Source organism: Psittacula echo, assembly GCF_963264785.1.
Source record: "Psittacula echo genome assembly, chromosome: 2".
Lineage (NCBI taxonomy): Eukaryota > Metazoa > Chordata > Aves > Psittaciformes > Psittacidae > Psittacula > Psittacula echo.
The window spans coordinates 79722624-80010981 of record NC_137737.1 but is presented as its reverse complement, the minus strand read 5'-3'; the positions used below and the strand labels follow the sequence as shown (position 1 = coordinate 80010981).

Here is a 288358-nt window from a genome sequence, read left to right as displayed (position 1 = left end):
GGAGCTGTTGTAGACTGACCACAGCCCCCTCATTCCACATCCCCATGTGCTGCTCAGAGGAAGAGAGGTAGAGAAGCAGTATTTTGTCCTCATGCTAATGAGACAAAATAAAAAATGCATGGTACTAAAAAGTACGTTCTTATGCACCAGTGCTGAAAGAGGCCATTTGAGAATAATATATAAATACCTTGTTTACAAAGAAAATAAATGTATGCTTCCATTTGTGGATATCTATGGAAACTACCTGGAAAATCATCGTTACTATAATCAAACAGCTTTTTTAGAGGAAAAAACCCCCAAACAAACAACTAAAACAAATAAAAAAAACCCCAACCAACCAAACTCAAGACAAATCATGGAATCACAGAATAGTTAGGGTTGCAAAGGACCTTAGGATCATCTAGTTCCAACACTCCTGCCATAGGCAGGGACACCATGGGCGGGGACACCTAAACCGTGTCACCCAAGGCCCTGTCCAACCTGGCCTTGAACACCGCCAGGGATGGAGCATTCACAACTTCCCTCGGCAACCCATTCCAGTGCCTCACCACCCTCTCAGTAAAGAATTTCTTCCTTAGATCCAATCTAAACTTCCCCTGTTTAAGTTTGAACCCGTTACCCCTTGTCCTATCACTACAGTCCCTAATGAAGAGTCCTTCCTCAACATCCTTATAAGCCCCCTTCAGATACTGGAAGGCTGCTATGAGGTCTCCACGCAGCCTTCTCTTCTCCAGGCTGAACAGCCCCAACTTTCTCAGCCTGTCTTCATACGGGAGGTGCTCCAGTCCCCTGATCATCCTCGTGGCCCTCCTCTGGACTTGTTCCAACAGTTCCATGTCCTTTTTATGTTGAGGACACCAGAACTGCACACAAGACTCCAAGTGAGGTCTCAGGAGAGCAGAGTAGAGGGGCAGGATCACCTCCTTCAACCTGCTGGTCATGCTCCTCTTGATGCAGCCCAGATACGGTTGGCTTTCTGGGCTGCGAGTGCACACTGCCGGCTCATGTTCATTTTCTCATTGACCAACACCCCCAAGTCCTTCTCTGCAGGGCTGCTCTGAATCTCTTCTCTGCCCAACCTGTAGCTGTGCCTGGGATTGCTCCAAACCAGGTGTAGGATCTTGCACTTGGCATGCTTAAACTTCATCAGATTGGCATCAGCCTACCTCTCAAGCATGTCAAGGTCCCTCTGGATGGCATCCCTTCCCTCCAGCGTATCAACCGAATGACACAGCTTGGTGTCATCAGCAACCTTGCTGAGGGTGCATTCAATCCCACTGTCTATGTCACTGACAGAGACGTCTTGTTCAAGACCAGTTCCAACACTGATCCCTGAGGGACACCACTCGTTACTGGTCTCCAGCTGGACATTGAGCCATTGACCACAACTCTTTGTGTGCGGCCATCCAGCCAGTTCTTTATCCACTGAGTGGTCCGCCCATCAAATTGGTGTCTCTCTAATTTAGAGAGAAGGATGTTGTGTGGGACAGCATCGAACGCTTTGCACAAGTCCAGGTAGATGCCATCAACTGCTCTACCCCTGTCCATCAGTTCCGTAGCTGCATCATAGAAGGCTACTAAATTGGTCAAGCAGGATTTCCCCTTAGTGAAGGCATGCTGGCTGTCACCCATCACCTCCTTGTTTTTCATGTGCCTTAGCATGCTTTCCAGGAGAAGGAAATCTATAAACAGTTTTTCAGACTCATTAATGTCAGGCTGATATAAACCTAATATAATCAGTTTTACATGTTTCAGTCTGATGTTGGAATACTTTATGACCATTGAAATGTCTCTGTGACATGCAGAACTCATCCAACTGGAAGATAAGTGCCATAATGAAGACTAGTTAAGGGACACAAACTACTATTGAGAAAAGATGCTAGTAAGTAAGGTTGGCTTTTTTTTTTTTTGTGTGTGTGTGTGTGTGTGCATTGCTGTTGTGGGTTTTTAAATTTTCTTGTTCAATTAAAATTCTTGTATAGTGTTGGCCCTGGAAATACAATCACAAATATTTTAATCTTTCTAAAATCTATTCTGCAATGTAATACTGCTTGGTTATACTTTCCTGAGTTGAGGAGCCGTGAAGAGATGAGTCATTCCTTTGGATTTTGTTTTTAAAGAAAAGCCAGGATGAAATGATGTAAATGAGTTAATGGTCAAAAAATGTTTATTTCAGTGTTGACATATTTATCTGATGAAAGAAGCTAATATACTTACTTTAGGGTTAAGTAACTGTAACATTCACGGCATAAGAAAAAACCCATGATAAGAAAGAAGCTATTTCAGTTAAACCAAATGAGGAAAAAGTTAACCATAAAATCTGTTTTATAACATGTATCGCTATTTTACATAGGGCAGAATATTCAAGGTATTTGAGTCATGTATAGTTAAGGTTATAAATTTATTCTGGTTAAGATCAATTAGCAACCTCTGAAGATTAACATTTTAAGATTTTTTTATATTGTAGCAATGCTGCATTCTGTTAAATGACGTGCAGTGAAATTGCTTAAATTTAAATTTGCCTGAGTTAAGGTAACGGTCTTCCTGTCTTCAATATTCTATTGAAGAAAAACATACATATACAGGATAAATGCCTTTATAGTATTCTGTGTATGAACACATGGAGATGATCTGGAGAGGGACTTCTTACAAGGGCATGTAGGGATAGGACAAAGGGTAATGGCTTTAAACTGAAAGAGGGTAGATTTTAGATTACATATCAGGAAGAAGTTCTTTACTATAAGGGTGGTGAGACACTGGAACAGGTTGCCTAGAACTTTAGGATCACTTCCAACACAAGCCATTCTATAAGGGTGCTCCTGTAATCCATAAAAAGTAAAAACAATTTGGAGGGATACATGCAATTAAATAACCTACTTCTGGGAACTGATTTAAGTAGAATATCAACCAAGAAATTATGCAAAGAGCATACTGTGCTCAGATCAGATTGTAAATTACGTTATTGCAATAGGACATGAACCAGTGAAATTGCATTGACAGGAATGTAAGGAAAGCATCTGAATAGCATCCAGATAGAAGAAACAAACCAGATCTTTAATTATTTTATATTTTCTTTTCTGTATTGGGCTTCTGTGATCATTAACAGCAGGAACAACACCTGAATTCTCATTTTTCCTCTGTTTTATTTTTCTCAGAGTGCATTCGGTTTCAGGGAGAAGTTTTCAAAGGAATAATTGAAAATATAGTCATACATGTAATGAATGGAGGTAAGCAGCTCATTATTGTTTTAGAAGGTCATGAGAAGACATCTTTTGGATTTGGCTCTGTTTCTGTACGAGCACGGGCTAGTGGGCTGTCCTTGCTCCCTTCTGCTTATGAGCACCTTCTATTTGCTTCAAGTAAAAATCTGCTGGAAACACTTGTAAAAATAAAATCTAAGCTAAAGCTGGTGGCTTTTTTTCGTAGAACCTGTTACAGAGTGTTCTCAGAAGCTGACACTGTAGGATACTAACTGGATTAAACAAGAACCATCAGTCTGTGGCTCACTGACTTAACAGGAAAACTGACTGAGCCAAGACTAAGATCAGTCTGCAGGCTCAGGATAAGGAAAAAGAACATATTAGTATAGCTAAAAATCGAATGGTGCCGATATTTTTTTTTTTATTATTATTATCAGAATATAAGCTCTGTAAATTCTCATTAAGAAGTCCTGAAACTGTATTTTCAGTAGAAGGACTTCTGCAAGAGCATATCTGAATACATAATTCTGTTTTGTATAGGGTAGAAGACAGGAGAAGTAGAAATTTTTTCTGGATCTCATTTATTTTTAATGCAATTTTGGGTTAAGTTCACCTTGGCAACTTAACCTTTTACTCAGTTTGGCTTTTTTTCTTGCTATCGGTTAACCTTTCTACTCTTGCAGTTTTGAAGTTACATGAGAACAGAGATGAACAAAGGCAGACTAGGACTAGCCTTTTGATAGATATGCGGAGGAATAATGAAACATTCTACTTTCTATCTTAAATCTGAAAGGAGCAAATGTGGCCCTTTTATCCTCAGTAGAGTTTCTGGTTTTAATCCTGCATTCCTTACCTATAAAGAGCAGAAAGGAAGAGCATGATCACACATTCCTTGCAGAAGGCATATTTTTCAGTACCTGAATAGAAGTTACCCATGCATGGTAATCTTTCACATATGAGTTCTGTAGTGTTGAATAACCCCTATTAGGTGACCATAGATGTCCTAGAAATGCAAATAAATGATTTTGAATTGATACTCTCTGGAAATTGAAAACATATCAGATAATGAATTAGCATTGACTTACCAGAGGCAAAATCAGTGAAGGAAGGATACAAATAGACAATACAGAGAAAATTAAAGTTATGTCAGATGGCAAGTGTTGTTAGAAATATGTTGCATAAAATTTACTTAATTATACTACTCAAAGCTGCATGCACAGTACTGCTGTCTGATGTGTTGATCAAAACAGTGAGATTAAAAAGAAAATCAATAATATTACCATTTTTTATGTTTCAGAACTAATCAGTGTTTTGTTTGCCATCTTAAAAGTAAACAGGACTAAGTTTGACTATCAGGTTGCTAATGAAAGTAATGCCTATGGAGTTTACGAAGGACATTCCACAAGGAAATGACAAGAAAACTATGTAAATGTCTAAGTGATGAAAATCAGTGTTAGGTCTGACTATATGTGAAATAGGAGCTTGCTGCTCTAATCGAGATAACAGGGTTTTATTGAGGAAAAAAGTCAATAAAGAAAAAGCAAGAGTGCTGGGTGCGTGACCGTAGCCAGAGGCACACTAATTAGCATTTGTTGCAGGTTTATATACTTTCACTATTGCATTAGTCATATACATATTCATAATTCCCCCATATAGGCAGGGAATATTATAACTAGCTCCAGGAACTTATTATCATAAGTGTCCTCTTCTTGGCATCTGTGCACTGCTCTCTGGTGATTGTGGGCAGGGGTCTTGAGGATGAAATAAGCAGTCTTCCTCATGGGGGCAGGGGTCTTCAAGATGAACTAAGCCATCTTCCTCACCATGTACTTTTCACCTGTGGCACAGTTGGATGCCTCAGTAATGACAAAACTAGCTGAAACCAGCCATATCTGTAATTCTTCTGATAGCTGGCAAAGATTTAGAACAGTGTGACCTTCATGCAAAATTCATTGCAAGCAAAACAGGAGGAGCAGCATATCCAATGTTAGCAGATGTTTGGGAGGCACTGTCTAAACTAACTGATAAGTAGAAGGATGGTGTGAAGTAATTCATTCATGTTTAGTGGGGCCACTGAATTCTGTTATTTCACACAGACTTACAACACAAACATTGTTCTTTATCTTCAACCTAAGTTAAGCTAAAAGTACTTTAACCCTGTTTTCCAGGCACTAGCTTTCCTCATATCAAGCTCCCGCTTTTCTTTTACCTTTACAAATTCTTTTGCTATGTGACTCCATTTTGCTCAAGAGTTCTGGCCATTTTCAACTTGTTGTCTAATCTTGTGTCTTTAGCGAGCTTTGCAAACTCATACAGTTATATCCACATAGCAACACCTATGATTTGTGAAAGCCAATACATTTATGTGTTTATTATGCTATACGAAGATATTTCAAGTTTCAGTGTTTGGGGATGAGTACCTTTAGATATGGGAACGTACTGTTCTTTCAGGGTTGTGCAGTTTAATTTCAGACATAGCAGATCAAATCCTTTTCATTTTTATTTTTTTTTTCCTTATCCTGATTTGTCTAGTTTAATTAGTAAGCATTAGGCTTTTGGGGTACAGCTAGCTATGCTTGTGAATTGTACATAAAAATGGAACACATACTCTGCGTCTACATTGTTAGAGCTGCAGCTTGGTCTAAAGGGTGAAAAATAACACATCTTTTGTGAATCTGCTGAGTTACTCTTTTTTTTTGCCAAGCGTCTGGACAATGTCACTATGTTACTGTCATAACTGACATCACATTGGAAAGAACTTGTTTCTTTTTTCAGAGTATTCAACTACTATGCACCATTTCAACACATAACAAGGATCAGTACATTCCTATTAATAACATTAAGTTAGAATTCAGAAGGCTTAGGTTTTGTTGCTGACTGCAGGTGCTTTTACAGAATACAATTCAATGCTCTGGTTTCTGGGGTGCTAGTAAATATAAATAATGATTTATTTCTATAATTTTGTCTCTGTGGATTGAAACAGAGTTGCTTGCTCAGTCATTACTTTTCTTGTTCCACTGGTATATGCTCAAAGTGTGCCTGCACAAGTCTTTGTACCAATTCCTTAAAGTATGCTTAAGTGACTCTAAAAACCCCATATAGTGCAGGATGTTCTTAGAAACAAAAAAATGGAAATTTTTTAGGGCTCCTGGACTTATTACAATAGCAAACTTTTGATCAGTTCCAGTGACTCTCCTATTTCAGGATGCTTCCACTTATAATTTTTGATGTATTGGGAGGATGGAGAAGAGCAAGGAAAGCACCCTGACGTAACAGACTCATTAGCAGTGTCTAGATATGGACAGAAGGGCTATGGGCTATGACAGAAGTGATTATTTGGGCATTGGGTTTTAATAAAAACAGTGATTTCTCAGAGGAAGAGATACAAATAATGGCAGTATTTTGCAACTTCTTGTTTGCTAGTAAAGTGAGTGTCATTGGTATAGAACTGCTAGAGGATATGGAACTGCAGTACTTTCCAAGGCCATAGGTGAGCTCCCTACTAACTCAATGCATGCAAAAATGTCACTGTAAAGCAAAAGTTATATTTCTTCTCTTCTGACCTCTGTGATATCAACTCTTAATCCAGCTCACATATATCACCTAATGCAGCATACCCTGTTAATCACCCTTTAAATATGATGGGAAATATCTGAGCTTTTTGAAGCTTTTCAATGTTCAATATTTAGATGTGGTGTGTTGACTTTGGCTGGACTCCAGGTGCTCACCAAGCCTCCCCCTGTGCAAGTGGACCAGCAGAGAAAAATTTGACAAAAAGTACATGGGTCAAGATACGGAGTTAAATACAGAAAGTTGTGTGTTAGCAGAGATCAAGGAAAGCTATGCTAATCACTGAAATACTTAGAATATGAAATCTCTTATTTCATCTTTCATTGACCCTCATAGTAAGTGATCCTTGACCTTGATCTTTAGGTTGTCCTAACAGTTACACACTTCTTATTGCAGCTACATTTCAAAAGCATTCTTCACTCTTAGCAAGCACTCATGAGAAGTTACTTTATTTGATAAAATACCTGTGATAGCTGGGAAGAAAATCCTCGCTGTAACTGCAGATGTGACAGAGACCCTGCCCCAAACCGTGGCTGTCCAGGTCTCTGGCTGCAGGGAGTGCCAGAGCCTGCTGCTGCCGAGGGAGGGAGGCCAGCATTCCACCTGTGTGAGGTGTGAGCAGGTAGAAGATCTGCTTAGCTTGGTGGCAGAACTTAAGGAGGAGGTCGAGACGCTGAGGACCATCAGGGACTGTGAAAGGGAGATCGACTGGTGGAGTAACTCCCTAGCATGTCAGCAGGAACAGTTCCAGGGAGATACCTCCCAAAAGGGGATGGACCCCCTGTCCTCTCAGACAGAGGGGGATGACCCGAGACAGCCCCTGCTCTGTAGCTGTCGCGCAGAGGTAAGGGACCAAAAAGACGATGAGGGCTGGAAGCGAGTTCCAGTTTGGAACCGTGGGCAACCTTCCTCCCTTCCTGCCCTGCTTCCCCAGGTGCCCCTCAGTAATAGGTTTGAGGCCCTGGATCTTGATGGAGAGGTAAGTGAGGATGTGGTGCAAGGCCAGACTACAAGGTCACATAGGAAAAGGCGGTCGACTTCGCACCTCAAGACTGCCTCTGATAAGAAAGAAAGAAAAATCATTGTTGTAGGCGATTCCCTTCTGAGAGGAACAGAGGGCCCGATATGCAGAGTTGACCCTCATCATAGGGAAGTGTGTAGTCTGCCTGGAGCCCGGATCAGGGATATCACCAAGGCACTCCCCAGCCTGGTGCACCCGACAGACTACTACCCGCTGCTGGTCTTCCAGACAGGTGGGGGGGAAGCTGCTTCCCGCAGTCTGAGGGGGATGAAGAAAGACTACAGGGCCTTGGGGCGGATGGTGAAAGAGTCTGGGGCTCAAGTGATCTTCTCCTCAGTTCTTCCATCTTCCGGTGATGATGTGGGATTGAATGGGAAAATTCAGTCCGTAAACAATTGGCTACGAGACTGGTGCTTTAGGCAGGGCTTTGGGTTCTTTGATAACGGCTGGTTTTATAAGGCTCCAGTCCGGATGATGGCACGTGGGAAAGGTTTAACTCACAGAGGCAAAAGGATGCTGGGGCATGAATTAGCAGGGCTCATTTGGAGAGCTTTAAACTAGATTCGAAGGGGGATGGGGTTGTAACTGGGCTTGCCCCAGTGGGGCAGCACTCTAGGATTGATGAAGACTGGGAGGCCTCCTATAATCCTAGGGTGAAATTGGTGAGCTCAGCTCCCTCCTTGAAATGCCTATACACCAATGCGTGCAGCATGGGAAATAAGCAGGAGGAGTTGGAGACCTGTGTTAAGTCAGGAGATTATGATCTGGTGGCAATTACAGAGACGTGGTGGGACAGCTCACATGACTGGAATATAGTCATGGAGGGCTATGTCCTTTTCAGGAAAGACAGGCCAGCCAGGCGGGGTGGTGGGGTTGCTCTTTATGTGCGAGAGCAGCTGCAATGTACTGAGCTCTGTCCAGGGACAGGGGACGAGCGAGTTGAGTCTGTGGGTGAGAATTAAGGGGCAGGCTGGCAGGGGCGATACTGTTGTGGGTGTCTGTTACAGGCCACCAGATCAGGGTGAGGAAGTTGACGAGGCCTTCTACAAGCAGCTGAGAGCGGCCTCACAGTCACAGGACGTGGTCATCGTGGGGGATTTTAATTTCCCTGATGTTTGCTGGAAGGACTACTCAGCAACCCAGCCACAGTCCAGGAGGTTCCTCCAGTGTATGGATGATAACTTCCTCATCCAAATGGTGGATCAGCCAACCAGGAGAGGAGCGCTGCTGGATCTCATCCTCACTAACAAGGAGGGTCTGGTCGAAGCAGTAAAGGTTGAGGGCTGCCTTGGTTGCAGCAACCACGAGATGGTGGAATTCAGGATCTTGTGTGGTAGGACCAGTACAATAGCAAGTAGAATTGCAACCCTGGACTTTAGCAGGGCAAACTTTGGCCTTTTCAAGCAATTGCTAGGGGAAGTCCCATGGGCAAGGCTGCTTGAAGGTAAAGGGGCCCAAGATAGTTGGTTGACATTCAAGAATTGCTTATTCCAAGCTCAAGAGCAGAGCATCCTGACACGTAGGAAGTCAAGGAAGAGGGCCAGGAGACCTGCGTGGCTAAATAAGGAACTGCTGGGTATGCTCAAGTGGAAGAGGAGAGTTTACAGGTCATGGAAGGAGGGGCTGGCCACTTGGGAGGAATATAAGGCTGCTGCTAGAGGATGTAGGAAGGCAGCTAGGATGGCTAAGGCCTCCTTAGAATTAAATCTGGCAAGAGGGGTCAAGGACAACAGAAAGAGCTTTTTCAAATACATAGCTGATAAAACTAACACCAGAGGCAAGGTTGGCCCACTGGTGAATGGGATGGGTGCCCTGGTGACAGAAGATACTGAGATGGCAGAGTTATTGAATGCCTTCTTTGTCTCTGTCTACTCTGCCGGAGGCAGTCCTGAAGAGCCCTGTACCCCTGAGACCTCAGATGAAGTCAGGTCACTGGAGCGGTTTGCCTTAGTCCATGAGGAATGGGTTAGGGACCAGTTGAGCAATCTGGACATCCATAAATCCATGGGTCCAGATGGGATGCACCCGCGGGTGCTGAGGGAACTGGCGGCAGTCATTGCTAGACCACTGTCCATCATCTTTACCAAGTCTTGGGAAACGGGAGAGGTGCCTGAGGACTGGAGGAAAGCAAATGTCACTCCAGTCTTCAAAAAGGGCAAGAAGGAGGACCCGGGTAACTATAGACCGGTCAGCCTCACCTCCATCCCTGGGAAAGTGATGGAGCACCTTATCCTTGATGCCATCTTAAGGCATGTCAAGGATAAGAGGGTTATGAGGGGCAGTCAACATGGCTTTACCAAGGGGAAGTCATGCTTGACCAACCTCCTAGCCTTTTATGAGGAAATAACACGATGGATGGATGATGGCAGAGCGGTGGATGTGGTCTACCTTGACTTCAGCAAAGCATTTGACACAGTCTCCCACAGCATCCTCATAGCTAAATTGAGGAAGTGTGGCCTGGATGATCAGGTAGTGAGGTGGACTGCAAACTGGCTGAAGGACAGAAGCCAGAGAGTTGTAGTCTATGGGGCGGAGTCTAGTTGGAGGCCAGTATCTAGTGGAGTGCCTCAAGGGTCAGTATTGGGACCAGTATTATTTAATATATTCATCAATGATTTAGATGAGGGAATTGAGTGTACTGTCAGCAAGTTTGCTGATGACACTAAGCTGGGAGGAGTGGCTGACACGCCAGAAGGCTGTGCTGCCATCCAGCGAGACCTGGACAGGCTGGAGAGTTGGGCAGGAAGAAACTTGATGAAATATAACAAGGAAAAGTGTAGAGTCCTGCATCTGGGCAGGAACAACCCCAGGTTCCAATATAGGTTGGGGAACGACCTGTTAGAGAGTAGTGTAGGGGAGAGGGACCTGGGGGTCCTAGTGGATGTCAGGATGACCATGAGCCAACACTGTGCCCTTGTGGCCAAGAAGGCCAATGGCATCCTGGGGTGTATTAGAAGGGGGGTGGTCAGTAGGTCGAGAGAGGTCCTCCTTCCCCTCTACTCTGCCCTGGTGAGACCGCATCTGGAATATTGTGTCCAGTTCTGGGCCCCTCAGTTCAAGAAGGACAGGGACCTGCTGGAGAGAGTCCAGCGCAGGGCAACTAAGATGATTAAGGGAGTGGAGCATCTCCTTTATGAGGAAAGGCTGAGGGAGCTGGGTCTCTATAGTTTGGAGAAGAGGAGACTGCGGGGGGACCTTATTAGTGTATATAAATATATAAAGGGGGAGTGTCATGAGGATGGAGCCAGGCTCTTCTCAATGGCTAACAATGATAAGACAAGGGGTAATGGGTATAAACTGGAACACAAGAGGTTCCACTTAAACTTGAGAAGAAACTTCTTCTCAGTGAGGGTGACAGAACATTGGAACAGGCTGCCCAGGGAGGTTGTGGAGTCTCCTTCTCTGGAGACATTCAAAACCCGCCTGGACACATTCCTGTGTAACCTTATCTAGGTGTTCCTGCTCTGGCAGGGGGATTGGACTAGATGATCTTTTGAGGTCCCTTCCAATCTCTAACATACTGTGATACTGTGATACTGTGATACTGTGAACTCCTAATGCGCTTCCATCATACAGTAACTAATCTATTTGGTACGTGGAGCTTTCAGGATAGCATTTACGAGCCCTTTAGTCACTTGAAACTTCATTAACTGTTTCCATCTTAAAGCTGATTACTATGCTGGGTTGCTTTTTGTTTGGTTTGCTTTTTTGGTTTTTGGGGGTTTTTTTGTTGGATTTTTTTTGGGGGGGTAGGGTGGGGTTTTTGGGTGTTTTTTGTTTGTTTCTCTCCAAATATACTGCCCTTCCAATGGCAAAGCTGGGGTATGTATCTTCTTTTATACTTAATGAACATGTTATTGATTTCTTGTTCTTGTCTTCCTTCTGGCTTTACAAGACAATCAAATATTGACATGATTTTTCTCTTACTGTGATCATATAACTTACTCCTCTGGTACAACATTTCCATTATGCTGAATTTCTGCCTTTAATAATGCGTTCTTGTTTCTTGTGTGTTAGCAGGGATGTTACACTGGGTAGTGCAATGACAATACTTCCTTGCAAAACTTTACCATTAAGCTTTGTGGCTCTCATGATTTTTTAAAAATGTAACGGGGGATTGTTTATGAAGCTACACTGTGGATTTGTGTATTTAATCTAGGAATAAATGAATATTGCATAATGAAGTCAACTGTTGCTATTGCTTACATGATCTGAATTAAATTTTGCATGATTCATTTGCCTATAGCTAATCTATTTACATCTGATGTAATTTCTAGTGTGTTGATGTTTTTTGTCAATTTTGATATCACATTGCACAGTGCTGCAACCCAAACCCACAGATTCAATGATGAATTGAAAGGATTTGGTGTTGGTAGCATTAGCATAATTTAGGAATTGTTAAACAGAGAGAGATAATGTTCTGTAAGATATAGGAAAAAGAGTTAACTTGATTTTGTGCTATAGAGTGAATATGATACATACAATGGCATTGAAAATGCTGCTTGTCAGTACATGTTGGGTCATTGTGAATAAAGCATATGGCCACTGATAACTTGGGAGAAAACAAAACCTGATACAAACAAAAATCCCCTCAACAACGCCTACCCCAAAACCACAGCCAAAACCCCCAAAATACCTAACCCCATCAAGAAAACAAGCTAAAGGCTTTCTTATGGGTACAAATTTAGCATCAATTTGCAATTTCCTACAGTACATTTTATTTAAATGTATTTTCTGTGTGGCTTTTATATTTTGCAAGCTTTTAGTTTGTGACATTGTTAGAAAATGGTCTTATCATCTTTAGGTTGTCTGCTTTTTCAGTGGCTCTCCTGCCAAGCTCAAGCTTTATGTTTTGTGCCTCATCTCTATTAGACTGATACTTGTGTTCTGCAGCTCATTTTAAAGTTCAGGTATTGTAGTCATCCAGACTGACATTTGCAGGACAGGGCCATAGCACTGAAATCTTCTTTTGAGATTGGAGGTGATGCATGTTTGGTTTGAGATTTGGCACTGCCTGTCTGTTTAGACATCTAGTGACGGAATTTTGCAAAAACAGGGAACAGTTAGACTATCTAAAGCAAATGTTCAACCAAAGAGATACTTTAACCACCTGTCACTTGCTCTTCCCTTGAGATTATGTGAAATAAAACAGGTGGGCCTTTCATATTTACCTTAATCACTTAGCTTGACCACTCACCAGGAACTTCCTATTTTTGATCTCAGCTCTAGAGTTGTGATGTTTCTGTCAGAACATAGTTCTTAACATCCGTGAAGTTTTATAGCAGGAATGTTGGACAAAAAAAGTTAGACTGAATGTGAGCTAAATTTGTAGGAAGCTTAAGGAGATTGAAATGCTGCATTTGGCTTAGCTGTATTGTATCCGTAGACTCAGCTGCGCTTGTCAGTACTAATCATACTAAAAAGAAGTATCTGGGGGGTGAGCAAAGCTGAATTTGTGTTGCATGACTCAAATTGATCAAAAATGAAATATATCTACTCTGAGCTGCATGAACAACTAGGAAAAAAAGAAGAGGTTCATAAAAATGCAGTGATTTGAAAAATGCTTATGAGCAGACTAATATTTACAGGGAAAAAGTCACTTTGAAAGATAATTTTAATATGCTTATTGGATTTTTTTCCTGGATGGGTAGGGTTTTTTCTATATGTAACAAGAGTAGATGCTAAGCAAATGAAATGTCTGTTCTGCAATTTGGGATAATTTCTTTGATGTTTATTTTGCTGATTAACAAGTCTCTATTCCACTTTATTTCCCTGCTCTGCTTTCTCAACTTTCATAAATGTGGAAGCCCAAATTATGTTCCTACTCATCTGAGTTCATAATCTTCTAATTGTTCATATTTTCTTCATGACAGATGTGGTCTTACAATTTCTAGACAAGTACTTTTCCATTTGAAGTAAAGTAATCTTTCATGAAATTTGGACATGTAACAAAAAGGAAAAGTTAAAAAAAAAGGACAAAGAAATAATTTACTATCTACTTCCATTTCCCTTCCTGAACCATAATGGACTACTAAAACATATATTCTGGCATATTTTATAAGCCTCTTATAACATGAAGTGGGTCAAAATAATGCAACAATATTCTTAGGAATGATGCTTCTGGTCTTATAGCCAGCAACTGTATCTGTGCTGTACAGTTCTGTGACATCAGCAACAACCTCCTTGCTTCACTTGTGACTTCAAAGTGAAAAATCCACTTGATTTTATTTCCTGCCAAGACAGTGTGGAGAAATTAGGGGAAGAACACATACCTTTTTTTTTGTTTTATTTAAATTATTTTTCAGGGTTATGAACCATTTGTCATTCAAAGAAGTGGTAGTAATGGAGCTTGCCACAGCATTTGAAATATTAGGACTAGAATGAAAAAGAAAAATAGTAATGTCAGTGAGACATAATGCTGGCCATGCACCTGAAGTCATGTTCTTGTATTCACTGTCTTGGTTAATGTAATATTATTTAAAGAAGAGATATAACCCAGAACTGATCAAAAGGTGCAAAATTTGTATATTTAATGGCATGCAACCTAAATCAGTCTGTGCAATGCAAGTCAAGATCATACAATAGATAGGGTTGGAAAGGACCTTAAGATCATCTAGTTCCAACCCCCCTGCCATGGGCAGGGACACCCCACACTAAACCATGTCACCCAAGGCCTCATCCAGCCTGGCCTTGAACACCTCCAGGGATGGAGCATTCACAACTTCCCTGGGCAACCCATTCCAGTGCCTCACCACCCTTACAGTAAAGAACTTCTTCCTTATATCCAATCTAAACTTCCCCTGGTTAAGTTTGAACCCGTTACCCTTAACCCATTACTATCCTATCACTACAGTCCCTAATGAAGAGTCCTTCCTCAGCATCCTTGTAGGCCCCCTTCAGATACTGGAAGGCTGCTATGAGGTCTCCACGCAGCCTTCTCTTCTCCAGGCTGAACAGCCCCAACTTTCTCAGCCTGTCTTCATATGGGAGGTGCTCCAGTCCCCTGATCATCCTCGTGGCCCTCCTCTGGACTTATTCCAACAGTTCCACATCCTTTTTATGTTGAGGACACCAGAACTGCACACGATACTCCAAGTCAGGTCTCAGGAGAGCAGAGGATAGGGGCAGGATCACCTCCTTCAACCTGCTGGTCATGCTCCTTTTGATGCAGTCCACGATACGGTTGGCTTTCTGGGCTGTGAGTGCACACTGCCGGCTCATGTTCATTTTCTCTTTGACCAACACCCCCAAGTCCTTCTCTGGAGGGCTGCTCTGAATCTCTTCTCTGCCCAACCTGTAGCTGTGCTTGGGATTGCTGTGACCCAGGTGTAGCATCTTGCACTTGGCATGGTTAAACTTCATCAGGTTGGCATCAGCCCACCTCACAAGCGTTTCAAGATTCCTCTGGATGGCATCCCTTCCCTTCAGTGTATCAACTGAATGACATAGCTTGGTGCCATCAGAAACCTTGCTGAGGGTGCACTCAATCCCACTGTCCATGTCACCGACAAAGATGTTGAACAAGACCGGTCCCAACACCGATCCCTGAGGGACACCACTCGTTACCGGTCTCCAGCCGGACATCGAGCCATTGACCACAACTCTTTGTGTGCGGCCATCCAGCCATTTCTTTATCCACCGAGTAGTCCGCCCATCAAATTGAGGTCTCATCCAGGTAGATGACATCAACTGCTCTACCTCTGTCCGTCAGTTCTGTAGCCCCATTATACAAGGCCACCATATTGGTCAGGCAGGTTTTCCCCTTAGTGAAGCCATGCTGGCTGTCACCAAGCACTTTGTTGGTTTTTATGTGCCTTAGCATGCCTTCCAGGAGAATCTGCTCCAAGATTTTACCGGGTACAGAGGTGAGACTGACTGGTCTGTAGTTCCCTGGGTCATCCATTTTCCCCTTCTTGAAAATGGGGGTTATATTTCCCTTTTTCCAGTCATCGGGAACTTCACCTGACTGCCATGATTTTTCAAATATGATGGGCAGTGGCTTAGCGTCTTCATTTGCCAGCTCTTTCAGGACCCGCGGATGGATTTCATCCGGTCCCATGGACTTGTATACGTTCAGGTTCTTAAGGTGGTCTCGAACCAGATCCTCTCCTACAGTGGGCCCAAGGTCTTCATTCTCACAGTCTCTTCATCTGTTTTCCAAGATTTGGGTGGTGTGGTCAGAGCATTTGCCAGTGAAGACTGAGGCAAGAAAGTCATTAAGAACCTCAGCCTTCTCCAAATCCAAGGTAGCCAGTTCTCCTAACAGTTTCTAGAGAGCACCCACATTGTCCCTAGTCTGTCTTTTATTTGCAATGTACCTAGAGAATGCCTTCCTGTTACCTTTCACATCCCTAGCCAAGTTTAATTCTAACTGGGCCTTAGCTTTCTTAACCTGGTCCCTAGCTTCCCGGACTTTATTTCTTGCAGTTACTTATATATCAATAAGATTGTTTTGAAATATTTTGTCATTATGAGGATTTTAATGGATTCCTATTCATTCTTTTCAAGCACGTAATTAATTTGAAAGAAGAAAAAGCTTCTTCAGTGCTTTTCTCACTAATTAAATCTCACAAAATACCTTTCAACCTTTATAGAGATCTGTATTCTTGCAGACCAGTGATGCATACAATAAATAGACATAGGTTTTGAGGGCTTTCACCAAACCAAACTATCCTAGACAGCCATCTAGAGAATCAAAAAAAGAAAGCAAGAGTATTTGTAGCAATACTTTGAGCTTGTAACAGCACTCATTTTATTAGCTAGCTGACTCTGCGTTGTACATAAACAAGTATTGTGGAAGACAGAATATTCTTGTTATCTTTTTAGATAAAGCTTCATGGACCATACATCACAGATCAAATTAAATTTATGCAAAAAATGGTATCATCATTTTGATTAACTGTTGGTAGCCTATTTGAAGGCAAATACGTTGATATAATAACTGAGGCCATAAAGAAGAGAGAGCATATTTTCCCATTTTAAAAGTTAATTGGGATGCATAGGTTGAATATTTCTGTATATTTAAGCATAGGATATTCCTTATATTTTAAATGTCTTTTAATTTAGACTTGAATAGATATATTTCTTCTGGAATACAGAAACCCCATTTATTTTCTATTAGCAGAATGAATTTCTGAATAATAAATTCAGAATAATAAACGGTATATCAAATAAGCATTAACATAATGCTTGGGTTTATTTTTTTAATAGCTGGCTAGAATTTTCAGTGGTGTCTGAGTTTAAAGGTATCTAAGTATTAAGACAGCACCTTTATTAACTGTCGTTGATACTTCATTAACTTCCAAGAAATCATAAGGCCACAAGCACTAATAAGTCTACAAATAGTTTACACTAGTAATATGATATGCTTTTTCTTAAATTATTTTTGTTTGAAAATGAAACTAAAAATGCTTTCATACTCGTTCTAGCGATGAGTAACTCTTAAAGTAGTATCCATGTCAATACAATACTACAGTTCTCAGATTATATATGTACTTTTCTTCTGCCTTCCTCTGCAGGCACAGTTATGGACCTGTGTGATTTCCAAATATGCTATAAAACAGACCCTGTGAAAAGTCTGTTCTTAACCTTAATCATCTTGTATCCTAGAAAAGGAAAATATTATCTATCATTTGAGCTATCCATTTTATGTAAGTAACAACAGCTTGAAGGCTGAATTAAGTTATACCTGAAAGATAACGAAAGCTGTAGGCAAATAATTAACATTTATTTAGTCAGTAAAAATAGTGATACATTAAGCCCTATAACACTGACATCCTTTGGAAATAATCTGAATGATCCATTTTCCACATTGAAACATGAAGCAGCGTATGAATTTCTTATTATAAAGATCATTTCCTTTTAATAGCAGCTAAAGCATATTATCCTGAATGATTTTTATAATGTGGAACCTATGAATGTTTCTGAGAAGTCATACACTTTTGGATAAGAAGCATGATTTTGGGGGGAGAGGGGGGCATTAAAAAAGGGGAAGAATGAGTGACAAATTTATTTCTTCCCCTATTTTACTCAGGAAAATTTGTTTCAGGTGGTGCTGGTCTCTTTTTTTTTTTTTTTTCCTTTGTTTTAATTTCTCAGAGAAATTGAAATTCAAAACACTGAACTAAAGTGTCTTGCCAAGAGAGTATTGACTTTAAATATGTTACATAAATACTGATTTATATTTTTAGTGAAAAAGTTGGAAGATGTTGCAAACTTTTAAAGCTTCTGTAGATCATTAAAGAATCAACCCACGTGTGTCTCTTATGGGAAATTTTAAAGTCTAATGGATCTTTACAAATAAAAGCTTTTTTCTAGAATTACTTTGCATTGGGACAACTGGAAATAAAGTTTATAGTTGCGCACAATGATGTGTTAAATGTGAAATTCCCACTTTCTTAAAGTCTTTGTGCTGTAAAAACCTGAATTGCTATGATGGCTACGTAAGCTGACATATATAATCTGAAGTTTATATTGTGTTGAAATAAGACCTTGTTTTGGTGGTAGATTTCCCCTTGATATCTGTTCTCAAATCCAAGCACTTGTCTGTCTTAATTAAGTTTTCAATAGAAATTAAGGTGAAAGCTGCTCTGATACTTACCAAGTTCTGAAAACCTTTGGCTACTACACTGAACTTGTACATACGTTTTACAAATTTAAAGTAGAATTCCATTGAAAATATTAGCTATTTTTGATTAATGAATCTTTCCTTTTTTAATTTCCCTGTTGTCCTGGGTTCAGCAGCAGCAGTAAGTTTTTCTTCTTCTTAGTAGCTGGTGCAGCGCTGTGGTTTTGACTTTCGGCCTGGGAATAGTACTGATAAAGCCGATGTTTTCAGTTGCTGGTCAGAATGTTTACCCTGACCAAGGACTTTGTGAGTCTCATGCTGTACCGACTGATCTAGGGAGGAGGAGAAGCCGGGAGGAAGCAGGGACAGGACACCTGACCCAAACTAGCCAAAGAGGTATTCCATACCATAGCACGTCATGCCCAGGATGTAGAACTGAGGTGCCCGGAAGGGCTGGAACGCTGCGGGGTGGGGGTGAGGTACCGGTCGGTGAGCGGTTGTATTCTCTTCCCTTGTTATTTCTCTTATCATTATTATTATTGGTGGTAGCAGTAGTGATTTGTGTTATACCTTAGTTATTAAACTGTTCTTATCTCAACCCGTAGGAGCTGCATTCTTTCGATTCTCCTCCCCATCCCTCCAGGAGCGGAGGGAAGAAAGGTGGTGGTGGGGGAAGTAGACTGCGTGGTTCTAATTTACGGCCTGGGCTTAAACCACGACAGTTCTTTTACAGAGAATGAACTTTGATAGAACTGGATGAGTTCTACAGTAAAGGAACGATCAGCATCAGCAGGCAACGATCCAACACTGTTCGGTGAAGAGCAGCGGGACGGCCAGGTACAAGTCCACGGCCACGTCCATCCCACCCTGCTGCCGGAGCCTGGCCGTATTACAAGCCATTACCATAAAGTACAGTGAGACAAGAACCTTAGCCCAAGGCCCACACTTAATAAACACTAACACAGCAAATACCGGCTCTAAGTAAGCTACAGCATACTGAAACTGTGACATCAAGAGAAACAACTTTGAGAGCCAATAAATCAGCATTGTGCCTCCGTCAGATCTGTTGTTATCTCAACCCTTCAAGCCTCACGTTGGGCGCCAAAAAGAACTGTCGTGGTTTAAGCCCAGGCCGTAAATCAGAACCACGCAGTCTACTTCCCCCCCAACCTTTCTTCCCTCCACTCCTGGAGGGATGGGGAGGAGAATCAAAAGAATGCAGCTCCCACAGGTTGAGATACGAACAGTTTAATAACTAAGGTATAACACAAATCACTACTGCTACCACCAATAATAATAATGATAAGAGAAATAACAAGGGAAGAGAATACAACCGCTCACCGACCGGTACCTCACCCCCACCCCGCAGCGTTCCAGCCCTTCCGGGCACCTCAGTTCTACATCCTGGGCATGACGTGCTGTGGTATGGAATACCTCTTTGGCTAGTTTGGGTCAGGTGTCCTGTCCCTGCTTCCTCCCAGCTTCTCCTCCTCCCTGGCAGAGCATGAGACTCACAAAGTCCTTGGTCAGGGTAAACATTCTGACCAGCAACTGAAAACATCGGCTTTATCAGTACTATTCCCAGGCCGAAAGTCAAAACCACAGCGCTGCACCAGCTACTAAGAAGAAGGAAAACTTACTGCTGCTGCTGAACCCAGAACACCTGTTCATTTTGAAATTTATGTAAATTTTTCTCTGTTCTGAAAAAACTTGACTTAATTTTGACAACAGCTCTTATGTCTCATTCACAGCATGGCAGTTAGTACTTATAGCTGCCACTCTACATCATTTTGAAACTACTTTGAGTTTGATCAACCAAAAAAGCATCTCCTTAAGTATATAGATACCATCATGAAATGTCCTTAGTCCTGAAGCAAAGCCAGTATTTTAAATACAGTGTTCAAGATTAGAGAGATCACTTTGTGGTGGTAAAATGGTGTGCTCTCAATTTTTTCACTTAAAAAAAAAAAAAGCCAAACCCCCCCAAGCATTCTGTGCCCTAGAATCTTCTTTTCAATTATGCTGTGAACTCCAGTCTCATGTAGATTTAGATAACAAATGTAGTTAATTGAGCTAAAAAAAGCTTTTCATATGGTTTTACTGCTTTAAATAAAATTTCAACTGAGAGAGATTATTGTGAGTCCGCTGTGAGTGGAGAGTATTTACTCAGAACCACAAATGACAAAAAGCCTTTTTGTAAAATAGTCAAGGGATAGTTACATACTACAGTTAATACTTCAGGTACTTAAAATACCAGAACAAGGACTTAATATTATCATTACCTTACTATTAGGTCCTTCAGCTATCTTGGTCATCTCTGTTGGAATCAGTGAATGATTTCAATATAAAGGAGAAACATATCTTTGAGAGATTAAACTAGTAATCTAGAAATTTCAGTTGAACACTGAAGTAGGCATGAGAGCTTGCATTTCAAAGTCTGGCTTTCTGTGTGGCAGAGTGAATATGCAAATTAAAATGGCCTCGTATACTTTAGATGTGCATTCTAACTACTGGACCATAAGGTTCTGGAGTATGAGGAAATATATTAAAGTGTGCATGAGGGGGGTTTTGTTCTGTGGTCGGTTTATTTATTTATTTTTATTCTTTTTTATTTCATGAAGTTGAAAATCTTTTATCCAAGTGTATGTTGACCTCTCAGTTATTTAGAGGGGTGCAAGTAACTTCTTATCTAGCTTTAAAGCATAAATAAGAAAATGCTGGGGAGGTAGAAAACCCCTGAAACACTAAAAGGCCTTAACCACTGTATGATTTTCTGGAAAGCTTCAGTTCTGCACTTGGATCGTTCTAAGGATGTGACTTCACTATTTGTCTTCCTTCCTTCTTTCAGGTCTTTAAGTCCTTTTATTACTGCTGTTGACATTTGGTATTTGCTTTCACATCTTTGACAATTTCTTTAGGGATTACTCAGTCCAGAAGACCATCTCCTGCCCTTGTTTGTAGATCACATATGTCGAGAAACTATAGATCACATATGTCGAGAAACTATTTCCTGGCTCTATGTGCTTAACCCTAATTGTTTTCCAGCAGATATTAGGATGATTGAAGCCCTGATTGAACATCCTTCTTCTGTGTTCTTCATGAATAGCATGATCCATTTCAAAAGCCATTCATAGGAATAATTAAAGGTTCCCACAATTATATCTTTCCAGCTATTATATATCTATTAGGTTATCAATGCACATTCATCTAATTTTTTAATACATACAAAGTCTAGTAACTATGCTTTAAATGATCTTTGACCACAATTAATATCCTGCCTAAAGGAAATAAAGTTGTTTGATTATTCATTCAGTTCAGTTCATTATGAATCATTCTAAACTCTTAGCAAAACCTGAAAGACCTGAAAGAATGCTAATTGATTGTCAGACCCATGAGCTTAAACAACCAACATTATAAAAGATAAATAGTAATTACTTGATATTTCAGCTATTTTGAGTCTGAACAGTCTAAAGCTTTTCAGTATAGGTTTTCTTCTGAAAATAAAATAAAATTAACATTGTGAATCAAATGACAAAGAAAAGCTTATCTTTGATTTATGTCAGATATTTGATTCATTGGTTTGAGATTGTGATAATATTCTTTTACAACTTTTAAGATCAGAATAAACTATATGTATGCCTGCTTTGGTAATACAAAGAATATGATTCCCAAGAAAAATGTAGTTTGCATCACATCTGTAACTTCCCAAAAAGCATTGTTTTATTTTGGCAATAATTTAAAGTGATGCAGACATTGTCAAAATATTTCATTGATGAGATGGTTTTGCCTCCATTTCTAGTCTAGAAACAAGTTAATTTCAATTTTTTGTGTGGATTTCAAATTTAGGCTGTCTTTAAAATACATACAATCTTTCTTAAGATTCATCCTTGGTTAAGTACTACTATTAGCTCTTTTCTTAACCTTTACTTTTTTTTTTTTTTTTTTTAGAGGAACTAAACTGTTTCAGTCAGTTAATTATCTGACTGCAGTGTCAGTTAGATTGCTAGGCTTTTGTGCCACTTCTGTAAAGGACTCAGTACTCTACATCTCTACTTTGTACATTTTATTTACTGTTTTTACAGGAAAACTTTAAAAGTCCTGAGAAGAGTGTTGTCATAAACTACATAAGCAACACACAGTACAAATAAACTATGTTCCATAGTGTAAAAGATTATACTTGTATGAATTTCAGCTATTTTAGGGCTCAATTATTTCAAATTAATTTGCTGTAGGTGAAAAAGATAATCTAATTTATGTACAGGATTAAAGACTGGATAAAAATAAGCAAAATTAGGCTGGGAAGTACTGTATTCAGTAACAAGCCCATCTTACTTGCAGATAAGTTTCACCATATGTATTCAATGTATCGCAGTATTCTCTGGGAAGATTTAGTTGATGTATGAGAAATGTGTATTCTGAATGAAAAACTCAGTTCCTACCTTAAAGCTTGTTGTCATTTGTTGTATTTTTATCCTACTAACTCACACTAGACCATGTCACCCAAGGCTCTGTCCAATCTGACCTTGAACATTGCCAGGGATGGAGCATTCACAACTTCTTTGAGCAACCTGTTCCAGTGCTTCATCACCCTCACAGTAAAGGACTAATTGCTACCTTAGATGCAGTATATAGAGATAAGACTTGATAAAACCTGGGAAAAGTGAAATCCCAGAGATCTGAAAAGTAAGAAAACAACTTTGCAGAAATTAAGAACGTAAACTAAAAACTGAATGTAATTCATTCCCTATAGAGATCAGATGACCTAATGATCGATCTGTCAACGTGCTTAAGGTCATACAAGGAACTTGTTCCTGTAGCAGGCACTGAGAGTTGATCTTCTGTCCCCATCCCAAGTTGCAAGTAAAACATTTCATCCTGGAGCCTAAATGATGGAGATGATCAGGAGTCAATATAATCATAACCTCAGTGATACTTGTGGGAGACTTAACATATTGGTCTTTTCCTTTTCTCCCTCTTTTTACCAGCTAAAGTTGTCCAGCTTTCTTCTGCTTTTCAGAGTGAGCATTCCTCTCTCATTCTTTTTTCTATTTTCTCTATATTTTCCTATCTTTTAAAAAGGCTTCCTCATTAAATCATGACGATGTAGATATGTTCTTTAAAAAATTTCCTTTAAGAGCTCTGATATACTGTATAGGATAGGGATGGACCTACTTATTTTTCTTAAAATCATTAGTTATTTGCTGTTGGCTTGTGCTACCATTCCGCTGCCCCAGTATTTTTCACTATTGATTGTACTATGAGGGTGCATTTTGAAAAGACAGAACCAAACAAATATATGTGATGTATTTCAGCATTCAGCTTTTCTCAAGAGGCTTTTGTAAGACCTTAGTGTGAGACTTGGTAGTCCATTTTTGTGTCTTAGACTCTAAGAGGTTTATAGATGTTAATGTAAACTGAGCTTTATTCAAAGACATAATGACATATTGGCATATACTTGTTCTTCTATATGCAAATTATCTATGCAAAGCAAACTATTTTTTATGGTTGATAACATCAATGTATTGTTTCCCTGAAGAAAACAATATAAAACAAAACACCCTGCTGCACATTCGATGGTTGTTTAAGTATTCATTTTCCACTTAACTCAATTTCTTAAAAAAAAAAAAAAAAGAAAAAAAGTTGTCCAAGCAGAACTTTTTTTTTTTTAATTGAGACATTTTAACTTTGAAAGGAAATCAGGTGATAAGTATATATAGAGAATTGCACTGATCTTACAAAACACTGAGTTTAATATCCTGCTAAGACTCCATTATACTTTGTTCTTTGTAAAACCTTCTTAAGAGGTGCTAGAAGAGAAATAAAAAGTGGGGAAGGTCTAATGCCTCCTTTGATGCAGGTAGTTAAAAATAAGAAGCTGTTTTAGTGGGTTTAAAAGGTCATATTTTACAACTGTTACTAAAACGTAGGCATTTATGCAAAAGTGATTCTCATGGGACCCCCAGAGTGATAATTTTGGACACAACAATAAAGCCATTTAAATTCCTTTAACACCTTTAATCCTTTAATTTGATTTGCAACTATCAAATTTTCAAAGTCTCTGTAAGTCTCACTCTTGCAGAATCATATTGTTGATTTCTCTTTACTTTTTGTTCAGTGGGCAAATAATTGTAACTGGCTGAAGTGTTCAGATTTTCATGATTCCGAGGCTTGAAAGTAACTATTTAGCAATTTATTGCATCTCCTTAGGGAACTCAGTGGGATGACACTAAAGTGGCAATTTTTAGTCGTTTACTTTTTGAAGACTTTAAGGTTAGGACTTTTAAGATTTAAATTAACCTTGCTCAGAGGACATGAGTTTTCCAAGGTATAATCAGTGTGATCCTGAGCTGTACAGCAATTTTGCTTCAAGTGCATTTTTCTTCTAATCTCAATTACAAAGACAGGTTAAGTTCATTGCCCTAGTCATTACTCTAGAATACTATTTAAATTACTGTTGCCAGTTTGGTAATGCATTCATGGGAAGACTACCATCTGACAGGAAAAAAATAATCCTTAAACTCATAATGATAATAGTGCTAGAAAAAGTTCATGGAGTAGTAGGGAAAATAACTGAAGGCAGGTACAAAAGAAAAACTCATGCTTTGCTATCTAGGACTCTGGACTACTTTATTAGTAGGCTTTGTTTTGCATTTTGTTTTGTGTCTTTAATTGATGGGTATACATTTAGCATGGCATTGCTATCTTCCATGACTTACATATTTTCAGGATATATTGTATAATTGTTTTCAGTATTATTGAACACAAAGCAATAGCTCACTTCTGACAAACACAAGAAGGCTCTGATAGACTAGCCAAAGACAGGGGAATCAGATTTTAATGCTTCCCAGTATCCTTGGTGACTATTCATTACTTGTTGAAACATATATGTATCAAAATAATGACCTACTCATATTAATGAATTGGGAACCAGTTTGACTACCTGATATTCTCCTCACTGTATCTCATCTTGGAAACTGAGGAATGTTCTTGCTTCTAGCATGAGGAATTTGCTGAGGGTAGTTTAGAATTTAACGTATTTTGGTATTGCACCATGCATCAACTCAATTAAAATTTATATAAATTGAAGAATGAAAGCCAAGTTTGTGTAATGATAAACACTGCTAATAAGGCTATAACATGGACAATTAAGGTACTTTCTTATTAAACTTTGTGATCTTTATGGTTTTTAAGGGAATTGCTCCACTCAGCATTTGAAGAAGATTCATCAATGCTGACAGTTCCTCTAAAGATTATTAAAATCAGTTTGAAAATATTATCTAAAATTAATTTGGAGGCAGCAGTTTCAAGTGCATAAAAGACATCCACACTAGGTTTCAGATTTATCAGAAGCTCTGAAAATGGGGCAGTGGAGTGTGTTCCCATGGGAGTAGTGTAGAGCCTTAGCTGACACTTGAAATGCCTACATAAATCATGACTTGACCTTACAAACCAGATTCATGTCTTCCTTTTCATAACCATAATCACCATTTTGTAGTTAACTTCACTCTTAACCTCTGATATTTCTTGTCACTTCCTTGGTTGGGAAGGTGGAATGCAAATTTTCAAATACAAATCAGCATAATGGATAGTTGCCCAGAGTATTGTGTTTATAATCTGTAATTGCATTCTGAAAAGAGTTTTATTGACCTTAGGGAATGGAAGTTAAAAATTGTTTCCACATAAACTGAACTTACATTTTCTAGGAATCTTTAGATAAACCTTATGAGCCTTTGGTAAGTATTAGATGGACACAGCTTTCTCATTTTTGAGCTTCATCATCTAGCTGAAGCACTTTGAAATAGTCCTACAGATTTGTTTGGCAGGGAAAAATCAATTACGGTCTTGAATTATTAGCAGTTAGAAACTGATACATTGTCAGATAAATTCTGAGACATCCAAATTAGTAACTCTTTATTGCAAAGCCAGAAATACTCAGCAAATACATTTCTAAATTTATTCCATTAGCAGCTTACATTGCATTTTGGCATGATTGTGTCTGAGACAGGAAGATTATGAAATAGTGATTAAATCCAGCTCAAATATATACAGTTGTGGGAAAACTACTTAGTTTTCTGGAAGTAGTTGAATATATTTTTAATATATATCAGTAAGTGTATGCTGGAGAACTGATAAACTGATATGGGCAGAGTCCTAGGACATGTATGCTCAGCCTAGGTTCAGACAAGCTGTAATGTCTGGAAAAGAGTGGAATTCTGTGCAGATCTCTGGGTCTCAGATTCCCAGTAGATCAAAGGTCTAATAGTGTTCCCTTACTTCACTGGATATTTCATTGGACCTGTATATTGGGTTTGTGTGGCAAGGTTTTGGTAGCAGGGGGTACAGAGGTGATTTCTGTGAGAAGCTGCCAGAAGCTTCCTCTGTGTCTGATAGAGCCAATGCCAGCCAGCTCTAAGACATACATGCTGCTGGCCAAGGGCAAGCCCATCAGTGATAGTGATGGTGCCTCTGGGATAATATAGCTAAGTGAGTGGGGGTGGGGGCAAAACTGTGCAATTGCAGCCAGGGAGACAAGTGAGAACACATGTGAGAAACAGCTCTGCAGACATCAAGGTCAGTGAAGAAAGAAAGGAGGAGGTGCTCAGGCACTGGAGCACAGATTCCTGTGCAGCATGTGATGCAAACCATAGTGAGGCAGGCTATGTCTCTGTAGCCCATGGAGGTCCATGATGAAGCAGATACCTGCCTGCAGTCCATAGAAGACCCCACACCAGGTAAGGGGGTGCCCAAAGAAGACTATGACCCTGTGGAAAGCTCACGCTGGAGCAGGCTCCTGGAAGGACCTGTAGCCCATGGAGAGAAGAGCCCACGCTGGAGCAGGTTTGCTGGCAGGACTTGTGAACCTGCAAGACACCCATGCTAGAACAGTCTGTTCCTGAAGGACTGCACACCATGAAAGGGACCCACACTAGAGCAGTTTATGAAGAACTGCAGCCCTTGGGAAGGGCTCAAGTTGGAGAATTTTGTGGAGGGCTGTCTCCCGATAGAGGGACCCCACACTGGAGGAAGGGAAGAGTGTGAGGAGTCCTCCCCTAAGGAGAAAGGAGCAGCAGAGACAAGGTGTGATGAACTGAGTGTAACCCCCATTCCCCATCCCCCTGTGCCACTTGCAGGTTAGAGGTAGAGAAATAGGGAGTAAACTTAAGGGAAGAGATCTCAGGGAGAGGGAAGGGATGGGAGGAAGATATTTCAAGATTTAGCTTTTATTTCTTGTTATCCTTCACTAATTGGATTGGTAATAAATTATTCTCTCTGAGCCAAGTCTATTTTGCCCATGATAGTAATTAATGAGTGATCTCTTCCTGTTCTTCTCCCAACCCCCAAAGCCTTTCACTATATTTTCTGTTCCCTGTCCAGCTTAGTAGGGCAAAGGATACAGTGGCTTTGGTGGGCATCTGGCATCCAGCCATGGTCAACCCACCACAACCTGTCTCAAAGCTGGAAATTGTACTGCTCTATTGGTTTTACTTCCAGAGTAAGCTTAACTACAAATTAGATTGATTTTTTCTTTCTAAAATGGGGTACACTATGGTGAAGTTATGGTGAGGAGGACACTGTTCTTTTCTGTACTATCATGTGATCAGGAGCAAGTCCTTTGGTGGAAAATACTTCAGCTTACTTAGTATTCCTGTAGTTGATATAATGCAGTTAATACACTTTTACCAACTAGGAGGGCTTTGGATCCCATTTTTCATAAGAAATTAGTTTTGTTGACGTATTCTTAGTAGTGTTACAAAATAATTTTGTGGTCAATCATTATAGGAAATGTTTCTTCTGAAAACTAATCATGAACCATGTTTCTAGCCAGTGTCAATCACTAGAGCTCTATTCAGAGGAGCTGCATCCCTACAAGTGAAAATAGAATACAGAAATAAATTCTCAAGAAAAGCCCTAAATTACAGAATTATAGAATACCAGAATCATTTAGCTTGGAGAAGACCTTTGAGATCATTGAGTCCAACCGTAGACCTAACACTGGCAAGACCACCAATAAACTATGTCCTTGAGTGGCATGTCTACATATCTTTAAAATACCTTCAGGATGGTGGCTTAAATTAGGTACCATAGTTGTTGCAGCAGTATAAAGCAGTTTCACTTTCCAAAAAGCTTAAACATTTTGGAATGGGTTATGTGAAAATTCAGTTTTGTACTTGTATCTTCTAAATAAGGTGTCATTCTATTTATTTCTGTGAGTTGCTCAAGATTATGCCTGGAACAAGCAGGAAAAAAAATTAACCCTTATATTTTATGGTGGGTTAAACACTGCTTGTATGCCTTCAAGCAATTTACTTTAATTTCACACTACTATGTATTTCTGTAAATTTATAAAAACATAATATAGTGCTTGAAAGCTCATTCCCATTGGAGATGCGTGAGAGTAAAGATAGGCTTTGGTATGCATTTCTTGTGAGATTTAGCCCAAATTTCTTCTTATGAGAGGAAAATCTCATTTTCAGAAATATAGCTGTATCAAATAATGCTTTATCTCCATTCTTTGTTCATTTTTCTGCTGATTTTATTCTCACAGTTCTTCCCACAGATGTTAAAGTTCTCAATTCTGAAATGGCTGTATGCATTTTGTGATGATATAGTAATGCCAATTCAAACGCAGTGTTTTTTATGTCACATAATACTTGAAATTCATGTTTGTGTGCATCCTTTCATGTGACGGAGAGTGTCGCATATACACAGAATGAACTATACTGGCATCCATTATTATGATGTATTATTTTTAGAGAACTGTTATGCTTGGCTGGACTAATGAGAATTTTAGGTTTGCTGGTCACTGCATAAATAATATCAAGTGAGTTAGACTGCCCTGAAAAGTCCAGAGCCTGAATAACAAGATAGGACAAGAATAAAGGGGTCCTATTATGTAGCTATACACTTCACAGTGCAAAAAATTTGCATATTTGTAAATCAAATATATGAGCATATTTAAATAAAAAAGGTAGTAATTTTTTTTGTTGTTTGTTTGTTTCTTGTTGAGGCTGGAAGGAAGTTAGGTCCCATGAAAGCTGTCTTCTGGTGCTTTTTTAAATTTTTGTGCTCCAAAACCAGTTAGTGACAGTTATGGATGTGGCTTTGTAGTTGTGGAGCCTGTATGAAGGATGGCGTCAGTTCTCTTCTCCAGGCTGAACAGCCCCAACTTTCTCAGCCTGTCTCCATACGGGAGGTGCTCCAGTCCCCTGATCATCCTCGTGGCTCTCCTCTGGACTTGTTCCAACAGTTCCATGTCCTTTTTATGTTGAGGACACCAGATCTGCACACAATACTCCAAGTGAGGTCTCAGGAGAGCAGAGTAGAGGGGCAGGATCACCTCCTTCGACCTGCTGGTCACGCTGCTTTTGATGCAGCCCAGGATACAGTTGGCTTTCTGGGCTGCAAGTGCACACTTCCAGCTCATGTTCATTTTCTTATCAACCAACACCCCCAAGTCCTTCTCTGCAGGGCTGCTCTGGTAACGGGTTCAAACTTAAACTGGGGAAGTTTAGATTGGATATAAGGAAGAAATTCTTTACTGTGAGGGTGGTGAGGCACTGGAATGGGTTGCCCAGGGAGGTTGTGAATGCTCCACCCCTGGCGGTGTTCAAGGCCAGGTTGGACAGAGCCTTGGGTGGCATGGTTTAGTGTGGGGTGTCCCTGCCCATGGCAGGGGTGTTGGAACTAGATGATCTTAAGGTCCATTCCAACCCTAACTATTCTATGATTCTATGAATCACAGCAGCCTCTTTAGGTACAGTTCAGAATCAGCAAGTCCAGTATCAGCAGCATCAGCACCTGTTTCCAACCCTGTCTCCTGCACGGGTTTTGGACTCATGCTGTAGGTAGGTTTCTCTGCCAGCCTCTGTCCTGGCCTGCTTTGACTTATCCTCTCACCCTGCCTGGGACTGTCACAGGTCCTGTCACCATCCTTAGACCACCTGTGCTTCGGTGCTGTAGAGCTTCACCCTGACCATGGTGGCCTTACCCTCCCTTTTTGAGCATGCCTGCTCCTGCTGCTCCCCATCACAGCCCAGTGGAGCCAATTTGCTGTCCCTGGTAACATGTCTTTTCTTCCCGGTGTCTGCTAGGCGATGGACTTCACACATACCCTGTTTGCTCTTCATTTGCTTTTCCAGCCAGAAGTTGAACTTCATGTTTGTTTCCTTTCCTCTGCTTTTCTTTCTGTCAGAAAATCATATATCACTTATTTCTCTCAGAGGTTTCCTCAAACACCACTTCTGGGGTGTGTATTGCTGTTGTCTGCCAGTGGAAAAAGCCACTTTGATGGTGGATACTCCCCTAATTTTGAGAATATAAGTGGTGTGTAAGAGTTACCACTGAGATGCTACAGAGTTTTCAATTTCCGTAAGTAGGAAGCCTGAACCTTCAGATAATACATTAGTCTAATCTTGCATTGTAATACTGGCAGTAGGGCAGTCCTTCGCTAGCTAGCCCCAACAGTGTGTAAGGGGAAAGAGATGACTTGTAATGCCTGAAGCTGGTGTAGGGCTTTCCCTACCTTCAGTTATATTTGTAAGCTGTAGCACTGAATCTCGCCCTTGTATTTTCTAAGGAAAAAGCCCTTTTCTTGACAGGGACTTCTGGCTTTTAAAAAAAGAGACCTTCATGTCCTGTTTAACTGTCACTTAACTAGGGAAAGGCACAACGTTCTTCTCTTACAAAACTTATTCCTAAACCTTTTTGAAAAAAAAAAAAATTGTTCCAATAATGAGTCTGTTACGCCCATCTGTCCCTTTGTTTAACTGCACATATAAACTGTACATTTTCTGTTTCACCAATCAGCCACAAAAACACCTATTCTAGTTGACACGGATGTTTTCAGTAAGTCTTTTAAAGGACCAAGTTCTCTTTCCCATGCCTCCCTCAAAAAACCTCAAAGTCTCACTGGCCCCAGTGCTTTTCTTCATGGGAAATGGCAGAAGAAAAATATAATGAGAAAAGTGGAGAACTGAAGATTTGTGCATTTGTCAGTTATTCATTTTACTTTTTTCGAAGACAAGTAAAAGTAGTAGTGTAAGATGCTAGAGAGTCTTCTATTAGGCACTGAAACTATAAAAGAAAAAAACAATTATGTATGTGGTATGAACAGAACTAGGGTAAGAATCTAAAAAAGCAGTATTTTTAGTAAAAATATTTCAGAAAAGAAGTATTTTTAGTAGTGTTTAGTGTAGAGGAGGAGATGAAAAATTCTATATTTGAGAGTATTATTTGAGAATGTATTGAGAATATTAGCTATATGAAAAGCATAAAGCTAACACAAAATATTTACAGGGGGATATTTTAACTGTACAGCCACATGAAGTAATTAATGGTGATGTACCCAATTTGCTATCTAGTTTTTTATGGAGGAGAGTGTGTGGGTTTACATGTATGTGGATGTGTCTGTATAGGATGACTTTTTTCCTTTTCATGCTGAATTTGTGGCTAAGAAAATTCTACTAATTGCATTGCAGATTCAATTCTATAGTGTGTCCTGTGTCTGCAATGCACAGAAGCTTTGTGGTACCAGAAAAGGATGCTAATCTATTACATCAAAGATACATATTTTCACTCTTAGTGCCTAAATTCTGAAAGACAAGGTAATAATTATTTTTGTAACTGTGTGGTACCAATGCTCAAAAAGAAAGGGGGGAGAGCACAGTAGGTTTTGGAGAGTCCAAATAAAGATTTCTAGTTTTTTAATTTTCAGAACTTCTTCTGAACTTTACCAGACTTTAAAGTGTGTTATTGCAACAAAATATCAATTAAACTTTGAATTTATAAATATATAGGAAGCATAGTCTGAATAAAATACACTCTCCCCGCATATTGATAATACTACACTTCTTTCATCAAGAGATCCCTTATTTCATCAAAGGGTGGAGACAAGTTCAGTTTGCATTTGCTTTTGAAGTCTTAATTTACTAATTAGCAGTGCACAGCATGATTCCATATACAATGACTAATGAGGACTTCCTCATCCACCAAAGTTTTATGTTCCTTCTTCATTGCAACTATTTATACTTTATTTCATGTTATTGAACATGAAAGATTAATTACTTAAAAAACAATAATCTTCCATCATGATTCATTATCTTCCCGAGGAGATCAACACCAATAATAATTTGTCCTCTGTAATTTCACAGAGTGAGAAGATGGCGGTTTCTTCAAAGTTAGGGAAATATCCCAATTAGGCTTCAGGGGTCAAGGCTAGTTCAGTTTTAAACAGGGGATAAATAATAGCTCCTCATAAGTGGAAAAGCACAATGAAGTTTAAAACAAACAGAACCCAGGTTTATAGTATATTAAAGTGCTGGATTCTGCTGTGGAATATGAAGGTGTAATGCATAGCAACTCCAGGTATTTAAACAGATAAATTCTGTATTTACTCTGTCAGCATTGTCAGTTGGATCTGACCCTGGATTCCTTCATTATTATGTGTCCTTGGAGATCAGATTTTCTGAAACACCATGATAAGAGCCTTTGCCTCAGCATTGTACTGTGCATGTTTAAGGAACCTGTAATTGCATTTCTAAAAATGGAGTCTTTGCAATTCAGTACTATAATGTTTGTTTCTTTAGTGAATTTCACTTTGCAGCTTTCTAGCAAAAAAAGAAAGATAAAAAATCACAGTTGAGGTATAACTGAAGAAAACTGGATTCTGTAGTGGGTTAACATTTGTAGTATATATAAATGTAAATGATTTTGAAGTTGGTCAACATTTTCACAATCCTCATGCTTAAATGTTGGAATGAACATTAACTAGTTCAAATCCTTTCTTATCATTTATGAACATTTCCAAGCAGAAACCAGCAGAAATACCTCTTGACACATCCTAGAATCCTGTTAGATCCACAACTTATCCATCATAACCTCAAAACATTTTGCTCTTTTAAAATTTATTTTTTTTTTAGTATACTAACAGTGCCAGCAACCTGCATAGTAATTAGAAACAACTTAGTAAAATCTATAAGAGCAGTCTTCCTTTCACTTTTTAACTCACAGGACTGTATTTGTACAAAAATCCTAAGTAGATTTGGAGACTGTGGGAGAAAAGTAACCAGAAAATGATCAGAGACCTTACCATCCTTCTTACCAGTTGTCTTTGTAGACCAAGAGAGAGGAGGGAGAAATCATAGACCCAGAAACAAATGAAGGCATGTGAATGAAACTGTGAATTCAGTGCTGTAGTTAAAAGAATTCAAGGAATCTTGCTGTATTATTAGCTATGTGAAAATAGTGTGAAAAATGGCTGGATGGAACATCTGGAAAGCTCAGTGGTTAACATAAGGCTCTGCAGCATCAGCATTCTCTTTCAATGTAGCTTATCAAAGGTTATAGCCTTTACACCAGTTTAAACCTTTATTTGATACCCCTACAGTGCACAAGATAAGCATGTTATATTGACTTGAAAAAGACTACCTAATAAAAAAAAATGTCACTGGCTGTAATTACACTGGAAGACATCCCTTTAATAGTAAATTACTGAGAAAATTGCTTGCATAATTTACTTCTTCTGTGCCTTACAAAGAATGGGTGAGTTTGTAATAGCTTTGCTTAATACTGGAAACTTTGCCTCTTAATCTTGTTTTTGTGTTCTTCAGAAGGCAGAAAAGAATCATGGGAGTTAGGTTGCATGTCAGCATATTATCCTCTTCCTGCCTCTTTTCCTTTTTTCTTTATGACTTATGGAAGATTGGCAAAGCTGTGCAGTATTGTTTCCATTTACTTCTGTGTTTTCAGTAGGCAAGAATTCAAATTTAAACAAAAGAAAGCTCAGAGTAAATGGAAAATCACATCTAATACCTTGATGAGAAAGCACTGAGAGCCTTTATACCATGCCATAACAATTACCTAACAGAACAGCAGCTGTAGCATTTAGAATTACTAGCTTAGACATTTGAAATGGTTACACTTATTTAAAGATAACAATTATACAGATGACTGCTCTAGAGAATAGTGCATCAGCCTCTTTTGATTTCATTCCTCCACAGAATCTCTAACAATAATACAAATGGAAAGTAATAAATCATAGTAAGTAAAAAAAAATGTCCTGTTTAATGGAAGAAACAAAGGGTTGGTTGAGGAAAATTACATTTTTTAGAGAACTAGATAAAGAGGGAATTTACTATTCAGAGGTACTGAACTCTTATTTTTCTATTTTTAAATATAGAAATATTTCTATATTTACTATTCAGGGGTATGAACTGCATACACTCAGGAGCAACTTATCTTCAAGAACACTGTATGTGGAAAATTTCAGTGATGGACAGAGCTTGTCCTGATCTACAAGAAAAATACAAATTGGCATGAGCACAATTAGAGGTGCAATAATTACCCCCTCCCCCCCCTTTTTCTGCTCATTTTTACAAATAATGCAGTAGGAAATACTGTAAAAAATATATGTATGCAGTTCAGTCACAATTTGTTTATGATGTGGCCGAATTTTTTTTTCAAACTGTGTGAGAATTTTTTGAATAATATATAAACCGATGTAGACTACAACCTTGTTAGTAATATTTGTTGATGGTACAAGCATTATGTTTTTGTGGATATTGATAGTTGAATAAAGTTAAATACAGATTGTTAGGTATGTTGAGTCTGGAAATGAAGTGAGAAAACAAGATGTAAGTAGCTGGGTATAAGAAATAAGTCAAAAAGTGTCAGATATCTCTGGATCATGCTACCCAGAGTGGTCGTGAAGTCATGTATATGTATCAAGTTACTCAAAACATGACTGACACAGACCTGGGCAACTTGCTGTAGCTGACATTGCTTAAGCAGCAGGATTTAACTAGATTGCCTCAAGAAGTCCCTTCCATGCTAAATGGTTCTGTGATTTTGTGCAAAAAATACAGAATACAAATGTGTATTGATTTTGTAAATCTGTTACATGAAGTACAGCTTTGGATTTTATTGTAAGAACTGCGAGCAGTTCTTTTTTAAAAAAAAAAAAAAAAAACCACAAAAAAACAAAACAGAAATAAAAAAAAAAAAAAAATCCTGCTGGGAATCATTGAAAGATATTAAATCATTTGACACAACTACCTGTGGCAAAAGTATTCCAAAAACTTTGGTTTCCATCTCTTGTCTAACAGTGTGCTACTAGATTTTTGCTATTAGAAGTTTGTAACTGTAGGATCTTTCATTGTCATTTACATAGTATACTTCAGTCTATTTTGTGGAACATGACTTTTTATGGTGTTACAAGACAATCTTTTGACCACAAGCGCACACGATCAATCAGATTGTAGTATCTCTCATCATCAGTTTTGCTTACATATTTCTTGCAGTCTTATGCTCTGGTGTTACTCAGTTTTTGCAACATTGACCTTTTTTCTCCTGGTAGTTTCATACTTGGATTCTCATTGTATACTTGGGCCTTTGCTACTCTCTAGAAAAACGGAGTTGCTTCATTAAAAAACAAAACAAAACAAAAAAACAACCAAAACCCTGTATTTTTCCTCAGAAGTCTTCCTTCTGTGGCATGCTTGAACATGCTATCCATATTTTTTAGTAAGAAACTATGTTGACACCTCTAACCTTGGAATGGCACACTTATTTTTTTCTTTTACAGTACTGATTTTCCTGCTAGGACAAAACAAGGGAAATGGATACTGGAAAAGATTAAGCTATACTGCTCACTGGATTCTGGCTCCAGTACCACAGAAAATAAGCTGAAGCACAAGAACAGTGTACACGACAGAACAAGAACATACATTTTTTATATTTTAGATTTACTGTACTATGCTTTATTAAGATAAATCTTACAGTCTGTAGTTGCATGAGCGGAACAGCGCTAAGAGAAACTTCCTTTATACAGTTTGTATTTGCTTCTGAACGATTAAAAACAGTGTATTTCTGGCAAAGTGTAGATTCCAGGTGCAATTCCATGAAGTTAATTTAAGAAAACTTCATTCTGGAACAACAAATTTTTGCATGCCTGGCTGCTGACAGGGTTATATTTATGTGATGGCTGACAAGAAAAAGAAGGGAATTGAATTCCTGTCAAGAAACAAATGCAGGTTGCAAACATTTAATAGGGCATTTTTAATGATCAGAGTGAGGAGGATGTGTAGAAGTGAATTCCTGCCCACACAAATCCTGTAGGGTGCCAAGCAAAACAATTGTCCTTGTCAGGACTAAACTAGAGCATTTATTATGTGTTATAGTATAGTCAAACATTGCATTTTGTATGAGAAAGCAAAGGTAAAGATTGATAGCTGTCATTTCTAAATAAAAGAGGGTATATTTAATTTTTTTTTATATAAACTGACATTACATGAAAAAAGAAGTGAGAAGCTGTGTCTTAACTATGATGTTATTAGTCTACAGGTGTAATGTGATTTTGAAGTTGCATGCTTCTTGTAAACGGCATAATATTTTTATTATGATAGGATAATTTGGCTTTACATAGCTAAGAGGAAAAGGATTTGAGTGTTTTTCACCCCATTTGTAGTCCCCATTCCTTTTATTTTTATTTCTGTTGTTGAGAGCTGTTTTCATGTGGAGTGCAACTGCTGCTGTCATGAAACAATATTGTACATTTAATAACAGTCATTTAAACAGATTCATTCTTCTTGCTGAGCACAAATGGCTCAGCAGTGTCACTTCAGGACAGTGTATACTAAGGGCTGTATGGAATCACATCATACCTTATGGAGCAGAAAAGACTTTATGGAGGCAAGCATCTAGTACACTGTAGGGATTAGTTTAGTGTCTCACCAGCATCATTAGTTCACAGAGAGGACGTAGGTCCTAGGCCCAGTATCCTGCTGGTATGTAATTTTGGAATTACTGGGCAAACTGAGAAAGGATTATTTGTGCAATGGCGCCATTTCTTGAAAATAAAACTGGGAGAGGTTCTTTTCAGGCCTATTTGTGGGATAAGCACAATTTAGTCTAAAGAAAGGGGTTTTGATTTACCTGGAGAAAGAAGCAATGATTCTGAGCACAGAATTTGTCTAGGTGATCAGGTCAATAATTAAAGTGTGCTCTAAGATCCTAGCTAGCCTTGCATTTCACCCACATCATGTTTGGAGGGGCTAAGCTGAAGATGATGCTTCTCCATTTAAATCAGAGGTCCAAATCCTAACACAGTGGGAGAGGCTAAAACTACTTTTCTCAACTATCATTATAGAAGAGAAAACTAAGGAGAATAAGTCAAGTGTCTTTAAAACATTTGCATAGAGACAGGGTATATCCATAGAAAGAGAAAGCTGTGAATTTTTTGGGGTTCACCTGTGGTTTGATTGGCTTTAAAAGATGCATTGAATTAATTACAAAAGTATTCACCTAAGATTCCTTAGGAAACTCATTACAACCATTCTCAATATCAGAGTTTATCATAGTTTTTCAAAACAGTGTGACTAGAAATGTATGGAAGTTTTTGATTGTTTGGATCTGGGGGTCTGTTTGGACTGCTTTCATACTGTGATACAGAGGAAAATGTAAATGTGCAAGTACTCCATTTCTTCCAAAAAAATGCTGCCTGCAGTTATCACCAAATGCATCAAACTGAGCACTGTGCTACAGGACAATACTAAACCACCTTTATTCAGAGATACAGGATGGCAAACATAATAGCATTAGATGACAATATGCAGTACTGAATAACTTATTAACAATTATAAACACAGAAGAAATGTTACAATACAGGTGAAATTCACCCAGATGAACTTTACACATTTGCTATTCACAGTATTCCTTTGCTTCTCTATGGGTGAGTTTCTAATGATTTAATAAGTAGATTATAGTATTTGTCTTCCTGAAGCAGTTTGATCTTTATCAGGTGCACTTTGTGAAAATTCAATGGAATTGAAAAAGTTCATAGCAAAGTAAAACAAGTTCTTTTTGTTTCCACTCAAAATTTGTAAATTCCTTGCAAAATTAATTTCTAAGAGTCGTGATAGGAAATTCTCTTCTTGGTGATTTATGGAAAAAATTCAGAAGTCAATAAGGTTTCACTGCAATGTGCAGTAATGAGGATGAGGAAAGATGACTGAAGACATATTTGGTTAACCTAAATAGAGAAATCAAATACCTTGTGTGCCCAGAAGATTTGAGAGAGAGAATGCTTATAGGAAAAAAAAAAAAACAAACAAAAAGAAACAACCCAAATACAACCCACAACCTTTAATGATTCAAAGCAGCAGTGGTGTTAATGTCACAGCTGTAAAATAATAAAGGAAAAACAAATGGGAATAAAAGTTTCCTATGCTTTGTCTTCTCTATTAGAATCATAGAATACTTAGGGTTGGAAAGGACCTTAGGATCATCTAGTTCCAACCCCCCCCCCCCCCCGGACAGGGACACTTCACACTGAACCATGTCATCCAAGGCTCTGTCCAACCTGGCCTTGAACACAGCCAGGGATGGAGCATACACAACCTCCCTTGGCAACCCATTCCAGTGCCTCACCACCCTAACAGTAAAGAATTTCTTCCTTATATCCAATCTAAACTTCCCCTGTTTAAGTTTGAACCTGTTACTCTTTGTCCTGTCACTACAGTCCCCGATGAAGAGTCCATCCCCAGCATCCTTGTAGGCCCCCTTCAGATACTGAAAGACTGCTATGAGGTCTCCATGCAGCCTTCTCTTCTCCAGGCTGAACAGCCCAAGCTCTCTCAGCCTACCTTCCTGTGGGAGATGCTCCAGTCCCCTGATCATCCTCGTGGCCCTCCTCTGGACTTGTTCCAACAGTTCCATGTCCTTTTTATGTTGAGGACACCAGAACTGCACACAATACTCCAAGTGAGGTCTCACGAGAGCAGAGGAGAGGGGCAGGATCACCTCCTTTGACCTGCTGGTCACGCTTCTCTTGATGCAGCCCAGGATACAGTTGGCTTTCTGGGCTGCGAGCGCACACTGAAGCCGGCTCATGTTCATTTTCTCATCGACCAACGCCCCCAAGTCCTTCTCTGCAGGGCTGCTCTGAATCTCTTCTCTGCCCAACCTGTAGCTGTGCTTGGGATTGCTCCAAACCAGGTGTAGGACCTTGCACTTGGCATGGTTAAACTTCATAAGGTTGTCATCAGCCCACCTCACAAGAGTGTCGAGGTCCCCATGCATGGCATTCGTTCCCTCCAGCATATCAACCGAACCACACAGCTTGGTGTCTTTGGCAAACTTGCTGAGGGATTGTTTGACCTGACTTAGAGCTGTGGTTAATGACAGTTCTTGTGATGCGAAGGTACACAGCTCTCTCTACACTTCTGCTGTTTGAAAGAAAGAAAAGATGTGCAAGGAACCACAGGTGTTACTTTTTGTTGCTTCCTGGAAGGGTCAAGTGGATGGGATAGTGAGACAAGGAGGCACAAAAGCACAAAATGTAATCAGTTCTAAGTAATGTTAAGTTTGATGGCTTTATAATGGAAAATAACTGCAGTGCTTGAACGTAGCTGACATAGTTTTAGGTCCTTAGGACCTTAGTACAAAAAGTGTAAGAAAAGCAGAATAGGAAAACAGGACCTGGGGATGGGGTGTATCTAGGACTAGCAGAGGTCCAGGATGGGAGCAGTTAAACTAACTGATAAGTAGAAGGACAGGATGATTGCTATGTCTGTAATGTTAATTAAGTTGGTGCTTCAAAGACTGCCAGAAGTTATGAAGATTGTTGGGAGAAGTAAACGACCCTTAAAAACCACCATCACATTTTTGTATGCATATCAGAAACTTTCTGGAAAATAATGTAATCCATGTGTAGCCTCAGGGGTGTGTATGTGTGCCCAGTGACTGTATAAGAATGGCCTGTATAGCAATATGGGGACACAGGTTAGGAGGAGCAATTCCCTGTGTCTCCTGGCACCACAATAAAGAATTCCTGCTTGTCAACTTGAAACTCTGTTGGCAAGTTTGTTCCTGGAGTTTTCTCCAAATCAGTAGTTATTCTCAGTAAATTGTATAATTTACTGTAGATATAAATTAATGTAGCTACATTGGTTAGACTTGCCAAAAATTAGTGTAATTAAAGTTTATCATCTGGTGAAAATGTCTTGAGTACTGTGGCTTTCAGATGAGATGCAGGGAGTGTGAGGTGCAAAGGTCTGGTTTTTGGTCAAAAGCAACATTTTCTTGCATTATCCTTAATAGGACTGTAGAACACACAAGTGGTCTGGGTAGCAACATTAAAAATAAAAGGTAGCATCTGCAATTTGTCTTGATCAAGTCCTTTATATAAGTAAGGATATGAAATATCCTTTGGCATGATTATGAAGTACAACACAAAGCTAGCCAGCTAGCTGTATTTATCACCATTCTAGTGACAAAATTAATTCAGAATGAGGGTGTGCCATAAACTTTCTTGCTAAATTATTTATAAAACAATATTAAAGGTGATTTTGTTTCTGGTGCCATAACAGTGCTTTCCATAGCAAGTTTCATCTACATAAATGAAATATTCAGCTTGAAGTCTGAAGCACAAAGGAGAGCCTTTCTTGGCTTCAGGCTCTTATCACTGTAATTGCTAAAACTACAAATTTCTATGAAAATACATAAATTCATATGGACACAAACTCGCTAATTCAAGCTGGCAGTTTTACTCACCCAAGAATAGCTATTGAAGATTGTAGCCTTAAGACAGTTTCTGCACAGAGTCATTTCGTCATGCTAATTCCTATTGCTTTAATGATTTTGGATGGGGATAAAAAAATAATCACTTTCTCAGTGGGAATTTAGAAGGCAGCTTATACAGCAGTTGATAGTTGATTTAACTTCATAGTTCATTGGTTGAACCATTGCCAGGAGTCCAGTCTAGTGCTGAATTAGCAGTAGTGAGGAATAACTGGCTCTGGTTTTCCCAAACTGATTGACTCTGGACCTGTCCAGGCATCTAGAGGTAGCCTTGTCTACTGCTTCTTTCTCCTATGTGCTCTGTCAAGCAATTAGAGTAATGCCTCAAAGGAAATGAGGCAGTGACCTAGCCCTTCCTTTTCTCCTGTATTTGCAGCTGTATCCTGGGAGAACAGGGAAGAAATAAGTTTCTTTCTTGCACTTCTCTAATTCTAATTTTTTTAATTAGTTGTTTGTTTAGATTAACATTCTGTAAATGTGAAAGTAATTTTGAACTTATATTTTTTTCTCTTTCCAGCTTTTCTGAATGTCTTGTTGTGGTCTTCATTATTCAGCACCTTTTCAAGTGGAGTTGACCAAATTATTGCTGGGAAAAGGCTGATTAATCCCTGAAGCAACAATGCAGTGCTTCCCAGCCGTCACATAAAAAACTGCAGACTGAAGGTTAGCTGGTAAATGGGATTAGGTCTTCTGTTATGGGGCCTGTAGATGTAGATGCCTCTAAGTTGTTAGTTTTCTCAGCATCTTTCCCTTAGACATTCAATTCATTCTGTCAGAGGTCAATGAGTCCTGCTTCTTCTACTGAGAATAATTGAGTGCTGCATTTTTCAGCTTATGCATGTGGCCTTGGGATATTAGTTAAGCAAACATCCAATTACATTAATCTAAAGTGTTAACAGTAAAATGGATAATGATTGGTTCAAATGTCAGCTAGAACGGAATTAAAACTTTTTTTGTGGATACAAGCTTCTATCTACACAAGGCAAATACCAGTATTTTTATCTTCTACTTTGTCAAATAACTACAGTTCTTGCTTAAAGGTCAAATCTTTGAAATTTGGAGTAGTTTACATGGAACTATCACCTCTCATAGTACTTTATGAGAAGCAGTATACTATATTCACTTCAGACCTTATACCCTTGTATGATATCACGCTGCCTTCAATGACATGTTTGCAAAATGCTGATAGGAATCTGGGGACAATGGAGAAAAAAATGCTTGTCATTCTTTAGGCTTATGTTCAAGTGGCACAGTCCCTTTTGTAAGTTAGAACATCCCAAAAGGCAAGCTTTATCAGCTGTCAGTTATCTCCACAGGCTCTTCAAATAGATTGATGATATGTGGGAGACCCCTACCTAAGTATTTTTTACTTTAATTATAGTCCCCAAACACTTTCTCTGGGGAAAGGTAAGGCATTTCTTTGTAAAACTCTCGAAGACTGTAATTAAGAAAGGGAGATCTTCAAAAGATTGTCCTGAGTCTAGGCTGGCAGCTGGCTCAGAAGAAAAAATGGCATGAAGAATGATGCTAGAAAGTAATACAGTTAAAAATGTGTTAGCTTGATTTGTTTGTCTCTATATTCGCAATTATTTTTGTTTAATAATTAACACGTTAGTAAATGATAAGTATATGTTGGTCACTGTAGGAACAATTAAAATCCATATTAATTCCTTCAGTAACCTTAAAAAAAATATATAATTATAGTCATAGAACTACTCTAAGATTTTTTAAAGATTTTTCCAAGCTGCAGAGGGCCAGAGTAAGCAAACCACTAGATGACTCTTCTAAACACAAAGATTCCAGGCTTACTGATTTTTGTGGTTATTTTGATTATGTTGGTTATTTCATGATATCAGCAAAAAGTAATTAAATGTCTAGTGTTGCCTACATGCCATGCAATGATATGTGGCATTGAAATTAATTTGACCCCTTCTAATATTTCATAGCTGTGCATTGGCTAAGAATGCGATCATACTTCCATCTAGCATCTTGTTGAACCATAACTATCAGCCTATTTACTAGAAAGATAAGTTTATTCTCTTCCCAGGTGTTAAAAATTGTGATTTTCAAATAGGTATTATATGGTGATCATATTTAAAACAGAAGAAAACAATCCAGAAAATTACTTCATACATGCCTCTGCATATAGGCAATTATTTGTGGTTGAGCTGATAACACCACATCAGTCTCCTTATGCAGATCTAATATTGACAAAAGTTTCAATACAGGAACATATACAGAACCTCCTCCTAGGCATGTTGTATAGCCAGCATTTTCAGTTTGCCTTTTAGGAAAGCACCACATAGTATCAAAAAAAACATTCCCCTTTCCCTGGAAAAAAAACAAACTCACAACCTACACAAAGTAAAATCTGATTTTATTGTCAGAGAGGTTTTAAACTCTGAAGACTGTGTTATTGCATCTATAACATGCATATAACTATGATGTTAACCGAGGAAGAAGAGGACGGATAAATATACACCTCTTTAACAAGCTGGCAGGTACACTGATGGAATTTCTTAAATGCAGTAGGTGTTTACAATTCCACCTTATGAAAACGCAGTCTTTTAAAATTACAACACATGATGCTTTGTTTAAGTCCTGGTATCACCAAGATCAGAAACTAAACTACAGGATGGGATTTAAAATCACCATATAAGAGTTTAGAGACCTAAAGTGGCAATACTAACATTTGCTGAGAAGTTGGTTCTTAATGCCTGCCTAACTGAGGCCTGCATGATTAGCAAGGTTTGGAAGCAGTGTTTCATCTTTGCAATTATAACTCCAGCTTGTAAGAACTGTACAATTAACAGTGCCTGAAATAGGTCCATTCTTTTTCAATTAGCAAAACCGAAAAGCAAATGATCCTCTGTAACTATTGTAAAAGGAATTACTTACAAGTTGATGTATTTCTAATGCTCTGAATGTTAATGGTAATGCAGGTATGGGTTTAAAATTAAATAAATTATGTCAAACCATTCTTTAAATGAAGACATTTCATTATGCATGTATGAGAACAGAACATGACCTGCAATTTTAAATGTGCTAGCTTCCTCTGACTTAAAGAATGAAAATCAGCAACTGCTGTAATAGATGTGTATGCATCTCTGGGCATTTTTAATAAGTACTTCTGTCTGATTGTTCCTTTCATGTTTGAAAGAACCCATTATGGTGATTTAGGTCTGAGTCTGCAGAAAATGGCACCTTCTGAAGACTGTTGGAGTTAGTTTCACTAAATGGGAAATCAGTTCAAACAAACAAGGTTATAGTGAACTGTCTATTTAGGTTTATAGCACCTTAATCACAGAATTCCATTTTGATATTCATAGTGGTGGTCGGATACATCTAAAGTTGTGCTACAACATAGGACTTGATTAACCCAACAGCACCCACAGATACTAACATGTGCAATTTTTAAAGTTCAAAACTAAATACTGAAAATTGAAGGAGAATGCCTCTTTCAAAGTGTATGGTAGTTTCTCAGTAAATTTCTATTTGTATGGAACATAAACTAGTTCATAAAAATTGTACTACATCTTTTGGCAGCTTAAAAATGATGTAATAAACTATAATGTAAAGTCAAAGTATGAGAGTATAGGTGTGAGAGCAGGGACAAAGACCAGTGTGTAAGAGCTGAATATTGGTCTCAGACTTGGCACTGAGACCAGACCAAGCCACCTAAAGAAGAGGCACAGAAGAAATGAGATATAGTCTTTTATTACAAGTAACAATACAGTAGTAAGATAATATAATATTAATACTATACTACAGTATAATAGTGACAGAATGAAGAAGACTGGAAGTGATGAGAGATACAAAGAAAGATACATGAGAAGAGTAGAATAAAACCAAAGATGAGGGACTGACTACTTTTTGTCAGAAGCTGATTGTTTTCCAGTGAATGTATCTTCTTAACTAAGAAAATTTTCTGGAAAGAAAGGCAAAATTTTAAGTAAGCATCCACCACTTTTTTTTTTTTTTTTTTTTTTTTTTTTTTTTGTCCCTAACTCACAAGCAGAAAGCTTGTTATTGTAGTTTATTTTGTTTATCCCCTCAACACCACACCACACCCAGATCCTAGTGCTGGTTAAATATATTTTGAAAGCTACTTTTTGTCAAAGTGGAAGAAATTCATATTGATTTTAGAAGATAATTTGACACAAGGACAAAAAAGGACATTTTTCACTGGAGTTATTTTGCATATAGCTGGAGGGAACCTGAACTAAAGCAAAAATGAGCATGAGTGTATTGCCTTTAACTAGTTTGGTGAATTAACTCTGTTGGTCTTCAGTAAGAGAAACAGGAAAGCAGTTTTAGAAAAGAATTGATAAAATGTCATACACATAGTAGAATACGCTAGACTGTGACATGGAGGGCAAACTCTAAAGGGGAAAGGGATGAATAAAATGTGAGGCATGGGACTTAAGTAGTCTGATAGATAAGATGATGAAGTGACAGATATTGCAGAATACAAGGAAAGGCTTTGTCAGGCAGGCTATATTTGTAGGCTGTAATTCTGGCAGTGTAAAAGCTAGACTTTTATGATTGGTTTAAAGGTATCCATTACTTTGTTGAGCTTTATCTAACAACTTGGAAAAGTATGTTTCTTGAGTAGTAGATTTCTGCTGAGGTCACCAAAGATTGCTGTGTGTATGAATCCTTGGGTTAGACAGGTAAATAGTCCATACGAGTAATGCATACTGGGGGGAAGGCCAATGAGCAATTGCATTTGTAATTAAACAATTCCTAACAAATAATTTGAACAATTGTAGCATTCCTCTAAAACTTGACAAAACTTGGGTTTAGTTCAATTTTTTTCTGTGTTTACAGAATTGAATCTGTAATTCACAGTAAAAAATAGAGATTGAAGATTAAGAAAAACAAACAAAAAAGATTTGAAAAGTATACTGCCACTGATGGGCAGCACACTTTCACTTTGTTGATATTTTTTATATTCTCTCTCACTGCAGTGGTTAGACCTTCCTAAAAATTAATAGGTTTTTCCTCCTTCCTCTGAGGTAGGAAGGTATTATTTTTCTCAGCTTGAAATGAGAAGCAGTTTCTGAGAGATTTGTGTTACTGAACAGCTAACAAAATAGTGGATTGTCTGAATTTCATGGATACCGCTGTAGAACCAATAGCAGATTGATAAGTGCAGTGGGGTGGGGGCACTATTGATACTCATAGTAGGAAGTAAAAAACCCGAACGGATTTTTTTATGTTATACTGGTGGGGGAATTGCAACAGATAGAGAATCTGGCATTTCTTTTGGGTGGTATTATTTAGCTGCTAATGAACCTCTAAAAATATCTCCAGAAATCTAGAATTATTCTGCTTATCTTTCAACACTGAAATGTGACACCTACGCTAGCCACCTGCTGACTCCATAATCTTCACTATAATCAGTGAAGGCACTTGGCCTATGATGTGGCTACATTATTCACATTTTCTTAAATACCTTTTTTTTTTTCTTCTTTTTTTAAACCAACTTCTCTTGTATGCTATTAAAGTCTGCAGGTCATTATTCTTTTAGACAGTCGCTCTGGCATATTGATGAGCTTGTTTTCCACAGAGAAAAAGCTTTCTTAGAGATTCATTAATTCTAAGATAGAGAATGAAACTGTTCTTGTTAAAGAAGGAGAAAAAGATAGAAATACTTACTTGAATATAGTTTTATAACATAGCCATAACAGTTCTATTATAATTTTTAAGTATTTACTGTGGTACAGCAAATAAAACATTCTTTTTCTTCACACACAGTCATTTCTGATGCAGAAGATGAAGATTAATTTAAAACTGCATGTAAAATGGTGGTAATTCCAGCTGGTTTACATAACTGGATTCTTTCTGCCTAGAAAGCTCAAAAAATCTCTATATTTCAATTCTGGCTCTTAATCCTTATAGTTCTCTGTCCTTCGTTTTAAAAAAGGCAGCTGGAAAGATTTTCTAACATTCTAAAATGGGTCAAAAGCTTTTCTTCCCCATATGTATCCAGTGACTGTTGGTTCATTGTGCATAGTCTCACAGTAACCAGTGAGACTTCTACAAGGGAGGAGTTTCATGGTAACGATCAGTACAGTAAATGGAAATTAGTTAAGTTTTGTGAGAGTGTGAGCTAATTTTTTGTCTGCTGTTTGCCATCCATTCATAGTTTCAGTTCAGTATTGATAAATTCCTACCTTTAACAATGTGATTTGGCTTGGAAAACTGAACAGATTATTGATGTGCCCAATATGTTTATGTGAAGGCTCTTCACAACATCAAGCTAAAATGAAAGTTTTAGAAAAGCTTTTCTTCTTCTTTGCTCTTACAAATCATTAATTACAGATACTATTACAGTAGCAGGGACCAACAACAACCATCTTTGCCTTTGTCACTGCAGGTTATTGATACACATTACTAGTAGCTACATAAAAAGACCCAGCTGGAAATCGAATCTGGAGAAGGATATACCTGAGTGACTTTTAGAAAGTACATAAAGCCTGTGCACTGATACATGCCCTGACTTCTCATTGGTTTCCAGCTAAATTCTTAAGACAGCATTTTAAACACAAATCCATAATGAACCAGAACAAATTACACTCTCATAGCTTTTGACCCTTGCAGAAAACACTCAAAGCAACCTCATGCTCACAGTAAGAAAAGTTCCAGGGTAAGTAAGTTGCAGGATTTATCAACCTGACCTTCAAAATCTGAGCACTCTGCAGTTACTTTTGCCAAATGAGGGTTCCAGAGACTGTGTTTTTTAATGTCTAGCACAGAAAATATGTTACATAGTAAATAACCTTCAGGGACTGTGTTGCTGAACTTGGCAAATGTGGAATGAATATGTTTGCACCTGGGGGGCTTTCTCAGAAAGTTTTATGAAAATAGTTTGCATCTCTTAGTGTTGTGTCTCCTTGAGTTCTATTTTACTAAGTGGTTTTTGTTTATTTTCCAATGTTCTAATGGATAGCACAGAGCTAAAAAAAAAAAAAAAAAACTTAAAAATTTTAAAATATATAAATAAATCAGGAATAGAAATACTTAATTCTTTCGCTTACTTAAAAATTATGTAGTATGAATGAGAATGAAGCAGGGTAAGAAAGCCACATGAAAATGTTAATTGAGATTAAGGAAAGGCTGGAGATAAATGCCTTCTGAGTTATTCAACAGAACCCCCTATTTATCTCTGTGTATTAATATTAGTGAAGATAAAGTGCAGTGCTGAGGAACTTTGAAAGGTCACAGGTAAAATTTAAATTGCATCCATAATGTAAAATTTTATATATTGATTGCTGAAATTTAGGCACAGATGTATTCAGAATTGATGGGCCTACAAAATCAGCCTTAAATCAAAAAGTACATTTGCACTGCTTCAGCAGTACTTGTCATAGAATCATAGAATCATAGAATCATAGAATCATAGAATAGTTAGGGTTGGAAAGGACCTTAGGATCATCTAGTTCCAACCCCCCTGCCATGGACAGGGGCACCTCACACTAAACCATGTCACCCAAGGCCTCATCCAGCCTGGCCTTGAACACCGCCAAGGATGGAGCATTCACAACTTCCCTGGGCAACCCATTCCAGTGCCTCACCACCCTCTCAGTAAAGAATTTCTTCCTTAGATCCAGTCTAAACTTCCCCTGTTTAAGTTTGAACCCGTTACCCCTTGTCCTGTCACTACAGTCCCCGATGAAGAGTCCCTCCCCAGCATCCTTGTAGCCCCCCTTCAGATACTGGAAGGCTGCTATGAGGTCTCCATGCAGCCTTCTCTTCTCCAGGCTGAACAGCCCCAACTTTCTCAGCCTGTCTCCATACGGGAGGTGCTCCAGTCCCCTGATCATCCTCGTGGCTCTCCTCTGGACTTGTTCCAACAGTTCCATGTCCTTTTTATGTTGAGGACACCAGAACTGCACACAAGACTCCAAGTGAGGTCTCACGAGAGCAGAGTAGAGGGGCAGGATCACCTCCTTCGACCTGCTGGTCACGCTGCTTTTGATGTAGTCCAGGATACGGTTGGCTTTCTGGGCTGCGAGCGCACACTGCCGGCTCATGTTCATTGTAATTGCTCACCGATGTGAAAAAAAGGCTTATTTTTTTTTTGGCATAATTCACTGAACATGCAACTGCCAGCTATAGTAAATCAGCTTAAAAAGCCAGATTTGTGTAACTGCTGAGATCTAGATAGGAATAAAAATCTTTACCTAAACAACCTCCTGGCAATGGGATGTTGTTTTCAGTTCATCAGGTTCCTAGTAAAACCACTGTATCCACTGAAACTACTGAAAACCTCAGCCCGTCTTACACTCCCATGTGTTTGTGAAAAAAAAAAAAAAAAGAAATAAAATAGTTTCAGAGACTTTGCAATGAATTTTAAAAGTAGTTGTCAGCCTTTCCTTGTCACTTTTGAAGTGACAGTGAAAAAATACTCTGCAGTGGCACACTGCTGGTTTAGATTCTTTTACAACATACAATGCTTTAAGATGCAAGTTAGATGACATAAAGCTGCTAATTTAAGAAAAAAAAATCCTATACTGGCAATATTACCAATATAAATATTTTAATTCCCTTGCAACTTGATCATATTAGTATTTCTTTAGTAGGAGTTACAATGCACTTTAATTTTCCACTATTAACATACTAAAGAACACAGAATTTTGATGGTTTCTATGTCCTTTCCACAGAACTCAATAAATGCTATCATTTTAGCATAACAAAATAATGATTTAAAGACATTTAAATGTCTTCACATGTTAATTCATTAATCATAGGAAATATTCTGAAGGAACCTGCCACCATAAAAACCTTCAAAACCCTTTGTGTTGTTCTGCCCTTTCAAAATTAATGAAAGTTTCCTGTAGGGCTCATAACCCTGGAAAGCTCCTTCTATTCAGAATAATGAAGGCTGTCCATCCATTGCATTATAGTTTATAACTAAAAGTCTGTTATCCATGATTGAATAGAAAAACTATTCTAATTTAGAGTGCTCTTGTCATTGGGATTCTAGATTAGATCATGCGTCATGAGTGGTAAAAGCAAAAGAATCAGATGCATAAACAATTGTATTTTCTGTCATCGTTAAATAATAATGAGTCATGTTTAATTAGAAATTGATAAACCTAAGAATATTTCTGTGCATTATTACTGGAATAAACTGATATCAGAAAGGGTTGTTTCAACATTTTGAAAGGCATGTTTGGCACAAAGAAGTTCTAGTCAAAGTTTACAATTTCTGTTCTGTGACAAATGTTTATAGTCAAATGTCTGATTTCATTTAATGACACAAATCCATGCAACTATTCTGAAAATATCATGGTGTGCTGTTTCCAAAAATTAACATATACCCAAGGATACCAGAAATGTCTAAATTCCTGGGTCTTTTGGGATGCCTAATCCCAATCACATTGGGATCCAGGTGCAGCAAGTTCTGGTCCAGAGGCTGTCAAGTTGGAAGTGAGAAGAGCTGCTGTTAGAAGTTGATGCACTTCTTGCCTACTTCATTTATGCGCACAATTGCAGAGTCTTCTAAGACACTGGTCCCACTGTGGGCATTAATTTTTACCCTAACAAAAAATGGGTACTTGAGGCATGTTTTGAAACTCAGCTCTTCTATAAGGTGATGTGCAACTGCTGCCTGATGTGCAGCAGGCTTGCAGCATCCATACTGTGCCTCCCGCAGTGATATGGAGGATTCTTCTATCATGACTAAGAAATTTCTTCCTTCTGCAGGCCTCTCTGATAATCATACACTAAACTTCAACTCATAAATAAGCTGTCACAACTTTTGCTGACTTGAAGTGATCACCACTTTTTCCATAGCTGAGTTCAGTCCATTGCTCTTAATAAGGTTGTGAACACTTATCAGGAGAAGCATTATAATAAATACAGGAACTGTGGAGAGCCACTGTCAGGTACTTCTATTAATTTCTGTTTGTGAAGTGCACAGTGTTAATATGCATTGCAGAGTGTTGTTTTGTTAGAATTCAAGCCTCTCTTTGAAGTCAGTGATACTGCTGAAAAGATCTCAGAGTCTGTTGATTTCTCCTTAGCTAGTATTTGATTGCTGAACCACTTTATTCTTGTTTCTGTTAAGTTTGGGCAGGCTGAAGTGACTTCATTATAGAAAGAACCATTAGCTCTGATGCTAGTATGACATAGAATCTACTAGGTTGGAAAAGACCTTTAAGATCAACAAGCCCTGCTGTAGATTATACAATTAGGCTAAACTCCTCACACGCTGACGCCATGCTTTTTCAAATATTTGTAGATTTTCTGAATAGACCTTTTCAATAACAGCATTTGAAACTCTCAAGGCAAGTAAGTAAATGTCTACAACAAAAACTAATGCTGGCAAACCTTTGTTGAGAAGAGTAGAAGAAACAACTGATGTGAGTCAATGGATTGTTGTTGCAAACTGAAAAGGTTAAGAAATTGTACTGATACAGAATTTAGCATTTGTTGTGTTCATTCTTTTTAAAATTAAGTCTGAATTAAAATGACAACTTGAGTCTTCTAGAATTCATGGTAATTTCACTGTTGAAAGTACAGTAATCTGGATTCCAGCTTTTGTTTCTGTGATCTAACAAGAGATCTAAAAAAACCAACAACAAAAAAAAAACCCAACAGTGGACGTTACATTGTCCCCATTAATCATAAAAAGAACTCAGTCTTTCAAGAAGATAGCAATGTGGGTTTTCACTTATTCTAGTGTTGCCTTGAAGATGCTTGTAGGCCTTCTTAGCTGCTCTGCTGAGTGACAGAATCAAGTCGTTGCAGAAAAACTCCTCTGTGTTTGCTCTATGTAAAGGCCATATACCATCTCCCAAACTGCACTGCACGTGTTTGGGGGTTTTTTGTGCGAGAAAAGACTTACATACCTGTCACACCTCGTTTGAGGCATATATATATATGTGATATGTGATCTGTCTCAAAGACAAAAGGTAGATTGCTGATCAACAGCTGGTATTTTAAAGATGTGTATGTGTGTTTTGTTCACCTTTCTTCCCTCTAGCAGTCATCTTCAGCTATTTCTCAGAAGAAATGAAACAGCTGAAAGCATTCTTCCTCTAATACAGAGCCTGTCAAGCAAGAGGAGGGAGGAAAAGGCTAAAGCATATCTAACAGAGTTAGAGCAAAAGAGGATCCCAGCCCCTTTGTGTAGTAGTATGAGTATACTATGCCACAAAACAAAACTCATACTACTGTGAGTAGTAGTATGAGTATACTACACCCTATATGAGGATTGTATCAGTTGTGCATCAAGAGTTGTAACAATTGCAGGGGTTTTGTGAGTGCTCAGTAGACTGTTGCAAAAATTTGAGTTAGTGGACAGATAATAACTTAGTTGCACCTTGAAGAAGCAGAATTATTTATTGAATTATTCCAAGACAGAATGATTTCATGATCCCCTTTAAGTGATCAAGCAGTACACCTAATTACGCTTCACAACAGACTGTTAGAGTCCAATTTGCTGTAAAAGAGGAAATTTTTCTAGATAGGATGCTTTAAATTTTTTGGGGAAATAGAACCTTAGGTCTGGAAGATGAAACTAACTCTCGTTGTACATTAGTATTGGATTTCTGTTTATTTTCCAATCCATTTGCATGCCATTGCCTTAATTTCTTAGTGGTATAACAATTTTCAGCCAGTCACGCTGACTGAACCAGTCAGACACGGTAGCCTGTAAGAGGTGTTTTGCCTGACTTGAGTGAAAATACATGGTGAGATTTCTTTGTGGTGTTAACAGAGGCTATACATCAGCAAATTTCCTAATTCCTTCTTATTCTCTTTCACCTCATTTTCACAGGGTAGCATATTTACACTTTGAACATCACAGAAACCATTGATTTCTCACCAACCCAGTTAACTAAGCAATCTCAATCATAATACTGGAATGATTAATCCTATTAAAATTGCCAAATTAATAATGAAATAATTTCCTTAGATTTCCCCAGATGCTTAGAAATCAATGTATTGATCATTTTAAAAAAAAAAAAAAAACTTCAGTAAATTTGCAATATTTATTAAAATTGCTCAGCATTTGGTTTTAAACTTCAGAATTTGAAATTAAAATGTTACCAGATTTTGTTGAATACATTTTTAAAATAACTTCTTGATGACTGGGGGAAAGAAAAATCAACAAACTGTATAATATAAAAAAAACCAGTGTGATAAAGGAAACTAGACACTACCACATCCAGATGATTAAAGTATTTTCTTGTGTAGTATTAAATATACTAATCTGACTGCAAAGTGAGAAAACCCCTAGAAACCTGGGGTTAGAGCAGATTTTTATTGCCTAGATGCATAATATTCTTTATGATTTTTGTTTGCCTTTTCTAGGTTTAATGGGCTTTATTTTGAGTGTCACTAAAAAATAATTGACTATCAGGTTTTCCTAATATGCTGTACCTCATTTATTTCAGTGGCTTCTGTTTTGTTTGTACTATGAATCATATTAAAACTTTCTGAAATTATTTAAAGCCATGCTGGAGTAAGTTCATGTATTTGTTTTAAACACATTCCAGTTGAAAGTATATTTCGTGTTCTAGAGACTAGAAATGTTGAAGTAGACTGCTGTGTGTTCATATTTTAAAATTTAATCTCATAAATAATAATTAACATAATAAAAAATACACATTTCCAGTGATAACTTGTTCTCTACCCCTGAACAGATTCTGCAACTTAAAATAACTATTATTTGCATATACACTGATCATGTCAATGTAAACCAGGGGTGTCTTTAGCGGAGTTTGTGGTGTTACATTACATGAAATACGTATGACATCAAAAGTTAAGCGTTAAAAAACATCGTGTCAAAAGGATGTAGGTTAAAAAAAGAAAAATATTATTGAGTTTTGTTGTTCAAACTATTTGTATATGTTAAGTTGGTAACTAGCATATTCAGATGCCCTGTCACATACACGGAAAACTGTGTTCTGATAGCTCATTAAAAATTGCTTACTGTTTTCTGATGGATTTTTCATAAAGATGTATTTTTTTCTCCTAAATTTTACTTCTCAAGCTCTTGATGTCTGAGCATTGCAGAAGGAAGGCAGGGAAACAGTTTCTGCATATTTTTTAAAATGATTGCCTGCAGTAGGCTCTTCACAAGTGCTTCTCATGCTATAAATAGAAAATAGACCAAAATTCTTTGGTTATGCTAAATATTGCTGATTCAGCATGTGCAGCTTAGGCAAAATGAACAGCTATTGAGCACTTAGAAAAAGTTTTTTGACATTCTTTATTGGATGGTTACAGAAAGCAACTTTGGGCCAGTAAAAAAGTCAGAGCAGTACTTCAAGGTTAGCTGTTGGACTAGGTATCTAGGTTTTCTATATGCTTCAGAAAGGTCAGAGCAGCCAATTTAGTAGCTAAACACTGAGGGGGAATCAGCAGGTACCTGACTAGACCTAGCTGGAGCATCTTCAAGTCCAAATCATAAGAAGCATTTAAAGACCAACCTTGATTGATCAAGCCAAATCTTCTTGTAAAATAGGTATTTCCTATTCCTTATTTGTTGAATGAAGAAAAGCTCCTGGAAGAAATATATGAATGAAGGTGTGTTCTTTCTTAAGGCAATGAAGAGGAATTTGCCAGAGGCTTTTCAGAGCCTGTAAAAGGTACGAGATTAGCACTGGAAGAAGAACCCGGACAGCACAGTGTCTCGCATGAGAGCCTAACCTTTCTTACGAAGCCTATTGATTATGTTTTCTGGGTTTGGCTTAACAAATCATGTACTCTTTCACACACAGTTTTACATAGCTTCAGCAGGTGGTGTGAGGAACACAATAGTAGCATCAATACTCTTTTGGGAGAAGCAAGATGCTACTTTGCTGTAACCTTTGGAGGCCATTAAAATGGGAGTTCTTAAATTTTGTGTGTATGCTGTAACTGCTGAGCTATTGCATAGGAGGGAATGAGTTTTTTGACACTTGGAAAGGTTAGGGTTTTTTTATTTGTTTGGTTTATGTTTGCTTGTTTGTTTTTTAATTTATTTCTGCAAGTAACTTTTGCAGCCTGTGTGATATATTAGGCCTGTTATTCATGGGACTGCTGCTGACAATTTAGAAGAAGGATTTTCTTCTGCATTTCAGCAGGATGTAGTTGTGTTACTGAGCACTGTCAAGACAGAGGCAATTTGGCAATGTAAACAGGAAGAATCATGAAGTGTGAGAGGATTTTTAGGATTACAGTGAATTCTGATTTATTCTGAAGTTGGCTTTCTACCTTAATGGAAAATTCTCCATAGAAAAGTTATCTTGGATAGTAAAGAAAGCCTATGAGCAACTCCTCCTCCAAGAACCTGGCATGCTGTCTTGGCACAGCACATTTTCATATACGCATAAATGAGACCATGCGTGGTGTATAGGTTTCTGAGAAAGTTTCAGATTACTTGTTCTTCATCACACCTTTGCAGGCTGCACTGGGTCTGGCTGGGATGGAGTTAGCTTTCTTCATAGCAATCCACTGCATCTGTGACTAAACCAGCACTGATAACACACCAGTGTTTGGCTATTACTGAGCAGTTGGCTTAATTTTTCCCACTCTACCATTCCAGTGAGTAGGCTAACATACACAAGATATTAGGAAGTGAAACAGCCATGCAGAGCTTGACTCCAACTAACAAAAAGGGTATCTCATACTATATGATGTCATGCTTAGAAATAAAAATGGGGGGAAGGATTTTCTTGGGAAGTAGTCATTGCTTGGAGACTGTCTTAGCATCAGTTTACTTGTAGGAGATAATAAGTCCATCTAGTGGTTTTGATTTCTCCCTTCACCTTCCCCCTCTCCTTCACTTATTAAACTGTCTATGGTTAGTAAGAGTGGCTGTGTGGTGCTTAGCTGTTGGCTGGGGCCAATCCACCACAGAGGTTCTGTCACATGCAGAAAAGAAAGCAGATTTCTGAATTCCAGTATACAGAGAAAATAACAGGCACGATGTAGCCTGGCTCAGCTCAGAGACTTCTAGCAAAACGGAGAGATCAGTCATGGCTCACAACGTTTTACCTGTTTCATGTTATGTTTTTTCATTTAATCCTGCAATGCTTTAGTGCAAATGCATAAATGGTCTCTGAATTCCAGATCAGAAGTAGTGTGCTGCTTCTAGGGAAGCTGTTTTGCCCTGCAGTCCTTTACAGACCATTTAAATGTGAAGAATGGTCCCATCTAGCTTTTCCTATGTACTTAAGTTTTCTCTTCTGCTTAGGATTTGAAATGGGGTTTTCACTTTGCTCATGGCCAGTTTTCTAGAGCTATTACTCAACTGAGTTGTCAAATGAATATGCTGTTTCATAAAATCTGAGCCAGGGCTTTCTCCTCTCCATAACAATCAAGAGACAACTCAAGCACCTCTGTCAGCTTGGGGTGCAGAGCACTATCTTCCAGCTAGGCAACAATTCAGACAAATCCCTATGCTCAGTATCTGTCATTGAATATTTCTGGTCAGCAGACAGATAGTTTCATTACATCACTTTCTGAGTTTACTTGCCATGTTCTCTTGGCTACTACGATACTACATACTTTCAGTCACATCATCTGAACCAAGCACAATAACTAAAGTATGTGATCCAAAATTATTTAAGTCCCTACAACTGCAAATATAAAACTTACTGAAATACAGCACTTACCAGTTGTGGAACAGCATTAGTAAAGGCAATAACCATTCATTGGTGAGGTAAATTCAGCAAACCTGAAAAAAGATAAACTGAATTTCTATCCTCAAATTTATCCTTTTAAGAACTGATGAGTAATATCTTACTGTACTACATTGGAAACATTTGTATATATTTCATTTGTCATTGCCAAATCTCCCTTAGTTTCATAGAATATATTTTTCATATATTATGACAGAGAAATGAAGCTGAACTAAGAAATGCTAAACTGTTATTTATATATACAAAGGAATGCTAAATACAAATAGCAGAAAAAAGAGGACATAACTCCAGAGTCCTTAACCTCCTTATTTTCATATCTCTGTCACTTCACAGAAAACAAGTGAGTTACATACTGTAAAATACAGGAGAAAATACACCAAAAGTCTTGATATTGTGAATGGTTTTTTCCTTATATTCATAGCCTTATTTCTGCTGATGGCATTTTGCAGAACATGATGCTTGTTTATTTGGATATATCTTACATAAATCCAAACTACAATTCTGCTCCTGTGCTGCTTTGTCATGTATTTTTTGGTTAGACATTTCTGTCATGTCAGTTCAGCTGTAATCATATATGCATCAAGACCCATAACTGGAAGAGTAATGAACACATAGAAGGATAAAGATCAAAATTCAAAGTAACCCAAACAGCCTAAAGCAGCAGGGGTTAAAGGCAATGGGAACATTCTCAATAATATTAAATGTAATGACTTCACTGACTACAGAGAAAATTAATTCTCAAGGACAAAATTGAAAATGTAACTATTTACAGCAGGCATGTCAATGCATATTTATTTCTGATCTCTCCTAATATGATACTATTTACTCATCATCCTCCCCATACACCTTGATAGCTTCAGAAAAAAAGGGGATTCATTTATGCTTTTTGAATTATCCTTTTTGGCAGAGGTATATAGTAGAAAAGCATGCATATGACTAGTAAATGCGTAATATTCAACATGTGAGAACAATAAATAACCTCTAGCATTACAACAGATGTCAGGAGAGCAGTAGTGGGCTAACACTGGCCGATTGTGCAGACAATGACTACAGTCCCATTCTTTTTCTTCATGTGTTCTCAGGACACAGAGAAGTAACAAGAACAGCTAATGAAGTAGCATGCATGCAAAAGATGACATGTATCGTAGAGTTCGTCATCCTTATGCAGTAATAAAATAATGGGTTTTTTTTTAAAATATAGAGTATGTCAAACTCTGTCATTAGCACTGACAGCACTGTTAGTGTCCCTATTAACAACAAAAGTGCATAAGTACTATTTAAATGTGTGCAGAATTGAAGGAAATATGGCAATTACAAGAGTTAAAATCTGAGGGAAATAAAATATTCTTGCATATATATATGTGATATGTGATAAAAGAAAGAACTGGCTTTATCTATGCAATTTGGAAAATTAGAACTTAGGGAATGGTAATTTGAGGATCAACTATGTTTACAATAAGATCACAATAAGAAAATCAGATTGGTCACCCTGTAGTGGTAATCTTTTCTAGCACTGTTATAAGCTGATATCCCAGGAAATCATTTAGGAACAGAGCAGGTTATATGATTTGCCCAGATGCTAATCAAGCACTCTTCAGGGACTTCCTGAGCTAGATATGATTCTTCTGTCTTAAGCAACCCACAAATTATTAGTTTTTCATGATTTTGTCCAGTCTCTCTTTTTTTTAAATCTATGTAAACTTTGAGCCTCCATGACAATCTCAGCTACTCATTGTGTGAAGAACCACCTCTGGGTTTTTTTTATTCCTGACTCCTGCTAGTTTCATGTAATTCTCCTTTTTCTATTGGAAGTTACAGTACATAATTTATTGTTCTCCAGATTATCCACATATTTTTTTAGATTGCAATCCTATTCTTCCACTCTTATCTGAGCTGACTCTCCAGAAGTCATAGTTACCATGCATATGTAGTTATTCACAGTAACAAATGCCATTGAGTTTACTAGAGTTTAGAAGCTCAAGTATACCAAGGATGGTTTTAACAAGTCACAGAGTAGCTGTGGTTGGAAGACATCTCTGAGGATCTTCTAGTCCAACCTCCCTGCTACAGTAGTGTCAGAGCAGGTTGCTCAGGGACAAATCCAGATGGGCTTTGAATATCTCCATGGATGGCTACACCGTAACTTCTTGGGGCAGCTTGACATCCTGACAGTAAAGAACCTTTTCCTTATCTTTTGATGGAATATGCTGCATTTCAGTCCGTGTCTTTGGCCTCTTGTCCTGTCACTGGGCATCACTAAGAAAAGTCTGGCTCCATCTTCTTCCATCCATCAGATATTTATACACATTGATAAGATCCCCCTGAGTCCTGAGAAGTGTTTCGAGTGGCACCATAGCAATGAAAACAAACAGAAAAAAAAATTATCTGGGAATTTTAGTTGAAAATTGAAGTTGAATAAATTTATCAATTAAATAGACTATTAAAAAAAAACCCTAATCAAAAAACCCATCAAAACCCCCAAACCCAACAAACGGGAACTTGTCTTCATTTTAAAATACCAACTGTTGCTTTTGTTCTGACAACTTAGCTGGTTCTTGATTTAAATAAGAAGAGAAAAAGGAATCAGGCTATTATAGATTTGCTATTAATAGAAGGTTGTGAAAGGGTGTAATATAAACTTTGATTTTCATTCATACTTAAATGTCACCTCAGCAGGGTTATTATTAAGGGTCATTTCATTATTTGTTTTTATAAAGTTTAATAAAGCTTAATAATATTTTTATACACACAGGATTTGAATGCCTATGTCAATGATAATAATAGAAGTTATAAAATAACTGCAGAGGATTCACAACCCCAAATCGTAGCAAGTAAAATACAGTCACTAATGTCATATGAAATTCTTGTAGCCCACGAGATTATTATGTTTTTTTTCCTGTATTCATTTAATAGAGATTTGTTATTCCATAGCAACATGGTCCTAAGTTTCATTACAATAATAGAGATAAATCTAAAATTAATATAACCTCTGCAGAACCATATTTTTTCTAGTGTGAAGGATCAGTTATGTTTGAATGGATATGTTCATCTTATTCTTAAGGAAGAATATTCTCTAGAAGAATAATATCAGTAATACATTGAGCCATTTATTTCTCCTTGCTTCATAATTAGTTCTGCTTCCATAACCTAAACAAGTCTTCAGTAAAATATTCAAATATATAATTGTGCAAGAGACATCTACTGTAGCTACTTTCCAGATTTTTCTTATTTGACTCAGTGACAATATTGCAAATCTGTGTTTCAAGAATAGCAGCATTTTCAGATTTGTGTGGTAGCATTCTTAAATCAAAATATTAGTAATCATTTATGATCTGATCCCATAGAGAAATTGGCTGAACTTTCCTAAGTAGCTGCATTTTCAGCTTTCTTGGGGGGGGCAGGGAAAACATTTTTCTTCTCTCCCAAAATTCCTTCCCAGTCTTCTGTTACAGATTTTTCTTCAGTTCTGTATGTCCATAGTGTAAGCTTATCAGATATATTTCCATAGATATTTCACTTAGCTAAATGCTTTACATCCAGACTTTTATTTCAGCACCCCTAATGCTTGTTACAACTATATAACTTAAAATGCTGATTTGTTTGTGCCAGTGATGTGTCTCAATGCCTTCAAGTGCAGAAGACATTTTGTAGAATGCCTTGTGATTTGCATGGAGGACACTGTTGAGACGTTTAAGATGATGGTAGATACTAGTACATTGGTATCTTATATTTGGAAATTTAAACAGAAGTATTTGTCTCAATTCTATCCCTTCTGTGCCTTTAAAGCATTATTTTAGCTTCTGGTTTCTCTGACAGAACTTGAGGTTTATGGCTCTTTCCACAATTGAGAGAGATACATCCTCTGTAGCATCTTGACTGTGCAAGGGTTTGCAGATTTTTTTAAGATCTTGTGCTTAAAATCTTAAGTAGTGATCTGATAGAATTTACAAATTCAGTAGGGATCCTCAGTTCCATTGAGTTCATGTCATCTCAGATACCTTGACATATTTTAAATCTTGTCAATTTCATGTTTGTCTAATTACCTTTTATATAATAAGGTGTTGACAACCTGACAAGCATCTTTCAGAGAGAGGGTGAGCAAACATGAAATTAAACACGAATTTCCTGGAACCCAGGCTATGCATAAATGAAAATCACTTTTTTTCCATAGCCCTATAGAGCTGTTTATAAAAAATACCTATGTTAATTTGTAACTGTTTGATCACTTCTAAAGTCTTGAAAGATTTTTATTATTATTTTATAGGAGAATTGCATATTTTTTATTTTTTCTTTTTCTTCTTGAAGTTTATTAATTATGTGATAGAAACATCTCAGTTACAAAACTTTTTCAATTTGGTATAGAAAGAAATCCCTAATTCAATTTGCTGTAAATTTAACATAAAACTCACTCTCAAATATGGATTGTGAGTAGTAGCATGTTTAAGATCAGATTTTCTACCTATTTTGGAAGTCAGGCTCTCACACAGACTGTCCTGCCCAGAGCAAATGCCAGCCTATTCAAGAGACCTAATGTTCACCCTGTATCCTCTGCAAACACAAACAACTTTCTTAGGAGTAAGCATGGCATGTGGTATCACAAAACAAACACCACTCTCATGTATGTTGGCTTTACTAGTGAAATACATGTAAAGGACTAATGCAGCTGTTAAGAGCACAGTTTTGCTATAGGGCTGCACATCTATAAATGAGCAGTGTCAGATGCTTGTTTTAACTGTGGCAGCAGGGTAGGAAGCATTGGTATGCATATGCTACATAAGGAAGCACTGCTAAGTACCTCCACAAGTGTGAATTTTGTATGAATCATCTGTGTTGCAATCAGTAACATATATATATATATATATATGTTTTTTTAGAGCTTTGTTTTAGGTGCATTCTGTTGTAAGGAGCTGCCTTTGTTATGCTGTCAAGATGTTAAAACATTAAATTAAAACATCAGGTTCCACATGAAAATTGCTATGCTGGCAAATGGGCCCTTCCACTCCATCTGCTTCTCTGTCCTGTGAGCAGAGAGCTGTTGATGACTTAGTTTTCTTTCAGGGAATATAGGATACCTTTTCTGATAATGAAGAAAAAAACCAAACTCACAAAACTTTATTATTACCGTATTCTGTGTCATCCTCAGGACTTTGCTGGTAGAAGCTGTGCCAGTCGTGCTTTTAATGCAGCCCTGTCTAACTGCACTGAATGACCCAAAACTTATTTAAACTATACACCTTATAAGATCTTATTGGCAGATTATTTCATGCAACTTTGAAATACCTTTACATTTCCCCAAGAGAGAAAAGGGAAGTTTCTGTATTTTAATATAGAATCATAGAATAGCTAGGGTTGGAAAGGACCTTAAGATCATCTAGTTCCAACCCCCCTGACATGGGCAGGGACACCCCACACTAAACCGTGTCACCCAAGGAATCATCCAACCTGGCCTTGAACACCGCCAAGGATGGAGCATTCACAACTTCCCTGGGCAACCCATTCCAGTGCCTCACCACCCTCACAGTAAAGAATTTCTTCCTTAGATCCAATCTAAACTTCCCCTGTTTAAGTTTGAACCCGTTACCCCTTGTCCTGTCACTACAGTCCCCGATGAAGAGTCCCTCCCCAGCATCCTTGTACGTCCCCTTCAGATACTGGAAGGCTGCTATGAGGTTTCCACACAGCCTTCTCTTCTCCAGGCTGAACAGCCCCAACTTTCTCAGCCTGTCTCCATACGGGAGGTGCTCCAGTCCCCTGATCATCCTCGTGGCCCTCCTCTGGACTTGTTCCAACAGTTCCACATCCTTTTTATGTTGAGGACACCAGAACTGCACACAAGACTCCAAGTCAGGTCTCAGGAGAGCAGAGGATAGGGGCAGGATCACCTCCTTCGACCTGCTGGTCACGCTCCTTTTGATGCAGCACAGGATGCGGTTGGCTTTCTGGGCTGTGAGCGCACACTGAAGCCGGCTCATGTTCATTTTCTTATCAACCAACACCCCCAAGTCCTTCTCTGCAGGGCTGCTCTGAATCTCTTCTCTGCCCAACCTGTAGCTGTGCCTGGGATTGCTCCAAACCAGGTGTAGGACCTTGCACTTGGCATGCTTAAACTTCATCAGGTTGGCATCGGCCCACCTCACAAGCGTTTCAAGATTCCTCTGGATGGCATCCCTTCCCTCCGGCGTATCAACCGAACCACACAGCTTGGTGTCATGGGCAGACTTGCTGAGGTTGCACTCAATCCCACTGTCCATGTCACCGACAAAGATGTTGAACAAGACCGGCCCCAACACCGATCCTTGAGGGACACCACTCGTTACCGGTCTCCAGATGCACATCGAGCCATTGACCACAACTCTTTGCGTGCAGCCATCCAGCCATTTCTTTATCCACCGAGTGGTCCACCCATCAAATTGATGTCTTTCCAATTTAGAGACAAGGATGTCGTGTGGGACAGTGTCGAATGCTTTGCACACGTCCAAGTAGATGACGTCAGCTGCTCTGCCCCTGTCCATCACTTCCGTAGCCCCATCATAGAAGGCCACCAAATTGGTCAGGCAGGATTTCCCCTTAGTGAAACCATGCTGGCTGTCACCAACCACCTCCTTGTTTTTCATGTGCCTTAGCATGTCTTCCAGGAGAATCTGCTCCAAGAGTTTGCCAGGCACAGAGGTGAGACTGACTGGTCTGTCATTCCCTGAGTCATCCATTTTCCCCTTCTTGAAAATGGGGGTTGTATTTCCCTTTTTCCAGTCGTCAGGAAATTCACCTGACTGCCATGATTTTTCAAATATGATGGCCAGTGGCTTAGCAACTTCATTCGCCAGCTCCTTCAAGACCCACAAATGGATTTCATCAGGTCTCATGGACTTGTGTACGTTTAGGTTCTTAAGGTGATCTCGAACCAGATCCTCTCCTACAGTGGGCCTAGGGTCCTCATTCTTACAGTCCCTGCATCTGCCTTCCAAGACTTGGGTAGTGCAGTCAGAGCCTTTGCCAGTGAAGACCGAGGCAAAGAAGTCATTAAAAATCTCAGCCTTCTCCAAATCCAGAGTAGTCAGTTCTTCTTATAGCTTCCAGAGGGGGCCCACGTTGTCCCTAGTCTGACTTTTATTCACTATGTACCTATAGAATCCTTTCCTGTTATCCTTAACATCCCTAGCCAAGCTTAATTCTAACTGGGCCTTAGCTTTCCTCACCTGGTCCCTAGCTTCCCGGACAACATCCCTGTATTCTTCCCAGGCTGCCTGTCCTTGCTTCCACCTTTTATAAGCCTCTTTTTTCCTTTGAATTTTCCTGAGCAGCTCCTTCTCCATCCAAGGAGGTCTCCTGGCTCTCCTGCTGCACTTCCTTCTAGTTGGGATGCAACACTTCTGAGCCTGCAGTAGGTGATCCTTGAATACCAACCAACAGTCTTGGGCCCCCCTACCCTCTAGGCTATATCCCATGGAACTTTACTAAGCAGGTTCCTGAAGAAGCCAGTCTGCTCTGCTGAAGTCCAGGGCAGTGAGCTGGCTGCATGCTCTCACTGTCCTGAGGATCTCGAATTCGACCATCTCATGATTGCTGCATCCAAGGCTGCCCTGGAGAGTCACATTTCAGACTTGTGAGCCAGCTCTACCTGATAGTTATTAATTCTTCAGCACTACAGAAAAGTAGACCTGAGGTGAATAAAAGACTTCTGACTCATGAAAGACTTGACCTGACCTTGACAGTGCCGTTAATTATGAGTAAAGCTCAAGCAGATTGCATAGCACTGCTGAGATTTTAGAAGGAGAATATAAGGATATATGCACTTTAGGGGACATTAAATATTGTCTTACAAAATGTGATTTAGATCATGAGAAGAAGTCACATGGAATAGTTTTACAAGAGATCTTTCATGGAATAATGCCTTTCACATATCTGTGCTTCTGTTACCTGTACAGCTGCATTAATGCATGGGTATGTACATAAAGTGTGGACAAATGTGCTGTTTTATATTTTTATTCTGTCTCTATTACTATTTTGTCAAGACCAAAATTAATAAGGTTTTCATTCTCAAAAGGCTTTCTAAAATGTTTGATTTGGGTCTGACAGTGAAATACAATGGTATGCTGAATTGTAGCAGATGGTCAGTTGAAAAATGACTTTATCTATGGTACGTATGTCTATGGAACCTACATTGTAACAACCTAATTGCAAAGAAAAGTGGTATGTAGTTCTTTACATATACTTCTTTAGTGATACTTACAACAGGAAAAATGTTTTAGTACTAAAAATACCATAATACTCTTAAAAAACCCTCTCCATTTTATGTTCTAATAATAGTCTTAAAAGAAGAGGGGGAGCCAATGAAAATTTTATTCACATAAAGGAATAGCTGCTTTCATCTTTTTATTATTTTGGAAAAAATGTAATATTTGCATGAACATTTTAAATATTCACTGATGTAGGCTTTTCCTTTAACCGGGCTTTACACCTTCAGTATGAGCAATAGAATTTTAAATCGAAATTTTCAGTGAAATTTCAGAACAAGATATTTGACGTCTTGACATACTGTTTTCTTCTTTTAAAAAAACAAAGATAACCCCCAAACACAATGTACACCCCCCACCCTCACCTTCATTTTAGTCATTAGATATACTCCAGGAAGTGATCTCCACTTTTGTCCTAAAAGAAGTCAGCATGTTGCTATTGCTTCTTCTCCAATTTACCATTCAGTTTTGTAACACCATCACAGCAGACTCTTTACCACTTAAACAATAAAAGTTTCAATAGGCACTTTAGTGGAATTACGAAAAAGCTACCACTCTTCCACTGTGATGCCAGAAAGCTATCTTCTTTCTAAGTCAGGTCAGTAAACAGTACCTTGTACGCCTGAGCTTGTCTCAGTGTAATTCCAGAGTAATAAAATAACAACAACAAAAAACTGTGTATATTGCAGGTTTTTTTCATTCCTTTGCAGATCAAACCAAAACTGACAGTATGATAAGTGTAGTAACTTGCTGAAAACAGTTCTTTTATAATCAAACAAATCCTGTCCTATATAAAGCTTAGGTTTATCTTTTAAATTTGTGGTTGCTTTACTTTTTATTTCACTGTTGTAGTCGTACTTAAGTGACTTTGTCAGGGTTATAACTTTCTTCTTCTCCAAACATGTCTGCCAAGATCTTAAAGCGAGGTCCCCAGTCACTCAGATAGTCATAATCCTGATCTGCCTCTGTAGTAAGGGAGTCTATAGAGCTGAGAGACTCTGCAACAGATCCGTTTCCTTCATAAGCATAAGTTGCCAAGGAGTCATAAGGGGGTGCAGTTGGATCTACATCATTTTCCTGTAGCCTTTGATTAATGAAATCTCTTATGTCTGTGTTGTCCTCAACTAGTGGTCTATGACGTGAAAAACGCAAGGTGTCCGGTTTTATGTCCCTGCGTATTTTGTTATCTTCAATCACTTTGGGATTCCTCAGGGCACCTATGTCGAAAGCCTGGGTGTCCTCTTCTCCACCTCCTTCATCATCATAATGGATAACATTATCTCTGATGTCTTCTTTAGAGGTCATCAAGGTGTCCTTTTTCTTCTGCCTCCGTAGCGCTACATACAGTACCACAATAACTGTAACGAGAGAAAATGGAAGTTAAAACATGCACAGAAATAATTAGGTACTCGACATATCATTATTTCTTCCTTTGAAAGCTGCAAGCAATCAAAGGGTCATTTTTACTTAGACAATATGATCCTACTATTCTTTTAAAAATAGATGTGCTCTAGCCAATGAAAAGTCATTTGCTGTTTGATGTGTGAGTCTAACTTTCCTTACTGCCTGCTGTGCTGCCAAAGGAAGTAACAAATAATTTTCTTACTGGCCTGCTTTGCAGACAAGTAAGATTGGACACGCCTTCAGCTTTTTAGTTGAGAGACAGAGATGGGATTTCCTTTCAAAAAATCTACCACAGTAAAATAGAAAAAAAATTCCCAGATTTCTACATTGCAGACAAAAAAGCCCCACAGTATTAAAGAAAAAAAAAATGGAATCTTTGAAATGGAGAAAAAATAATCCCACTTCAACTTTTCATACACTTCAGTCTCTTCAGGGGTCTGCTTTGAAAAATCCCATGGATATAGTTCTGGAGTGAAAAGGGATCCAGGAGAGTTGGTTGATTTTCAAGTATCACCTCCTCCAATATCAACAGTGGTCCAATCCCATTAGCAGGAAATCAAGCAAAAGCAACAGAAGGCCTGCATAGATGAATGAGTTCATGACTAAACTCAGAGGTAAAAAGAAAAAGGTATATAAGAGGTGAAAACAGAAACAGGTGAGCCAGGAGGAATATACAGTGACTATCTGAACACACAAGGATGCAGACAGTAAAGTCAAAGCACATCTGATGATGAATCTCACAAGGGACAGGAAAGGCAACAAAAAAGGCCTGTACAAGTATGACAGCAACAAAAGAAGTAAAGAAAATATGGTTTCACTGCTGAATGTGGCAGAGGACCTATTGACAAAGGACACAGAAAAGGCCAACCTACTCAGTGGCTTTTTTGCCTCTCTGTTTGTAAGGTTGTCCTTCAGGAATCTCAGGTCCTGAGACCATAGAGAAAGTCTGGAAAAAGAAAGACTTATCCTTGTTGGAAGAGGATCAGGTCTGGGGAACTGGACACATGAGTACATGGGATCTGATGGGATACACACAGGTGGTGAGTCAGGTGGCTGACATCACTGTGAGGCTGCTTGCAATAATAATTGAAAGGAGATGGGGACTGGCAGAAGTTTCTGAGGACTGGAGCAAGTGCCACTCCTATTTTCAAGAAGGACAAGAATGGGCTAGGTAACTACAGGCCAGTCAGCCTCATCTTGATCCTTAACAAAAGGATAGAGCAAATTGTTCTAAAAACCACTTTCAAACATATCAAGAGCAAGAAGGAGATTATGAGTAGTCACCATGGATTTACAAGCATGAAATTGTGCTTAACTCACCAGATAGATAGCCTTCTACAATGAAATGACTGGCAGATGAAGGCAGAAAAGTACATTAATTTTATCCTAACTTCAGCAAAGCTACTATGTGATCTTCAGAGGTGCTTTCCAACTGTGATTTTGTGATTCTATGTAACATAGAATTTTACATATTGGTTTTATTACAAATGGTAAATCAATGGCAATCAGCTTATGGGTTTCTTTCAAATTTTTTTTTTTTTTTTAGAGATGTATTTCATTGAATGCAAAATACGCTTGTAGTAAACTGGCCTTTTTGTTATTTTTAATTCCCTAGCTGCCTTTGGTAGAAATAACAGTGTTCTAAGTGCTACTGGTAAAGTGACATAATAATGAATACAGGAGTTGCAATGATTATAAATCCATGGTCAGACTTGTGTGGTCTAAAATAACTCCTGATTCTGGTTATACATTGTCTGTCTTTTGTGTAGAAATGAGCTCGATGAGAATGACTTCACCTACAATTTTAATGAATTTATGTCAGACCAGGTTCACAGTAAGAAATGAAAATCCAGAAGCAGTTTTAAATTGATCAATGGAATAGTAAGGAGAACATCTGGATGTAAGATAAATACCATTCTCTTAGGTTACGTACAGCACTAGATATCTCATTATTTATACATTAGTTTTTCTGAGTAATATTGACAGGTTGATTGGAATGAAGCTGTTATTAAAGGACCAAACCTTCTTTTCTAAATATAATCTCAGTAATTCAGTCTGTCATTCTGTGCAAATCAGGAATTAAAATATTTTCATTAGTTTTGTATATGCCAAGAGAATCAATCAGCAGCAGAGCTGGTAGGGAGTCCTTTGAATCAATTGTTTTTAATTGAATATGCCGGGTTTATAAAATAAAATTGTATTTATTTCAACAAACCATTAGGGAAGCATAAACACGATTCTGTAGAAGACCTCCATGATCACCTAGCAAATCTGGGGGCAATTCAGACTTCCGAGTATTCCTGCTTCCCCAGATACTCTGCTATTTTATATGATCTCTGCACCAAGAGAACCTAGCTCTCTGCTCCGTAGTTCATGCTGTCCAGATCACTGGACGGAAAGGTGGCAACTTGAAAGGCTTTGCAACAGCTATGTCTCTAGGGCTTCTAAGCACTTGGCTGTGTAACAGAGAGGTTAGACATCCTGGGAGCCCTGACTTATGACAGACTCTGACTTACCTCTTCTTGTGAAAATACTTTAAAGCCTTATTCATAATGAAATTTCTTTGATGCTGAGGCTTACTCCTGACTGTTTTTACTCAGGAAACCCCTAAATGTAAAAAAAAAAAGTAGTCCCAAGGAATTATAGTAAAGAGGACAGCATTATTCTCACTTCTGAAAAACTGACCCAAGGTTGTTTTGTTTAAAATTCTTCAAAACTAGTGCATTTGTTATTAATTCCTATTCCATGGGAAGTATGAACATTTGCCATTCTTGTTCTGATTTGAAACATTTTTCTCACAACATAAAATTTTTACACAGAACATAAATTCTGACTTTTACCCACTGCTACTCAGAAGCTATTTATGTAACCCTGAGCCTCTACTTATTTCCTTATGTGGTAAATTACTGTATCCTCCAAATGCAAATAGGTATCCATTTGTTATGATGTCCTGAGTCTGCAGCTGGTTTTGCCTAAGCATTAGACCTTCGTAAGGAGCATGAGATCTACGAAGCCCACTAGTATTAAGAAGCAGCATAGGCTAGCATCTGTAAGAATCAGCCTGCTTTCTGCAACCCACATTGCGCTTGTGTAAGCTACAAATTTGGTTTTATTTTGTTATCAGCTCATTGAGGCTATATTAGAAGTAGGGTGCATGTGAATATTTACTGCTTTGGGCATGCTGTAAATAAGGCAATATTTAAATATAATGTAGATCAAATGATTTACATTACAAATGACAATGACACCTTATGAAATCCAAGTCTGCCTGAAAGTAAAGTGCTCCTGTAAAGTTTTACATGGATTTAGCCAGTCACATTCTACATTACAATTATTTTCTCCTCTCTCATTTCTTTGTTCTTCTTTTACTCAAGTTGGGATGAAGAATTAAATAAAAGCCTTTACTAAGTCCTTACTGCTGTTACTGTCTGTAGGACTTGCCTACCTTAGTAATAATCTGAAAATAGTAACCTTTCAAGAAAGGATTCCAACAGAACTAACTTTCAGAGGAAAAATATGGTTTGGTTTCCACTGAAAACTGGTTCTCTTCATGCAGCGAGAAAAATGGAGGTGTTAGCAGATTCATGGTCATAGTCGGTGCTTTGGGATGTATTTCTAGAAATGTAGAAGCATAAAAGTTCTCAGCAAGTGCCACACATTTTCAATGGCTTTTGTTAAACAACAGATGAAACTAGTAACAACACAAATCAATTCAAAGGTGAATAAGCAGAGTAATGCCTTCACATTGTTTCATGAGAACTAACCTAAAAGTATGACAATACACAACAAGATTGCAATCAGCGCTCCTGTGCTGAGGCCTACTGGTAAGAAGATTGCTTCCACATTGCAGGACTGGATGGTACCATCAGAATCACATCTGCAAACACGGATAGTCAACGTGTTTGTGCTGCTCTGGACAGGGTAACTGCTATCTTCTATTACTATTGGAAGAAAGTACAGCTCTTGCTGCCTTCTGCTGTAACCATTTCTCCTGGTTTCAATCCCAGCTGTGTTGTCTGTAAAACACGACATAGTCATTACAGTATTTTTATTGTGCACTTCAATTCATCATTGTGTTTTGTATCACCTTGAGTAGTAGGCAGCTCTTCCATTTTTGTAACTCAGGGAATTATATACTTTATGTAATTGCCTTGTTTTATCATTACAGAAAGTATTGTATTCTGACTGGTAGAGCTACGTTTTGCAGAGCATTAAACAATATCAATTTATTGCAAATTTGTTAGCTTGACAGCTGAAATTTCAAAGGTGACATAAACCATAATTAAAAAAAAAAAATCATTACAGGTATTAGATTAGGAGGGATATTCAGTTTTTCTTTTCTCACTGTCTCCTTATATCCCAAGTCTGTGGTCCAACGGGCTATGACTGCACATAGATTTAGAATCATGGCTCAATTAATTAATTTCCCTTTAAAACTGAAATAATACACATTGATAAATGCAAACCTCCTTCAACTTTCCTGCCCCACTGAAAATAAGTATAGAAACAAAGTGAGTAATCTATAATCAGTACATTTTACATCAATTAGTCATGGATGCGTTCAGAACTCCTAGAAGTTTTGTTCTGCCATTTCTTCCCAGTAAATGTTCAGTTATTGCTGCATTTCTTGAACCAGCAAGGAAATTATGTGCAGATTAAAAGAACTGCATTGAGAGTAAAACCAAAATGAAATTAGCAGGGAATTAATTAGCTGACAAATCTAAATGAAGGTAGCCTCCAGCAGTCACCATTTTGCCTTCTCACCCATGTTATTTACTATATGTTTAGAAGACATCACTTCTTGTCCATGTTATAACTTTAATCTTTCTAGCTAGGAAACAGAATTCCAAGAAGAGATGAGAGGGCTCTGAATTCCACACTCAAATACTTGTGTCCGGTTCTGATTAAGAACAGTAAGAAGGAACTCTAAGTATCCCAAATCAGATAGATTATGATCAAACACCAATGAGAGAGCACTTAACTGACAAAATGTTTATTTCAGAAGTCTGCTTTTCATCAAATGCAAATATGGACATATCAAGTTTAGTGATATTTAGTTTTGAAAAAGAAAAATATTTCAAAATTGTTTGAATCAAACTAACTTTCATCTTCTGGTTGTTCTTTCTCTCTATGATTAATCATCTGCACTGTATAAAGAGTTTGGAAGTCATCCACCTTAATCTTGTTTCTATTCTTATGTCTATTTCTATTAATAGAACTATTTCATTTTTTTTTTTTCCAAATTGCAATATTGAAGATCACTTTAATACATGTTACAATGCAACCAAGTGACTTTCCATTCTCCTTTGAGAGAATCAGATTGATGTTTAAAGTCTTTGACTTTGAAATACTTTTGTTGCTCTTCAATTGTTTCAGTTATTTAAGGTCCTTTTGAAAATATGGACACAGGCATGTGTTTGAACTCTGCACAGAGCAGCCTGGAGCTGCAGCCTGAAGCTGAGACAGCATCTGGTTCTTCAGCCTGTTGGCAATGAATTCATTTTCAGGATGTGTGTGACAGTTTGGAGAGGAGGAAAGTTCTCTCTCTTACATGAGCAACTGAGTATGCTCAGCAGGGAAGCAGCCCTCTAGAGAGTACAGTGAGACCAGCAATGCAAAAAGAGGAAGGTGAGTTGTTCAGCTGGAAGCACTCCAGCTCTGCCAGGGCCTCACTTCTATTTACAGCTGATGGATTGGCCTCAGTGCTGCTGATGGCATAGTCTAGAAACATAAAATTTCCCTGTGTTTGTGTTTATAGAGACTCCAAATAGCAACCTACAGCTTCTGTCTTCTTTCTGTCGTCAAGTTATATTCTGAAGAAATAAAGAACTTGGAAAAGTTTATTCTACTGAGTTTACTACAAACATATTACACCTGTGGTAATATCACACTACCTATGATTCTTAGCTGCATAGAATAGCAGTGGTTATTAGGCTCCTTGACGTGTTTAAAAATGTTAAATGCCACCTTTACCTGTAAAGGCGTCAATTGTGAACAGTGAACAAGATTGTTTCCTAAAAAAGAAATAAAAATTCCCTGCTTGTTACTAACATAATTGCTAACTCAAAAAATAATTATATGTATGTTTTTAAAAGGTTTCTATAGCGAAAATAGGGTTATGTTATAACAGCTCTAATTTTGTAAATAATTGACCTTCTATCTTTTTGGAAAACAAAAGGCCAATGATATTGAAAATACTGTACAGCGTTTCTGTTTGGACAGGTTTTTCTAATAGCTCTGTAAATCATCAAAAATGAAAAAGTCTTTTATGGTTGGAAAATTTATCTTACTTGTTTTTCAATAGTGTACTTCTTTTTGGTAAGTGTTAAGAAATGCTTTTAAGCATTTAAAATTTTAACTTTTTAATTTTTAACATTTTAACATTTTAATTTTAAACATTTTAACATGTACCACGTATATAGGTACATACACATACAATTTTATTTTTTTTGTGTTTTGTCATTTATCAAATTCGAAAAACAAGGAAGATTGTCAGTTATAACAAAAATTGGCAGAAAAATCAGAGATGTTAAGTATATAAAACACAAATTATTAAGAGTGTTGTGGGATGTTATACTGTTGTGGGATGTTATGCTACAGCAGCATTGTCCATATTCAGAGCTAATTCTTCTGCAGGACTATGCATTCTCCAGAAAGCATCACAGCTGTGTACTTTGAAAAGAGTTAGCAAAGCAATAGTATTTAAACAAGGCAGAAATATTGCCTTGTTTAAAGGTATACCTGCATTGGCATATGAGCTCTTCCTGAGATACTGAATGATAAAAGGAAGAAAATAAAACAGGTAGCAGTGTTTTTGCAGGCCTGTAGAGATATCTCAGCCTTTGGTGTTCTGACAATTCCTGTCCCCTAAAAATGAGAAAGGGTTCAAGACCTGAATTTATATTAACATATGTCCTAGATTAACAATTAGAAATGTCATAAAAAAGTTAGTCTGTAGACATGACTGTAATATAAAGTAATCATATTTGTCATTGTAACCGCAGCCTGCTGCTCTGAGAGATATGGGTAAGCAACTTACTTCTGTAGTCATGGACTGTGAAATTTGGCTTGTTGGAGGCCTCAGGTGACAGTCTGAAGGAAAACCTTTGCCCAGCTGGTGACAAATCTTTGTCTGCTGCGGTGATAATCTGTATCACCTGAAATCAGATTAAGTTTAATCCTGAAGTCAGTTCACTCTTCTAAAAATAATAGTTTTGTAGAAGTGCAAAGTGAACATCAAATGAAACAATGAAAGTGAAATTCTATTGGATTACTCTCATTCTCCTAATATACTGAACAGTGGAGGCTAGAAGTCTGATAAAGTTTCCAGAGAAAGCATGGTGTTTTAGAAAGTCTCACTTTGACATATCTGAAGGAAATAAAAATGATTTAAGCTATATTCATAGCAGAAGTATTTAATATTTGTCCTTTGTATCAGAAGACTAGTGACTGTTTTCAGGTGAATGATTATTTAAAGACAATTCACTTTATCTGCTACTTCTACTACTATCACTATTACGACCGGTACATGTTGTAGTATTTCACAAAGCTTGTCTCTTATTTCACAGCTTGAAATGAAGTAGGGGGTTGAAAGGTCTGCACCATCTAGGCCTGAAGGAACTTTTGGGTCCCAGAGTCCTATCTACTAGATTTCAGGCAAGCACAATGTAGTTAAAATATTTCATAGTAGGATTGCCAATCAGTTTTTAAAAAGCAAGGCATTTTTTTTGTTAAATAAACGTCTAAATACCTATAATTTTTGAAAGGTCAGTGCTTGTCTCAGACTTCCCTGTAAAAAGTTACCATTTCTACTGTTAGCACCTATATAAAAAACTGAAAGTATCTGATAAACTAGAAGTTAAATTAGGTTGTTTGGCAATTAGTTGAAACATAAGGAAAAAAAAAAGGAATATCATAGAAGTCATGGGCAAATCTGTAATAAAAGCAATAAAAATCATTGATTAGGTATTACATACATATAAAAAGAAGTCAATGATTACACAGTAGGCTGAATATGTTCCTTGCTTGGCTGCCAGTAGCTCTCAAAGTTGAGCAGCTGAAGTTACAAGTCTTATCTCAGAACCACTATTGGTTGTTAATATGTATGATAGTTGGCCTTGGTGCTTTGCAGCACTGTATTTAATTGCACAAATCTTGTGTAGGAGCACATGCCAACAGCTTCTGGGGACAGCTCTATTAATACTGGCATCACTGATGGTAGAAGTTAATATTCTGAGTCTGAAACAAGTTTTGCATGTTATGTGGGTATTTGAAACCACTTATAAAAAAAACAAGCTTTCAGGAGAACTGTCTGGGGTTGTGGGTTCTTTATCTCAGAATAGGGCACAGAAATGTGTGTAGTTTATCCTACTTCATTTATTCACAGCGGTTTTACCCTTAAGTGTCTTTAAGGAAGGCATTCTTTCTCTTGACACAGATATTAAATGCACAGTAAAAGGTGGCTCAGACCCATATTGTCAGGGTTAATAAAAATAAATAGACCACAATAGACCACAAATGGAATTCTTCCCAAAAGGTGTTTCCAACACAGACATTTTGTTTGTACCAAGAATTCTAACCATGATGTCCTTTTCAAACCCCAAAATTTCTGTTATTATAAACAATAATGACAGAAAAAGCAAAATAGCAAGCATTCCAAATTTCAAATACCTGTCCCATCTTGGCATTTTCACATACGGATGTCTCATATGGAACTGAAATTTCCGGAGGAAACTCGTTGACATCCAGGATATTTATTATAACGTTGACTTTGCTGGTTAATTGCGGGTTACCTATAAATGATTTTTAGGAAAAAAGCAGTAAGGAAGGCTATTTACGTTTTTTGTCATCCCTAGTGTTCATGAGCTGTCATAAACAGTTTTGATCCCAGTACTGTGACTTCTAACAGCCCTTGACTTCCATTTATTTCTGATTTGTACTAAGGAGAAATCCAAAGCAAACGTCTTATCATTTTGTACCAGACTTTGATACATTACACCTCATGGGGTAAGGAATCAGTTAACATGATTATGTTTATTAGAGCATAAATCAAAGAATTTGAATTATACTGTAAATAAAGATGCAAAGTTTTCTCAGACTACTTTTCATGGAGTCTGGGGAAGACATTTCCAATGATTAAAACTGAATTGTGTTTCCCACAATGGAATGCAGAAAATCAGTGCTTATTACTTAGCCGCTGTTTACATCTACAAGATATTACAGAATCACAGAATCACAGAATCCCAAGGGTTGGAAGGGACCTCGAAACATCATCTAGTCCAATCCCCCTGCCAGAGCACGGTAACCTAGAGTACATCACACAAGAACTTGTCCAGCCGGGCCTTCAATATCTCCAACGCAGGAGACTCCACAACCCCCCTGGGCAACCTGTTCCAGTGCTCTGTCACTCTCACAGTAAAGAAGTTTTTCCTGATGTTCACATGGAACTTCTTATGCTCCAGTTTACACCCATTACCCCTTGTCCTATCACTGGACATCACTGAGAAAAGCCTAGCTCCATCATCCTGACACTCACCCTTTACATATTTGTAAACATTGATGAGGTCACCCCTCAGTCTCCTCTTCTCCAAACTATAGAGACCCAGCTCCCTCAGCCTCTCCTCATAAGGGAGATGTTCCACTCCTTTAATCATCTTTGTGGTTCTGCGCTGGACTCTTTCAAGCAATTCCCTGTCCTTCTTGAACTGAGGGGCCCAGAACTGGACACAATATTCCAGATGCGGCCTCAGCCAAGGCAGAGTAGAGGGGGAGGAGAACCTCTCTTGACCTACTAACCACACCCTTTCTAATGCACCCTAGGATGCCATTGGCCTTCTTGGCCACAAGGGTACATTGCTGGCTCATGGTCATCCTCCCATCCACCAGGACCCCCAGGTCCCTTTCCCCTTCACTACTTTCCAGAAGGTCAACCCCCAACCTGTACTGGTACATGGGGTTGTTCCTCCCCAGATGCAAGACTCTACACTTACCCTTGTTGAATTTCATTTTCAAGTTTCTCCCCGCCCAACTCTCCAGCCTGTCCAGGTCTCGCTGAATGGCAACACAGCCTTCTGGTGTGTCAGCCACTCCTCCCAGTTTAGTGTCATCAGCAAACTTGCTGAGGGTACATTCAGTTCCCTCGTCCAGGTCATTGATGAAAATATTAAACAGCACTGGTCCCAGCACCAACCCCTGAGGGACTCCACTAGTCACAGATCTCCAGCTAGATTCTGCCCCATTGACCACAACTCTCTGCCTTCTTACTTTCAACCAGTTCTTGATCCACCTCACTACCTGATCATCAAGCCCACACTTCCTTAGCTTATCTATGAGGATGCTGTGGGAGACAGTATCAAATGCCTTACTGAAATCAAGAAAAACCACATCCACCGCTCTACCATCATCCATCCACCTAGTTACTTCCTCATAGAAGGCTATAAGGTTGGTCAAACATGACCTCCCTTTGGTAAAACCATGTTGGCTACTCTTAATGACCCCCTCATCCTTGATATGTCTAGAGATGGTGTCAAGAATAAGTTGTTCCATCACCTTTCCAGGGATGGAGGTAAGGCTGACTGGTCTATAATTACCCGGCTCCTCCTTCTTGCCCTTCTTATAGACTGGCGTGACATTTGCCATCCTCCAATCCTCAGGCACCTCTCCTGTTTCCCACGACTTACTAAAGATGATGGAGAGAGGCCTAGCAATGACCTCCGCCAGCTTCCTCAGCACCCGTGGATGTATTCCATCCGGACCCATTGATTTATAGATGTCCAGATTGCTTAACTGATCCTTAACCCAATCCTCATCTACCAAAGCAAACTCCTCCTTTATCCTGACTCCTTCTGGGGCTATAGGAATCTGGGGCCCCCGGGGAAGTAAGTGGAGCAAACCCATTTAGAAGATAGAGAAAAGTAAGGTACAAAGATATAAAGAAAAATCTTGATAAAAGGCAGACAAATAAGTGATAAATTTAGCAGTGAAACATGTAAAGCTAGCATTCAATTTGTGGCTAAACAATTAGGCTGTGTTATAACTTTTTTTTCTTTAACTGCTTTTAACTTTTTAACTTTTTTTAACTCTTTTTGTGCAAAAGAAATGCTAAAACCCAGTATACGTTATGCTTCTTTTCATTGTCCTAACAATACCTAACTTCATCAATGACTAGATGCATTTTATAAATAAGTTTATCTGCAAATGCAATGTGTGAAGAAAGTAGATATAAATTCAGTACGAAGCAAACAAAATTCTCTTTTACTTTATGCTGAGACCTCTTGCAAGATAGCAGATACATAAAAAAACCCAGTTTAGCTAGTGAGTAAAAAGGATAATTATTTTATCTTTTTTGCATTTAAGAAGAGTGTCAGCCACTATACAGTCAGCAATTCAAGAAATCTATGCTGTGAATGAGAGTGGTGTAGGAGCAGCAGCATAAGAATCATGGTTAAGTACAAAAACAGTTTTCTTAAATCTTCAGACATAAATTATAGAATCATAGAATCATAGAATGGTTTGGATTGGAACAGACCTTAAAGATCATTTAGTTCCAAACCCCCTACCATAGGCAGGGACATCTTCCACTAGACCAGGTTCCTCAAAGCCGCATCCAACCTGGCCTTGAACACTTCCAGAAATGAGGCATCCACAGCTTCTCTAGGCAACCTGTTCCAGTGTCTCACCACTCTCATAGTAAAGAATTTTTTCCTAATATCTAATCTACATCTACCCTGTTCAAACTCAAGGCCGTTCACCTTTGTCCTATCCCTATATGTCCCTATAAAAAGCCTTTCTCCAGCACTCTTGTAGGCCCCCTTTAGGTACCGGAAGGCTGCTATAAGGTCTCCTTGGAGCCTTCTCTTCTCCAATAACCCTAACTCTCTCAGTTTGTCTTCACAGGAGACATGCTCGAGCTCTATGAGCATCTTCGTGGCCCTCAATGGCCTCTTGAAATTATTTGCATTAGCTGCTTACTTCATAGTTTGCATAAACCTTTGCATTTCTGTTGTTTATAAATAACATAGCGAGTGGTAAAGTGTCTTCATGGTGACACTGTAGAAATTTTACATTATCTCTTTCTTGTTCTCAGGAACTATTAAGTGCAGGGTTTTCAAGAGGCTTCCCTTAAAGCCGAAAGGTTTCCTCCAATGATTTCCTAGTTAAGTAGGACCAGATGCAAGTGGAAGTGTGCTTTACCTTACAAGTAGTGGATAAACTGACCATCCTACAAACTCAGCTTGGAATCTAAAAAAAGGAAAAAAAAAAAAAAGCCCCTAAACCCAAATCACATAGTATTTGTAGTTCCTTCCTACGAATATATCTAACTATAATGTGCAGAATGTCTCTGAATAAAGGCATTGTGAAATATGAATGAAGACAGAGTTTGGTTTAGCAGCTGAGAATTAGGCCGTGATTCTTTAGAAGCCCAAAGAGCCAGAAGAAATCTGGATCACTTGCTCACAATTGAATTAGTTACTTGTTATAACGAGAAATGAAAAAGTACTAAGAAGTTATTTTAGTCAGTAGAGAGCAGAACCTCAACTCTGAACATATAGGGGTCAGAAAATCCTGGAGTAGGCCAAGTTCACTCAGTTATTTCCAGAAACAGTCTAACTTAAAAATTCCCTCCTAGCAGTGCTTGCTGCAAAGAACACAGCAACTCACATGCAGTAACTCAGGTTTTCTTTTAGTTTTTGTGTGTTTATTTTAAGGTACAACAGTGAACAACAAGAGTTCAGGATACATTCTTCAAAAATATTAGAGATTAATGCCTTGCCATGAAAATATGTTGTTTCCTTTTAGAAATATTTTAACAGTAAAAGAATGAACATATTTAAAATTTATGCATGATGGACATAACAGATATTAGCTGATGACAATTTCTATTACACATGTAATTTTTTTAAGAAGCATTTTTAGGCTATATATTTTTTAAGTATCTTACATAAATTAGTTTTTTAGCTTTTTAAAACAGTGGGACTGTATTGAACAAAGGAATCTGACATTTTGCCTTCCCTCAAAATCATGAAGGGATAGCATGCTTTAGAAATACATATGAATGTGAGTATACTTTTTACATTTATTTCTCAGTGAGGATCTGCAATTTATTTTCTACGATTCTTTGAAAGATATATTAGAAGGCCAAAATCTCATTTGTAAGTATTTTAGCAAGGTAGAATTTTACCTTTTATAAATGATTAACAAAAATAAAATATGAAAGTAAACAGAATTTCTAGAGCATAAGATGGACTTATTTCTGGATTTTACTTTATTTATGTGGTTAATTTTCTTTATGGTTTGCCTGATACCAGTTGAAATACTCACGTATATAAAGGGAGACTACAAAGATATTGTGTACAGCTTTGAATTCATATATCATTACAAAGATCTGTAATACTTGATGAGAACAAAGATGAAGAATTGCACTTCAAATACCACTTTGCAGACTTGACCTCCATTTTTTCTGGTTTTGTTTTGTTTGCTGTTTGCCTCAAAATTGTACCTTTTTGAGCCCTGTGAGCATAGTAGTAACATGTATGCTGGTATCATAAATAAGTCACTGAAAACGTTTGCTCATGCCTTTTGAACAGAGATTACACAGATAAGAAGACAAGTTGTTAAATCATTAGCCTAGGAATTAAGAAACTGATTTCAGGTTTCTACCTGTAAGATGCAAGCAAACTAGTTATCTGCTTCTTTCCTCAATTTCCCTGTCTGTAAAGACGTCGACAGCCTTGCTTTCTTCTTTTGCTGAAGTACCATCATCTATTAACTTCTTCATGGTTCAAGGATATTACAGTAGTAGAAAATAGGTAAACCACTTTGACTAGTAAACTTTTGAAAATCCAAGATATCTAAGAAAATAGATACTGACCATCGAGGAGAACTGGTAATTCCTTAATCCCAGTTATGGTATGCAGATAAACCCCAAATTGAGATTTAAGATGAGGTTTCTTTAGTATTCACAAAATTTGGGCCTAGACTTAGAGAGCTGTTAAGTTGGTTCGGACAGGAAAGATTATAGTTACATTTATTTTCAACTTTTAGCTAGTGCCTTGAGAACGGGAAAGCAGAAATCAGATCTTATACATCTTATCTATTTCCTTTTTTTGTAAGATGCAAAAAACATTCTCATATTAGCTAATTTAATACCACACTAGGGGACTTTCTGAGCACTAGACTGTGATTTTTTGTACCATTATATTCTTACAGCAGCCCTTGGCACAGTTTGGCCTGGGGCAACTAATGGTCTTGACAATTCACATACAACTGCTGGGTGTTAGTATGGGTGAGGCATCACTCACAAAGAATCAATTTATATGTGAGCAATCTGTTTGGAAGGTAGGAGTGTTTAATGGCAGAGAAATAGACTACTCAATGCCAGTTGGCCTTTGTGTTTGAAACAAATGCAAGACATGTTTAATTTATTAGCTTGGACAGAGTCTGTGAGATCAAAAATATGCAGAACCAGAAACCATGGAGGCTGCTAGGGTGTTGATTTACTCTGAGAAAGGAAAAATAACTCTACAATGAAATATAGTGAGGGAACAAAAAGAAGTATGGTGAAACAGGGAAGTGAAATGGGGAAAAAAAAAATGAGTGAACACATCCTGCCCTTGATCATGCACTTAATTCTATATAAAGGCTGACTTTATTTCTCTGGATGGGTAAGGGACCTTCTGCATTGAGCTGCCTTCACGTCTGTGTCATTATCTTCACATCAGCAGAACAATCATTCACTTCCCACTTAAAAAGATCTCTACCTTGGGACAGGCTTCTTAACAAGGGTGAAATAAAGTTATGGTATCTTGTGTTAAATATGACTGAAGGCTATCCATCACTTTATGCTGGGTACACTTCCAAGATGTTCTCAAGAGTTAGTTGTGCTGTTTTGTGTAGACAGATTTCCAGACAGTGTTCAGATCTGATGTTTTTCAGGGTTATAAATAAAGATCACAGTATAATGAGACATGGTCAGAGTTGGTCATTGCATGGCTTGAGTATTTCCCATTATTACAGTTCCCTATATGTGGAATCAGCAGGTACTGTCCATTTGAAACATATATTGTTTTATTGCTGGGTAACCAGGCCTTCCCTGACTGTGAGTGTATAAGTTGACACAATTAGCCAAGGACAAGCAGATTTCATAATTAGCTGTTTGCTAAGGGTCCAAATTTTGCCTCTGTTCAAGCTGCCAACATGTACCAGGCAATGTAGGCAGGGCAGGATCTGGAATTTAGGGAAGAATAATCTTAGTACATACACATATATTTATATGTCAGATAAGTGCAGAACAAGGACACTGGACATGAAACTATTTACAAATTCACAAATAATCAGTCTTTTGAACAAGACTTCCTTCCCTCCTCTTTCCCCCTCCATAAAAGGCAATGTCAGCAAAGGTAGTATCAAGTATCATAGAATCATAGAATGGTTTGGATTGGAAAGGACTTGAAGATCATCTAGTTCCAGCCTCCTTGCCATGGGCAGGGACACCTTCCACTAGACCATGTCACCTAAGGCTCTGTCCAACCTGGGGATGGAGCATTTACCACTTGGCAGCTTGTTCCAGTGCTTCACCACCCTTACAGTAAAGAACTTCTTCCTCATATCTAACCTGAACTTCCCTTATTTAAGTTTAAACCCATTGCCCTTTTCCTATTGCTACAGTCCCTGATGAAAAGTCCCTCTCTGGCATCCTTATAGGCCCCTTCAGATACTGAAAGAATCTGTATATGATACTGGAAGAACTGTAATTCTCTGCTGCCTCATTTTTGAAATCTATTCCATTAAAAATTATAAATTCTGGTACTTTAGTGCTAATAATATTCAGATTTATCAGCTTCTAAGAAAAGTCTAAATGGTACATCCATTTCAACGTTTACATATATCATTTTCACGCTGCTATACTTCGCTATCTAAATTGCATGCCATTTACAACATTGAAAAGTAAAGTGATTGTTCAAAAGTCATAATATTACTTTAAGACTTTAGTGGCTGTGAGAAAAAAATGTAATACAAGCATCAACTGTTTCATTTGACTGTTTCATACACGGTTTCATTTTGAAGCTACAGAAGAACCAAGAGGAACAATGACATAGAAGGCTCCAGGGCAAAGGCACAGGCAAAGAGTCTATGTAAGCCTACTCATGACCTTGGCATCATTTTCCACACACAGGAGAATGATGGCAAAGCTAGTTTAATTTGGTTTTATCTCTGATTTGATGGGGATAAAGCTGGCAGAGTTTTTTTATAATTGGCCGGTTCAAGAAAAGGCAATTTGCAGAATGACCATTAGGATGTGTTTAAAAGGGGAGGGGTTTTGTTGTTACTGTCTCACACTGAGAAAGCAAAATACATATTTTAGCAATAAAGTTTTTTAAATAACAGAACTTAATAAAACTATGACTAGCTTATAGTGTGTTTAATTTAAAGAGGTAAGGTAATGGAGAGTTGAAATACTTGGGTAACAGTAGCATCTATTCCTAAGGCAAGTTATGCAACTAATTGCAATACCGGGCCACTTTCCTTTGGTAATCATGTATATGGTAAGACACTCTTCAGTGCACTTTTTCTATAATAAGAGATGGCAGTTTCAGTGTTTCTACATCAGCACTAAACAAGTGGAATTTCTATTTTTATTTTTTTTAGCAGAAATTCGTCAAATATAATATTTTCCTGCTTCTGCAGCCCACTGATGTCAACAGAAAGACTTCTGTGGCCATTAAATGACCCTTTGAATACAAAGACTTGTATTCAAAGGGTGGTATATGTCTATGAGAGTTTCAGTTTGACATAATCGTGAAAGAGGAATACTACACGGAAGGATGGCAATGGAGAAAGCAGCTACATAATACAGCAGCAGAAGGGAATTGTTATTTAAAAAAAGACCCTGAAACTACTTAGAAGACACAAATACAAGAGATTAAAAAATAACCCCCACCACAAATCATACAGGAAAAGAAAACATGTAGTTAGGCTTAAAGTCTTGTGTAGAGAGAAAGCACAAGAGCTTTTTTTTTGCAGCGCACAGGCTGATTCATTTAGGGCCTTAAATCTTGACTCAGTTTTAGTGTACTTTTTGTGTGGGAATTGAACTAGTCTTCAAATTCTTTTGCCTTCAAAAAGCAGATTGACAGACCTGTTATTTGACTAACCTAATTTCATATGGAATTAATTACAAAATCAGAAATCAGTATTGGAAGGCCTTTGTACAACTCCTCTTGCTCTTTTTGCTGACAAAATGTTTTTCAGCTTCTGAGGCAGCTGTGCCTACATGAGCACTACTAGAAAAACTTTAAGGGCTCTTTGAACATCACACTTAGTTTCATAGTGAGTCTGGCAAAGTGATATTTACTGAGCCCTCTCAAATAATCTTTCAGCAATATATGCATTCTTCACAGTATATTTATGTCTGAGCACTACATTCTGGAAAAAAAAACCACTTTAGCATATTAATTCAGTTTGTGTCATACTTACTAACTTTACTTGCAATTATAGAGAAATTGTACTGTGCTGTGCTTTCTCTATCCAGTAATTCATTAGTAGCAATGGTTCCTTCAGTAGCATCTATTGTAAAGCAGCTGTCCACATCATTCTTCCAATCGATGAAGTATCTGTATGAGAAAAATATTAAACAAAGTAGACGCAAATGTGCAAAGATTACTCATTTATCATAACAACAGTCTAGCTGGCTCAAGTTTTGTTTTTGGTTTTGTTTCTGGTTTTGGTTGTTGGTTTTTTTTTTGTCTTCCCAACTATTACAATACTTGCAGGAAGAAGACAGTAAAGGGTGATTTGTTTATTTCTTTTTTTCAGTGTCGGAATGCTCAAGGGAAAATGGTATATAATAAAAATCTAGTACTTCCGGTGTTGAGATTGTTTGAAAACTTTGAGCTTCCAAGAAGTTGATGCGCAGCTTCTGTGTCCCTGATTACTTATCCCAGTCACTTTGGACAGCACTAGATAGGCTTAGAGAGAAAAGAGAAAGGATACGTGGAATAGTGCTAAAGGTATGAATAGCGATGAAGAATGGATCAGATTCAGCCTCTTTACACCCATTTGTAGCTGCAATAGGCTGGAAGTATCCTCACTGGGCTTGTAAAGAAGTGTCCTAGTGGATGTACATGCGCTGTTGGCACAGTCTACACAAAGGTCCCTCACCTGAAGAATGTTGGCAGAGTCACAGTATGGAGGTGAGAAGAGTGCACTTATACCCCCACATATATAGGAGGAATAAAAGGCTCTTTAACTTTGGGAAAAATAGGAAACTTCCACTTTGACTGGAGCTGTGAGTAACAAGGCAATACCACTGGGTTTTCTTTATTCTCCTGAGCCTTTGTTTATCAAGAACTATGACCACAGAACAGATGCAAACCTCAAAATGTGTACTTATTTGCTATTTTCCCCTAGCAAGGACAACAGCAGAGATGCACTTGTAAACATAGCTGCTTAAAAACAATCTGATAATTATCCCAAACCCATTTCCCTTAAATGCTGATTAATTTGAACGTCTGTTTTCACATTTGCTGCTACTGTTTGTAGTCATAATGGAATAATAATTTTGCTGATGCAGTGCCACCAGCTAATAATTTCCTTTTCATTGTTAGTCTCTTCATACCTTGATGGTGCTTCTCAAAAGCTAGGCAGGATGAAATTGAGAAAGTCATTTGCAAACAGTAGGCAATAAGAACAAAATTACATTCAACAGCAGTACATTTAGAAAATTATAAAGGCCAGAGGACCATTCCTATGACACTTCATTCCATGTAAATCACTAAGGATAAGATTAAAGTCTAGTATTTCCTCTTCCGATTAGTATGATTTATGAAAATAATGTATAGGAAATGCAATGATAAATACTGTGTTTACTGCTGTAGAAGGAAGCAATTGTAGAAAGGGGTATATGAACTACTCCCAAAGAAAATATCTCAAATTGGGACCCAAGAATGCCAATAGCTCAGGAAGAGTTGAGTAGTGAAAAAATCACAGATAAAGCACCACGCTCCTTTGGAGACACTTTGTCTAATCCAAATCACAAGAAAATCCTATCTGTAGATAAAATAGGTAATTTCATCAATTGACAGGCATCATTACCAGTTCACTGCTTCAGTTGAAAAGCCTCAGAAATTATTTGCAAAAGGCAGCATGTATTCTTTTACACAGCTGAGAAGCCACGTTTCCTGAACACTATAATATCGTCTACCCACATTTGTAATTTCAATCTCATTTTTCAAAATTTGGTTGACAATAGAAATTACAAATATATATATTTACTAGAAATATCATTACGCTGAGATACTATTTCAGGAATAGTAAAATTACTATTTCAGGCTGTCGTGGTTTAAGCCCGGGCTGTAAATCAGAACCACGCAGTCCACTTCCCCCCCCACACCTTTCTTCCCTTCGCTTCTGGAGGGACGGGGAGGAGAATCAAAAGAATGCAACTCCCACAGGTTGAGATAAGGACAGTTTAATAACTAAGGTATAACACAAATCACTACTGCTACCACTAATAGTAATAATGATAAAGGAAATAACAAGGAAGAGAATACAACCGCTCACCAACCGGTACCTCGCCCCCACCCCGCAGTGATCCAGCCCTTCCAGGAACTTTCAGTTCTACATCCTGGGCATGATGTGCTGTGGTATGGAATACCTCTTTGGCTAGTTTGGGTCAAGTGTCCTGTCCCTGCTTCCTCCCGGCTTCTCCTCCTCCCTGGCAGAGCATGAGACTCACAAAGTCCTTGCTCAGGGTAAACATTCTGACCAGCAACTGAAAACATCAGCTTTATCAGTATTGTTCCCAGGCCAAAAGTCAAAACACAGCACTGCACCAGCAGAAAAACTTACTGCTACTGCTAAACCAGGACACAGGCTTTGCGTGTTTAATAATAATTATATATATGTCATATATATTATATTATGTTATTTTATATATATATAGTTTAATAATAATTTCTTCCAAAATTAATTATTATGAAACCAGACATAAATAAATGAGATCAAAGCATGAGAAAGTAACTTTGCTTATCTTTCCCCTTTGGAAAATTAGCTTTGTCTAAGTACTCTACACACAGTACGAGCCAATGAAGAAACTACAGGACCTAGTTCAAAGCAGAGTGTAGGTGGTAACCTCCTTCATCAGGAGGCTTTAAAATTGCAGAAAATATATTCAGTTTGAACACTGTTGTATTTTAAGTTGAGTTCAAGTACAAATATTTGCAGGATCAGAATCTCATAGTCTATCTGCAGGCATTCACAGAAGTGATTAACTACACGTACAAGCCCAGTATGTTTACTCTTAAACATAAGCACCAGCAGGATCAAAGTCCACAATCAGGGTTGCAAGATTAGAACAACTCCTGCTGATACTAACGGCAGAATTCTTCTTGGCTTTTGTGGAAGTGAAATCTATGGGAATTTAATAATTTGATGAAAAAACAGCTGTAACATTTCTTCCGAATTCATTGTCTTTGCTTGCATTAGCACTGTGGAAACTATTATGCCAGCATTCTTAGCATTAGTTTTTAGGGGTTTTTTTGCTTCTGGTTTTGTTCTGTTTTTGACTGTGGCTTTATCATTAAAAATATCCCTCCATTCTCTTGCCATGTGTTGCACATATGGTAAAGTTAGGGTGGAACAGCCAGTCATTTCAGCTCCTCTCATCCTAAGAAGCAATATATTTGACTAGACTACAGAGGGAAGAGTAGGAGGAAGTGTTAGAGATGTATTGCCTAAAATACATATTTACTGGTAAACTACAAACAAGCAGCCATTCTTTCTTCTTTCATTGGTTGTCCATGTGCAGTAGCCGTGGAAATGTATCTGGCAGAAGATCCTTTTATAGACAGCACTTTTGGACATCATATTGCTCCCAGCTACTTTAGGAGTCTGTAAGGCTTAGTAGAAGACAGAATGGGACCCCATATGGCTGCTTTTCAAACAGGAATTTTGAGGATATCCCAATGAAAGATTGCTTTAGGTATAGGTTCTAAAAGAAATATAGTTTCTTTTTACAGCACTCTTTCATACAGTCTGATGCCCAATGTAAGCAGCACAGCAACAGTATATTTCCAAGGGCAATAGTATTGCCTGAGCTCTGTCTTTTACTTGCAAAAAATGTTTTTGAGGACAGAAGAAATGGGAAAAGAGTTTCCAACCAGAAAAATTAGTAACTTTCCAGAGATAAATCCAGGTATCTGGGACATAAAACCCGCCATTTCTTGTTAGATTGTGATAAGAAGAGGAACATAGTTGAAATACTGGTATTAGGACAGCTGTCTAGATCTTCTAGTCAAGGTCTAGCAGTTTGAAGAAACTGAGTTTGGTTTGTTTGACTGCTCAGAGTGCCTGCAAGACAGATCATAGATAACTGCACTAATTCCAAAAGGCAGCTCCATCCTTGAAAAGTTAAGGTAGAACTTACTTCTTGACATAGGACACAGCAGCACTCTTTTTCAGGAGCACCTGAGCAGGCCTGTCAGGTAGTTCTGAGTGCCAGGACATTGATAAAGGTCATATTCATTTAGACGGAAGAAACTTTGAACTATATGTCTCCTTGAATTCTTCACAGCAGAGGACTGTATTCCAGATTATATTGTTGAAGGCAATTATATAATACTGTATTGAAGGTGTGGCATAAGTGTGGAAGGATATATCTTTGCTAACATTGTCTGAATATTCTCAAGAATAGTTATATTTGTACATCAAGTAGTATACAAGAGACAGAATGGAAATATTTGGTTTATAAAATGATGACATTCAAGTCTGTAAGACTCTCATCCAGAGCAATATAAAGACAAACTGCCCTTATATGAGCTCCAAGAATAATTTTCATTCCTGACTAAATGGCAAAGCTGTTGTGTAGCTCATGGGATCTCATAGAGCATTCTCCCAAAAGATGGCTCATCTTCTGAAGAGCAGAAAACAATGGGGAAGACTGTGTTGACTTTAGCTGCAGCATAGAAAATAGTAGAGTGCTTGATGAAGCACTGTTGAATGCATGAGTGTCATCAGATCACCCTTGTGAGTATAACAGGAACTCTGAGCCGCCAAGCAGAAAACTGTAATCACTTCAGGCTGTTATACCATGAATAAAAGAACTGGACAGCTGTCCTGCTGCTGCTATGGAAACGTGTGACAACATGCTCAGGAGGGAAGAAAGGTGGAAGTATGCTAAGTAGGCTGTGAAACTCAGGACTTAGGATGTTTTTTTTGTCTTAAATATGTGGAGTGGAAGACTTCTACCTAGCATGGATGGCCTTGGGAGCACCAGGGATCCATCCTTACCAAAAGTTTATGAACCTTGCCAAAGTCTTTCTATGTTGTTCTGTCTTGACAGTGACAGCAGTTGTGACACAATGCAGCAGAAATATAACCCCATGTAACAAATAACAACATTTTTTTTTTCCTTAGTTGATGCTTAAGCACAACGCAGAGTATGCATTTGTGTATGCCCATGCAATGGCCCTTTGTGGTGAGACAGAGACAGCCCAATGTATTTATTCTTGCTTGTACTTTCATGTAGCTGCTATATCCATCCATGCTGAGAAGCAGCATCCAGGTCTCAGACAAGCTGCTTTGACTTTATTTTACACTGAAAGGTGTCAGAGACTAATTGAAGGAGTAAAGTTGCAATACCTTGCCTATATATGCCTGTATGCACTCATAACTCCTAAAAAGTAAAAGCACAAGCAGCAACATTCTTGCTTAGCTCTGCCATATCACTGCCTGTGAGACACATGAGGGGACTCATAAATCTGGATTAAAAATATTTGCTTACGGAAGTTTTCTTTCTGATACTGGACCTGAAAGATGAATAGATGGAGCACTTGTTAACATGGTTAAATTGACCATCTGCAATGGAATACGCAGTACTTAAAACTTGTTCATGATATTACAGCCAAGCAATTCAAGCCAGGAAATGAGCAAAGTAAGACATATTTAACTGTGTATTTTAGAGGATGAGAAGATTGCTTTAAAGCTAGACTGGGAGGATTAAATCCAAATGGCACAGAAGTAAAATTTTACAGGTTCAACCTTAAAGAAAGATAAAATACCGACAGTAGGTATGGTATAGTGATGGTAAGCACAAAGAGAAGAGCTCTGACCTTCCCAAATTGCTGAAAGGAACAGTGAAGAAAAGATACTGTCTACACCCTTTGTCACTGTTTATTTAGTAAGCAGAGAGGGGAATGACGAATCACGCATCTAAAGATGCTATTAAGCTAAAGGCACTCAGACCAAACTTGCTCCTGCTGCAACAGCATACATATGGAAAATTATTTTAAAGAGCAAAGCACATTGTTTGGTTGGAACTGGCATGAAAATGGAAAGGAATCATCCAATTCAGTGAGCAAACACGTTTAACATTTAATTACTGGCTTTCCTTTTTGTTCTTTTGTTTCATTGTTCCACAGTAGGAAACAGTAATTGTGATCAGCCTCCTAAAAGAAGAAAAGAAAAAACTCCAAACAAAACAACAACAATAAATAAATAAATTTTAAGAAAAACCCACCAAAAACCAAAACCCCAAAGAAACACACCACAAAGAAACAGTCAACCAAGCAATCAAAAAAACCTCAAACAACACAAAAAATGAGGGAGGACATTCCTTCAATTTTTGTATTTGATATGGAGTTTTCATACATAATCTGTCCTACATCACCATAAATATTCTCTTTGTATTTCAATTTCTATTTTAAAATTTTACCTTAAGCAGACTCAGGTGGTGAATCTAAGAAAAACCAAACCACAAATTTTCTGTGCACACTCTGAATGAGTTGACTGGCAACCCCAGTTTAGAAAGCATCCAATTACTCCAACTACAGCTTGTCAAACCCAAGCTCTGGACTGAAGAATTTTAGACGTAAGAAAATTCCTGACGTGATGGGATAAAAAGAAGAATCATTTGTAAGAGAAACTATGTTTTCAACTATGCTTTTCCAACCCACTGTTTTTTCCAATTTCCAGTATGTACTTAATGCTTTTCTCTGTAACTGAAGCATATTGGAATGAAGCAAGATCTTTCTTTTCACTTTCTGTAGTTTTTTTTTGACTGGCTTTTTAAGTTTAGTTAAAAAAACTAAACTGCTTTTTAAGTTTAGTTTCACTGAAGGTGCTCTTCCACTGGGTCACTGCATTCTTGCTCAGATGCTCTGAAAAGACCCATGGCTTCTCAGAGTAGCAGGGAGGAGGAGGAGCTGCAGCTCTCAGATGGACTAAGGCACCTCTGGTAGTGCTAGTGTGACCCTGCAGACACTTGAGGAGCTGGTTGTGATGCAGGTCTTGACTTTGGCAATTCAGTCAGCTGAGGTAAAGGCAACATTCCTTGTCCAGGCAGAATAGCTTGTGTATTTTAGTGCTTGAAACTGGGTTAATATTACCTACTTGAGAGATTTCAGATTGACTGCTTTGGGAGAATTGCTACTGAAAGTAGTTCTGACGGTAAAGAGCAAATGAGCAATATGTATGAAATGTTAATATACAAAAATTAGCTACTCTGGACTAAGAATCTTAAATGATTGAGGGAATGAAAGAATTTACAGACTTTTTCTGCTTTGAGGGGGAAAGATCATGGGAAGAAATGGGAACAATAAAAACAGTGAGACAAAGTTAATGCTGAACTTCAAAGGGGGAAAGGGTAACTGTCTTGGTAATTTCTTTCTTGTAACTGAAGGCTACATTTTGTATCATGTAAAATACCAGATCGATAGGCCAAGATCCTCATAGATAGCTAAGTGACTGACTTCAGAAGATATGGATGTAAATGATTCCTCTTTTTCTTATTAAATTACCTGGTGCCTCAGTGCAAGGAGTACCCTCGAGTTAAAAATGACAGTGGCAATATGAGTTCAGCACAACTGGAAACTAGGCATTTGAAGGTTAATGGCTTCTGGTCATTGTGTCTTTGTACAAAATAAACATTTCCTAAAAGAATAAAAAAAACCACCTTTCTGAAGAAGAAATAACCTGTTTAATAGAGGTAATTTCTAGAAATATTTTAACTTGTCTCAGCTCACCCTTTACTGATGTAAAGCACACTTCTTAATCTGGTGCCTAGTGAGATAGAACACTGATTTTGGGGAGAAAAATGTTACAAAGAAAGGTGAGGGAGGAAGTAGCAATTTTCTGTAATGTGATAGACCACTATTTGTGTACATGACCTTAAGTTGTGTTCACTTTAAGTTTTATTTAAATATTGAACTGCACGTAAATGAAATTCAGAATTCATGTCAACTTGGGACAGTTAAATACTACACGTCATATCAGAAATAACAGATGGGAATCTGAAAAAAGAAACATAAGTGATGAAAAAAGTGAGACATGATATTGGTCTACAGATAGCTGAAAGGCTTAACCCTGAGAAAGGAAACTTATTTTGTTCAGCACAGAGAAGCGGAGGGGAAAATTTAAGATGGGGAAATTAATGTTAGACAGCAAAATCCTACTGGTAGTGATGTATATTATGCTGCACATAAGAGGAATGGTACTAGATCTGTCACTTGGTACTGCAAAGCTAAACCAGGTAAAGTAATAGAGACTGTGCAGTAAACAAAAATTCTAAAAAGATGGAATGAATAATCCTATTAGTCCCTGCAATGCTAAACTCTGATACATAACAGGAAGATATTAATCATAGAATCATAGAATAGCTTGGGTTGGAAGGGACCTTCAAAAGTCATCTAGTTCAACCCCCTGCAATAAGCAGATTATACTCAATTACAAATCTGGTCTTAGGTGCAGTTCCAAATATTTTAAAATATAATATAAGTTGAGGTTTGTGAAACATGCAAACAACTCTGTGTCCTCCAAAATCCCATCCTGCCACTGAAATTTCCTTCCTGCAATTCTCAAGATGATCCGTTCACTGGGTTATCATTGTGTAAAACTTAAAAAAAAATCTTACTACCATATGTGCATACATACATATTTCAAACACTAGTTCTTTATTGTTCTTCTCAAATTCAGGTGCTGAAATCTTCTGCTTATTACTGGAAATATCTTCCATTCCAGATAAGACTGAGGAATGATTGCTATAATTCTGCTGAAGGTGTAATCAAGAATTTGTAAAAGCAGTTGCCTGTTGACCATGCATGCTTAGAGAAACCATTAAGTTCAAACCAGTTGTCATGGTTTAAGCCCAGCTAGTAACTCAGAACCACACAGCCACTTGCTCCCTCCCTCCCTTCTTCCCCCCTGGCTCCTGGTGGAATGGGGAGAAGAATCGAAAGAATGCAAATCCCACAGGTTGAGATAAGAACAGTCCAGTAACTAAACTATAATACAAAACCACTGCTACTACCACTAATAATAATAATTATAAGGGAAATAACAAGGGAAGAGAATACAAAACTAAAAAGGGAAGGGGAAAAAACTCAAAAAATAACCAGCAGTGATGCACAATGCAATTGCTCACCACCTGCCAACCTATACCCAGCCCATCCCAAGCAGCCACCTGGGCCTTCTGGGTGACTCCCCACAGTGCCACGTCACTGAGCATGACGTGCTGTGGTATGGAATACCCCTTTGGCTACTTTGGATCACGTGTCCTGTCTCTGCTTCCTCCCGGCTTTTCATGCCCCTCCTCACTGGCACAGCATGAGACTGAAAAAGTCCTTGATCAGGGTAAGCATTACTTAGCAACAACTAAAACATTGGTGTGTTATCAGCATTGTTCTCAGACTAAGGTCAAAACACAGCACTTCACTAGCTACTAATAATGAGAAAAAATAGCTGTTACAGCTGAATCCAGGACAGAAGTATAATTAGATGTAACAAAACATTTTATTTTCCTGTGCTAAATGATACATTTGTCTGAGTTATCTGCTTTTAGAGCTAAATAGGATAGTTAGATTTCCAAGGTTTTCCTCAGGGCTGTAGAACTGGAATCAGAATTAAGTTACCTTAGTTTCTTTTTCATACCTTCATTTCATTTAAAGATTACCCTTGATTCTGAATCTTGTGGTTTTCTATTAACTTAAAAATGATGCCTCATGAGGTTTTACAAGAGCAGCAATAGTAAATATCCTTTTTTATCCTCTGTGCAGCATGATAATGTGAAATAAGGTGTAATATATTACTTGCCTAACAGTAGCACACAGTAGCCTTTGCATATCATTCATGTTGCCCTCTGTTAATACAACCTCAGGGTTCCTTCTCTTAATTTTTAAGTGCCCTTTACATTGTACAGCCCAGCAACAGCTGCGCTGTACGTGTACAAAGTAAATATAAAATATTAGATATATTTAATAAAATAAAAAATATTGAATATAAAACTCTGTTAATACCAGAAAGTTTTAGAAATAAATTTCTTAATATAATGAAAAGAAATAGGACCTCTCTTCTGAACAACCCCTGGTTTTAACACCCTGGGTTTGATACTGTGATATTCTTCTTGAAGGAAGTAAATCCAGTCAAAATTATCTACTGTCATGTAAAAGCATCATCTGAAAGATTCATACTAACAGTTATTACAAAAAAGAAATAATGCTAACAACAGCAAAATAACATTTGAAGTTTTGTTGTAAAATCTTCCTGTCATTAACCAAAAAATATAAAGCATGAGGTAATGTTCCAGAGCAGCAGGCACTGTTCTGCTAGGTTGTCTTTCTTTGTTACTGTGTTTAAATAATTTATTAAGCCACCTCCCTTAATGGGAACAGAAGCTTTCTGTACCTTTGTTGAATATCTTCAGAACATAGCTGAGACATTAGAGGTCAAACGAAAAGAAACCCTGACTGATCAGCTGTCAGATCTTATCCTTTGGGTAATCCTGTGGATACCAGTTGGACCCCAGAAGAACCCTATCCATGCAGATACACAGTAATCTCAATACTTAATGTTTTGTTTTGCTTTTATTTCAGGGGATACTAGGAATGAAGGAAAAAACCCAACAAACAAACAAAACCCCTTAACAAACAAAATCAACCTGTATCTGAAATGTGGAAAGCAACCAGCACTGGCCTTCACTGCTATCTAACTTTCACCATTAAATCTTAACATGTCTCCTAAGCGCCTAGTCAGACGCAGTCATCGAAAGGCTTGAGCTGCTGTCCCAGGTGAAGTGGACGGTTTTACCATGACTTTTCTTTCATTATTGCACTCAAAATGCCATATTTCTTTATGATCTTGTAGAGATTTTTGAAAGTACTTAGCACTGAGGTAAAGCTGTTCTAATAGTCCAAGCTGAATGTTTTTGAAAATGCCACTGAAGTAATGCTTCTAGTCTTTTAGTGTTAGGATAGCTTTGTATATGTAAAAATATTTTACTTAAAAAGCAGAGAATTTTTGGATTATTTTTATAGAAGCCTAAATAAGTTGTTGTACTTCCATGTCCACTTTTCAAAGGAGTTCAGCACTATAATTTCTAGGAATGATATCTTGTGAGCTGTATTCCAGGCTTTCCAAAATGAATATTGTCTATACTGCATATCAGATGCAGGTGATACTTTAGAGAAGGGCAGGTGGAATTGCTACATGGTGGGAGAAGGAACAAAAACTTCTTGTCAGAATGTCCTGTGTATATTATTATTCATGCCTTTCATGTAACACATGATCTCCCACATGAAAAAATAGCACAGTTTGAGTTTTCTGCATACTATGTGACTGCGTTCACAGTCCTTCATACATGGCTGCATGCTTCTGTATTTTTAATCAGGAGGATGAAGGATTAGTGAATTTAGCAGTCAGTAGCTTACCTGATCTGGAATGAGTACTATGAGTGCAAACAAATTACACTTTGCTCCTTTGAAGAAAATTGACCATCATGCAGAATTAATTGACAGGGAAGTAGTGGATGCAGACAGCCAGACTCTAACGAGTCAGAGTCAATTGGGGGAAGCTGTTAAACTTTTCATAAGCCTTATAAATCTTACATAAGAATTTTAGTAAAACACACTAGGTAATAAAGGAAATAAAATGTGCTGCAGTTCAGTTTTCAGCCCTTCCAAACTGCCAGTTCTGCCTGTGTGCAGATTACTGTGCTTCCTTCCCCCCTCTCCTTTTAAAGGTTTTGTTCATTTGCTTATCAAACGGATCAGTCAGCTCCATTGTCTGCTCTGCATTTATCATTACCAGCTGAGTATCTTATCAAAAGCCCTTGTCATTTAGAAAATGCACTGTTTTTATTCAGTTTTAACATAATTTTTCCTGCCTCATTGAGCAGGGAGAACTGCAAGACAACCAGGCAGAGGGAAAGCTTTGTCCTGTAGTTTAATTAAGTCTCAGTGGTTCAGACTATGAGCAGCAGTAGAAGGCAAGTTAAACTTAATCCCCTCACTCCAGGCTTAACAATCAATATTGCTATGGTGGGAAAGTAGCAGAGCACATTCTCTACCAGCACCACAAATTACAGGCCCTGAATACTACTTTGCCCTGATTTTGAAGGATGTACATTTGACCTCTGTACTGCTGTCCATGGTCTGTTCTTTCTACTTTTATCCTGCCCATAGCATGAAGGACCTGGCACCCACATTCACAGAGGCACCTAGGCATTGGAGGGTGCATCTCACGTTTGGTGAAAAGGAGAGCATCCTGCTTTGCTGGTTTTAGATGGGGAAAGATTTGCATGCTGGGATGGACATCTGAGCGCGTATCAGTATCTCAGTCGGCAGACTGAGTACGAAAAGGGAGCAAATGAGACTGAGTGGGCCCCTCCCAATCCTTAAGAAAGTTTGGAGGGGGAAAACAGATGTGATGACTCCATCAAATATTCAGCCTCAACAGAAGTTGAAACTTATTTTGCACTTGGGTTTACCTGACGTAAACACCACGAGATAAGACAGAAATGCTTCTTGGGCCTCTCTTCCCATGCCTGGCCTGAAGTGTTTTGTCTTCTGATAAAGTACTAGGGCAATAAGGAGTAAAGCTGCTATAAAGGAGTGCTGGCCTAGTGGTATAAATTTAACAGGAATAATCTTTGTTTGCTTTGCTTTTACATCATGTAAATATTAGCTCTGCTCTATATCTTTTGGATACTAAAATCTGGATAGATCTTTCAGATTTTTCCCCAGAAAAACGCTAAAGTAAAATGCTGATGCTGAGGTAAAAAAAAAAACAAGTAACAGCAATTATGGTGACTCCAGACAAAACTGCAGCATGTAGTGGAGGATTTTTGCTTACTTAGATCATCAGCTAGGATTCACTTGGATTATCAGATGGATCTGCAAGAGGGAACAGTCAAGTCTGTTTGGACATTCTGGAGAATGCATTGTTGCTTTGAACCTGATCTGGTGAGCTGCTTATAAAGTAAGAGATTATTCACGAGAACTCTGACACTGTAGGAGCTGCTGCATTTTCCTTTTTCATTTCTCTTCCTCAATCATCTATGTGTACAAAGGAACCCAGAATGGGCAGAGATCAATATAAGTAAGTATGGAGTCACCTTTTCAAAGGTTTTACGAATTTCATGAGGCAAAAGTTGTTGGATAAGCACTTTCTTTCTCTCCCTTACATACTGATAATCTGGCTTGAGCCCCATCATTTGCCTCTAAAATTAGTTCTCTTACCTGAACTGGAATTTCTGTGCTGTATTTCCTCCACACTATTTTCAGATTTACTGCCTAGATTAATGTGTTGTTATAAATCTGTAGACATATTATTTGCATGAATGCTGACAGTAGTCTTTTTAATCATTGTATTTTTGTTTGCACATACTGAAAATCAGCATTGCATTTAGATTATCTTTGCTCCTTTTTCACATCCAGACATCTTAGATGATCCTGTGTCATAATTTGTCACAATCTGTTTCAGCTTAGAAAAGATGGAATTTTCAGAATCACAGAAGCTTTGAAGTCGGAAGTGAACTGTGAAGGTGATCAAACCCCTGCTCAAGCAGGGCCATCTAAAGCCAGTTCCCCAGGACTGTGTCAAGATGGATTTTTTTTATTATCTACAGAGGGAGACGCCTAGGCAATCTGTGCCAGTGCTCAGTCACCCAGACAAAGTGTTTCCAGCTGTTCAGAGGGAATCTCCTGTGTTTCAGTTTGCGTCTATTGCCTCTGGTCCTGTCAGTGGTACGCATCCTGATTTAATTAAAAATGCTGGGAAGCTTGATTTTACACTACGAAGATGGTTTCAGGTTTGACTTTGTGCACCCTGGTGTGGAATAACCAACCAACATGTTTTCCTGTAGCACATAAGTTTTCCTTAGATGTTGTTTTTCAAGTCCTGACCACCTGCAATTCTCTTAGTATGAAGCCCTGAGAGATTCACAGATTCAGGTGATATGGCTGCAGTCATTAAATCCCTGCTTTAATCTTACAATTGCTTTCTAGAATGCTTGAGAAATCCATTCGTGGAGAAATGAGGAATAAGAGCCCTTGATCAGAAATCAGGAAGGCTATTATTTGAGCTAGACTAAAATTACACTGTGTGCCTCTGGGATGCGAACCAGCTTTGTAAAATCACATCACCAGGTGGTACAAGTGCAGTGAAGTAAACCAGAACTATAATGGTCATATTGTTCCTTTCCCCTCAGTCTGGCTTCTTAGCCATTCTCAATTAATCTAAAAGCTTTCCCTGCCAAGTTATTCTTTTCTGCCTTGGAGCTGAATGCACATTTCTTGATTTTCAGCATCCACTTCCCTCACAAACAGGTCATTCACTGAAAGGCATAGTCCACAAGCTTCCTGGACCTATACATCTATTTTAGTTCTAAACTCCTGATTGACATTTTACAGCATATACCAACTGAAGATCACTTGCTGTTTTTCACAAGCTTCAGTAAGTTGATGAATTACTGGCTACAAATAAAGGTTACTGGTGTCTCTTGATTTTAAACATTGTTTTCAGTTGTTTCTTACTTGCTGGACATAGTAAATACCACTTCATTTTTGCAAGTGCTTCCAGGAGTTGATCTAGGAAAATTTATGCATGTCAAATGACTTCCTTCTAGTGCAGGCTTTCTGACTTTGCCAGAAAGTACTCACCTTTGCTCCATGTTCCTGCCAGTCCTATGAAAACCCACACAGATGCAAAAGTCAGTCTACATGTGCTCCACAATGACAAAGAAGGGTTTTTCAGCTCAAGTCTTTGGCTGGTGCCAGGAAACATGCTGCAGCATCACAGAGGGCTAATGAGTGATAAGTACATTTACCTTGCCCACTAAAGAATGGTGTGTGATCCCTTCAGCCTTAATTCTATAGATTTAAGATTAAGGTTAAAACAAAACAGCTCTTTTTTTGTTGTTGTTGTTGGGTGTTTTTGTTTGTTTTTGTAATGGCTACTTGTAGTAGCTCCAAGCTGATCACTGCAACCAAAGTACCACAGTTCTTGAATTAATACAACCAAGTCACTTGTCAGCTGAGCTGTGCTAATGGTCTGCTTGTGTGCACATAATCCATTGCAAATTTGAAATGAAAAATAGTAATTTAAACTACCATGAAGGGGATTACCATAATAACTTGTTATACACATCTTGCTTCACGGTAAAGGTTAGGTAGAAAAATACGGTCAGTTACTGTGACACTGCTGAAGAGCAGGAATTCATTAAGCTGCAAGAAAACAGTCCTTTTTGAAAGACAGTTTATACACAGAAGAGAAAGATTTTTCTGCCTGGTGTTTGAAGAGAAGTCACCTTTCTGTTCAGTTCCTTAAAACCACTCAGTTGCTGAGAAAAAAGCCAGCTTATTCAAACCTAGAGCAGTACATGGGATCGTCTGGGGAAGAACTTACAGACAGAGGACGATAGAGTGGAAGGATGTGATTGCCTAAGGTCATGAAGATGAAGTCTAGCAGCCAGAGAAGAAAACAAACAGAAAAAGAGTCAGAAAGTCAGAGAGAAGTAAGAGGAGGAAGTAAGAGTTTGTTACCTTACATAATTTCCAGCATTGCTGGGAGGTAGGTAGATGGGGATGTCATTGTGTATATAGTAACTGAGTGATCACTGAGCCAAATGAGACTGGGAATTAGGGAGGCTGGTGAGGAAAGACCAGATGTGTCAGCCAAATGTACCCTTTGGAATTCAGAGAAAATGTTGGGATAGAAACTCACTTTTTATAGTTTTAGAAAGAAGATCAAAGTAACCGGAACAAAGAGAAAAGAATACATCAAACCACTGAGATCAAAAAAGATGTCTGTCATCAGCAGAAGAAAGGAAGGCAATAGAGCTGAACACTATGAAGCTAATGGGATATGGTTCAGGAAGAAAAAGGCAGAAACCAGCTGTGTGCAAAAGAAAGGTGGACTGTGAAATAGGAGACTGGTGTTAAACTTCCAGAGCATAGGAGATACAAGAAAACAGTGATCTAGGAGGAGGACTGAAAAAGATAGGAAGGGATATGCAGCGGGAACTGAGAAGTACTGGTGAAGGGATTTGAATGGGTTAGCCTGGATACATTAAAACTTGGAACAGAGGTCTTGAAAGTAGTTGAGGAGACTGCGACTTCAGTAAAACACAAGGGATGGAGTAGAGCTAAAATTGCAAAAGAAACAGATAGGAAGTAACAGAGCAAGAATTGTACAAAACTCACCAAAGCAGCTAAAAAGGAACCAACATTTCTGAGGCCCACCATCTGTGTAAAACCAACTGGCAAAGCATCTTGTTCCCCTCCAGTGTGATAACATACACAGAAAAATAGCTGTCATTTAATCTGATATTAAATAAAGAGGCTTAAGGTGCTGAAAGTAGATGTTCCAGTCCTTCTATGTATGAATGTAAGTTTACAAGTCTAAGATATATTTTGATATCAAAAGATGGGACTTTTCTTTTCTGAAGAAAAAGCGGATTCATAAAGTGAATGCACAAAAAAAGGTCAAGCACTTTCCTGTCACATATCTAACATTAATTAATCTTGTCAGTGCTTTCACTTAAAGCGTTTAAGGATTCAGAAAGAAATCTATTATTTGTATTATCTTAATTTTTACATGATAAATATGCATTGGGAATACAGAACCTATCTATGAAAATTTTTGGATCATTGTGAACTAGTTCAGAAAACAAATAAGCACATGCAAGGAACACAGTCTTGTCCTCAAGATAGTGAGGGCAGCAGGATTGACCTGTGACTAGTACACATGACTTTTTATTTCTTTAATATCATGGTTGCATGACACTGGACTTAGACAGTAAAATGCACAGTCTCCATAGCTTTGCTGCTTTGAGTGGTTCTTGCTGTTCATAAGGCAAATCTCCTGAGTCAAGCAGGGAAGATCTGAAGGGCAGTGTTGTGACACAGAGTATGAAGCTCATTGTAATTGGAGTCATATCTGGGATTCACATCAGGGACAATAATTCTTTCATGCTTTATGCCAGAGGATCACCTACAAGGAATTCTTACAACTTCAAAGGTATCAGTGCAAAGTTTTTGAACTTCACACACATTGTTAGATAAAGCTCACTATTCTAGAAGATATTGCAGGTAACTCAGTCTTGCCATCCATTTGCACTTTCTCATAATTCAAACAAACAGCTGTTTTTAACATTCATGCTGTATGTACACATATAAAAGTGATTTTTAGGAAGTCCTAAAGTTCCTTTTACCACAAATACTTTTATTACAACCATTTGCATTTTTACAAATTACATACATTGTAATACAGGTGCTTGTTTGGCTGTTGGTTTTTTGTTTTTTTTTAACTCCCAGACACCTTGTAACCATCATAAACCAGTGAAGTCTGAGAAGAACATGAGATCATTGTTCTTTTCAGAAGTGCTTTGGGATGTTTAATGGCCACAAAGTACATAGGACTTCATCTTAACATTATGCTGAGCATTTCTTGCAGCATTATGGATAAAATGGGAATAGGCAAAATAGCACTCCTGAGAGACATCAACTCCAGATTTAACACAGTTTGAAAATTAGGTGAACTGGGGTAATGTTCCAAAGCAGCTTAAAAGCCAGTCACCCTTGCAGGTGCTGAATACCTGTGGCCCCTTTTCTCCTTGAGCTTAATTTCCTGTTTCTTACTGAATGTGTTCTCTGTGCCCTTTCACTTCAAGTCCTCTAACAAATATCTCTAACACATATTTCATAAAACAAACCTTTTAAAATTCCTGACACGTCCAAAAGCTTGATTTCAGTAACAGGACAAAGAGAAAAATAATATAATCCTCACCATTTTCAGCGGCTTCCAGAAAAATATTTTTCTAACAAACAACTGAATCCAGTCTTCATTCTTAGCTGTTATCTCCCCCTTCCTGATGTGACTAGCGTAACAGAGCTAAAGTTTTTGTCTGATAACATGGATTTGGTTGCTGTGACTAGTGATGCTTCCATTCATATGAACTGTTCTAGCCTGCTTTGTTCTCAAAAGTTTTGCCTTCTGTTCCATACAGTGCAGATTTTATCCCAGTATCTATTATTTGGCAGATTGTTGATTTTATTGTTGTTGTAATGGGCATCTTAATGTCCAAACTGCTCTAGGAAAACATTTCAGAGAAAACGAATGAATCTGTAGAGAAACTGTGCCATCCAGCAAATTGTATGGGCTGTTGCCTACAAAGAACATTATTTGTTTTTCTGTGTTTGTTTGGCGGGCATATGTACTCAGATGCTCAGACTTCTTCTTTGAAGCATAATGAAATTGATAGAGCATTCTTTGCATCTATGAGACAATCTAGAATTTAAACAAACAGCTGAAAGCATTACTGGTTAAGATACATGTAATCACATGCAACTCTTTCAAGCTAATTTATGTTTTCCTAACTTCTAGTCATGCACTCTTTTTTTTTTTTTTTTTTTTCCTTCAGTTGAAGTATATAAAACTTATGGAATATTGAACAATTATACATGAGTAGCTAACAGTTGCATATAATTTGGTTTTGTGCCTGGACTAGTCAGCATTTGGACACAGGTAGGTTCTTCCAGAGAATAAAAGTATCATCAGATTGCTGATAAATTAGTAAGAACCTTATAATTGAATTTAGAGAGCTAGAAATCAAGCTGAATACAGAGAACCAAATATATCCTCAGGTAAACAAGAGCTAAGGAAGAGATTTCAGGACTGAAACATGAAAACTGATACAAGTAAGTGATCTTAGAAAGCCAGAAGAGAGAGCTGTATGGGGAGGTTTCCAACTTAATCTTCCCAGTAGGTCAATTGGCTTACTGGAGCACATCCCTCTCCTTAAAGCAACTTATCTTCCTCCCACATCCACTGAATTCAATGTGTGGCTTACTTGAGGGTAGAAACAGGTCCCTCTGAGAAATTCATAATACTGGGACATATCTCATGTGCTTCCCTGGGCAGGAACCAGCTGAATTGGTTTATTAGAAGTGAGTCTGGGAGCACTCTGTACTTTGTTGATGTAAGGGGTCAGCAAGTAGATCAGTGAGACAAAACTGTAAGGGTATTTTATAATAGATGGGTATTTAGACACCAAAGTACTGGTTTCATGGTTAAAAAAGATAGACATGAACACTTTAAAACGGCTTAGGATTCGATACTATAGTAAGTGCAATCTGTGAAGAAACCATCATGAGACGATTTTTCTTGTGTAGTTGCAAGTACAGGATCAGTAACTAGAGCCCTTGAGTCTCCTAGGAGAATTTGTGAAATAAAATAAAAAACTCACTGAGGAGTGGTTATGCATTCTGCTGTCATATGAAAAACTGCTAAACAATGTGATTAAAGGCTTGCTATCTGCTTGCAAGAAAGTATGGTTTCAACAGAATATTGACTTCAGTAGGGTTATTATCATAGGCTACCACCAAGGAAAAGGTTTTCACTTCAATCTTTGTTAGCGAAGGTTTTGATCCTTTGTCAGGGAAACAATGTGTCACAAATTCATAAACAAATACATTTTGGTATAAGAAAAGAATGAAGAATGTATTAAAAAACAAGTAGTGAATGAAACATTAGTAATAGTTTTAAGCAAGAACTAACAGTGAGTGGACAAAGCAGGAGAAACACAGTCACTGCTATATGTTAATTTTTTAAAGTATTATTACAACATACCATCTAGCATGTTTATTTTGAGAATATAAGTACTGAGTCAAAATACACATAATTAACAAAGATGGATTAAAAAGTCCAATTGAATTTCTAGTCAAAAACGCATGAATTTTTATGCACCTGGTAGACAGTAGTTACATTCTCGTGTTCTGTCATGGTCCCATTTGATAAACATTAATATTTAAAGATTGATGACTTCCATTATGTTTAGAATATTTCTCATGAAAGTCTGGAATAAAAATACTTTCTGAAGTCAGGTAGGTCCAGCATGAACTGGTACTGGAAGTGTGTGTAATGATTGCCTACACCTTAGACTGTGTCCACACAGGAGCTTCCTTATTGGTACATGAGTAAGGTTCACTTCATAGTTTCTAATGTGACTGTAAATACATTTTTTATAACAGCTCCCCTGTTCCTTTTATTTTGGGAAAATAAGCTATACCAGTAACTAAGGGTTTTACTTGTGCTGAAGTCTGCTGAACACAATGATGTTGGTAAGCAATCACATCCTCACAGCTGTAGCTAAGACAGATGTAGCATTTATTTATCAAAAAATTGATTCTTTGCCATATGTAGATAGGAAGTGGTTCTTGTGAAAAGGGCAGTGCTCACTGTCACCCCTTGAGATATAACACAGAAGTAATATGTGTAACCTTCTTTTTCAGTATTGTACTTCAAAGCCACTTTTGTGGAAGCCCCAGACACCAGGCAAAACAATGTCTTTACTTCCTTAGTCTATGCACTCCATCTCTGAAGTCCCGTCAGTGCATAGTAACTTACATGATCTATATGATAAGAAGCTTCATGTATTTTTCCAGATAACCCACCCAAACAAGAATCTCTTTTCAATATTTTTCAGACCATCAGTTAGCTGTTACAGTGACAGACTTGGAACATTTTATACCTTCTTACTCGGCTCTTAACCACCAAATCTCACTGTCAGCATCAGTTTGAGTTCTCTGAGAATTACTGAAGGAGGAAAAGCTTTCTTACCTAACTGAGCTGCTGCCAGCATCAAGGTCTTGTGCTGTCACTGCACCTATAATGGTCCCCACAGGTGTATCCTCATAAACCTCCATTGTGTACATAGGCTTGCTGAAAACTGGAGGTTCATCCATGTCCAACACATTTATCTTCACAGTGGCAGTATCTTTGAATGGACCCACTGAGTGAAATCGATGGTCAAGATGAAGATTGGAGGCCTCAACTTTAAAGGTATAAGCCTTTTTTGTTTCAAAGTCTAATGGCTGTAGAAAGAACAAAAGCAAAACATCATATTTGACTGAAAATTAAACACTGAAAAATCACTTTGGTAGGATTAATCTGACATAACTCAAGATGCTTTCAGTGTAAACTTCAACTCCTTACCTAATGATCTAAACTTGTTCTGAGGTTCATCTCATGCTAAGGTGATTTCTGAAATAGGCTAGATGAATCATACTCAGGAAATGACAGTTTCTCCACATTATGACTGACATAGATGTAAACAGTTACACTGTAGATGTCTGAAGTTAAATAAGTGAGATTCATCTTTTGTGAATGAGCTATTGTGCAGGTTAGCCAGATATTTGCATTCACAACTCCCAAGCACATGCAATTGACTGTCTCTAGCTGATCCAGTTCCTCAAAATAGAGGACTTCAATTTCTTTTAGCAGGGAAAGCTTTCAGAAGGTCATGACAGTGATGAAAATTAGCCTGAATGAAAACTCTGGTACATACCAGTGGGTCAAGCCAAACCTCAGGTATGGCTTGGAATGTGAATTCAAACTTGATGTGAAACAAGTATTTCCTGTAAAATGTCTACCAGTGAAGTGCTATTCACACCATATAGTTGAGCTGCATGTACTTTGAAAATGCAGACTTTTACCCTACCTTATGATCCTAGGTGTAATCCATAAGGTCTTCAAGGTAGCATAGCACCTTTTGTATACTTGTCTTGTTTTTTGATCTATATGCATCCTGCAATCAAATTGTTTTTTCTGCAGGTTTCTGTCAATGTGCATCAATTTAGTGTCTTTGGTTTTAGAAACGTAATCATATCAAAAACCTTAATGCAGTCTTATTTAGTTGAAAAGACACTGAAGTTTTAATTTTAGTTAAAGGTCTTAGGTGCATTGGCTTTCATGTTGTTTTTAATGTTACTGACAGCCTTTTCCTGATGTCTGGATAACAGTGGCACCTAGTGGTTTCTTCGTATAATAACTCACAAGTTGGAAATTTTCTAACGGGAAAGGGTATGCTATCTGGAAAAAAGAGCAGGATCACAAGTGTATGAGCAAGGATATTTCAGCATCTGATTTTTTTTAATTTTTCCTCAGCCATCATTACCACAGGATTTCCAGTCACTTGTCACAGCCAGGATAGATTTAAATTCTGCCATTTTCTGTCCTTATCACAAAAAGACATAGTTGGCCAGATGACTACCTGGTATAAACTGAAGTAACTCCATTAAAATCAATCGAGTTTCCTTGACTTACATTAGCTGAACAGATAGCATAATGATTTTAAATCCTTATGAAAGACTTTATAATTTTAACAGACTAGATGGTCAGGTTTTTTTGAGCTAGGAATTTAAAATTAGCCACCTAAAACTATATGCCATTGAAATAAAAAAGCTTGAAAGTCAAGTGATTCTAACCAATCCACTACCACATACAAAAACCCTCCTAGAGACAAAATTCCCAGTAAAAGCCAGTATGACTTGCACCTTCGTGGCTGGACTGACAGAAAGAATTAAAAATTAATGCTGAGAAGAAACAGACAAAATTAAGTGTGGAAGAACTTATGGCCCAGTGGTTAAACTCTAAGCTGCTGGCATCACTACAGACGGACATAATGCTTTGTTATCCAAATTGTTGACACGCTGTCTTCAGTTTCTATACTCCTCATGTTCACTGTTATGCTTTGCCAAAAAACATCTTCCCCAAACAAACACAACCCAACATACAAACCACCCCACAAACTCTTCTCCAGCTAATTATATAAATTGTTAATATATTTTCAAGACTTATAGTAACAGGAAAAAAACTAGAGTTTGAAGAACCAGTCTGGGGTGGAAAAAAATGGAAGTTTGAGGAGCTAAACTAGACATAAATGGTTAATACAGAGAAAGCAAGACATCTAAGCTCTCAATTACGTAGTTATTCTAACTGATGACTTGTATGTATCTTTCATACCCCAAAATAGCATTTAAACTGTTCACATTGGCTCCTGTGATACAGAAGTATATTTGCAGATAGATGTACTAAAGGGAAGAGCCACAATCCGTGCATTCCTTGCAGGCTGTCTTTCGCTGAGTTACTTTCCAAGGCAGGAGTATCAGATCACAGTCCTTGGCCAGTGTCCATTCACAACTTTCGGGATACAAGGGGAAATGAGTGCTTGTTTGGAGACAGACAGCAAGGCATAAAACTTCAATCAATTCTATGTATTGGTGTGTTCAGGCTAGCATATTTTACTGCACAGCTATCTAGCAGGTGGATTAAGTGGCTGCATCACTTCTCACCCCCTCGCCCAGCATTATGGGCAGCATTATGGTATATTTTTGAAAAGACAGTTTGACCTCAAGGAAGGAAATAATTTTTCCACTGTAACATCAGAGAAACCAGTTCTTTCTTTGTCTTTCTATGGGTCTGATGAGAAATATAGTTAGAGGTTAAACAATATATGGCCAGTACAAAGCACAGATGGCACTCAACATTCGAAGAGACAAGCAGAAAGTGCTGAGCCATCATCAGAGAAAGAAATCAGTGACAGACTCCCACAAAATGGTTGGAATTAATGATCTTAAAGGTCTTTTCCAACCTAGCTGCTTCTGTGATTCTATGATTCTATGAAAATAGCAGCATTTAGCCTTATGGCATACAAGAGGCTAAACTACAACTGAAAGGTCTGTGGAAAGATGGGAAATGTTGTAAGTAGTAAACCTAGGATTTAATCTCAAAAAGAAAAATATTTTGTACAACATGTATCATGCGGCAAAAGGGTACGGTTTTGATGTATTGTGTTTATGGGCAGCCCATGCTACAATCTTCTAACTAGTTCTGATCTTTGCAGTTTTAAACAGTTGAGCCATACGGATAGCTATTGATAGTGCTAAATTTTGGCATTTTTCTGATATGCCTGAAAACAGAAGAATTGAATGTATGCCTAGCTCTCAGGCAAAACCTTTTTGATTTTTAGTTTTCAAGGTGTTAAAATAGCATTTCTTCATATGTCTTTTTTTAACAAACATCACTAAACTCTGTGAAGGAAATGAGTTATCCATACAATTTTTTTTGCTGTTTTTTTTTTTTTTTTTTTCTTTTAAGACATGTTTTGCTGTTATATAATGAATGTCTGACAGTGCTCAGTCATAATTTCATTCAAAATCTGGATTGCTGGTAAGATAGCAGAATGTTTGCATTTTACAGAAAAAAAATAATTATTGAAACCTCTTTCATTTAATCAGATTTTAATGGAATGTCTTTTAAAAATAAATAACCAATGGAAATAAATATTTATTCCTTCTATAAAAAGAATAATATTCAGAAAACTAATTCTGAATAAAGTTGGGTTTTTTTAGTTTACAAAAGCTACAAGTTTTTCCACGTAAACAGCATTTTTGCTAATATTAAGGCAATCCTTAGTAACTGTGAACTATTCAACAATTAGAGTATTTCTAATTGATATTCTAAGTGCTAGTGACAGAATAGATGTATTTGGCTCCCTTACTGGTTCTTATCTGGCTTTCCCTGTGTTACGGTTACAAGTTGCTCTATGTAGTTGCATAGTAAAGCACTATCAGCATATGTACAGCCGTGTGTAACAAATGCATTCTACAAATTCCAAAATCGAATAACACATAATAACAAATCATTTTATCTTGCAACTCTGAAAGTATCATGAATAGACATATTTATGACTAGGAAAGCACATAAACAGCTCTCTGTTAGATATAAATGTATTTTGAAATATTACTGTTTCCCATATTTAAGATAGAAGCTAAGAAATGTTACTATATAGATGTATCTATCTAAATGAGATATTGGATGGACAGGTAGATAGATAGACAGATAGATAGATAGATAGATAGATAGATAGATAGATAGATGATAGATAGATAGATAGATAGATGGATGAATGGAAAGCAGGGCAGAAGAGAGACAATTAAAGAACTGGGAAAAAAAATGGGCTGAAAGATACAATGAATACAGCCATTCTGTCAGTTTGTTCTGCTTCACAAACAGTCAGGACAAGAAACTCCAGAAATTTCTGCTATTTATCCACACCGAAGAGGTAGAACAGCATTGATCGTGATACAGGCTTTCAGGACCCACACCTACAACGATGGAAAAGCCGTATTTGGGAATGAGATTGTAAGTCCCACTGCATAAGGATAGTTATGGATGGTAGAACAAGGTTGAGGTGAAGAACATATTAACTTCGTCTTGTCTTCAGACTAGTACTGTGCTGTTGTAGATCAACTCTGCATCATATATACCTGTCTCAAAACCTGGCAAGAGTTTGCCCTTGAAGATTGGTTGAGTGACTGTATATTTTGTGAAATATTGCCATAAGACTGTTTGCTGTGCATGACATTTCAGTAACTACACTTCTGCACTGGATTTTAAATAGCACGAGGAAATAATTGGCATTGTAGAGCAGGTTGATTTGTTAAAACAAGCTCCAAATCAACCAGGAGCATTCATTAGTTAAAGGTGAGAATGGACAGTAAACCACAAAATTTATAGGCCAAATCTACACCGAGTGCTATAATTTGACCAAATCTGAAGTGAGTGTTTCAAGACTTGATGGGAAGTAGGCAAAATATACTTATGTTCTGTATCTGGAAGAGAGGAGAAGCTGATCAATGTCAGGATTCATCTGTTTGCTACTCTCAAGCATCTTACCCATTTCTGCAGGTACCTTTCACTGTTCCAGGAAAAAACAAACCCAACAGCTCTATTTGAAAACTGTAGAGACTAAAGATGTCCTCTTCTTCACTCTTCCTGTCATTCTCCTCTGTGGCTACCATGGTGGTCTTTAGAATTGTGCCTGTACCTAGGTCACTACTTTCTGTCTGACTGAAAGGCTTCATATAGGTTGCTCTTCTTCCTCAAAATGTAAGACCACAATTCCCACTTACACAAACTCATAAGTTAGTTATGATTATATGCAGGCGGTGCCTGTGCACACACCTGGAGAGGGTATTCCCTACCTCTGGAGAAAGAAGTGGTGGGATGAGCAGCCCATCCAGTCTTGCTAGTAAAGCAAGTAGTAGCCATAATGCAATTCTGGATAAGGCAGAGTCAGGAGTCTGCCTTATGCTCACTGTTGTGGTGTACAGATGCTGTCAGACTGCTTTTACATTATAGTAATATCACAGCACTGCATACATGGACATGAGCAAGACAGCTCAGCTTAGTCTGTAGTCAAACTTTTACATGCTGACTCCAATGAAAATCTTTTTAAAGGTGGCCCCTGAAGTTATAAGGAAGCATACATTCCAAATACCTCCCTGCAGCTACTGGGTCTATTCATCATTTCCCCAGTTTCTGTTATTATATCATTACTAAAGTTATTGTTTCTCATCATGCAGTGTCCTCCATGACATCCTGTGATTTGGTGGATACAGTTTTGTCACCTGTGTGACAAGTGTACCAAAACCCAAGATCATAGAATCATAGAATCATAGAATAGTTAGGGTTGGAAAGGACCTCAAGATCATCTAGTTCAAACCCCCTTGCCATGGGTAGGGACATCTCCCACTAAACCATGCCACCTAAGGCTCTGTCCAACTTGGCCTTGAACACTGCCAGCGATGGAGCATTTACAACTTCCCTGGGCAGCCCATTCCAGTGCAATTGTTCCCTGCCTTTCCACTGACCCACATGGAGCAGCTCACTCAGTATAGTGCAGCAGTATAGGATCATACCAGGTGCACCATAGAAACAGGGCCTTTTTCCTGGGTTTTAATGGCACTTTGCACAAATTTGTACAGTAATGTCTGATCCAGACTTAATGCTTCAACTCTGCTCAATTTCTGGATTAGTTCACGCTAAGCCAATTAAAAGGCTTCCACACACAATAGACTTACCTTATAAACTCATCCTTAGTTTAATAAATTTAGTGCCAGCTACTCAGTGAAGATCAGATCCTTCTGTTTTCTTTTTCTGTGGGGTTTGGTCACTAAAGATTCAGTTTCAATGAAGTTTCAATAAAATCACGAGCTTGCCTGGGACTGACACACTTTCTTCCTGTACTTGGGAGCACTACTTTGTGCCCTGTGTGAGGTAACTGAGCTCCGGTACAAAGGAGATGGTACTTTCTGCCACCCTGCTTCTAGTAGTTTACACTCAAATTTCCTGAAGCATTCAGGTAGGATGACAGATACTATATAATTGTAAACACCAATAAACACTGTATTAAATAGCACCGGACAGGGGAAGATAATGGTCATTCTTTTCCTAATATTGTAGCATTTCGTACTCTTACGGAAAACTGAATGCAGCACTATCCTAAAGTCAGGCATTTCCCCCTCTTTTTACTATTTTCCCCTTTTTGGGAGAGAGGAAGCCATTACAGTACTAACCACACAGTGGTGCTAAATGGCATTTGGATCCTTTCTTTAGTAGAATATAAGAAAAGCTATTTAATTGTTAATATATGTAAATACCACAAGAGCAGTAGTAATCAAGTTTATATTGGATGGTGGCATGAACATAAACTAGTACCTAAACCAGATCATTTAAGATGTGCACCTTGTCCAGCTGTAGCTGTTTATGCCCATTTGGTGTCTGAGAAGCAGAGAATGGCTTTTTGCTTCCACCAATGCACTTAGTATGCTAAAAAAAAAACCAATTTGGCTTGTGCAATTTTTTATCATCAAATGCATTTTTTACCAAAAAAAGATATTATGCAAGAAGGTTTCATTTTTCTCAATTTGGATATAGAAAAATCTTCATGGTTTTTTGCATAAGAACTGAACAAAAAAAAGCATCTATGCAGTGACTGACAGTTTCTAGCTGCAAGAAATTTTCCAGGAAAAATAAAGGCATGGTTTTGACATGTCTCAGCACTTAATTACTGCAGCACTTATGGCATCAGAATATCCTATGGTACAGAAAAAGAGCAAACCGAGTTTTAAAGAACATGGCACTTTTTATTAGTGGCTTTGACTATTAATTATTTATAATTTATAATTGAAAGTTTTGGTCCTATTCATTTACCAGCTTTGATTTAAAGAAGGACTTTAATGCATACCTAACTTAAATATTTGCATAATCCCATAATGTCACATCAGTGTTTTGAACACCATGCAATGTAAAATGGCTACTCTGCAGGCAAACAAATGGCACCATTGCAGGCTTGTACAATATGGGTAGCACACATTAATAGGTGTCTACAGAATTGTGAATGTGCAGCATTTCTGGAATCTGAAAACTGCAACCCATGAAAACACATTTATATTATCGTAAGCATAAAGGGTATGAAAACTTGAGTTGACAGTATCACTAAGAATCCAGATTGCTCTTGTTTAACCTAGGATCCAGCAAGGAACTTGAGTGGAAGGATTTTGGGTCATTCCAAAATGCCTTAAAACACTTGGTTTATTTAAAGCTTATGAATGGGACCTTTTCCCTGGGAAAAGTTTTGTGAAGCGCAAGACGTATGGTCTGTATAAAGTCATGCTGTTCTGAAGGACCTACATGTTGGGTTTAATCTTCTTTCCACAATCCTGCATAGAACAATGCTAGTATTCCCTGACCTTCACAGCCTGTCAGTGGCCCCAGGCTTCCTATGATGAATAAGATTAAGAAGAGATTAGGATTATATTTTCTCCCCTTCTGTTCAGTGACAGAGATCTATCATTTACATTAGGCAGAATAAAGTGATGTTCTGCTGTTGTTAAAATGTCCTAAACATTCAGATATGCCCTATCTTGTTACTGAAAAGACTAAATGAATGCAGCAAAATACAGTGACCAACTGTAAAGTATCAGCATACAGAATTAGTTGTGTGTTTTGGTTTTTATTTAATTAGTGGTTCAATTAGCTGTGATATAATTCCTCATATAAGAGTCTCAAAAGTGGCCAGGCATTTTGTCTGTGCTGATCCCAAGATAACTGTATCAAGTAGATTCATATGTGAATCCTCTCTACCACTTACAATTTTTACATGCATGCTGTTTGTATCTGCATTACCAATTTGAAAGTTTTGTCCGTGCAGTCTAATATATATACACTTAACCACAAGTATGGAAAAGTTCCATTGCTGTGTATAAAAACAAGCAGCACATCTGAGGCTTAGGACTAATTGAGGGAGAACTGAATCCTACCAAAACCTACTTCCAATGCTCAAACATTAATTTTTCAGTGGTTCCCACTCATTGTCATTTCTGACTGGCAGTGCATACAGAGGGGCACGCAGCTGCTCAGCCTGACAGTTCCAGGTGGAGCTCTTTTTGAGTCATCTGCATAGAAGAAAAAAGGTGATCAGAATAATTTTTAAAAATGAAGCAAAGTTTACAAATTCACCTAAGGAGGAAACAGCACATTCAGACTTTTAGTCAGAAAAAAAGGGGGCATGTGTGTGAAAAGTGCAAAGAGTTTGTGTCTCATCAAATTACTTCCTGTGGGTATTGTAGATTCCATCATGTCATTAAAACTAGCAGAAGAGTAAGTGACTTGACATCATCTGGTCCTTTAATACACCCATGGATAATTTATTGTTTCCCAGGTCAAGAGGCTGAAACCAGGAATTTCATTGTTAGAATGAATATAATGCAAATATAAACCCATGGCTAGAGCCAGAGGAAATTTAAGTACCTAAATCCTAAATTTTATTGGAAATAAAGCTTTTCTATTCCTAAAGCTTGTCTTAATACACATATCCAAAGCGCTTTCCTTCCTTGACCCTTGCAAAGTGTTCAGCTCCTAGATGTGTTTATTTTACAAAAATTACACCTCCAAGAATGAGCTATGAAACATAAGCTGACCTTTCAAAATGAGTTGGTGGTTCAAATCTCTTTCTATATTAAAAAGTTGATCATTGGTGTACATGTATATGCCTGGCCTCAGGAAAGAACCATTAGTTAAAATGTGACAGCCCCTATTTTGTATCTATCTCTCCCACTGAGTGCTTTTATCACTAATTTCCAAATAACACTTATCCTTTCCATCTTTAAAGTTCATAAATTCAATAACCTTGAACTTATTCTCATAAAATAAAGGAACATCAACAGCTGAGTTGCAGTGTGCTCCCTTGCATGAGTATCTGATAATCAGCTCTTTGAAACACTATCAGGAGACTGGAAGTAGGACATGTTGATTTGCAATCATTTGGAACTCCTCTACCCTAAATAAAAGCTCTTTTCTCTACAGTACTATACAACAGCTTCATTATTAAAATAAAACATAAAATTTTTCAAAATAAAATTCTTATAAGTGAAAATGCAATACATTATCTCAAACATAAAATATAGTTCTTTCATTCCATGCTCTGATCTGGCACATTTTTTCACGTGGTTTTAGGTGGAAAACTTCCCATAAAAGAGAAATTATACTTTATTAACAGAGATAAGAATTACTTCTCTGCTGATATAACTGACATTATTTATGAAAAGTCATACCTGATAGTATGTGAAATGAATCACTAAAGTACAATTGCTTTTAAGACTAAGATCGCAGCCTTAGATTCTAATAAAGATGCAAACAACTGTGTCTTAATTATGGGGTTTAATTGCACAACATTTAATTCTCTCACCTATTTTCTCCCTTGGGTACAAACACCCCATCATTGCCACATACCTTTTTCAATTTGATAACTCCTTCTTGGGTGTTCTCATCTGTTGTGATGTCAAACAAGTTCCCTCCGTCTCCTGGAACTATGTTATACTCAATTTCTGCATTTTTCCCAAAATCAGGGTCCACAGCTCTGATCCTTCCAATAGCAGAACCAACATGAGAAGACTCAGGTACTTTTAAATGGAAGATACCTGTGACAAAGTGGTAGACAGTTATTCTTGGGATTTCTTAATAATTAACATAGTATGTCTGATTAAAACCATGGAGCCTGGGCAAAAGAAACGGACATAAATAATCCAATTAAAATTATGAAATCAAACAACAAATGATTAGAAAAAGATATGCATGTTTACCCACTGATTTTCCCTAGTTTTTAAATTTGGTCCATTGCAACTGTAAGGGCCTTATATCTCTATCTCTTGAAATAGATATCTGTATTTCTATCTTTAATTTTACCCATATGGTTAATTCATTTGAATAAAATTCTGCTTGTAGACAGTACATGTTTATAAGTATTTTTCTCCTATGTTTAACAATTTTTAGTATCTGATTTTTCTATTTTGTTTGAGGAAAATATATCTATGCATTTCACAGTAGTTGAAAGGAAAAATACAGTGGAAAAAGGGTTTCCACCCATTTCTGTAATACTTAGTAGTATAACTACATGTACAACTCCTTGAGGGGAGAGAAGATAGAGCACTGTTTATACATTAGCCACCAGAGGGTGCTCCTACTAAAATTTCAGTGTTAACCATAAATTTTTAGCTCTTCAGAGTCTCATTTTCAGCTTATTTAGCTTTAGTGGTAATAAAAGTCAAAAAAACCCTCAACCAAACACAAAAATTACACACTATTAAAATAAGCCTTACTACTCATATGTGAGGACAAACATTTAATTCATGGAAACAGCTATGTCAAAAAAATTCAAAGTATAATAGTTGAAATAGCTAAAAGAAAAGGTACAAAGTACTTTGAGTAAGCCTTCACTTTAACGACATCAGTAGCAACAGGCCTTAGTTTATACTGTGCCCTGACTTAATACACCGCTACTGAAGTGCCAGCCTTTCCTGTTCAGCTGCACCTCTTGCTGGAATTGTTACTTTGCCAGTGAACACCATCATGACAAGTATTTGCAGTGAGCAGGTAGTGTTCACCTTACTTCATGCAGCAGCCTTTGCTGTCAAAATCACCAGCTTTTGGAACTGATTTCAGTGGACCCAGGATGTTTGATTTACTCCATCCTGCCCCTCAGCTAGCATTTGTTTGCTCTATCATTTAATTTTCCTGGGATATCCTCCAACAGCTCTCATACAACAGTCCCTTTGGTGCAGAAAAACATTGGTAATGGCCTTTTCTGTTCCTCTACACACAAACACATAGGAGGACATAAACACTTCTTTTCCACTAGTACAGCAGGACAGGCACCAATGATTAGCGAAAGGTGTATCAGGGTGGTTTCTCTGAGATTTCTGCCTGGTAGAGGTTCAGTCCCTCTTTACAAAATGAGGCTCTGAGAAGTTGTATATCGTGTAACAGCAGGATAGATGACTTTCACTTCCAGTCCTTTGAATTAAACAGCAGACGCTGTTGCCTGTCTTTATCTCCTCACAGTGCATGCTGTGTCAGCTTTTTCAGCTTTGCAATATATTCAGGTGAGGAAAAAAAAATGACATTAGCACTGCTGGATTAGGAGCAAACCTACTCTTTAGTGAGCTAGCAGTTTGGACTGTATGATTGTCTGACTGCCTCTGAAAAAAATCTGTTTTGTCTGCTTCCTCCCTCGGTCTGTCAGTATGCAAATTATACCTGAAGGCAAACCTTGCCTTGTTTCCAGAGCATAGTTTAAGCCCTGATACCCAGGTCTTTTACAGATTTCTACATTGGATGACAGAAATCATTGGTGCAGTGTTTGCTCTTTACAGCCACAATTTTAGTGAATGTAAAATGTAAAAGCATATGATAATGGAGTTTTACTTCTTTGCCTAGTTGATCTATTCTTAGTGAACTGAAGAGCACTCAAATTCATTAAAAAAAACATTTCTCTATAAAACACTGTACCTTGCTGTAAAGTGTATGGGACTTCGATGGAGTCAAAGAAACACTACATTACTCATTTCAGATTACTTAGGCTTTTATCAGTTATTTTCAATGACTTGGCATTTCATCATTTCCAGAAATTCAACAGCAATAAAGATGTGGTCATTCAGATTAATTTGAAACTCTGAAGTAATCTTCAAGTCTGCCAGAATCAGATCTCTGAAGATGTAGTATGTAATTACACTGCCATCATCCTCCTGTAATATTATCTTCAGAGCATGCGGAAGCTGTTAATGGTGCTTGTGTGACAATACTTTCAGAATAAAATAAATAAAACCAAATAATGTATATTGTTGCCAGCTCAGGGAAAAACTTCAAGAGAATACAATGTATAGCATGAAAACCACCTTTTTTTTTACCCCAGGATATAATCCTTGTACAGAGGACATTTGAAATGATCAATACATGCTGCACACGAAGTGCAACAAAAAGACAGTTTTGTAGATTTTTATATTTCTGTTTCTAGAAGACATTATTTCTTGCTGTGGTCTTGCTGTGACAGTTTAGCATTATTCAGTTTTTACTGTCCATTTTGCCTGTATACACTATTACCTCCATTTGCTGTAGAAGTATGCCACATCAGGCCCGAGTAATAGCCTTTTATTCTCAAAGGTCCTGAAAACCTTCCTCTCTGCAGCTTCTAGGAATGATGGAACAAGTAGCTCAGACAAACTTACACAGCAGCTGGTTATGCTGCTCAAACGGTTCTGTCAAATTCTGTAGATTGTCACATGTGACTTCTCTGCCTACAAAAATATTTTCTTGCACTCCCATTAACCACTTTTAAATGTGTTTTCTAAGTTTCCTGCTCGCTTTTGTAAAAGATGAGTTACATTGGATGTACCAAAGGAGAAAGCCCTTACTTCCCTCAGGCTGCATTACAAAACTGAACACTGCAACTAGTTACCTTTTCGCTGATTTCACTCATGTATATTGCATGCAAGTCAGAATATTTTCACATATAGGAAAGCAAGTAGCAATGCATATTGTCTGGACAAGATTTTTCACTCTGTTGTAAATGGAATTTTAGGGAAAAAAGAAAAAAAGAAGTTGTTTTTAAGGCCAAAAGTCATGTGCCAGTTGATACGCTTAACTTACACAACACTTCACACTTAAAGTACACTTAAAATCAAACCCAGAATCCAAAACTAGAGAAAGCTAAGCTACAGTGGTTATGTAGCTTTGCATAAGCATTCAGGCATTCCCTTATAACATCTGTATAGTCTCTAAGTGACTCAAAATGTGAAAGTTCCTCGGAATTTCAGGTTCAGCGGCTTCAATGAGGATGATAAAAATAAATGAGCAATGATGCTCTTGAAGCTTTTAGGCTGAAATGACTGATAGGGCTTATTACTCAGCCCTAAAAGCTGAGTAATAAGCATTCAGGAGACTGAACTGGAGGTGAGCTAACATGCTGCCTCCGAGTTTCTGAAACAAAGATGGTTTCAAAGCACATAGCAGGAAAAAAAATCAGAGCTCAGTAAATGACAGGTAAACAGGTAATCATTCATATTGACTGAAATCCAGCACACATTTACAATTTTTTTGACATGATTAGATTAGGTTTAGTTTTTGAGGCTCAAAAGCTGTTCTGGGGTTTTACTTAAAGAAGTGGTTTTTTTTTTAATTTTATTTCTCTACACCTTCAGTTCCTGAGTACATCATCTTTTACCAAGAAGGTTTTCAATTCTGATAAGAAGAAATGAAAATCATCATTATATTTCATCAGCAAAACAAGTATGAAGAAATAACACAGGTTAGCATCTAAGGACTCAAGCTAAATGCATAATGGCCTTCAACAAAATAGCTGTAAATGCTATTTAAGCTTTTTTCTAATCTGTCACTATACAAGCACTATGCGTATGCAAGATTATCCTCTCCAGCTTTTTGCCTATATTTTTTTCAGTTGTACTTGGCAGCTGCCAAAGTATTGCATTGCAGTTAATAGTGATAGCATCAATTGTATAAGCAACCACACTGAAATAATTTATTTCTTTTTGATCTAAACCTTTAATATTTTCTCAGGAAGAAAAAAAAAATGTATGTATATGATTATATTCTTGTTATCTTAATTTACCAAAGCATTTCAGTTTTTATGCTGTCCAGGTTATAAGGGCACTGATTTCTGTCCGTTTAGGGAGAATCTAAAGACAACAGTTCATGTGTACTTGCTGGTATTTTAACAGCAAGTTTATAGGCAAAAGAAAGGATAGCATAAATACAAGCAGATACTTAGTATGCTAAACCTGTTTGATCAGCTACAGCTAATCAGCTAATAATTAGTGACATCTGATGTACATGCTCCTAAAACTGGGAAGATGAGATTTAGCCCAGCAGCAAGATATATTTGTGCCACTCCCAGCTGCAACTCTGCCCTGCAGGGGGCTGAGACTTTGTGCAGAAAAGAGAAAGGCCAGGCCTTGTCACCATATTCTCTGATGCAGGTCACACATGACCTGGCATAGGCTGGTAAAACATCTCCCATCCTCAGACTTACTGCTCTGAGTTAGGGTTTATGGCCTTATTAGATAGAGCATAGCTATTCTTAAAAAAATCCTGTTTCTCTGCTGTGGATCCCAAAGTCCACACCTAGCAAGAGCTACATCTCCCCAGACTGCAAAGATCCCAGATGTCCAAGGGTCCCCAGTTCTTTAAGGGAAAATAAGCAGAAGCAAAACCGCTTTTCAGTTTGATCTTGCCCAGGTTTAGGGTAATCTACATGATGGTGCTTCCCCAGAGCTGGCAGCTGAAGAGACAGAACTCTGTCAGCCCCTCAGGTCACCTAGAAGACTGAGTTTTCAAGACCGTCCTCTTTCTTCTTTCCCTAAAGGGTTAAAAAAAAGTTCATCATACTTCGTATAATTTTTGTATACTGAAAAATGAGTTTAACCAATTGTTTGGTTTTTTTTCCACTGATAAGCCATTGTCAGTTTGTGAGTGCCATTGCTTTCTCAAAATAAACCTCCTCATTGCATGTCAGAGACTAATTCCACAGAGTATAATCCACCTTGTTGGAGCAAGGGTTCAGGAGATGGGAAATGCCATCTTATTTTCTCAGCTGAAGGTATTTGGACCCACAGCTTCTGTCTCCAAAGAGTGCTGGGTGTAGCAAAGACAATACAGAGTATTCTTTTTAACAACAGTGTAGAAGTTATCCTAGAGACAATTGGTTAGAGCCACAGACACACAGATGTGGGTGTCCTAATACCTAGGCAAGGATAATACTTGAACTTCTTCAAAGAATCTTAAATTTTCTTTTGTATGGTGGCACAGTTTTACTAGGAGGGGAAGAAAATGTTTATTTCTAGAACTTCATCAAGTCTATAATGAAGGGTTATAAGAAGCCAGGAGGAAGCAGAGACAGGACACCCAACCGAAACTAGCCATAGGGGTATTCCATACCACAGCATGTCACGCCCAGTATATAAACTGGGGGGAGTTACCCGGAAGGGACCGATCACTGCTTGGGTCAGGCTAGGTACTGGCTGGTGGGTGGTGAGAAATTGTATCATGCATTACTTGTGTTTATTGTTTTTCCTTTCCCCTTTTAATTTTATATTTTTTCCCCTTGTTATTTCCCATTATCATTATTGTTATTATTATTATTATTAGCAGTAGTAGCATATTGTACATTAATTATTAAACTGTTCTCATCTCAACCCGCAGATTTTACATTCTTTTGATTCTACTCTCCAGCCTGCCCAAGGAAGGGAGGCAGTGGGAGGAAGGAAAACAGGGATGAGCAAGCAGCTGCATGGTGCCGAGTTACCAGCTGGGCTTAAATCACAACAACAACAACTTCCTGAGTAACTACTTTAATTATGTTGTTATTACTGTATAGGAAAGATCCCACCAAGGAACCTACAAGGATCCTGCAAGGTCCTACACCTGGGTAGGAGCAATCCTAGGCACAGCTACAGGTTGGGCAGAGAAGAAATTCAGAGCAGCCCTGCAGAGAAGGACTTGGGGGTGTTGGTCGATGAGAAAATGAACATGAGCCGGCTTCAGTGTGCGCTCGCAGCCCAGAAAGCCAACCATATCCTGGGCTGCATCAAAAGGAGCATGACCAGCAGGTTGAAGGTGATCCTGTCCCTCTACTCTGCTCCCCTGAGACCTCACTTGGAGTCTTGTGTGCAGTTCTGGTGTCCTCAACATAAAAAGGACATGGAACTGTTGGAACAAGTCCAAAGGAGGGCCATGAGGATGATCAGGGGACTGGAGCACCTCCCGTATGGAGACAGGCCGAGAAAGTTGGGGCTGTTCAGCCTGGAGAAGAGAAGGTTGCGTGGAGACCTCCTAGCAGCCTTCCAGTATCTGAAGGGGGCCTGTAAGGATGCTGGGGAGGGACTCTTCATCAGGGGCTGTAGTGACAGGACAAGGGGTAACGGGTTCAAACTGAAACAGGGGAAGTCTAGGTTGGAACTAAGGAAGAAATTCTTTACTGAGAGGGTGGTGAGGCACTGGAATGGGTTGCCCAGGGAGGTTGTGAATGCTCCATCCTTGGCGGTATTCAAGGCCAGGTTGGATGATTCCTTGGGTGACGTGGTTTAGTGTGGGATGTCCCTGCCCATGTCAGGGGGGTTGGAACTAGCTGATCTTAAGGTCCTTTCCAACCCTAACTATTCTATGATTCTATGATTATTACTTCCCCTTCCATTGGTGTTGCTATATGGGAAAATGGTGGCTAAATGCTCATCTGTGCAAAGTCTGACTTTGTCAATGTGTTCTTGTCTTAGACAATATGCTTCCTGAACCTCTAACGGTTTATGTGGAAAAGCAGTTCTAGAAAATCAGCTTCATTACACATCATGATCAATAAAGAACTTGTCTGTTAATATCCAGTCTACTGGTTAAGAAACTATTACCAAACAAAAGAAGTAGTACAAAATACCATAAGAAAAATCATTTTAGGGTGTATAGTCTAAAAGCCTGAATGAAAAGTTTATACGTAAGTTATACAGTAGTTATAAAGAATTATCAATGTGTAACATGTCTTATGGATAGAATAAGGACACTTTACAGGAGAAAACATCTTTCCTTTTTCAGAATTTCAGGCAGCATGCAATTGGCATTTATCAGGTAGGTCTATTGGTCATATTTTCGTGATCACACCATCACCATGAAATAAATCAATGCACTTATTCCCTCTATAAAATTCAAACTGCATGATGTATGTGAAACATTAGCATGAAGAAAAGTATATTGCTGAGAATGGGACACAGAGTTTGTAATACTGTGCTCAACATCTCTGCTTCTTAAATATCTTGCAGGAGCTTTTTCACATTTTCTTTATTACTCTGGCACCAAATGCAATAAACATAACTTTACTACAATTCATTTACTCTGTTGTATGTGGTCAAACCATTTACTTTTGGATCTAAGCCAAGTGCTCTAAATCATCTCTATTGGAAGAATCATTTTTCTCTCCATCAACAAAGGAAATTAGGTCCCTATCTTTAGTGCCGCAAATCACAGAATCACAGAATCCTAAGGGTTGGAAGGGACCTCAAAAGATCATCTAGTCCAACCACCCTGCAAGAGCAGAGTAACCTAGAGTACATCACACAGGAACTTGTCCAGCCGGGCCTTCAATATCTCCAACGTAGGAGACTCCACAACCTCCCTGGGCAACCTGTTCCAGTGCTCTGTCACTCTCGCAGTAAAGAAGTTTTTCCTGATGTTCACATGGAACCTCTTATGCTCCAGTTTACACACCTGAGTTACATGCCTAAAATCATCTAAACAAAACATACTCAACATTTGTATAACTCAGAAGACTCCCTGTGAAGCTTTGATTTTCACATGCTTATTGGGTACATTTTATGATGTACATTACTTTACCATGTTGGCACAGTCTAAAGCAGAAAATTACTATTTTTAAACACAACAATTTTAAATCATCGAGTACAAGTGCATAATAGTTTACTGTTCTTTGTTGTAAGTTTTGGTTTACTGTATGCAGTTTACTTAAAATACTTGTGATTTAATGTGTGATATAAACTAAAAAATAATAATTCAATAGGATGTCAAATGGCTTCACAGTTGCAGACTCTTCTACTTCACAGCAAGTATGATCAACTTATCAAAAGTGATGTTTATGTTTCCTAATTTAAGCATTTAAAGGTGAGATCTCTATATAAATACTACTAATTTTGCAATTAAATTTGTGGGCACCGAGTACTTAATTATAGATCCTTCTCTTGATCATGTTGGTGATCACATTTATAAGATCAAACATTCCTGTGGAAGCCACTGAGAAAAAAATTATCATGAATTCAACAGCAAACTTGAGAGTTCCTCTAGCATATTTCTCTTACTTTTTTTTTATAGCTTTCTTCATGTGAAAATTCAACTATTTTGGACTCATTTTGGACTCATTCAACTGCATTTTGGACTCAGAGAAGGCAATTTCAAAGCTGCTTGGTATCTGCAGCTTCTACTGCAGTCAGTAGGAACCTTTGGATTGTGGCAAGCAGTTTCTGGGCATCCCATTTAATGCTTCTTCCAGGAGTAGAATACTGTTGAAAATCTGACTACAACTGTGGTTGTTAGGTATTTTTGGAAATCATGAGCCTAAACTATTGTGATTATAATTAGAAAATTACATATGGTCTGTTTCACTTTATGCTGCATTATAGCCTTTAGATTTTTAAAAAAGCAAGCCCAGCATGGTCAGAAGCAGAAGACTGTGTTGATTTCTTACTTAGACAGAAGGCCTTGGGGAAAAAGCATATGCTGCCAGAAATGATAGTGACGCAGCAAGTGGCAACTGTAGTCTGTGAGTCACTCTGCAATCAGTTCTCAAGGCATCGCAAGGCAACCCCATGCTGTTAAATCTGTAGCCCTAGTTACTCTTCAGTATCAGAGAGTAGGTGGAGATGCATGGTGCTTTAAAGCCATCCCAAGGTTCCTGTGGATAATTTCATGCATCCAATCTAAATACTCTCTGCGTTTTGAATTAGTATTTTCTTCATTGCTTTCTAGAGAAAACACATTGAGGCAGAATGAATGTCATGAATCCTGCCAAAGGTTGTTGAATTTCTATGAACCATATTTGTTTACACTTCTATACAGAAGATAACAGATGTAAAATAGAATTAAGAATTTTTAATAGTCTACTATAATGATAATGATGTGTTTAAAAATAACTGACCTATAAGTCTTGCTGTTAATGATCAATTACCCCTTAAACCTGGTGATAGGGGAAAATTGATTGGGTAAGTGCAGACTAACAACAGAATTTTACTACCAGCAGATGATACTTAACTTCTAACCACTGTTGTGCTTATTCGTATTTCTTGGACTACTGCTTACTGTGCAATCAGAGTATTACATTTTACCTAGTGACAAATTACCTATATTTTTTCATTGGTTATGGAATTGTACCAAGAAATAGCTATATTTGCTTCATGCTCTGCTTTGAAGCTGAGGGTTCAGTCTCTCAGTTTAGAGTTTTAAAGAGGTTTTTGTTCCATCCTATCAGTATGCCAAAAAACCCTTTAAGGATAATCTTTACTAGTTATGAATTCTTGAGACACTTTTAAAATCAATGTAAGTGTAGCAGACAAATCTTACTAAGCATTTAGTGTTTTGAGAACCTACGGTAACTGAGTATTTCTCCCTCCAATTTATTTTTTTCTTTTTTTTTTTCAAAATACCATGCTTAATTGGGTTTTCAGCTATTGTTCAGTCTGAATCAAATGTTTCACTTTCAAGATGCTTTATGATCAAGACCATGCAACAGTGACAGCTACCAAAAAAACCCCAAAACCTTTCTAGGGAGCTTTTACTAATACCATGTCCACTTTTGGGAACAAATCAGCTCTTCCTGAAAGTGCTTAAAGAATTCTGATGCAAAAAAGAATAATAAAAATATAAGAGAAAGTTGGTATAAGTGTAAATAGAAATCTGCATAGATGTTGAATTTTATGTTAACTTCTTTGTGTTGCTCACAAACAAATAGTAACAGAAGCCTACTTAACTGTCAGCTACTGTCACCCAAGGTGGGCTGTATGGCCTGAATTGCAAAGCATAGGCTCAAAAGAGCTATGACTGTACTCCGTGGCCCAGAAATAGCTAGTATAGAATGGCCTATTTCCATGTTATTAAACTCTTTTACTCACACCAAAATAGGTCAGCTTCTTGGAAAGTGACTGCAGAGAATAGTTCCTGATCTGTACTAATTTCCAAAAATGCCTTGAGTTTGACTGAGAAAGTTTTACTTGGTGTTGGTCAAAACTGTGGCCAGTGGATGTGCTAAAGCTAACAGTATGGATGGTTTAAATGTCCAAGAACTTTCCCCAACGCTTTCATGTCCTTCTTCAAGTCTTCAAAGCAAAATATGAACCATTGTATACCTTCTTTTATTCTATGTAAAAATGTCTATAATTGCACTGATTGAGTGCTGGTGTAGAAAAAAAGTAGAGAGGCTTTTTTATGACTAGCTGTCAAACATGCAGCTAACTTGGGTCAAATACAAACAGCAAGCAAGGGTCACTAAGCTGTGTGACAGTGTAGTGGAAAGATAGAACCATAAAGAGCTTATCTCTCTGGGATGGTTAAGACTCATGATCTCAGTATAGTAAAATGTGGAGAGTCTCAGAGCTAGCAGTGAACCAACAAAGGATTAATTGTTTTAGTAGTGTTATTATTGGGAAGAACAAAACACTTGTGGAGGAGAAGATGATGGCCACACTGTAGTTATAAGATGAAAATGAGATCAAGGACAAAGTTGTGTCTCTTCTGGGAGAAGGGAGACAGGTGTCCATGTTGAATGTAGGGATAGACAGGGTGAGGAAAAAAGAGAAGGTCAGAGAAATTGGAGGCACAGATCCCAATGGTACAGAAGTGTGAGACTTAGAAGGAACCTGGATTAAAGAAGACTTACCCTAAGTCCTCCTATGATTCTGTAACAGCGCTGAACAAATACTGGTCTGCTAGTACTTATTCACAAAGTGATATGACTTGTTTTTCTGGTGTTAAAGCTGTACTTGAGCAGCTCACTAATATTGCGATCCAAAATTACAATGACCTCTGCATGGCTGCTGGTTTCATGACTGGCTTACAATCTCATGAGCAGGTTTCAGGAGTTTTTGCATTCCTGTCTTACATCACTCCTTGAAGTAGTCGGTTGAAATAAAAATGTTCAACTCAAAAATACAGTTCTGTTTTACGCAAAACTCACAGGTAAATGGAAATCAGATTTCTTTAACATTTTCTGACATTAAAAGACTTAAGCTTGGTTTACAAAACTAAGCTGGTGTTTTTTTCCATTTCTGTCTTATGGAGTAGACCAGGATTCAACCTTCCTTCTCTTTCAAATTCAAAGCAAGCTCTGACTCTGTCTCTTACCTAATCACTGCCTCCAGGCTAGTCTGCAGTGAATCTGTCCACCTGTCCTGTGTAAGTATCTCCCATTTGGTATAAAATAAGTAATTAGTTGCTGGAACTGAATGAAGGCATCTTGTCTGCCAAGCACATTCTTTAATCAATGAACGATGGACTCATTTCCATTCCGAGAGCCAATGAAGATACAACTGCTGTATACAAAGCACAACACCTTTTAACAGGAGTACCAAGAGAAGCCATACTTCCCTTTCTGAAATTGCAGTGGGTAGAATAACTTCCCAGAAAGCTGGGAATACTTGTAAAAATACTTAATTAGGCAGATCAGATCTCTGAGCCTTAATCCCAAGTAAGTTTTCTAGAAAATCTTCCTCTTTTTTTTTTTTTACTTCTTTTATCAGAACCTCTGCTTTCATAATTTTAATTTTTTAAGTTACTGAACAGAATAATTTCTTTATCATACAGTCCTTTTCTGTAGATGCCTATATTACTACTGGATGGGATCTGTGTTACATTCTTCTGAAATCTTTAAAACAGATACTGTTATCTGAGGAACTTCTATGTCAGAGGCCATTCATCCAAAGCAGTGGGTTAAAAGATATTTCCTTCTACCTCATGTGGACCAGAACACCTTTTAATTGCACTCGGCATCTGAACCCAATTTTGCAACAAAATCTGAGCAAGACTGGTTCAAAGAAACATGAATGGAATCAGTCACATTTAGTTTACCGAGTTAACAAAATTTGCCTACTTCTATATAGTAAAACCTTTGCTAAATAGTGTGTGTACCATTTCTGTGATGTACTATGCTTCCCAGAATATGTAGATAAATAACTCTGACAAGATTTTTAAATCTACGGAGGTGGTATGCGTAAGTATGTGTAGGCAGGCTAGTCCAAGTTCAGCACTTGGTTGTCTTTTTGTCAAAATATTTATACAGATGTTAGTACTTGAAAGGAAACCTATTAAAATATTATATGAACCAATAAATAATCACTGATGCTATCTAAAGGATAATAATATGTAAACTCTATTTTTAATACCATAATTGTGAAATAGATAATAAATCTGTATCATAGATCATCCAGATAATGGATCATCCAAGTAGCACCCAAAGGTTATATAACTAAAAGAAAAAAGGACTTGCTCTCTTTTATAAAGGTCTTCTTTACTTGCACTGAAAGTCCTGAAATTGTGTCAGTGAAAGATAGTATTTTTTTCCAGTTTCTGAATTGTCTGTTTTGTTGACTTTTTTTATTTAAGATCATTGTTTCCTCTGCTGTCTCCAGTGAAAATATTAACACATTCTGTGAAATACCCTGTAGTGGCCACTCCTGAAATCCAAATCCAGTTAGTTGCAAATCTCTACAATATGGACAGGCAGATGATGTGCAAGGTCCTAGGAATGATTGTTCAACCTTGCCTTATTTAAGGTGACATTGCCAAAAGATGAATAATTGCATTTCTGTTTCCAAGCATGTCAGCATTTCTGGAAATTTGCCATGCTCTTTTATGCAAAATATTTTCAATGGTATGCTTCTGGAAAGACCAATGACAGCAAAATAATGTCCCCTGTTATGTCTAGACATTGGTCTAGAACCATCCAAGCAAATGTGATTGCAAAACAGCCCCAAGATAATAGTTTCTAACCACCAGAGAGCTTCTTTTTTAAAGCCAAGACATGCACAAGTAGACAAAATTCAAATTTTAGGTCCAAACCCTAATGAGTCTGTCTTCTACTAAAAACAGTTTTCAATCATTACCCTAAAATTCTCCCATGAGCTGGAAATTATATGATAAAACATAAGCTTTAGCCTAATAGTTCTTCTGAATAAAAAAAAAAAAAAAAAGTAAATTCAGGGAGCATAACCTTAAAAATACATACCTTAAAAATAAACTCAACTTATTGCTGACTTCACAAGACACTTAAGAATCATCTTTTGCTTGCTAATATCAGAATAAAAACTGTATAAAATTTAAAATTTGATTATATTTTTTCTACACCAAGGCCTTACCCTCTAAAATGTATTTCTGTCATATTAAAATAAAAAGGCATACTATTCCTCTGCCTAAAATGATACACATGTGCTTTTATTGCTAAGCATATAAGAGTTTATTTCTCTAAATCGCTTTCACAGGCACTCCGTCACTAGAGAACAAAAGAAAGAGACAGGAAAAATGAAGCACAATAACCTTACAAAATATGAATCAATCACTTCACTTAATTGGTTTGATTCCATAAAGCATAATTTATACCAAGTAATTATACAGTTTTTGTCATTTAAATGTTGAAGCAAATATAACCCATTCATTCTTTCTTGCAGCTTGTTTTTAATGGTTGGAAACAAGCCCTAGTTGTCCACAGAGCTAGCTCAGACCAATCTAATGCTTGATGAGTTAAAAGTTTGACCACTAACTTCTAGGAAGGATCAGCACAGCCTGTCTTTTTACTTAACCAGCTCTTGTGTACGTGAGCAGCTGAGAGAGAAAGGTCATCAGTTCCCTTCTGGACCAGGATGCATGCCTACAGATAAACAGCTTTTATCCATTCTTCTCTATTGAAAGACAATGTTGTATTAAACCAAATTTTCATTTAATTGCTTGAACACTGTTGCTATGAAAGGAAATAGATGTACTTTTGCTTTTAGTCTTTAACTTATTTTTTCAGGTTTTGGAAATAATCAAACTTTGGTATGAAATATTTATTTTAATATTTATGAAAAAGTTCTACCTTTAACAAGGAAACATGCCCAGTAATGCAGAAACTCAGTGTACTAATGAAGAGTTAAGCAAGACATATGTGAAAAACCTTTGGAAATAAATTTCTACTAATAAAATAAATCCAACTCATTATTCCTTCTAGCTATAAAGAAAGCATCAGTTTTCTGAAGTGCCTCATTTTTCCAAAATGTGGGCCAACAAATACCTGCAGGGTAAAGAACTCTGACAAAAATGTATAGTGTTTAGAGGGTTCCCCTTTGTTACACTCCTCATTACTATGAGACACACAAGGTGGGAGTTCCCCACTGAATATGTTCAAAAGCACAGGTTCTAAATAAAAAATTCCATGTTCAGCAGGATAGTCTGTTTTTTCATCACTGGATGCTTATACCCAATCTGAACCTGCCTGGCTCCTTAAAGGACCCTCAATGAGATGAAGGTGTTCCATGGTACATTTTTTTGGCAAGCTTGTAATGTATTATTAATCAATGTAGCTTCTTCCAAGTATTAATAATATATGTTTTCCCACTTCTGTGTAAAATCTCTTTTTTTTGTTTTTTTTTTTTTTTTTTTAGCTTAACTGAATTCAGAAATAAACTTTATTCTGTGATAATTAATATCTTCTTTTTTGATAAAGTAGTCTATAGCATGGCATCTTTGGCATAAGCCCTTTAGGAAACTGGTCCTGATTATGTGATGGTAAACACTTACCCTGCAGCAGTTAGTATTAAAGGACCTTCAGGCCCTCTTTTTAGTCTGCACTTGGACTTCCTGGCTTTTTGACCAGCAATGAGTAATACGATATTGGAGGTCTCAACTCCTAGCAACACTGAGGGCTTATTAGGTCTCGCCAGGCCTGAACTTGGAACTTACCTGGACCTGATTTTAAAGGCTGATTTTGTTTGATTTAAAATTCCATACAATTATCCTTTTAGCTATAGCAGTCAAGCAAATAACAAGCTCCATTTTCTGGCAGAAGTTACTCTGCATCACTGCAATGTTTTCAAAGAGCAAAACTGAAAAATACAGTTACTATAAGAAAAATATTAATACTCAAATTTTTTCTGTCAATTATTTTTGTTTACTTATAATAAGCTTTTTGTCTCTGTGAATTTCAGGGCCACTATACATCATCTCACATACTGCTTAACCAAATGGGACTGGCTAAGTAAATCCCCATTGATCAGGATTTTTGCTTTTACTGTTTTGATTAAGCAGAAGTCCTTAGTTTATGAGAATATAAATCTGTAACCTATGACACATCCCCTCAAAAAGAATGTTTCAGGTCTGCCTTGACCAAACTTGTTCCAGTACACTGGAGTCCCCATACTGACATTTTAGCTTGTAAGCCATGCTATATGTTTATTATATTCAATATCAACACAAACCTCCAATACTATTCTGTTTTGTTGAAAGTCACTGCTCTAATTCAGCTTCTGTGGCATTTGATATAATAGAAAGAAAAGGTTCTCAACCCTATTAGCTTGCAAAGCACAGGACAAGCTTGGTCTCTGGTGATTTTTTTTTTTTGCTCCTTCATAGCAGCAATTGGGCAAAGATGTCATAACCACACTGCATGCATTAAATGAGACCTCAAGGCTATCTTTTTCAAAGGGGATGATATGTTCCATGATTTCTCTGTGAATTTAAAACTGACTTGTGTATTTTTGCAACACCGTAGTAGTTGAAGGCATATAATGAAATAGAAAATAAGTAAGGCCTTTAACAGCAAGTAAAGTAAAATCTACAACTGAAAATTAGACATGGGAAAAAGAACTGGGCCCAAGGAATTTGCCAGTTTTTCAATTCCCAGGCAGCTACATTATTTCCTCTGGCAGCTGTGGTATTCTTCCACCAGCAGAGGTTCCAGCTGAAAGGAAGGAGCAGACTGCAGTGGTGGGCAGTTTAACAAACACTAAGCATGAGGAAAGTGGGAATGCTGGTTCAAAGAGACCTTATGTGATAGTTTGCTTGTTGACCAGAACTGGGGTGTCTCTCAAGTGTTTTGACAGGATGTCAGGAAACACAAGGAGTTACTGGTGGCTGTAGGTCATTTGACAAAATAAGGTAAGACTGGGCAGAGGTCTTCGGCATGAAATCAAGACTGGTGAGCGAAAGCTGAAGTTAAAGACATTCATAGTAGCATAATCTGAAATTGTCTCACTATGTACAGTCTGTGAGACAAAGATGGAAAGGCCTTTAAATGCCTGTCTGAGAAAAAGCATAGGGAGAAGAGATGCACATTACTGGAAAGTAAGGGCACTTGCTAAAGAATGGGTGTCCATAGAGAATATACAAAATTCATTCTGGCCATAGGAAAAAGAGGCTTCAGAAAGTTGAAGAATTTATCTATGTGATAAAAATTCAGGGAAATCATCAGGTGGTGGAAAGCATACAATTGAAAAATACATAAAAGCACACAGTTCAGATAAAGGATGCGGTCACCAAAATTCTGCATTCTTCACTGAAGGTGATGGTAGTCCAGCAGGAAATGCAGAAGTGGTAGATCATACAGAATCAAACTAGGGTCCTGTAAAGACCAGAAAGCAAGCCACAATATAAAGCCAAGGGTTAAAATTTGGACTAGTATGGGTAGCTTTAATTGCCTAATGCTACACAAGAATATCATCATGATAGGTATGTTCGAAATCTGTGGGAGAGAAGAAAATCAGTCAGGCAGCACAGTAGCAAGGAGCAAAATACACAGTAAAGACAAAGTAAGTCTTCTCAGTGAAGGAATAACTGTGGTTCTTAAAGGAAGCCCTAAGTCAAACCTAGAGAAAAGAGAACAGTATTAACACTAGCTAGCCAAGAAAAGTTCATTAGCTCTTGTAAATTTTACAGCAACAATAATGAGCTTAAATGCAATATCTATTCAGGAGCAGTAAGAGCCAAAAAAGAAAATAAAATATCTAAAAATCAATATAACCTAGGGATAGTGCTATAGAAAATCTGAATGTGATAGCTGAGACAGTTAAACCACTGTCAGTGGTGGGGATACTAGCTAGGGACCCCATTTTGAAGGGCCATAGCAAATGCACAGCACCCATTAGAAAACAAGCCTAAATGGACAAACAACATAGCCAGTAAAAGCAAGAACACATCTTTCAAAGAGATTAAGTTGTCTCTCAGGGAGGACAATAGAAAGAACCACAACATTTGCTTTATCTATAAAACCACAAGTAAAGAAGACAAAAAAAGAATTTGAATAAATCTCTGGCAAACAAGCTAATAATAATTGTCTTTTAAAGACATTTGGAAGCAAAAGCCTGAGAGGAACGGTGTAAAGCCAACCCAAAATTGAGATACAGAAGTGCTCAGAGAAGGTAAGATCACAAATGTTTAACTTCATGCATTTTTTTCTTTGTGCTCATTGTAAAGTAGCTGAGGAATTTTTCTGTCCTGGCACCCTTTATGAGGGACTCATGAGAAGGATAAATTAGGTACAGAAACAGTTGTGGAATGAACAGACACAAGAGTAACAAATCATTGGGATTAGCTGTTACATGTCCAAGAGCCTGAAGGACTAAATAAGTGAACTATGATATGCAATATTTTGATTCAAACCACTGTGGCACAAGAAGGCTTGAAGGAACTAATATAACACTTTTTTTTTCTGCAAAGATTTCCAGGGAGCTCAAAGGAGGTAAGGATGGATATGACTAACATGCGTGGAGCAGAACTGTAGGAGCAGGTTTATGCACAGAGAATACCCTGTACTGAAAAAACACTCAACACAATTTTTATAAATAAAGGTCACATTTTGCAACGTTTTCTGAATTCTATGTAGGGACAGATTCAAAACAAAAGAGGGGAAGCTATTTGTTGTGCAATATATGATTAATCTGTGCACCTCATTAACATAGGATGTTGTGGACTTCAAAATTTTATGTAAGTTTCAAGCAATAGGCAACTTGCTGTAAGAAAATCCATTTATGTTTGTTAAATATAAAGACACCATCTGGGCTAATAATCATTAGAAACTGAGGAAATGTTCTGGAGTATTGTTTGGCCTATTCTTATGTATACCTTCTAGATGTCAATGTAAGAGTCAGAAGGCAGGGCCAGATGGATCTTTGTGTCAACATGGCCATTCTTACATGCCATCAGAAATGCAATATATTTTTGTACTGAGAAAAAGAAGAATTCTTATATTAGAGAAATCCATGAAGTTCAGGTGTGGTTTCGTACCTAAGGAGCATTTATAATACTTAAAGTTGGATTACAATTCATGTGCAAGAAAAGAGATACAAAGTAAAAAGCAGCCATGGTCTTGCTGCAAATTTACAGAAACATTCTAATATGAATTTGCCTTACTGAAAACTTTCAGCAGCTAATTGTTTTGGCATAGTTATCAAGGTTTATGCTTCATTAGTCTCTGCATTTCCAAGGGACAGAATAAACAAATCTTCAGTAAATCTAAGGATAGCAGTAAGTGACAATCCTGCTAATCATAAACAGACTATGAAACACTTTAAATTAGCATATTTCTGAAAAGCTTCATTTAAACTAATAGATATGAAATGTTAAAAATTGTCATTGGATGGTAGCTATTTTGAGGCTATACATGTTTTCAAGGACAGATACAATCTTCTAGGCCAAGATGTGTAAAAAATCTGTTCCTGATTATCATAACAACAATGCTCAGTGTGAACCAGTTCTGTCTTTGGTACCTGGAAGTCTTCGGTTATAATGACCTTCCATCATTTGAAGGGTGTCATTCAGTTTCCCTTGACAAAAATAGTATTTACTATATAATTTCTGAAGTGTAAATGAAATTAACTCTTAGGTTCAGGCTGGTCCTGTGGATTGCTGATATATTTCCTCTTAAATCTTCAAAAGTCTTACTTCCAAATTGAGCTTTATATTATTTAAAAAATCAAGAGTATATTCTAATTTTTTTCATCATATAGTACTCTTCCTGGATCTCAATTCCTTTTCTAAAGAATTTTTCACATTAATACTTTCTGTCGTGCTTATCTTAAAATTAGTACATTTGGAATACAACATACTCTTAGGAAATCTGGGTGGGTTGTCATTGACATCCGTGAGAGTAATGTTTACAGTGGTAGTACCAGCTAGTCCTCCCAGCTGTCCTCCCATGTCCTTGGCTTGAATTAGAACTTGATACTGTTCTTTCACTTCTCTGTCCATATTTGGCAAAGCTGTTCTTATTACACCTACAAAAAGAAATGGGAAAGAGAAAGAACAAGTAAACAAAGGGCTGTAATTGTCTACTATTACATTTTAATACTGGATCTCTTGGAACAAGAATCGAATTCTCCCTAAAAGATTCATAAGAAAGGAGCTCACACAGAAACATACAAATCACTCAGGCTTTTCAAAAGTGTGCTTGTCAGCTATTCAACCATTCAAAATGAGTGCTGTGTCTTTTCAATCCATACATGATCTGCTGAAAGAGAATGGTGCATTTTCACTAGGGATGTGAATGGCGTGATCATAGGTTTGCCACATCAGGACTGAAGAATGCTGCGTTATGCAAAGCAGGGCAATGTAGGAAGAGATACCAGTGCATTTCAGAGACTGCATCTTCAATTGTTTCCAACCAGTCACCTGCCATTAAGCTAATGTAGGCCAAGACAGTATCCCTTCTATACAAAATGAGGTCTTCATTAGAAGACTCTGCTTTACTTGAGAAAGTTTTCTTGATATAGCATGTAGATACAATGAAAACCATAAAGGTTTCCTTAAAGAACAGTAATTAAAATATCATGGAATGTCATTACCCAAATGCATCTTAATCTTCAGTGATTTTGGAAAGCTGATGTCTAAATAGGTATGTCATAATGTCCCTTCTGATATGTTAATAATGTAAATGATGTAAGACAGACTTGTAGAGAGTGAGAGGGATACTACTGATCATAGGATTAGCTGATAACATAAAAAGCTATAAGGTTTTGGACACTCAAGCCTTTCTCTTGAAAATAAATATATCAGATAAAATGCATTTCTTTCCTTGTCAAAATTTTACAAGTGCATATTATATTGCAAAATGCTACATACTTAGCAGTAGTTTTCAGAAAATATCTAGGTGCAGACTGGTGCAGACAGCATGCACAATTGACAAATAATTGGAATTATTTTTTAAGAAAAGGGAAGTATGCTTCTCTTCTAAATTATTATTGAATCAGAAAATATTATTTTCTAGTATTAAACCATTTGGGTTTAAAAGAAGTCTTTTCCCCGGTGATATAATGGGTCTGGAATTATAAGAAACAAACTTTAAGGGTCATTCTTTTCTTTACGGCTACTAACCGCTGCTGTGTTAACAAGCAAGAATAGGAACTGCTAGCTTACTTGCTCAGAGTCTAGGAATAACTTGACCTAAATCTGATATTTCTGGAACCTATTAAAAATTCCCATTGAATTGAACTGTATAACAATTTCTCTCCATTTGTGACACTGATAATGTAAAAACAACATTAACTATTATTTTCCACTTCATCATGGCATGCACAGTTTGTTCTAGACAGAAATCTTGCATTTTAAAACTAAAAATTTGTTCATATTCATGAAAAAAAAAACAACAAAACAACAAAAAACTTTTTGTAAATAGGATGAACATTACTAGGTTTCCTCTTGAATCTCTTAATCCATATTTTAGTATTGTGAAGACTATATATTCCTCAGTATTTTGTAACATCCTTGGTATGCTCATTCTAAGGAGAAAAGAGCTATGAGAATTAAAGACTTCCCTTGATATACTATACAAAATAACAGTAAGTAGAAAAAAACTGAAAATGGGCAGATAGTAGGTTGTGAGCAGGAGATGCAGTTTTTCTGATCATTCTACCTGTTTCAGGTACAACTGAGTGGCTTTCTCAGATATATTCCAGATGGTCTTCAGAAAATTAAGAATTTGCTTTCACTCTAGTAGTAGAGTTCCAAATCACTCACTGCTTATTCCTGTCTGGAAGTATAAAGGCACTCTACATATTTTTCTGTAAAAAAAAAACCTTTGTCTCCAGAAAAAAAAAAAAAAAAAACACAACTATGAGAATAATTTTCATGTCTAGCAGTTCACAGGCAATTTTCTCTTTTCTACCTATTCTATTTCAATAGCCCAGAAAACCCCCTGAAAATTACTATTCCTACCAAAATCACCAGTTCATATTGGCAGGACAAAGGTGATTTAAAATTATCTAACCAGTAAACAAAACAAAACAGAACAAAAAAATGGAGGCAAAAATCCCTGGGAAAGAAAGTACTACACATTTTGGTATTCCAGCTTCAGCTTCATGAAAAATATCCAAAATTTAGACCAAAGGCTTATTATAATGTAGAGGCTTTACGTGCATGCAATGGTGTTAAGAGTGGTTTTAAATCCTTCTGCCTTAAGATTTACAGTAAAAATTGTTCAGCTGTAGAACTGAATAGCTTCATTTTTTTTTTTTTCTCTTTGCAAATGTCATCAATAGCAAACATGCATGAAAGTGGTCTCAATGAGGCTGTTGACAGTTGAAAATACTATATATGAGACCTGGCCCAGAAGATAAGTCTTGCAAAGCTATTAAGCCGTAATTCAACAGGAGATGATCCACTTATGTGGAAGAGAAAAATTCAAGTTCTGGGGAAAAACTTCCTGAATAAAAATTAGTATCAATACTCCTGCTGATGCCAATTTGGATTTCAAGAATATAACCAAGGTTAGAATATGGACTAGAATACCGAGTCAAAATAAAAATTGTAGACATTTAACCATAAATAAAATTATTGACTTCATAAACATATCAGAAAATAGTGTTTGTCAAAAAGATATTTTAGCAGCAGAATGACATACAGAGGAAAGATAAGGGAGGTTATCTGTTTTAAAAGTGCTCTACGTTACAGAAAACTCACATGAAAATCAGAAGAACAATTTCATAGCATCAAAAGGTAACCCCTACATATTAAATTTGAGGCCTTAAAATGTACAAGTCCAACAGCTGTTCCATAGGAGGGACTGTAATGAGTTTTAGCATCCTGCAAGAGCAATAAAATCAAACTCTCCTGCTTCCACATTGTTTTCTCACTTTCAGCAAAGCACCACAAAAAACTAGGAGGTCAGTAAACAGAAAAAAACTGGCAGTTGTGACATTCAGACCCATAAAGCTTAAAAACTATTTTAAGTGTACTAGTTTCATATCAGGGTAAATATTTATCACCTATCAGGAATGATTTGAGAAAGTATCATGATAGAATCAAAGAATACCAGGTTGGAAGGGACCTCAAGAACTTGGAGCAAGTTCAGAGGAGGGCCACGAGGATGGTACACGAGGGAGGTGCTCAAGCACCTCCCACATGAAGACAGGCTGAGAAAATTGGGGCTGTTCAGCCTGGAGAAGAGAAGGCTGAGTGGAGACCTCATAGCAGCCTTACAGTATCTGAAGGGGGCCTACAGGGATGCTGGAGAGGGACTCTTCATTAGGGACTGTAGTGATAGGACAAAGGGTAGTGGGTTTAAACTTTAACGGGAAATTTAGATTGGATATAAGGAAGAAATTTTTTACTGTGAGAGTGGTGAGACACTGGAACAGATAGTCCAAGGAAGTTTTGAATGCTCTGTTCCTGGCAGTGTTCAAGGCCTGGCTGGATGGGCAACCTGGTCTTGTGGAAGATGTCCTTGCCCTTGTCAAGGGGTTTGGAACTTGATGTTCTTAAAGTCCTTTCCAACTGGAACCATTCTATGATTCTATGATCTGGTCTAACCTTTCCAGGTAAAACATGACCTCGACTAAATGTCCCAGCACCCTGTCCAGCTGAATTGTAAGTGTCCAGCATTGGGGAATCCACCATTTCCCTGGGGAGATTGTTCCAATGGCTGATTGTTCTCACTGTGAAAAATTTTCCTCTTGTGTCCAGTTGTATTCTCCCCAGGAGTAACTCATGATATGATACAGCAAGTTAAAGTGCCACAGGAAAAAAAAAGTTCTTCTTCAAGCACTAATAACTTTTTTTTCTTTTTCTCTTTGGGAAATCTGTACTAGGGCTACAGTTGTGGCTCCAGTTTTTCTTGCCGTTGAATTCCTCCTCATTCTTTACAAAACTGAAATAAAAAAATAAGTATAAAGGCAAATCCTTTTATTCCTCCAGATACTTGAAGAAGTCCCATTCCAGTTTGAAAAGTAAAATCTCTCATTCCAAATTGCAATACAATCTCCTGCTAAGTATGTGACAAACCAATGTGCCCATTGGAGATAATGCACTAACAGCCTTGTGAGGCTCTCACTGCAAAGCTACTGCTTTATCAGATATAAAGGCTCTTTAACACACAATCTGACATTCAAGTACAGCTTCACAGCAAGCAGAAACTCTTTGCTGGAAGGGTCATATGGACAACTATTCCTGTAACAAAGCAGGATGATATAATGCATGGCATTCACCATGTAGGTTATTGGCTCCTTAAATGAATTACCAAATATATGAACAAGAGTTACATTTGGAAATACAGGACAAGATACCTAGTTAACATGTCTACCAACCTCCCAAATACCTTAGCCTCTTTAAATGTATTATCCTTTTCTGCCCACACATCCAGTAATTTCAAACAAACAACCACGCCCCAGGAAAAGAGGAGGGTAGGAGATGATTAGCTGTTCCACAGTCTCAAATGAGCTTCATATAGAAGAACAGTCATTGCAGAGAATTTCTGATGTAAGTTCAGCAAGCAAAAATAGAAAAAAGAATGCAGACACTCAATCATCAGGAAAAAAAACAAAAGTAGAATGCATATAACTTATACAGCTTTAGCTATAGAGAAATGGTAGAACATATGAAAAAAAAAGTATTCAATGTATACATATTTTTGATATTCCAAGACTGATTAGAAGAGCATGTTTCTTTTGTTTCTACAGCAGATTGCAATTCATTCAAAAACTAGTCAATTATTCAAACTGAATGATGTGCAAAGTTATGGTACTGGCTTCTGGCCATATCAGCCCATTACATATTAATTCACTGATACTGTCCACATGAATCAAAATCAAAAGTTTAAAATTTTCACTGTTGCTGATAAACTATTTACCTGTCTTTGGGTCAATTGAGAAATATGGTTGCCCCTGAAGAATGCTGTAAACCACTCTAGCACTGTTTCCATAAGTGGGATCATCAGCATCTGTCGCCTTTACTTGAAGCACATATGCTCCTGCAAAGAAACACAGGTAACCACATTTTCAGTATGGAACAGTGATCAGGGATATTTCAGACACATTAGGAACACATGTTGCTAGTAGATTCTGTTACAATTTTTGTTCCACTGGAAACAAGGTGAGAATAAACCAGTTGATTCTTTATCTCCATGCTAGCAACCACCTAGGTAACAGCCAAGGCATAATGGGAAGGAAAGGAGAAGCAGCCCACCATCAGAAGATACTATAAACATTTTATGATGCATGCATTATTTACAAAAAACTTTCACCCAATACATATAGGGCAACCTCTGGGGAAGGGAAATACTGGAATTTGAAAAGACAGTTGTGTGAAAAAGTAGACAACTGAGAATACAAAGTACATGGGTTGCATTTAGAACAAGTTTTGGTCAAACAACTTCTGAATCTGCAAGTGGACCAATTTGTAAGTACCTTAAGAAACTACTTTAGACGTCTGATAAAAGGTGGAACTCACATTCCATTGCAGACTTGAGTCTTTTTGCCTTTCCAATACAGTTCAGTAGGAAACAGAAGTACTGTGGAAGAAGAACCTCCCCATGACACACTATTTTCAGCCATGGTTATAGATCAGACCTAGTGCAGTTTGTTTTATATTCTGACTTAAAGGGGACCGACCGAGCAAAATAAATGCACATAAAGACAGAAAATTCACTGTAAATGGCAACAGTCTTGCAGAAACGTCTTGTCCTTCTTACGGGTTGCTAAGCAATTTACCTGCATTTCCCCCCTGCCCCATAATGAAAATTTTACTCAAACTATAGTCTTCAGCAAAACAAACAGCCATGTATATAGGCTTTCTCATCAACTTTGAAGAATTAAGCTTCCTATGATTTTCTGTGCAAATGAACGTTGGAATTCGCATGACCTAAATGAGAAGCTGCACAGGGAAGAGGGTTATCCTCACTGTTTTTCTTTTAAGGAATGTTCTGCATTTCGAGGTCATCTGACACTTTTTCAAGAATATACAACATATATTCTTCTTTTCAAGAAGATACAACAATACTGCAAGCACTTCAAGACTCCTACTTTTATGTAATGAAAACTGGCAAGTTTCAAAGGATGTTCACAATCTAAAATTAATCTTAATGGACTTGCCAAAGTTTATTTCTGGGACTGCCTCATTGAGACATGCTCCATGTGAAAGGTCCTATGACATAGACAGGAAAGTAACTGATAGCAAAGGCAGCTGTTTGGAAGATTACTTTTTTTTCAGTCCCTCTTCACCCCCTCCCACTGTCCCCCAATCTTCAAGAGATATTCTTTCTATCTCCTGAAGAAGACACAGAAATATAAGTGTAATTTGACTAACAATAACTTTCTAAAGTCAATAAGCTGATCATGTTTTTAAGCTGAGGGCAAGTCTCATTAAAATAAACTTCTAAAAGAAAGAAAAGATTAGCAATGAATAAATGAATTAAAATAAACCATTGATATGGATTCCATTTACTAAAAACCTAAGAGGTTATTTTCTTGACTTTCTGGATGTGAATGGTATGTGTTAAAAAAGACAGAAGTCCAGGTTCAGTGTAACAGTAGTGGAAGCAGTGCCTACTTAAACACTTCTGCCTTTACAGAACACATAACCAAACCATAACTGACTATACATTAAATAGCTTAGGCAAGCCCAACTGGAGGAATACGCTTTCTTACTGCAGTGATAGACAGAAGCTATCTAACACCTGTAGAGCATTTCATGGCTTTTATCTGTCCCTGTTCATAAGGAATATCTTTGTAATAGGATCTCCCACTTTCAGCCCTATCTTCTGCTCCAGAAATTCAGGGAACCACAGCAATAATTTAGTTCTAGTCCAGTGACAAAGATGAAGGAGGAAATGGTAGCTTTCAAATTTTTCCTTCTCTTCCCCCCAAAAAATGTACATTCACTATAAATGACACCTGTGGGCCCTTAGCGTTGTGGCAGAAAAAGTGAGATTTTTTTTTTTTTTTTGAGAAAAATGCAATCTTTTTTTAAAAAAACATCACTCTGCTTTTTCCACAGAAAATAAATGCTACATTTTAACATATTTGCTGCCTTCTTTCCTCAATACAAAATTTTTCATCATTCCACTGTTCTGACCTTACACTAGTGAGTTTTACTGCCTTCCGAAGTGCTGGAGCAAAGCATCAAATTCTCAGGTGCTGAGATCTGAACTGGAGCTGTGTGACTGAGTGCTCTGGCTGACAAGTGTGCTACTTCAGGACTGGTTTAAGACAATAACCTGGACTTTTGCCAAAAGCCAAAGAGAAAAAAAAAAAAAAAAAAGAGAAAATAAAAAGGTGGAGCTGTCAAATATTCCCAAGTGTCCCTTTAGACTAGGGCTCCTAGTCAGGCAACCGGTTGCTCCATTGCTACTTTAGGGAGCTGATTTTAGTTTGTCTTCTGAGTACTAATGGACCTGCTGGACTGAGATCAGAGTATGGCCATGAAGATGATCAGAAGGCTGGAGCACCTTTCCTATGCAGAGAGACTGACAGAGCTAGGGCTGTTGAGCCTGGAGAAGAGAAGGCTCCAGGGATACCTCATAGCAGCCTTCCAGTAACTAAAGGGGACCTAAAAGGAATCTGGAGAGGCACTTTTTACAAGGGCATGTGAGAACGGCTTTAAACTAGAAGAGGATCAATTTAGCTTACATATAACGAAAAAATTCTTTACTGTGAGGTTGGTGACGCACTGGAACAGGTTGCCCAGAGAAGCTTTGACTGCCCCATCCCTGGAAGTGTTCAAGTCCAGGCTCGATGTTACTTTGAGCAACCTGGCCTGTAACAGCAGGGCTGGAACTACATGATCCCTTTAAGGTCTCTTCCAATCCAAACCAGTCTATGATTCTATGATTTATGACTGAATGCATGGATTAGCAACACTTCAGAACCTGAGAAAATTTACAATGTATACAAAATTAGCACAAACTGAGAACTACTAACAGTATATTAATGAGCTTCTCTTGAGTTCAAACAGGTTTAGGTAAGAAACGCCAAACTCAGATATTCAAGCAACCTTAATTTTTCTTGTTATGGTGTGATTATTTGCATATATTTAAGATGTCATGTAAGGTATTAAATGCATTATTGGGTGTATTTTTAATAAGTAAAGTTGGTAATTTTTCATAAATTTAATCCATCCAGTGTTTCAGGAGACTGAAGCAATCATAGAATCATAGAATAGTTAGGGTTGGAAAGGACCTTAGGATCATCTAGTTCCAACTCCCTTGCCATGGGCAGGGACACCCCACACTAAACCACGTCACCCAAGGAATCATCCAACCTGGCTTTGAACACTGCCAAGGATGGAGCATTCACAACCTCCCTGGGCAACTCATTCCAGTGCCTCACCACCCTCTCAGTAAAGAATTTCTTCCTTAGATCCAATCTAAACTTCCCCTGTTTAAGTTTGAACCCGTTACCCCTTGTCCTGTCACTACAGTCCCCGATGAAGAGTCCCTCCCCAGCATCCTTGTACGTCCCCTTCAGATACTGGAAGGCTGCTATGAGGTTTCCACACAGCCTTCTCTTCTCCAGGCTGAACAGCCCCAACTTTCTCAGCCTGTCTCCATACGGGAGGTGCTCCAGTCCCCTGATCATCCTCGTGGCCCTCCTCTGGACTTGTTCCAACAGTTCCATGTCCTTTTTATGTTGAGGACACCAGAACTGCACACAAGACTCCAAGTGAGGTCTCACGAGAGCAGAGTAGAGGGGCAGGATCACCTCCTTCGACCTGCTGGTCATGCTCCTTTTGATGCAGCCCAGGATACGGTTGGCTTTCTGGGCTGTGAGCGCACACTGAAGCCGGCTCATGTTCATTTTTTCATCGACCAACACCCCCAAGTCCTTCTCTGCAGGGCTGCTCTGAATTTCTTCTCTTTCCAACCTGTAGCTCTGCCTGGGATTGCTCCAAACCAGGTGCAGGACCTTGCACTTGGCATGGTTAAACTTCATCAGGTTGGCATCAGCCCACCTCACAAGTGTGTCGAGGTCCCTCTGGATGACATCCCTTCCCTCCAGTGTATCAACCGAACCACACAGCTTGGTGTCATCGGCAAACTTGCTGAGGGCGCACTCAATCCCACTGTCCATGTCACCGACAAAGATGTTGAACAAGACCGGTCCCAACACCGATCCCTGAGGGACACCACTCGTTACCGGTCTCCAGCTGGACATCGAGCCATTGACCACAACTCTTTGCATGTGGCCATGCAGCCAGTTCTTTATCCACCGAGTGGTCCACCCATCAAATTGATGTCTCTCCAATTTAGAAACAAGGATGTTGTGTGGGACAGTGTCAAAGGCTTTGCACAAGTCCAGGTAGATGACGTCAACTGCTCTGCCCCTGTCCATCAGTTCCGTAGCCCCATCATAGAAGGCCACCAAATTGGTCAGGCAGGATTTCCCCTTAGTGAAGCCATGCTGGCTGCCACCAACCACCTCCTTGTTTTTCATGTGCCTTAGCATGCCTTCCAGGAGAATCTGCTCCAAGAGTTTGCTAGGCACAGAGGTGAGACCGACTGGTCTGTAATTCCCTGGGTCATCCATTTTCCCCTTCTTGAAAATGGGGATTATATTGCCCTTCTTCCAGTCATCGGGAACTTCATCTGCCTGCCATGATTTTTCAAATATGATGGCCAGTGGCTTAGCAACTTCATTCGCCAGCTCTTTCAGGACCTGCGGATGGATTCCGTCAGGTCCCATGAACTTGTGTACATTTAGGTTTTTAAGATGGTCTCTAACCAGATCCTCTCCTACAGTGGGCCTAGGGTCTTCATACTTACAGTCCCTGCGTTCGCCTTCCAAGACTTGGGTGGTGCAGTCAGAGCCTTTGCCAGTGAAGACTGAGGCAAAGAAGTCATTAAGAACCTCAGCCTTCTCCAAATCCTGGGTAGCCAGTTCTCCAGATATCTTCCAAAGGGGGCCTACGTTGTCCCTAGTCTGTCTTTTACTCGCTACGTACCTATACAATCCCTTCCTGTTATCCTTCACATCCCTAGCCAAGTCCAATTCTAACTGGGCCTTAGCCTTCCTCACCTGGTCCCTAGCTTCCCAGACAGCATCCCTGTATTCTTCCCAGGCCGCCTGTCCCTGCTTCCACCTTCTATAAGCCTCTTTTTTCCTTTGAATTTTCCTGAGCAGCTCCTTCTCCATCCAAGGAGGTCTCCTGGCCCTCCTGCTGCACTTCCTTCTAGTTGGGATGCAACACTCCTGAGTTTGGAGCAGGTGATCCTTGAATAACAACCAGCAGCCTTGGGCCCCCCTGCCCTCTAGGGCTATATCCCATGGAACCTTACTAAGCAGGCTCCTGAAGAGGCCAAAGTCTGCTCTCTTGAGGTCCAGGGCAGTGAGCTTACTGCCCGCTCTTCTCACTGTCCCGAGGATCTGGAATTCGACCATCTCGTGGTCACTGCAACCAAGGCTGCCCTGGAGCGTCACATTTTCAACCAGCCCTTCCCTGTTGGTGAGCACGAGGTCAAGCATGGCACCTCTCCTTGTTGGCTCCTCTATTGCTTGCAGAAGGAAGTTGTCTTCCACACAATCGAGGAACCTCCTGGATTGCTTGTGCCAGGCCGTACCATCACTCCAACAGATGTCAGGCTGGTTGAAGTCTCCCATAAAAACAAGGGCCTGTGAGCGTGAGGCTGTTCCTATCTGCCTGTAGAGCACTTCATCCACAGATTCCTCTTGATCAGGCGGTCTGTAACAGATCCCCACAATAATGTCCCCCATCGCTGCTCTCCCTTTAACCTTGACCCACAAACTCTCACCCGTCCCCAGACAGAGTTCCATACTCTCCAGCCTATCCCTAACATAAAGAGCAACTTCCCCCCCCCCCCGCCTGCCAGGCCTGTCTTTTCTAAAGAGACTGTAACCTTCCATTCCAACACTCCAGTCCTAGGAGCCATCCCACCATGTTTCTGTGATGCCTACTATATCATACTCCCATAGTCATGCACACATCTCTAATTCCTCTTGTTTGTTCCCCATGCTATGGGCGTTTGTATAGAGGCATCTGAGCCAAGCTCCAAATGAAGCCGGCTCATTGGCTGGAGAGGCTGGAATATCTCTGCATCGCTCCGAGCATTTATTGTAGGTGCTGGCAACTGACCGGGTGTGTTGGGATGGAACAATGCCCCCCTCCCCCAACACATCTAGTTTAAAGAAAACTTGACCAGCCTGGCAAGCCTCCTACCAAAACCACTCTTCCTCTTCTTTGTCAGATCAGACCTGGCCTACTAACTTGGGTCCCATATTCAAAACACCCAAACCCCTGACTATGGCACCACCCTTTTAACCATTTATTAACTTGGCCAATCCTCCTAGCTTTTTTAAGGTCCCCCCCTGTATCCTGGAGAATTGATGAAAAGACAATCTGAGCTCCAGAGCCCCTAACCACCTCTCCCAGGGCTCTGTAGTCCTTCTTTATGTTCTCCAGCCTACTGCTATCACATCACTAGCACCCACATGGATCACCAGAAGTGGGTAATAGCCCGTGGGTCTCACTAGAGCAGGCAGCCTCTCTGCAGCATCCCTGATCCATGCCCCAGGTAGGCAACACACCTCCTCGAGACCGGGTCAGGCTGACAGATGAGTGCCTCTGTCCCTTTCAAAGTAGAGTCCCCTACCACTATGACCCTCCTCTTTTTCCTGGCAGCACCAGTAGTGATCTTCTTTACCGGCGCACCAGCCGGCTGTTTCTGGTGCAAGTGCCCTTCCTTCTTAGCCCCCTGCAGGACAGCAAAGCGGTTCTGGGTGGGGACAACAGCTTTAGGAGGAAGCCCCTTGTTTTTACTTGTCCTCTTCCTCTTTTTTTTGTTGTTTTTTGTGGTTACTATTTCCCATCTTCCTGGGTTGACAGCCTCCTCCACTCCTCCATGAGCTTCAGGGGACACCTGAGGCCCCTGCACAGTTTGGGCCTGGAGGAGGCAGTCCTGTTTCCTCTCAGCTTCTCTGACACCTTGCATCCTATTAACAGCATCCCACAGCTCAGCCACCTGCTGCAAGAGGACCTCCACCAGGGAGCACCGAGTACAGCCCTGCCCATTGGGCACCGTTCCCTCAGGAGACCAGTGCAGACACTCTCTACACTCTGAGCATTGCACTGCAGCCTCCTCTCTCATCGGCTCAGTCTGGGTGTCTACGCTGGCCACAGCCGGGGCAGCCAGAGCAGAGCTCCCAGACCGGGCCCTGGTCATACGGCGAGCACTCAGCACCCCGCTCGCCTGCCCGCGCGAACTGCCTCGACCCGTCCTGTTTGCCCGCCCTGGTCGCCGCGCTCCCAGGGGCAGGTTTTTAACCAGTCAGAGCTGATGCCGCTCCTCGTGGCTCTGCCCCCTGTGAGTCCCTGCTCGCGTCAGCTGAGCTGCCGGCTCCTGGGCAAGTCCTGTCGACGACCTGAGGCTCCCTTGGTGGCTCTGGCCGTTCTGAGTAGAGGCTCCTGGACGCTGATCTCCTCCCTGCTCCGGTGTTGAAGGTGTCCTCTCTTGAGCTACTCACCTCAGCAATTGACGGACAATGGTCCAATACAGCAGTAAACATGTTTATCTAATTTTGCATCTTCAAAGCAAAGTTTCTGTGTCTGGGAATGGATTTTGGAGCTCATTCTCTATTCCATCATTTGTATCTTAACCCCATAGCAACAGAAGCTTAAAAACAATCATTTTGATTTTCAGAGCAGTGACCAGCTCCCTTACTTTCCAAAAGTGCTGTGACTAGCTATCAGCTCCTGCTGTATCACCAGCAGAAGAAATTTTTTACCAACACAAAGATCTGATGAAAGAGCATGAGCTAGAATTAGTGCTTTCATTATGATATTTATGTCGGAGTTCATGTCACCTATTACTAGACTTCTACCGTGTAGCCATCTACATTCACACCAGGCATCTGCAGATCACTCTGCAGCCATGGCCTGGGCACAGGCCACCTGGTAGCAGTAATCTGCTTGTGCCAGTGATGCAGAGGCAGATACGTGAAACACCACAGCTGGATCTGTATCTACAGCTAAGTTCTCACAGAAAAATGTGACACTGAAAGATGAAGGAAGCCTGATGGTCCCTGCATGTACTGATTATTAGCGGCCTAAAAACATTAGACCACTCAGGTATATGCTCCAGGTACATGCTCCAGGTAATTCAACTTTATTACAGAAAAGAAGGGAGAAATGTTGATTTATAAAATAAGTTTTATTAAGGCAGACATTCAAAGTAATTTTAGCCTGATGAATAGCAAGCACTGAATATGAAAAATAATCCATTTCACAGCGACAGCAGTTTCAATTGTCTTAATTCATCTGTCAGATCTTTTACAACTACCAGATAATATGTAAAGCTTATATTTTTATAAGAGGTCAGGCATATATTAATGTGCCTCCAGTCTTTTACTAACTTAAATACATGCCTTATGTTCTAAAAAGCTTTTATGAAATTGGTTTCTCATCCTTTCAATATTTTCAAGCATTGCTCATTGTATCTAACAAGCTTTCTATTTTATTGCAAAGCGTAAAACCAATATATTTTTAAAAGTAGGCTCTGAAATCTAATACTTTTCCCCAGGCAATAATACATGGTTCTACAGCTATAAATCTTTAATGCACAAAGGTAGTGATGGAGGATCACATTTACTGTAGCTCATGACATTTTAATTAAAACATATACTCACATTACTACATGAGGTAATTCAATTAACAAAAAAAATATATGTTGTTTGGAAATACCTTATATGATAGTCAGTATTTAAAAATATTTACATTTTTAATTTCTGATATGCAATTAACAAATATTTGATGTAAGGCATTACAAAATGTACTTTAGCTGGTTTTTATGGTTTACAAAGAAAAGAAAAAAAAAGCTAAACCATTCACAACTCAAGGAAATGGTACAGAATTTTAATGAAGATTTTACTTTTTTAAAATGAATACAAACAGTATTGAAGACTAACATATTGTAAATAGTCATCTTAATCACAGCATACTGGCCTAAATTTTACTTTGCCTGAAGTCCAAAGGCAATCCAGCAATAACTGCAAACAGAATCGGGCCCAAGATCTCTAAGTCATTGGCCAAACTGACTAAATAGCACTAAAAAGTCTCACAGTTTGTACTAGAATGACTGGAGGGAACTACAGGAAGCTTGAGTTTATACCGTAATGAGAATGTTTATGAAATAAGGATTTGACTTCCAGGTCTTCTGAGAAGAATCTGTTTTGAGGCTTTGAAGAGGCAAGAAAGGGCTGGATGGGAGCAGTAAGGTTTGGGGATAATTAAGAGAGGAGACACTGAAGTGAGAGGAGCAGGACTTTATTACGTTGTAAGTGTTCCTCAGAGTCTGGCTGAAGCCTGTCTCTACTCTGTGTAGATCAGAGGTTCAATCACAGCAGGTTGCTCAGGCCCTTGTCCATGCAAACTGTAAATATCTCCAATGAGAGAGATCCCACAATCTCTTAGGATGCTCCTATAGGATCCTCCAAGAAGATTCCTGAACAAGCTCAGGTCACTTCTTTTGAAGTCCAGAACTGTGATTTTATCTTTTGTGTTGTTCATCCTTTTTTTCCATATGGGAGGTTGGATATGTATATGTATAGAATTTACTTTTTATAATGGAGTGTCAAGGCAGTTGCTTCTACTCATGAGTAGTGAGTAAAAATCAGATAGCATATGTTCTGTCATAAGCTTTCTTATTCTTTTCATTTTGTTTCCCCCTGCCCCAAGATGGTTTCTTGTACAGTTAAAAGAGCTGTCATCATCTTGATTAAGGGAGTAAGAATGATGATTAAGGGAGTGGAGCATCTCCCTTATGAGGAAAGACTGAGGGAGCTGGGTCTCTATAGTTTGGAGAAGAGGAGACTGAGGGGTGGCCTTATTAGTGTATATAAATATATAAAGGGGGAGTGTCATGAGGATGGAGCCAGGCTCTTCTCAGTGGCAAACAATGATAGGACAAGGGGTAATGGGTACAAACTGGAACACAAGAGGTTCCACTTAAACTTGAGAAGAAACTTCTTCTCAGTGAGGGTGATGGAACACTGGAACAGGCTGCCCAGGGAGGTTGTGGGGTCTCCTTCTCTGGAGACATTCAAAACCTGCCTGGACACATTCCTGTGTAACCTCATCTAGGTGTTCCTGCTCTGGCAGGGGGATTGGACTAGATGATCTTTTGAGGTCCCTTCCAATCTCTAGCATACTGTGATACTGTGATCTTGCTGCACACAAACCTACTACATGTATAATTTTGTGGTTTTGTCACTTTGCTGGGAGTTGTTGGTGCCTAGTACTTTTGAAAGAAACCATAGAATCATAGAATAGTTCAGGCTGGAAGGGACCTTCAAAGGTCATCAGACTGTTGTGCAATCATTTTTTACATAGGCAGGAGGAACGAAGGGCATAGCTGCTGGCATAGAAACTCAATACTTGGCACAATATTCTTCATAAACAATACCAAGAATAGCACTTTGACAACCCAAACAATATCCATCCTCTTTTTAGAATTCAAGTAAAAACCTAATCAACACCTACCTTAGTCTTGTGTTTGGTTTTGGTTGTTTGGGGTTTTGTTTTTGGGTTTTGTCTGTTTGTTTGTGCTTTGTTGTTGTTGTTTGGTTGGGTTTTTTTAATTGTTTTGATGTTGTTTTGGGGTTGGTTTTTGTTTGTTTGCTTTATGAGGGGAAAAAAAAAGAAGAGAAAAATGAATTTATGACTCACTGAAGCACTATATTGCAATTCAGATCGGGAGATCCCCCATCTCAGTAAATATTCCCCTGACCTGCCACTAGCAGTTTTAGCAAAGCTCCAATACTGGAAGAACATGTGCGTCTGTAAAGAGACGCTGACATTGCCTTTTTGGGGCTCATCTTTTATAGAAGAAATTACCTATAATATGTTTTGAAGATATACTCTTGAAGCTGACTACCACAAAAGTAACATAAGGAAGGCACATTTTATTTGGAAAAACCAGTTTCCAGTTTATTTATTCATGGCTGTGCAGCCCTGATAATAACACAAGCTTGCTGGCTCCATCAACATCTTGAATACTAGCCACAGTTGAGGAAGTACACTTTTCTACTGTTTTGCATTCCAGACATCACACTGAACTTATATATTTTTTTCTCAGCTGCCAGAAGCAGCCATGTCTACAAAATCGATACTGCCGTTCCCTGTTGTAATTGATGAAAAATTGCAGCTTTTTGCTAATACTTTTGCTGCACTTGTAGCTAAAAGCAGCTGTTGCAAGTTTTAGCATTTTATGCATAATCAAACATATTTCTAATATTTCTAGAATAACATTTGATTTACAGTGGCAGCAATCTAGGGACTACGGAAGCTGGCTTTGTTAAGCTGAACTACACACTCTAATTTTATCTGGAAAATAGTGCTTTAAGTGTTGACTTTCTTCCCCCGGCAAATTGGAAAACATAGCATTGTGAAGAAGAAAGATTTATTTGTTTCTTCTTCCTTATGCCATAAATGCTTTATAAAGTAGAACTAGGGTTTTAGAAAGAGTTGGCTCATTTTATTGCCCACACTGTTCTTGTCTCTCGAAGTCTTTCTCCAAATTAATACGTCCCTTTCTCCTGACCATCCCTGTCTCCCTGATGGATGATGACAGTAAACAGGGGAAGCCTACAGCTGTGGGTTTTTAAGATAATTATTTAGCTTGAAAATCAGCAAAGCAATTATTTTCTTTTCCCTTTTTTTTCTATCCTCATCTGTTGGGGTCAGGCAGAGTTAAGCCACTAAGAGCACACAATCTGGCTAAGCTAATAATGACTCTTTTAGAATTGATTATTTATTTATTTTTATTAATTTAGGCTATTTATTTATTTATAAAGACAGCCAGCTGCTTACATAGTCCCAAGGCTGTGATAATGTTTACAGAGGTTGGACTTTTGAAGAAAATGAGGAGCTTTAAATAGCAGCTAATAGTCTGTACCAAATGCACACATGAAAGAGTAGCCTGGTAAAGCAACTGCTGGAAATAATGCACAAGGAGGGCAGCACAAGAACCAATTAGCAAATATTAAGCTTAATAGCCATCCATTTGAGAAATACACCTCTTGAGAGTGATTTTTTCCTTTCTGTTTTCAAGTCTGGATTGTTTTCCTCTTACCAATATGACAGAGGTTCCTCTCACATATATGAAATTTAGCAAATAGAAAAACTCAGCTTTTGCTTTTATCATCTTGACAATTTGATAACTTTTCAGGCCATGACTCAACAGGGACTTGATTTTACCTGTATACTCATGATGGCTAGGATGTGGGAGATAAAAGTAACCGGTGCACCATCTATTCACAATAGTTATAGTGGCAGTAACCCTACTGTAGATGTCTCTGTGCTGTTTAAAGCATGCTTTTGTTGTTTAGTTTGCTTTACAGGGAGGTGGTGTAAGTTGCATTAGAAGAATCTTTTTGATATCAAATGCTATGTCTGAATCAGAGAACTTTGTCAAAAACACTGCATGAAATTAGATATGCCCTGGGAAGTAAATATTTTCTTCAATGGAATGTGAAATAATAGATGTTAGCCATACCTGATATACTGAAATCTAATGGGTTTAAGGAAAAAAGTCAAGCCCGGAATAATAGCACAAGGAACTATTTATTAATACACAATTATTCATTTATTAATCTGTAAAGTGGTCTCAGTGTGATCAAAATATTTTTTCAGATGCAAATGTTCAAAGAAAAGGCTAAATATTAAGCTCAATTTGAATGAGGAAAGTGATATACTGGAACTGATTCCTACCTTTTGAATGCTAATGCAACTTGATGGTTGTAATGATGTTTGGCTGTACAGCAGTTAGTAATATCAGCTAAATGTCTTTCAACAGCATACCATCCTTCTAGTGCCAGATAAAAGGGTGCCAAAGAAAGAAGCATTTTTAAGCAATCCAGGGAACAAATTTCACTTTTCTTGTGTAAGAGTTCCTGGAGGTTCTTAGAGGTGCGCCAAAGGTCTTGAAATTGCAACGCATTCTCCACCCCACCTCCCCCCCCAAAAAAAAAAAAAAAAAGGTGGACATCACACAAAGAATTCAGGAGAAAATATGTCTTAGTGCATTTCCATTATTTCACTCCTTGAAGTTCTCATGAGTTGGAGTTTCACACATCAGTTCTTCAAATGTCAAATGACTTATTCAGAATGTAGTTATAATAAAACCTGAGCTTTATAGAGGAAATAGAAAGAAAAATTAGTGTGAAATAAATGTCATCCATAGTGAATGTCAGTTAAAAGAACTTTGTTTTGATTCTCAGTAGATGTTTGTGTGGTATATGGAGGCTGGTTTGTTTCATTTATTTTTACCAGATGCTGGACCTGATTAGAAATAATTCAATTCTATGTTCACCCAAGCATCTTTACCTGAGTAAAGTTCATTCTTATGCCAGAATTTGGTGAAAAAATCATTTTAGCCTTGAATGACAGAAAGAAGTTTCTCAAGATATTTTTGGCCAATTATATTTTAATAGAATAATGCACTTGGGATAAAATATTAGTAACCAAATTTCAGTAACTAAATTTCATACTAATCTGGTTACATTTCAAGGAAGAGATTTGGAAAAGTTGATAGCTGAGCACATTCAAAGTTTTTTTTTTTCCTGCATCAAATCTCTTCCTACCTACTTACACTGTTGTAGCTAAATCTCTCAAGAAGGATGCAGAGCAGTCTTCATGAACACTTTGTCCTTCATGTTTTTTTGTGTTACCTTTACACCTTTTATCCTACTTAAAATCTACAAATCTTCTGAGGGCAAACTTGGATTAGGCAGAGACATAATAGCATGCAAAAATAACCTCAGAACACAACAGTGACTTTACACAACCTAGTATGCAATGTGCTACTCTGTGAAAGATGATGATTTTTTCTTTAATTATTCAATCAGAATATTGCTTTGAAGACTTTCCTGCTACTTCAAGATCAAAGCACTGAAGAATCCACATAACTCTATACATTTGCATTAAAATTTAAAATGTCATCTGATGCATTCGGTGTCTTAATTCATAATTGCTATACTATTCTACACAGCTTCCTACATCAACACTCAACTACACTAACCTTCAATGGTAGTAGGAAACAGTAACCCCAGATACCTATGACAGGGTTCTGACTATAGGGGCTTCAGAACTTGGAACAGCAGGGATGTCCCTAGGCCTGAAAAATATTCCTCTTGGGCGAAGTCATTTTCAAGAAAAAGAAAAATGGTAAAAGAGGCTTTCTTACTCCAAGTGACCTCAGGCTCATCGTCTATCACAAATGGTATTTCAGAAAAAAAAAGTTAGAAGAACTCCGTCATTTGAAAACTGTAAGGATAACATGGCCCTAGTCTGACTCCTAGCAGTGATTGATTTAAACCCTGAAACACGGGCCATCATATCATCTTCAAACATCTCTTACCTTTTACCACAATAGTTGGGCCTTCCTAAGACAAAGCTAAGAAATTAATTTCCCTTTCCACACAAACAGGGTAAGAAGTAATGAACTGAACATACAGCAAGGGAGGCAGAGGTTTTTCATGGATGAATGGAGACAGCTTGCACAGGGCTGACTGTGGTGACTCAGGTGGGCTTTCGGTTCCCTCTCAGAAATCCCATGCCTCCTGTAAGAATGATCCAGCCACTTATAAAGGTACAAAATGTGGTGACCTTCAGATTTTCTTAATAATTCACAGCAGTTTAGTGGACTTTGCACAAGCAGCTGAATCATCCTTGCAGAAGAAACTCCTGAGAGAGACATAGAACAAACAGCTGGCAACAGGAAATAGTGCAGGCATTCAGGGTAAGATGGTCAGACTTCAAGCAGAGACCTAAATGCTAACGGTAAGCACACAACTAATTTTCTTTTATTATTTTAATAGAGGGATTGAAGTGTCAGTATCTTTGGAAGTTCTTGAGAACAGATTAGTAATTCATTAGGCATGTGGTTGATCCTCATGGAAATGCATTAAGTGAATCTGAGATCCCCTCTGACCCTAGCTTTGTGATTCCATGCACTGTATTAACAGATATTTCTCCCCTTGGAATATTATTATGTCCTTGCTCTTGTGGCTAAGATAGAAGTGCCTCTGTGTTAAACGTTTTAGTTTAGTTAAGTGGTACACTTTTGAAGCAAATTTTTCAATTGTCCCTAATTACTATGCTCTGGTAAATATGTGAAGCATATATTGAAGTGCAAACTGGATTATTTTCAGGTGAAGCTAAGCTGGAAGATATACTTGTAGGTGTGCCCTTGATCCAGCGCAGCTGTTAATGGGTAGGTTTTTAGTCCAAGTGGTCAAATGAGAGTTTATTTTCAAACCATGAGAGTAGACATACTCTGGATGTCTATTTCTCAGCACTCACTGCTTCATCACACAAACTGTTTCTCTTACATCATACTACTGTTTAATATGACATACGTAGCCTTTATTCTTTGTACAGCATCAGGATTAATACTTGTCCAATATTTTTTGGAGCTTTTAGATATACCATAACAATACATAGGTGTCCTGCGTTCAGCAGCAGCAGTCATTTTTTCTCCTTAGTAGCTGGTACAGTGCTGTGTTTTTGGCTTCCGGCCTGGGAACAGCTCAAATGTTTAGTCTGACCAAGGACTTTGTGAGTCTCATGCTCTGCCGGGGAGGAGGGGAAGCCGGGAGGAAGCAGGGACAGGACACCTGACCCAAACTAGCCAAAGAGGTATTCCATACCACAGCACGTCATGCCCGGGATGTAACTGGGTGTTATCCGAAAGGGCTGGCTCACTGCTTGGTCGGGCTGTTTTTTGACGGGTGGTATTGTATTCTCTTCCGTTGTTATTTCCCTTATCATTATTATTATTGGTGGTAGCAGTAGTGATTTGTGTTATACCTTAGTTACTAAACTGTTCTTATCTCAACCCGTGGGAGTTACATTCTTTCCATTCTCTTCCCTGTCCCTCTGGGAGCGGGGGAGGGGGGGAAGAAAGGGCCAGGGGGGAGGAAATGGACTGTGTGGCTAACTTGACGACAGGTTTTAAACCACAACAATAGGTATCATTATTATTTCACATAAGGAACAGTTGCAATTTCAATAGCAAAATTCTATGAGGTTTCAAACGAAGATAGAAAATGTTATGCTAACACTGTGATACATATTTAGCCAATTTAATAGCACTGAAAAGAATATTTTAGTGATTAGGAGGGAGAAGAAATTCAAACCATAAGGTCATATTAAACATATGGAAGAAGTTTCAAACAGACCCACCTGAAACCAGTTGTAAGCATGACTCTTCTGTCTCAAATATATTATTGTGACAGCTCCCTTCTTTACAAGTGTCTGCATTCTCTTTTTTTTTTTTTTTTCTGAAATCATATTACAACTCTCTAGTGTACCAGTCTGATTTGTTATTGATCTGAACAGTAAATCCAATTTTGAATTTACTTCATAATTTGGATCAGTATAATGATTTGACAATACAGTACTATTAAACAATCCCTCAAGTGTCCTTCACAGCAGGCAAATATCTGGACTGTGTGCTGTCAGACTAGGTACTTACAACCAGTTTTCTTAAGAAAAACTCAATAAGCCAAAGAAAATGTCAGTGTTTCACTGGAGGAATGCACTTCTCATCGTAGGGAAGCCATAAATAGGAGGATCTTCTTCACCAAAAGGTTACAGAAACATGTTTTTCACTCTTTTCTGCCTTACTGAACATCAGGAAAGACTGTGACCTAAGCAGGAAACTGGAACAGGGAGATCTTGTCTGTTCTTACTTCTATACCAGACTGTAGATTAACAAAGTATTTCACTGTTTCTTAGATTCTCCATGCCACAAGTTTCCACACTTAACACTGGTGGATGGTGTTCTAAGACAGTTCAATGCACGGACATTTTTGGTGCTCCATAGCGTGGGGATAGTAGAGAGGTCTTCTGTATATCACTGGTCATGACATAATAATATACATAATTTGGAAATGTAGCACTGGGCAGAACACCAGACTATCCCAATCTAAGACACATAAAGCAGCATATGGCATTCTTCAAATTTCTTGAAGTCATACCTTTGAAAGAATTACGGACCTCCGTCAAGAAGCAGTCAAATGACAATCTCAAGAGCTGATGGAGTTACAGAATATTGCTTACTTGAGACAATACTTTCAGATATTTTAGAAGGCATCTTGTAACTTACGGCTACGCAAATACCTGATTTTCTTTCTGCTTGCTTGCCTTGTTAAAAACTGAAAGATAAAGTGTGGCTTACAGAACAAATAAAAAAACCTGAGCAAAACCATGACTTTAAGTGAACTTAAAGCATTCTAATACATGCAAAATATTTAAGTTTTGAGTATGGTAAGCAGGCAAAAGCAAGAAAGCCTTTGTTTTCAGGATCACATGATGAGTAGAAGGAACACGTATGTTGTGGGAGTTCTCAAATCATCTGCCTTTTTGGCCTGAGGAAGTTCAAATTTCCACCTTTCTGGAAAAATTAATATGTGTGACTGCTTTTAATTTTTACATTATTTATTTAATTATTCAGAAGTTTGCCTGCCTTTTTTTCTAAGACAGATTCCTGACTCTCATTAAATGTCACTCTTTCTTTTACTTGTTCCTTCTCGGTTTCTTCTGGGTGAGCACTCCTGATCAACAATTATAACATTAAAACCTTTCCCAGACAGTCTTTGTGTGCGTAATCAGCTAACTGCAAAAGAGTTTCAAGATATTTGGAACTGAACTTTTAAGTAAATGAACTCTTCACTAAAACAAAAAAGGCTTTAGTAACACTCTTGTCTTTTGTGACTCAGTTTTAATCTCTTAAGAGAGATTCAAGGCAGCGTTGTGATTCCAGAATAAACTATTACTGTGGAAAGTAAGAAACATAATGGAGGATATGGGGAGGAGGGAGGTTTGAAGTATGAGACAAAACCTCCTTATCCTCTACTTACAGAAGGCTATTACTCTAAGATTACTCAATTTTAAATTTAGTATTGTTTTCATCAGTGTGTCCTAATTGTGGGTGCTGAAGATCCACTATTGAACTTCAGGCACTCAGGATTTCAGTCTCAACACGAAAAGTTAATGTACCTGCCCATGTCAAAATGCAGATAGCCTTTGTTTATCAATTAAATCTTCATTCATCCTGTATCTAAAAAAAAATGCCTGAATCCTCATGGGGTAATCTGTGTTATTTACTGTGTGGGTTGTGGCTGCATAACTGCAAACTGGAATAATGCCAGATCTGGTGACAAGTTAGCCAGTGGTCCTGGGGTTATTCTAGATGATATTAAAGGATGTATTCACCTTTGTGCCACTCTTCCCTTTATGTCAGAGGTAAATCTAAAGCCAGAGCTCCATTCTCAAAACTCTAAGCCATGACTGGCAAACAACACTGTTCTCATATCAAGTCAAAGAGTAAATCTTCTGGCAAAACGCATCCATGTTTCTTATCTTTTTCTTAATTAGGAATGTTTCTACTCAAGGTGTTTGGCACTTCCCACTGTAAAGCCCTGTTTGGAAGAGTGAGACTGGTCTTCCAAATATTAGCAACAAAGCTCTCATTACCTAGGACAGCAAAAGAACATACAGTTAGAAATCCCTGCTGTTTTGAAATTTGTAATCCAGCTAGCTCTATCATCCTAGATAAAAACAGATGTATCCTGTCATGTTGATACTCCAGAGAAATAGGATTATAATTATAATTTTCAAAGTGGATTTTGTGAGCTATCGATTGATTCTGAACAGCCTTCATGGTGGAAATATTGACTCTAAACATTGCTTGAATGATTCTGCTAACATTCTTTCCTTCAAATAACTGACTATGCAGACAATGCATTTTGTACCCAAAATGCACGACTGAACTCTGTGGGAACTCTTAAAATATAAAACATTCTGTTGTCTGTTACAGATATATCTCATTATTAACACATAGAAGAAACTCTATTTCAAAATATTTTGGTTCCTTTTTGCAAAGTGATGTGCCTTTGAGAAGCAACTTTAAACACAGCATCTTTTTTTTTAAAAAAAAAACCTGTTTAGTATCTGAAAGATTTAAGTGTGTTTTCTTTGTGTGTGTGTGTGTGTTTTTCTTTTTTTTTCTCTTCTCTACCTTATGAGATCAACTTGAAGTTTTTTTGCACTTTCAAAAACATGGCAGTCAGGGTTCTTTTACTAAATTCAGTTAAATCTGACTCAGAATACTGTCAAAAGTTTTTGGAAATGTGCCTCAGCCTGTAAGTGCATCCTGGGTGCTAGAGGAGACAAAAAAAAAAAAAAAAAGAAAGAAAAAAAAAGGACTTTTAAGTTATTATTTATGTCCTAAATCTAAACATTTTTTAATATAATTTTCTTCCCCAAGAGCCACAATCACATTTGTCAACTTCAATGAACCCTGAAATAAGATCTAAATTAGATTGATAAAATTAGTAACAAACCTCAGGCATAAGACAGCAGTTGCTTTTAGCATTCATTCTTGTTTTATTAACCATTAGATACCTATGGCAAATGAGATCATTCTGAATATACATAGGATGGTACTGTAGTCCAGTTGAAGAGTCCTTATTCCTGTAGCAGAATAATGTTTTTGGTTTTTCTCTCTTAACTCTGAAATTCATCAGATAGCTTGAAACACATGGTATTTGCAAGTACACAATGCAGCTGCAGGAAGAAGTGCTAAAACTTCCAGCATCTGAAAGCAGTAAGTTCTCAATTTTCCTCTCAAAATTATTAAGGCTTCTGATCATAGGACAAGTTACTGCCTAACAGAAAAGCCAAATCCCAAACAATACCAAAACAAGACCAAAAACATACCAAAAATAACAAGTCTCCCATCCAGCTGCAAAAAGTATTCTCTCCTTTTTACGGAACAGTGATGCTTTATCTAGACTAATTGCAGGTCTTCTTGACTACTAAGAATCATAGAATCATAGAATAGTTAGGATTGGAAAGGACCTTAAGACCATCTAATTCCAACCCCCCTGCCATGGGCAGGGACACCACACAGTAAACCATGTCATAATTTTCAGATGCCTAAAACTTTGACTGTCATATTCCCATTCCTATGGACTCCAGCTGGTGAGCCACACAGAGCAAAGTGGGTTTCTGCTCCAAATTCAACGAATCTAATCTGCACTCTCCAGTGTTTACATACTATATTCACTTACTCCATCATTTCTCCTGCCATGTGCCCTACCATGCCTGTTCTTCTGCAACCATCTTGCTTTTCTACCTTCCTTTTTCCCCTTTGGGACTTCCACTCTCAAATCTTGCAAATGCCTGGCTTGATAGCATGTCCCTGAAGCAGCTCCAGCTTTCTCTAGGTTTCTCCCCACAGAAAAAAACCCCCACTCTCTTATAGTCTGTCTCCTTCCCAGAAAGCAATGTTTCTGCTGCTGATATTCAGCTGCTCAGTCATTTCTCATCCTCTGACTCTAACCAACCTACTTCTTTTGTTTTCATTTTCCTTCTAATTTTATAGTGATATTTGAAATAACTACTTTCATATTTCCATTTTTTAATCAATTATGGGACAAATAAATTGAGATCATCTTTTCTGGAAATGTATTCCATACAAAATAATTGACAGTGCTCCACAACTGTTTTTTTCCTGGCCTCATTTTACAACACACTTCATGTCAAGAGGCTGGCAAAAATGTATGCCACATCTAGCTAAAAAATACAGAATTTTATTGAGAAATCTAAGCAGTGTCAAACCACTTCTAATTGTTTGGTTTTCGATTTATTCATTTCACTTTCTTTGTGGGCCTCTATGTTTTTTTAATCACTGAAATAAAAAAAAATAATAATAATAGTTTATGTGAATGGGAGATAATTGAGGAGAAATGTGTAGAAAACTTGTGGAGAAAACAGGCTCATTCATTTCTTTGTTACTGCAGCTAACTATACTGGAGAATATGGTCTGGTTTTCTTAAAATTCTGCAGGTGTGTGAAGGCTACATTGAATGAGGGAGTGCATCCTTATTTATTTAGACCACTGTTTAAAAATGTTTAATTAATTTTCCTTTGCTACTTTCAATATGTTTCTATTACACGCTTGGGACTATTGGGGTTGCCAACAGTGACTGAATTCTGCAGCAACAAATTACTGTCCTTAAGTAACTTGTCCTGGGTTTAGCAGCAGCAGTCAGTTTTTCTCCTTCGTAGTAGCTGGTGCAGCATTGTGATTTTGACTTTTGGCCTGGGAATAATACTGATAAAGCCAATGTTTTCAGTTGCTGGTCAGAATGTTTACCCTGACCAAGGACTTTGTGAGTCTCATGTTCTGCCAGGGAGGAGGAGAAGCCGGGAGGAAGCAGGGACAGGACACCTGACCCCAAACTAGCCAAAGAGGTATTCCATACCACAGCACGTCATGCGCGAGGATGTAACGGAGAGTTCCCAGGAGGGCTAGAACGCTGCGGGATAGGGGCGAGGTACCGGTTAGTGAGAGGTTGTATTCTCTTCCTTGTTATTTCCTTTATCATTATTATTGGTGGTAGCAGTAGTGATTTGTGTTATACCTTAGTTATTAGACTGTTGTTATCACAACCCGTGGGAGTTGCATTCTTTTGATTCTCTTCCCTGTCCCTCCAGGAGCGGAGGGAAGAAAGGTGGAGGGGGGGAAGTAGACTGTGTGGTTCTGATTTACGGCCTGGGCTTAAACCATGACAAACCCTAAGTTGTGGTAGTGGTCACACAAAGGAAAATCTGGCCTGCCTGTACTTATTCTTTTACATTGCCATGAACATAATTTGTTTATTTAGGATAAAGACACATTTTTTTGGAAAGTTTTCTGGAATATTTTCCTCTACAGTATAATGAGGATCATATGCATCTTAATTTTCAGAAAGCAATGGCTCCCAAATTTTCTTCTCATGGATGACCATGCAGTAGCAAGGTATCATGTCAACATATTCACATAGAATTTATTGTGCCAGCAATAACTGTAAGCTTCCACAATGGACAATCTTGACAGCTATGTTGTTAGTCACTATTAACTTTTTTCTCCTCTTATGTAATTTTTACCACTTCTTCCAAAATACTAATTTTTAGAGCCTCTGAATTATGTTTGCAACTTCCATTAGAAATTTTCCAAAGAGAGGGTCCACCAGATGGTGCCATTCCCGTAGCAGGATACAGAATTTGGTACATGAAAGCTCTGAAATTCTTATTCATAGATATTGTTTAGCAATTGATATCTGATTTTTCACTGTTTTTTCTATGCCCTATGCATTTATGAACACTATGTTGACTTTTATTTAAAGACTTAAAGTTGTCATAGCATTTGTTTCTCAAGAGTAGATGGGCAGAGATGACCCAGCATGTTACTAGTAGCAGAGCTGTCTACTGCCATAATTTTCTCATGATTTCCTACCTTTGTTTTTACTGAGGAAAAAACCCATCATGTTCTGTTGCAAAACCTGCATGCTATCAAGGAAAAATATGGGAAAAAGAAAAGCAAAACCTTATACTTCAGTCCCCTACTTTTTCGATCAATATAGCTAATAAAGTTTATCTTCCAGAATTGCTCAGAATATCATATAATTGGCTAATATATTTTTGATTTTTAAAAATTTTGATCTTAGATTTGATACAAAGTCAAGATGGATTAAATAATAATAAAACAAAAATGCCAGGCTTATTCTGATTCTGATTCAAATGATCCCTTCAAATTAATTATACTTATCAGAGAAGAAGAATTTTATATCTAATGTTTCATTATCAGCCCCTTAGGACTGAAATAGCACATTCAAGTCTAGATACTCATTTTAGCAAAAACTTTAACCTCTTTTTATCTTCATACCATATATCAATGTGACTTCAAGTAGTATCCACAGTTTTTCCTGATCCTCTTTTGAATACACCAGAAAAGCACTGGACAGGATCCTACACCTTTATTTGGTCTTGGCTTAATGAAAGAACAAGACTTTTTTTCTTCAGCCTTAATGCTGCATGTATCGGAGAGGGGTCTTCATCTGCCTCCATTCTCCAGAAGTGACTCCCACAACCAACCTGCCACAGGCTGCCTGTCCTTACTGTTCCCAACCCAGGAGTGTCAGTAAAGCACAGGCAAAACAGATTAAACAGAAAACAGACTAATTCATTTTGGGCTAATTCTGGAACTCTCTTAATACGGCTACAAGCCAGCACAGGGCTAAAAGACACACTGTCATAATAGCGCTAATCTAACCTCTGAGATACACAACATGTTGCTTTCTGCACAAACAGCCTTGGCAGCAAAGCTGCTTCTCACACTGCATGCACAGGGACAAATGCACTATTACTATATATATACACTCTGAGTGGACTCAAAACAATTTTTCCTTTATTTAATTCAATAAATGCATACATAGATTGATAGAATCACAGAAAGGTTTGGGTTGGAAGGGACCTTATGGATCATCTAGTTCCAATCCCCTTGCTATGAGCAGGGACATCTTCCACTAGATCAGGTTCCTCAAAGCCCCATCTAACCTGGCCTTGAACCTTTCTAGGGAGAGGGCATCCACAACTTCTCTGAGCAACCTCTTCCAGTGTCTCATCACCTCTATAGTGAAGAATTTCTGAGTAAGGTGTCCCTGCCCATGGCAGGGGGGTTGGAACTAGATGATCTTAAGGTCCTTTCCAACCCTAACCTTTCTGTGATTCTATGATTCTTCCTTATATCTAATGTAAATACCCCCTGTTTCAGTTTAAAGCCATTCCTCCTTGTCCTATCTCTACATGCCCTACATGCTCTACAGGTCCCTCTCCAGCTTTTTTGTAAGCCCCATCTAGGCCCCATTTGGAAGGTTTCCCCTGAGCCTTCTCTTCTCCAGGCTGAACAACCCCATCTCTCTCATACCTGATCAGTGTGTGACAGTACACTGAGACAAAAAATAAGCATCTTTATATAATGCCTGATTTCAGTTGCTTCATGGCTCTGGAATGCCCTGTGAGCAGAGTCCACTAAGGAACTGAAGCGCCTCCTTTCTTAAAATGATTTTCCCATTTAAACTTGGGAGACTCACACTTTATTCAGGACAACACTAATGGACTTCGGCAGGACTTTAGTCTTTATAAGCCTACTCTCTGCCTGATGTATTTTCAGAACACCTTAGCTTTTATTTTCTCATAACCAGTTCCCAGTTTATTTGGTTTTATATGGAGCTTTCCTTAACCTAAATACCCTCGCTACAGATAAATGCAGTCAAGCTTGTTTCCAAATTTAGATGTTCTACTTTTGCATGTATAAATGCATAAAAATTGGACTTGTGGCATGAACATTATACATCTCTGTGTATGTGTCTTCTGTTACTGAACTAAGAAAATTAAATCTTGTCACATTTATAATTTGCACTATATCAAATTTCTTGGGTGGTTGGGGTTTAGGGTTTTTTTAGCTGATGGTGGTAGAAAAAGGCCTTCATATGCAAACTACAGTGTCAACTGTATATGGTTAATCACACAATTGCTAGAAAAGCATCTTGTAACAATTTCTCAGCTTTTTAGGCTAATGATTCCCTAGTCAGAAAAAGAACAATATATAATCACTTCAAATTTTAAATTCTAAAAACCAAATTTAGTAAGAAAGATAAGTCTTGCTAGTTCCTGGGTTTATGGGGATCAAGCCAAATCTGCTGAACCTGATTGATTTTTTTTCAGCCCAGTGTTGGTTGCTACAATGGATTGTATTAGTACACTTCTAGAACAACTCTTGTCTTCTGAAATCCAACTAAAACAACAGAAGCCACAACATTATTGAAAAATTGATACAGATATTATAACACCAATCCAAAATTAGACAAAATCTGACTTCTACCTCCAGCATGCTTGTTCTTATTGACTATGGTTATTTTCCATATCTCAGATTGTGGTAAATAAGAATGCATTCAAAGAACATATATTTTTTTAAAATTTGCCTTCAGTGGACTGGTTGCTGCTCCTTTATTATGACACAAGGGCTGACTCATGCAGTCATTATTCCTTTTTTCACTGGGAGAATGCATTTAACTATCGAACACTGGTAGTGCAAGAAAGGTTAAGCAGGAGCACCCTTGAAGTAAGTCCTTTGTGAACACAGAAGGAATGAGATGTCAGATAGCTTGACTTAAAACTTATGGTCATTATGATATTCTGAACCAGACTCTGGGATTACTTTGATGCCTTCGTGTCAAGATAGCCAGCTCTTTATTCAGAGTCCCTTAAATAAGCAAAATTAAATTATGTGGTTTAGACCAAAATAAAGACATTAAAGTTACCTATTTTTACCTTTTTTTCATCTGTGTGGCTGTTATTTGCTATGATGAACTAGTGATGTTTACAGGGATTGTGACACAAACCACCAAGGAATTCTTCTGACAACACACTACACAGACTGAGGAGTCCATACTGACGTTGATGATGATCTGGGGCAGGAGTCAGTGTACATTTTTCAACAACATTGCAGGTAAGTATCTGCAGTTATATTTTATTTAATCTCTTCCCCAACCCCCCACCCCTGCCACCCCCCATATTTATATGATTTATGTTCTGACTTCGCTTCGACAATGCATGGCCATTAGAATGACATCATTCTAATGAGATCTCATTTTCCATCCCTTTCACTTCCTCATTATAATGCACTAAAAGGAGTGCTTGTAATTCCTATCATTACAAGGAAATACTGAAACAAGTATGAAATAATTTCTCCTTTTTATTCTCTCACCCCCTAAGAAATTTGTGCCTTCCTGTCTGAAAAGCTATGGAATAGATTAAATTGTCCCTTTTTTTGTATAGCAAGCAAGAAAGCTATGTCACAGTAAGACAGAATTCCATATGTGTAAGCTCATAAAAGGAAAGAACTGAAAATTACAGGTGTGCTCTCATTATTACTGTTTAAAGTCAAGTCATATGCCAGCTGAAAAAATGCTTCTAATCAGAACTAAGCCTTAGTTTGAAAACAGAAACATGAAGAACTGCCAAAATCCCTGGTTCCTTACATATGAAAACCAGGAACTGAATACACTCTACTGCTACCTATTAAACAACAGAGGGCTAGATAAAAAGTAACAAAACTTCTGAGAGGCAACACCACTAAGGAAACAATGTTTGACATAAATCCTGTAAAGCACACTGTCAGCGTTGTGAGTACAGTCGACTCCATCCATATTTGCAGAGTGCTAATTCAATTGTGTGTTAATAAAACAAGCAACTTAAAGATTTCTTCCTTTTGATAGAATTAAGTTTTTTCTATGTTTTCACATGGAAAAGAAAAACAAAAAAAAAAAACCCAAAAAAAACCAAAAAACAAAATAAAAAATAAATAAAAAAAAAAAACAAAAAAACAAAACAACAAAAAGGCTCTGTAAGAAATATCAGGACTGCAGAAAGGCTGGGAAGACATTTGTCTCTGCTTTTCAGTATGTACCTAAATCTAATTCCCAATTATTTCCATTCATTTCCCAGGGGTGAAGCTTTGGGACTGCCGAAAGGTAGCCATTAGCACGTTATTACAGAGCCACTCTCTCCGGGGAAAAATAGGCAGCTTCTCAGGACAACAGAGCACAAGGAGTGACAAACAGTCATGGCCTTTAACCTGCTACCACCGCTGCCCCTTTGGCCTGCAGTTTGCATCCTCTACCGTTCCTGTGTGTGCTTTATCTTATAACACCCCCTCTGGCTTTCAGAGCAATACAGGAATTCAGCTTGCAGGACATATAAAGCAGCTGCTACCTATGAACCAGCTATCTAAATAAAGCTTTCTCAGATGTTATTCTTAAAACAAATGGGGAGCCCTTTTCTTTTTTTCCCATTTCTCTGCAGTCACTAACCAATAGAATAACTATTGTACAACTTAAACTTTGCATTAAAAATAGTTATATGATGAGCATGCTATAAGGTTTAATTTAAAAAGAATAAAGCAATTATAAGAGCATGAGTCTAATTTTATATTAAATTCAAAGATACTTCAGTCATGCACCTGATTTTATTTTTACTCTCTCTTTAATCTGTGCATATCTGAGTTTTATAGAATAGAAAGCATATATGAAAAGACAATCCACCGAACGTGGTGTGTGCTGTGCCCTTCTCGCTGCTTACTTCACATGCTAAGAAAGGATTTTGTTCCAGAAACTTTACTTGCAAATCCTTAGATTTTTAAGTCATTATATTAAAAACCATACACCACTTCAGTTTCCTTTAATTGTTTCACATTTGATTAAAACAATTCTTTAGGCAAAATTCTGTTCTCAGTTACATATATGCAGCCCCACTGAAGTCACTAATTACTGTTTAATCAGATAAACTTACTCTTAGGGAACTAAGATAAGAACAAGGGCAGGAAAAGAAAGGACTCAGAGCACAAAATAGGTAGACTGGCAGAGGTAATTTAATAATATAGACATAACTGAGACTGAATATGAATATTCTCCTCTCCTTTTTCTGATTTTTTGAGTTAGTATTCATTTAAGATCTGTGACATGTACAAGTTTTGTCAGTTTCATTTAAAAGACAAAGGCAAAATTTTGTTCAGTTATCATTACATTTATAAAGACCATGCTAGCTTTCAAGTTTTAAGTATTGTTATTTGCAGAATGTAATAAATGTTCTCAGAAAACAGGGATGGAAGGTTAGTTAAAACACTAAAAATGCCAAAATCCTAAATCCTTCCTAAATCCTTGAACTAAGCTATCAAAAAGTCTATATAGCTTAATGCATGCTACGTTGAGATGAATGAGACAGAGCTTGGTTAGGTTGCAAAAGCAAAAAAGCCACAACACCAACATAAACTGCCCCAGGCAGAGAGCACACTGGTTTGATTGAATTACTTTTATTGTCCAAACTAGTTTCTTAACATTGTCTTATACCACAGCCAATCACTGCACCATCCTGCTGCCATCTGCTAGTAGGGTTAACAACACATACAATGTGAACAGTGCATCTTGCACAGCTGTGTTTTTGCTGTGGCACCCTGTAATCAGGAGACGTAGTGCCTTTGGCTGCTCCCCCTCAGGTACTTCCATACCTGCATTTATCACCTCCTCTAGGTCAGACCTTGTGCAGCCAAGTTGCCAGAACATTGGCTGTGAGCTCTCTGCACCTGCACCCAGTGCCATGTTCCCCAGCCAAGCTTGAGCAACCTTCAGTAGATACTCAAGCCAAGACAGACTAATTTGGCCCTAAAACAGATGAGGGATGTTCATGTCATGCTTTCTGCTAGCTCAGTCTTAGGAATGGTACTTCTGAGGCACAGACACATTTTAAATTACCATAATTATTTTTGCAGCGATTGCCTGATTACGGCCTTTAAAAAAAATTCAAAAAACGCTACCAGAAGCACAACTGCACTGCTTGTCCAGTACATATTAAAACAATGCCAATTTACATAAAGTTTACTAAACTGGATTTTCAGTGGTTAGCATCATGTCCCTGGCTTCACTGGATACTAAGATACAAAACTTTAAAAACCTTTTTGCTATACACACTGTAACTGTGTATAATAATAAATTTTTGCTAGTCATGGGTGAATTTCAAGAATTTCAGAGTTCTGATTTCAATTAGATAAAGACTTGGGAGCCTGAAAGTTATATCGATCTTTTTTCTAAATCTATTGAGTCTGTAAAATCAAATTTAAAAGCCCATGAGAGAAGACTCTAATATTCTGCATGCAATCAGCCAGGAAAAAACTGCAAAACACTCTTGCTTATGATTTCCCTGTATTTTTTACTCCACTCTCCATTAGAAAATGAGGTGAAGATACATATGAAAATGATCAAATAATGGAAAATAATTCCTGATCATCTTGAAGATTTTCATGAAGATTTTCAGACTTGGATTGATTCTAGAAATATTTTAGACAAATGCATTTTCTTCACTGAGTAGATTTGTCTTTACTTTTTAAATATTTATATGATATTTATAATATTTTTTTATTTTATAACATATCTAAATACAACATAGTAACTAATGAAATTGCTTTTAAAGTGGCTGCATGTATCTTGTCAGATAATCACACCAACTCCATTCTAGTCAACTGATGAAAAAGTAGTTCACACCAACTCCATTCTAAAAAAATGATGAAAAGCAGTTCTTGTTTAACTTATAAAATCTAGTATGTGCAAACGATTTCCTGGTAGGTTTTGTTTGTTTGTTTGGGGTTTTTTTTGGTTGGTTGGTTTGGTTTGGTTTGGTTTGGTTTTGGTTTTGTTTTAAAGCTAAAAATGCCATTTCCCTGCCATAGACTTTGGTTTTCAGTTGGCTTCAGCATGACTAAGCAGAAGCTTAGTGGACATCCTGCATATTCACCAGTTAACCATCAGTGTAATTCTCTCTCAGACAAGACATTTAAAGATAACATAGTCTAAAAAACTTTCTTCCAAGGACTGCCAAAACAGAGAGCAGCGTACAAGAAGAAACACAGCAAGCCTCACATGGATTGTGAAAATCTATTATTATTCAAGCATCACGTCCATAATGACCAAATCATGTTTTACTTATGTTTCTTGACAGTGAGGTTGTAAAGATGTGTTCAAAATCTCCTCAAGAAAAGCATTCTGGTTCACAAAGGCTGTCTTCAAAGTTTCAAATTTATTTTCAGGTCCCAATGTAAATATGTAGCTTTTAAATATTTACAAATTTTTACATCATTCACTACTAAGTCTGGAGCACAGCCACTTTGTGAACATTGCTTTTAATTGAATAAAATAATTGTATTCAAAAAATGACCATACAGTAGAAAGATGATACTGGACAACTGATTTTGTTAAAACATCAGTCATTACCGAATACTGTACTGCAAATCCAAGAGGTTTAACATGAGCTTTCGTCTTTTTTTTTTTTTTCTTGTTTTTTAATTCTGTGTGAGATCAGGCTTAGAAAGGTGGAGGAATGATAAAAGAACTTTTTAATTAAAACTGTCATTGTCTTGAATGCTGGGAAAAATACATCAACATTCATGGCAAATGAAACATGGAGCACAGTAGCGTGAACACAAAGGTCAAATTGCTGGGTAAGTAGGTGTTCTGCCTCAAATTGCTGGGTAAGTAAGTATTCTGCAGCAATATCTTTTCAGATGGCTAAACATTTAAAGTATGGCTGTACTGTGAAAAGCATCTGTCAGAAAATAAGTTTTTCTCACTCTAGAGATCTGTTTTTTTGTGCTTACTCATGTGACTGAAAACATCAGACTCTATTCCAGCTAGCTGCATTCATTTGATCTGCAAGGCTGGCTACACAAACATGATTGAGTGTGCTTACTTATGCCTCTGGCAGCATGAACATAACTGTTAATTACTTTCCAAGAACAAAATCTTAATTGCTGATAAAGATTCTGTATCAAAGCATATGTAAGCAATTCTTTTCATGACAGCATTTGGGTAACGTGAGTTGGATATGTCTAGGCTTCAGATTACACCAAGCGCTGTGAACATTTAGTACTGTAGATTAGAGCAGCAATAAAACTTAGAGTGCTTTAGTTTGCTTCATATTTTAGAAATTCTGAACAAACATTCCAAATGCTCACTGTGAAGTAAAATGGAGAAAAACCATTAGAAAGACAAACTATGGGAAGTCAAAAGAAAACTTCTTTCTATATCCACCCCAAGCTGGCAGGACATCTGCTTAGTGACCACCATCTGGGTGTGTCTAATTACAGAGTACCTGGAACAGCCTCTCAGAGAGCTATTACAGAAACAGCTCCACAGCAGATGTGGCTTCAATCCCTAAGGGCTGAAAGATAAGGCTGAAAGAACAAGGGGACCACTGAGCAATGAGAATATCCTATTGCCTCGTATGGTAGTTCTGTACAGCGAAATGCTTCCAGAAGAGCTAAGTATTGCTTGCACTTGGAATTTACAAGAAATCCAACAGGGAGTGATGATTACACAGACTACAAGCACAGAGCCCCTGAAACAACACACTGAGATGCAATAAACACATGCAGTCCCATAGTGATACTTCTGATGAATCACAGTTTGACTGATGTATAATGGATTTTATTTCTTTTTTTCTGGAGGGAGACTTTTTTTAGTTTTAATTTTTAAACTATTATTTTCATGTTTTAGTGTCACCTCCATTTCAAATCATATTCAGCTGAAATTTAACACAGAACTTATCTGTGTTTCAACACTCCAGCCAAAAAAATCCTTTTAAAGATAATTTTCAGAGGTTAAACAAATTAAAGTACTGCAGCATGGGTGAGGGAGAGTTATTTTTCTCTTTTTCTAGATTTCTTTCCTGCAAAAGTATGATGATCATCTAGCATAGCGCTTAGTGCTTTCCATAGACTGAAACACAACCCTCAGCATCTTTAGGTAACTCATACTGTTGAAAAACAGAAGCAACTTCAGTTCTACTGGAGATGAAATCATGTAAAACTGCTGTATGTCATAAAACTCAATTCCTTTTTTACCTTTTGATATTGATACTGATCCTAGACCTCCTCCACTATGTAATGCTTACAACAGGGAAGAAAGAGTTGGCGTCTGGAGGAGCCACATTTGGGCCAGCCATATACATGGCATGGATGGATTCCTGGCTTACGGCACAGTTACAGTCACAGAGCTGTGTGCTTCACTGCTGTCCTCAGAAGAGCCACTATCAGCCCTGACATCTTGTTTAAATAAGGCTGTGCTTTTAAAAACACAAACCGTAACTGGTACAACATGTCACAAAGTTTATACCTGCTTTCCAAGCTATTCTGGTTATGTTTTCCTTACAAAATACCTGCTATTGCCTGGGTCTACCAGACTGTGTTGTATGTCTCAGGTTCCTCACTCTGGCTAGCCTCCACTGTGCGCAGTGGAGGGAACAACACCCAAAGGGAGCTGACTGTGGAGTCCTTAGCAGCCTCATTCCCAAACACATCTGCACTTTGGCCTCCACAACAGCCTATCTGGTGCCTTGAGCTGCCTGTGAATAGATGCTTCAGATGGCGTCAGCCTTTTAGGCTGGCATCATAGAATCATAGAATCATAGAATAGTTAGGGTTGGAAAGGACCTTAGGATCATCTAGTTCCAACCCCCCTGCCATGGGCAGGGACACCTCACACTAAACCATATCACCCAAGGCCTCATCCAACCTGGCCTTGAACACCGCCAAGGATGGAGCATTCACAACCTCCCTGGGCAACCCATTCCAGTGCCTCACCACCCTCACAGGAAAGAATTTCTTCCTTACATCCAATCTAAACTTCCCCTGTTTAAGTCTGAACCCGTTACCCCTTGTCCTGTCACTACAGTCCCTGATGAAGAGTCCCTCCCCAGCATCCTTGTAGGCCCCCTTCAGATACTGGAAGGCTGCTATGAGGTTTCCACACAGCCTTCTCTTCTCCAGGCTGAACAGCCCCAACTTTCTCAGCCTGTCTCCATATGGGAGGTGCTCCAGTCCCCTGATCATCCTCGTGGCCCTCCTCTGGACTTGTTCCAACAGTTCCATGACCTTTCTATGTTGAGGACACCAGAACTGCATGCAATACTCCAAGTGAGGTCTCAGGGGAGCAGAGTAGAGGGGCAGGATCACCTCCTTCGACCTGCTGGTCACGCTCCTTTTGATGCAGCCCAGGATACGGTTGGCTTTCTGGGCTGTGAGCGCACACTGAAGCCGGCTCATGTTCATTTTTTCATCGACCAACACCCCCAAGTCCTTCTCTGCAGGGCTGCTCTGAATTTCTTCTCTTTCCAACCTGTAGCTCTGCCTGGGATTGCTCCAAACCAGGTGTAGGACCTTGCACTTGGCATGCTTAAACTTCATCAGGTTGGCATCAGCCCACCTCACAAGCGTGTCGAGGTCCCTCTGGATGGCATCCCTTCCCTCTGGCGTATCAACCGAACCACACAGCTTGGTGTCATCGGCAAACTTGCTGAGGGCGCACTCAATCCCACTGTCCATGTCACCGACAAAGATGTTGAACAAGACCAGCCCCAACACCGATCCCTGAGGGACACCACTCGTTACCGGTCTCCAGCCGGACATCGAGCCACTGACCACAAATCTTTGCGTGCGGCCATCCAGCCATTTCTTTATCCACCGAGTAGTCCACCCATCAAATTGATGTCTCTCCAATTTAGAAACAAGGATGTTGTGTGGGACAGTGTCAAAGGCTTTGCACAAGTCCAGGTAGACGATGTCAACTGCTCTGCCCCTGTCCATCAGTTTCGTAGCCCCATCATAGAAGGCCACCAAATTGGTCAGGCAGGATTTCCCCTTAGTGAAGCCATGCTGGCTGCCACCAACCATCTCCTTGTTTTTCATGTGCATGTCTTCCAGGAGAATCTGCTCCAAGAGTTTGCTAGGCACAGAGGTGAGACCGACTGGTCTGTAATTCCCTGGGTCATCCATTTTCCCCTTCTTGAAAATGGGGGTTATATTGCCCTTCTTCCAGTCATCGGGAACTTCACCTGCCTGCCATGATTTTTCAAATATGATGGACAGTGGCTTAGCAACTTCATTCGCCAGCTCTTTCAGAACCCGCAGATGGATTCCGTCAGGTCCCATGAACTTGTGTACGTTTAGGTTTTTAAGATGGTCTCTAACCAAATCCTCTCCTACAGTGGGCCTAGGGTCCTTGTTCTCACAGTTCCTGCATTCGCCTTCCAAGACTTCAGTGGTGTCCTGGGTTCAGCAGCAGCAGTCATTTTTTCTTCTTCTTAGTAGCTGCCGCAGCACTGTGTTTTTGACTTTTGGCCTGGGAAAGGAAGCTGATAACACAGATGTTTAGACTGACCAAGGACTTTGTGAGTCTCATGCTCTGCCAGGGAGGAGGAGAAGCCGGGAGGAAGCAGGGACAGGACACCTGACCCAAACTAGCCAAAGAGGTATTCTATACCACAGCACGTCATGCCCAGGATGTAGAACGGAGAGTTCCCGGAAGGGCTGGATCATGGCAGGGTGGGGGTGAGGTACCGGTTGGTGAGCGGTTGTATTCTCTTCCTTGTTATTTCCTTTATCATTATTACTATTAGTGGTAGCAGTAGTGATTTGTGTTATACCTTAGTTATTAAACTGTTCTTATCTCAACCCGTGGGAGCTGCATTCTTTTGATTCTCCTCCCCGTCCCTCCAGGAGCGGAGGGAAGAAAGGTGGGGGGGGAAGTGGACTTCGTGGTTCTGATTTACGGCCTGGGCTTAAACCACGACAAGTGGTGCGGTCAGAGATTTTGCCAGTGAAGACTGAGGCAAAGAAGTCATTAAGAACCTCAGCCTTCTCCAAATCCTGGGTAGCCAGTTCTCCAGATATCTTCCAAAGGGGGCCTACGTTGTTCCTAGTCTGTCTTTTACTCGCTACGTACCTATACAATCCCTTCCTATTATCCTTAACATCCCTAGCCAAGTTCAATTCTAACTGGGCCTTAGCCTTCCTCACCTGGTCCCTAGCTTTCCGAACAGCATCCCTGTATTCTTCCCAGGCCACCTGTCCCTGCTTCCACCTTCTATAAGCCTCTTTTTTCCTTTGAATTTTCCTGAGCAGCTCCTTCTCCATCCAAGGAGGTCTCCTGGCCCTCCTGCTGCACTTCCTTCTAGTTGGGATGCAACACTCCTGAGTTTGGAGCAGGTGATCCTTGAATAACAACCAGCAGCCTTGGGCCCCCCTGCCCTCTAGGGCTGTGTCCCATGGAACCTTACTAAGCAGGCTCCTGAAGAGGCCAAAGTCTGCTCTGCTGAAGTCCAGGGCAGTGAGCTTGCTGCCCGCTCTTCTCACTGTCCCGAGGATCTCGAATTCGACCATCTCGTGGTCACTGCAACCAAGGCTGCCCTGGAGCGTCACATTTTCAACCAGCCCTTCCCTGTTGGTGAGCACGAGGTCGAGCATGGCACCTCTCCTTGTTGGCTCCTCTATTGCTTGCAGAAGGAAGTTGTCTTCCACACAATCAAGGAACCTCCTGGATTGCTTGTGCCAGGCCGTACCATCACTCCAACAGATGTCAGGCTGGTTGAAGTCTCCCATAAGAACAAGGGCCTGTGAGCGTGAGGCTGTTCCTATCTGCCTGTAGAGCACTTCATCCACAGATTCCTCTTGATCAGGCGGTCTGTAACAGATCCCCACAATAATGTCCCCCATCGCTGCTCTCCCTTTAACCTTGACCCACAAACTCTCTGTTGACTGCTCACCCGTCCCCAGACAGAGTTCCATACTCTCCAGCCTATCCCTAACATAAAGAGCAACTCGCCCCCCCCCGCCTGCCAGGCCTGTCTTTTCTAAAGAGACTGTAACCTTCCATTCCAACACTCCAGTCCTAGGAGCCATCCCACCATGTTTCTGTGATGCCTACTATATCATACTCCCATAGTCATGCACACATCTCTAATTCCTCTTGTTTGTTCCCCATGCTATGGGCGTTTGTACAGAGGCATCTGAGCCAAGCTCTAAATGAAGCCGGCTCATTGGCTGGAGAGGCTGGAGTGTCTCTGCATCGCTCCGAGCATTTATTTTAGGTGCTGGCAACTGACCGGGTGTGTTGGGATGGAATGATGTCCCCCTCCCCCAACACATCTATATTAAAGCATCTGTGACCAGCCTGGCAAGCCTCCTACCAAAACCACTCTTCCTCTTCTTTGTCAGATCAGCTCTACCAGCCCCCAGTAGACCTGGCCTACTAACTTGGGTCCCGTATTCAAAACACCCAAACCCCTGACTATGGCACCACCCTTTTAACCATTTATTAACTTGGCCAATCCTCCTAGCTTTTTTAAGGTCCCCCCCTGTATCCTGGAGAATTGATGAAAAGACAATCTGAGCTCCAGAGCCCCTAACCACCTCTCCCAGGGCTCTGTAGTCCTTCTTTATGTTCTCCAGCCTACTGCTATCACATCACTAGCACCCACATGGATCACCAGAAGTGGGTAATAGCCCGTGGGTCTCACTAGAGCAGGCAGCCTCTCTGCAGCATCCCTGATCCGTGCCCCAGGTAGGCAACACACCTCCTCGAGACCGGGTCAGGCTGACAGATGAGTGCCTCTGTCCCTTTCAAAGTAGAGTCCCCTACCACTATGACCCGCCTCTTTTTCCTGGCAGCACCAGTAGTGATCTTCTTTACCGGCGCACCAGCCGGCTGTTTCTGGTGCAAGTGCCCTTCCTTCTTAGCCCCCTGCAGGACAGCAAAGCGGTTCTGGGTGGGGACAACAGCTTTAGGAGGAAGCCCCTTGTTTTTACTTGTCCTCTTCCTCTTTTTTTTGTTGTTTTTTGTGGTTACTATTTCCCATCTTCCTGGGTTGACAGCCTCCTCCACTCCTCCATGAGCTTCAGGGGACACCTGAGGCCCCTGCACAGTTTGGGCCTGGAAGAGGCAGTCCTGTTTCCTCTCAGCTTCCCTGACACCTTGCATCCTATTAACAGCATCCCACAGCTCAGCCACCTGCTGCAGGAGGACCTCCACCAGGGAGCAGGGAGCACAGAGTGCATCCCTGCCCATTGGGCACCGTTCCCTCAGGAGACCAGTGCAGGCACTCTCTACACTCTGAGCATTGCACTGCAGCCTCCCCTCTCATCGGCTCTGTCTGGGTGCCTACGCTGGCTACCGCGGGGGCAGCCAGAGCAGAGCTCCCAGACCGGGCCCTGGTCATACGGCGAGCACTCAGCACCCCGCTCGCCTGCCCGCGCGAACTGCCTCGACCCGTCCTGTTTGCCCGCCCTGGTCGCCGCGCTCCCAGGGGCAGGTTTTTAACCAGTCAGAGCTGATGCCGCTCCTCCTGGCTCCGCCCCCTGTGAGTCAGCTGCTCGCGTCAGCTGAGCTGCCGGCTCCTGGGCAAGTCCTGTCGAGGACCTGAGGCTCCCTTGGTGGCTCTGGCCGCTCTGAGTAAAGGCTGATCTCCTCCCTGTTCCAGTCTTGAAGGTGTCCTCTCTCGAGCTACTCACCTCAGCAATCATCATCATATTCAAACATCAGATATGGACAGCTGAATAAAGTCCTCTGTAAACATCTGGAGAAGTTGTGGCCAGCTGTGCAGATCCCTTGGCCAGAGAATTGCTCACTTTGTTTTACTTGAATCTTCTGCACTTGAGCATTATAATTTTCCTGTATAAAAGGCGATCTGAATACAGTGTAATATAATCCACTGTGGAAATGTAAATATTATTGATTAGCTTTTACCTAAGGCAATGGCAATGTTAACTATATTCTTAGGAACAAAAATATATTTCTCCTTCAGGTTAAGCTAATTTCAATTAGAATTCAATGCATACTCTCAGTATTATCACCTGCCTTTTACAGGCTCAGTGGTGGTTTCAAGCATAGAAAGGTGTTTTGTCAGGTTCTCACTGTTAGCTTAATAAAACTGTGACTTAGTGAAAGACACTGTAGTGAGTAAATTTGAAGATGGTTGGAGATCAGTAGCCTTAGCTTTAATCCTACGGTGTTATCCTCATGATCAGATCTCAGCAGTCTAATGACAAGCACAGGAATACATTATAAGTCGGTTGGGACCAGAGGCATGCAGACGAAATAGTGAGTGGCTTGCAAACCACTTAGTTATGCTGCACTTTCAAAATACTCAGGGCATGTGGAAAAAAAGATGCAATTCTAAGCCTCTTCAGGAGGAAAAAAAACCCTACTTTCTCCACTCTTATTTGTCATGTGGAAGATTCTAAAAATACTATGAGACGCCTATGCAACACCACTGCCGACTTCCCCAATCCTATCGTATTTAATATTCATGAACATTTTACCTACATTTACAGATCTGCAGTTACACACCTTTTGCACACTGACAACCGGGGTAAAAGGCCGTTTACACTTCTGCTGTGAACTCTACTGTTAAAAACATCTTGATACTCACAACAGACACCATGCAGCCTTCAAGCCGATGTCAGATCTTGTTCTTAGTACACAACTGAGTCTACAGAGAAGTTTGCAACAGCCATGTTGTAAAAAAAGAATCGATGTTCAGCTAAGATATATATTCCAAATGTTAAAAAGACTTTACAATGCTTTTCAATGGTTTTTGAGCTTGGGAACATAATCCTAAACGCTATTTAAATTTTGGAGGGTAGAAAAATCACTGAAAAACAGGTTCAGCTTAGTCAAAGGTATTTCCAATTTTCTGCTGAACAGCCTCGCCAAAAACTTCTCAGAAATACTACTTGGAAAGTTGAAAGCATTTGGGTTTGCAACTTTCACATTTTGACTCCAAAATAAGTAATTTTTCTATGTGACCCTAATCTTCTGGGTAAGTGAAGTAAAAAAAAAATTACTTGTCCAGAGCTACTTGCATGTCATAACTCCTTTTAACTCCATGTCACAAAATAAATATTAAAAGAAAGTTAAATAGTTTATATATATATATGACTTCCCAATAAGATTAGGTTCTGATGACCCTCCAGGGCAACAGCATATATATTTCAAAACATAAGCACAGATTCGTGAAACAAGAAAATACAATGTCAGAGTGTGCTCCCCAGATGAAAAATGGACAAGAAAGGAAAATGAGATTTCTACTCATATGTTGAAGATCTGCTTTAGGAAAGGGTCCAGTGGCAAAAGTGAATATATTGTACATTACCAAGGTGTGACATGCTATTTCTTACTGTACGAATGTAAAATAAAGGCACAGTCAGCATCTTAGGAAACCAAACATATGAAAAAGGCATCCTTAAAGGTCATCAGCCTTTCATATGGCCTATGGCCAAAAATTCGAGAGATGCTGAATGTTGTATGTCACCATAATGTGTAATTTTAAATTGCATTGTACTAAAATACAGGTGAGAAAAATATCCTTTAAAACAAAGAGCTCTGACAGCAAGCGCTTGACAAGCTTATATTGTTTCCCTTTTAAATACTATTAGCAGAATTTCCCTCACCATTCTTAGTTTAATAAGCATTTAATCAGTGTGGGTCATCTGCTATTCTGCATATGGTACTGGAATTTTAGAAAAGTAGCAGTTAAAAATTGAAAGCTGCATGATTTAAATCTATTTTAAAGAAGTATTTCAATATTCTTAAGTATTTCAATATTCTTAAAATCAATACTAAGATAGGCCTGGCAGGCGGGGAGTTGCTATTTATGTTAGGGATAGGCTGGAGAGTATGGAACTCTGTCTGGGGACGGGTGAGCAGTCGACAGAGAGTTTGTGGGTCAAGGTTAAAGGGAGAGCAGCGATGGGGGACATTACTGTGGGGATCTGTTACAGACCGCCTGATCAAGAGGAATCTGTGGATGAAGTGCTCTACAGGCAGATAGGAACAGCCTCACGCTCACAGGCCCTTGTTCTTATGGGAGACTTCAACCAGCCTGACATCTGTTGGAGTGATGGTACGGCCTGGCACAAGCAATCCAGGAGGTTCCTCGATTGTGTGGAAGACAACTTCCTTCTGCAAGCAATAGAGGAGCCAACAAGGAGAGGTGCCATGCTTGACCTCGTGCTCACCAACAGGGAAGGGCTGGTTGGAAATGTGACGCTCCAGGGCAGCCTTGGTTGCAGTGACCACGAGATGGTCGAATTCGAGATCCTCGGGACAGTGAGAAGAGCGGGCAGTAAGCTCACTGCCCTGGACTTCAGCAGAGCAGACTTTGGCCTCTTCAGGAGCCTGCTTAGTAAGGTTCCATGGGACACAGCCCTAGAGGGCAGGGGGGCCCAAGGCTGCTGGTTGTTATTCAAGGATCACCTGCTCCAAACTCAGGAGTGTTGCATCCCAACTAGAAGGAAGTGCAGCAGGAGGGCCAGGAGACCTCCTTGGATGGAGAAGGAGCTGCTCAGGAAAATTCAAAGGAAAAAAGAGGCTTATAGAAGGTGGAAGCGGGAACAGGTGGCCTGGGAAGAATACAGCGGTGTTGTCCGGGAAGCTAGGAACCAGGTGAGGAAGGCTAAGGCCCAGTTAGAATTGAACTTGGCTAGGGATGTTAAGGATAATAGGAAGGGATTGTATAGGTACGTAGCGAGTAAAAGACAGACTAGGGACAACGTAGGCCCCCTTTGGAAGATATCTGGAGAACTGGCTACCCAGGATTTGGAGAAGGCTGAGGTTCTTAATGACTTCTTTGCCTCGGTCTTCACTGGCAGAATCTCTGACCGCAACACTGAAGTCTTGGAAAGCGAACGCAGGGACTGTGAGAACGAGGACCCTAGGCCCAGTGTAGGAGAGGATCTGGTTAGAGACCATCTTAAAAACCTAAACGTACACAAGTCCGTGGAACCTGACGAAATCCATCCATGGGTCCTGAAGGAGCTGGTTAATGAAGTTGCTAAGCCTCTGGCCATCATATTTGAAAAATCATGGCAGGCAGGTGAAGTTCCCGATGACTGGAAGAAGGGCAATATAACCCCCATTTTCAAGAAGGGGAAAATGGATGATCCAGGGAATTACAGACCAGTCGGTCTCACCTCTGTGCCTAGCAAACTCTTGGAGCAGATTCTCCTGGAAGACATGCACATGAAAAACAGCAAGGTGGTTGGTGACAGCCAGCATGGCTTCACTAAGGGGAAATCCTGCCTGACCAATTTGGTGGCCTTCTATGATGGGGCTACGAAACTGATGGACAGGGGCAGAGCAGTTGACGTCGTCTACCTGGACTTGTGCAAAGCCTTTGACACTGTCCCACACAACATCCTTGTTTCTAAATTGGAGAGACATCAATTTGATGGGTGGACTACTCGGTGGATAAAGAAATGGCTGGATGGCCGCATGCAAAGAGTTGTGGTCAATGGCTCGATGTCCGGCTGGAGACTGGTAACGAGTGGTGTCCCTCAAGGATCGGTGTTGGGGCTGGTCTTGTTCAACATCTTTGTCGGTGACATGGACAGTGGGATTGAGTGTGCCCTCAGCAAGTTTGCCGATGACACCAAGCTGTGTGGTTCAGTTGATACGCTGGAGGGAAGGAATGCCATCCAGAGGGACCTCGACACGCTTGTGAGGTGGGCTGATGCCAACCTGATGAAGTTTAAGCATGCCAAGTGCAAGGTCCTGCACCTGGTTTGGAGCAATCCCAGGCAGAGCTACAGGTTGGGCAGAGAAGATTCAGAGCAGCCCTGCAGAGAAGGACTTGGGGGTGTTGGTCGATGGAAAATATGAACATGAGCCGGCTTCAGTGTGCGCTCGCAGCCCAGAAAGCCAACCGTATCCTGGGCTGCATCAAAAGGAGCGTGACCAGCAGGTCGAAGGAGGTGATCCTGCCCCTCTACTCTGCTCTCGTGAGACCTCACTTGGAGTCTTGTGTGCAGTTCTGGTGTCCTCAACATAAAAAGGACATGGAACTGTTGGAACAAGTCCAGAGGAGGGCCACGAGGATGATCAGGGGACTGGAGCACCTCCCGTATGGAGACAGGCTGAGAAAGTTGGGGCTGTTCAGCCTGGAGAAGAGAAGGCTGCATGGAGACCTCATAGCAGCCTTCCAGTATCTGAAGGGGGCCTACAAAGATGCTGGGGAGGGACTCTTCATCAGGGACTGTAGTGACAGGACAAGGGGTAACGGGTTCAGACTTAAACAGGAGAAGTTTAGACTGGATCTAAGGAAGAAATTCTTTCCTGTGAGGGTGGTGAGGCACTGGAATGGGTTGCCCAGGGAGGTTGTGAATGCTCCATCCTTGGCGGTGTTCAAGGCCAGGTTGGATGAGGCCTTGGGTGATATGGTTTAGTGGGAGGTGTCCCTGCCCATGGCAAGGGGATTGGAACTAGATGATCTCAAGGTCCTTTCTAAGCCTAACTATTCTATGATTCTATGATTCTATAAAACAATACACTGCTTTGCAGAATCGAGGCATAAGATCTGTGGGAATATCTGGGAATTTGCTGAAATTTGGAATTCATTTACAAAGAGAGTGGGAAAATGTTCAGAACTGATTTGGACATCTGCAAAAATAAAGATTATGGGAATTCTTCAGCCTAGTCGAACATAAGCTGTTGGTAACTTTTCCCGTGTATTTTCAGAATATATTGCTACATTAATTACTCCTATTGGTTTTACAACAGCTGGTCTCACAAAACTCTCTGGACTGAAAGAATCATATTCCTTCAAAAACTAAGATAATCTTTTCAGAACATAGGATAAATAAATAAAAAAATACATATATTTACTAATGGACATAGACAAGATCATATGTCTCATGTAGAATTGAAGAAACACAATTGCAATTGCAAACAAAATAAATAAACAAAATTAATATGGGTCTGGGATTTCTGGCTAGACACCATTTCTCATATTGCTGTACTACTTCACTGTCAAAAGGGAGTCCCTAAATGTGGATGGGAGATTAGGGGAGAAACAACCAATGAGTAGAGCGAGGTTCTGAATTGCTTGGATTCATAAATCTAACCAAGAGCTTGAATTTATCTATTTCTGCATACGGGAATACAGTTGCAGTTCTGTAACTCTGACAGTGCCTTATCCTAAAACTGAAATCTTGTCAGATTCTGTTTTGAATGAAAAATTTACAAATTGTCATTGAAAATGCTAGTTCATCACGGTAGATTTTCAACAGATAACATTTGGTGTTCTGCAAATTGAAATAGTGTCAGACTGTAGGTAGCTCAGGTGCCTACAAAAAAATAGAAGGAAAATCAAACTATTACGAGCTTCTTTCTTTCCCTCCCCCTCCCCACCAGATTTTAGAAAGCAAACACATATCCAGGTATCAAAAAGTTAAGATTCAATATCAGTATGAAGAGAAATAATTCATTATGGCATTTTATTTGTCTAGTTTGGATGAAACAGTACAGTATAGATGAGCATATAGTATAGATTGCATTTTAAAGGCATGCTTATGTCTTATCTTCCTGATGATAAAAATGAAAACATTTCTAGCCGCAAAAACAAGTATTTGTTATTCTCTAACAGATAAACTTTACGACAGTGATCAAGTATTTCCTAGCACAATGTGGGAAGAAAAAACCCAAGTGTGCATGACCTGTGGAACTTCTGCCAGTCACCAAGGAGGGCTGCCATGCTCCTGCACAAACATCTGCCTATTAGCACTTGAGAAAACTGAAATATGATGAGACAGATGTTCGCACAAAATTGGATACATAGGAGCACATCACCTCTAGGTTATGCGAAAGAAAACACCCAAATTTGTGAATTTATGCCTTTTTATCTGAGCATTTAAAAGCTAATGTTGAAAAACACCTCTCAGAAAGCCTATGTGAATTTCTCATTCCACATCTACATGGTACTCACAAATGCAGAATCCCTGCCACTCCTGTACAAAAATGATATATATCCAAAGCACCTCACTTCCCCACATGTTTTGTCAGGCTTCTGAGCAGTTTCAGTGGGAGCTTTGCAGTGAAATGAACCTGCACAAAGGCTTCTGGGTTTCTTTTTCTGGGACTTCCTTCGGCTTCTTCCTTCCTGTCCCATGTTTCTCCTGCCACCCAGGGTGCCTCTCCCTCCTCCCTTCCCTGCTGCTCGAGTGCTGCCAAAAGATTACACTGCTCTAGCTGTGGCATTAGAAGTTATTCCCTCTTCATAGAAACTTATATCTGGGTAAAAGTCTGAATAATAGGACAGATACGAATTTCCACTCCTGAATCCTATTAAATAGCTCTGCAGCCCTATTTTCTGGGGTAAGCACAGCCTTGGATCCATCTAAAATATGAATGAAAGCTGGGCTTCAAGAAAAATGTTTAAGAACATAACCACTCAGTAAATCACTTAGGCATATGGTTACCTTAAAGAATCCTTTTAAAAGTACTAAAGCAAATGAAACCAAATAATTATAATAAAAGAAGGAAACTGGGATTTATTATTAGAGTGAATGAAGGATATATGGTAATATAGTAAATATAGTTTCATTTCCTTTATGCATGGCCATTCTTTCACTGTGTTCTTATGTTCCTTTTGGATAACAAAAAATTAGGGGCATAATTGGTAGCAAGAAAGCCCTGAGGAAAATCTAAGCTGTTACATATTAACTTTCCTTGCCTTCTCATTTTCCCAGCTGCAATGTAAGCAGAAAATATTTATTTGCCTTCCCCTGCTATCAGTGCACTATGATCAGACAAATCTTTATCACAACATTTAAAACATTTCTTCTTTGAGAAGAATTTCTCTTATTTGAGAATCCTGTGGCATCAACCCAGTTAGTTAACACCAGTGACTACAACATAGCCTTCTCCTGATGTCAGTGAAGGTGTACATGGGTATATATACACTTCCCAAATATTTCACTTGTAATCTGTTGTTTAAAAAGAAACACATTGAAAAATTATTATTGCCTTAATTACAATACCTGAACTTGGGAAAAAAACAAGCGAAATGAGACACTGATGTGAAATTCTCTCTCTACTAAGGCTGCAATAGCATTCGTTTTTTAATTTTAATTTTAAGCTCTTGTAGCTTACTCAAAGGCTTCTTTAGCGCACCAATTTCATTGCCACACATTATGTTTTTTAAACAAGACAGAAGACAAAAAAAGACCAGTACAACATTGTCGTGGTTTAAGCCCAGGCCGTAAATCAGAACCACGAAGTCCACTTCCCCCCCCCCCTTTCCCCCTCCGCTTCTGGAGAGACGGGAGGAGAATCAAAAGAATGCAACTCCCACGGGCTGAGATAAGAACAGTTTAATAACTAAGGTATAACACAAATCACTACTGCTACCACTAATAGTAATAATGATAAAGGAAATAACAAGGAAGAGAATACAACCGCTCACCGACCGGTACCTCACCCCCACCCTGCAGTGATCCAGCCCTTCCGGGAACTCTCCGTTCTACATCCTGGGCATGACGTGCTGTGGTATGGAATACCTCTTTGGCTAGTTTGGGTCAGGTGTCCTGTCCCTGCTTCCTCCCAGCTTCTCCTCCTCCCTGGCAGAGCATGAGACTCACAAAGTCCTTGGTCAGTCTAAACATCAGTGTTATCAGCTTTGTTCCGAGGCTGAAAGTCAAAAACACAGTGCTGCAACAGCTACTAAGAAGGAGGAAAAATGACTGCTACTGCTGAACCCAGGACAGTATCCACCCCTTATTCCATACCATTCACGTCATGCTCAGATCCCACATTTTCAATATACCCTCACTCTCATTTCAGTGCACTGTTATCTTAGTGCACGGACCAATCCCTATAAAGCTGCTGAGTCCATTCGGTCCATGAATGGTGGGCTCCATCTCCTGTAACAGTCTTTCAGAGCAGGAGAGGCCCATTGCAAAGTCCACCCCTCGATCATGAGTCCATCTCTATGTTGCATCTCTGCCCTGATGGCCTGAAGTGTCATGGGCCCATCAGGCTCAAAGTAATTCACCCTCCCCTGCAGCAGTCTCTGCAACTTGTCGCTGGGGACTCCATACAGCTGCCTTCCATCTCCGACGCTTCCAAAGCACTGGAGGGGCCCAGTGGATTAGATACTCGCCCATACTGTCCCACACATCGTGACACTCATGACTGTCCAGCCTTGGGGAAAACCTCTTGGTCCCCCTGTATTGTCTAAACCCAGACAAGACCCAAACCTGACTCTGCTTAACTTTTGAGATCAGACAAAATGGTCGTGGGTAGAACACACTCTGTGTGTGTGCCAACATGGTGATCCCCATCACAATCAGCAGGCAGGTCCCAAGGGTACCCAAAGGCCATTCAAAACCTTCAGAACTCTCAAATGCTGCTGTACTTGTCACTGGGGCTGTAGCTGCTGTGCTTGAAGGCTCTCTCACCACCAGCTTCTCTTTTTCTGAGTCCAGATCTTCCTCCTCTGCCTTGCTGGGAAATGCTGCATGGTCTCCTACATCCTCCTGGGGATCGGGCTTGCGGGGCTCGGCGGGCTGCTGGGGGATGCTCTTGGCCTCTGCGGGGCTGGGCTCGGCCGTGGGGCTCGGCTCCTCCGCCGCCTCCTCCCGCTGCTCAGCAGCTGCCTCCTTTCCCTCCTTGACCGCCCCCACTTCCTCCACCGGCAGCCGCTCCTTCCCAGCCTCCGGCCCCGCTCCTGCCGCCGCTTGGTCCCCGGGGCCACTCTCCCGGGCCGCTTCGGCCACCGCCGGCTCCCAGAGCCGCTCCCCCTCAGCTCCCCGCAGCCTCACGAAGACGGAGGCGAGGACGAGGGCCAGGACGGTGAAAAGCAGCGGGACGGCCAGGTACAAGTCCACAGCCACGTCCATCCCGCCCTGCTGCCGGAGCCCGCCCGTATTACAAGCCATTACCGTAAAATACAATGAAACAAGAACCTTAGCCCAAGGCCCACACTTGATAAACACTAACACAGCAAATACCGGCTCTAAGTAAGCTACAGCATACTGAAACTGTGATATCGAGAGAAACAACTTTGAGAGCCAATAAAACAGCATTGTGCCTCGGTCAGATCTGTTGTTATCTCAACCCTTCAAGCCCCACGTTGGGCGCCAAAAAGAACTGTCGTGGTTTAAGCCCAGGCCATAAATCAGAACCACGAAGTCCACTTCCCCCCCCCACCTTTCCCCCTCCGCTTCTGGAGGGACGGGGAGGAGAATCAAAAGAATGCAACTCCCACGGGCTGAGATAAGAACAGTTTAATAACTAAGGTATAACACAAATCACTACTGCTACCACTAATAGTAATAATAATAAAGGAAATAACAAGGAAGAGAATACAACCGCTCACCAACCGGTACCTCACCCCCACCCTGCAGTGATCCAGCCCTTCCGGGAACTCTCCATTCTACATCCTGGGCATGACGTGCTGTGGTATGGAATACCTCTTTGGCTAGTTTGGGTCAGGCGTCCTGTCCCTGCTTCCTCCCGGCCCCTCCTCCTCCCTGGCAGAGCATGAGACTCACAAAGTCCTTGGTCAGGATAAACATCGGTGTTATCAGCTCTGTTCCCAGGCTGAAAGTCAAAAACACAGTGCTGCGGCAGCTACTAAGAAGGAGGAAAAATGACTGCTACTGCTGAACCCAGGACAAACATGCAAATGAATTGTGAGCATAAATAAAGTTATTTCAATATTAGTATGGCACAGCTATGATACAGGAAATTCTAATTAAGGATGATGCAAAATGCCTAACTCTGTACTTCATGCTGTTGAAATTATCAAGGTAAAAATTGAATTCTTATCAGATAGGAGTTTGAATCATTTACCCATTAGAGTTATTATAAGACTGATCTGGGATTTTTTTCCCAATTTGCATTTTTCTCTCTATTTTGATGATCAAAATCACGTGACTTTGGAGACCAAATAAAAAGCAATGCTTTGTTTGGCACTACTGGACAAAATACCATCAACAAAACCAAAACCAACCAACTAAAGAGAATAAAAAACAAGACTGAAAAAAGATAAAAATGGTAAAGACAGACCATATTTGACTGTTGTCCAGGCTGAAGTACAGTTTCACCCTTCTTCAACTGTATTTAGAATTCTGTTCTAGAAATTTGCCTTTCTATGCCAGCCCCCACAACTTCTTTATGTTTATTCATAAATTCTAAAACCTGTGAGATAAGCAAGCCTTGACACAGATAAAATTCTGAACTTGTGAAATACTGAACCTAAAATTAAATACATGTAAGTATGGCCTACATATCTGGCCACTTGCTGCTTAGATCATACAAAAAAAAGAGGTTTACATTTCTTAGGAAAGTATTTGCTTAATATTTGTTCTGTTATTGTTTTACAGATGAATCTACATCTGTTAAAATCTGTTAAAATCCAAACCCAAGCCTACATATCAACCATCTAAATTGTAAGTGAATCCAGGATTTCTTGTCTTCCCCCTCTAATTTCTAAATAATCTACAATCTAAGGTATTGATTATGCCCAGAGGTCACCCACCACAAGTGGTAATATCTGCAAAACAAAATTCTATCCTAATTCCAAGTAAAATAAATTAAACGAAAAAAAATAAAAAAGAAAAATGTGGCCTATAAATTCACTATCAGACAGTTGGTCCTTCATTTTAGTCACTGAAATGAACTCAACTCTTTGTTCAGCCGGAAGTCGAATCACTTCAATAGAATTCTACCTAGAGTTCCTCAGACTATTCCATCTTCAACACTATTTCAAAATTAAAATCAGACAAAATACTGGAACATATTATGTTGCTGACTTGCTGACTTTCTATATCTTGATTATTTCCTGGCTGATTTCTCAGGACAAAACTACAGGAAACAAGTTTGTAATTCTTCCTGTAAAATGTCAATAATAATAATAATAACAACAACATAATAATAAAATGCTAGACCCTAAATATGACTGCTTTGGACACACATACAGATAATTAACAGTTGGAGGAGATTTTCCAACTATCACAGCCTGTCAGCATTTCAGGCCTTCATCATTTGGAGGCTGCATACAGACCACTATTTGCTGGATGACAATGTGGCACTCTTCAGCAATTGCAATTTAGGTCTGACAGTCAAACAGTGAAGAACCACACAACAAGGAAGGTTTGTTAAGAAACTATCAAGTGGATTTTAATAATCCATACACAGTCCTTCCCACATACATAAAGACAGATAATATGGTTAACATCGCAGCTCACCAAACTAACCATGCTCAGATTTTTTAATTAATATCAAACTCTTGCTCTGGTATCCACCAATGAGCTGTTTCCTAGCTTTTTATTCCATATTTCTTTTCTTCCTCAACTTATTTTTTCCCTGACACCTTCAAAAACATATTAAAAAAACCTATTTTTTTTTTAAGGTGAATTTCCCCCAGTTCCCTTGCACATACACTCTCATCTGTTGTTTGTCAGTTCTGGTAGCATATACACATTAAGAAATAAGCTCTGCAGTGAATATTCCTTCTCAGTTTTCACCATCTTCAAGACTACAGTTATAAACCAGAGAAGTAACATTACATGGTGTATGCACAACAACTACAGTGCAGAGATACTGAGGGCATGAATCATAAAAAGACCCACTGCAAATTCAATAAGCCCAGATTAACTTTTTTTTCTACCTGGTGTTATTTAGATGCCTAACAACAAGATCCACACAACTGAGCTTATTAGTGAAAAGGTGCTGTAGCCTGTAAGGGACACCAGTGATGAAAGTTGCTTCCTAGATGCCTTTCTCAGAAATTATTTAGTGGGGAAAAACAATTTAAAACCTTTTCTGTGTTAACAGCTTAAACCAGCCTTATTCAGACACAATGTAGAAGCAGATGATGTTCCCTCCTGAATGCCCAGTGAATGCATGAGATAGAAATTATTTTAAGTCACTCTTCTGTTATATGGTGGTTGAATCCTTATTTCCTACCTCTTAAGTGAATCCTCAGACCATCACTCTCTTGAAAAAGGAGGAAGCTGATTTGTTTTATATAGGATCATTAAATATTAATCAGGCCAAAAAAAGGAAGAAGGGAGAAAGACTAAGAAAGGCTGTGGTGGTTAAAACATGAGGAGGTCGTATTCAAAAAAAGGAAAGGATTAAAGCTGCATCTGCAGCATCTTGTGTGAGTTTTCTACATACCTTACTGCAAAATGAAAACATGCAACCTCTCCTCCATCCACATTTTCCATGGGATGTAATTCTGAACTCTCAAAATGTCACTGACTGGCTTCCGACAAAGAATTAAGTATATCTGCTTTATGATTTCTGACAGTGCTTAGGCATTAATTGGCATCTAGCTGCTCAACAGTGTACAGTTCAGATGGTTTTATACACAAGCAGATTTGGAACAGGTTTAGGTGACATTTTAGGAACCCAAGGAACAATTCTATAGAAATATACTTTTTTCCAAATTTAGGCAGGTACTAGGATACTTCATTTGGAATCACACAAATAAATCCATGGGAACATCTAACCCTACATGGCATACCTCAAATCACCTACTGTAGTAATGCTGAATTTGATCTGTGTCTGATTTGGTTGAGCTCCACAGACATTGCTCCAACTATCTGGCCAAATCACCAGAACATTTTGGTTCACATTTATAATGTATGTCACTGAAATTTAGGTGCCTATACATCAGGCATGCTCAGCATTGCTTGAGGAACTTGATGGTACAGCTCAAGTTATTAAAAGCTGTTTGAGAGTTTAAAGACTGATTAGGGTTTTCAAAACCATTTATGTGCCCTACACTTAGTGATATCAAGAACAAAACACAAAACCGCAAAACAACCACAAGATGCTTATAAGACTCTTCCAGTGCCAAGTTACCTTTACAAATCTGACCTGAGAATCTGCTGATGAAAAACATTCACTAAAGGAGATCTTACTGGCAAGCTTAAAACCTCTACTGTTGATAAGAGTAGTACCAACATAACAACATGACACACACTGAGTCCACAAGTAAGTAAACACTCAAATTGTGAAACACATTTGCAGTGTGGGCAGGGAGGCTCATGTGGGCTTTAATGTAGTCAGTCTGGATAACAGTAGCATTGGAAATGAACCACTGGGACATCCCTGCAAGGTGAGAGTTAGTATCCCAAACTCCCTTGTACTACACTGCCATAAAGCCTATTCTGTCATCACTGTTACTGTCCCCTTGTGCTACCCAAAGTAAATTGATAAAGGTAGCTAAAATATAAAGCACCCAGACTGCAGTACAGATATTATGGAACTGCCAAAAACTCAGTTCTACAGTAAATCAGCAGGATGTGCTGGCACAGTTCTTATCCCATATCTTTCCTTTAAATCAGCAGTTCAGAGATATCTTATTGCTGTACAGTGGCCCAGAGAAAGGATTCCTTCTTTACAACTTGCCAGTTCAATTACAAGCTTCATATGGATTTTGGAATCTAAGGAGCTGTTGCCTTGCTGCCATCTTTTGATTCAGGCAGGCAGCATGACATCTGGGTGCCTTTCAGGTCATTTATGTAAGATTTTCTTCAGAAGCGAAAGATAGAATTTGGTTTTGTTTATTTGTTACAAAGAAAAGCTGATATAGGAAGTGATTATCCAACATTTTATGTTGGAGTAATTCCTAGTACACCAGTGTTTGAATCTTTTTTGAATGGTTGTGGCAAATAAAAGCAGCAATTTACATATGTTCAGCCACTGCCACCTCCTCCACAAATGTTAACAGTTCCCATCTTTATTCCCTCACCAGTATGACAAATAAAACTATCAAACACAATTCTTTAATATACCATAGTAAAGCTAATTTTTCTACTCAACTAGGGGAATATTTAGCAACTGGATGATCTTTTGAAGGCACACAGGATCATCCACTGTACGAGCAGCAAGGCGTTATGTCTCACTGAATTGTGCTCAGTGATTGATATTGGTTTAGGACTTAAAATTTGTGAACAGAGGATTCATTCAGAATCACATACAAGAGCCATGAAAGGATTCCAGGATTAACAAACATCTACTGGGAACTGACAGGGTTTGGTTTGTGTTCAGGCAAGAGGTGATATGGAATGAAAGCAGCAAGAAAATGTGGATGAATTTGGAGCTACTGAACCAGAGAAGTAACAAATGGGATTGATAATTTGAGCATCTGTGTCTACATCATCACTTGCAAGACCATAAATTGCAGGCTTGAGCACTTGAACCTGCCCTTCAGGCATCTTTCTCATCTGAAATCTCTCAGGACTGTTGAAAATATTGATTACTGTTGCCCTACCACTAAAAAGATGGCAGATGTAAAGGGGGCTCAGAGGCAAGCAGTGAAAGTGATTGATACATGTAAAGTTTTTGACATAGAACTTCAAATATTTCATCTGTTTAATTTAGAAATGAGACAGAAAGATGTGGCATTATAGAGATGTAGTTAGGACCATACCAAAGTTAAATAATCTGTTCCTATTAATCTTTTATTTTCCAGACTGAAATAAAAATAAAAAAAAGTGTTAAAAATAGGAAAAGGAAATGCTTTGTAGAATGACATGATCAATTTAGGGAATGTTCAGTAACTACGCCTAACAAAATGGGGAATAGAGAAGTATTTGGTATGGCTGTGAACCCAAACAACAACCCTATTTAAGAGAGTTAGAAAATAAATAAGTAAATCATGCTTGGATAAAACCTACTCCCAGATAGACTGTGACATGAAACTCTCCCTAAATGTGTATTTAACTTTCTCCTAGCTTCTACTTCTGTTCAGGAGGAAGACAGAGACAGGAGGATAGATAGGCTTCTAAGGTGATGTTCTTACAATATGGGAACCCTAACTACATAATTATATTTCAGATAAGTTAATGATAGCCTTTTAGATCAGAACAAATGGTAAAATTGATGCTCGCTATAACAATGGTACATGTAGATGGAAGATGAAGAATGCAATTGAGGAGATACTCTCTAGCTGTAGATTTCCTGACCTGGTTATTATTGGATTGGCTATTAGGATTCATATTATCCTTTAGCAGTTAGAATCTCTATCCCAGAACATTGTGCCAATCTCAGTGGGATGTGCAGCAGTCAATAAACTATTCTAGTGAAAATCACCAGCTGTGAACAACAGTGTACAAAGATGTAAATGGTTAGTTGAAATTACACCCCTGTAAGTTGCAACAACATTCTCTGTTAATGACTGGTATGGTGTGTCAGGCAGACCTTGCTGGAGGTCCCCTTGTCTCCTGTAAACTGCTTCCCTCCTCCTTCAAGGTTGCTCCTTAGGAATACTCATACCTTGAGTGTCATGTATTTATTCATTAATATCCTTCAAGCTTCTTATGAAAATAAAAGGATGGTCCTGAGGTTTGCTAACATAAACAATAGCAGTCTCTCTAGCAGTGTCAATCTGAATCAAGTACAATACAGTATTAAAGGTGTTACATTTCTCTCCAGTAGCTCCTGAAATGGAATCTGAACACTCTGTAAAGCTTTTCCTCTTCCTCTGCTATCATTCTTTCACACCTGCCTGAAGTCAGCACACTCTCTATTTCCGGTCTTCACCTCTATAACCCTCAATGATTTAACTTTTACTGCTGGCTTCTGCACAAAAGGTGCCTAGGCATAAATGGCAAGTAAGGATATCTGGACTGTGGAATTTTGCTTTACTGGGATATTTCAAATAGTTCTGGCCTTTCACTTCACCCTGTTTCACTGCAGGAAAAAAAAAAAAAAAATATTTGCACACTCCAGAAAACAATATTGACACTGCTGAGTTTTTAGCAAAGAGAAAAGTTTGTTTCATTTCCATTGGTCTTCTTCCTACTTAGTTATGATCTGTTTAACTTGCAGGCTGACTAGCTTGTCTAGACAGCATGGCAACTGGCCTTGCCATCAACTGCACAACAGAGAAATCAGGGAACAGTCAAACCCACCAGGTTCCCAGCTCAGAACCTGGCCTATGGGTTCCCACCCTGCCAGTGCTTGGCTTGTCAGGTTGATATAAAGAATGTTCCTCTACTAGTTTGGGAACCACCTGTTTAATTTGCCAGTCACCAGCTAACCTGGGGGATGACTCAACAAGCAGCCATCTGTTTTTTCATAAAACGTTTTGACAGAATTACGTTTGCATCTTTCAGATCTACAGAAACTTGGCAAAAATGGCTCTTGTGGAAAGCTTTCAACCTGCTCTTTTGTGACCCTTGTTGATCAAAGGATGCAGGAGAGGGACATCAGGCTCATGCTCCCATAAGGTCTTTAACGGTTCCTTAGTTAGAAAAAATATACGGTGTATGGTATAGACATGATTGCTCATCATGGCTCTTGTATGTGATGAAACATTAAGTGTCTAGGATCCATTAAATCCAAGGTGGACAGAGAGATACACCTACTAATTGGCTGACATGTCATTTAAAGATACCCTACTATATGCTTTTCCCCATTCTGCAGATATTTTTAGACCTCTGTTTTATGTAGATTTTCTTCTCCTAAGGTATTATTTTTATCTGAGATGTCTTTTCTGTAGACTTTAAGCCTCATGGGATTCTCTAAATGGAGAATAATTTGTCCTTAACAGAATATTTGTGATCAGTGATTTTTTTCTCTTTGCTCTTGTTAAGCCAGATTCTCATGAACACTTTTCTTATCACCCCAGGCTTTCCTAGGATTACATCTAATTTGCCACATGGAGTTATTTCTGCACACAGAATTAAAGCCCTTAATCATATTTGGTTTAGTGACTCTCATTTGCTTAGCAATCTTGAGACTATTTTGCCCTCTGTTTTGTCCTCCTCTAGGGCTGATGATGACTTGATTGATTCACACAGTGACTGATCTCTTACACCGGTTATCTTAGTACAGCATATCACTCATGTTTGCTTTTATAATTTTGTTTTACTGTAGAGTTATACACAAAAATGGGGGAGAAGAACACTAGATATACACAGCCTGCCCATGCAAAATATCCATAAAAATCCATTTAAATTTTGGCTTGTTCTCATTGCCTGCAGTGTCTTTATGAGAAGATGGCCAGTACATGATTACTTGTCTTGAATGAAGAGCTGCCTTGTGCCAGTGAAACCTCGCACTTGGATTTTTTGTGAAAAATTGTAACTAGAACTGAGCTTATAAGAAAAAAATAGCTCAGTGGCTGGAAAGCAACTTTAAAGAAATATGATGTTCATAGGCATAGCTTGAAAAGCAGCTTTTATAAAACATATTTAATGTTTACAATCACACAGTGGCTGAGAAGAGTAATACTTTTAAAATATGTTTAATGTTTAAAACCACTTGGTGGCCAAAAGAACAGCTCTTGCTGGAAAGATATTTAATGTTCAGAGTCATTTTGTGGTAAGGATAAAGCAACTTCTTGTTAATTTTTAACATCTACAGCTGATCAGTGGCTACTAAAACAACTACCAATACCACATGTTTAATGATCAGAGATAATATATGCCTATATAAAAACAATCCCTACATCTCTCAATACTACACAAAAACATGCCAATACGTTTCCTTCAGAAATAGTACCACTGACAATAAAATAACAGATAATCCCAACAACTGTAATGCAATATATCTTAAAATTAAAAATGATTATGCAAACCACAAGACTGTACCAATAATTGCAAAGCTTCTCTTTACATCCTAAAAGAATTAATAGCACAATTAAAATCACTAACATAAACATTTAGAGCAAAACCAAATAACTTAATTTTAATAATGAAAGAATTGGTTGGTTAATCTAGCAGAGGGGTCTGCATCAAAAGAACTGGTTGTGATGAAATGTAAAATGTTATTTGATATACATTACTAAGCTGGAGTAAAATCAGCATGTAGGTAGGAACATAATGGCTTTATGTACTGTGACAGGTGGGATTTTAACTTTGCCCACTTCCAGTTAAACACAATAAAGTAGGCTTGGATATACATGAAGTAAGACTCAAATACTTTGCATGAATTCTGCACTAATACTGGTATTAGTGCAGAATACTGACATTTTTGCTAGCTGCTTTCACAGTCAGAAAGCAGTTATTCAGCATCTTGCCTTTTTTAACAGCAAAAGCTTCTCAGACATTTTGCTCTATGCATGTTTGTAGGGGCTTGTTTGTCACAGCTTTCATTTTATGCAGATTCTCCCAGATAGCAGTATGTGCCACATTTCCTTGTTTTGCTGACTATTTCCAGCAGCCAGGGTGTAAGAAATGAAACTCACAGTGAGTATGACAATAGCCACAATCCATTAACCAAGCTAGCCTTGAATCTCTGCATTATTTTCTTCCTCCTTTTTGATCTAAAAGGGTTTTATCTGTAAGGTGTTTCACAGTAGTAAAAACTGCCTAGGTTGCCTAGTGATCTACCATAACGTCAAGAAACACTTTTGTTTCAAAAGCTTTTATTTCCCACTTGCAATTTTCTCACATCTCAGTGTTGTTTTTTCCCCCTTTTTTTGGGTACTCATACATGGTAAAAAACCTCTTTACCAAAAGGCTAAGCTGCCCTAAACTGTCGTTCCTGCTGCTCCTTCCTTAAAACTCACCTTTCTTTACACTGGATATAAAACTTAGTCAGATGATCAGTACAGAAGCTGGTTTAGTTGCTTGTTGGATTTTGGGTTTGGTTTTTCTTTTTGTTTTGTTTTTCAATTAAAAAAAAAATTATCCAAAAGACAAAACCTGTAATTACAAAGCAAAACCACTGAAACTATGAAGGGTAAAGTGCCATCTGACATAGCCACAAGACAGAGAACTGAAAGACAGTGATGGAACATGAATATTTTTTGGAAGGTGGTCTGTATTACCTAAGGCAACAGGTGTGATCCAGGCAATGGATGAATCTGAAACTGTAATAAAGTACTAAATTAGAAGGACGCGACCTTGTAAGGGGAGAGTCAGTACAGTTTTGTGAAGAGAAGCCACTCTTCACAGAGCCTGTTAAACCTATTGGGTGAATCAGCAAGTATACAGATCTAGATTACTTGCACAGTTTAACAGTATCTAAATTTCCAAAAAGTTTTCATCAAAACGATAAAGAGAGAACAGCCTTTTCTATTATAATATCAAAATAAAACCAGAAATCAAATGGTAGGAATAAAGTGCCAGTCTTTACATGAAAGGGGGGTTGTCACTGGCATCTTGCTTGGATCTGAACTCGCAGGTTGCCGGTAAAAGAGGATATAAGCAGCTGATAGGTTGACAAAATGAAAACTTGACTGCAGCATGTTACAGGGGTATCTTAATGTAACAAGTAACTGGGGATAGGGGATTTCACACTGAAGAATATGAAGTAAGAGGCATGGGAAAAAAACACCTTATTAGTACTTTCACAGAGGTGGGTTGTAGCTCAGTTACACATTAATTCTTGATCTTGTGATCACTGTGGAAAATTCTTCAAAGTTTTCATCTCAATGATCAACAGTGGACAAAAAAGGGAAAATGATTGACGGGATTTATTAGACAAGGAAAAGAGAATAAATAAGAATATTCCAGATATTTGTATATGGAATATGACATCCAATTCCCATCATTTTCTTTAAGGACTTGATAACACCAGAGAAAAGCATGGAGACCAGGGAGGAGTTGCAGGGACTGTAGACAGGAGCTGGCAGACTATAACGCCAGTTACCTCTCCATGATCATGTGTAATACCATTCAAAAATGTCTCTGACTCTACAGTTTCCCAAAGTAATATCATCGACAACAGCCTGGGTACACTTCTGGAAGTCCTTAAATAATATACTGCCAGAATCATAGAAGCTAGGATTCTATACCAAGAGAAGGATCACTCAGTATTTGCTCAAATACCTTATAGTTCTTCCTTCCCTAGGCTCTGCTCGGTGTAATCTTCAGGCTAAACTCAGGCACAGGTACTAAGCTATGCCTCACCAGAGTGCAGGTTCCTACCCACCAGTTCATCAGGTTAGTTTTTTATATGTTGTAATCCTTTCACATAAACCAACATAGACATAAATATATGTCCCATTTGTGAATGTATATATATAAGCCTTTAATAATGTTTAAATATAAGCCGATATTTAAGTATAAACCCATTAAGTATTCACTTCAGAAGGAAAATTGCCATAAAATTTATAGAGACTATTTTTAGGCTGTCAATACCATGAGAAGAAAATCTATAACACTCTTCAAGTAGCTGCTTTGCACCAAAGAGGATACTCAGTAAAAATAATCTGATACCAACTTTCTAGTATCATTGACCATTTTAGTGTTAAAATCTAGTGTTAAAATTGAGGCAGTTTCAAATAGAATATTCAAGCCTAATCACTAACACAGCTATTTAATGAGAACATCTTCCGTTATTCGTTAATAACAAAAAAGGCAGAATAATTGCCATTGTGATCTGGAATTTGTAGAGCCCCCCTGAGCAATGAAGAGTTAATCTAGTGGAAAAGGTATGAAATGAAATTACCTAGAAAAAAACACATAGAACCTATATGTCATGAAATTGATGGGTTTAGTACAGCCTTAGCTGCCCTGTGTATAACCATAGAGGAATAATGGAAAGAATTTAGAAAATAATTAGGAGACTGTGACAATAGAAGTTACAAATTTGTCATGTGTGATACATATGATCAACTAAAATCAGCATAATCAGTAAAAAAAAAAAAAGAGAAATGCAGATGAATTTCTGTGCATATTTTATGTATAAATACATAAAAATATATAATAATATCTTTCCTTGAATGTGTGTTTAATGCTGGTATGTCCTTACTCTCAGCCATTTGGACTGATAGTTTTAATAAGGAGGTAACATTGGTTTAAACTCATTATATGTATTTGCATGCTTACAGGAACTATATTGCAACAGAAGCTGGCACAGCTGTCGGAAGCAACACCATTGATTAAACTATACTAACGGATAACATATTTTGATAATATTAACTTGCAAATGGCAAAATTATAGCCCCCTTTTCAGTCCTTATATATAAATTTCAATTTCTGATTTGTTCTATATTTTGGAAATCTTATTAAATCAAGGCAACATTTTCAAATAAAAGTATTGATAAAACCAAACCAGTATCAGAAAAAATATATTAGAATTCCAGTCTTTAAGGTTTTATAAGTCTCTTATTAGGCACAGGATAATAACAGCATGGCAATCTCTCTTATAAAATATTAGTTCTATGTTGCAATCTGACGCCCCCTGCTGAGTTTCACTGCAGGCAATTTCACATCATTGGCTTTTCCTAGATAATTACCACCATTAAGTATTCTGCACCCATTTGTTATATCAGCAATATACTGTCAATGTTGGAGGTACCAATACCCAATACAGAAACTACGCACACTTGGAAAGTATCAGAAATAATGGGAATCATAGATGGGTCCAGTAGCCTGCATGTTACACCAGTTGGTAATCAAAGGGCTTCTCAAGAGAAGGCCTTTTACATCTGTGATTAACTGTCCTCTCCATCATACATGAGCAGATTATAGCACATGTAAGGACTGACCAAGGCTAGATGGCCATTCCAGCCTTTGGCATAGAACAGGTACATGTCCTAGCTTGTAGTGGGCTTAAATTAGAGTTTTAGAGAACAGTAAACGTCCTGCTAACATTTTATTCTTAGTAAAAAACATACGAAGGAATTTGGCTCCCAGCAAGAAATGCACCACCAAGTAAAAATGGCAATCCTAAAATTATCTTTTCTTGAGAAAAAAATCTAAGAAATGCATTACCATCATCTTTTTTAAAGACTGCTATTGATTAAAGGGAAAACCAACCAAACCCCAGCGTACAGAAACTTGTAGAAGAAACTTCAATACAACCTCAAATTTCAATGGAAAAAAAAATTTCCATCTAAAATATGCATGGAAAATAACACAACAAAGTTATTTGAAAATCTACGTGAAAACCTGGGATATGACAGATATCTGTAAATCATATCTGTGTGCAGAGAGCCAGATATTGAGTATCCTACAAAATTCCATCTTTTTGTACCTTTTCTGGAAAAAAAAATAATCATCAAATTCCAGGATAAAGATGACACACAGTTTTCTTATATCTCTGTGTCTGGAACTCAGAACCTGGGGATGAATGATACGGCATTTTTTCAGCCACCAAAGCTTCAGCAACAGAAATTAGAAGGCAGCCAGAGATATTACAAAACCAAGAATAGTACTGCTATGAAAATTTCTAAACTGTGTATAAGGGGTCTGAAGGACACTTACCTTCCCAAGACTGTCCAGCCCCATGTAATCCTCTCTTACGACTGCAGACTGTGGTGCCTCAAGTGTGTTTTATACAATTCACTGTATTTCACTTTATCCCAAATGGAACATATACTGTGTGTTTACAGTGAGTTTTAAGTCTTCAGGACTTTATTAGCTACTTCTCTGCTCCTCTAGTTGCCTTTCAACATGAATTCTGGTGTTCGGATTTTGCTCCTTATTACTAATAGAATAAACTAGCAAACTGAGTAAACCTTTGCATGTATCGTACAACAATAAAAGACAGCAAGTCACTAGTCAGAGAGGCCAGTCAGGCTTATAGAAATAACTACGAATGGAGAAAAAAAGTCATGTTTTGGTGCATTTCCCACAATGGAGACAGTGTGAATGAGTGCAGTTCATAATAAATACTGTTGCAAAAATATAGGAAGTGAAGTTTAGGACATTTGGGAATTGGAAAGTGGCAACTAGAAAATGAAAATGTAAAAAAATAGATGAGAGGAAGAGTTTATCAGGGTTTTTGCTTAAGCCAAGGCAACCATATGCTGCACCAGCTAAAAAATCAAAGTGATTTCAATGTCAGCCTCAGGCAGTGGGAGGTCTAGGCATCTCTATAGGTGCAACTAAATGGTTGATGATGGGAAACAGTAGTTTTAGATCCTCTGAGAAATCTGTGCTTACATAAGGTAGCAAAAGCATAGATAAGAGAGAGTAAGAGCTTGGAGAGACCTACATTAGAGAAGGCACAATTTCCTGGCACATTGCAGGCAACAGAAGGCATTTCTGGATATTTTTGCTGCAAGTAAACCAAAAGCAGAACTTTTTATCATCTTTAGTAACCACTAATTGGAGTTTAGGCCTCCATTTAGGGCACTATTTCCTTGCCTTGACTTCTTGGATTAATTTTCATCCATCTTTGATTTTTCTTATAGAGGAAGATACAAACTCTCACGAATAAATCTTCTGCAGATAGTGACTGTGACTGAATAAAGTGAAAATCAAGAGGATGCATTTTTGCCATGGCATCTACTGCTGTTTTTCTAAAGGAGAATAAACAGAAAAACATTTCTTTTGAAACATGTGCATGACACTGCATACTCGATTGCATCTCATTTAGTCAATGCAACTCCCAGTCAATGTAAAAGCCACAATGCATGGCACACCTTGAAGAGAGTTTCCCACGAAATAAAACTGCTGTTAGCATTTTTTCTGCTACTGCATACACATATTTAAGAAATATGACAGGAAGATGGAGAGAAAGCAACAGAATGAGAGAATGATTGCATGTATCGCGTTCCACTGTCTAAATAGCGTTATTAATTATTATTTTGTTTATTTCTCTCTGATCAAGTCTTTAAAACAATTTCACAAATAAACATACATTCAGTGTTGGGAAAATTATATTCTGAACTTGCCACAGAAGCAGACTTGAAAACATAACAAATGTTTGCCATCTATAAATAATATAACTGTAAGTAATATTACTAGACATCTCTACAGGAGCAACAACACTAGTGCACCTAAATAGTGAATTTATAGATGAACCTCTGTGAGTGACTATAATGAACTCTATACTTGTACGAGATTAACAAGATCATCTCTACATGTCTACTCATATCACATTTTATCACATTCTACCACTCCTTATCACAAAATTGAAAATACTACCTCATTAATTCCATATAGCAACTTTTGTAGGTAGCTAGTTGCCTCCTGGATTATCTTTCAAAACATCACCATGTGAGCTGCATGGCTGAAAGGGCAACAGGATCCCTCTTTACATTCCAGAGCCAGAAAACTTCCAAAACTGTCAGCAACTACAGGGAGTATTAAATGACTAATACTGGCTTGTGAAGTACTCGGAAAAGACAGCTTAGGGGAGAGAATGGCAATAAACTGAAGCTAGCGCTGTGAAGTTAAAGACCTCCCAGCCAAGAATGAATTAATTTCTGGTGCCCGCAGGGAAGCCCAACATGCCATCTGGCAGCAGGATATAAGCAGTGTGCTTGTGTTGCAAACACACTGCTCAGGACCACTGCAGAATCAGCCATCAGGCAGAGACCCAAAGGGCCCATTTAGTCTGTTCTCCTGCTCCAAAGCAGGATCAGTGCTCTTTATGACTTTCCTGGCAAATGTGAAAATTCTTCAAACAAAAACCTATTCCAGTGCTTCAGTATCCTTACTAGAGTCCACCTTTCCTTGGACATAAAATGGTTCTCTCCCCTGTACACTAGCTTTTTGAAAACTTACCATGCTTTTTTTTTTTTTTTTTTTTTCTTTTCTTAAGAATCCAGTGCACTCAGTATTTTCTTGGACATTAGGTTTTTGAGACTTGAGCTAGTCTTGCTGAGCTTCTCTGTCCTGTTCCTGCATTGTGGAGGGCGAGGTGAGGGAAATTGCTACTTTCAGCACCCACAGCGTAGAAGGACTTCATAAAGAATTGTCCCCTAACTTACAATTAAGGGATCATGCACGTGCCGTAGGAATTTTACAGCCACAAAAGGACAAGAACAGTAAGTGGCAAGAGGCTGTTATACAATCTAAATCTGTACAGGAAACAGCCAATGTAAAATAGAGAGGGGAATGCACTTCATCCTGTGAAATAATATAGGGGGGGTACACAGAACCCCTGGACATCAGCATACCTGCCTTGAATACATATATATATATATTTTTCTTCCTGTTCTCAGAGACTGTCAGAGGCAAGAGAATGAGTTTCTAAATAAACAAATAAAGCTAAACCAAACCTGGAATCTGTGTATTTCTAAGCACAGAGTGAGACATTTTGAATAATAAGTTTTAGAAGTTATATTTTCATTTCATCCTTCTCTTTCTTTTCTCAACAGGAAATGCACATTGAGATACTTAAGTAATATGCAATTAGTTATCAAGTGTTTGAAGCTTCTTACTCACCCACTGGAGACATTTCCGGGACACTGGCAACATAAGGCCCATCCAGAAACTTTGGCTCATTATCATTAATGTCCTGCACTTTGATGATGAATTCTGATTCTGGCTCTAGTGGTTTCTTGGTGTCAACATCCACAGCCTGAGCCCGGAGTGTGTAGAAAGGTTTTTCTTCTCGATCTAGGCTCCTTATGGCATGAATATCTCCTGTGGTCTCATCAATGGTGAAAACAGTGCCAGCACCATCTCCTGAAAGGGTATATTTTACAGTGCCCACTCCCTTGTCCAAGTCAGAATGAAGCTTGAGAACACAAAACCAAAAAACAAAACAAACAAACAAACAAACAAAAAAAACCAACAAAATAAAAACAAAGAAGAAGAGGAAAAGAACATTAATGGCTTTTTCTAGGTGGGAAGAAAATTATTGGGGTTTGTTTGGTTTTTTTCCTCTTATGTAATAAAAGACGCAATTTCATAAACAGTCCTTAACTACCTCTAAGTGCAGGAAAACATTTAGGGAGCATGCTATCTAATATTTTTACACCCATCTAGTACCCAGCACACAGAGCATTTCAAAATCTTACCTATTTTCTCCCATGAATACTGTTCACTAACAAAGCTGCAGTGAAGCGGGGCTTTGGATTTGTTATAAAATGATATTTAAGACCTAGGATGGAAAACCACCGATAAACCACATCAAAAAAAAAAGAGGTGACATGAGAAACTGTCAAAAGCTTTCACAGGTTTTGGCTTTCAGGAAAGTAGAAGGGAAGTATCCAATTTTCATTTCACAAACAAGAGCTTGACAGAATCCTAAACTCAAATTCAAAGTAAAACCTGGTTTAAAAAAGACAATATACACTTCTTAATTACAGTAAACGTTAAACAGAACTAAAAATACTATCTCTCACGCAAATATTTGATCTGTCCTTTGTTTATATTATGTCCAAATATTTGTTTCTGTCCTTTCAGAGACAGTTACACGGCAGACAATGTGAAGCTAGTATTTCTTTTCCTCATTGGAAGAATATGGAACTCAGTCATTTTTGCCTTACTTCAATTATTCCTGCCTCAAATACCAATATACACATCTTTCAGGCTATTAGCATGTTAAATCTCTATTTCTAATTTGAAAAAAATACTTGAATATGAGTTCTTGGATGTTTTTTTCCATTATATCAGTGTCTGCACCACTATAATGTGGCCTTAAACAGTATTTCAAACGCAGGATTTTTTGAAATCAAAATACAGTATGATGAACTTCTTTCTCAGGTGCCTTTATCTCTTTCATGCTCATCTTTTAAATATATCTGACAGTTCTGAACCTGATACTCAAGGTTACATCACTGATGCGGAAATAGTTTTTAAAATATTTGCCCACTTGTTCCACCTAAGGAGGACCAGAGAGATCTCCTATAATGGAGAGAGGTTGGAATGGAGTTTTTGAGAGTGAATTCCCTTAAGCAGTACAGTAAAGTGATTATGGATATAGGCTTTATTTACATGATGTACTGCCCAAGGTGAAGCATAATAGAGGAAATATAGGACATGAAAAGAGATTACGTGGAAAATGAATTACTGAGAAACTAAATGGTTTTGGTAATGGGGCAAGAAGCTAAGCTCAGAGAAAGAGGTAAAGGCAATTATTAACATTTATAGCTATTGCCTTGAAATTGGAAATAGATCTTTGTGACTGTGGAAGGGGTCATGGTTTGTGGGACGGGCAAACATGAATGTAGTCTCTTCTTAGTCTACTTTCATCTCAGTGAATGCACCAGATTCTGATCTTTCATCTAGTTGCCTCCTGCATGTGATTTTAAATTACCTCTCCAGTCCGAAGTACAGCATTTTGCTTCTCAGGTGTTAAATATTTCCTTGCTTGCAAAATGAAAAGATAATGAATCCTAAGATAATTAATGTGTATTTCTTCCTCTTTTTCTCACAGGCTTCCTGCTGTTTCATTATACCTTGCTCAGTTAAAATAGCATTTTCCTTCTATCATCATATAGAAGCATACAGACATGCATGAAGTGGAAAAAAAAAACCAAACTAAAATCAAAATTGTGATGATAAGAAAGTTTAAAGAAAAAACCTTAGAGATTTATAGGGGGAGACACACCATTTTCTTGCTAGTATCCCTGTATTACATAAAATATGTTGGGCTTTATTGTGAATTCTACTTTGTTCCATACTCCTGGAAGGAAGAATATCACAGAGCAAAACAATGTAGTTTCAAAGCAGAGATTTGTAAACAGGGAAGCTTGCCAAGAATACTGTCTGTACTGCCATCTCCTGTCATCCGATTTGGCAGTAAAGCTGAGATGGCTGAGTGTCTTTCTGATTGCCAGCTGAAGAATTTATGTTTAACTAGTGAAAAATCAGACTGCATTGCAGGCTTTACCTGAGCACTTGGATTATACTAGAGAGAAATAATTATAGCTGTTTGCCCTGTTTGAGGAAAAACGTAAAAAGTATAACAAGAAAGCAGCAAAACAAGGGATCCGAACAGAAGGGGAGAGTGAAATACAAAGATAATCACAATCATAGCTTTTTTTCAAACGTATTTGAGCAAAAAAGCTTTACAACTGGCAGCATTATCAATTCCACAGTCATAGATATATGTACTGTGCTTCACAAATATCACTCAGCTAATATAATCTAGGAACCATTCCATTGATTTAAGCAGAGTTATATTATTTTGCATTAGTAGAGATCTGTCACATTATACTCATTCGTCAAATCCTGCTAATCTGCTGATTTCAATACAGACTTCTTAGATGCAGTTGCTGGACAAAGGGCAAATGCATGCTTATTTGTAACCCACATTGAGCCTTGTAATTTGTGGGACAATTCGACATTACAAAGTGTCTAATTACTGTAGCTGATTGATTTAATTTAAAATAACAAAATTCTCCAACAATAAAAGGCACACAATACTGATATTCAGATGCAAGGATGGAGAGTGAGAACCTAGCATTAGTTGGACTTGCACAACACCAGAAAATTATCCTGACTTTCAATTTTACAGAAAGCAGTTTAGGCTAAAGAATAAGTGCTTGGTAGTGAGTCTCTGATTTATTTGTTACAAGGTGCACTGTACTGGAAGAAAAACTTCTTTCTTTCTTTTGTGCTGGAAAATGTACATAAGATTTGTGAGAGAATAGTTTTAATGACAATGTATCCTGCAATAGTTTTGGGTTTGTGGCCTATTTCTCCTTCTTGCTTGTACTTATTTTCTAATCCTTGCTCCTCTGTGATTTAAGCAAAACTATGGGGCAATAGAAGAGGTGTTCAAATCTTACCTCCCCCCCCAGTGTGTTTACATTTCAGAATTACTTGAATTCACTGCAAGAGGGTGGTACAAATGATTGTATTCACATGGTTTCTTCTTACTGTTTTCTCTGGAAATCCTAAATATTAAAAATGCCAGAAAGGTTTGGAAATGCAATGGATTAATTTCTACTTTTTGCTAAAATCTGCAGTTATCCTTACTATGGAAGTAACACAGAGTGTCAGATCTTTGGGCAAATATGCCCCAAGTGTAAAGTTAATGATTTCTTGCAGCAAACTCTTTTTGTTCAGGAAATTATGAGTATTTTTTTATGATGGCAGATAAAGACGTATCATCCCATAATTCTTGCTAATGTGTGCAAACAATAACACATATGGCAAAGGAAATGACTGATAAAAAAATAAAGTATGAATAATAAGATGGAGACTATTGTGAAAAAAAATTGCATAAATTTATGTAGAAATTATGGAAGTGTTTTTGAATCATATACAATACCATATGCCAGACTGAGTCAGTCTACAAGTCCATGTCATCTAGTAATCTGCTTCAGTCTGCAACTAGCAGAAAGCTAGTTTGCTTCAGAGGGGATGAAAAAGTTGGTAACAACTCACTACAAGTACATCTGGAAAAAATGTTTCAGTTCTTCAGGCTCTTATGCCCAATTCCTAACAAGCAGTATGATTATTCTTATTTTAACTGTAAGTTAAGACCTTAATGCTTCAATAACTCAGTGTAATAAACTCCATGTCACTTCAAGAATTCATACATTTGTACAAATGACTTGATGTCACGTATGAAGCCACATGAAAGATCAAGAAGTGCATTAGTTAATGCACTTCAAGAATTGCTGTATACTCCTAGCTAAATTCAAAATGGCAGTAGAATGGATCAGAAGTACTTGTTCCTCAGTGCTGATTTGCTCCTCAGTATGATATGCATCTTATCCTCAACTGTTCATCTCTTCTTAAACACGTCAACGACTTGCATTATTAAACTTAATTTGGAAAGTAAAATTTGTAAGTTCACAGACATAAGCAAAGAAATCAGAAGAATTTAACAAATTGCAAGATAGTCTAGCCTTAAGATGAAGTAATCACTATACCCTCACAGAGGATGCAAGAACAAGGAATATGACATTCACTAAGATTGGACTAGAACTCAGTCACTAGGACTTGGAGAGCTGGTCGATGAGAAAATGAACATGAGCTGGCAGTGTGCACTCGCAGCCCAGAAAGCCAACCGTATCCTGGGCTGCATCAAAAGCAGTGTGACCAGCAGGTCGAAGGAAGTGATCCTGCCCCTCTACTCTGCTCTCATGAGACCTCACTTGGAGGTGTGTACAGTTCTGGTGTCCTCAACATGAAAAGGACATGGAACTGTTGGAACAAGGTCAGACGAGGACCACGAGGATGATCAGGGGACTGGAGCACCTCCCGTATGAAGACAGGCTGAGAAAGTTGGGGCTGTTCAGCCTGGAGAAGAGAAGGCTGCGTGGAAACCTCATAGCAGCCTTCCAGTATCTGAAGGGGTCCTACAAGGATGCTGGGGAGGGACTATTCATCAGGGACTGTAGTGACAGGACAAGGGGTAACAGGTTCAAACTGAAACAGGGGAAGTTTAGATTGGATCTAAGGAAGAAATTCTTTACTGAGAGGGTGGTGAGGCACTGGAATGGGTTACCCAGGGAGGCTGTGAATGCTCCATCCCTGGCGGTGTTCAAGGCCAGGTTGGACAGAGCTTTGGGTGACATGGTTTAGTGTGAGGTGTCCCTGCCCATAGCAGGGGGATTGGAACTAGATGATCCTAAGGTCCTTTCCAACCCTAACTATTCTATGATTCTATGATTCTATGATTGCTGTGATGTTAATTTCACAGCAATACAGCCCTTGAAATTTGTTTTATAAACTGACTGATTTCTTTTCTGAATTTCTCATATATGTACCAAAAAAAAAAAAAAAAAAAAGAGGGAGAGAAAGTAAAAAAGTTTAACATCAAGGAATGTGCAACATCCCTAAATTGATATATTCACCCTGTGATATATTCTGAGATTCTAGGTCTTATTTCATTGCCAATTTCAAAGGCTGAAAAACTCCACAGTTCAATTTATTTATTGGTAGTAGATCAATTTAAATGCTGTTCTGCAGTGCATAGCTGGACTGAAAACATTGCTAAATGTTCCAAGATATTAACCCTTCCTTGCATGCACATACTAGTTACCCATCTCACATCTGTCTCTTTACATCATTTTTCATTATGCAATATATTTTAGAACCTTATTCCATTATTTCTTCTGCCTGTTTCTACTACCAAGTATCTCCACCTACTCTGTAGCCACCAGGTCTTCCCCCTGCCCTTACTTGGTTAAGGTATGCAATAAAAACTGAAAAGTAAAAATAGCCAGTCGACTTGAGTATTACCTAAGACTGATGTCCTGAACTGAGGAAAGGAAAATACATCATTGTTGTATGGAAAGCATAGATGCAAGCAGAGCTATTTTGGCAATCCTCTACTAAAAAAATCCTGTGTGTTGGAACAGGGATGCTCATTACAGGAGAGGAGGGTGTAAATGAGCCTAGAGAAACCTTTGATACTAACCACCTAAGAAGACTTTCTATTTGGAACATCGCCCTTTAAAAAGACACTTATTCTGCACATATTTTCTATTGACAAGAATTCTGTGGTCTACACAGAGTGCACAGTTCCTCTAAAAACCTGATAATTAGATTCTAATGTATTGGTTTCATGCAAACTTTTTTTTCCTTCCCTCTAAAAATACATAAAAGCTGAAAAACTTTCTCAGATAAAAGGGGGGTGTGTTTTTCAGACACAGTTTAGGAAATTGAGTAATAAAACCACAATTGCTGCTAATCAAACCTAATCAAATATTTTTCTTTCCTCTCCTCTCCATAATACCCCACACCCTCCTTCCCCCTCCATTTAAGGGCAAGGCAACATCAGCTCACAACACAATGGAAGTGTTTCCTGACCCTAAAAATTTGGATTACCTAGGTCATCTTCTGAATAGTCAGTTAGCATACATTAACCAGGAAAGACTGCAGACTAAAGCTTGTGTTCAGAGGACTCAGCACACTACTACAAAATGGTTCAGTTGAGCAACAATCTGCAAAATAGGCATATGAAAATAAGTAGCAACTAAAATCATAGGATCATAGAATCATTTAGGCTGGAAATGACCTTTAAAATCATCAAGTCCAACTGCAAAATCACAGAATCAACTAGATTGTAAAAGACCTTTAAGATCAAGTCCAACCATTACACCAGGACTGCCAAGACCACCACTAAACCATAGCACTGAGGGCCTCATCTACAGAGTTTTTGAATACTTCCAGGGATGGTGATTCCACCACTTCCCTGGGCAGCCTGTTCCAATACCTGATTACTCCGTGAAGAAATTTTTCCTAATTTCCAATCTAAACATCCCCTGGCACAGCCTGAGGCCATTACCTCTTGTTCTATTGCTTGTTACCTGGGACAAGAGACCAACCCTCACCTCACAACCACCTCCTTTCAGGTAGCTGTAGAGAGCGATAAGGTCCTCTCTGAACCCTCTCTTCTCCAGACTAATCAGCCCCAGTTCCCTCAGCCATTCATCATCACACTTGTGCTCCAAACCCTTCACCAGCTTTGTTGCCCTTCTCTGGACCCGCTCTAGCACCTCAATGTCTCTCATGTAGTGAGGGGTGCAGAACTGAACACAGTATTCGAGGTGCAGTCTCACTAGTGCCAAGTAGAGGGGAATGACCGCTGCCCGGGCCCTGCTGGCCACACTATTTCTGATACAGGCCAGGATGCTGCTGGCCTTCGTGGCTGCCAGGGCACAAGCTGGCTCATATTCAGCAGCCATCAACCAGCACCCCCAGAAAAATGATGAGGTAAAAAAAAACAAGAAAAAAAACATCCAAAAAGAAGAAAAGAATGGTGGTTTTTAAAGGACATTTGGAAAAGATGGTTCTGTTTCCTTTTAAGACTGAAAATTATTTGCAATAGGAAGGGGTGTCTTTCTACTTCGTACAATTTTACAAGAATTTCCCATCCACAACTAGGCTTTCTAAGGGCTATGAAAATTTTAAACAATAAAAACATCAATTAAAAGATGTATACATATATAAAAATAAAAAATATAAACATATTCATAAAAAATATACCAATATAAAAAATACTTATTTGAACTAGCAAGCTGTGCATATCTTATCACCATGACCCAACCACAGTCCAGGAGGTTCCTCCAGTGTATGGATGATAACTTCCTCATGCAAATGGTGGATCAGCCAACCAGGAGAGGAGCGCTGCTGGATCTCATCCTCACTAACAAGGAGGGGCTGGTCGAAGCAGTAAAGGTTGAGGGCTGCCTTGGTTGTAGCGACCACGAGATGGTGGAATTCAGGAACTTGTGTGGTAGGACCAGTATAATAGCAAGTAGAATTGCAACCCTGGACTTTAGCAGGGCAAACTTTGGCCTTTTCAAGCAATTGCTAGGGGAAATCCCATGGGCAAGGCTGCTTGAAGGTAAAGGAGCCCAAGATAGTTGGTGGACATTCAAGAATTGCTTATTCCGAGCTCAAGAGCAGAGCATCCCGACACGTAGGAAGTCAAGGAAGAGGGCCAGGAGACCTGCGTGGCTAAATAGAGAACTGCTGGGTATGCTCAAGTGGAAGAGGAGAGTTTACAGGTCATGGAAGGAGGGGCTGGCCACTTGGGAGGAATATAAGGCTGCTGCTAGAGGATGCAGGAAGGCAGCTAGGATGGCTAAGGCCTCCTTAGAATTAAATCTGGCGAGAGGGGTCAAGGACAACAGAAAGAGCTTTTTCAAATACATGGCAGATAAAACTAACACCAGAGGCAAGGTTGGCCCACTGGTGAACGGGATGGGTGCCCTGGTGAACAGAAGATACAGAGATGGCAGAGTTATTGAATGCCTTCTTTGTCTCTGTCTACTCTGCCGGAGGCAGTCCTGAAGAGCCCTGTACCCCTGTGACCTCAGATGAAGTCAGGTCACTGGAGCAGTTTGCCGTAGTCGATGAGGAATGGGTTAGAGACCAGTTGAGCAATCTGGACATCCATAAATCCATGGGTGCAGATGGGATGCACCCACGGGTGCTGAGGGAACTGGCTGAAGTCATTGCTGGACCACTCTCCATCATCTTTACCAAGTCTTGGGAAATGGGAGAGGTGCCTGAGGACTGCAGGAAAGCAAATGTCACTCCAATCTTCAAAAAGGGCAAGAAGGAGGACCCGGGTAACTATAGACCGGTCAGCCTCACCTCCATCCCTGGGAAAGGGATGGAACACCTTATCCTTGATGCCATCTTAAGGCATATCAAGGATAAGAGGGTTATGAGGGGCAGTCAACATGGCTTTACCAAGGGGAAGTCATGCTTGACCAACCTCATAGCCTTTTATGAGGAAATAACACGATGGATGGATGATGGCAGAGCAGTGGATGTGGTCTACCTTGACTTCAGCAAAGCATTTGACTCAGTCTCCCACAGCATCCTCATAGCTAAGTTGAGGAAGTGTGGTCTGGATGATCAGATAGTGAGGTGGACTGCGAACTGGCTGAAGGAGAGAAGCCAGAGAGTTGTAGTCTATGGGGCGGAGTCTAGTTGGAAGCCTGTATCTAGTGGAGTGCCTCAAGTGTCAGTACTGGGACCAGTATTATTTAATATATTCATCAATGATTTAGATGAGGGAATTGAGTGTACTATCAGCAAGTTTGCTGATGACACTAAGCTGGGAGGAGTGGCTGATGCGCCAGAAGGCTGTGCTGCCATCCAGCGAGACCTGGACAGGCTGGAGAGTTGGGCAGGGAATAACTTGATGAAATATAACAAGGGAAAGTGTAGAGTCCTGCATCTGGGCAGGAGCAACCCCAGGTTCCAATATAGGTTGTGGAACGACCTGTTAGAGAGCAGTGTAGGGGAGAGGGACCTGGGGGTCCTAGTGGACAGCAGGATGACCATGAGCCAACACTGTGCCCTTGTGGCCAAGAAGGCCAATGGCATCCTGGGGTGTATTAGAAGGGGGGTGGTCAGTAGGTCGAGAGAGGTCCTCCTTCCCCTCTACTCTGCCCTGGTGAGACCGCATCTGGAATATTATGTCCAGTTCTGGGCCCCTCAGTTCAAGGACAGGGACCTGCTGGAGAGAGTCCAGTGCAGGGCAACTAAGATGATTAAAGGAGTGGAGCATCTCCCTTATGAGGAGAGGCTGAGGGAGCTGGGTCTCTATAGTTTGGAGAAGAGGAGACTGAGGGGTGACCTTATTAGTGTATATAAATGTATAAAGGGGGAGTGTCACGAGGATGGAGCCAGGCTCTTCTCGGTGACAGCCAATGGTAAGACGAGGGGTAATGGGCTCAAACTGGAACACAAGAAGTTCCACTTAAACTTGAGAAGAAACTTCTTCTCAGTGAGGGTGATGGAACACTGGAACAGGCTGCCCAGGGTGGTTGTGGAGCCTCCTTCTCTGGAGACATTCAAAACCCGCCTGGACGCCTTCCTATGTAACCTCATCTAGGTGTTCCTGCTACGGCAGGGGGATTGGACTAGATGATTTTTTGAGGTCCCTTCCAGTCTCTAGCATACTGTGATACTGTGTGATACTGTGACTAATTTTCTCAGTGGTGTATTGCTATGGAGTTTTTCGCTATGTTTAGTAAAATATCTACTTCCAAGAACTGGCATTTTTCTGCCTATTTTTTTATAGACATATTAATGGAATATAGGGTTCTGCCTTTTTCAGTATCTTTTATACACTGTCCCAATTGGATTAGAGTACTTTCTTATTCAAGAGAATTAAATAAAAAGGTTTTCTACTCTTTTTCTAATGATTCCTGTTTGGCACATAAAGCTGAGCTTTATTTAAATAAAACACCAATTATCCAATTAAATAAAACATTATCTCCTTCCATTATAGGGATTTAATTTATGCATACTAAGACCAGACTTTTCCAATAACGACTGTGGTTGTCAGTTAGTAATATGATGTCAAGCAAGTCATTAGCAAGGAACAAAACCAGCACCTGACCTGGTCAGGTTCAAATGAATCCTCATTCCTATTATCACCAACTTGAGAGGTCAAGGATTGTTAATTTCTTAATTAACGAATAATTCTGTTGCATTATGCAGAATTCAATAATAACACCTAAAAAACACATTCCAAAGTATATATACTTTTCTTTCATGAAATTATATTGCCTAACACAAGAGGGATGTGGATCTGCTCAAGCGAGACCAGAAGAGGGTCATGAAGCTGATCAGAGGGTCAGGGCACCTCTCCTATGAAGACAGGGTAAGACAGGTGGGTTGTTCAGGCTCACAGGGACTTTTAACACTCTTCCAATACTTAAAGGGTGGCCGACAAGAAATCTGGACAGTGACTTATTACAAAAGCATGCAGTAATAGGACAACAGGAATGGCTCTAAGAAGACAGAGGGTAGATGTAGATTAGATATTAGGAAATAATTATTTTCTGTGTGAGTGGTGAGACACTGGAACAGGTTGCCCAGAGAAGCTGTGGATGCCCCATCCCTGGAAGTGTTCAAGACCAGGTTGGATGGGGCTTTGAACAACCTGGTCTAGTGGAAGGTGTCCCTGCCTGTGGAAGGGGGGGTTGGAGTAGATGATCTTTAAGGCCTTGTTCTACCCAAGCCATTCTGTGATTCTATGATTCTATGATTTATGATAGAACAAATATTACTAAATAAAAAATACACCAGTAAAATAATAAAATTCTCTCAATAATATTTCATCATAACTTGATTATACAAATAACTATATACATAAGTTACAAGTTGCATATATTTCTCATGATGACTTTTATATCACCATTTCAGCTAGAGTTGATGCATATAGAAACTCTCTTAAACTTGAATGTAAGAATCAATATCAGAAGTATTTTTTTAATTAAATTTTTCTTACTCAACTTATATAACTCCATGTTACAATGTGCTCTGTGCATGTGTGTTGACAAGTTTAAGTCCACAGTTATGCTGGATTCCATTTGAGAGAAATATTTTGCAGAATGAAACAAGCTGATGGAACCATCAATCTGCTGAGGGCCCTGGGTATTACCACGTTAAAATAACAACATAATCACAGGTTGCAACAACAAATTCCAGTATTGGCCATTAGAAAACAGAAGACAGGATTTGAGGAAATTTATCAACTTCCAATTTCTTCTTTCTCTAATGTAATTTTATACACCCTGTGAAGTAATAGCTGCAATGAAGAGTGCAGCTGTTGTCAGCGGAAAATGATTTCATCATTTTCATTAAATTTTTATAATTTCAGAATTTTTTGAGGTATTTTATGGGAAGAGAGGAAAGGATTGAATCTGAAACCTTCATAGTCCAAAGATCTTATAGCATCAGATGGGAAAAGTTAGGTTGTGCCATGTATCTTCATGCACTGATGTGGCCTTTTCCTTTCTTTTCACTACTGTGTGCTTGATTCAACTCTATGGTAACCTATATGCTGGTTAAAAGGAGTCTGTGCAAGACACCACCTGTTACAAATGAATGCATTTCAGTTGGCACAAGTGGAGCTGGTTTGATATACATCTGTGAAAGCACTGGCGTTCCCTTTGTTCCAGTGCCTGGCTAGAGTCCCAGTGGGTAAGTAGGAGCATAGTGGTGATGCCCGCAACTGAGAAATGAGGGAAGACAATTTGCCACAAACAGGGCTCTGGGCTTTCAGCAGCAGATACTTGTATTCGTTTTCAATGAAATAATTATTTTTTAATTCTAAAAACTAAATGAAGTAGAGACAACATTACTATCAAATTCTACATTCTTGCTATTTAATTGTGCAAGATCCATCAAACTCTCAATGGTATAATTAATTGAAATGGTAAGTATAGAGGGGTTGTGCTCTTTTTAGATAGTATATGCAATTGTAGTATTTCCTTTCTGAACCAGAAATCACTGTAAGGATATAAAAAAGACCTGCATCTCTCTGGATGCCACATACTGACAGTAAAACATTATTCTGCATTATGCTCCCTGCTGTATCCCTTCTACAACATATATAAAAGATCAATGCATGAAAATATGAATTATGCTGCATGAATAAATATAATAAAAATATATACCAGGCATGTAGGAAGTCTTTGCGTGAAACATGTTATAAGAAAATTTGTAAGACACTTATTAAAGGAGAGTTTATAATTTGTAATGACTGCCTAATTTTATTTATGAAGACAGTCTCTCAGAAGATCACCAGATAAACACTGTTCAAAAAGTTGAGAACAAGCAGAAACTTTCTACTGCAAAGTGTCACTGAAATTCATCTGTTGGCAATGTTAGACGCTTTCAGTCTAAAATTAGGTGGTTTTGAAGTAAAATGACAATTTTTTTTTTTTTTCAAGGGTGTGTGAAGGTGATCCTTTTTCTGTAGAACTATACTCTGTAGATGTCTTAAACTACAACGTATAAAATCATGGTTTATTTTCATTGTTCTTTCTATGTTAACTACTTGGGCTTTACACAATAAATACCATTAGTGTCAGAGGACAAGTGCTTGAATACCAAATTCAACATGATCAATATATGAGATACCTCACCTCATCTAATGACATTATGGACATTTTTTTCTTGAGATTTAATTACCCATGGAAGCTATAGCTACAGCTGCTTAGTCACACGACTTTTTTACTCTCAGAGAAATTGCCCTACTGATGCCAGTGGGAATGCCTTTGTGTAGGCTGTAGGATTAGCTACGAATATGTCATAGGGAAGACAGCATACTCTGCCATTCTGCTTTCAAAGATGGACAAAAAGACAGCTTCCTGTTGATGGTCACCACAGCAAATATGGGTTATGGAATGGTATCACTGCTAGAAGAGATCATGGTTCTGAGCAGCTGTCGTGGTTTAAGCCCAGGCCGTAAATCAGAACCACGCAGTCCACTTCCCCCCCCACCTTTCTTCCCTCTGCTTCTGGAGGGACGGGGAGGAGAATCAAAAGAATGCAACTCCCACGGGTTGAGATAAGAACAGTTTAATAACTAAGGTATAACACAAATCACTACTGCTACCACTAATAGTAATAATGATAAAGGAAATAACAAGGAAGAGAATACAACCGCTCACCGACCGGTACCTTGCCCCTACGCCGCAGTGATCTAGCCCATCCGGGAACTCTCCGTTCTACATCCTGGGCATGACGTGCTGTGGTATGGAATACCTCTTTGGCTAGTTTGGGTCAGGTGTCCTGTCCCTGCTTCCTCCCAGCTTCTCCTCCTCCCTGGCAGAGCATGAGACTCACAAAGTCCTTGGTCAGTCTAAACATCGGTGTTATCAGCTTTGTTCCCAGGTTGAAAGTCAAAAACACAGTGCTGCAACAGCTACTACGAAGGAGAAAAACTGACTGCTACTGCTGAACCCAGGACAGCAGCTTCCCACACCTTCCTTCTGTGAGATTCACTTTGTCACCCCAAATGTTTGGAGCTAATTTAATTCCTTTGAACTTCTTTTTATCATACTGTCCCATCTAGTTAAAACAGTTGAATAACTGGCTTTTGTAAGCCTGGTTCTTCTGAAATTAATTATGGAAAAGTCCAACTTCCCGCTGGAGTTTCTCTTCTTAGGAGGCAGCAACCTGTATGAGGGACAGTAGCTGTGGAGCAGCATACATTTTCACACCACAACTGCAAATAGGAGAAGAAATATATCTCCAACTATGTAGTCATAAGCATCTAAAGGCATAGTAATCATGAAGCTAGTTAATCAGCCCCTAACACAGAAAACTGTGGTTAGAGGTTAATTGACCTCCATAGCTGGAGAAATGGTGCACCTGACAGAGAGTGAATCCCAAGCCTGACTCTGGCTCCCTGATTCAGCTCGGCAAAATATCCAGTGATAAATTCTTCACCAAATCAAAGGCTCAGTACTGTTCCTAGAAGCATACCCCCTATAAGACTCCCTAAGCTAGGTTTGCCCTACTTTAGAAAGCCACAATTCTCTGACACGCAGACATAAAAGGACATAGATCACCACATAGACTCCTGTTGTGTTATTCAGTGGTCTACCTATGCTGAAATAATTTCTGTGTGTATCAAAGATGATAATAATAATTAAAAAAATACTGAAAAATACACAACTTGAAAGTACTTTTAATGAGAGCTCTGTCATAAATCAAAAAGAACATGTTCCTGAAGTTAGAACAAGAAAGAAGAGGACTAGAGCAGTAAGGTCTCCTCCTTTGAGTAAACAGAGTAAACACATATTCTGAGAGTATCAGTTTAAGTCCAAAGCATTTGGAGAAGTCAAAGATTCTAAATGGATTATAAAAGCTTATACTTAATTTGACATTGATTAGAACTTTCAGTAAAAAGTAAAACTTCTGTTATTTCATTTTTAATTTATATCAGTATGTGCTTCAATTCCAGTACGATCTTGGGGGGTTTTAGAGCAAAGGCCTATTAAATTCTGTTGGTGCTGATTAAACTTTCTTCTTTTTGATTTTCCCCTTAATATATTTTTTCATTATTTCAAATATTTTTCTTTAATGAATGCACTGCAAATTAATATAAAAACTCTCTTTCTCATGTATTTAAATTTAACGTGTTAAATACAAAAACTTGTTCTGTAAATCCCACTTGCTGTAAAGCACTCTCAGTTGTCTCTTTGCTTGATAATGACAACCTAGAACACATAGGCAATGAAAGAATAGAAAGATTCTGCCTCAACCTGTCTATCACTATGACAAGGCACGCTATCATAAACTATTTGACCACTTCTCTTTTCTAAATAGGAAAAAAAACCTTAGTTTTTATCACAGAGGCAAAAAAAAAAAAAAAAAAAAAATCAGTTTTAACACACAGAAGGATAATTTTAAGGTATTTACAGGCACAGAATTTTATAAGTGAAACAGAGTATCTATCTTCCGATTTTTAATCTCTTTTTCTTAACTTCAGTTGACCCTATAACCCCAGGCAAACAAGCATGCCACAACACAAAATAAAATGCAAAATAATCCAGCAGTCATGAATCAATAATGCTTAACGCGTATGAGTGATAGGAAAAGAAGGTACAGCAGAGAAGCTTGCAGATACTTGCAGATATCACAGAGTATCTCGAGTTGGAAGGGAGCCATAAGGATCATTGAGTCCAACTCCCTGTTCCTTTATGTAGATGAGCTCTTCTTAGGAACACACTCCCCATTCTGAATGTTTTTTAAAAATCTGATTTTGATCTTTAAACCCGATTTTAGTGTATAGAAGTTTTTGCTGAAAGACTTCTCAACTCCAAGAAAGCGCAATTGTGTGAATCATGCTCCAGCTTCAAGATTCCCTCAGAACAATGCCTTTAAAGGCTGTACTAATGAAATCACCTTTTTACAGTAACTGTTGATTTTCCTCAGGTTCCAAAAGCAGCATAGGAAAGGGTTGTGTTGTACATATTTCTTTCATTTTGCTGAACCAATACAGATTGGTAACACACTGCATAGTTTGCCTTTTCTTCTAGTTTGACTTATAGAAATATTTTTTTGAAGTTTCGCAAAAAAAAAAAAAAATCTCTTTCAGTGGGGTCTTCTTTTAATTATTGACCTTTGGATGGGTGAAAAGTAAGTTCTTAAGACAGGTAAAATGCCAAATAGAATTTGTTATTCAGATTTGGATTATTTAAAACAGGCAGCATTTATATGGCACTATGCAGAACTCAATCAAATCACAGAAATCCTACATATATGGTAAGTTATGGATACATTCACATTTCACATATCATTAAGCTGTACTGGGTGCAGCAGAATATTGATATGCCTTCTTTTTAATAAAAATGTCACACCAATGTACTAACAAGAAAAAGAAAATTATTTTACACAGCTCAAGTCAAAATCATTTCTGCTGAACAGTGATTGCCTCTGCTGGATTGTCACAGTGCAAAATTTTTTTTTAAATGTGTTGAGTTTAGATGAAGTTATATTTTAGCTATAGCATTTATTTGCAAGATCTACTCATACTTTTAATGGATAAAGAAAAGTATTCTTAAAAATCAATGGAGAATACAGTACAATAAATAAAGAAATTAAAAAGCTTTAAAATTTGGAACAGAAATGATTGTAAGGTTGAAGTAAGACCATTTTCTACAGCTGTGGCTCTACTTATGTATTATACGGAAGAAATAAAAGAACAGCCACCTCTGCTGCTGCTGTTGGAGATGGAGAAGGACAAGAATGCATGGAGTCATTTTTACCCCAGAGGGCAGCAAGGTTATTGCTACAGAGACATTGGGAGAGGGAAAAAGCAGGAAACGAAGTAGAAGAGCTGTGTCTGGATGAGTTTATATGCCCTCCCTTTTTCGACAGAGCTGCTCCATGAAAAAACAGAGGTGTTAATTTGTTCCTAATCCTTCTGCATATGGTCCTTCCAGAAGTCCTAGGGAAAACGATTTACAGAGGCAAAATCTCTCCTGGCTCCAGGGAAGCCTAATTCTGTCATAAAGCTTAAATCCTGGCCTTGGGAAAGTCAATGGCAAAACTCCCATTGTCTCCAATTTTATTCAATAGTAATTAGGACCTTACAAGTACTAGCAGAGTACTCTCCTGCAGAGTAATAGCAGGTTAGTCTCCTTCAGAGTGAGAGTAAACATGTTCTTTCATTTTTTTTTAATCCACACACTTCAGTAAGTTTTCTTTTCACTTTAAAGTTTTAACAAACTATCTTAAAATTGAAAAACAAAAATATTTTCTTCTGAAGAAATCAATCACCATCTCTCCCTCTCTCTCTACCTCCTTTCCTCTCTTTGATTTTCCAGAACCTCAAATAATACTATTTGAACGTTTCAAGACTTGAGAAATGGGATAAACTGAACGCTAAACTCAACTGAACTGATCAAATAATGCTTTTTGCAATTTTAACAATAAACCTTCATTTAGACAGAAATTACTGTGAAATCCTTCCACTGGTGCAGGAGTTACTTGTTATGTGACAAGGATTTTAGATTTTATCCTTTTATTAATGTACATTGAAGCCAGGCTTCTTAGGCTTCTTTCACTGACAAATGTTGCAGCTATTGATAGCTAAATTCACCTGGATTTGCAGTAGCTGTTAATTATGATCAAGGAAGTCATACAAAAGGAAGCATTTTCTAGTGTTTTTCTTAAAAAAAAAAAAAAAAAAAAAAAAAAAAAAGAAAATCCTTTGGTTTGATAGATGATTTGCACATGTCCTTTTTGAACATAAGAACAGACTTAGATTGTAAATAATAATAAATTTATTGGCTGGAGACCTTCCAGCCATCAGACATCATTTCCTTTGCTGTCTGTCTTCTTTCATGGGTTTGCCATACAGTTCTGAAGTTCATCGTCTTGGGACACTTGCTCCAAATATAGAAACCAGAACTGATAAACATGTTTGTGCCTCTCTAAAAAGCCAATGTAAGTACGACTTAAGATAAAGAAGAAATTTCTCCTTTGTTTTGACAAAAAATTTTACTCACTGAATAATAATCTAATACTGTGATTAAGGCACTTTAAGAAAACATACTATCTAGTGAGAGAGAAATTTTAACTCTACCTGAAATACATATGTATAGAAACAACATATTTGTTAAATGAGATCACAGAACACTGCTAAGTATTTAGAATCAGATCAATTAATCCAAAACTAATTAGCATCTGTTTGTTAATGAAATTCTTACTCTAAGAATATTTGCATCATAAGTTGAACTAAATTTAACAATAAAGGATAATACAGTCTAATTTCCATAGGAGAATAGGTCAACTACTGCAAGAATTCATTCAGGAAGGTAGTATGTAAACAGAGTGCTTTTGCTTAAACCAAATCAAAAAAGTAACAGGTAATTACTCTTATTGACTACTGAATTTGTCAAAAATGAGTAGCCAAAACACAGTAGTTTTTTCTGTAGCTCATCTTTTTTGAGGGGAAAATACTCTAGATACACAAATTATTGAATCTGTGGAAAGCTAATGTTTCCAATTCTATTAACAATTTGATTACAAAAAGATTTGTTCTCAATGCAAAGATATTTGATAGAAAATCTCATTTCTTTCAAGAATACTGGACGCTGATTTATCTTCTGCAGAATTGTAATGTATATATTAAATGCAGTGAAAACTGCCTTACAAGGGTATTCTCTTCTAAATGTTGCTTACAGTAATTGAAAAGTATTTCTTTCTAGCAGTGATGCAAGCTGTATTTTCCTATCTCATTCAGAAGGCAAGATCTGGGAAATACTCATAATGGGTGGCTATACGAACATAGCAAGTGTAGCTTCTGAAAACAGTGTGTGCAAGCCACCTGTGGAAAGACATGCAAGGCTGTCCTCTGTAGTATTGCGCTTTATTTATGTATAGGGAATAACATGCAACTGCCAAAACCCATATCCACAGTAGGCACAATTCTATTTGTATCAGCCACATGCCCCATAGAGCTTGTTCTATTAAAGGAACAAGAGGGAGTTTGACTCAATCAGAACAGAAAAAGAAAAAGGCTTTATGCACAGAGCTTCCCATCCCTACCTTCACCTTCCACACCTGCACAGGGAAATAGCCATTCTTGTTGAGCTGCTTTGAGATCCAATTTCGAGCTACATCCTTTACTCTAAGTCTTTTGAGAGGCTGGCTTAGGGCTATGAAAAGAATACAGTATTCACTTGTAGTGGGCCTTTTAAGCTTTCAGAATAGATTCATCCCTTTCTGGCATCCAGCTGACCTTGTTTTGAGTGTTGCAAAATATGCTTCGAAAAATCATCTAGCATAGACAAAAAAAAATACTTACGCAAAAAAGAGCTTTTGATTTACTGTATGTCTGCCTTAAAAGTGCATATTTTTCATTTTAATGATACATTACAAGAAGCGTGAATTGCTGTTGTGGGATGCCAAATACCTGTCACAGTGAAATTTCATGCTACGAAATCATCAATAAACTATGTCCCAAAACACACACAGCCTTATCAGGATGATGTTCTTCTGTAAAAATTCAAATGAATTCTGTATTTTTCATAAATATTTTTAAATAGATAAAATTAGTGAGACACCCTTGCTAAAAATGTTGAAATTCATATACACATCAAGATTTCTTTGCTAATTTGTTCCTTAAGTTAATGACCTTTTTAGACTGGGCTTAGCCAGCATGATTAACAAGCCATTACATCAATCTCACATAAAATAAAAATAATCTTACAATTAGTTTGTTTTAAACAACACTTCTAAGTAGTAGAGTTTTCATTACTGGAACAGCTGGTACCTGGAGTACCACTAATTTACTTTCTTCCTAATTTGATATACCAGCTGCACCTAGTAGCACTGTAGCATTTCTGACTTCCTAAAGCATCTATTTTGCAGTAAATGGTGTTAGTACTGTGGACCCCTCGTGACAGTTTTGGGGTTTCTGTGACTCCTTTATTAACAGCACTATGGAACTGACCATGGAGTATGGGATTCCTTGGGATTTTTCTTTTTTAGTAAAATTTCTAATCTTTATCATTGTAAATAATCCTACTAAAATTAATTCTTAAGTGTTATATGAATGTGAAATGGAATCCATATTTTAGAAGAGAAAACAATGGGAGAATGGGAAGACCTCTCTTCATTCCACAAGTAAAAAATTGTTTTGTTCCTGCATATGAAAGAACCTCAGAAATGCTGATTAACTTCCCCCTCAAAAAAAAATTTGATACATGCTTTCTCTACTGAAGCAAGTTTTCCCTCAAAACGTACTGTTTTCATTTTTAACAAAGAGCAACAAGAAACATTTTTGGAAGATGGGAAAAAAAATACAGAGTGGTTTTTCAACTTGCTTGTGATCTGTGAATGTCAGGACTCTGATAGGCAGATGAACAGATGTTTCAGCAAGGCTGGTCTGTACAAAGCACAGCTAAGAAGAGATACATGCCAATCTATAAAGACGTTATAAAAGAGAAGTTATGTATCTTAGATGAAGGATATTTCCCCCCTATGACTGAAGTGCAGTGTTCTAACATACATCCCTCCTCAGCACAGCAACACACAGATGCACCAGAACTACTGAGAGAAGGTTGTATGGGGCTTCCAGATGACTTTCCTAAAGTACGAATAAATAATGGTTTCCCCAGTATTAATGACTATGGTTTGTGGGCTGACCCTGCTTCTACACCTAGCTCTCTCCCACACGAGAAGCATCTGTGTCATGCTATGCTAGGGCAGCAGATACCCGCCCTTTCTCTTAGTCCACAAGAACTCCTACATTTCCAGTACTGCCTGCTGTGAAAAGGATGGAAAAACAATTTTCGCTGTAGACAGGAAAAGTAATAAACTAGTCGTAGCAACAATAAATTAGCAGCACGCACATATCAGCACTGCAGGGTGCACATAGGATTTGAGTAGCAACACACTGTCAGAATCCTGGAGGTATTATGGACTTTGACATAGGAAAGTTAATGATGTTCGGGTTCCACAAACCCAAGTTCATATAACAACTACAGATGATTACAGAGGGCATTATCAATCCTGTTTACAGGAAGCGAAACAGACAAAAAGAAGGCTACAAAGTAGCTCAACGGTACAATTTGTAAACAAAATTCACTGAAAATATAGTGACTGTAATGGCAGTACTCTATCTTTTAGCTGCCTTCCAGCACAACAGCAGCTACAGATGAGCATTAAGTTTGCTTTTCATTCAAGCTGCAGAACACCAAACAAAGATCAGAGAAATGAAGCAGAAGAATCTAACTTTATACAGCTTCATCTTGGGAACACCTGACAAATGATCAATCCCAATAACTCAAGCTGACTCTGAAGAACAGCAGAGATGATCTCAACAATATCAACTAAAGCAAACTTGTCCTCCTTCCACATGAAGCTGGGCCAGTTCAATGAAGGTTTAAGGATTAAAGCACTAAAGGTCAAGACAGTGGAAGCAGGAGGCCCATGAGAACAAAGTCTGGATCGTTTATCAGCACAAAAAGTATACAATCAAATGAAATATCCTGAGCTGCTGGTTTTCCTCACAGAAACATACATCCACATGTTTTCCATATGCTTGTTTTAGTAGTTCTTTTCCTGATGAGACATGGAACAGAAAAAAAAGAAAAAAGGGAAAACAAGAAAAAAACCAGAAAAAGATGACCAAATGTGTAAATCATATGCATTACTAATGGATGTTGCAAAACAGCTAGCAATGTTTCCAAAAGAAAGAGCAAATGAATTTTACATAGCCAAGTATTTTAAAAATACGCATTTTATAAGAATCTTAAACAAAAAAACATGGCATTTTAGACTGCATTCTCCATACAAGATTTCCCTATCACAGATTGTGAATAATGTATGCATCCTTTCATATCTCTTTCATATATAAAAAGTTTTGAAATATTAATTTTTATAGTTTTTAAAAAAATATAATTAATATTTTAATGAGCACATGTTCAGGAAAAAGTACTGGTCTTCACATGAAAAAGATATATAACAGCATAAACCAATATTTAGAAAATTATTTCTGTTTTTCATAATTCTTTTTACCGTTTTCACACAAAAATTTTTCTCTTGAAAAAATTATTTTTTTTAGTTGTGTTATTCTAATTTTCTTTCCATTGAAAAAAAAATTAACCAGACTTCATGGTATCTTTCATTATTGCAGTGAAAAAAACTTACTTAAATAGAACATATTTCCTAAACCAAATTTATTAACAAATAATTTTTCATTTCTCTGTCATGATTCTTACAACATTGCATTGCCTGCTTCATGCTTTGCCTTATCAATCAATTAGGATCAAATAAAAATTATTAAAATAGAAATCTCTCAGTGACTTCAAAATAAATTTGATCTGTTTCAAAATTTTTATTGTTCTTTGTGTTTCCTTTTTTCCCAGTGCAAAAAGTAATGGCTGTGTTCTAACACATGTAAGACAGAATTAATCAAAAAGAAGGCATATGGGCAAATGTAAATTTACTCAGGCTTTATTTTTGACTTCTCCTGTAGACCTCATATGGAGATCACAGATGTCTACACACACATACATGTATATACTAGACTCCATGAGTATAATTTGGGGGTTATTTGTTTAAAAAGTGATACAACAGGTACAGCAGGATACACACATGAGAACGCAATGGAAATTTTTGCTCAGGGACCTTTCTTGCCTCTATACACTGGAAGCTTATTTCTTCTAACGCAACAGCCTGTCTCTGCTCTGATTTTGTGCAAACCATGCAAAGACTTATTTTTTAGTACCTAGATTTCCAAGGATTTTAGGCTATGAGAGCTGTGCATTACAAGAACGAAAACATGACAAATTATGCATATAAATGGTATAAATATAAATCTTACTATAAATACCGCAAACAGTTACTATAAAACTGAGATCCTACTCTCCTACATTATAGTATTATTCTGCATAATTTCTTCCTCACCTTTGGACACTTGACTGTATAAATCACTTCTGCGCAGTAGCTCTTCTTAAAAGCAATGGAAATTTAACTAAAACTTAGGGAAATAGAGCTGACTAAACATGCCAACACTCACCCAGCATTGGGTAGTTTCACCATATCTATTTTTTATTAGACACGAGCTGTACCTATGTTAGCAAGTAACGTGAACCAGTAAGAGTGTGTATGTAGAATGAAGCAGCTGATGCTGAGAAACGATGCCCACAGTAAATGCATCTCAGAGACTTTTTGCTGTGGACAAATCTCATCTAGTGAGATGGACTAAGTGCCAATTCATGTAGTGCATCCTCTTTGCTTATTGTTATCCAGAAGTGATCTAGTTTGTACTCTTCAAGACTTCTCCCAATGTGAACAAAAGTACAGTAATTCTGAATGATCAAGAGATTTGCTTCAAAAGTGCACTTTAGATCAGAATGAAAATTCTCATGGAGATTTGCCAGATAGCAGTTAATGTACAAATGCCATGATTCTGAAACAGAAATGGACAGAAATATTTAACAAGGATAATATCCGCTTCTTTATTTTGAAAGAATCAAAAAGAATTTTTTTAGGAAAGGTCCAGTTTATTTTTTGGACACACCAATAAATGGAAGTAAGCTTTAGTTTATGTTTGTATTGTAAACAAAGTCAATTTCTCTCTCCATAAATATTGACAGCTCTCATCAGTTGGTTATAAAATTAATGGTGGCATAATGTGAAGTGTGGAATTTAACAGGAAAAAAAATTACTTTAAAATCTCTGAATCTGAGGATCATTTTTTCTGAAAAGGATTTGTGTTAATAAAGTCTGTCAGAACGTGTGGGGTATTGGCAGCATTTAAATAAATGTCACAATCATCTTTCTTTGAAGACATTGTTTTAAAATCTTGTTCATCCTGTCCTTTTTTTTATAACACCCATGAATATTAAGACTATACATGGCTTTCAGCTATTCAAATACATGATCATGATATACTGTCAATGGCTTTGCAAAATCCCTGCATAATTTTACCTATATTTACCTTTGTAACCTATTTTTTTCCTGCACTTTGAGCTACATTACTGGAAAGTAACACTGGGGATAAAATACTGAAGTAAATAATTTCAGCATATTTATCTAACTCACAACATACCAACTGTCCATCATTAACAAACATGGCAATAAAGCCCACACAAATACATAGGATGAGAGAATCTTTCACTCCTGCCTTGGAGATAATTGGCAGAGGAGTTGCAGGCTTTTTTTCTCCCAAATAAGACCATCTTATATTTTTCCCAATAATACAAAATTATCTGTACAATATATAAAATGTGATCAAATTCAGTACAAATTCTTCATTATGTTGTATAGCCTATAGAAAAAGTAATGCCAATAGGCTATTAGCTTTTACAAATTTTTTACCACTGATACTTGGAGATAATTAAAGAAAATGAGCAGCCTTTCAGAATTATTTAATACACAGAGGAAGCCATTACTTCAGAATCAGTCTCTGGGACTGGGCTCCCCAAAGAAACATGTTAACAATCTATTCCAAGGAACACAAGTGAAGAAGCATGAAGAATAATGCAGAAAGATTATTGCAAGTACCATAATTTGATTGCCTGTTTTCTCTGCTATTTTAATAATTTTGTCATCCAGTCTGATGATCCATGAATACAGTAGGCTAGCAGGGAATTGACAGCATCACCCTTTTCTCCACTTTCATCTTTCTCTTGAGCTTACTTCACCTTGCAGTTACAAATTTGACATTATGAATGTCAAGACTAGGAAATGACTTGGAAGCTAACTATTTAATCTAAAGGGCATTGCAGTGGCTGGATGTAGAGAAATTTAATCAATAATCCTTTATTTCATTTCCAGGTAGCCAGATCTGCCCAGCTCTCTGTTACTGTGTTATTCAGCATAGGCAGAACACCCTACTATTAAATTCTGACAGTATCAAAGTGTAGACTAATATTTATATTAAAAAAACACATTAAAAAATCAGAAAGATGGACTTTCTAGTCTCAAGGGCTTCATTATAATTTTGATAATTACTCTGACAAGTAATTCAGTCTTTTCTGTGCTTCAACTCCCTTCTTATGGAAGTGAACTAACACTTTCTTGCCTCACATAGCTACTGCAAGGATAATCACTGCAATATTCTGATTCCTTAGTGAGGCCCATAAAAGCACCTCTATGAATCTCAGTATTTTATAGAGATGGTAAACACTGTAGAAGACAGAACAATTTATTTTTGTAGGATCAATAACATTTTCTTAAAACAAACAAACAAAAAAAATTCCTCCAAACAAGAGAATAGGTTACATATCCTTTTCTTTTTTAAGCAACAATCATAGAATCACAGAATCATAGAATAGTTAGGGTTGGAAAGGACCTTAGGATCATCTAGTTCCAACCCCCCTGCCATGGGCAGGGACACCCCACACTAAACCATGTCACCCAAGGTCTCATCCAACCTGGCCTTGAATACTGCCAAGGATGGAGCATTCACAACCTCCCTGGGCAACCCATTCCAGTGCCTCACCACCCTCTCAGTAAAGAATTTCTTCCTTAGATCCAATCTAAACTTCCCCTGTTTCAGTTTGAACCCGTTACCCCTTGTCCTGTCACTACAGTCCCTGATGAAGAGTCCCTCCCCAGCATCCTTGTAGGCCCCCTTCAGATACTGGAAGGCTGCTATGAGGTCTCCATGCAGCCTTCTCTTCTCCAGGCTGAACAGCCCCAACTTTCTCAGCCTATCTTCATACGGGAGGTGCTCCAGTCCCCTGATCATCCTCGTGGCCCTCCTCTGGACTTGTTCCAACAGTTCCATGTCCTTTTTATGCTGAGGACACCAGAACTGCACACAATACTCCAAGTGAAGCCTCACAAGAGTAGAGTAGAGGGGCAGGATCACCTCCTTCGACCTGCTGGTCACTCTCCTTTTGATGCAGCCCAGGATGCAGTTGGCTTTCTGGGCTGCGAGCGCACACTGAAGCCGGCTCATGTTCATTTTCTCATTGACCAACACCCCCAAGTCCTTCTCTGCAGGGCTGCTCTGAATCTCTTCTCTGCCCAACCTGTAGCTGTGCCTGGGATTGCTCCAAACCAGGTGTAGGACCTTGCACTTGGCATGCTTAAACTTCATCAGGTTGGCATCAGCCCACCTCACAAGCGTGTCGAGGTCCCTCTGGATGGCATTCCTTCCCTCCAGCGTATCAACTGAACCACACAGCTTGGTGCCATTGACAAACTTGCTGAGGGCGCACTCAATCCCACTGTCCATGTCACCGACAAAGATGTTGAACAAGACCGGTCCCAACACCTATTCCTGAGGGACACCACTCGTTACCGGTCTCCAGCTGGACATCGAGCCATTGACCACAACTCTTTGCGTGCGGCCATGCAGCCAGTTCTTTATCCACCGAGTGGTCCACCCATCAAATTGATGTCTCTCCAATTTAGAGACAAGGATGTTGTGTGGGACAGTGTCAAAGGCTTTGCACAAGTCCAGGTAGATGACGTCAGCTGCTCTGCCCCTGTCCATCAGTTCCGTAGCCCCATCATAGAAGGCCACCAAATTGGTCAGGCAGGATTTCCCCTTAGTGAAGCCATGCTGGCTGTCACCAACCACCTTGCTGTTTTTCATGTGCCTTAGCATGCCTTCCAGGAGAATCTGCTCCAAGATTTTGCCAGGCACAGAGGTGAGACTGACTGGTCTGTAATTCCCTTTATCATCCATTTTCCCCTTCTTGAAAATGGGGGTTATATTTCCCTTTTTCCAGTCATCGAGAACTTTACCTGACTGCCATGATTTTTCAAATATGATGGCCAGAGGCTTAGCAACTTCATTCACCAGCTCCTTCAGGACCCACGGATGGATTTCATCAGGTTCCATGGACTTGTGTACGTTTAGGTTCTTAAGGTGGTCTCTAACCAGATCCTCTCCTACAGTGGGCCTAGGGTCTTCATACTTACAGTCCCTGTGTCTGCCTTCCAAAACTTGGGTGATGCGGTCAGAGCCTTTGCCAGTTAAGACCGAGGCAAAGAAGTCATTAAAAACCTCAGCCTTCTCCAAATCCTGGGTAGCCAGTTCTCCTGATATCTTCCGAAGAGGGCCTACGTTGTCCCTAGTCTGTCTTTTATTCACTACGTACCTATAAAATCCCTTCCTGTTATCCTTAACATCCCTAGCCAAGTTTAATTCTAACTGGGCCTTAGCTTTCCTCACCTGGTCCCTAGCTTCCCGGACAACATCCCTGTATTCTTCCCAGGCTGCCTGTCCTTGCTTCCACCTTTTATAAGCCTCTTTTTTCCTTTGAATTTTCCTGAGCAGCTCCTTCTCCATCCAAGGAGGTCTCCTGGCCCTCCTGTTGTACTTCTTTCTAGTTGGGATGCAACACTCCTGAGCTTGGAGCAGGTGATCCTTGAATGTCAACCAACAGTCTTGAGCCTCCCTGCCCTCTAGGGCTGTATCCCATGGAACCTTACTAAGCAGGTTCCTGAAGAGGCCAAAGTCTGCTCTCTTGAAGTCCAGGGCACTGAGCTTGCTGCCCGCTCTTCTCACTGTCCTGAGGTTCTCAAATTCGACCATCTCATGATTGCTGCATCCAAGGCTGCCCTGGAGCGTCACATTTCCAGCTAGCCCTTCCCTGTTGGTGAGCACGAGGTCAAGCATGGCACCTCTCCTTGTCAGCTCCTCTATTGCTTGCAAAGGAAGTTGTCTTCCACACAATCGAGGAACCTCCTGGATTGCTTGTGTCGGGCCATACCTTCGCTCCAACAGATGTCAGGGTGGTTGAAGTCCCCCATAGAACAAGGGCCTGTGAGCTTGAGGTTGTTCCTATCTGTCTGTAAAGTGCTTCATCTGCAGATGAATCCTCAGATGGATTAGACAATATATCTGATTTTACTACTCTCATAATCAAATTATGCTACAGTTTCCTTATTTGACAGAATTTTACATTCAGCTTGCTGAAGAAGGAATGATATGGTTAAGTGCAATTCAGAACTAGGTCTTATAATAGCTTTCAGACATGGCAAATGAAGCATTGCAATGAACATGTCAAAATAGCAAATAAAGTAAACCAATCTTCTTTGTATCCAACATGAACGAAGAACATTTTTGGTTCTGTCTTTTGTTATACAAAAAAGCCAAAATTATTGTTTCTGGCATAGATAACAAGTGTGTTATTGCCCTTTAACTTTCTGATAATACCAAGTTAGTCTATCAGCATAGAAATTACTAAAAATAAATAATTTTCTTATATGCCAGAGTAAAGCATACCTTTACTAAAAAGAAATTCTCAGTAAAGGTGAGTGTTTAAAGTTTTCAGCATCTTTATTACAGTTCTTAAATTGCACAAATGTGTGGATGATTTTCTGGCAAAGAAGGGCCACATACCCAGATCAGCAACTGCCTACGTGGAGTTCAACATGAACCAAGGGACAACTAAAGGTGAAGGGGGACGGGAGTAAGGCACTGGGAGTAACAATCCCAGCAAGACAAGAAGGAGCTGGAATTTACTGAGTTGCTAAATTGTGGACTGTTGGAAAACTTTGAAGGTCAGGTTCTCACACCTGTGCTTAATCAATTATATGTTAGTTGTTAAGGGCCTTAAAGATATGTATCCAATCACAATGTGCCAAGTTATTGTAAGCAACTTTAAGCAATAGTATATAAAGAGTCAGTTTTCTATAATAGGCTTTTTTCTATAATCAGGCTTTTGTCTGATCACATTGATCTCCGACTGAGTCCATTCCGCGACAAATGGTGCCTAAACAGGTTTTTCATATTGAAAACGAAGAATGTGGTGCCATGGGGAAGTCAATCCAGCAGGACCGGGACTGATCCGGCAAGACTGGGATCCGCCAGGACCGGGATTAAGAGGTAGACGCCTCGGAACAGTACGAAGCCTGAGAGCCCAGGAGGCACTGCAGTGAAATTCAGGTGAGCAGCTGAGTGTTCAGAAAAGGATTAAAATGGGTACTCAATTGAGTGAAAAAAAGGCAGCAATATTTAAGCTCTTCCAGCATACCCTCTTTTCGAGAGGGATAGAGTATGATGACTCTATGTTAAAGAGGTTGTTGCTCTGGAGGAAAGAGAAAGAGTTAATTCAGGGGGCTGGCGAAGCCTTTGAACTTGGGACTGTGGGATGAAGTTACCCTTGGGTCTAAAGAAGCAAAATCTCTAGCTACCCTGTGGCTGTTACTGAAAGAAACTATATCCACGATAAAGGCTGAGCAACAAGTAGTAAAGTCTGCTTTTGCAGCTTTTTCTGACTCACTTTCACAAAAGCATGGGGGGCCGGCTGCTGAAGGCTTGACAACGTCTTCACTGGCAGCAGCAATAACTAGTGAAAGGGCCACTACTGCCCCTCAGCCCAGCCCCTAAATTCCTCCGCCTGCCCCTAACACCACCACCACAGCCCCCCCGGCCTCACGGCCGCTTTCCTGCCGACAACGCTCCTCTGCCACTTGATGCAGAAGAATGGGAACCTCCGGAGGAGAACAGTGAGACTCTGAATTTATATCCACCTTTACCGTCTACATCACTGTTAGCGTTGCTGAATCGGGGCCAAAAATTGAGCAGGAGTAGGGGCAGTGGACTAAGCTTTTAGATAAAAAATTATAGGAGCTACGAGACCAATTGGAGAAAATTGGAGCAAAGAGAGAGGGGCATGAATCAGAAAAGTTAAACAAGGCTAATCCTTTCATTACGCCCTTGCCACTGTCCTCAAAGTCCCCTCTGCAAGCTAACCCTAGTGCCTTGAGATGGCGAGGTCTTATTCAAGACACAGTCATAGACAGTACTGTTCAGCCGATTGACATTCTCGCTGCATTTCCAGTTATTACGAATGCTCAGGGACAAACCCAATGGACTCCTATCGACTGGAAAATCATAAGGGAACTTAAGGGAGCAATTTCTCAATATGAGTTGTCTTCTCCATATACACAACAAATGTTAACTGCCTTGTTTTGTAGTATGGTCTTAACTCCCAATGATTGTCTTAAGGTAGCTTCAGTCCTGTTAACTCCTTCGCAGCTATTACATTTTAAAAGTGGGTTTGAGGAGCTTGCTGAAACAGCTGCTGCTGATAATTTGGGTCGCAGTCCTAATGATCCCTTACATGGTGTTACATATGAAATGTTAATAGAGAAGGGACAATTTCACCCTGATGCAATACAGGCTCATATGAGAACCGAGGTGTTAGAGCAAGCACAGCAATTGGCTTTAGCTGCTTTGAAAGCTGTACCAGAAGTGGGAAGACCTAATCCCTCCTATACGTCAATAAAACAGGGAATTACTGAGCCATATATGCAATTTATTGATAGATTGACAGCAGCTATTGAAAAGAATATTGATTTGACACTTAATGCTAATGAATCTGTGCTTATGTCCTTGACCATCGAAAATGCTAACCCAGCTTGTAAGCGTATTTTACAGGTTTTACTGAAATCTGGGGGCTTGCAGGAAATGATGGACGCTTGTTCTAAGGTGGGCACGGCCGAGGAAAAGGCAGGATACATGGCTACTGCCTTTGCCGCTGCTGTCAAACCTCTGTTACAGCAAGGTCGGGGTGATCGAGGGGGTATGAAGGGCGTGAGATTTTTTAATTGTGGGCGGATGGGACATCATAGAAAACAATGTACAGTAAAGAAAACTAACTCAGCAGGTGGTGCTTCAGGTTTTACAGGTGGTTGTACTAGATGTGGCAAACATGGCCATAGGACAAAGGAATATCACTCGAAGTATAAGAAAGATGGAACGCCATTTGGCATCTTGAATATGAGCGACGCCACCCCGCGTTATGACACAAAATCAGGGTGTTTGGACTGCGTCCCCTCCATTACAGCAGGGAGTGCCGGAGTGGACGCAGCAACAGCAATAGATTTTACCATAACTGATACTTCTAAGTAGGTTTAGTGATTGCACCTGAAAAGGTACAGCGTAATGCCCCAGGGAGAAACCTGGGGTGGATTATTTCTGGAACTGAAGTTAGGCCCCAGAAGTTTAAGATTACTATGGAGATAAGAACCTTGTCAGACATGCAGAAATCGATAGGTGACATTCAGTGGATCCGTTCCTTATGTGGAATTACTAATGACGATTTGGCAGAACTAATGCCTCTTTTGAAGAGCAAACCGCAGGCAAAGGAAAAGAGAACTCTGTCAAAAATCCAGCATGAGACCTTAGCCCATATTATGGCTAAAATATCTACTTCTTATGCTTCCCAATGGAACCCAGATTTATCTATAACTTTGTTTGTTGTAAACAACGAGTATCATCCATTTAGTCTGCTGGCACAATGGAATCCGCAGAAAAAGGATCCCTTGTATATATTGGAATGGATCTTCTTACCTTATCAGTTGCGCAAAACTGTTACTACACGATTGGAAGTCTTTGCCCTTTTAATTAAGTGAGGTTGTGAACATTGTCAAGAAATTCTAGGTAGTGATCCATCACAAATTTGTTTACCCCTCACCAAAATATGGTTGGAGTGGGCACAGCAGTCTAGCACTGTTTTTCAAACTGTCTTAGTAGATTTTGTTGGCCAAGTTAGCATACATTTTCCGCCACATAAATTGTTTATCGTGCTAAAAAACAACCAATATGAAGATGTTACCTTTTACTCCGACAGACCTGTTTCAGGTATAACTGCTTTTACAGATGCTAGCAGAAATAATCACATAGCCGGATACATTTGGAAAACAGAAGATGGTTGGAAGAAACAGAAAATACCTGCTCACTCTACAGATTCCTTACAAACATTAGAACTAAGTGCTGTTGTTGCGGTATTTCAGCAATGGCCTGATACTCTGCTTAACATTGTCTGTGATTCTTTGTATGTCGTAGGAATTGTTCAACGTCTAGAGAGGGCAATTTTACAAGAAGTTATTAATCGCAGGTTATGGACCTTATTGAAAACTCTGTTACATCTTGTAAATAATCATAACTGCAAATATTTTATTATGCATATTCTCAGTCACTCGGGCCTCCCAGGGAGCCTTATTGATGGCAATGACAAAGCAGATAAATTAGTTGCTCCAGCATGGGCAGGACCACCGGTAGATATATTTCAACAAGCCCGAGCATCTCATGCCTTCTTTCACCAATCGGCAAAGATGCTAGTTCGCCAGTTTGGCTTGTCCCTGACAGATGCCCAAGGCATTGTACAGTCTTGTCCTGACTGTCAGGGCCAGACAATAGGTATAGGCCTTGGAGTCAATCCTCGAGGTCTCCAACCTCTCCAACTACGGCAGATGGATGTAACCCATGTATCACCTTTTGGAAAACTGAAGTATGTCCATGTTATTATTGACACCTTTTCTCACTTTGTTTGGGCTACCCCTCTTACTGGTGAGACCGCACACCATGTAATCATGCATCTGTGCAGCGGTTTCGCAGTTATGGGAATACCTTTACAGCTTAAAACGGATAATGCACCTAGCTATACTTCTTTAACGCTGTCTAAAAATTTAAATAATTGGGGCATTGCTCATATCACTAGTATTCCTCATTTTTCTACAGGTCAGGCTATTATTGAACGTACGCATCAGACCTTGAAACAATTGTTGGAAAAACAAAAAACAGGGGAAGAAGGGCTTACCCTGGCAGCAAGAATACAGAAAGCTGTGTATGTTATGAACTTTTTGTGATTGGTAGGAGACTCCTGTGACCCTCCTGCTGTAATACATGGTCAAGCGTTAAGGTCAGGTTATGTGAATAAGACTCAGGGTATAAGGATCTGGAAACTGGTACCTGGAAGGGTCCTGTGGAAGTAAAACTAACTAGTCGAGGATATATGTGTGTAATCACAGACTCTGGTCTGTGATGGGTACCGGCTCGATGGGTGAAATCTTGGAAGGAGCCAGCATTGCCAAAAGAAGCCAGAACACCCTCATTGCCAGTGAATGAATCGGCTGGATGACGAGGCACGAGCCAGGTTTCACACCTAGAATTTCTGAAGGACAGTTTGAGCTGCAGAGATGGGTATTGGAGCAGAAGAAGCAGATACGCGTTATTCAATAAGAATGTTCAAAGCCCTTACTGGTGCCATACATATGACAGATTCCTCCTGAGCATTGGGAGGGGACTAAGGGAAGGTGTGCTAAGCGATTTGCTTGGAAGCACAAAACCAGACATAGTCATGAGTGTAAATAGAACGTTCTTTCTTTCAATATTCATGTTTATGCTACAGATAGCTGATACTGCTTTTAAGGCTAATGCTTATGTAGATCTGTTAGAAAAGGTAGTTAATTATACGCAAGTGAAAAACTGTTGGGTGTGTGGAAATGTAGAGCAATTTAATGCACCATTATTAGGGGTCCCTTCAAGTAATTGGACAAGTCTTAACCCTCATAGCCTTTTGAACATGTGATATCAGTGCAGACAAGCCAATGTACCCATGGAAGGTCCCTTTAAGTAATTGGACAAGTCTTAACCCTCATAGCCTTTTGAACATGTGATATCAGTGCAGACAAGCCAATGTACCCATGGAAGTAGCAACCTTTGTCATTAGGAAATTGGTCAGCTGTAAAGTTGTTCATTTCCCGGGAAAATATGAATGTATCAGGTGGACCATGACGGACTGTGGACTTGGGACCCCATATACAACTCATTTGAAGTTGGTATTGCTGACCACTTCTCCCGATGTAGACTGGTCACCTGCGTCACAATGAGTATGCATTTTGGTCAGTATAAAAGCCCAAGGCTCATGCAATGTGGGGGAGGCAGAGCCTCTGCAGGGATGCCTGCTAAAGTTGAGCCTGCCACCTCGCACTGCGATGATGCTTCTTGGAGCTGATTTCCTGATTGTCTTCACGGGGTCCTTGCACCATGTTCTGTATGTGGGACCGTGTAGTGAGAGTAATGATTGTCTGGATTTTGTGTTTCAAATATTGTAACTATTTGGAGCTTGCTTATGGGATCCCATGAGTGTGTGTGTGTGTTGAGGGCAGACGGTGTTCTGGGTATTTTTTGTTGTTGGGTTCGTGTAAAAGTTTTTAATGGGTAGCAGATTAACATTTCAGGCAAGAAAGGGTTAATGCAAAAGTGCTGTTGCTGGCAGGTATTTATGGCTGCTGCTAAGCAGGCAGGCAGCTGTAGCTTCACATTCTCTGCTGCTTCACATTCCTTTTCCATCAGAAAGCCTTTGCTTTAGGGACTCACTTTAACCTGCCTCCTTCTTGAGAGCTGATAACCTGGGGGAAGGGGGTATGTTTGTGTCCTCATACCTACAGGTCCATGGCAGCTGCCTGCAAAGTTTGTCAAGCCTTGCCATGAGCTGGACAGACAAGTGGAGGAACCCAATGCCTCAGCTACAGGAGCTGACAGTAAATACCCTGAGCAGAATGAGATAGAGGAGGAGAAAAATGAATGATTGCAGGACATCACTTGGGGGCAACTGAAAAGTAACAACTTGAATATGTGTGCTTGTAACGTAGCTATTATTAGATGCTGTGATTTTGTGTATAAAACCACCTGTATTTACTAGCCAGTTACTAATGAGAAACTATACCTTGTATTGTGTGGACTTGTTACTTGTAAAAGAGATGTTAGAGCATGCAAATTTGCAGCAGCTGCTAGAAAATGCTAAGGCAAAAGCTAGAAAGATTCCAATATGATGGTAGTGTTATAAAGCAGGTAATGGAACAAATTAAGAGGGTGGGAGAACTCCACTGGTAAAAAAATTCTTCGGCTGGTTTCTCGCTGCCATCAGCATCTTCAACATGCTGCTGTAACCTGTAATAGTTACTCTGGTAATGTCAATCTGTGTGTGCCTTGCCACAGTAGCAACTTGTTACTGGATTAAGCAGGTGAAACTCTGCATTGACAACAAGGTGCAAGAACTGAGGTTGGCCAAATGCCTGCTGCTACTGTCAAGGGCAAGACTGGGTTGGCCTCTGTGTTTGCCACCAAGAAGAACCTTTAGCTCCGCTGTTGGCTGCAACCCAGCAGGCGTGGAGCGGTGGGGACACATGCCATGCCAGACCTTGATGTGAGGGGATGGCCTCCCCTGTTATCAGAGAGACATCCAGGAGAAAAAGGGCAGACCCAGCAGCCTGTGATTGGCATATGTCGAAGAAATATGGAAACATGCTAAGATCTTACACATGGTGTATGAGGACGGGCAAGCCCCTTGGATGGACAATTCATTAGGTGAATGGGGGACAGGTTGGCTGGTTGCTTTAGTAAAAGGTGGACTAATGGTGTTTATTGTAATTTTAACGATTTTGATTTTGTTGCCGTGTATTTTTCAATGTATCCAACAAATGATTATGAGTGCTTCAAAGTGCGTTTGGCTTGTACAAAGAGCATGATTTTCTGGCAAAGAACGGCCACATACCCAGATCAGCAACTGCCTACGTGGAGTTCAGCATGAACCAAGGAACAACTAAAGGTGAAGGGGGACGGGAGTGAGGCACTGGGAGTAACAATCCCAGTAAGACAAGAAGGAGCTGGAATTTACTGAGTTGCTAAATTGTGGACTGTGGGCAAGCTTTGAAGGTCAGGTTCTCACACCTGTGCTTAATCAATTATATGTTAGTTGTTAAGGGCCTTAAAGATATGTATCCAATCACAATGTGCCAAGTTATTGTAAGCAACTTTAAGCAATAGTATATAAAGAGTCAGTTTTCTATAATAAATGGCTTTTGTCTGATCACATTGATCTCCGACTGAGTCCATTCCGCGACACAAATGCTGTCTGCCAGAATTCATTAGGCCTACAGAAGAATGTCCTGATTCTGCAAACACTCATTGATTTTTTTTCTTGGACTCTACTACTGGCATCAGTTAGAATTAAACTAGCAGCAGTTACCTGCAGTTGAGCTGATACAACTGGATTTGACAACCAAGAGCTATTAACTGGTTTATATAGAAGTGCTGAAAAGTCTTCTCAGATTCTAGAAGGTATACATTGCACAATAACTTCAATGAGATTTTTTTCTTTGCTTGCTCTTTGATAGGTTATGCTTCAGTTCTCATAATAAAAAAAAAAAATTCTATTGTTAGAGCAATTTGACTGCCCTGCACCACTTTTTAAATTGTAACCCTTAATTCACATATGCCATAATACATAAATATCTATAGGCTGATGTTTTTTGACAGTTACTCTTGTTAACTATCCAAACATCTTGACACCCTGAAGAAAATATCTTTTTTTCCTGCATTACAAAACATTAACAAACCTGCACTCTATTCAGCAGAGTAATTCTACATCAGCACCAAGATACAAGAGAAAAAAAGACTCCTAATCAGTTGAGAGCCACAGCTTACTCAGACATGACTGCTGGAAAGGAACATCACTAGAGAAACTTGAATAGAACAACCACTGCTGAATGGCATAGTGTCATTGCCAGGGACTACTACTCACTGCCATAGTCACAGGGAGGAAAGGTTTTAATAATTAGAACACATTTATTGACATTATCCTCTAAGATACTGGAACAGAAAATTCTCTGTCATCTTGCCTCACCTTAAGCTTCTTCAAAGGACAAGTGGAACTAAGCACCAGAAAAGCTTTTTTGAAGAGAAGAAAAATCAAAAGCCTGGCGCACACATTTCTGACAGGCCTAATTCTTATTCAACCAGCACAGAAAACATCTACTCTGCTTCAATTTATGTGCTATTCATTTTGTGTATAAAGACTGTATGCAAACATATAAAGAACTCTGAAGGTTATTCAGTTTGAAAGACAAATGAGGACTTCTGCCACAGAAATAAAGCAGAAGGTGTAACAAAAACTTCTTTTCATTTGCTTTTCGCTTTTCAGCTTAACAGGTAGTCAGACTAACATGACATGATTTCAACTCTTATCCACTTTAAGGAGCCATTTTAGTTTCGTGAAACAGATTGCAAAATATAATTTAAATGACCTGCATTTTCTAGGAATTAGATTTGTATAAAAAGATAAAACATCACAGCAAGAAGACACAGGGGAATATTTGTGCTTCCTATCTGTTTGTCTTTGGCAGCCATGTTTGAGTGCAGGTATCACTGCAGTTCAAGGGCTGTAAATGACAAGCTTGCCTGGGAGGTTTCATTGCATGTGATCAGGTCCTCTCCCAACCCCAAATTGGCCTGAGCACAGATTGCACTGGATTCTCTCTCGCCTGACGGCCCAGAGAGAATCACACTGGCGGCATGGAAAACTGAGTGTGCAGGCTGCGGCACAAGCTCAGTCCCTCAGCTAACAGGACAGTAAGTATAGCTGCAGCCATACATAGTGCAGGCACTCAGTACTTAGGCCAAATTTAGAGTTCAGGCATCCTCTGAGGGGCTTGTAGGGGGACTGAGCAGGCTCATCTCTTTTTAAGGATCTTTCTAAGGAAGATCTGCCAGCTACATGTGCCAGAAAACAGTGCCATTCCACAGTTAGCGTGAAATGGTACATAGCATGAGATCTTGAAAGACATGAATATTTGCAACAGTATCACAAATCTCTTCCTAACTGGATGTTTTTCTCAACACCACATTAGAATGCTGACCTGCACTACTGTCTTAAATCTTTTGAATACAGTATTATTACTAATATAGCCACATTCACTAAACAATTAGTTCATTGCTACATGAAGTACTGCAGATATCTGCATTTTATATTTATGGAGTTATATTTATATATTCACTAGAAAAAAAAAATTAAGAAAGTATTTTTCTTATTTAGAACTGAATTATTCCTTGATCATATTGCTGCCCATCAAATTGTCCAAACAACTTTGAACAGTTAGATGAGTCACTTCTGTGACAAGACCAATATAAAACCTTCTCACTATTTTCTCCTAGGTGAAGAATATCTGTTACTGCCAGTGTTGCCCACAGACAAATGGTGTGCTGTGCTGTGTGCAAGCGGCCTCCAACCCAGAACTCTGTCTCTGGCAAAGGCCAAAAGTGGGTAACTAGAGAAAAGCATAAGGTTAGAGAATGCACAGTTCACCACATAATTTCTGAGCCCCCAGTGATCTATGGAGACATTGGTGGTGACTCTGTAGTTATTAGTCTTCAACAGATTGATTTTTTCATTAATTTCTTCACTCTCTTTTCATACACATGAAAAATTCTATATATCCACAGCAACCTGTGGCATGGAGCTACCTATTTCACATTTATACATTTGTGAGGAATCACCTCCTTGTCTTTGCTCTGAATTTGCTACCTGTTGGCTTCATTTGATACCCCCATCTTGAATTGGTGAAGGAGGGATTCCTCCTCCTTTAGCCTCCCCACTCTGTTCTAATTATTATGGAGACTACCATATCTCCTCCTCTATGTTTCTTTTACAGCCTAAGGAACCAATCTTACTCGGTTGTTCCTCATCGAGGAGGCAGCCTAAAGGTACTGACTGCTTTTGTATCCTCTTTTCTCTTCTCAGTTCTTCGGGACATGCCTTCTTTGTAACCATAGATAAATAATTTGTACAGTGTGGAACATACAGGCTCGCCATAAATTTAGCTACAAATCCTTATTAATGACATTTATTTTCTTCTGCCACTGCTAAGAACCTTTAACATGCCGTTTGCTTTTTTTGGCACTCACCACACACTAAGCAAATGTGCATACTGCTATTATAAAAAAATATCTAATTTGAGAGAGGCTCCTCAGAGCACAATTTATTAATGAAGTTGGAATTATTCCCCTCCACCCCCAGTATATACCACTTTATATCAAATTTAATTTCTTATTTTAATCCTATTTCATAAGGTCCATTTCCCATTTTTCCCATTCAGCCTTTGTCTTTTCTAACTCAACTGGTTTAATATGAATAGCAAACACCACCACCTGGATATTCACACACTTTCCCAGTTTATTTATGATCCTGCTAAATAACATAGGTTCCAGACTAAATCCTTATTGATACTGATGAGACATAAGAATGTTTTTTTCAGTAGTCAGTTAAGTATTTTCATGACATTAGGAGTGAATAATCCATCTATTTTTTCAGTAAGCAGTAGCAAGGTCATAATGTCACATAAGTTTAATAGCATCAATAAGAACTGTAGCTTACATGTTCAAGGCCTGACAGTTAAAATAAATACAATATACACAAAGAAACAATCTCTGTAATAAAGCTGGTTCTAGAAGATGGAGTTTTTTTTCAAAGCTTGGCTTTATTCTCTACACACATTTTTTTCTCTTGCAAATACAACTACTGCACACAGGTGTTTAACGACCAACTGTACTTCTGAAGTATTTTTACTTTTTAAGATAATACTGCCATTGCTCAATCTATAACATTTTTGGCTACCATCAGTGAAGAACAGGTATTTGAGCCTAGAGGAAGAAAAATGTCATTGTTTAACTAGCTAATGGAAAATTATAGTGCAGCAAGAGAACAGCTTGAATACGGTGATATCTTGTATAGGGCATGCCTTGCAATTCTGTGGCAGAAGTCCCACCAGTTCTAAAAGGACCAGGATCTCGACTGCTTCTATTATTCTCTATCTACATGTCCATATTGCTACAATTTCTGAATCTGTATAAAATGGCTCTCTCTTGCCATCTTGCTTCTTGAGTATTTCTCTAAATCTTGTCCCACATATCCTATTTCAACCTGGCTTTCTCCTACCCTCTTATACATTTTTAGTGCAACTAGAATCAACAGGATTTTTTTTTTTCTTGCATGTATTTATGAAACAAAACTTTATTCAGAAGAAAAATAATTTAAGCTAGTAACTAATAATTAAAAGTATATTAGGTTTACTTTCAGCCTGTGTCAGTGCTGATGAACATTTTCTTCACTCATAATTACGTCTTTCAGCTTTTCTCTTCCCTTTTTCACATTGTATGAGATATCAGCTCCCCAGGCTGGGTGGGGAGAGAAATGCCATCCAGCAGTATTGACTTAAGAGCTTTTCTCCTCATTTATCCTCTCTTGCCTGTGTATCACTATAACATATACATCACTGCTCTGTAGTGGTCATAGAACATATGCTTCTGGAACCACACAGTGAACTACACAAACGAATGTATCAGAGTTTAGATAATCCTGGAGAGAAAAGGACAATTTTCAACCAGCTTGTTTCTATACTTGAGATCATCTTCTACCCTTAGAGATGCATAATCTCTGGTTCGTAAATGGCTCTACATCATTGGATTATTTGGGATTTTATAATCTATATCTAGATAGAGTAAATGTTGAGGAACAAGTGGCAACTGAGAGAAAGAACTACACAATAATGTTGGTGTAACAAAAATATATACTAGTACTGGTACATTTGACTGATATTTATTTTTATGTAATATTATTTCCTAGGTTTCAGTCTTGTCACATTCAACTTTTTTTGGCAAGACTTTTTTTTGGCTTTCATGCATGTTTGTTATTTTGCAGGTTTTTCTTTCAGGTAGAAAAAATGTAATCTAATCTGTTTTACATATAAACTATTATGTAGCAAATACAAGGAGCATTTATGAAAGCAGTTCCTTTCATTATACTTCAGCCAACAAATGCAGAAAATGTAAGCTTTGGGGTACACAAGGTTTATTTCAAACCAGAAAAGAAGATGTGGAGTTCAAAATTAACTATAAGCTGGGTTCATTGCTCAGAATTTAATTGCGTATGCAACAGACCCTCTGTAAGGAGTAAGGTAATTGTAGCTTTTGCAGCAGAGTGGATGTCAGCTACAGAGAGAGAGAAAGAAGGATCAGGGGATGGTTATCTCTAGAGAGAAAGAAGAGACAGTCATTTACAGCCTGTGGTACATAGAGTTGAATAAGAGATGTAATGTAAGGGATGTAAAGTAAGTATGTGCCACAAAACCACCACCTGCTCTTAGTCCATTGCTTTCCGTGTTAGGTAAGAGTTACAAATTGTGGTTTCTTACATATACTTAACAAGCAAGAGGTTTTCACGCCTTAGAACACTGGCTGTGTTTTATTAAAACAATGAATTTAAATGATGTAAGTATTCACTTTTTAACATCTAATGTTAAAATTTTAAGTAGAATTATGAAACAGATATCATGATTTTAAATGTCTGAAACTTGCTGTTCTCATTTTTCTGCAAAGCGCATATATACCAAATCAGCATCCCTCCAAAATGACCAAAAGCAACAAAAAAGTCCACATTGTGAAAAAAAAGCTTGTCTCATAGATATGAAATCCTGAGCTTTAAACTAGTGTGTTATCATTTAGTAATTCTTTCATTAATATTTCTATAATATGACTTTTCCTAGTGAGAATTTGTACTTTTTGTAACATGTTTGAGTAAGATTTCATGCTATCCCCTTATTTTTTAACACCTCACGTGCCGCAGCAATCAGAACTTTAATTCAGCTTCTGAACCTCCTTGTTACTTTGGTTTAGACATTGTAACCCAAACAGAGGAAAGGCTAAAGGCATTTAATACTTTTCCATCTTTTGGTGCCTTGTGATTCCATTTAATTTCTTACTTGACACTCTGATGCCTTTCCAGACTAGAGATCTTGCAATCCCAACTACTATCAGTATTTTGCTTCTAACTTTCCTGCTATGAACTACCTATATAAATCAATAAAAAACTGAAGCCACTATATCAGTAAGAAACATTGCTGTAAGTTGCTCATCTCTACCACTCATGACAATAAAAATAGGTCTTTATATACCTTGTAAAAAGATAAGCTTGCAAAAGTAAACATTAAATGGCAGTCTGACTTGCTCATGGGGGTTTTGTGTTTCCAGGGTTCTACTTCCTTCTCAAACTTTCACGTGCAGCTGTCAAAACTGCTTTGTGTCTCACATACTTTATGCAATATACAGGATGCAAAGCTTTTAAAGTCATGACTTTTTTCACCAGCCAGACGTAAGTGAGAGAGACAAAGGTCTCAACACAGCAAGATAAGAAGCCCGGAGTTCTGCCCCCAGTTCTGATTCCTCTTACACCTTTTTTTTTTTTTTTTTTACCATTTAATTTCTCCTTGTCAGTTTTCTTATCTGTAATAAATTGTGACAATGCTTTTACTTGAAAATGTGAATGATATAAACTCAGTCAGTTTAGTAAGCCAGGCTAACATGATCATGCCTGATCATACTTTAAATTATTGCATAAGGACCAGTAAGGCAAGAATTTCACTGCGATGTCTGCTGACAGTGGTGATTACACAAATTCCTGTAGGTTGAAGACAGATATACTGAACAAGCTCATTTTTATAAATACTATTTGGAAGATCTTTCATATTAAAATCATCCAGAAATGAGTAACCGTGATGTCCTGCATCACTGGAGTCAACTATCACTAGCAGTGGTTCCTGAAGCAACTCTTATCTCCTTGAAGATGGCACTGTGCAAATGTTTAATAGAAATTATATACAGGTCTGTCTTTAATATTGTTACTTCAGTTGTGGGCATAGAATCTGATAAAACAGAAAAAGCATTATGACAGCTTTAAATAATATGTTATTGTGATCCTCTTAGCAAAAATTTAGTAGAAATATTATTTGAAAAAGTAATCAGATTAATCAGGGTGCAGTTATGAACAGACACTTCAGCATTTTTTTCCCTCAAAAGGCGGTAGCTTTCAAATTCACTACATGTATTTATCTTTCTTTAATTTTTTTCTTTCAACTTGACTCAGTGCTTGTGAATAACACAAAAATGGTAACCACAACACTAAATTTGTTTGTCTGAGAACAGGTTCTGTACAAGCAGTGCAAAATTTCCTGCACAGACTGCCCTGTCATCCAGACACTCACCCAAGAGGGAAAATGTAAAATTGGAGGATGCATTCAGAAGGAGGTGTTAAGACTGATGGAAGGTCATCAATATTAATATCATTATAGTAAAAACTATCCATTACAAAATGCATAAATGAATTCTATGCTCATATTTCAGATGCAAAGGATAAATTATGAGTTTTCAGAAAAGCACTCTGTTCTGGTTACAGATATAAAGCTCTGCTTCCCCCAAATCAGCACTGTTTCTGCCTTGATATATGGGGAAACCTTTGAAGGTGGTGAGGCTTTCTCAGACTGAGTCAGATGAAAAATACCATGTTATTATATGCCCCATGTTATGCCATAGGGCAGTCATGACAATTACATTTTTCAGCTGGTGAGGATCATAGCAAAAAAGTAACTGTAGTAGCTTGTATGTGAGCATATATAATGTAATAGAGGTTTAAAGAATAAAATATTGCAAAACATGTAGGGTATTAATTACCAAGATAATACCTGGCAAACTGAAAATATTTAGTTCTTTGCAGGAAAGAAATGGCTATTACCTGGAAGAGGACTTTGGAATCTTTTTCTATGCATCCAGTCTGTGTCAGTACAAGTTGCCACATGCCTGTTTCTGAAAGCTTGAGGAAAACCAGCAAAAATCCCTACTAAGAGCAACTTTGCAGGCAACAACACAAGAAAGATGCAATAAATTTACACACTAGGAGCAAAAATACACACACATAAAAATGGAAGCATGATACATATATAACAAATAAAAACTTTTGTTAGTATTATCTTGACAATAAAGAACCTATACTTTTCTCATCTATTTTGTTCTCTTGAACTTTCATTTTATTATGCTGCCTCTGTATGTCACTATTGAAACTCTACAATAAAGAAAAGTTATGGAAACATCTATAATATTCTGGTGGGGTTGCACCCCCTTGAGCTACCCCTGCATAAGGGCTATTAAAACTGTGACCTTATTAGTGGTTATAACCTGGGTTGGGACATGGCCATGCTTGAGGATCTCATACATTGATGACTTCTGGCACCACTCAGTGAGGACCAAGCTTTGGCACAAAAAGAGAAGAAAGAAGTTTTTTATCCTAATTCACACGTGCTGTTTTGTCTGTCCTGGAGCTTCTCAGTACCAGGAAAACACATGAAGGACAGTAAAGTACATGAGCATGCCTTATTTCACAGCAAGCCTTCCAGCATCCCTTCAGTTTTCATGGGTTACATAGCAACACCATATTCCAATTTTGCTTTTTAGCCTGGGTCTTCTTACATAGATGTCTACTAAAGGGGATTATCTTTTGTTTGGTAATCTGAGGAATTTTTATGGCTCTTCCATCTTATGCAAACTGAGGATTTCCAAACTTTGGTTTAATATTCAAGTTAAATGCCTTTAATATGTCAACTTGAAGCACTATTTCAAGATCTCTCACTGTGAGCTAGACTAATCCCTATCAGTTTCTAAACTATATTTTGATTTGCAACTTGACACTTCTTGAGATACTCTTCCAAAAGCAGACATAAAATGAATTAAGTGCATTGGCTGGTAACAGCTGACATTATTGCTGTAAATCTGTGTTGTCCTACAGGTGGCTTCCAAAATTAACTAGTCACCCCTAACTGTTTAGTGAAATTGTCAGCTGATTTAATAGACACATTAAAAGCCTATTAACAAACTACTGTGACATTAATAGGGCAGCAGTTCTATAGGAAGATAAAAATCCTGCGATTTCAAGTCAAATGAAATATCCTGCACTTTATCATATAATTTCTGTTACTTTGACATATAGCACAACAGTATTATAAAAATAATTACTTTGATAATGTATGATTTTGGAATAAAGCTAATTTAGGGCAAATATCAAACAAATTTATCAATAACTTAATTTCACTTCATACCTTATAAAATTTCTGTAATTTTAAAAAATTAAATGATGGACAGGGGCAGAGCAGTTGACATCATCTACTTGGACTTGTGCAAAGCCTTTGACACTGTCCCACATGACATCCTTGTCTCTAAATTGGAGAGACATCAATTTGATGGGTGGACCACTCAGTGGATAAAGAAATGGCTGGATGGCCGCATGCAAAGAGTTGTGGTCAATGGCTCGATGTCCGGCTGGAGACCAGTAACGAGTGGTGTCCCTCAGGGATCGGTGTTGGGGCCGATCTTGCTCAACATCTTTGTCGGTGACATGGACAGTGGGATTGAGTGCGCCCTCAGCAAGTTTGCCGATGACACCAAGCTGTGTGGTTCGGTTGATACGCCGGAGGGAAGGGATGCCATCCAGAGGGACCTCGACACACTTGTGAGGTGGGCTGATGCCGACCTGATGAAGTTTAAGCATGCCAAGTGCAAGGTCCTACACCTGGTTTGGAGCAATCCCAGGCACAGCTACAGGTTGGGCAGAGAAGAGATTCAGAGCAGCCCTGCAGAGAAGGACTTGGGGGTGTTGGTCGATGGAAAAATGAACATGAGCCGGCTTCAGTGTGCGCTCGCAGCCCAGAAAGCCAACCGTATCCTGGGCTGCATCAAAAGGAGCATGACCAGCAGGTCGAAGGAGGTGATCCTGCCCCTCTACTCTACTCTCGTGAGACCTCACTTGGAGTATTGCATGCAGTTCTGGTGTCCTCAACATAAAAAGGACATGGAACTTTTGGAACAAGTCCAGAGGAGGGCCACGAGGATGATCAAGGGACTGGAGCACCTCCCGTATGAAGACAGGCTGAGAAAGTTGGGGCTGTTCAGCCTGGAGAAGAGAAGGCTGCGTGGAGACCTCATAGCAGCCTTCCAGTATCTGAAGGGGGCCTACAAGGATGCTGGGGAGGGACACTTCATCAGGGGCTGTAGTGACAGGACAAGGGGTAACGGGTTCAAACTGAAACAGGGGAAGTTTAGATTGGATCTAAGGAAGAAATTCTTTCCTGTGAGGGTGGTGAGGCACTGGAATGGGTTGCCCAGGGAGGCTGTGAATGCTCCATCCTTGGTGATGTTCAAGGCCAGGTTGGATGAGGCCTTGGTTGATACGGTTTAGTGGGAGGTGTCCCTGCCCATGGCAGGGGGGTTGCAACTAGATGATCTTAAGGTCCTTTCCAACCCTAACTATTCTATGATTCTATAAATAAGATCTAAAGATACTCATTTGCCACTACTGACTGCATTTCAGTTGATAATGTTCTGAATTTATACCAAGCATGCCTTTCACTACCTGGATTTAAAAGAGCATGCTTTCGCTAAACAACTTCTCCCATTCAGTGCTTTACCTTTTTTGAGAGTTTTGTGGAAAATGAAGGGAAAACACTAACCTCTCCATCTTGGGGGATTTTTTGTGGGGTTTTTGGTTGGGTTTTTATTCTTGCTGGTTTGGGTTTATTTGTTTGTTTGGGGATTTTGTTTGTTTGGCTGGTTTGGTTTGCTTTATTTTGTTGTTTGGTTTGGTTTGATTTTGGATTTTGGATTTTTTGGGGGGGCAGGTGGGTGGGTTTTTTGAAGCGATTATGCAAAGAAGACGTACAAAACCTAGGAGGCTCTTTTTTTCAAGTATATTGAAGCAAATAGTTAACATAGATGAAATAAATTCTGATAAATATTGAAAGGATTCTTCGCAGGTAATAAACATTGTTGGAAAAAGATCATCTGGAATGAAGTGCATTATTTTGTAACCATATTTGTTTATGTTACTGATGTACTAATTAAACATCCTAATTTATTTTATCTGTCAACACCAAGATACTTCCCTCTATCATTTTATTTATTAGGTGACAGTGTTATATGATATCTTGTCAATAAACATCACTATTGCGTGTGCTATACTGCAATTAGATCTTTCCTTATTTTAGGAAAGTGTCTTTTCTGTAATTTGAAACAGTTCCAAAAAGTCTAAAGGGTTAAGAACATGCCAGGTAAATCTGTGATGTGATAAGTGCTATTCTTAATGGAAATATCCCATTAGTTCTGAAGTTGCTTATAAGTTTAAATTCAAATGTATTGCTAATAGTCAATTCTGTGCAAAATATGAATTTTGGCAGCTTACAACTGACTCTAAATGACTAGTCAGACTACCTTAAAGGAATAAAGACCAATGAATTACAGTGGTGCAGCAATAATATCTCTGTCCTCTGAGGCAAAAAGCACAGCAATCATGTTCCCTGTGATACAGCACGGAATATGATTAGAGTCCCCATTTGCACCAGAATGAAGATACGTGTTAGAGAAAGTGGAATTTATATCAAGCGGAGTCACAAAGATGCAGTTTTTCACTATGTGACCGACCATTCTTCAGACTTTAAAACAAACTTATTATCTTAGCAGTATACACGTACTTCTTTGTACATTGTTTTAACTAATACGTTTTATTGCTTAAAAAAATGCCTACACATGTTATACCCATGTATATTTTTTGCTGATTTGCCAAATCTAACGAACCACATGTGGTCTTTTTCGGTTTTAATTATACATCCTTTACTCAGAAGAGTTTCCTGGAAGGGTAGGGAGCAAAATTAATTTTCTGTTAATTTTATTTAGATTTAGAAGAAAACAAAGAAAAAAATAACCAACACAACCACATTCCCAGCTTTTACATTTAGAAAAGTTAAAATGGTATTAAATTAAAAACTGAAGCATGACACCTCATTTTTATGCTAGGAGAATCTGAACTTCTTGAACACTGTCCAGGGAAGTAGCATTTGAGGACCTAGGAAATGAATTCCCAATCTCTTATCTTCATTGAGTAAGGACCTTTACTTTAGCCAAAAATTTTACATAGCATCCAATCATATCCTGTGTTATTTTTCTTTCAGGTCTTGTTTTCAGCTTTCCTTCCTGTATACTCTATTATCTAAATTCACTCCTCCACACACTTCTCTAACAGTTGAGTATCAAACTGCTTATGCCTTATTACAGAAACAATGGTAATATAACGAGAGAAGAATTATATAAATTCTCTGCATGTGTGAGAAAGCATGTCTGAACGCAAAGTATAAAAGCTATAAAGCAAGAGTTTGAATTATGAAGCAATAAAACATTCTAGAAATACCTGAAAATTATCTGAACAATCAGAAATAAAAGTAAATTATACTGGGGCACAAGATAATAGAGCAAAAAGTAGGTATCTTCATTACCTGGAGACTGTCATGGAGTAACCACACCAGCCACAGAAATTACTGCACATTCTGGGCTAAGATTTCTGGCTTAAAGCTTATCTCTGCTATCACTCTGACATTCGTTGCTAAAAATCAAGTATGCTATTACAGAAGATTCAATTAAAGCTAGCTGTAAATCACAAACTTATATCAGAACTACCATTTTTTTATTCCAAACCCAAAGATAAGAAATATGACAAACTAGTGTAGAAAGTAAATGTTAGAAACTTGTGCACTAAAAGTAATAATAACACCTATAGTGCCTATATGAGAGGCTGAATGGTGAAGGGGATGAACAGAAGGAAACTACGGTCAGTTGGAGAAGATTTGTCCCACTCAAAACAGGTACACATTTATAGCACATTTTATATTTCTCTGCCTCATTTCAACTTTCAAAGAAAAAGTAAAAAATTACCTTTCCAACATACTGAGGTTCAGAGCCCATGTACTCCTCCAGCACAAAAAATTGATTCCACACCCAGCCTCGTTTGACTCGCTGGGCAAATGACCTCTTCCCTGGCAGCGGGACAGCATTTTCTCTTGCCTTTGGTTCTAATGTCTGTTGTGGATGCAGTGGCGTTAGGAGACCTCCATCAAACAGGACACAGAGAAGCAGGGATAAGCAGTTCCTTGTAAGCATTGGCAATGGCTTCCCTACAGCAAGTAATAAAAACTCCAGTACTTAATGCAGAGCAGAGGAATCCAGGTTTGAGGTGTCTGTGGCCTCCACCACTTAGCTTCTGATTTTATTGAAGAAATGCTAATGCAGGCATTAATCCTTCTGATGACAAGGTTTTTGCTGCATTAAATTCCATCTAAAGGGACCTATAAAAGAGATTTACATGCAACATCAAATTACATAAAATTTCATTGAAGCATTCATCAAAATTCTCACACCCAGTCAGTTTATAGAGACAGAGAAAAAGATTAGGAATTACATTTTTAAAAGAGATTGCTATTTTGTTTATAGCACTGAGCTGCTCTAGAACATTGTACAGTTATTACAAGAATAGGTCATTCTTGCTCTGTTTAGCATTACCTTTGTGTCTGAGGACAGGCCATTTGCCTTTGCTTCCTGACCCAGGTATCAGACAAAACTGTTACCCATTAGTGATGTCAAAAATATTTACTCTGAGTTTACACAGAAAATATTGGAGAAGAAGAATCTTCTGTACTACTCTTCAGAGCAGAAATGCTTTGCCTGTTGTCTTTGCCAGAAAAGCACTTTGGGGGCTACTCTATTGTTTGCTGGTTGCAAGGTAAAAGAAATACTGGTAACAGGATTTAAGATGAATGCATTTACATTTTGAAAACAGAAGTACAATTTATATCACTATGGAATTCACCACTTTGTTAAGGCCATGTTGTGTCATTATTTTTAAGTAGGAATTTCTACCAAATTAATAAAGAGTTCTGCTTAAAAACCGATGCCACAATATGGACCTCAGAAAAGAAGAAAAAGTACCTAACCATATATATTTTTTATTTTCAAACTATTACAAAGGTTATATTTTCCTATTAATAATATTATTAATATCCATAACAATAAATAACATAAAAGTTCTTATTTGTCAGGTACATGCTGAAGTATCTAAATAGAAAGGATTTATAATTGGGAGCCTGAAAAACCTAGTCAGTTTTGAAGAAGAAAATAAAAACACTCTGGAAAAATAACTGCACTTCCTCTTCTAAATTTAAAGAAAGATTTTCTATTCTAATTAGAAAGGCTATGGTTTAGGTCTTAATAAAAAAGAAAGTAAAAATGTGATAAAAAGATATCTATTTCAAGTGAGTATTTTAACTCTGCCATCAGAAAGGATTAATAATGAGGGAAGAATTATTTGCCTATGATCCTTCAAAAAAAATATTTCTAAGTTCTGATCAGGACTCTTTTTTTTTTTTTTTTTTTTTTTTTAATCTTCAGTACGATGGATACAAACTTCCCACTCACATTATCATTGATATTCTATGGATTTTATTCTGGCAAAGAAACTTTCAGACAGCACCCTACCATGCTACAGAAATGCACTCAGTATTAATATATTTGGTATGTATTTCTATTAGTGGCTTTTTTTATTTAACAGTTCACATGACTTGTTGTGCTTCTCTCTTCAATGTATTCAATGGTATATCACATTAGGTTCATCTATTATTCAGTTCCAAGAATTCCAAACTCCTGTGTCTCTTGATCCACCATTGCAGGGTTCATGCCTAGGTTTTTATGGGAAAATTGCAGCAACCATGAAACACAGGGAAAAAAAAAAAAAAAAGCAAACAAAGAATTCAGAGCATCCTTTTGAAATACCCAGCAATAGATAGGAGCTGGAAAAAAACTACATTAAAAAGTGGGATAGCCTACACTGCTTCACAACCCCCAAAATCACGCTGTATTCAATTTAACTACTATACCGTTGCTCTTTGCTGAGGAGGCTCTGTGCATTACAGTTCTCCCAGCAGAGCTCTGCCTCTGGCCATGTCTGTCAGTCAGGGAGCTTTTAAAACGTTATACAGCACCAAAAGTAATGCAAAGATATTGAAGGACTTCAGTGAAAGGAGAACAAGTCCCCTTTGGCTGGAAGGTTAGTAATAAAGTGCAAAAATGCAGAGCACTTTAACCCCTTCTCTGTCAGGCTTCTGGACTACCTTCCAGAATGCATGCTGCATAGTCAGGAAAGAGCAGTGCTAGTGCTTGCTTCATTCCCTATAGCTTCAAAAAGCTGATGAACGGGAGGGTCAGAGAATAATGGGAGGCTAATATGTGTTGCAGCACAGGATTACAGCACAGATGCCCTCATCAGCTACAGAAAGGTTCACTGTGAAGAATTTTCTAATTTAAAGCTCAGCAGTTAGAAGGCTGGTAATTGAGAACCCAGCACTTCGGGATGCAAGAGAACCACTCCAGCTTGCTGCTGTGTAACACCAATGCAGCAGGAAACTGAGGCAAAGGGTCTCCCCTGCTGTGTCTCCTTCCCAAGTATTTTATTGCTGGCTTTGGAGGAAGCCTGGTGTCTGACAGAATATGTTTAATAGCACAGCTGGAACTTGTACAGCAATCCAAAGGATAAGACTGATACTTCTTTTAGTCTGCTTATTGGCTTGCATTTTTTTTTAAACTGTTAGTCTTCCAACCAAGACACCTAAACATGTCCTGGTGCTTTTATATGGTCATAGGCTCATTAGAAACTTAAATCTAGCACCCTTATATACCTCATATATACCTTATATACCTCATATATACCTTATATATGAGATATGTACCTTATATCATAAAACTGATATGAGGGCTAGGAGATTAGGATTTAGAAATCCAATCAGAACAATTAGCCATAAGGGACGTACTGTATTTTCTTTTTTTTTTTTTTTTTTTTTTAAGGAATTATTTCCTCTGATACTTATGAAAGGATACAAAGTTTCTATACATATTAGCCCACATATGTTCTAGTAGGTGACTAATAAGTGGAACTTATTATTTCAATTTAAAATAATCTTGAGACACTGGCACAGGTTGCCCAGAGAAGTTGTGGCTACCCCATCCCTGGCAATGTTCAAGGCCAGGCTGGATGGGACTTTGAGCAGCCTGGTCTAGTAGAAAGTGTCTCTGCACATGGCAGGGGGGGTGGAACTAATTGATCTTTAAGGTTCCAACCTCAAACATTCTACAATTCTATATCTAATAAGAGAGTTGTGCACCCTCAATGCATCTCTTTCTCATATAATATGAAAGTACAGAAGGACAGATTTTTCTTAAATCTTGCTTTTTTTCAAGATTAACTGCTGCTAATCACTTCTTCAGACTATCTTATATAGATTTAAATACCATTATACATGACTTAACTAACCCATGAGGAGAGGTATAGAGGGAGTGCCTGTATGAACTTACCCCCAAACATTCTTTTACTGAGATTACATTTATTCATTTCCCAACTTGAAAAGGTAAATGACCAGCAGCAAGCATGGACAATCTGTTAAAACATAATAATTAAGAAATTTTGGTCCTATATACTCTGTCTGCAAAACTGCAGGCTTAGAAACTCATGAAATGCAAATGATGAATTAAATATCACTACTATTTATTGAGAATAACAAAGTACAGTATAAATGGTCCTCCTGCAAGACTTTTGATACTGATCTGGATTATACTGCCATTAACTTAAACAGCCCAAAGGAATATTTTTGGTATAGCAAAACCGATGCATGCCAGTAATGCTTCAATAACCCTGAAGGAAAGAGACCTATCACACTGGAGACACAAATCACTTCACCAAGCCTGGCACAGCATGGCATGGACAATCCCTCTGGTCAGTTGGGGTCAGCTGTCCCAGCTGTGTCTCCTCCCAGTTTCTTGTTTACCCCCAGTCTACTCACTGGTGGGTGGTGTGAGAAGCAGAAAAGATCTCGACTTCATGTAAGCACTGCTCAGCAATACCTAAAACATCCCTGTGTTATCAACACTGCTTCCATCACACATCCAAAACAAAGCACTGTACCTGCTACTATGAAGAAAATCAACCCTATCCCAGCCAAAACCAGTGCAGATCTGTATGAAGTATCTACTTGGATCAGACAACAGGTGCACTACTGTCACATGCAGACAAGTAAGAAATGCTAAGCTCCACGAAGCACCCAAAACTGTCTTCAGTGAATGGAGGCAAATTGCTTACTGAGAAAGTATCCATTATGCCAATGATGGTAAGATCATCTCTGTGGCCACCTTAATCATAAAGCTATGAGCATAGAGACTGCTTTTGCATATGTGAAACAACAGCTAATGTAGAGCAACCATCTTACTACCCATAAAGAGGTTTGAAAAAACTTGGCAGTACTGTAAAATGGTTGATCCATACCAGATGGAAAGCCAGCTAAGATCTATAACTGTGGATATGCTCTAACAGGTGATCATCTAACCTCACTTCTCTGCAATATCCTGAAATAAGAAAATGCAACAACAGAAAAAATGTCTATGCTGTCAGTATCTACTAAAATTAACTGCTAAGGTATTTGAGATTACATATCTTGTGGTTGAAGGAACAGTAAAAGAATATGGAAAACCTCAGTTCATGTCTCACCTTGATATGGTTTCTTACTCTGACCTTTGATCAGCAAATCAGTTAGCTTGATATTCTCAAAGGTATTTAGTTAGAGAATTCCTGTTTGGTTAGAGTCTTGATGTCCATATTTCTCATTAATTTGATTTTCTTGAGCTTCACAACCTATCTACACACTTTGGAAATAACCTTTCTTTCCACCTTTTTTCCACCTTGTCTTTTTAGTTAGGGTAGGAACTACTTGGTAACCCAAGTAACCCATTAAAATGGGGGTTAGGAGGGAATTTACAAGTAAACAGATTAGAAACCTCCAACTATCATGGGGAACAATTCTCAATCTCTCCACTGTACAAACTGAAAGAGTTTCAGCAGGGTGATTGAGCAAGTCCCACCTCTGATCCCACCAACTCCATTTGGCAAGTGTAATACGTGGAATCCATGCCAGATAATTCTCATGGGATGAAAAAAATGTTTCTGAACTCAACACCTGACTTACTGGAGTCTTTAACATGATACAAATCAGTTACTTGTTTACCTCCCCTTGTGTGGGACGTAGTAAGCCTTAGAAACCATCCTTGCTTATGCTCAGCCAGAAACTAAGCACCACACAGTTGCTCACTCACTCCACCTCCCCAGCAGGATGGAGGATGGAAGAGAACAGGAAGGGTAAAAATGGGAAAATTTGTGGGTTGACATAGTAACAGTTTAATAATTGAAATAAAAGATAATAATAATAACAATTATTATTAATAATAATGATATGTAATGAAAAGGAAAATTACAAAGAGAGAGAAATAAACCCCAAGAAAGACAAGTGATGTAAATTAAAACAGTTGCTCACCACCAAACATTGCCTAGCCAGCCACCCAGCATCGTTCCCACTGCCAACCTTCCCCCTAAATTATTGTTGAGCATGATGTTATATGGTATGGTTTATCACCTGGGTCATTTGGGGTCAGCTTTCCTGGATGTGTCCCCTTCCAGCTTCCTTCTCACAGCCTATTCTCTGGCAGGGTGGTACGAGAATCAGAAAAGGCTTTGACTCTATGCAAGCACTGATCAGCAATAACTGAAACATCCCTGTTTTAAGCACAAATCCAAAACATACCCCATACTAGCTACTATGAAGAAAATTATTGCAGACAAAAGCAGTGAAGAAACCTATAATGGCTAAATATATAGATTGGTCTCTCATGAATTTGAATGCTTGAAACTCTATTTCAGTGGTGTTTATATGAGGAGAAACAGAAACCCAATACCGTATGTCAACCCCAAATATTTTGTAGTTTAGTGATCAGACTAATCTGATAAAATGTGAGAAATATGGATAAAAACCGCACAAATGGAAGATGAATCTTGGTATTTCTGGAAGATACATGTCATCATCTGGAGAACTGTACTGACTGAACTACTGGACAACAAGCAGATGATGACCTTTCTCTTGTAATAAGGTGAGTTCAGCTTTGTAATTCTATTACAAAAAAACCCCAAATCCTAACATTTTGTGTCAAATATTTTGCTTGATATAAAGTAATTAATTATACAACTTGGCAAGCAAAATATGAGTAATGGTTATTTACAGAGCTGTATTTTCTATCCTGAGTTAATAGTTCAATTTCAATGTCAGTTATGTCTATAAATATCAGGAGTGATACTAATATGAATCTGGAACACTCTATTCTGGTTTACTGACATAAAACCAAAGTGAGATGAGACCGATGTCCCTGATGTTTGAGTACGACTTCTCTTGTGGCACATTCATAGGAAGGCTGCCACAAAGATACATTAAAGCACCAAAACCATGTGATAATATTATACCAGTATCCAATAAACCTATTTATGAAGTGCCTAACATTGGAGAGGAGTCTAATTATGTTTGGCATTTCTAAGCACTACAATAATAAAGGTATTATAGCTCCACAGACATGCTTTAATAATTTGCTTTCCAGCATATAAAAAAGTGATTGCTTATGAGAGCTTAGTAACATAACAAAATCATAAGATAAATATTAAAAAAAAAAAAAAGCTATAGAATGCTGAGGGTTGCAAAAAAAGGAATGAAAAAAAGCAATACAAAATATTCTGTGTGAGTGCAAAACAATAAACTGCTCCTATATGCGACTATTTATACATATTGTGTCAACTTTGTCATCACTAGCAATATTTATATGTGATCATTTGTAATTTAAATATAAGCCACTGAGCCATCATTCTTTAAATGGCAAATTATCATGTCTGACTTACGAACATGCATAAGGATATCAGGCAAAACAGTCTTAAAAAAAAAAAAAAAAAGAAGAAGACTGAAACTTTCATTATAAGTGGTGTCCCTCAGGGATCAGTGTTGGGAACAGTCTTGTTCAACACCTTTGTAGGTGACAGAGGGATTGCGTGCCCCCTCAGCAAGTTTGCCAGTGACACCAAGCTGTGTGGTTCAGTTGATACGTCGGAGGGAAGGGGTGCCATCTAGAGGGACCTCGACACGCTTGTGAGGTGGGCTGATGCCGACCTGATGAAGTTTAACCATGCCAAGCGTGAGGTCCTACACCTGGGTTGGAGCAATCCCAGGCACAGCTACAGGTTGGGCAGAGAAGAGATTCAGAGCAGCCCTGCAGAGAAGGACTTGGGGGTGTTGGTAGATGAAAAAATGAACATGAGCCAGCAGTGTGCGCTAGCAGCCTAGAAAGCCAACCGTATCCTGGGCTGCATCAAAAGGAGCGTGACCAGCAGGTCGAAGGAGGTGATCCTGCCCCTCTACTCTGCTCTCTTGAGACCTCACTTAGAGTATTGTGTACAGTTTTAGTGTCTTCTACATAAAAAGGACGTGGAACTGTTTGAGCAAGTCCAGAGGAGGGCCACAAGGATGATCAGGGGACTGGAGCACCTCCCGTATGGAGACAGGCTGAGAAAGTTGGGGCTGTTCAGCCTGGAGAAGAGAAGGCTGCATGGAAACCTCATAGCAGCCTTCCAGTATCTGAAGGGGTCCTATAAGGATGCTGGGGAGGGACTATTCATCAGGGACTGTAGTGACAGGACAAGGGGTAATGGATTAAAACTTAAACAGGGGAAGTTTAGATTGGATATAAGGAAGAAGTCCTTTACCGTAAGGGTGGTGAGGTACTGGAATGGTTCTATGATTCTATAATAAAAATATGCAAATCAATGCACAAGGTTCCATGGTTCTTTGAAATCTTGAAAGTTAACTCAAGTAAAATTTTCACTAGAGGTTAAAAGTTAATGTTTGGTGTTTTGGTGAGGCCAGTACTACTCTATAAGTTCATAATGCAGCTCCACAGTTTAATCATCAGTTAAAATTTAGGAACAAAATGCCTCAGAATGGAAAAAAATTTCTTTACTTTAGGAAGATGATCAGATGATAAAGTCATGTCATCAATTCTATTTTTATTGTGCCTTGTCATGTTATGTTGTTCTTGTCTCAGAAGAGTACTAAGGTGAATATATGACTACTTTGTGAATGATCTAGAATCTTTATTTTTGATAAATTACAAACATTTTCATTTCTGGTAGGAATCTGTCAATGTCAGTGTAAAAGCATGGACAATCAGGAAAGCATCCTTCATTCTGCTGCCCTTCAATGTTTTTTTGAATGCATCCATGAGATGGGGGAAAGGAGAGAAAGGCAAACAAACCAAAATATTTCAACAGATTAGTGATATACATAGGGGAAGAACGGACAAATCTCAGGCTGCAATACAAATATATCTATAATTTTGTAAGCAACATGGGATACTGTAATGAATGTTAGCACATTTTAATACAATTTTGTTTTTCTGTAGGGAATTTCTTTTTTTCCCTACTTTTCAAGAATGATATCAATTAATTCAGATTGCAAAAATACTTTAGTTGAAATTATTAAAAGACTTCTTGCTATTGGTTAGACTTTGATTGTAATAAATTTGAAACAATCCATTATAATTTCTTGACTACATAAATATGTTAAATTACAAAACTAACTCAAGGATAGACATTTAAAGATGAGTCCTTGCAGGAATTTTTTTGCATGTTGTGTATATGATGACACAATTACTGCCTAATGCAAACTTGGTGTATAATCTTAGACAATTAAAATCAAAAATATGGGTCTCCTATTGCTAGCTATTGCAATTAAGATAAAATAGATTTAAATGTTTCTATCTTCCTTATCATAGTATTAAGAAGTATTTAATATTCATAATTTCATGAAAATTTCATAATCATAATTGATTATGGAAATCCATAGCTCAGTTTGTACTTTCAGCACGCTTCTTACAACTTTGGTCATCTGAAAGGTCAATGGAATTGTGCTAACAGTACTGTATTAAGTAATTTCAGAGGATGGTACTCTCCTCAGGAAAAAAGTGACAGACAGCAGTTTTTCCCTGCAAGGTTCAAGCCATTAACCATGTGAATATTAACAGGTAGTTCCAGAGACAAAAAGACTGATTACCCCTTAATTTTCTTGAATGTGGTAACATTCACCTCAGGCCTCTCGATACCCTGGAATCACCAAGCTTACACCGGGCTTGCTCCAATGCTCAATAATAAATAAATCTAGACAGAAATTTTCTTTTCACAACTCTTTTTGACTTGTTCTCATCCTACCAGCATATGCTGTTAGGGCTCACAGCTGTAATGGAGCCAATTAATCTTTTCTGATCATTGACGAAGTAACACAAAAAATCCTTCACGGGTTTTAAGACATCAGAAATAATAACTCAAGGGCTTCTATTTCCATTCTTTAAACCAGGTTTTGGTTTTTTTTTTGGTTTGGCTTATCATTAAAGCATGAGAATATAAGGTCGTCACAGCAACTGAGGCACACTCTAGTGAAACTGACAACAGCTATTTTAACTTGAGAGGACAGCCACCTATAAATAACTTCACCCAAAGTAGTCCCCATTTATGTTTTTTGTTGTTCAGAACCATATGTGTTTCACGAAAACTGACATAGAACTGTATGTGAATAGCTAGTCTTTCCTCAAGAAACCTTTCACTCAAGTAAAACCTTCCACTCTCCAGTCCATGTGTGTTCCCAGCCCAAGCCAGCAATTAAACTCAGAGCTGTTAAAAGCAACCACAAGGCATTTTGTGTACAGTTTCTAAAAAAGATAAAACAACATTCTTGTCTGACTTTCATCTTTATAAATCCTCATGTCTCTTGTCTGTGATTGTTCATTTCCCAAATTCAAGAATAACGAATTGAACAATTTTGTAACAGATGCTTGCTGTGAATTTCAGCAATTATGGCTCAATGCAGACAATAGATGAGGTGCACAGGAGGAAACAAAGGGCTCATTTGAGTAATACTACTACAGCCTTATCTAAATTGTTCAAAGAAATAAATGCAAATGTTATTAATTAAAATAATTTTCCTTTCAGATTTTTTTCCTAATATTCTAAATTTTAAATTAAAAGGACAAAAAATAATATATAAGAAGGGAGACAGGTCCTGTCATCTGTGTAACACATACTCAGCAACATAAATTATTGGTGAATTCCTCTTACTCTCTTCCCCATAAGGTACAATAGTGGGCCTCTACTAACTGCTGTGCATATATTTTCTAATTTCTGCCACAAAAGTGTCTGTTTTGATTAAATAAATGCAAGTGTTCTTTTGTCTCTGTTTTGTTGTTCATATATATATGATCCATCTCCCAGCATTACAAAGATCTAGGAAACAGACAAAATGAAATGCAAAAGCTTGTTTACTATTTCAAGACCTTTTTTTTGAAACTAAAATGTCAAAAAAGAGATGAAAGCCATTTTCAGGTAGCACTGATTTAACTTAGAATAGAAACCATATAGTCTTATTATGCATTTCCCCTAACACCTTGCTTTGAATTATTTTAATAGTCAAATAAACCAGTCAAATTAAAATAAAGTACATATTTTCAAAATCTGTTACACCAAACGTCCTTAGTCTTCACAAAAGATAGTGGCTTGTTCTGGTTTTTGTGTGTGTGTGTGTGTTTGCAATTTAAGATAAGTTTTCAGCTTACTTTTGTCAGAGCTCCATCCATGCAGTAAAAATTTAACTGTATAGTGGGTAGATGGTTTATGATTTATATCTTAGTTCAAGACATGTAATAAGCAGCTTGTTCATTGCTTTTTTTTTAATAATAAGCATAAATTTGTCTAGTTATTGCAGTTAGCAAAACAGTGGTTTAGATAGGAAATCAATAAAGCCTTTTTAAGATTATGCTCAGTGAAACAAAGTGCTGAAATTGTCCCTTATGAAACTGCATCTCAGCTGAACTCACAAAGAACAGCATTATGAAAAGAAGATAATGACATACCTGCAGTATTATAGATTGCAGCCAATCAATCAGATATATTATAATTGCTAAAGGCACAGTCTTGTACTAAAAAAATACCTTTGCCTCAAGGTAGAAAGATTGACACATTTAGTACGGAGCAACCTAAATCAAATATGTCCCTAAAAATGAGTGAATTAACCTTACTAGAGGACACAGCCTAAAGAGATACACACATTTTTCCCACATAGAATGGAGTACTGGGCTAAATACTAAGCTAAAAGGAAGGCTAACAATCCACACTGAAAAACTACAGAGGGAGCTACTGTTTTGGTGGAAATAAACATACATTTCCCTGAATGTAACTTCTGACATGTGGTCAAGTGTGATTCATTGTGCAGTTCCACTCATCACAGAATCACAGAAACACAGAATGGTTGAGGTTGGGAGGAAGTCTTTCTAGTACAAACCCCCAGCTCAATCAGGGTCAGCTACAGCAGGTTGCCCAGGACCATGTCCATTCATGTTTTGAATTTCTCCACAGACAGAGGCTCCATAGCATCTTGGGGCAACCTGTTCCAGTGGCCTAGCCATTCTGCAAGTTTTTGATCCACCTCACTGTCTGCTTATCTCATCAGTACTTCATCAGCTTCTCTATGCAGATGTTTGCCAGCTGGTGTGAAAAGCCATTTTAAAGTCAAGGTAAATGACATCCACTATTTTCCCCTCATCCATCAAGCTAGTCACCTCATTATAGAAGGCTACCAGCTTGGTGAAGTATGATTTCTCCTTTGCAAATCCAGTGGCTGACTACTCTCAGCCACTTTCTTGTCTTCTATGTGTTTAGAAATGGTTTTGAGAGCTTTCTTACTTTCACAGGGACATCAGTGAGGCTGGCTGGCCTGTAGTTACCCAGATCTTCCTTGACATTCTTGAAGATACAAGGTGACATTTGCTGCATTCCAGCCCTTGGGAACCTCTCCTGATTATCATGATCTTTCAAAAATATCTGAGAGTGGTCTTGCGATAACATCAGCCAGCTCCCACAACAGTCATAGATGTAACCCACCAGGCCCTGTGGACTTGTGTTCATCCAAATTGTTAAAGTGCTCCCAACCTGGTCCTCTTCCACGCCGGGAAAATCTTCCTCGCTCTATTTATTAGCAGCAGGTACTTCCTGGTTTTCTGGATTTGCAAAGCCTCACCCACGAGCATTATGACAAAGTCTTTTAATGAAGACAGTTCTTATTTAAACCACACCAGCACATGAGCCAAAATAAACTCTCATTTGAGAAGCCACCTCCAAGGAAAGGAGTCTGAAAATCCCAAGGAATTTTAGGAATGGTTATAGTTCAAATTTCAACTAATTTCCCAATTTCTTCTTAACAAATGCATTAGGCTGTGTATTACTAATAATTGCATTTATATATTTATATTTAATATATTTATATTGCATTTATATACCCAAAATATAATTGAACGTTCTATGATTCCAAATAAAGTAGTCTGATTTTTCAGAGCCACCATAGACTTTGAGTGCCTGGTGAAATCATTAGAATGCTTTCAAGGAACAAGATACTTTCTGTATTCTATAGACTTACAAATTAATAGCAATAAACATGCAGATACTTATTAGATATTAAGCACACTAAATAAATGCTATTTGGAAGATAGCATTTTAATGTAGTGAACAAAAAAGATTAGCTCACCTATGTTACTTAAATTATTTATATTAATTTTTTTTCATATGAAGGTCTAAATTTCAAAGCTTTTGGGCCATACTTTATCATAAATATAAGAAACATTGGTGACGGACTTTTTATCTGGATAATCTTCATATGTATGTAAAAAAACTTTAATTTGCACAGTAAGCTTTATAAAACGTATCTATAAATTAATCAATTTATGTCTCTAATGTCCTTTGAAAACATTCTTCCCTTTCTACCTTTCCCTAACAGAAACAGTAAAATTATTTCTCATAATTTTATGACAGATTATTCAGAAATATAAAGTGAACAATTAATTCATCATAAAATGAAATATTTGATTTGCTAGGTGTTAGTAAGGTGTTAGAAGCAATTGGTTATATGAAAGACAGTAAAAGATTATTGCTTAGAGAAATTCCAACTGAACTGCTTTTATGACTCTGCCTCACTTCAGCGGAAATTTTCTCTGATGTTAGAGCTTTTGAAATTCCTGAGAGGGTTTTATCTCCAGGAAGTCTTATTTTCCATTTCAAAAAGAACTAAAATAATTCTTTGTTTTTACTGCTTTTGATACACGCACAATTTTTTTTGTGGTTTGTGGCATTAAAGAGCATTAAAACCCAAACCTTGCAACTTAGAAATTGAATAAAGTTTTACTTTTGAGATGATGTCAACCATTATTGGCTTTACTCCTCCCTTGGTTCTGGCAGACAAAACACGATGCAGCAAAACCCTGTGATCAACAGGAATTTTTCATTGATCCACCACTTGGAACCCTATACACCTCAGCATCTGCTAAACCATCAGATATGTTTCCACCCATTTACCTGCTAGATTCCTTCAAACACAGAGACAGGCAGGAATTGTCACTAAGGTCACCTATTTGAGAGCCCTAACTATATTTTCATATATATGTTGATAATTGATATACATTTTGCACCTGGGCCAGGGCAATCTCAAGCACAACTACAGGCTGGAAAGATACTGGGTTGAGAGCAGCCCTGAGCAGAAAGACTTGTGGGTGTTGGTTGACAAGAAGCTCAACATGAGCTGGCAGGGTGCATTTATAGCCCAGAAAGCCAACTGTATGCTGGGCTGCACCAAAAGAAGTGTAACCAGCAGGTCAAAGGAAGTGATTCTCTCCCTTTTAATCTGCTCTCATAAGACCCCACCTTGAGTGTGTGCAGTTCTGGGGCCACCAACGTTAAGAAAGATGCGGACCTTTTGAAACAAGTCCAGAGGAGGACCATGAAGATGATCAGAGGACTGGAGCACCTCTACTATGAAGTCAGGATGAGACACCTGGGATTCAGCCTGAAGAAGAGAAGGCTCAGGGGAGACCTTATAGCAGTCTAAAAAGCTGTCTACAAGTCCACAAGAAAGCTGGAAAAGAACTTTTTACAAGGGCATAGAGGGATAGGACAAAGCAGAGAATTTGTGGATGCCCCATTCCTGGAACTGTTCAAGGCCAGCATGGACTAGGCTTTGAGCAGCCCAGTCTAGTGTAAGGTGCCCCTGCCCATGGCAGTTGTGGTGGAAGTAGAATCGTAGAATCATAGAATAGTTAGGGTTGGAAAGGACCTTAAGATCATCTAGTTCCAATCCCTCTGCCATGGGCAGGGAAACCTCCCACTAAACCATATCACCCAAGGCCTCATCCAACCTGGCCTTGAACACTGCCAGGGATGGAGCATTCACAGCTTCCTTGGGCAACCCATTCCAGTACCTCACCACCCTCACAGTCAAGAACTTCTTCCTTATATCCAATCTAAACTTCCCCTGGTTAAGTTTTAACCTGTTACCCCTTGTCCTGTCACTACAATTCCCAATGAAAGGTCCCTCCCCAGCATCCTTGTAGGCCCCCTTCAGATACTGGAAGGCTGCTATGAGGTCTCCACGCAGCCTTCTCTTCTCCAGGCTGAACAGTCCCAACTTTCTCAGCCTGTCTTCATACGGGAGGTGCTCCAGTCCCCTGATCATCCTCGTGGCCCTCCTCTGGACTTGTTCCAACAGTTCCATGTCCTTTTTATGTTGAGGACACCAGAACTGCACACAATACTCCAAGTGAGGTCTCAGGAGAGCAGAGTAGAGGGGCAGGATCACCTCCTTCAACCTGCTGGTCATGCTCCTTTTGATGCAGCCTTGGTTGGTTGGCTTTCTGGGCTGCGAGCGCACACTGAAGCCGGCTCATGTTCATTTTCTCATTGACCAACACCTCCAAGTCCTTCTCTGCAGAGCTGCTCTGAATCTCTTCTCTGCCCAACCTGTAGCTGTGCCTAGGATTGCTCCGACCCAGGCATAGGACCTTGCACTTGGCATAAGTAGATGGCCTATAAGGTCCCTTCCAACCCAAACCATTCTATGATTCGATAACATTGGGGAAGAGGACTATACCTGTGTCATGGTTTAAGCCCAGCCAGTAACCACGCAGCTGCTTGCTCACTGCTCCCATTCTTCCCCCCTGCTCCTGGGGGCATGGGGAGGAGAATCGAAACTCCCCACAGGTTGAGACAAGAAGAGTCCAGTAACTAAGGTATAACACAAAACCACTACTGCTACCACCAGTAATAATAATGTTAACAGAAATAACAAGGGGAGAGAATATAAAACTAAAAAGGGAAGGGGGAAAAAATACCCAACAATAAACAGCAGTGATGCACAATGCAATTGCTCACCACTCAGCGACTGATACCTAGCCTCACCTGAGCAGCGATCCAGACCTTCCAGGTGACTACCCCTAGCTAATATACTGGGCATGACGTGCTGTGGTATGGAATACCCCTTTGGCTAGTTTGGGCCAGGTGTCTTGTCTCTGCTTCCTCCTGGCTTCTTGTGCCTCTCCCCACTGGCAGAGCATGAGAGACTGAAAAGACTTTGATCAGGGTAAGCATTACTTAGCAACAATTAAAACATCAGTGTGGTATCAGTGTTGTTCTTGGACTAAAGCTGAAACACAGCACTGCACCACCTAGTAGGAAGGAGAAAAAATAACTGTTCCAGCTGACCCAGGACAGCCTGTAGTTTTCTTCTCTGCTTTGCCAAATGTTTGGAAAGTCCCTCAGAATGACTGAAATCTCTTATGTTTGTGTATGAATATTTATCATGATGTCTCTGCTATACTTGTTTTTTTGTAATGATGGAAAGCTCAGAAACAAATCTATTGTCACCAAAAGAAACAAAAAGAAGAAACAAGGTTCCAAGATTCAATTTACTATTAGCAGAGAATTAGCAATTAAACTTCTAGGATACATACTCCAAAGAACAAAAAGTCTTATGCCTTCTGAAGGCCCTTCCCAGCTCAGTAATAAGGTTCTAGTTCTCTCTAACCTGTGTTAGCCATCATTATGGTATTCAAGCATCACTAATGATAATTAAATAATTAACTAGTTAGCATCTGGGGCAATAGTTGGCTGCCTGGCTGGGCAGTAGCTCCTGTGAGCAGCAGACAACCAGAGGAGAAAGAATTATTGTGATTATTTCTTAATAAGGTGGCTAAAACAGCTCTCAGCTAATCAGTGAAAAAGACTTACCCATTCAGCTCTTGTTCAGAAACAATCTGAATAACAGTTACATAAATAAGAGTTTTCAGGCAGATTACAGAGACTTTTATATTTTATTATTGCTGAGAAATAGCCACACCACAGTAATGTAACGAACCTGCAGACAAGTTGCAAGGAATTGCTAATTGCACATAAATCATAGAATCATAGAATGATTAGGGTTGGAAAGGACCTTAAGATCATCTAGTTCCAACACCCCTGCCATGTGCAGGGACACCTCACACTAAACCATGTCACCCAAGGCCTTGTCCAACCTGGCCTTGAACACTGCCAAGGGTAGAGAATTCACAACTTCTTTCGGCAACCCCCTTCCAGTGCCTCACCACCCTCACAGTAAAGAACTTCTTCCTTATATTTAACCTGAACTTCCCCCATGTAAATTTGAATCCATTACCCCTTGTCCTGTCACTACAGTCCCTGATGAAGTGTCCCTCCCCAGCATCCTTGTAGGCCCCCTTCAGACACTGGAAGGCTGCTATGAGGTCTCCACACCTTCTCTTTTGAGCCTTCTCCAGGCTGAACAGCCTCAACTTTTCTCAGCCTGTCTTCATACGGGAAGTGATCCAGTCCCCTGATCATCCTCACGGCCCTTCTCTGGACTTGCTTCAAGAATACACAGATTACAGTCAGTAAATCTATAGCATCCCAGTTGTCTAACTGGCTAAGTTACATGAATTAACAAAATATAGCACCAATGTGCCAGCTTGTCAATGCATTGATCAACTCACTCTTTAATGCTCCCTTAATCACTCTCCCTAAATCCCTCTCTTATCTGCTGTAGAAAATTTTAGAACTTGTATTTAGAGGAAGACAAAGGGAAGACTGAGAAAATGGGACTGTCTTGTTTATCAAAATGCCACAGCTACACCTGAATTAAAGAGGTCTACTTCAGAGGTGTGTGCAGAGTTCTTCGGAAAATCGGGACAAATTAAGATACATATTATCACATGGCACAACGTACCTTCTTATGATCAATCTGTATAGGAGCCTGGACTACATGACATGTTAAAATTTAGGGTTTTTTACTTGTGCCAGTACTAAAAAAAATTACAGCATCCTCAGTGATGCTTTAGTTCACATGCTTGCTGTCTGTAGGGGTCTTTGATACAGAGAGACCAAACTGTGACCGATCTGATTCTGAAAAACACTGGAGTCTTTTCAAGTACTTGCAACATAACTAAGGCTTTTTCAAATTGACTTTCAGAGTTAATGTCCCCTTCAGCCTAAGGGAGGTAGCAAAGTTTCACCTCCCAGATGTCCCTGAGAAAATGTTTATTTTCCTCAAAGCAAAGCCAAAGCCAAGTATTACAAATTCTCCTACCAAGTTCTTATTGATCATTTTTTTCTCCTGGGAAATTAAGGCAAAACCCTAAGGTCTCTAATTTTCTTCAATTTTTTTCAAAAATCAAATAATTCTCAAGTGTTCATATGATACAACCTCCCCATAAAGCAGGACAAAGCATTCATGACAACTATATTTGTTTTGGTCTTTAGTCCAGAAATTTCAGTACAATACCTTTTCCTTTATTTTGTTTTGTTTATATTTTGTGTACATTTATACATAAATTCTAACACATAAACATGTACGCACAAATATTTGTATGTATGCCTCGTAAGAGAAATTAAAGTGTATTCCTTACAGGCATATCTAGGAGTGGTAAACTTTCAGAAAACCCACCAGAACATATAGTGACTGATGACTAACATAAATTAATCTTCCTAATAAAGTACCAAAATCTTTTCCACTCCCAAATTTAGATAAAGAGGAAGCATTTCTGAAGTACACCACCAATCACATTACTTCCTCAGATTTTTTTTTAAGGTGCAGATTTCCCTTCCTGTACTGAACAAGAGAGTAGCTGTTCTCCACTGGGAAAAAAACCAAAACAACAAACCAAACCAAACCAAACCAAACCCCAAAACAGGCACCAGAACAACACTAAGTAACCATTGTACATCTTTCACTTTCCACAAAGTGAAACAGTCCAGTTCCTAGATATGGAAATAAGAAAATGAAGCGATTCTTTCACTGAAGAAACCCCCGGTGTATTATTCCAAAGAGTATAATATCCCTGTACAAAACTCAAATGCACTTTCTATTATGTTGACTATTATTGTGTGCCAGTAACATTTGTTCTGAAATTTAAAGCCCTTACTGTAGCATGCTTGCATTCCACACTTCATTTTTAAACTTGCTCTTCTCAAAACTGGAACTATAACTTTAATTTTGACAGGGAAAAGAAATAAAATGAATCCTAATATGTCCCAGAAGCTTCCTGAGGTTATAGAGGGTGGTGCAGGATGAAAAATGTGATGAAAATTTAAGACTCAATAGATAAATTGCAAACACTCACAATAGATACTAATACACATTTTGCATTCTTGCTAAGTAAGTTATTAATGGAAGCAAAAGTCCTTGCTTATCAAATTCTTACCACAGTACTCAGAAAGTACAGCACAATTAAGAAGGTCAGAAAACTTTAAAGCTGTGAAAGTAAAATTGGATGCTTATTGATATTTAAAGATGAGAAATTTCAAAAGAAAATACAACAGAAGTAGAAAAAACGAGTAACAATTTTAAATGGCCAATCTTCTCATACACTCTTCTGTGCTATTTTCTCTTTCCATCTACTAGTGCTTCAGTAAGGTTATTGTATTACTTCAATGAGAAATAAAACTAAAAATCCACCACTTTTAAAAGGAAGTTTGGTATATCTCCTTCATTGTATAAGAACAAGAGGAAATTTGTCTTTTAACACCCTAGTGGTGATGTAGCATTCAGCAGTGATGCAGCATAGAGTATTACTTTTGTTGACCATATGACTGTGTTAGATAGCTCTTGCTGCATAGCAGGAGACACATCTGCTGTTTCTCCAAACGGGAGCTGCCCAGAAAGCCCAAGAGCTGTAACAATCTGACATGCCTCCTGAAGAAGACAGAAACTTTCTACCCATAAAAAATCTCAGCCCTGAAAACAGCCGATCACCTGATATGGTGGTGCCACCCTTGAATTCAGAAGATGGTAATTCCTAGGAAAAAAATAGCAGTAGAATCACTTCTAGTAGAATCACAGCAAAGAAAGTTAAGGCTAACCACTGTAGTGGACTCTCTCTCAATTAACCTAAAGGAAGTCCTCTTACAAGTAAACTTTAATCATTAGCATCAGGATTTTGGGATGTGGGGAAGAAGTACCTCCCACATGACACTGCATCTTATAGATAGTGGAGGGTGGAGAGGCTATGTCTGTACTGTGAAATTCTGGGAATCACTGGAAAAGTTAAACTGAGGTCTTCACAAAACTCAAGAAAGTTCTTCCTTTTTAATTTGTAGGAAATAGAGGCAAAGAAAGAAGAGAGGACTGCATACAGAAGCAAAACTAATGAAATCAGATTCAAGGTAAAACATACTCTACCAGGTTTATATGAAGTAGGAAAATTTGCAAGGTGGAAAGCTCTATTTTTGGCTGTCTAGATCTGAACTATCATTCAATTGTTTTTTGAAAAGTAAATATCATAGACTATTTATGTGAAACACTTCCTATCAGAAATAGTATTGTTTGTTAAACTTAGTTAAACCACATAAAACTAAAGGAAAATTATAAACAAAATGAGGAAATACTTTTTAAATGCTGTTCCCTTTCAGAGTTTTTCAGAACATTTTTTTCCCAGACATTAAATATGTTTAAAAACTAAAACATTTTGAAATTAAAATAGTCAACCTTGAAAAAAAGTCTCAAACTCAAAACCTAAAAAAAGGAAAAGAAATTACATTTTCATTTCATATAGCATTTTGAAATTTCATCTTTTCTTTGTAAATTGTAGTTTATTCCTAAATAAATAAAAAAATCCCCACCTTATATTTTTTAATATAGTAGAGCATTGTAGAGTAAGATCTCATAAAGCCAGCATGATGCAGTGTTATATAACAATTGTTTTCTGTTCTCTTTTAATAGCAGAAACTCTGCAAACCTTTATGACAAAAATGCCAGGAAACATCCCCCCGCCAAAAAAAAAAACACCAAAAAAACCAAAACAACCAAACCAAGCCAAGCCAAACCAAACCAAACCAAAAACAAACAAAAAAACCTCCACCAAAACCTAAACCAAACCCACCAGAAAAACCACAACGAAGTACAGCAGTAGCCCTGTACTGTGCTGGAGTCACTGCTGTCATAAATTAAATGGAATACTGTCCAATTGGAGTTATCAATTGTGGAAATAAAGGCAAAAGAGGAAGAAAGATTACAACCTGCCATTCAACAAAGCAAGGCAGAAAATTATAAAAGCAATCCTGAATACAGAACGCAACCCGAAAGTCTGCCTAGATGGGTTTACACGTCATATTAGCAGAGGTAAAATCTATCCCCATGATGGCCAACAGCCTTATGAGGTGTACACTCCAGCAATTCAGCAGCTACATGCATAAAAGACTTAGCAGCACGAAAGAGTAACAGAAAGAAGGCTACAGAATTCCTGGAACCTTGCCAGAAGAGCAAGGACTCAGATTTCCTGGAACCTTGCCATAAGAGCAAGGACTCAGAGCTAAGCTTTTTGAAACCAGCCTGTACTTATGTTCACATGATTGAATAGTATAACACAGCAGCTCTAAATATTTCTCTCCATAAAATGACAGTTTAATTTTATAAAATCAGCATAATTTTCATGTGCCAAATTCTGAGTTGTGACATGAAACAATTATTTGCATGAATTTCAATCATGCTGTCAACACAAAGTTTCTTGGCAAACCTGTATGCTAGACACCTGCTCTTGAGGCTGGCAAACCAGCCTTCGTGGGGCCCAGAACCTTTAATTTCTTCATTCACTTCTGTCACTTGTGTTCTCTCATCATCCTTCATTACATACCAGGACAGTAAGTCCTTCCTTTGAGTCAAAGGCCACTAAGTACATTAAGATTTCTGACCCACAAAATCACTGCTCCTTAAACCCTGGTGTTTCTGGTTTAAAAAAGGCAAACAATAAAGATAATTGGGTTAAAGAGATTAAACTTAATTCTGTATCAAAATATAGTGAAAAAAATGCTTAATAGATTTTAATCCTTATTGCATTTTACCTGTTGGTTTGCTTTTTGTTATTTTGTTTTGTTTGTCCCATTTTATCCCTATATTTTCCTTCTCATTACATTAACCATCATTTGTTTGCAGGTTATTATGGTTGCCTATTTCAGACTTCAAGATTTTACACTGGAATGGATAAAAGAGGCTGCTGCAGAATAAAGTACATCTACATAGTGTAGGGATGATTTTGATCCCTAACTTCATTTTTGTTCCTGACAGACATACGTGACCAAATATTGATGTTGGAGGAGTTTTTTTCATAGTTGTGTTTTTTTTTTTTTTTTCTTTTTGTAAATAAATAAATAAATAAAGTAGTAACATCCCTATAAGGAAGTTCAGTATTTCAGGGCTGCATAAATTACAAATTCTTTAGCAAGGTCTTCTCTTGACCTCATTCAGATTCCCTGAACTGAAGCTTGGCAGGATACTTGCACATCATCTTTACTCAGTAGAGAAAGACAGGCTTCTTGAGCACTGTCTAGGAAGAAAAGTGTGATCACTTACCCTGCAGTTGCTTACACTCCACTCATTCTGATTGTAACAATAGAGCAGATTTATGCTGTTGAATAGAAACTGCTTAAATAAGTTCTTCCACCTACTTCAACCTCTCTTATCCAATAGCGTCTAAGGTTAAGGGTGTGATTTGACATTATTGTATTGAGAATAACATCTTTTTTGCTGTCTACATATGAGCATGAGAATTAGAGTATCTGTTCATACCTTCAAGTACTCAAACATTTTACCAATTTAATATAAAATAATTATTGCTCTGTAATGCTGTTGGTACTCTGAAACATTTAACTCAGCCAGAAAAGTATTTAAAAGTAATTTTTTCACTGTGTGTGACCCATGTTTTACTTCATTCTGTGAGCATCCTTTGATATCTGTATGCCTACTGGGATTCAGAAATCTTCTGTAAGATAATTCTACTACAAAAAAGACTCACATGGTTATAAACAGCCTGCCACTGAGCTGACAGCAGACTTTTAATCAGTCACAATTCTCTCTACGTCTATATTCAACATTTTCAGAAGTGCAACTGTGACTAGCTCATGGGCTACATGAGAACAATTACTATTTTGGGACTCCATGTGAGATAGCCAGCTCTTTCCCTTAGGAAGAGGGGTACCTGTGACTACCATATGTTGCTCCAGAGAGCTGGTCTGAAAGGGTTGACCTTGCGCCTATTTCTGATTCCATGGGTAGAAGCCTGACAGTACACTTACCCATCACCATTAATATTCAGAGAAAACTAGGCTCCTGGAGCACTGGCTTGGATGAAGAACAAGATTAAAGATGGTTACAGAGTTCCACATGAGTTATTAGCTGTTAGACTGATGTAAACTGACTAATGGATAATGGAAGTAGCTTGGCTGAGCAGAAATTACCCAGAGGAGCCTAACACTTCTCTTCCATCTCCTTCATAGAAGAGGGAGAAGGTTAGGGAAAGTCTTGCATGTCACTTTGACAACGTGGCTGGGTTATGACATTGCTTGAAACAGAATCTTCTCTAGGAGGCATATGTGCTTTTTGTCTTAGAACAGGTACTTTGGAGCTTGAAAGAAAATAAAATTAATGTGTGGAGTGGGACAAACTAAAGGAAAATATTCCTGATCTCAAATCACTTTCTTATAGTCCCACCTTCTTCTGTAAATATATTTCAGTAATCACTGAGGAATTTTTTCTCTCAATTTGTGCTTTCATTTTGTAAAAAAAAAATTTGTAGCCACTGAAAGGTCAATTATGTGGGTCTGTTTTCTTTTCTTTCAGCATTTTTTTTTTTTTGTAGCACTCTTTAATTCAATAAACAGAAACAGACCTGGCATTGCACCGTTAAACAGGCACCAAGCAAACTGAATTTGGGAAACAAACTTGCACAATTTTTGCGAGCAAACTTGCCAGCAGGAACTGACAAGTGACTTTCTCTTGAGCAGACCTTTAGGGGACAAAAAAAAAAATAGTTAGTTTAAAAGGTTAAATATTCTGGATTTCAGGTACACAGATAGACATCTAGACAAGCACCAAGTACAAGCAAGGTATTTTTACAGATTTTTATCAGTGTAACTGACACAAAAATCTGCTTAGGCTTATTAAAGAGTCTAGAAACATACAGTTGAAAAGTCTAGCATTCACACAGCCTGCAATAACACCACCAAAAAAAAAAAAAAAGGGGGGAAAAAAGAAAGAAGAATCACAAGCTTAACTGTAACTAACCCCCCCCCCCCTTCCACACCCATGTTTTCTATTATGAAGAACAGTGAGGATGGGCAAGCATCAGAAAAAAGCAGCATGGGGAAGACTGGGTGCTAGTGAAAAATCTTTGCATCCAAATAAGTCATGAAGTCAATGGCATGTCAGTTGTCTATAATTCATCTCTGTGAGTTCATTAGCTCCCTTTGTTTTGCTAAAGTTGATCGAGAAAAAGGAAAAGGAGAAGAAACCTTTGTGAAAATTATGCTGAAAAAAGCCCAACAAATATTTTACCCCTTTTCCTTCCATTTTTATCAAATGCATTTTAAGGCAATGATATGAATGACAAAACAAACCTTTGTGATCACAGGATCTCAAGGCATTTTAAAATGGCATTTCAGAAGAAGAAAAAGTAGCTTGCAGGGAGGAAAAAAGGAATTGGTACACATCAGTTTCACCTGAAATAAACTCAAGTCCCTAATTTCCTAAAAACTGGTACTTGAGTTTTCTTATGCATTATCCTAGAAAGAGTGAAAAACATTAGACATACACATTGCTGCAAATTTCAGTAATTTAATCAAAGATCTAATTTCCTAAAAACCGTTACTTGAGTTTTCTTATGCATTATCCTAGAAAGAGTGAAAAACATTATACATACTCATTGCTGCAAATTTCAGTAATTTAATCAAAGATTTGGGGCATATTTGCTTTGAGGTTGTAATGCAATTTGAAATTCTGTGAGTGCTTCTTATAAACCTAGTAATTTCCTACAGCTCCTTTTTCTGCATATGGCCACTGTAGATAACAGGTTCCAAGACATCCAGTACTCCTTCTATTCAGAACAGTGGGACGTAACCACGCAGTACCCTAGGTAAAGAGCATATAATTCCTTTGGTTACTATGGATGATTTTTCTATATGGTGCTTTTGGTTCCGCTCATTTCTATGTTCAAAAGCATGTGCTCAATCATTCCACAGGCTCATTTCTCAGCTCAGAAACAGCACTACAGTCAACTAGGGGACAGACAAGCAAATATGTGGAGAGAAAAAAAGTTTAAAATATTCTTCTTTAAAAAATCTGTAAATCACAGCAACTACAACTTCATTCTTTGACTTTCATACTATAGTCTTTTGCACCCACTACAAAAAATAATAAAATAAAGAAGGAATTTTCTGCTATCTTTTCATTTGAGGAAACAAAAATGGGTAACACTCCATTCAGTTTTGCTTTTGGAAGAAAATGTAGGTAGAATTTTTTTCATGTTCCACCTATGGAAACAGTTAAAATCTCTTTTCTGTGTGGTACAATTTCCTTCCATGGACCTCCTCAATATGCTGTTTATTAAGAGCATGTGCATAATATTCACCATATAAGTTTTTGGCAGAGCTTTCATTATAATGGAATAGTTTGTGTCCCCCGCATCCAACACAGTATGCACCCTCTGGAAATAGTGACAAAAGTGAAATTCTACTGAAAGTTTTACAGTCACAATGTTAATAGATACTGTACTACTGTTACCCTGAACTCTGTTCCTGAACTTCTCAAGAAAAAAAAAGTGACATAGCACAGTAACTATAATGTGGGCAAACCAAGAAAATATACATTCCAACAAAATAAAAGTTGGTTTTCAACTTTTTTTGTCCTGTTAGTGAAGACAAAAAAATAACAACCAACTCCACAGATAATGAATGCTTTGTAAAACTAATAACTAATATAAAGAAAACACAAATTAAAGAGGTTTATAATATAGCAAGATCATTATAGCACAGTTTGATGGTGGAGAACATGAAGAACATCAAACTTTTTAAAGATTAAAGAAAACAAATATTTGCTACATAAAAATTCACTTTCATAATCTTCCAAAGACCAAAAAATAAATAGTGATACAAGTAATACTAAGCAGTGTATATAGTAGGACTGTTCATTTATATACCCATATATACCATATAAATAAATGCTTCAGAGTTTAGCACATGACTTTCTAAACATTAATGAATAAAACATCCTCACAGATCCTCACACAATATGAATAACAGCAACTATATTTCACAAAGAGAGAATCAAAGGTACAGAGGTGATCTGAAAAAGTCCACTGGGGAAAGCAACATAATATACCAAAGCTATAAATCTTCAACAGTGTCTTGGACCTTCTTGGCATTAAGTTATAGATTAAAAAAAGACAAAAAGGTTTAAAAGGTTATGTAATTTTTAAAAACTGCATTATGAGAATACAAAATTGGATTAATAGTTCACAGTGTTACTTAAGAACTACATGACCCTGGCATAAGTGCTATCCTCAGCTTCTGAGATCTCACTTCTAAGATTGTCTTGTTGATGCCCTCATGATGCAGGAAGTCACATGCACAGAGCTGGCAACATGCATTTGGTTTTATGGTCTGCTATGAATACAGCCTTGAAATGGCCACACTTGATCAAAACTAAAGCATCTGAAACACCATCAGTTTCTTTAATAGATTGGAAGCTCTCCAAGAGCAGAAACCAATGAGGTTTTGGTGATGGAAAGCCATCCAGGAGGAAACAAACAAACAAAACACACACATACAAAAAAAAAGAAAAAAAAAAAAAAAAAGAGGAAAATAGAAAGAAAAGCTACACTTCAATTTTCCAGGGTGACTGCAAGATATAAAAAGTGCACAATTTATTTGTTGAGTTATAATTTGTGGCTATTCTAAATTGTGTATTGTCTTCAAAGGAAAGTTACTCTGTGTAGAAAAGAATTAGAAACTTGACTATTCTAGTGCACTATGTCATGAATATTACTCTCTAGGAAACCTCCATTTATAACAACTACATTTTAATAGCACTATGTGTAATTCACTGTTTTTGTTTAAAATATGCTACTCTTGTATCCTACAGAAGCTCATTGAAATGTACCATTATTTTCAAGATGAATTGATAATATTTTTGTAGTAGTACTTATTCATGATAGTACACCATTACAATCTTGAATTCGATTTCTACACATTCATCAAAAATTGCTCTTCTTATTCAAATAACAAACTATCTACACATTAAAGGTGCTTAAGCTGATCTTAAACTGTGCATACCTTAACTATCAATAACAATCACTAGGAAGTATATACAGCTGTGAAAAAAAATGGTTTGCAGCCATCAAAATGAATTTCTTGTATAAGAAGTTTACATCTACTCTTCTGATCTTTATGGTGCTGTCTCTATGCAGATGAAATGGAGACTTATTCTATTATCCAGAGTAATATAGATATCTCATCTAGTATGTTCTAGATGCCCAAACACTGTGTTTCAGAGACAAGGTTCAGTTTCGTCCTCCCTTTATGTTCATAACATCTTAGTGGTAGCAGTTACAAACACATTTTAAAATCACTTTAACTGAATCCAAGTTAAAGTAAAATGCATATTTCCACCCCAGCTTTCAAAAGAACATTTTTTTTTTCTCTCTCTTTAACTCTACTACTTATAAATGTGTTTGAAAGAAAGACTTGTTATATCCAGCTAAGGTTAAACCAGAATGTTCTTTTTCACCTTCTTAAAACCAGATATAGCTGCTATGCTGTCATAGGGAAGACGGTAGTAAGGCATTCATAATCTTTTCCTTACTTTATACCCCAGATGGCACTCTAAGAGAGAAACTCTGCTTTACCACCTTCATCAAAAATCATCACCTTTTTGGTGGAATGTTACATTCCTATAGCCATACTCTCTCATTAATTCTCCCAAAGCACACAGGCAGAATCAGTCTTACTCCTGGAAAATTACTATATTTGCTACCTACACAGGAAATCAGCTGACTGTGCTTTGTGAATAAAATCAGTACTTGTCTGCTTCCATAGATACGAGTGGTTTTTATATCTTGTGTTTGACTGATCAATTAAAACACTACTAAACCACTACTATTTTTGTAACTTTTTCTTCTATATTAACAAACATACCTGACAAATATTTCAATGTTATACAGATATGTAGCTCATTATTATAATTAAGATAGAATATGGTAGCAATTAATCATTCTCAGGTGATGGATCTTCAATGACTTTTTCTAAGCCACTGTCAACTTCTCATGAACCAACCTAGTTTTTACCTGTAAAACGGTAAGCAGACCTGGATCTTTTGCCTTCATTAGTGCATGATTACGATCACTGTCTCTTTATTTTTTGCGTATATTATGCAGATTACTGACTCCTACAGAAGCCTACTGTCAATTTTTATTTTTTTACACAAGACTGTCAGTGCTTTACTGCATGATCTCAAACTGAAGTCAAAATAATTTTTTAGTCTCATATTACTAAATGGAAAAAGCCATAGCAATATAGGAGTATGTGCTGATTTTCGGCTGGGGTAGTGCTAATTTTCTTCATAGTAGCTGGTATAGGGCTATGTCTTGGATTCCTGCTGTAAACAGTGTTGATAACGCAGGGATGTTTTAGTTATTGTGGAGCAGTGCTTATGCAGGGTCAAGGCCTTTTCTGGTCCTCACATTACCCTGCCAGGGAGTAGGCTCTGGGTGCACAAGAAGCTGTGAGGGGACGCATCCAGGATGGCTGACCCCAACTGACCAAAGGGTTATTCCATGCCATGTGATGTCATACTCAGAAAAAAACTAGGGGGAAAGTTGGCTGTGGGGATACTACTCAGGGACTGGCTGGGCATTGTTCAGTTGGTGGTAAGCAATTGTTTCAATTTGCATCACTTGTCTCATCTTGGATTTTATTTCTCTTTCTTTGTTATTTTCCTTTTCATTACATATGATATTCATTACAATGATAACACTTTGTTTCAATTACAAAACTGTTCTTATTTCAACCCATTCTCAGTGTTACCTTTCCAACTCTCTTTTCCCCCATCCTGCTGTGGGTGAGAGGAGGAATGAGTGAGTGGCTGTGCAGTGCTTAGTTGCTAGCTGGGTCTAAACCATGACAGAATGTGAGAGTAATGTTTCCAGATGAAGAAGGTGGTGATTAAAATCCTACATTTTGAGCATTGCTTTTCTTGTCTGCTATCTATCAACTTTTCAAAGAACTCAGGTTTGTATGATGCATTTTTAGCTACCTAGGCATGCCCAGCACAGACACTAAATTAAGGTCATATTATCATAAAATGTTACTAGCTAGCATTTTTTTCCTTTTTTTTTTTTTTAAATTAGGAGTCAGCTAGCTGCACACTTTCCATTACCAGCAGATGACAAATCCCAGTGAATGGATTTCATCTTTCCTCATATTGCTCATGCTGTCCTAGAATGCGATTATTTCAATTTTATTGGTAATCTGTCATTTTGCTAATCTAGTATATGACAGTACAGGACAGAAGCTGAAAACTCTGCATGACTCTTTCCTTGCAGGTTGCTGGATTTCTTTTTAAACCTCTGTGATTCTCTGCTTGTGAATGGGATAAAGCAAAAAACTAACTTTTTTTGTTTTTCACCAAGTTACCAGTGGAAAAGCTATTAAGTAAGTTTCAGCAATCCTTAATATACTTTTATAAAAATATGTATTTATACATTCTCATGAATCATGCCTGAAATTCCTTTCTCATTTTTAAAATGTTTCTTTTCAGCTTTTGTTCAAGTTTTAATTACCAAACTGAGGCTTCTCTTTGATGTTATTACTGCAAAATACCAGACACAATATCCGTGCAAATGTCCTACTTGGCAGACGACCTGAATGCTTGTTTCTTAGAAAACTAATTCATGACTTGACTTCCCTAATTGAAACTCCTTTAGTTTCTCAAAATCATTACTGAAAGTTACATTTTATGTCCCATATACCTTACAGAATCAAAAAACTGTTGGGTTTGTTTTTTTTTTTCCTATATTTAACAATCTGTGTATTCCAGAGATGGACTTAAATATCTTGAGATAAATTAGTACATTTGATTTATTTGCTGTATTCCTCATTATTTTTTCCTCTTCTTTACTGACTTCCTATTTTCTTATTTACTATTTTCCCTGTTTTCTCTGGTTGTATTTCATATTGTCTAAATTTTTAGCTTTTCCCAGTGCTGTTCAGAATCTCTAGTCATCCTCCTCCATTTATTTTTTCCTTCAGATTAAATGCCCAGTATGCTTTCTATTACATAAAAAAGTTTGTTTTCTCTGAAGATATCCTATACGCCAAAGGGAACCCAAAAAGTAAACTGAGGATTTTTTTTTAATAAAAACATTGAAAAAGCATGTCTCCTAGAATTTCTTCATTCTTAGTAGCAAAAAATCTCCCTTTTCCATATTTCTTTAACTATTTGCCTCTTTATAGATGGAAAGAATTCCATCATATTTTTGATTTGGAGGAACAGGTGATTAGGTAGTTGTTTGGTTTATTTTTTTTGTTTTGGTTTGATTTGTTTTTTTGTTTTTTTTAAAAAACAGGTTAAAAATATATACTTACTACAAGTCATCTGCTCATTATTCAAAAACCTTGAGTATGGAATTTCACTTTTCCCCATGGAAAATGGAAAGCCCTTGTTACATGAATCATAGGTAGGGTTGGAGTCTTGCTTTGACTCTCAAGTACTTCGTATCTCCTAAAATGTAATAGAAACAGTCTCTTGACAATTCCAGGTCTTTTACCATGACATTATTACAAGCTGTCATTCTTCCTTGAATTTATTAAGTTACACATGTAGTTCAGATACTTTAATAATATGGATAAAATTGCCAGTATATACAATGAATTTTGCCTTCTTACTTCCTTGTCACCTGCTTGGAACTATTTCACTATTTCTGATATAGAAGTGCCTTCCCTATGTAGAAGTGTTTTCTTATGTAGATAATTTATTTTTTTCAGATGCAATACTGACCAGTTGCAGCTCAGCAGAATTTTTCTTTTGTCAAAGTTTTCCCCTTTTTCCAGCCTCTACACACCACAATTCCTTGAGAAGCAATAGTTTACTATATTGCTTCCATGTCTTTCCAGATAGGCTTGCATTTACTCATGTCTGTAGCCTAAATGCTAGGGTTTATTAGTTTCCAGTTCTGAACTGCGTGTGCACTTCTGCCTCATGTATCTAGTCTGGAGTTGCTGTTAGTGTGCTGTATTCTGTTTTCTGGTTTCCTAGTCAGCATTTTCACCTTTTGAGAAAAATATAACAGATCTGATAGTCAGGTGCATATAATTTGATTATGTGCAAAATAGTCCGTAGGAGCAGACAATGAACTAATGATACAAATGTTTTTGAAATCTAAGCAGAGCACTCTGGCAAGCGTATTTAATTAAGTCCAGATAGTGTCTCGAAGTGTCTTGCTTATTTAACTACACATGGATGAAATAAGAAGGCTTAAATTTCAGTTCAAGGTGTACCATTTCTTTGATATACACTACTGAACTATACAGTCATGAACTGAATTACTCTTTTGGCCATTTTTCTTTTCATGTCTTCTGATGTTTTCCCCATCATCCATGTTAGATTCATCTGCAAAAATCCTCATACACAGACCTGCTTAGGAAGCCACAAAGCCTTTTATGCTAATATTCAAGGAAATACTTTTACTTGATCAGAAGACCAACTTCATAAGGCCAAAAATCATGTCACACTGTCCCTCACATGATGCATATACAAATGATGCATCTGCTTATGTGACTGTATGCACAGAAGTTACACAATATGACATGATGTAATTACATCTATCTGATAACACTGCACAACCAAATGTGAACCTGCCACATGACAGACATGCTGCTAGTCGTATGAGAGGTAAGAGGTAAAAGAAGGTTAAGGAAGACATAGGACAAATGGCCAAAAGGGACAGACCACCATGAGAGTGAAATCAAGATTGCTCATGTCTAAGGGACCACCAGCTGAAGAGGGTCACAGCACCTGTTGGACGTGTATCCATACAGAGGGTATGCTTTGCTTTATAACCTTAGTAAACATATGGGACATCCCATCATATACAATAATGTAGAGAAAAGCTAGCAAGAAGGAGAGGTAAGCATAAACAGCTCAGAATCGATTGGTTGAAAAAAAAAATGTTCCGTTATGAGTTACATTTTGTAGAACATAAGTGATAATGACATTAAAATATATATGAGTGAGAACGCTAACATGAGAAGCAGCTAGGAAGTAGTCTGTATGCTTGTTTGTTTGTTTCTCCAGAGATTTTTAGTTAAATTTTGAAGGTTAAACATTAAGAAAAACAATTGGGGCTGCAGGCTTTGAATTCTAAATTGTACCCAGCATTACACAAAAAATGTTTGCCAACAGCTGGTACACATCAATAGCTCAGTTTTCACTCTTACTTCTGGTGCTCACAAAAGGATTTAAGATTTGTCCTACTAAATAATCTCTTTTAACAGTAATATTAATATGCATGTACAAAACAGTTATCTTGTTAAGACATTAAAGATAAAACTTTAGCAATCCGCTTCTGATATCATCAAGTCACAGTAGGTAGCTAATTTCTAGTTTTCCTAATTCTAGTTTTTCTGATTTCTAGTTTTTCTAATTTTTTTAATTTGCAAATAGCAAATACAGTGTGTAAAACTCTTATCCTCTGAACTGCATACCTCCTTAAGACCTGAAATTCCCTGAAAATACAACAAAAAGGAAACACTGAAAAGTGTTGAAAAGGACAGAAAGCTACTGAATAGCTAAGTCTGGACCTGTGGGGGTTTTTTTATGTATTCATGTTGTTTTTTTCCCTTTACCTCAGAGACAGAGCTTATTAAATTAAATCTAAAAATGTGCAGCAGTTCATTTAGTTAGCATTACATTTCCAGTGTTCTTAATTGGTCATCACAGTGCTATGCATCACCAACCTTCTACGCTTTGGACCCTGGTTTTGTGATGGGAACTGAAATAAATAATATGAAAATTATTTAAATATCTATTTAAATTGTTTGTGAATTTCTTTTTATATTACAAGATTTCATAAAATCACCAACAAAATAAAAAACATCATCTTTCTGGATTGTTTGCTTACTCAGCTGTGATTGCCAGAATCATGTCCTATTTCATTTTCTATTTTTTCAAAAAGGAGCAGTAGTGGCTTCCAGTGTTCATCCAAGACACTTTGCTGATAAATGAAGCAGACAACAGAAAATAACCAAACTATGTGACTGAACATTTTACTGGCTGAGAAGGGAATCACAGTTCACACAATTTGCTTCCCCTCTTCTACAAGAAGCTTCAAAAATTTACATTCTGCTCTGGAAATACATCAACCTCATTGCATTTTGGAGGAGCAGGAGATGGGAACTTCGGAGCACTTCAAGGAAGCCTGGATCTGCTGCACTGAACTGCTCTGCTTCACATATATGGGGTACCTTATTTTGTAATGCTTTCTAGTTCACCTGATCCACAATCTAAACCTCATTTTGAAGACTCTATATATTCAATGATATATACATATATACTATATGTATTGTTATATTACATTACATTATATTATATTATATTAATATATTTAATAATAATGAAAGCCAAATGTACCTAGTGTATGTAGCCTAATGGTTAGCTTCACTCAGGTGAGACCTGTAACTTCAAAAGAAGTAAATAGAAAATGTCCTAGTGGTACTGACTTGTTGACAGCAGTGGCTTTAATTTGGCTTCACTTTGGTTCATGTCATCATTATTGCTCTTTCTGGCTGTATATAGCTCTCTCAGAAGAACTATAGAGAACTGTCTAGCCAGTCTTAAAACCTAAAGTCAACTGTCACTCATTCTTCCCAGAGCCATGGATCTCTGTATTGCATCTGACACATATTTCTGTATTGAGGCTGTCATTATTGATAAGAGAAGTGCTGATAATTTTTTCTTCTGTATGGAAATGCTGCCCTGGTGGAACACCCACTTTTCAGCATAGAAGAACCTTCCGAGAAACAGAAAGACTTTGTTATCAGACAGAAAAAGACTCAACACACAAAACAATCCATCCAGCACTAACCAAGACAGCAATATGGAAATTAGTATTAAAGTTTCAGATTTATCACGCTAGCATCAATAAAAGTTGGTTTAAACTCAATGAAACTGCCTATTCACCTTCAAATCATATGTACTTCAATAGTCTCTACCTGAAAAAGTGCAACAGTATTTTGATAGTTTTCTGACTTTTTTTTCCCCTGCTCTATGGTGTGGAATTCTTTTCTTTACAGCTGGTTTGGCATTTTTTGTTTGAGGGTTTGTTTTATTTTTTTTTTTTTTTTTTGACATTGTTGTGTCAAACAGATCTCGTTCCTTCTGGAATTTTATGCTTCATAACTATTGTTAACTTGATATTTTGATTTTTTAACTTTCAAGTTTAATTTTATTGTGTACATTGGAGCAGTCCAACAGAGAGAAATCAAAATTAATTTTAAAAATGAAAAAACCCCAGCAAGAACAAAACCCTTTTCTAAGGGTTAGATCTGCACTCTTGTGTTATGCAACCATTTGACTGTAAGAATGTTGGAACACTTTAGCTTGAAATCCTTATTGAGCATTTAGACTTGAAAACAGAGCCATAAGACATTAAAAATTTAATTTCCCCTAGAGTACAGTGAAAGTTCAGTTTTGACTATGTCATCTACGTCCCAACAAACTGGCTACTCTTAATGTTATCATGCTTCAGACACATGCTTCCACCACCGAAATAAAAGGTGTAAGAATATTTAGATTGCTGGTACAGGACTACAATAATGAATTTATAAAGCAAAAGTGTCAGAGAATGCATTGAAGAATGCAGATATGATGAACAGATATCAATCAGTGTGCTTAGCCTCTGATTCAGCAAAGTGCTTCTGACATAGCCCTAACTTCACGCATGCAAGCAGTCCCATTGATCAGGCTGGCACAGCAGGGTGCACTGGAGGAGCTGGGTGCTGCTCCAAAAGCACAAGCCTATCCCAGTTTTGTGCCCATTAGGGACAAGTCAGACCTGTGTGGTGTCATTAGCAGATGACCAGGGAACAGCAGACCTGGAGACAACAGAATAGTTGATAAGAAATAAAAATATTTCTTTTATTTTGTCTCTCTAGCTGAAACAATGGAAAACAGTTAAGAAAATTCCCATGTAAGCAGAGTTTTCAGACACTGTCACAAATTGCTCCATTTTTCTGATAACTCACCTATATAACTGAAATCAGTGCAAGAATTTAGCCATTTGAACCACAGAGTCAATTAGAAACCTAGTTTCAAGTTAAGAAATCACCCATAAGATTATTGTGAAGGTTCTGTATTACCTCTTTCATAAGTTCATGTTCATTATATCCTCATATAGCTTTGAACTTTGTCTGAAGACTTCACAATTCCTTTCAAACTTTATATAACATTCTGGTATACAAAAGTTGTCTCGCCCACTTTTTTCAACTGGCATACCAAAGAATAAAATTATTAAGTACCTCATTTATAAATTCTAAGTACCTAAATGGAGGCAGTCCAAATTATATCACTTAAAAAGGACTGGGTATTAAAAATGACATCCTCACAATGAAGTACCTTTTAGACTTAGGAAAAGAAAGATATATTGGCTCCTAGACTGTGTGCCAATCACAAGCCAAATTATCCTTCTCAATGTTATTTTTGTGGGGTTTTCTTTTACATATATAAAGAGCTAAATGCACAATGCTGCATGAAAAATAACCCTACCATTTAAAAAGCTCATCCTATTGCCACTATTGAAGCAGCATGAAATTCAGCTTCTAATGAACACCTCTAACCTTAACTACATATGTGAAAAAATTTGCTTTGACTAAGTATAACTGAGAGGATAAAGCAGGGTTACAGTGTAAGAAAAAAAGTAATCTTCAAAAATATTATAACCAAATGATCTAATTCCATAAAAGTACTACCTATTAGAAGACTGAAGCTTACCTGCTTCTATGTGAGCAGAAGAGATCTATGATTCTGATTGCAGAATAGTAATTAAAGCATTAGTGTAAGAATAGAAAATGACAATATTTCCACTGAATGTAAATCAACATATACTATATGCTTCAGGGTGAAAAAAATATATCCAAAACCCCTGCCTTTACAAATACTTATTCTTATTTAAAAGTATAACCAATTACTAATCCTGTTACAACTCTTCATATTGATCTAAATATCCACCTTCATTTTAACACAATCAACCATAAATGCTGTATACTTGAATTTTTCATACTCTTCAATGACATCTCACATTACTATGGATGCATAAGCAGACTACAAAACATTCTGTAACTCATCTTGTTCACAATATGTTCTTCTTGTACCAGCACAAATTCACAAATGATCCAGCATTTGTGAATGCAACCCTCATATTCTATATTAAAAAATAATCAATTTACAATCTCCCACACAAACCTCTCTCATTCTGATTTTGTGACCTTGTTTTCTCCTTACTAAAGAAAAACTTCAAAAACTACGTTTTTCCACTGATTTATTTTTGTCAATTAATGAAGCATGCATATTTGTTTTAAGAGATAAGATTGAGGGTTGTAGTTTAATAAATTATATGTGTAGATGGACAGGGATCATATTTCTCTAAAATCTACACCAGGTTCATGGTTTTGCCTGACAAATTCCTAGAAGGAGACAGGTCGTCAGAGTATACAGACAATTGTTCGAGGAAAGAATCAGAATATGAGAAACAGACTACAGAATCAAAAAGAAAAATAAAACATTATATTCTAAATATATGGAGAATGGTTTGGAATTTGCTTTGGTTTGAATTTTTGTTGTTGTGGGGTTTTTTGATTTGTTTTGGTTTTGTTGGTTTTGTTTTTTTTTCAGCACAGCAGAATAAAAAGAACTTACGTTACTGAGGCACAAAGTGTCATGTCCCATGCCTGGGAGTTCAGCAGCACAGAACACATCTCATTGACAAAGCAAATGGAAGTACCTCATATCTCTTCTTCATTTTAAATAATTCATCTTCTTTTTAGTTTGTATGCCTTAATTACTTTGGCAACCTCCTTCTTCTGCCCCAAAAGTCAGAGGCTGGCTAAACTTGTACAACAAAACTCTGTCACTCTTCTTTCTCTGTGTCATTCTAGTTCTTGCTAAACCCCAATTGCTCATAAAAGCTCAATGCTCTAAGCCACAACAAGGTCTGACATGTTTGCAGGAAATACACATTACAAAACTTGCAATTTTAATCAATGTTTTTTCTAACTAAAGACAAATTCCCCAACATGGTATTTTCATTCCATGATGTGAGCACTTTCGAAAGCACTGAAGACCTTCCACAGCACCGAACTTTTTAAGGAGCTCCACTTTTCTTATGTTGGTACATTAAGAAATGTCTTTCAATGCACCACTAGAAGTAACTGGCTAAATTAATCTTTATTCATTTCAGTTAGCCAGGAAAATATTTCCTGTTATATGTGTATTTAAATTAAAATTATCCAAATGAAAAGCAATTTCTGTTCAGGAATTTATCTAACAATACTCAGTGTTATATGCATTTGCATATATGTGATGCCATTCTTAACTTTTCTCATTTTAACTTTTCTGATGCTGTACTACATAGGTCGTATTAAAAAAAAACAAAAAACAAAAAACAAAAAACACCTGATTTTGGCACACACCTGTTCTGCTTGTAATTTTAACATGTAAAACAAACAAAAAAAAGCCCTAGTCATCTGCTGGTTTAAGCCTATTTCATACAAGGTTTCCTTTTTTTTGTCTTTCCTCTGGAAGAACACATTCTAAACTGGTACAGAAAAGCAAGTGATTAATTTTTGGCTTATGCACTATCAAAACAATTATTGACTATGTTTGAAATCCATATTATTCACCTTTTACTTCCCAAAGGTGTTAATTTCATTTTATTAAGCAATTAAGATTGACAGCTACCTCCTCCAGTGACCATGAACAGAACTGTCTCAAAGGCTCCCTTGCCGCTCAAACACATTACTTTTGTTAATTTGTGAGAGTTGGTGCTTTTGTAAACTAATGCAAGACAAACAAAATAACTCTTTCCTTAACCTTAATAAAGAATCCAAGACCGCAAATCTTTAAAAAATTATCTAGATGACCCTAGTGATGCTGTATAACGGATTATATCTTTTCACGTCACAGGCTAGGTTAAGTTAAAGGAAGCAGGGAATTGAAGAGGTATCATTTCATCATACATCTTTTTCATCATGAAACACATGAAAGGCCTTGTTTGCTCATCAGCAAGTTCAGAGTATGTTTCCAAAGTATGGTAATTGCCAATTGACTGCATTGGTCCAGCACCCAGCCTGAATTGTTACATGACTGTGGTATGTGCCATGAAAATAAACCAAGCACAGATGATTGTTATGGCTTACCATATGATCACTTACCCCAAAGGTCTGGGATACACCTGACCTACTCTAATGATTAGGTATACACAGAAAAGAGACAGAGAAACACAGATGAACTCATAACAAATTTGTGTCCAGGTATTACCTGGACATTTGGAGCTGGAAGCCAAAAGGTGATAGTAACCCAGGTAACAATATCCAGATGGCATTAGCTACTGAGAAAGTAATAGAAATTGCCTTGGATGATGTGACCAATGAAGCCATTGGTGGCTTATGCCAACCAGCTATGTCAGAAAGCAACAACCAGCAAAAACATTAGCCCCTCATGGAGAACATCCTTGCATAGAGATAAATACGTTTTACATTTTATGCCACTAAGCAGTGTGGTTCTGTCCCTGTGGCTTATCCTGTGATTTAATTTTCCACTAGGATCCTAGGCTTAGGTGGCCAGTAGCATACCCAGAGACCCTCTACATTAGAGACATAAAAGAGGAACAGAGATGCACATGGTCAATTTTGGAGCCTCCCATTAAGGAATGTCTAGCCCAGAAGAGATCATGAGCTTTCCAAGGTTTCCACTGCACCTAGAGTAGCCACCTAGGCACCAGCGTTGATGAAATTCTGTGATTGGTATGTTTCAGTAGTCAAGAATCAATCAACTCTTACTTAGCAATTTTTACAATTTAAACAACCCAGACCAGTCTCTCTCAGTGCTGCTTGTTTTAAAACCCTTGTACGCAGAAAAGAAACTCCTTTGAGGAATCAGTCCTTATACTGTGCACTTCTTTACCTTTCCCAGTGTAACTCAGGCTGCTAAGAATGCTAATGAAGCTCCTACTGTCTGATAACATATGCACAACACTATTTTTACAGTATCATACAAATATTTAAAATGTTTTGACAGACTGTGTTCTGAGAACACTTAGCTGAATATCAAATGACTAAAACACAGAAGTTCGTTAGATGACATTACAGCTTGTATGCTGTATGTAGTAGAGGCACATGCTCAAATACAGTAAATGGTATTTATAGTTTGTAAAATCATGAAGATGGCATTAAGAGATTCAATGTAAATCAGTTTTTTACTGTTTTGGGAGGATGAAACTTTGTAGTATTATTGCTTTTGGTGTTTTCCTTATTTCTATCTGAAAACACAAGCATATAAATCTGAATTTATTAGCAGATACTATAAAAAGCCAGTAGCATGTAAAAAATACTATTTGCCTCCCAGCTTACAAGAAACAGGATATATTGTTTATCTATTTACCACAGTAAGGCACAAGAAAAGGTATATTATCGATCTTTCTCCCCTTTGATGTTTCTCTAAATTATTGAAACACTTAACACTGAATGTTTTGTTGCTGTTGTAGAAAATAAACCAAACTAAAGCTGAAACAGTCAGTCTCAGAGGTCTGTTCTCCCATCCATGCGTGCACATACCCTCTATTAGCATTAATGAAAATTATCCATGCATATGGATGGGAGATCAGACCCTTAATTTGTTTAGATGAGACCAATTTTAATCAGTGTGAACTAATGAATAATTCTGTATATGCTTGTGTGGTTGGCGAGTCAACACTTTTGAGGTTTTCACTTTACATCCCACAAGCGCCTGTGTAGGCTAAGAATTTTGAAACAGAAGAACATCAAAATACTAGTCAGGAATATATTCTCAGGTTACTTGTTCCCTGGTGTACAGAAGAGGAGCCATAGTCACATAGAATAACCTCCCAAAAGCAAACCAGGACAGAGTGACTGTTGAATGCCAGAAGCATTGAAACCCCATCATCAAAAAAAAGAGGGCCTACAGCCATCACTGAGGTCTGTTGTAATAAATCATTGTTCTTGTTTATTAAACACAAGTCAGTAAACTTATATTCTTAGTGAAGCTTCAAAACTTGCATTAATTCCTAACCTCACAGCAACCTCACACTAAGCTCAATAAACAAGTTTATTCAAACAAAACAAGCAGGAAGAAAAATTATTTAAATGCATTACACAAATGAAGCCAAAACACACTGAACAAGGTAAGACCAAAGAGCTGCTCAGGGAAAACTTGTGATACTCTGACTTCCATTTGAAAGTGAGTTTCAGTCTCAGAAACAAAAGCCTGTCAGGTATTTTTCCACTGCTTCAGTTTTTACTGGTAATCCTTTTCCTAACTCAATTTCATCAATCCTGCTTCATAGAGATCAGACTTTTTTGAGGTGCATAACTGTGAAGACATTGACTGTTTCCACAAATAAAAAGAATGCACAGACAGACACACTTAGAAACTTTTTCTCAGAGAAAATACTCTAACTTCCCAAAATTGAATACATATTTCTGTGGGTTAAGGACAAGAATTTGCACTTATAAAAATGTACCTATAAAAGAGACCAGTAGTGCAGATGGTGATCCATAGCTGTGACTGGGCCTTTTTCTTACTCTTTCATTCAAGTTTCATATTAGCGGAGGTTTTAACCATCTGACAAATGTAACTTTCAGTTTTTAAACAGCTTTGGCTATTCTTTTGTGTTTTCTGAGGTTTCATGTGAAACCATGAGTAACTTGTACAGATAATCTTAAAAAAAGGTCTGTGTAAC

At 38.4% G+C, this 288358-nt stretch overlaps 1 protein-coding gene across 2 annotated transcripts; it reads right to left on the bottom strand.

Annotated features, from left to right (window-relative positions):
- Positions 1–65669: 65669 nt before the first annotated feature.
- Positions 65670–248407, bottom strand: CDH12 (cadherin 12; the record flags this gene model as incomplete). 2 transcript variants are annotated; one of them, XM_080609777.1, is made up of 11 exons in its annotated part: positions 65670–66169; positions 69980–70231; positions 73255–73372; positions 74886–75007; positions 83691–83827; positions 104103–104356; positions 113901–114088; positions 133073–133240; positions 138085–138204; positions 200323–200617; positions 248183–248407. In XM_080609777.1, the coding sequence occupies 11 exons, from the start codon at positions 248405–248407 to the stop codon at positions 65670–65672; spliced, it is 2379 nt and encodes a 792-aa protein (XP_080465903.1). The 2 variants fall into 2 exon arrangements, with proteins under 2 accessions (XP_080465903.1, XP_080465904.1); XM_080609778.1 differs by lacking the exon at positions 138085–138204.
- Positions 248408–288358: the final 39951 nt, after the last annotated feature.